The sequence below is a fragment of the Heteronotia binoei genome, chromosome 14, assembly GCF_032191835.1.
Source record: "Heteronotia binoei isolate CCM8104 ecotype False Entrance Well chromosome 14, APGP_CSIRO_Hbin_v1, whole genome shotgun sequence".
In the NCBI taxonomy this organism is placed as follows: Eukaryota; Metazoa; Chordata; class Lepidosauria; order Squamata; family Gekkonidae; genus Heteronotia; species Heteronotia binoei.
Window position 1 is genome coordinate 38,312,726 of NC_083236.1, and position 288,358 is coordinate 38,601,083.

Below are 288,358 nucleotides of genomic sequence, written 5' to 3' on the forward strand. Positions count from 1 at the left end.
GCTTCCTACACCCACCCGCCTCCCGGCAGCCCCAGACCCCCACTCCGCCTGCCCTCCTCACTTGGCATAATACACCCAGCCGTCCTTGGTGGTTCGCTCCTCCCAGCCGGGCGGCAGCTCCTCATCGCTGTCGGTGTCGTCCAAGCCCGCGTACTTCAGCGCAGCCATCGCCGCCTACAAACTCTCGCCTCACGAAACGAAAAGCCTCGCAATCGCCGAACGGACCTTCTGCGCACACAGGTGCACTTTGCAGGACTTCTCCCTCAGCTGAGCAAAGGGAACAACCTCTTCCTGTGCGCCTGAGCCAATCGCAAGGCGCAGTAGGCACGGCTCCATGGGAAATGTAGTCCCCGATAGGGAAACCCACGTGCCGCTTTGCACCGCGGGAAAACCAATTTTGCCGGCGCTGGAAGGGGATTTTCTATAGAAGAAGTATGGTAGGGTCGTTGTTTAAAAGAAAGTCGGTTGGCTCGGTCGGGGAAATTTACAGCCCTCTCCTCTTGGGTTTGCGGTTTTCATTTTTTTTTTTAAATGGTTCTTGTTCGCTGATTTTTGTAGGTAAAATAAAAGAGCGGTGCATGCAAGATGCTACTCACCAAGCTCTATATTCCTCTTTTCCAGTGTTCTATCCTGCAAGGGCTCCAGGAGTAATGGGTAAGTTCTAAGCATTTATTTGCAACCGTAGAATAGTTTAAATGATTTATTAATAGTGGCATGCATGCATTATTTTATTCAAATGTACCATACGTGTTATATTGGGTAAGTTATGTGCTAATTTCCTTCTCCTGTCACCCCCTATATTTGGCTGTGTTCATGAAGTAGCTGGACAGAGTATTGCACAGGGAGTATTGCACATTTTTTGTAGAAAATGTCCAGTAGGAACTCATTTGCATATTAGGCCACACCCCCTGACATCACCATGGCTTCACAATCCTCCACGAGCTTACAGGGCTCTTAGCGCAGGCCCTCCTGTAAACTTAGACGACTGGCTACATCAGGGGTGTGTGACCTAATATGCTAAGGAGTTCCTGCTACAAAGTGAGCCCTGCAGGAGGGTATTTGGACTGCATGTTTATTTTGGTTTTAACATGTAATTTTTAATTATTATTGTAAGCTGCTTTGAGCAAGAGGAATGGCAGGGTATGGATTTTTAAATTAATGTCTGTTCATTTGATTCAGTTATACCCCACCTTCCTCCCAAATGAGAACCCAAAATGGCTTACATTGTTGTCTGCTCCATTTTACCATCACAACAACTCTGTGGGGTAGGTTAGGCTGAGAGGGTGTGACTGGTCCAAAATCATCCAGTGAGTTTCCATGGCAAAAATGGAAATTCAAACCCAGATCCTCCAGATACTAATCCAACACTCCAAACCACTACACCACTCTGCCTCTATCTTTGTATGGAACTCCATATTATACAATAGTTTCATGATTACCCTCCCCCAAAATCAGCCATTGGGATTGTGATTTGAAGAAACTGACCAATCGGGTAGGTGGGCTTTTAATTTTTCTCTGACTGAGGGGAAAGGGTTAAGAAGCACACACACACCCAGTACCCATTTCAAATTGTAGCCTGACTAGGATGCATTTTGTAAGCAAAATGTTATATCTGTCTGGCCAAGTACAGATCTGGTTTCCCCTCTCCTTTATTTGTCAGGCCACTGGCATCTTCACAAGTAAGTCTTTGTGGCTTGGGAACATTTGGGCCCCAAAGATTTTAGAGTATCACAATGGAATTTTGGGCTATCTCAATGTTAGCTCCACTCAATGTTAGCATTGTACCTTCATTCTCACTCTCACAACTAGGGATGGGTTTGAACCTTTAAAAATTCCAGTTTGGTTCAGGATTTTGGGCAGCTGCCGAACTGAACCACAAAGCAGCCAGTTTGGATTTCTATTTCTCCCAGCCATGAGAGAAAGGAGGGAGATCACCCGGAGAAGGTTAAAACGGTTGCCAGCTGTTTAACTGATCCATTTAGTTTCCGCCTTGCTTTGAAGCAGGAGAGTGAAAATGGCAGGTTTAATGGCTCACAGCCAATTAAACCTAACAGGTCACTCAGTTTAAATGGCCCAAAGAGCTGAACCAAATCAGATAAAAGTCTGGTAAATGTACAGGGAAGGCACCTTTACCCAAACATTGGTTTGGAGGCTCTGAACCTGGCCAAGTGCATGCTGAATTTTGGCTCATGAAGCAGTTTATGCCCATCCCTACTCACAACTACTAGGCAAGATTACCAGATGTACTTGAGTAGCTTGATTTGGATAGTTCTCCAACCATGGAAGGTGTGATGAAAACAGTGTACGTGTAATAAGTCAAAACTGCACCAGGTGGAGCTGTAGACATAGTATAACAGTATTCACAAAGAGAGAGACAGCAATCCTAACTATCCAGGTTAGATTCCTGTAATGTGCTTTACATGGGGCTGCCGTTGAAAATGGTCAAAAAACTTCACCTTCTTCAAATTGCAACAACTAGATCAGGGGTGTCAAACTCATTCGTTATGAGGGCCAGATCTGAAATAAATGAGACCTTGTCAGGCAACCCTGCCATGTCATAAAATGTAATACCAGGTAACAGAGATATAAACTTTATAAAGGACACAGATAAACACAAAGATTTTTTAAAAAACTTTTAAAAACATGCTTAAAGCATTAGCGCTCATTGGTCCTAAAGGTTCTTTCTTTCTATCTCTCCCATGTGATCCAGGGAACTGGGGAAAGGAAGCTCTGGCTCTTTCCTTCCTTCCCCAGGGGACAAGGAGAGGGATGAGCCTCAGGCAATAGGAAGATATGCTTGACTCAGTAGCTCTGCTGTGCAATTGAGTGAGCCTAGCAAAGCACGCTTTTTCTGTAGTGGTACCTCATTTGTGAAATGCCCTTGGCCCCAGGCTCACCTGGCATCTATGTTGCATTCTTTTAGGCACCAGGTCAAAATGTTTATATTCACTTAAGCTTTTAATTAAGGGGTTGATTTATTTTAACACTACTTAAATTGTTGTTCTGAGCTGTCTGCGCACCATTTTTATGCTCTAAGATGTTATGCTTGGGTGGAGCTTTAAATATTGGATTTAAATTAATAGCTTTTAATTAAAAAAAAATTGGAGCCATCTCAGGCAGTTTCTGTCAAGGTGTCTCCTTGCCATGAGTACTACCATGTTGGTTCAGATATTAGAACACTGTGCTATTGTGCTTAAAGATGCAGTTGGCAGCTTAATCATACATATTGTGTCTATGAAACTTACAAGTATCCTTTCTCACCCTGAGGTGTTTTGTACGTCTGAACTCTTCAAGGTTGTACTCTCAGAGACTGTTGTTGTTTGCCGTGAATGGGAACTGGAATGCAAGGGGTGCTGCTTCATCAGGAGGAAAAAGGTGTTTTACTTGAATGAAGTAATGGTCTGAACCAACCTATATCTCTGATCTATCTGACCTATGACTCTGTAGTTCTTGCAAGAATAAAGTTTCTATGTTTAAACAAAGAGAGCTCATCATTAATGAAGACGTTGATGTACTTGAGTTTCCTGGAGAAGTAGCATTAAATGGTTCTAATTAGATTAATAACCAGTTACAGCCTTCTAAGCCTCTGAACTTCACTATACTTAGAATGACCTAACTCTGGTTAGGATCAATGTTTCCTCTAAGCTGTGTAGTCTTGTGAGCAAAAATTCAACTTTGTGAGCTGCTGGTATTAAAGTTCTGTGCGAGTGATTTGGCTACTGCATGAATTACTTCACTCTGGGGCCATCCTTCCTGAACTAAGACAAAAATGTGTGAGCCGGAGGCTAATAAACAGTGAGTTAGCTCACACTAATTCAGCTTAGAGGGAAGACCAGTTAGGATTGCACTGTTTATCATGTTAGCAGAAAGGGGAGGAGAAGGGGGCAAGCATCATTTGGCAGTTTCAGTACAACACAGCAACACAAGTTCTCTCTTCCCAGCCCATATCTAAAGTCATGAGGGGGGGGGGGGTGGAATCTATTTTATTTCTGAAATGTCATGATTAGACCAGAAGGTTGGTCCCAGCCAGTGTTTAAAGTCAGTCTCACCCAAATCGTCTTCTTGGCCCTGCACCCATCCTGTAAGGTTTTTGTCTGTACAGATTACATAATCCCCAGAACGGCCATTTGCAGCTGTCAAAAGGGCCACCCTCACACCTTCCTTTTACATCATCAGAAAAATTGATTGGATCCAACCTAATATAGCAATGGGCTTCCAACCCAAGTCAAATTCTTTAGGCACTAAGAAACTGAATCCTTCCCTCCTGCCTAGTAGCCCTGACTGGATAGCCCAACCTAGTCCAATTCTGCCAGATCTTGGAAGCTAAGCAGGGTTAGCCCTGGCTGGTATTTGGATGGGAGACCAAATGCAGGCAATAGTGAACCATCTCTGAAAGTTCCTTGCTTTGAAAACCATACAGGATCACTATAAGTCAACAGTGACTTGACAGCACATCCAGACACACAAAACACGCTATGTACTGCTTTAGGTTTGTAGAAGAGTCAAAGGAAAAGTGCAAGGTATTGTGTAACAGTCATCCTTTTAGACCAGGGGTCCCCAACCACTGGGCCACATACCAGTACCAGTCTGTGGCCTGCTAGCAACCGGACTGCAAAGCGAGGCAGAGCAGCCCTGCTGCCCCTTTCGCCTGCCTGGGATCCAGGTGGCTGAAAGAGGCAGTGCAACCTAGCCCCGAGGCAGGGAGTCAGTCTTGAAAGGAGGCAAAGCAGCCCTGGCTCCCCTTCTGCCCACCTGGAGTGAGGCTACTCCGTCTCTTTCATCCACCTGAGTTCTGGGCCGGTGAAAGGGGCAGTGCTGCTGCAACCTTAGCCTACCTCCCAGTTCCACAGGGCCTGCAAGACCGCCCTTTTCAGACAAGCCTACACTGATATCAACTGCTGAGTTGCTTGGAATAAAGAGCCGCCATCCATAATACGATTATGAAACCATTTAAACTGGCAGAACCAGCGCCAACATAATTTTATTGCTGCCAGATACATTTAATGCAATTTGAATTATGTATTTAATTTAATTGACTGGTTTTTATGTTTAAAAATTTTAATTGTTAAATTTAAAGTTTTATCTATCTATGTTAATTGTTTTAAATGTTGTTAGCCGCCCTGAGCCGTCTAGGCAGGGAGGGCGGGATAGAAATAAAATTTATTATTATTATTATTTATAGACCCCCACCAATCAGCTGATTGGAGGGGGTCTTTAAATGGTTGGGGAGGCAGATTGGCCTTCTGCTGCCTGCTCCAGTCTTGCCCCCATTTAAAGACCGCCCCCCCCCCATGGAGGGCAGGGGTGCATATTGGGGCAGCTAAACCCCCATCACTAACCCCCACACTGGTCTGTGGAAAAATTGTCTTTCATGAAACTGGTTCCTGGTGCCAAAAAGGCTGGGGGCCACAGCTTTAGACTATGCTTGTATTAGTCTCTTGTGCTTGAAAATCCTACGAGGTCATTTTAAGCTGGCTACAACTTGTCAGCTCTATACACGCATACACGGTCATCTGCACTGACTCTGATAGCCATTCGCCTCCTGTTTGGATTAGCTGGAATCTCCAAGGGGTTCATGGAAATTCTGTCACTTGCTAATTCCTGCATACCAGCTTGGCACTTCAAAGCACTTGCCTCTCTTTAGGCACAATGGGGAGATGTCTTGGTTTGAAAACGTAGGTTTGCTTCTGTGAGTTGAAGCTCAACCCTGACCCCACATACATTTTAGTTATTGTTACTTAGGGGTCTGGAAAGGGTTTCCCTGAAAGCATAAAACTATTTTCCAGGTTTTTTTCCTGTGTGATAAGAGGAAAAGAGATTGGATTTATATCCCACCCTTCAGTACTGGAAGGAGTCTCAGAGCAGTTTACAGCCTCCTTTTCCTTCCCCTCTTCACAAGAGACATCCTCTCAGGTAGACAGAGCTGAGAGAGCTCTGACAGAAACTGCTCTTGAGAGAAGCAGCTCTGCGAGAACTTGTGACTGACTCAAAGTCACTTCAGCAGATGCAGATGGAGGAGCAGGGAATCAAATAAGGGACAGAACCCTCAGTTCTCCAGGATCTGTGTGTGCATGTTTCAAAAATGATTACTCAAACATGGTAGCAAACAATCCATTCTGCTTGAAATCTTCTGCCACTTGTTTTGAGTGTCGGATTTTAGCTGCCAGTGCCTCGAATAAATCATTCTGATCCACTGCAGTGGCCACCTTATAGATTAATTCTTCCATAGATTCCAAGCCTCTCAATCCAAGGTTCACTCCGCAGCCTGTCAGACAGTGGGTTTGAAGGGAAAGAGATTGTTACTTTTATAAACAAAACTTCAATGTGTTTGTGAAATAAAATGGCTACACTTTTAACTGTTTTTTTACTAGATGGAGAGGCAATCACAGTACATATTCCAGTGTTGTAAAGCCTGGGGAAAATGCTACATGACTCCCAACCAGGCAGAAATTAAATGTTACTATTTTCAGACATCTTAAGAGCTGAACTATGAGAATCTGGGGCAGAACTGATTAAAGTGTGATTTATTGATTAATTGAATTGATAAATGAATTACAAGAAATTATAGAGTTAAGGAGTATGGCCAATACATTGAGAAGCATTTGTTAAAAAATTAAGCACTTAAATACTGCAGAATGCAACTGTCATCTTAGACAATGCGTTCCCGTGCCTCTTGAAGGGAACAAAGTGATGCCTCTTTTAAAATCCATTCTGCAACACCCACATCTACTGTTTATCTCAAAACAAAAGTTAGCAAGCTTTCTTTCTTCAGAAGTATTATTCATGTGGCAAGTCATGCAGGTGTAACCAGTATTTTCAGGGTTTTGAAATATATATATAACCTTATCTCTCATGCTATTGGATCACATTGTTTTTCGCCATGTTTGCCTTGAGTCTCAGTCAGAAAGGTGGACTACAAATATTTCTTTAGACTCAAGATGGCTAATATAGTGCAACAACAAGATTTTTTAAAGAAAAAACGGTCATTAAGTCATAATTGACTTATGGCAATCCCCATAGGGTTTTCAAGGTCAGGGACATTCAGATTCAGAGATGATTTGCCATTGCCTGCCTCTGTGTCACAACCTTGGACTTCCTGGGGAGGTCTCCCATCCAAATACCAGCCAGGGCCACCCTTGCTTAGCTTCCACAATCTGGTGAGATTGGGCTAGCCTGGGCTATCCAGGTCAGGGCTCTTATTATAAAAACAAGAAGATACAAGAATGCAAAACCCAAGAATCCATTAACCAAATAATGCTCTGAGCAAAGACACCTAAATTAAAGAACCCAGCTAAATTTGCTGAAACAGTTCCTATGTTTTATATCCATGCAATTAACTAAATGAAGATAAATGGTGTGTATAGCTCTGTAACTAGTGGAAAGTGCCATCAAGTCACAGCCAACTTCTGGTGACCCTATAGGGTTTTCAAGGCAAGAGACAAACAGGTGGTTTGCCTTGGCTTGTCTGTGCGTAACCAACCTGGACTTCTTTGGTGGTCTCTCATCCATGTATTAACCAGGGCTGAACCTGCTTAGCTTCTGAGATTTAATGAGATCAGGCTAACCTGGGTCATCCAAATCAGGGCTGTGTAATCCACATTTCCTAATCACCTACTTGGGCAGTAGGCTAATCATAGAATAATAGAGTTGGAAAGGATCTCAATGGTCATCTAGTCCAATGGGGGGAAGGTTGTACCAGGGGTTAGAGGTGCCGTTTGAACTCTTTCTGGATGCAGTGTTTTCCTACTTCCCAGGGCTTTTTTCCCAGCAGGAATGCACAGGAACATAGTTCCAGCTGGCTTGGCATCAGGGGGTGTAGCCTAACATGCAAATGAGTTCCTGCTAAGCAAAAAAAGTCCTACTTCCTATTACTACTTCCTATTGAAAATTACCGCTTCCTTCCTACCTTTTCCCACACTGGAGAATAATTCACCTTAGCTGTGGCTCACTGCCCCCCTTCGTTGGTAGGACACCCAGTCAAAGGTGGAACCTCCCTCAAGGCTGGTTTGAGTGGCCACCACTCCACTCCAGCCACTCACCTGTTCCACCCACAGCTGATCTGGGATCCTTGAGACCACCAACACATACCCCTGGCACCACTTCTGGCCCTTCTGACTGAGATTCACATAATTTGAAAGAGCACAATTTGTGCGACAAAGGAAACCATCCTAAATAGGGCTATATGAAAATAAGTTTCATGTTATTCAATAGAGCTCGCTTCCAGGAAACTGCCTTGGGATTTCAAGAAAAGAGTCTGAAATAAAGAGTTGGCTGGTAGAAATCAAATTGCCCAGAATTGGGCAGCCTGCAAATTCAAGTAATAAATGAATGTCCATAATTGGTGCCATACCCTCTAAAAGCAAACTTCATAGTCAAGTGCTTAGCTCAAAGGAAACAATACTTATCTGGACAAAAGGTGGGGGCTGAGTACTACAGAAAGACTCTAGGAAAATATTTATTTGTAAATGAAAAAATCCACACACAAAGACTGAGCACACTTACTGCACTTGGGAATGTCACTTTGACCACAGTCTTTCAAAAAGAGACCATATCAGTCAGCTATTATTAACATTCTGCAGACAAGGCAATTTGCTTTGTTTACTTCATTTATACTCCTCCCCTCTCCCTAATGGACCAATCATAGAATAATAGAGTTGGAAGTGGCATACTTCCATTTGCCTTTCCTCCATGATGCTGTCTAATATACTTTTCCTCAGGGCTTTTTTTGTAGCAGGAACTCCTTTGTATATTAGGCCACACACTCCTGATATAGCCAATCCTCCAAGAGCTTATGCTGCTTTTAGTGCATGGCCTACTGTAAACTTCAAAAGTATTGGCTACATCAAAGGTATGTGGCCTAATATGCAAAGAAGTTCCTACTACAAAAAAGCCCTGCTTTTTCTTAGTTTAATGTGCCCCTCCGTGCTATTCCTCTGGGCAGGTGTTGCAATGGAAGATCTTCCCAGATATGTCCTTCATCCTTCCCTGTTCACTTTCCTTTTGTATGACTAAAATGATGATTTTTAAAAAATGCTCTAACCAGTGTCAAAATTCAACACCCTGGCTGCTTCTCCTTCCACAATAACAACAGTGTTTTCTCCTTCAATGAAAGCAGCAGTGACCCGTCTGTGGGAGAGCATAATCTCAAAGATGCGGTGGCTGCACTGGATGTGATGGAGCATCAGTTCATTCACTCTGGGCTCAATATCCATCTTGTAGGCGTTGAAAGACTGGTGGAAGATGTTTTTCATTATCTGTGGGCAACAGAAACATTTCTCAAGGTCACAAATGCAGTCCTACCAAATGCTTTAAAGTTATCAAACACAGGGACAGCCACTGGTAACAATACAGAGTGTAAATGGCCTACTCACATAGCCCAGTTTTGATGGCATTGGAACAGTAGGTGGCAGTCCACATGAGGAGTAAGCATTTTGTATTTAGATTGGTGCAAACAAAAATCCACCTTTCTGTTGTTTACTATATAGACTACTTTTCAGCAATATAGACATTCAAGGCAGCTTACAATGAAAACAAAGATGATTTACAGTTAAAACATTTTAAGCTGTGTGTGTGTCATTGTCAGTCCTTCCTCCAGGTCATTTACCACAGAGACTAGGGGAAATTCCTAGAGAGTTACTATGCAGATACCATTTTTCCCCCTCCAGTTCAATTCATTGTGGGTATGAAACGGGCTGGGAGCTGGTCGTTCCCTGCCTTGGCCAGATGTGGGAGGCCTAGCTACTGCCTTTGAAGAAAGGCGAGCTATGAACCAATTGATTGATGGGCGGCGTACTAGCTAGTTGGATTTATTTATTTAAAAGGTGTATGAGCTGCTTTTCTACATACAAAATGGCTTGGAATGAAAGGACAACTAAAGTAGCAGATAAACAATGCTATTTTGATAAACATCAAAATTATCAGTCAGAAGATAATAATTCAAAACTTTAGTAGAAACGGGACTTAGTTGGGTGATGAAATTTCACCACTGTGGATGGTCATTCCACTACTAGAGTGTCACCACAGAAAAGGATCCTGCTCCCATCTCCAATTCCCCTATCTCTGAAGGCAACAAGACCTAGAGAAGGCCTGATATGCAGATTTTAATAGACAGGCAAGTTCTTATGAGTGGAGATAGGCCTTTTAGGCTGCACTCCTAAGCATCCTGAAAGTAAACCTCACTTAATAACCCAGGTCTTCCTTTTGAGTAGACCTGCTTCAGTTTGCTTCCTTCAGATCCTGGTCCAAAAGTATCTAGGGTTTTCAAGAGCAGAGCCAGCACTTTGAATTGTGGCCAGAAATGTACTGGTAGCCCATGAAGATTTGATTTCAGCGCTTGCTAAATACAATACAAGAAGCACTTTTCAATTAGTAAAAATACAAGAAGCACTTTGCAGTTAGTAAACATATCAACTTAACAGTAACACAGAATTCAGAATTATACACACACCTCTAGAAGTCTATCCTGCCTCATAAATTTTTATTAATAATCAATTCAATATTAAATTTTTTGTTTTGGGGCTCTTCCTTATTTACCGCCACATGCTACTAGTAGTTTTCCATGCAAGATAATGTTCAGGTCTGTTCAGTGGGGATTTACTCTCAGTAAAGTGTTCTTAAGATAGTATTAGGTGGTCTGAAACAGTAGAACAAAGTTTGAGTCTAGTAGCACTTTTAAGACCAACAAAGTTGAATAAAACTTTGTTGGTCTTAAAGCTGCCACTAGACTCAAACTTTGTTCTTAGAATAGCGCTGTAAGATCATTATGTTCCATTGTGTTCCAGCATATACGGAGATTTGTATCCCATTATTTTATGAATTTGTAGCTTAACTGTAGAAAGTTTCTGGTTTAGTTTGGACACCTGCCTAGCAGGTGTTTCTGTCATATTGGAAGAGGAGCAGGCAAACACCCATCTCTTTCCTTTGCACATAACAATTCGTACGGAAAAGCATATGTACATAAACCAGATGCATGCAATCTCTCTCCTTTGTGTTTGAGGTGGCTTCTATAAGCTATTTTTTGCAAATCAGAAGTCCAAAATAGCACTTGAGGCCCTTATGTTCCTGATGTGCAGTGTTTGTCCTTTAAGGTTAATGTAGCAGAGAAAAAAGTTCCTGATACAAGTGCCCTGCAGGCAAGCCTCGTTAATCATTTCCCAACACCATAGGATTAAAATGCCATAGATAGCCACATCATAACCATAATCAGGGATGCTCCTCTAACTAGCTACGTCATTTCCATTAGATGGCAGAGAACTAATATCAATGTGTTTAACAGATGTGGATTGTAGTAAGAGAGTGATCATCCAAGCAATACTGAATAGCACAAGATAATTCCCTTGGAAAATACAAGCTGTTGCATATGTTCAGGTGGAAACCACATGACAGTTTTTCTGGACTGCACTAATTCCCATGAGGCATGGAACTCATTCCATGATGGCTGGGGTGGGTGGATGAGAGAGGTTTAGAAAAATTATGCACATGGAAGAGAAAGTAGATAGGGATTTTTTCCTTGTTCTGTAATGCTAGTACTTGGGGGCACCCAGAGAGGCTGATGGGTAATAGACTCAGGATGGACAAAAGGATAGAGATGTTACTCAACGGCCCTGTTCACACAGCGTGTTGAGTCCGTAAACTGACCCGTGTTAAACTGACCTGGTTCTGTTCCGTATATCTTTGTTCCTGATATTATCGATCAGACTGCCATACTGCAATTTGAATCGCTCTGTGGTGAAACCGTCTTCTGCCGTTCACATGACAGCACCATGCAGTTCTTTTTTTCTTCCACTATTATGTGCATGTGAACATTATGCGCATAGGTTAAAACATTATGTGGTTATCCGCATATCACTAAGTAGTAAAAAAAAAATGGCAACCGTAAACCAGATGTCTGAGGCTCCTTTTGCTCTGGGACAGCCTTCAGACATCCGGAAGTTGGTTAATATCGCAGCAGAACTATCCATACGGAGAAAACTATGAGGTGAAACCGGAGAACTCAAAAAACACCACAAAGGAGCAGGTAACAAAATAATCCGATTGGGGGGGGGGGCTACCATGAGTTAATACTGGGAGGCAGATGTTGCTGTCTGATCAGCCACTTTAAATCCGGAAGGAAACAGCAGCGACATCTGATTATACTGTGCGTCTGAACAGGGCCATAAAGTAATTGGCAGTGAAACCCTAAGCAGAATTTTAGGCTTCTAAACCATTATCTTCAAAGATCTTAGATGGGTGCAGTTCTGTTGTGTGTTGCACTGTAAATTGCACGACTGACTGCTAGTAGGCAACAGGAGGAATCCTAAACAGGTCTGTGCAACAGTAAGTCCTATGTCATTCCATGGGAATCATTCACAGGAAAGTGCCTTTAGGACTTAAGCCAAAGTGATGGGCACTAATAGAGATTAGACAGATCCATAGAGGAGGGGTCCATCTGTACTCAAAGATGGCTGAAGGGAATCTTCACGTCCAGAGGCAGTAAATTTTTAAATATCAGGGAAAGGCCTTTGCCCCTGTGCCCTGCCTGTTGATTCTCTAGGGCAACTGGATAGATATTGTATGAAAGAGAATGCAGGACTAGATGGGTTAAAACTCTTTTGAATAGTTAAAAACATCCCCATACATGGAATTATTGTACAGCATACAGAAGTCTAAAACTCACCTCTGCATTCTATTTGTAGCTTTGTTACTCTCTCTCTTTTTTTTTAAGTGTAATACATTCTCCATATCCATCCTTAGAGGTATTTGCTGTATGGTACCCCCTCCCTAAATATTTGATTCAGCAGCAAGTATTCAGGATGCATACTGGATAGGGATGAACCTGGAAAATGTGATTTGTGACAGTTCACGGCATGCAGAGTTCACAGACCATGAACTGCCATAAACTGGTAAGGTTCATAATGCAGTAGAACACACACACTAACACCCATGTGCTAGAGACAGCAATGTCACAGGGCTGACTCTCCTCTACCTGTCCTCCACATTTGGTGAGGATTGGATTTACAGGGTCTGAGTTACAATGCCCCAAAGAAGGTGCCCTATTCTCTATTGTTTCAGTGGAAGCAGAAAAAAACAGCAAAAAAACAAAACACCAAGAACAATAGAATCCCAGCAGAGCAGAATCTCTGCAGTAGAAACTGACGTGCGGGACATTTTTGCAAGCCCAGCAGAAACAGTACAATGTGCTCCCAGCAGAACCAGTGCCACTGTGGTTCTCCAAACCCAACAGGACTAGGGTCAAACCAGAGAATCTCTGCAGTAGAAACTGAATGTGGTGGGGGACATTTTTGCAAGCCCAGCAGAACTGGTATCCAGCAGTACCAGTGCAATCAAAGACTGCCCAGCAGAACCCAACTCAATGCCAGCTCAACAGGACTGATATGAAGTACAGAACCACAATCTAAGCAAGGGGGACTGAAATTCCAGAACAACCAGTTCAGTGTACAGAATGCCAAGCAGAACCTAGAGCCACTGGAACACTGCAAGCTTAAAAGGACTGATCTCAAAGCAGAGTCACTAGAAATCCAAGCCGAGTGCATATGTGTGGATTTTGCAAGTCCAGCACAATCACTTACAACATGTGAAGTGCCCAGCAGGATCCAGTGCCACTGGCATTCCAAGCTTAAAAGGACTGCTCACAAAACACAGGATCATAAATCCAAGCAAAGGGGTGGGATTTTGCAAGCTCTGTGTAAGAAAATGGGAACAAGTAGTTAATAATAATCATATGGCAGTGGGTGTAATATTGCCAGATCTGAAGATTGTCTGGCCACAATTGGTCCCAAACTTTAGTTCATTAGCTTGTTCATCCCATCCCTAGTGCTGGATGCGTTTACCATTACAAGTGGCCTAAAAAAATAATAAAAACTTCACTACCTGAGCTGTTCTCAAAGGCACAGTCATTTTGCTCCACCATTGCTTTAAAAATGGAGTGCTATCCTATCAGAGACATGCCAATTGCCAACCAGCCAATGGAACGAGTTTCTGGCTAGGTTGAGAGATATCACAACATAGTTGCCTTAGAGACAGCAATATGGTGACTTTCTACCAACCCCCTGAAAAGTTGCCCAAGAAGTTGATTGTTTCACCAGAAATGGCTATAAACAGGACCACCAGGGGGCTCGAGGAGAGTTTGTGTTGAAAAGTGCCCTCAAGTAGCAGCTGACTTATGGTGACCCCATAGGATATTCAAGGCAAAAGATGAACAGAGGTCATTTGCCATTGCTTGTATCTGTGTGGAAAACCTGCACTGGTTGTCTCCAATTTGCATACCATCTAGGGCTAACCATACTTAGCTTCTGAGATGTGGCAAGATCAGGCTACCCTGAACTGTCCAGGTCAGGGTATTTCCACAATGGCCAAAATAGCTAGCTATATGCTAGCAGTTCATCATACAAAGCAGAACAGGATACAGCACAAATACTACCAAGATCCTGCCCTTGCAGTTCTATGGGACTCTGGCTTCTCTTTTATATTTCCATGCCTACTTAACTAAATACTTTTGCAACTATAACCAAGTACTGTGCGAACACCAACAACAAAAGCACCAGCTCCAGCCCAGCCTTCAATACAATCACATCCAGCTAATTAAAAAAATAGTTTCTGAACCTGAATTAGTCCACAACAGTGTTGACTGAGAACTATTAGACAAGATTAGGAGGGAAATGCAGAAAGCAAAACATTATGCAATCATATTTTCAGGTTCAGACAGACTACATTAGAGGAGTAATCATCCATTTACTTTTCACCCATAATAACCATCACTCAATTCCAGGCAAGTAGTAGGCAAGGGAATATTGCAATATTATTGTGACTACCTCAGTGCTCTAAAGACAGGAGAAGATACTGTGGATAGTGCATCTTTTTCCCATTTCAGGATATCAACATTTGACTACTCAGGCAAATGAAGGAGTAATCGATTTCTGAAGGCAGAAGATGAAGCCACACACAAGACTAGGGTAGGCATAATATCAATTGAGAACTGTTGACAGCATATTTCTAGAACCTAAAACTGGGAGTGGGAAGAGCAAACACCACAAAGTTATAATGAATAAAACATGAAACTAGTCTAAGTTATTATCTTCCCTCTCAAAGAGTGAGCAGCTCACTTATTTATTTATTTTTTATTTTATCAAATTTATATCCCGCTCTCCCCTCGTGGGCTCAGGGTGGCTAACAGCAGCAAATTAAACCACATAAAACATTAAAAACAGATTACACAATAAAATCAACCAGTACAATTTACAATCATAAAACCAAGATGTGGGTTTTTAATTACTCTGAATGTTCTTTACAGTTCAGTTATGGTGATTCGGTGGGATTATCGGTGCTGTGGAGTAATAGCTACCTTCCTTCAGCCTCTAAAAGCGAGTTTAAATAATTCGGTTTTACAGGCCCTGCAGAACTATGGCAGGTCCCACAGGACCCTGATGTTTTCAGGGAGGGCATTCCACAAAGCATGGGCTATTACTGAAAACACTCTGGCTCTGGTGATGGACAGTTGAACCTCTTTTGGCCCAGGGATCTTAAGGAGGTTTTGGGACCCCAAACTAAGTGCTCTCTGGGGCACATATGGGGAGAGGCGGTCCCGAAGGTAGGAAGGTCCCAGGCCATATAGGGCTTTAAGGGTTATGACCAGCACCTTGAAGTGAATCCAGAACACCACAGGCAACCAGTGCAATGTTTTCAGCACAAGCTGCATGTACACCTGTACAGGTAGCTCCATTAACAGCCTGGCTGTTGCATTTTGCACCAGTTGCAGCCTCCGAATTTGAGTCAAGGACATCCCTTGTCATTACATAATAATAATAATATAATAATAATAAATTTTATTTGTATCCCGCCCTCCCCGCCTAGGCGGCTCAGGGCGGCTAACAACATTTCATACATTTACATAGATAGGTAGTCAAACCCCTGAAAAGTTGCCCAAGAAGTTGATTGTTTCACCAGAAATGGCTATAAACAGGACCACCAGGGGGCTCGAGGAAGGTTGGTGTTGAAAAGTGCCCTCAAGTAGCAGTAGAGGGCGTTACAGTAGTCAATTCTTGAAGTGATCGTCGCATGGATCACTGTTGCCAAGTCACTGCGCTCTAGGTATGGGGCTAACTGCCTTATCCGTCTGTGATGATAAAATGTGGATTTGGTATGCAATTTTATTTAACCGGACACCAAGTGATGCTAGCTTTAGACTTTGCACAATAAGACCAGTGGAACAGTTAATAAACTAGAGTTTACAGAAGTCAGCTCAAAAGTAGGCCAGAGTGTAAAGAGGGGAAAAAAATAACCAGATAGAGCTGATCAGGACTATTCAGGCTACTGCTACCACCATACCCCACCTAAACTCTATAGGGCCTATCGGTGGCAGGGGGAGAGAGAGGGGAGAATGGCAAGATTAACTGAGTATCCCCCACCTCTCTTGCAGATTCCTTGGGTAGAAAACAGGACAACACAATAGGCGGAACACTTTCTGAACTCTGTACCCCAACCTGATAGCTTTATTAATTCCTATTGCAGCAGGAAACCATTGTGGAGCCGGTACAGTGATTATTTCCCACATGAGTCAAAAAGGTGCAGAAAAACAGATGTTTTCCAAGAATTTAAATCTGAAAGTGGGAATGAGCCTCATATATTGCATTATTATGTCCCCAGGCCAGATAAGATCCAGACTCCAGCAAAGTTGATGCAGTTAAGAAGATTGCAATGGAGTGAGGATCTCAACCTCAAGCCACACACAGTTTAGTGTCACAGCATCAGCAGGTTAAAGAAACAACACCTGAGATGGTTTATTACCCCAATGAATCAATAGTGACAATTAGTTTCAGGTAGAACAGCTTCATGCCTACCTCACTTACATTGCCCTGGTATAATTCTTTGTTCTACAAGAACACCTGCCAGATTTCTGAATTTGTTTGGCCTAGATGTGGAGGTCATTCTATAGTGGCAAAAAATGGGGAAGCAAAGCTAATATGAGACTTTGAACACTTCGAAATGTGTGTGTTAAGCAGGGCTTTTTTGCAGCAGGAACTGCTTTGCACATTAAGCCACACACCCTGGAGCTTAAAGTAGGCCCTGTACTAAGAGCCTCGTAAGCTCCTATAGGATTGGCTACATCAGGAGTGTGTGACCTAATATGCAAAGGAGTTCCTGCTACAAAAAAAAAAAAAAAGCCTGGCATTAAGTGCCATCAAGTCACTTCTGACTTATGGCGGCCCTATGAATTAATGACTTCCAAGGCCTCCTATGGTAAACAGCCTTGCTCAGGTCTTGCAAAGAGTTGTGGTTTCCTTTATTGAGTCAATTCACCTCATGTTGGGTCTTCCTCTTTTTCTGATGCCTTCAACTTTCCCATGCATTATTGTCTTTTTCCAGTGCCTCTTGTCTTCTCATAATGTGAACAAAAGTGCAGTGGCCTCAGTTTAGTTTCTAGGGAGAGTTCAGGCTTGATTTGAACCAGAACCAACTTGTTTGTCTTTTTGGCAGTCCATGCTATCTGTAAAACTCTCCTCAAACACCACATCTCAAAGGAATCTACTTTCTTCTTTTCAACTTTCTTCACTTCCCAGCTTTTACATGCATGCATAGTAATGGGGAATGCTATGGCGTGAATTAACTTGGTCTTGGCCACCAGGCAGTTGCATTGTCCTGGTATTATTCTTTGTTCTACAAGGTACTCCCCTGTGCAAGCACCGAATCAATACAGACCCATGGAGCGACATCACATCATGACGTTTTCTTGGCAGACTTTTTATGGGGTGGTTTGCCATTGCCTTCCCCAGTCATCTACACTTTACCTCCAGCAAGCTGGGTACTCATTTGACCGACTTCAGAAGGATGGAAGGCTGAGTCAATCTTGAGCGGGCTACTTGAACCCAGCTTCTGCCGGGATCGAACTCAGGTCATGAGCAGAGCTTGGACTGTAGTACTGCAGCTTACCACTCTGCACCACAGGGCTCTGTGTTCTACAAGAACACCTGCGAAATTTTCTGGATTTGTTTGGCTTAGATGACAAAAAATTGGGAAGCAGTACTAAAATGAAGCTTTAAAGACTTCACATTAACACTAATGCTAACCCCACAGACTGTTCTGTTCCCCCAGCAGAATCATCTGCCTGCCATTAGTAACAATTTTTTTACAGTGCCATCCTAAACAGAATTACACCTTTTGACTTCAATAGAAGATTGAAACAGAATTGCACTGAAAATGAATTAAACTGTATTGTGTCTTCATTTCCTTTTTGTCAGGCACATCGAAAGCAAAGATTTAATGAAAATGCACAGAGGAGGCTCTGGCTGGGCACATGCATCAGCAGCTTGCAAACAATTAAATTATTGTATTTCCTCTATTTATAAATCATGTCACAATCTAGAAGTCATTTTGGAATGGCTATAACTATGAGATTCCTGCAGTTTTCTTTGCTAATTATCTTGGGCCTGATCAAGTATGTAGAAGTCTTTTCAAAGAGTCTCACAGCTGCTTACAATCCTTCTTTACCTTCCTCCCCCACAACAGACACCCTGTGAGGTAGGTGGGGCTGTCTGTGCTTGGCCCTTTTATGCTTTCTCCCAGGTCCCACCAATCTCTGGGCCAGTTTTCCCTCTCACAGAAACTGCCCTTTCGAGGACAGCTCTGAAGAGCTATGGCTGACCCAAGGCCATTCCAGCAGCTAGAAGTTCCCTTCCTCTAATACCAAAACTCACCACCTCCTTTGGGTGAGGGAACCATCCTACTGCCTGTTCTGGGGAGCACTCTTTCTCTGTCTGCAGCCTCTCCAGAGAGAACACACCCTGTCTGTGCTTGGCCCTTTTATGCTTTCTCCCACGTCCCACCAATCTCTGGCCCAGTTTTCCCTCTAAAACCTTGCCAGCCAATCAGAGGGAAAGAGGGGGGGGTCCTGGGAAAGGTAGGCCCATTGTAGCTACTTCTAGTCAGGCTTCTCTGGAGCCTGTAGGCCTCACTAGGCCCAGGATCATGACACCAAGTAGGCTTCCCAACCCTCCCGCCCTGGCGGGGGACCCCAGGATTTCCAGCCACTTCCCCCACTCCCCCAAAAAAACAGAAGCGGGGGAAGGGGGGAAACGGCGCCAAGGCTCAGGCTGAGGTGAAGGAGGAGGCAGCCAGTGGCCCGTCCGGCCCGTCCGCACCACCACCAACCGGCCCTCGACAGCGCTCCGGGGCAGCCTCACCTCCCCTCCCTTCCCCTCGGGGCTGCAGCGGCGCATGGCCTTGACTGGTGGCTGCTGGGGCCGGCGGGGGGCTTCGGACGGCGCGGGTGGCTGCTGGCCACGGCTTCGGGGCTGCCCGCGTTGCTGCTGGTGCTGGGTCTGGCTGCGGGGCTCCTGCTCTCCGCCACGCCACCCCACCGCTGCCAACCCAGCCCTGCTGCCCCCGGCCCTGCGCAACGCCTCCACCTCCTGCCTCCTCCGGCTGCTGGCCACGGCTTCGGGGCTGCCCACGGTGCTGCTGGCGCTGGGCCTGGCTGCGGGGCTCCTGCTCTCCACCACGCCGCCCCACCAGAGAGGTAAGTGGTCGCGCTGTTTGAGAGAGCTGGTTGCGCGACTGTCCTGTGGGCCAAAGAAGAGACCTCCGAGGGTTCTGATGGCAACTTGAGTCAGAGCACTTTGTGTGTCGAATCAGGAAGGACTGAATTGTGCAGAAGTGTTGCAACGATACTGCCTTTCTGTAGAAAACTTCTGTACAATTCATGGGCTTATTCTACCTCCCTGGAGCGTTTGTTCCATCCAAGGCCAGGCTACAGGAAACCTCTTTTTTATCCCGGGGGGGGGGGCAGAAATGAGGGGGGAAATGGCGCCTCCTGGGCTACGCTGTGCTGATTATGTTGCTGATGCAGAGCCCTCCCCCCCACCCCCCACCCCAAATTGTGATTCTGTCCACAACATAAGCAAGAAGCAATTCTCGCACTTCCTGCAATCGATGGGGCTTGTGGTTAGTTTGCTGTTTAGGCAGGTTTGTCAAATTGGGGAGAAAGATGGGGTTTGAATGGAACCCGCACTCAGTTGTGAGTGAATAAACTTTCTGCGGTCCAAGCCACCCTCCCACTGAATTTCTGTTCGGCATGTAAACAAATTAAGTTTGCTCCAAGCTGCACTCAGCACCATTTCTCCCAAATTCTCTTCTCACAGCAGTCGGAGGGAAGGGGAAAGGGATGGGTTATCCCTCGAGTTTTTGTTCAGTTGTAAAGCTTTACCCAGGAGAAAGGCCGTCAGCACAAAGGTCTTTGGAGATTATAGTTCGCTAAGATTTCAAGCCCTTAGAAACCTGGAATACCTGGTAAGAGCAGGACATATTTGCCCTGGATGCTTCCTTTTGATCAGTCTCCATTAGGCTTCACTGCCTGGAGCAACAGCCCTCTTCATGCCGCCCTCCTATTCAGTTGTGGCTGATGGGGGGATCCAGTTGCCACCAGAACCCTCGGAAAGTTAAGCAGTGCTGCTGGGCACGCTGGGCGCTGGGCCTGGCTGCGGGGCTCTGAGGGGAGGCTGGGGGTTTTAATAGTAGTCTGCTCTTCCCGGGGAGTAGGAGGGATCTCAGGGCAGACCGGTGCCCTCAGCCCTGTCCGCTTCCCTAATGATGGGGGCCGGTGGGGCTCAACAAGAGCTGAGTAGCCTTTGCTCCCTTAGCTTGGTTGGGGGTGTGAGTGAAGTTCTGAGGAGTGGGTTGGTAAGGAAACCGGTGACTAAGATAAAGATCAATATTGAAATGTAAGCACGTGTGCTGTCCCTTTAAATGTGATGGCCAGAACTCTCTTGGAGTTCAATTATGCTTGTCACACCCTTGTTCCTGGCTCCTCCCCCAATGTCTCCTGGCTCCACCCCCAAAGTCTCCTGGCTCCACCCCCAAAGTCCCCAGTTATTTCTTGAATTGGACTTGGCAACCCTAACACCAAGGTTAACAACAACATGCACATAATGGGGTGGGATAATAATAATAATAATACCACCAAGGTGAAAAGGGTTAGACAACTTTCCCACCAGCACCATGGTTCTGATCTGAATCAGGGTTATATGCAGTAGCTATTAGATCCTGGGAAGTTCCAATGACAGATCTGTATCACATCTGTTATGACCCTATGAAAAGCAAAAGTTCTGGATACTCACTGAGGAACTGCATGTGTGGCGTAAGAACCTCACAATTTTGGAATCAGAAGCTGGACAGGCCAAAGCCAGGTAGCGGTTGTGAAAGGTTCCATAGATTTTCAGATGGAATCCAGGTTTAGAAGGCTCCTTTCCCATAGTGGTCATATCCATGCCATAAGCAGAGAGATCAAAGTACAGGCTGTGAGCACGAATCTCAGGAGTTGGCACCTATAATGTGTAAAAGTGGAAGTAATTTTGTGACTGACGGCATGAGGGACACAGCATTATGAATCCTGTCTAGGTATGCACAAACACACCAACCTTGTGTGTATTTTCATTCCGGCTCTCCCACCTCCTTTTAATTTCCCCACTTTCATACCATTTATGGTGGAACAGCCCTATTCTGACCTGTAGACTCTATTCTGCTGTGCCCTCTAAGACATAAACTCCTCTGAAAGAGGAGACCTTTACTGCTTACTGGCTTTTCCAAAAAGTGCACAAGATTCTTATTACAGTTCTTCTGTGACTCATCTAGCTTGGCCCATAGTTACTGTGAGAACTACCAGCAGGGTGTATATCAAATTCAGGATAAGACCCAGTGTGGTGCTGTGGTTCCAGAACAGGACTATGCCTGAGGAAACTCAGATTCAAATCCCTGCTCACTGTGAAACTCCCTGAGTGACCTGGGACTGATCATTCTCTCCAAGCCTAACTTGCTTCATGGAGCTGTTGGAAGGGTAAAATGTACACTGCCCTTACCCTGAGCCGGTCATTCTCTCCAACCCTAACTTTTCTCATGTGGTTGTCTTGACATGATCCAATCCCTTAGTAAATCCTTAAGTAAAGGCGGTCATCAAGATTCTAGTCATAGCTGCACCTCATGATGGTTTTTAGTGGGTTATGACTGAAGAACACAAACTAAGTAGTGCCAGAGATGTATGCAACTTCAGCCCTTATATACAATCTGGATGGTTGCAGCAACTGAGCCAAGTGCACACCTGAAGATGTCTTATACCAAATCAGATCATTGGGCCTTCTAGGTCAACATCTATTCAGACTGGCAGCAGCTCTCCAGGGTCTCAGGCAGAAGTCTTTTACATCACCTGCTACTTTTTGAACTGCGGATGGCAGAAATTGAACCTGGAACCTTTTGCAAAGAAATCAGATGCTCTACCACTGAATCATAGCCCTTCTCCTAGGCTAGTTTGGTGTAGTTAGCAAGAGACTGAAGAAAGAATAATTGAGTGATTGCTGACTACAAGGTCATCTTTACCTGTCTTTGATCTGGTCTCTCAATGACAGCGTTGGCTCCATAAGCATTACAGGACTCTACAATGTAGTCTGGGCTGATTCCAAGGATTGTGCTAGATTCGCCACAGGATCCATCAGCTATGATAATTATCTTGGGCCAATTGGAGGCCAAATTCTTTTTAAGAAAATCATCTGAAAACTAATAGAGAGGTATAGAATTGACTTATGAATATTGCATGTAGACATGCCATGTCATAGTTTAACTGATTAATTTATATTCCACCATTCTTCCAGTATGAGACCCAAGGCAGTATATATGGAGTTCCCAGAATATGTCCCTTCCAGACCAGCTTGCTTAGTTCTGACCAGATCGCCATTCCGCTCTGCTGTGCTATATAACTGAGTCCACTAGATTAAATGGTATGTGGAATGGTATTGATCTGATCTCATCAGATCTTGTGAACTAAACTGATTTGGGACTTGGATTGGAGATGACTTCCGGGGGAGGAAAATGTCGAGCTGAGCTATCTCTCAAAACGGGAGCAGGCTGGAACTTCTGTTCGGGGTAGTGGAAGGCAAATTAATGCTTACTGCCTACTTTTCTCAGTCAGAGATTAGTCCAAGACATGCACGGAGAACTTTAATGAGATTTACCTTGGCTAAAAGGGAGCCCCGGGGGGGGGGGACTTCTTTGAGGCTTTGAGGGGTCTCAGGGGAAGTTGCATAGTCATCGTCTGCAGAAGTGCCCAGAGTCATTTATTTGACATAAGCTCTTCAGGATCCTAACCTTCTTGGACATTGTTAAACATCTTAAGCTTTGAAAGACCAGTGGAAACTTGGATAATTGGAAGAAAAGGTACAGAAGATTCTTTTTTCATTCCGGAGCTATTTATAGCTTAAAGGGACAAAGTTAAATAGTGGGAAGAGAAAATATAGAGAGCTTGGAAGAAGAGGGAAGGAAGAGGTGAAATTTGGATTTTATAAATATAAAGGACAGTGTTAAAAACTGCTAAAAAGTGGGAAAGAATTTATTGTTTTGTCTACTTGCGGTTTTGGAAGAAAAAGCAACATCGTTATACTGGAACAGACCTGCAGCACATCTGAGCAAGACAGGCAATACGTCATGTATCGTGAGATCTCCTTTCTAGTGTGAATAAGACTTTGTGGCAACAAAAACAGGAAGTAGTGGAAAGAAAACCTACTCTAGGAATATACACCATTGAGAAACATCGGCGGCCATTGCTGGGAGGCTAAATTAAAAACATTGTTATAAAAAGAATTCGGGACATTATAAATTGTTGGAATCAACTGAAAAGAGTGTAAGAAGATAAGTACTACTGGTCATATTATTTGTGCGGTCCTCAGAAACTTTTAAAAGGGAAAAGAAATTGTAAGAAGTAAAAAAAAGTTGTGGCCACCATTTTGGAAAATTTAAAAACTTTAAAAATAAATATCTGGACTTTGGGAGCTCAGAGGACGGCGAAATTGGGCTTGCCATAAAGGGCAAGTCCTACTCTTTTGAATCTGATAGTCAAAATGAAAATTTGTGAGATCTAAAATTTCGTTGTTTTTTGAAGGGTTTAAAAGTTTTAAAAATTTATATCTTGGTCTAGGAAGCTCTGAGGAAGGCGAAACTAAGTTTATTATAAAAAGCAAGCCCTAATCTTTTGAACCTGACAGTTAAACCCAAAATCCGTGAGGTTAAAATTTTTGATGTTTTTAAATGTCTGAAGCCAAGCAGCCCCAAACAAGGGGCTCTTTCATTGGAGAAGATGCAGGAACAATTGGACGTGATGGAAGCCAGAATGATGAGAGGGGTGAGGAAGATGATAGATGAATCGAAAGAAGAAATTATTGCAGAGATTTAAAAAGATATGGAAGATCTCAGTAAGGAAACTGGGGAAACCTCTAAGAAAGTGCAGGAAGTAGAAGGGAAAATGAAAGTATATGATTCCACCTTGTTGAAAATTCAAGAAAAAGTGACAATCCATGACTGCAAATTGATGGAAACCCAGATACATCTGAGAGGGGTACCTGAAGTGGAGGATGGTGACTTGAAAGGATATATAATAAAAATAATTGCAGAATTTTTAGAGGAAGATCCTGAAGAGACTAAAAATATGTATGACTATATGTACAGAGTGAATTCACTTTTTGCCAAGAAAAATAATCTACCAAGAGATGTTGTTATAAGATATATGTCAAAGGAAATGGTGGGAAGGATCATGAATAAAATTTTTGAAAAGGCACTGATAGCGGGAGGCAGTAAAGTGAGAATCATGAAGGAGTTGCCAAGGCAAGTGATAAATGACAGGAGAAAATATAAAAAGCTGACAGAAAAATTGAGGGACAATGGTACGAGGTACAGATGGATTATACCTGAAGGTTTGAGCTTTGAACTCCAGGGGAGAAGAGTCATGCTTACAAAAGCTCAGGAGTTGCGTAGATTTTTTGAAGAAAATAAAGAATTTGCACCATGATGGATTACAAATTATTGTCTTGGAATGTTAATGGACTAAACGTACCACACAAAAAAAGGGCAACATTTCATTGGATTAAGAAACAAAACTGTAATATAATTTGTTTGCAAGAAGTACATATTAAACAAAAGGATTATAAATTTTTATGGAACAAACAATTGGGAGTAGAATTTTTTTCACTAGCTGAACAGAAGAAAAGAGGAGTGGTTTTATATATCAAACAAGAATTGGAGCCAAAATTAGTGTTTAAAGATAAGGACGGAAGATTTGTAGCAGTGGAGACAATATTAAATGGGAAAAAACGTTGTTATTGGGATTGTATGTGCCTAATGGTGCAAAGGATGCTTTTTTCAAAGACATTATGCAACAATTTGATGAACTGACCTATGATCAAGTATAGTTAATGGGAGACTTCAATGGAACAGTTAAGAACTCATTGGATAGATCTGGAGGGGAAAAAAATGATGGGAAAGAAGGGAAATTTCCAAAGTCTTTCTTTGAATTGGCTAAACAAGAAAATCTAGAAGATATATGGAGGAAATTTAATCCTGAAGTGTGGGATTATACTTTTTTTTTTAGCAAGACACAAAACTTTTTCTAGAATTGACATGCTGTGGGGAACTAAAGACTTAAGTCTTATAACAAAGAAGATAGAGATTTTACCTAAAATAGGGGCTGACCATAACCCAATAATGTGGATTACAAAATTGTCCAAGAAATTGAGAAGATGGAGATTGAATGAAGATTTGCTACAGAATAAAGAAACAGTGACGTATCTAAAAAAAGAAACTAAAGCTTTTTTCCAAGTGAATGATAAAGAAGATATTGATTTTCAGACAGTCTGGGACGCTTATAAAGCAGTAATGAGAGGAGTGTTGATTACTTTGAACAATAAAGACAAGAGAAGAAAAGAAAAACAGTTGTTGAACATTCAAGATGAAATAAAGAAAAAGGAAGGGGAGTTGAGAAAAAGACCAGGGGGAAAGAAAATTTTAAGGAAAATTACAATACTACAAACTCAATTGAGACATTTGTTGAATAAAGAAGTGGAATGGAGTTTGAAAAGACTTCAGCAGAAATCCTTTGAGGGAGCAAATAAACCGGGAAAGTATTTGGCTTGGCAATTGAAGAAAAAGAGAGAAAATAGAATTATTAACAGAATTGTGGTAGATGGAAGAGAAGTGGTTACTCAAGAGGGAATAAAAAGAGAATTTTTCAAGTACTATGCCAAACTGTTTAAAGGTGTTAAAATAAAGAAAGAGAAGATGGATGAATATTTACAAAAGTTAAAAATAGAACCCCTAACTGAAAATATGAGAAAAAGTTTGAATGATCCAATTGAAAAGATAGAAATTGAAGCAGCAATCAATGTAATGGAAAATGGAAAAGCTCCTGGGCCAGATGGATATACAGCTAAATATTTTAAAACTTTTAAGGACGAATTAATACCAAAATTGCAGAAGTTGATGAATATAATAAGAATAAAAAGGAAAGTACCAAATACATGGAAAGAAGCTGTTATTTCGTTGATACCTAAAGAAGACAGAGATGCCACGAATGTAAAAAATTACAGACCAATTTCGTTATTAAATAATTTTATTTATTTATTTATTCTATAACTTATATCCCGCCCTTCCCACAAAATGGCTCAGGGCGGCTCACAGCAAACAATAAAACAATAAAACAGAGTTCAGAATTATTACATTTAAAAGTTAAAACATTTAAAAACCTAAAAACCTTAAAATTTTAACATTAAATCTATACCGTATGAGTCACAGAAGTCTAATAAGCTACATTTATTTCCCAGTCAGGCGTAGGCTAACCGGAAGAGCGCTGTCTTACAGGCCCTGCGGAACTGAGCAAGGTCCCGCAGGGCCCTCACCTCTTCCGGCAGCTGGTTCCACCATGTAGGGGCCATTGTGGAAAAGGCCCTGTCTCTGGTTGTCTTGAGACGGACTTCCTTAGGCCCGGGGATGGTGAGAAGGTTTTGAGTCCCAGACCTCAGTACTCTCTGGGGAACGTGTGGGGAGAGACGGTCCTTCAGGTAGGCAGGTCCCAGGCCATATAGAGCTTTAAAGGTAATGACCAGCACCTTGTACCGGACTCGGTATGTTATTGGGAGCCAGTGCAGAGCCCGGAGACCCGGCCGAATGTGCCCCCACCTTGGGAGGCCCAATAACAGCCGGGCAGCGGCATTCTGCACCAGCTGCAATTTCCGGGTCCGGCACAGGGACAGCCCCATGTAGAGGGCATTGCAGTAATCCAACCTTGAGGTGACCGTAGCATGGATCACTGTTGCTAGGTCGTCGCGGTCCAGGAAGGGGGCCAACTGCCTTGCCCGTCTAAGATGAAAAAACACGGACTTGGCAGTGGTTGCTATCTGAGCCTCCATCTTTAGGGACAGCTCCAGTAGCACCCCCAGGCTCTTGACCCTGTCCGCCGCTGTCAGCGGCGTACCATCAAAAGCTGGCAGGGGGATTTCCCCCCCCCCCCGGTCCTCGGCGACCCAAACAAAGGACCTCTGTCTTCGCAGGATTCAGTCTCAGTCCACTCAGTCTGAGCCACTCAGCCACGGCCTGTAGTGCCCGATCCAGATTTTCTGGGGCGCAGACCGGTCGGCCATCCATAAGTAGATAGAGCTGGGTGTCATCAGCATACTGGTGACACCCCAGCCCATACCTTCGGGCAATCTGGGCAAGAGGTCGCATATAGATGTTAAATAACATCGGGGAGAGAACCGCTCCCTGGGGCACTCCACAGTTAAGTGTGCGCCTCCGGGATAGCTCCCCCCCAATCATGACCCTTTGTCCCCGACCTTCAAGAAAAGAGGAAAGCCACTGCAAGGCCAGCCCCTGAATCCCCGCATCGGCGAGGCGGCAAGTCAATAGCCGATGGTCGACCGTATCGAACGCCGCCGATAGGTCCAACAACATCAGCACTGCTGAGCCACCCCGATCCAGATGCCGTTGAAGGTCATCTACCAGGGCAACCAACACCGTCTCCATCCCATGGCCCGGGCGAAAGCCGGACTGAAGTGGGTCAAGGATGGAAGCGTTCTCCAAGAAAGTCTGTAGCTGCCTCGCCACTGCCCTCTCAATAAGTTTGCCCAGAAAGGGCAAATTTGAGACCGGCCTATAGTGTGCCAATTGGGCCGGGTCTAAAGTTGGGTTTTTTAGGAGGGGACAGACTACAGCCTCTTTAAGCGGCGCTGGAAAAAGCCCTTCTGTCAGGGATCTGTTTATGATATCCCATACAGGATATCTGAGATCCCTCTGGCAAGATTTAATAAGCCAGGAAGGGCATGGGTCCAATTTACAAGTTGTTGGGTGGGCAGATAAGAGAATCCTGTCGACTTCATCCAGGCTGAGGGGGCTGAAACCGTCCAGAATATGATCCGCAGACATGCTCGGGGCCTCGGTTGCATTAACTGTCTCAAAATTGACGGGGAGGTCGAGGCGGAGTGATGCGATTTTATCCGCAAAATAGTTCGCAAAAGCCTCACAGCCTATCTCCAATTCAATAGAATTTGGTCTGCCCTGGGGCAGCGTAGTAAGATCTCGAATTATATCAAACAATTGTGCCGGGCGCGAAGTTGCGGATGCAATCTTAGCCGCAAAGTATGTCTTCTTTGCGGATTTGATTGCCATCTCATAGGTCTTCAAACTCTCTCTATAAGATGTTTGGGTCACTTCATCTCGAGTACGCCACCATTGCCTCTCTAGTTGTCTGAGGTCCCGCTTCAAATGCCGCAATTCCTGGTTAAACCAGGGAGATGGCTTAAGGCAGGGGCACAGAGGACGCCTAGGTGCGATCTCCTCGATGGCCCTGGAGAGTCCATCATTCCAGGACTCTACCAGATCATCCAGGGAGTCGCCAGTGGGCCAGGTATCCCGCAGGGCCGTCAGGAACCGTTCTGGGTCCATCAAGCTCCGCGGGCGAGCCAAAATACGCTCTCCGCCTAAACAGGTTTGGGGTGACATATCCATACGAGCCTTGAGGGCAAAGTGATCTGACCATGGCACTGCTTCCATTGCAATATCGTTCACTTGTACTCCCGCCGCGAAGACCAGGTCTAACATGTGTCCCGCCTGATGAGTGGGCGTTGTAACAACCTGGGAGAGTCCTAGTGTCGCCATGGATGACACTAGATCCATTGCCTGGCTGGAGGCCGCGTCGTCGGCATGAACATTGAAGTCACCCAAAACCAATAGCCTTGGGCACTCCAACGCCCAGCCCGCCACGGCCTCCATCAGGGATGGTAGGCGGCGGCTGGTGCGTTAGGCGGTCGGTACACCAGCCAAATCACCAACCCCTCCCCAACGTCCCACATCAAACTGGCACATTCAATGCCTGGGATCTCCGGGGCCAGGAGAGCCCTAAAGGAGTAAGCTTCTCATATGAGTAGTGCCACTCCTCCCCCCCCCACCCGCTAGTCCGGGACTGGTGGAAGACCAAGTAACCTGGGGGGGGGGGGGTCATCTGGGAGAGAGCCAAATAATGACTATAAAATATTTACAAGAATCTTGGCAGAACGGCTCAAACAATATTTGATAAATTTTATAAAGGAAGATCAAGCAGGGTTTGTTCCCAAAAGACAAATAAGAGACAATATTAGGACTGTTGTAAATATTGTAGAATATTATGAAAGACATCCAGAAAAAGAAGTAGCATTATTCTTTGCAGATGCAGAGAAAGCATTTGACAATTTAAGCTGGGACTTTATGTTCACAGTAATGGAAAAAATAGAGTTGGGAGAAAGGTTTATAAGAATGATAAAAGCAATATACTCCGAACAAAAGGCAAGGTTGTGTGTTAGTGCAGATCTTACAGAAGAAATAAAAATTAGCAAAGGTACTAGACAAGGTTGTCCGCTTTCACCACTGTTATCAAAGATTTCAGGTTTTCACGGCTGGTAACATCATTAGGGTTTGTAGAATCTTTCGGGCTCAAGTGCCGTGTTCTACTGGAGAAAGTTTTCCTTCCAGACGTTTCGTTCTCAGCTGCGGAGAACATCCTCAGTGGTGTTGCAGCCGGAGCAGGCGCTCTAACCTTCTTGGCTGCTGTGCATTGAGTCACAGCAGCCAAGAAGGTAAGAGCGCCTGCTCCGGCTGCAACGCCACTGAGGATGTTCTCCGCAGCTGAGAACGAAACGTCTGGAAGAAAAACTTTCTCCAGTAGAACACGGCACTTGAGCCCGAAAGATTCTACAAACCCTAATTCACCACTGTTGTTTATAATGACTCTTGAAATTTTATTGATGCAGATTCAAGCAGAACAAGAGATACAAGGTTTACAAATAAAAGGAAATTCTTACAAATACAGAGCGTTTGCTGATGATATAATGTTTATAAATGAAAACCCCATACAAGTTACACCTTTGCTGTTAACTAAAATACAAGAATATGGGGAGTTGGTGGGACTTTCAATAAATAGAGAAAAATCTAAAATTCTGTGTAAAAATATGCAGATGAATAGACAACAAGAATTACAGAGACTAACGGGTTGTGAAGTCACCTCTAAGGTAAAGTATCTAGGGGTGGAGATAATGAAAAATATTGATCTGTTTAAAAATAATTATGAGAAGTTATGGCATAAAATGGATGAAGATATGCTAAAATGGAATAAGCTTAATCTGTCATTGCTGGGCAGAATAGCTGCAATTAAAATGAATATTCTACCAAGGATAATGTATTTGTTCCAAACTATTCCTATTGTGAAGGATGCCAAACAATTTGATAAATGGCGTAGGAAAATTTCAAATTTTGTGTGGGCTGGGAAGAAGCCAAGGATTAAGATGAAAATTCTGTCAGATGCAAAAGAGAGAGGCGGATTTCAATTACCGGATTTAAAATTATATCATGAAGCAGTTTGTTTAGTGTGGATGAAAGAATGGATAACGCTGTTAAACAAAAAGCTGCTAGTGTTGGAAGGTCACGGAAATAAATTTGGCTGGCACGCGTATTTGTATTATGGAAAAAAGAGGATGGATGGTCTTTTCTCTCACCATTATGTAAGAAGCAATTTATTAAATACATGGACAAAATACAAGAAATATGGAGACGAGAGAAGACCTTTATGGATAGTGCCAGCTGAAGTAATAAAGATAACGGCTGAGATAGGTGAAGAAAAGTGGCTGTCATATAATCAATTGTTAAAAATACAAAGTGGGAAAATAGAACTGAAAACTACTGAAGAATTGAGTCACAAATATGATTGGTTTCAAATGCAACAAATAAAGAGCTTGGTAGAGAATGGCATTAAAACTGAAGGAATAAGAAAAAAGCAAACAGAAATGGAAAAAGTTCTGCTTGGAGACAACGATAAACTAATTTCAAAAGTATACAAATTACTTTTACAATGGTCTACAGAAGATGAAGTAGTGAAATCTCAAATGATTAAATGGGCAATTAATGTAAATAAAGAAATAAAGATGGAATCTTGGGAATATCTGTGGAAGAACTCTATGAAACTCGCAACATGTCAAAGTATTAAAGAAAATTGTTTTAAGATGATGTATAGATGTTATATAACTCCTAAAAAATTGGCAAAGATGAATAATAAGATGCCAGACAGATGTTGGAAATGTAAAAAGCATGAAGGTTCTTTCTACTATATGTGGTGGACTTGTGAAAGAGCTAAAATGTTTTGGCAGATGATTCAGCAAGAGATTTCTAAGATCTTGGGATATGAGTTTAACAAAGTTGCAGAGACTTTTCTGTTGGGACTACAAATGGAAACATTTCCAAAAGAAGATAGAACTTTAATCTGGTACTTGCTCTCAGCCGCTAGGACATTGTATGCGCAGTTGTGGAAGCAAGAAAAAATACCAGAGAAATGGGATTGGATTATAAAAGTTATGACATGGAGTGAAATGGACAAATTAACAAGAATATTAAGAGACTATGATTTGGAAGTTTTTAAGATAGAGTGGAAGAAGTTCAGAAGATACGTAGAAAAAGAGTGGAAAATAAAAGGACACTGGACAATTTTTTATAATGATTAAGTTTTAAAAGAAGAATATAACTTTTGGTGTTTTTTTTAATAGTTAAGGGTACCTTTAATATTTTTTTTAAGTAAATAACACTGGCGGGGGTCAAATAACAGGGGGAGGGGTGGGGGAAAAGTAAGATATGGGGTAGATTAATTTTTTTTAAGTTAAGATATTGATATAGATTTGCTACCATATGTTACCAATAAAATTGTTTATACACGGGACTTGGATTGGAGATTACCAAGGAAGATTTTGTAGAGAAAAGATAGACTTTTCTGTAAGACTCCAGAGTACCCGTACTCGGGCTTTCTCAGTTATGGCCTCACAGCTGTGGAATCAGCTCCCAGAGGAAATGCGGCCCTGCGGGACTTTGAACAGTTCCGCAGGGCCTGCAAAACTATCTTGTTCCAAACGGCCTTCACCAGCTGAACCTACTAAACTGCCAAGTAAACGTGCCAGCGAATATAGCACTAAATGTACTAATGTTTTAGAATTTTAATGGATTTTAATCAATTGTAGTTAAATATTATTTATTGTATAATGTATGTATTGAGTTCTTTTGCTGTTAGCCGCCCTGAGCCGCTTGGTCGGGGAGGGCGGGATACAAATAAAATGTGACTGACTGAGAAAAGTGATGGCAAACAACCTCTGTTTAATCAATTGCATTGAAAACCAAATGAAGGGTCACCATTTGTTGACTGCAACTTGGTGGAACTTTTACACACACACACACATGATTAAATTAAATCAAACTTTGTTCACCTAATCTTTTTAAAATGTCACTATAATTTGCAAAGAGAATCCTAGGTGAAAAAACACAGGACTGATGTTTTTTCATAGTTGTCTACCACCTGACATCATAACATAAAACTTGATGTTACAGAGGAATTCATTTACATGTATCTACCTGTTCTCATGTAAAATAGGTGGTGAGAATCTATTTCTGGTTAGTGATTGGATGGGAAAACACCAAAGACCACCAGATAAACAGAGGAAGGCAGTTACAAAGCACCTCTTGTCATCTTGCACTTTGAAAACACCATGAGGGTTCACCAGAAGTCAGTTAAAACTTGATGGTACTTAATTATTTAATTAGTGGTGACATCTCAATGCAGTAAATGCAATACATGTTGAATACTATTTTGATAATTCTGTAATTTTACATATTTTGTAATTATGATATTGTCTAATCTGGATGTGGTTTGTTTAATGTTTCCATAAGGTTTTAATGTTGTAAGCCTCCCAGAGCCCGCTTGAAGGATAGGGTGGGGTATAAATTGAAAAATTAAATTAAATTAAATACATGAGTAAATACATGAAGCTGTCATATACTGAATTAGACCTGTGGTCCATCAAGGTCAGTATTGACTAGTCAGACTGGCAGCAGCTCTCCAGGGCTTCAGGAAGACATCTTCCACATCTTGTACTTCCTGATCCTTTTAAACTGGAGATGCTGAGGATTGAAGCTGGGTCCTTCTGCCCCTCCCCAATAATAAACTTAGACTCATGTTTTGCAGAATGTAAGCTTTACACAAATCAGAGATGCCAGGGATTGAACCTAGCAGCTTCTGCATGCCAAGCAGATGCTGTTTTACTGGGCCATAGCTAGTATTTTCTGAAACTCTTATCATTCCCCACCTTTGAGCCTATTGCTTCTATGCATCCATACAATGGATTTAGCCATGAGACACGGCTGATTTAAGCCTATTGTCAAATGTGTTAACTTTCAATATTACAACATAAAAGCCTTTCTGATGTTGACTTCCATGGATTTCTTAGCTTAATTAGAGGCCAGCTGCTATTTCCTTAAGGCCTTTTCATCCTTGCCTATTGCTTTTCTGCTTGTTTTGGTTTAGCAAATCAGTTGCCTGTCTAGATACGTACGAGGATAATGCAACTGTCCAGATTTATAGATAGCTTCAATACTAAACTCATTATTGCCTGAAGTAATCACGGAAGTACGCCAGCTTCATAATTAAATGCAAGCCAAAGTAAACAAGGAGTGCTATCTGAATGATGTACCTTTAAACTACAGCCAGTTAACTTGTTAGGCAGGAATCAAGACTATATTTATTTGAATTTGCAGCATGAGATGTAATTTGATAAAATAAAGAGTGTTCATTGAAGTTATGCTTATGGGCATATTTGCAACCACACACAACTGGAGAAACCCGTAGGATTGCCTTATCTTTTAAAGTACCTGATTCTATTCCCCCACTTTATTTTTACAGTTTTGCCAATTTATAAATTTATACATCTGAAACACTCATCCATCTAGTACACATTTACCCTGCCTTCCCTCCAAAAAGCTCAAAGAGCTTTACATGATTCCCCCCTCCTCTGTCTTATCCTTACCTTATAAGGTAAGCTAGTCTGAGAGAGAATGACTGGTCAAAGGTCACCCAGAGAACATCCTGGACAAGGTGGAATTTGAACCTAGATCTCTCCTAGTCCAATGTTTTAACTACACCACCACAATGGCTCTCCCTGGCAGGGACCCTTGCAAGGGGGACACTCTGGGGCACAGAAGTGGTGTGTGGACAAAGGATTAAATACTGCTTCTTTCAATTATACCAGTTTCTATCAAGAATTCAAAGTGCTTAAGGACCACAGAGAAGAGATACATACATTCAGTGGAGGTTTGCAGCAGAACATGCGCTAGTGCCTGTTGTAACACAGCTAGAAGCTGGGAAAGTATCCCTCACAAAAGTTAGGTTATGCTTTCTTTTTTCATTTTGACCCAGGCTCATTTGCAATAGAATAATTAACAGGCATTCTCACATTCTGACATGTTACTGTTTTATTGGTTTCCCATGCTAGTTTTCTGAATTTGTTAATTTTACTATTCTGCTATTGGATTTTAACTTTGTACCACTTTGCATTCTAAACCCCACAAGCTATATGTAGCTCTGCTTACTGTACCTCATTCCTTGTCTGAAGAAGAAGAAGACAGCAGATTTATACCCTGCCCTTCTCTCTGAATCAGAGTCTCAGAGCAGCTTACAATCGCCTTTATCTCCTTCCTCCACAACAGACACACTGTGAGGTGGGTGGGGCTGAGAGAGCTCTCCCAGAAGCTGCCATTTCAAAGACAACTCCTACAAGAGCTATGGCTAACCCAAGGCCATTCCAGCAGGTGCAAGTGGAGGAGTGGGGAATCAAGCCTGGTTCTCCCAGATAAGTGTCCACTCACTTAACCACTACACCAGACTGGCTCACCACCAAGAACATGCACCATGCACCAACAAGAAGTGTGCATGCACACATTCTAAATAAAAGTTTGCTGATCTTAAAGGCACTACTTGAGTCCTGCTTTGTTCTACTTTCTTAGGATGTATCTTATACTCAGTCCTTCCAGCAGTATATAAATTATTCCTGTAGTGGTTCTTGTCCTGTGTCAGAAGTCAGAAGAGACTTATTCAAACCTGCACACTACGATTATCCTGCTCACAGGATAGGGTGGAGTAGAAATTAACAAAAATAAATAAAATCATAGGATGCAGCTCTTAGCTAGGACTACTAAAACGGAACCTCCAGGCACTGAGTATGTCCTCCCAGTGGGTTTTCCAGAACTGTCTGATTGGCCACAGGAAGCTGGACTATAAGGGACTTTGGCCTGAGATAGCAGGGCTTCACATGAAAACTGCTGTGTACTGAGTCAGTGTGTTGATTCTTCTAGCTCAATATTTCTTTCTGGACTAGCAGTGTCTCCCAGGTCTCACACCAACAAACAGTTCCTGTTACTTAGGATCCCTTAACTGGAGATGCCTGGGATGTCTGCATTAAACAGCATGAAGCTATGGCTTGTTCTTAATGACCTTGGTTAATCTATATCATTTCTATTCTGGACATAGCATTCTTAGCGCTAAATAAATATCGGTATCATAAGGCTGTGTTCGTAGGTATGCTTCCTTGGGAATAATCCCGCTGTAGAAGAAGAAGACTGCAGATGTATACCCTGCCCTTCTCTCTGAATCAGAGACTCAGAACAGATTACAATCTCCTATATCTTCTCCCCCCACAATAGACACCCTGTGAGGTGGGTGGGGCTGAGAGGGCTCCCACAGCAGCTGTCCTTTCAAGGACAACTCTTGCAATAGCTATGGCAAACCCAAGGCCATTCCAGCAGCTGTAAGTGGAGGAGTGGGGAATGAAACCCGGTTCTCCCAGATAAGAGTCCGCACACTTAACCATTACACCAAACTGGCTCAGTTGAACTTACTTCTGAGCAGAAAAAAAATGCTTGTGCTCCAGCTGATACATTTAGTTAGAAGCAAGGGTCATTTTGTAGAAAAATAGGTGGTGGAACTCATTAGCATAACTCATTGGCATATGCTGCCCCCCACCAACCAAAAGCAACCCAATTCAACAAAGGAGAGCCCTGGGCAAGCAAGTCCTGCTTGGACTGGCTAGAGATCCAGCCAGCCCAAGCAGGCCTCGCTCACCTGGGGCTCTCCTTGGCCGCCCCCTCCCCACATTCAAAAGGTCAGCAAGCCACCTGCCATCCAAAATCACATAAGAAGAGGAGAAAGGGTGGTGTGGGCGTCTCCAGGGGTTAATGAGGGCTGCTGGGGGTGTGGCAAAGCTCCTAGTGGCTGGCTGACTGCCCAATACACAGAGGACTCCGTTCTGTGCAGTGAGAATGGATGAAGGTGTGCGTGTGAGTCGATCTTGTTTTAAAGAGGCCTCTCATGTTAACACCTCCCATATACCCTGGGGGCTTTCTGTTGGGAAAATAAAAATATGGATTTAATGGATGCATTCTCCAATTCATCTGATTAAGTGAGCTCTGACTCAAGAAAAGTTATGCTGGAATAAATTTTGTTACTCTGAAGTACTCTTGGATTTTATCTTAGAGTTAGTGAGTTTCTTGTAAGGTTTGAATAGTCTGGTTCAAATATTCTCTTAGGGTATGAAGGATGTCATCTACACTGAACCTGTTGGCATGAGGAATACTAATTCAGAATGAAAGAATTAAATTTGGATGTATTTGAATAAATGAATGTGATTGCCTGTAAAGCAGCTCTGGATAGGAAAGAGCGACTAGCCAAAGGCCACCAGGTGAGAATCACAGCTGAGAAGGGATTTGAAAGCAGGTTCCTCAAATCTTGATTCGACACTAGAGTGACGCTGCATTCTGGCTACCTTTCTTTGGGCATGCCTAAGCAAGTCTACACAGAAGTACGCCAGTGTTATGACAAACATGGTGCAGAGGTTAGAGTGTCAGTCTCAAACTGGGAGACCCGAGTTCAGATCTGCAGTCTGCCATGGAAGTTTGCCAGGTAACCTTGGGCCAGTCACACATTTCAGGTCAAACCTACCTCACAGGGTTGTTGTGAGGGTCCAATGAAGGCGGGGGGGGGGGGGGGAGAATGCTGTCAAGCCACTTTGGGGAGATGAGTGGAATATAAATAAGGAAATGAAATATTCGGTGTGATTTACTGCCAGGAACGTGCCTGCCCTAGGGGCTGCTGTTTCCCGCCTCACCTTCGTGCCCAGCGAGAGGCAGACGTCCAGGCGCCGCTTGTGCCATTCCAGGAGGCTGAGCAGGTGTTCTTGGAACACCCCGATCTTGGTGAAGAAGCTCTCCTTGTCCCAACAGCCTTCCATGTTGTCGAAGTCCACCCCCAGCCCCAGGAGGAAGCGGACGCTGCGCGGCTCTAGGGCGATCTGCTGGGGTCTGCAGAGGAGCGCAGAGCGGGAGCGCTGGTCGAGCAGCCTCAGTTTCAGCACCTTGCCCGAGCGGACAGCGACCAGCGCGGCCGTCAGCCCCACGGGGCCGGCACCCACCACCAGCACCGAGACCTTCGCCCGCCACTTGCGGATGCCGTCCACGCTCACCTTCAGGGCCGCGTAAAGCAAGACGGCCAGCAGGGTGCTCAGAGCCGCCTCCACCGCCAGCCTCTCGTACTGGGCGCGCCAGGAGGCGTCCAAGCGCGCCCCGGGCTCGTCCATGGTGGGGCAGCGGAGGCCGTGGGCAGTTCCCGCGGGCTGGAGTTCAGCCAGAGCCCTGACCTGCCCACGCTTGCTTGCCTGGCTACTTCGGCAGGGGAGGGAAGAATCCGAGAGCTAGAAGAGCAAGCCCAGCCCACTCCTCTTGCCTTGTGCTGTCTCTCACCAATTTCGCACTAGACCTTTAATCCTGGTTTAGCTCTGTCCCCAAGCTGACATTCTTCACTGAAATCATAGAGTCATAGAGTTGGTTTCTCCGATTTCTCAGTTTCTCAGTTCCCCAGACGCTCCTAAACCTGGATGCAGGACAAAAGCAAAAAGGAGCCGGCAAACCCGTGCCTGCCTCTCCTGTGTTCTGGGGGCAATAGGACAGGGCCGCTAGGGAACTTGGCTCGGAAATCGGGAGCCAAAGCCAGCCTCCCTGCTCTTTTAAAGCGGGGGGAGGAAGAGAATGTTATTAAGCCAAGGCGAAGAAGAGGTGTTGTGAAGTGAAGGCGTTTAAGGTGCTGCAGGTTATTGGCGCGAGTTTCCTTGACTTTGGATCATCTAACAAGCAGCAGGTTTTTGTTCTTTAAGCAACCTGGGCTTTGTGAATCGGAAAACAAGAATTTTGTATTTGCCCATCACCAGTAAAACTAAAGTAGGGGGGATACTTTTGCGAGAACTCTTTAAATCAACACAAAACAAGGGAACACATTTTTGAGTTTCTCTGGATTCTCTACCAGAACAGATGTTGAGACAGAGAACAAACAAACAAACAAAGGAAAGGTGGGGGAGAGCTGGAGATGCCCCTGGATGGAAAGAGGCATATTCTAAAAGTTTGACCTTGAGAGTGCAAAAGGTAAAAAATATCACAAGTTACACCAAAACGAAGACATTGTAGCAGCTCTCCCCTAGCAGCTTTCCCCTAGAAGAAAGGGGGGGAGGGGGAGGTAGCCAATCTATTTCTGGTTTTGCCAGAAGATGCAGGTACCTTATTGTGAGGGAGAGACAGAAGTTTTAAAAATATGGTAGTTTTTATAGTATTGAAATTAATTTCAAGTGGTGTGCTACAAAAATGAGTCAGTAAAAGCCAAACAGAGTAGGATTACCTAGTGGTTGAAGATCATGCCCCCCCCCCCAATCACAAAAGTTTCCTTGACCTCAATTACATTCACCTCTCTGTAAAGGTGCAACTGGGACTGAGCTGCATGATACAACTCCCCTCCCCCTGCCTTGTAGCAAAACACAGCTGGCAATGCACGATCAAGTGTGTAAAAGCCATACTCTTGTTCTTTTCAGGAAAAGAAAGTTTATTAAAATGTAAAGGCTGCAAGGGGGGGGGGGGGAAGGGTAATTCAAACATGGAGATAGAGCGGCACAGTTGGAAGCTACATTCCAGAGAGATTATTTCTGCTATCTATAATTATGCAGATAGCAGGCAAATGCTGAAATCTATACAACAAGAGCAGGTTCTTGCTGATATTTAAACAAATTCAACCCCAAAGTCCCAGTCTATTCATCCACACACACACACACAAAAAATCCTCCTTGGTTTCTCTGTAGCTAATGAAATATTGGTTCATGACTGAGTGAAATTTTTAAGGCTATGAACAAGCTTCTACTTTTAATGCCAGATGGGTAGCCATATTAGTCTGTAGCAGCAACACACACACTTATACTTAATGCTTTATTTTATTTCTTTTTAGTCAATGAATAAACTATCCAATAAGAATAGCAGGATTACAGGGACCTTACTGATGGCTGCTCAGCTGAATATCCTGGAAGCCTTTTACATTAAACACCTAATGTTTAGGAAACTAAGCAGACTGTAGAAATTAGACAGCAATCCTGGAAATGGGACTATAGTTTAATTCAGATAATTACTTTTAGTATTAAAAAGCAGATACATAACAAACCCTAACATGGATTCTAATAATATTAGCTGTGTCAATGACTTTAACTGTTTTCAGAACAGAACATTGATTGTTCTTGCAGTGTACAGCTCTTATCACAGCAACCTTCACCAACTGCATGGGAAACAAATTGATACAGAAATTACCTGCTTTAAGGAGAGGTGGACTTGCATTGGGAGAGCTGTGTATTTTAGTAGATGGATGAGAATATCAACAGGAGTGTATTGATCACAGTTTGTGGCTAATAGCTGCTTGGATTGTTACTATCAAAAGATAGGGACCTCATAGTTGGACTCATGTATTATATGACTGGGGAAGGCAATAGCAAACCACCCCATAAAAACTCTGCCAAAAAACATCATGATGTGATGTCACCCCATGGGTCAGTAATGACTCGGTGCTTGCACCTTTTTATCTATAAGAGTAATACATGTGTCAGCAAGCAATAATATCAAGTGTTGAGACTCAGAAAGACCAGAACAGGCATCCAAAATCAGATTCTGCAATCTATTATTATCTTACTTGGGACCTACTTCTAAGTAAACAGGTAGAAGATTAGACTACACATCATCCAGCCAGTGTAGAAGCCACAAAATGACTAGCGTTCCCCTGCTATTAAAGTATCTATTACCTTCTCATGCATAGTTTTATAAGGACCCTGTGTCTTTTGCAGACTCTTGGGGAATTGAAAAGAAATTTAGATCTCTGATAAGTTAAAGAAGTTTTAGCTATCAAACTGAGATGGGGGTGTTCTAATGACAAATTGCAGGTAAGAGTGGCCAATTGGAGTCAGTTCTCCAAAGGCAGCTCATACAGGACAGAGGGAATCAAGCAGGAAGATGGGTGGAGCCAAGGAAGGTTTGCAGATATAGAAAGCAAAATGGGAGCAAGCAGGGACAGAATGAAGATTGGGGACTGTGAGCAGAGCATGGGAGGTTAAAAGGGGAAGTTCTATATGCCTTGGGTCCCACTATGTATGATGGCCTATTTAGTGAAATCTTGGTTTGGCACCTTCCTGAGATTGCCAAAGCAGAAGATGGTCACATACCTGGCAAGTGGCAACCACAATAAATAGGCACCCAAGTTGTGCATGCCTGTTACGATGCAACAGGAAAGGGCAGTGAAGCAAGACCAAGACCCAATGAAGCTACTTGGGCCTTCAAGGCCAACCATTTTCTTAAGACTATTACAGCAGCTCAAAGGAGCAGAGCTCCAGCCTGGCTCCTGGCCATTGGTGGTCTGGGAAGCTTATGAGAACATCTGTGGGTGAATTCGGCCATTGCCTACGAGTAGCATTTTAACTGGTTTATTGTGAACATGGGTGATTGCAAGCCTAACATCTGTGTCTTTTCAAAGCAACATTGGAGGCAGCCCTGGCTGCAAATACAATTAAGGGATGAGGAATTCACAAATGTATCGTTTGAGAGTACGGCAGACTTCATCTGCCCACTTTCCTTGAGCTGACTGAGAAAGTGAGACACAATTTTCACGTTTCCCTCCGTTGGGTTGTGAGCGGTCCCAGTTGAAGTAGTTCAGAACCATTCCATTGACATCAACAAACTTCCCCTCGTTGACCATATCAGTGACACCCAGCCAAAAATCTGCCACACCCGGCAGGCTCTTTTTGCCGTAGTCTCGGAGTGTATTCGTTTCATCACCATCTCTAGGGATAGCAAGAGTGCCTCCCTTGGCTATACAGTCTTCATTGGCTTCATGGAAATGTTTGGCACCATCAGACGCCAGGTAGCATTTCTTGTGGACTTTTGTTCCACGAAGACAGACTGTGAAAGGAAGAGAATTTAGCTCATCAGAACACGTGCAGTTCCCAACAGGGCCAGTTGCGCCTCTATAGGATTATTGCAGATTCTGAAAATGGTACAGGACACCTTCCCCCAATCCCCTACAGTAGTCCTGATCTGAAGTTGGGCACATGCATGCCTGAAAAACATGGATCTGCAGTTGGTGCAGACTGCTGCAGCCAGGATGTTGGCTGAAATGTGACCTCAGGACCATATCACTCCAATCCTGACTTATCTGCACTGGCAATCTGCCAACTCCACTCAGTTTGGAAGATGATACCCTAACCTGACTTGGCAAATCTGGTGGCATTGACCCCTGCTATGGTTACTTTGAGGCTAAGCTACTGTAATGCATTCTACATGGGTCTGCCCCTAAAGACTACCTCAGAATTGGTATAGGATGCTACAGCCTGTTTGCTATTTGAGCTAAGCAGAATCAGCATATCTCCAGAGAAGGGGTTTAATGTTTAAATTCCCTTCTCTAGAGTTGTGCAGCAGTGGCAAAAGGATAGGAACCTAGAATCATAGAGTTGGAAGGGACCTCCAGGGTCATCTAGTCCAACTCCCTGAACAATGCAGGAAACTCACAAATATCTCCCACTAAATTCACAGGATCTTCACCTGAACAGTAAGAGAAAAACCCTGGTCAGTTTTCCCTTCTCAATATGGCATGCATTTCTTTCAAGGGATCTGATGGCTGTTTGCATTTCTTTAAGTGCATAAACTGTTTGGGATCTGCAGCAAAGAAGGCCACAGTCCCAAGCATACATACTTGATACTAAGAAGCCATGAATCCATGATTTCTGTGGTGCAAACTCTGCCCATGGACATGATATGTGATTGGATGGTGAGCTTGGGGGAATCCAAAGCAAAAATCATGAGGATCCGTGTTTCAAAATCATGTTTTTTGTCCATAGTGCTGCCACGAAGCCGTGGATACATGATTTCTTTGGTGCAAACTCTGCCCATGGACATATGTGATTGGATGGTGAACTTGGGGGAATCCAAAGTAAAAATTATGAGGATTCATGGGGATCCGTGGTTCAAAACCAAGTTTTTGGTCCATGGTGCTGCCACTAAGCTGCGGATCCATGGCTCCAGAAATCATGGATTCACGGCTTCTTGGCAGCACCCTAGAGCAAAAGCTTGGTTTTGAACCATGGATCTTCATGGATGCCCATGATTTTTGCTTTGAATCCCCTGAAGCTCACCATCAATTCTTATATCATGTCCATGGGCATTGTTTGCACCACAGAAATCGTGGATCCACGGTTTCTGTGGTGCAAGCTCTGCCCATGGACATGATATGTGATTGGATGATGAGCTTGGGGGGATCCAAAGCAAAAATCATGAGGATCCATGGTTCAAAACCAAGTTTTTGGTCTATGGTGCTGCCACGAAGCCATGAATCCATGATTTCTGTGGTGCAACCTCTGCCCATGGACACGATGTGATTGGATACTGAGCTTGGGATGGACCAAAGCAAAAATCATGAGGATCCATGGTTCAAAACCAAGTTTTTGGTCCATGTTGCTGCCCAAAGCTGTGGATCTACGATTTCTGTGGCGCAAACTCTGCCCATGGAAATGATATGTGATTGGATGGTGATCTTGGGGTGGTCTAAAGCAAAAATCATGAGGATCCATGAGGATCTTATCTGTGGTTCAAAACCAAGTTTTTGGTCCATGTTGCTGCCACGAAGCCGTGGATCTACGATTTCTGGGGTGTAAACTGTGCCCATGGACATGATATAAGAACTGATGGTGAGCTTGGGGGGATCCGAATCATGAGGATCCATGAGGAAACATATTTTTCCACTGTTTTTCCACTGTTGTGGCGCCACAGTTTCGTGGAGGCATGATTTTTCTGGTGCTGTCTATAGTCTAAGACTATGATGGTTGTTTGATTTCATTTCACCATAAAAATCATATGAATTCATGAAGATCCGTGTAGATCCGACTTTTACCTTTTTCCCTAAAAACTTACTCCAAAGCAAGTCAATCACTGACTTCTTTGAGACTCTCCTACCAGCATGTCCATGATCTTCCCTTCGGGCTTGTTGGCTCTGTCTGGAAAGGGTGGAGGGACAGGGGGTGAGGGTCTTGGAGAGAGCAAGCGGGTCTTGTTTAGGGAAGGATCCCAGAGGTAGAATAGAGAAATAGACTCTTCTTTTTATTCTCTGTTTCTGTAGCAGCAAATGGTCAGCCTGGATTTTTTTCTCACCTGCATTACTTTGATGAGCTGCAGGAATTAACTGCAATTGTCAAATTGCTGGCAAAGGGCTTTTTCATGCAGAGCAGAGGCTGGTTTTTTTTTGGGGGGGGCGATATGAAAGCACTTCTGAAGCGGGGGAGGAGATAGCTTGCAAGATTCTTTCCTCCGTCCCTCCCATCCCAACACACACAACCGGTTTTGCTGTTGGGGAGGTGTGTATGACCAGGCACCAATGGGAAGGGGCTGGGGTGATGAGGAGATGGGAATGGGGAGAGAAGAAAAGCAGCTGGGAGGGAGTGAATCATTGCTGCAGGTGAGGCAAGGGAAGGGATTCCAGCTGGCCGGGTGGCGGTGCAAAAGAAGCCGATCTTTCTCCCCCCTCCTGGGGGGGAGGTGCCCAATTTGGTGCTCCCCCTCTGGCAGCACCGGGGGCAAAACACCCCCTCTGCCCCTTCCCCCCCAGATCCGGCCCTGATCATGATTTTTATGCACTTATAAGCACTTTATTTGATTTTTCTAAGAATACAAAATACTTTTTGCAGTTATTGGCCGTGAGCGTGTGCTTTTGTGGATAGGAAAATTTCTGGAGACTGGGAGCAGAGTCTAGGAAGGGTGGGAAATGAGGAGTATCAGCAGCAGTATACCCTCCAAAGCAGCCATTTTCACCAGAAGGGCCGAGCTCTGTCGTCTGGAGTTTAGTTGTAATACCAGGAGATCTCCAGGCCCCATCTGGAGGTTGGCACCATGCATAGGATGAGGAGGACTGGTGCTGCCTTGCCTTTCTGCCTCTATGCTTCACTGCCATATGAGGCATCTTCCTGCCTTCCTGTGGTTTGAGCACCCTAGCCTAGGACACCCAAAATCCATATGGTGACCCTGTGTGGGTTAGATTGGGAATGGATGACTGGACCAAAGAACTCCATGGCCATCTGCAATTTGAACCTGGGTTTTCACAGTCACATGAACACACCTGAAGCTGTCATATACTGAATCAAGCCATCAGTACTGTCTACTCAGACTGGCTGTGGTTCTCCAAGGTCTCAGACAGAGGTCTTTCATAAAACCTGCCTGGTCCTATATGCTGGAGTTGCCAGAGACTAAACCTGGGACCTTCTGCATGCCAAACAGATGTTCTAACACTGTGCCACGGCTGTCTCCCAATCTAAGACTATAAGCACTATACCAAAATGTTGCTTAGACTGGGGAATTAAAACTATTGATAAGGCCTGGTGAAACTCCATTGCATGGTTGTGTCACCTGACCTCTGCTGAATGGATAGCTTATCTATCTAAATATTTATATCTCACCTTTCTTTGTGGTTCAGGGTGGCTTACAATAATAGTTAACATAATTTCTAGTTAAAACCAGAATAAAATAACAACCCCCCAATCTCTCCCTTCATCCCCAATCAAAAGATGCCTGCCAATTTAAACCCATCAAAAGCCCTGGCAAGTCAGCAAGTCTTGCAGTGCCTCCTTAAGATCTCCAAGAAGGGCCCCCTCTCACTGCTTCAGGGAGCCCATTTGACAGGGCAGGAGCCATGATGGCTCTGGTGTCTGTTAATGTAATTGGAACTCAATCAGGTACTCCATTTTGTCTATAATTCTTTCAGCTGTTTTTGTTTGGGAGGTGGAGTAGGGAGCAGGGGAACTAAAAATTACTCAGGACTGTTATTTAAACTATTTATGTTCAAAAAAACAGTTCCCCTCAACCTCACCGCACTGGTTTCATGGTGTACTGCAGGGGAAAATGGATATTTGTATTGACATTAGAGTAGACCAAAATATCAGGAAATAGGTGTATACTTGGCCTTGCACCAAAGGCAAGGATCTGAAGGCCTTTTCATTGCTTAGGGCTGGAAAATGCCAAAATAAAGTTAACTGTGCATGAGGTAAGTCCAGCACTTAGCAAATAAATGCAGGACAAAATATCTAAAATGCTGCTTACGGGAAAACCCATTCGGAACATTCAGAATATCAGCATATTTGTTTCCTTGAACAACTGACAAAAATTGATTCCAAGTGATTTAACAGGTTTAAAAAAAAAATTAAGCATTTTTACATGCATTAACCATCCAGTGTTAAGCATTTTGGAATCCTAGAGAATTGTAACACATATATGCTGCGATCACAAGCACTAAATAATGCACTTTCAATCCACTTTCAGGGCACTTTCCATCTGGATTTTGCCATTTCAAACAGTAAAATCCAGTTGCAAAGTGCACTGAAAGTGGATTGAAAGTGCATTACTTAGTGCATGTGATCTCAGCCTTTATGTGCTTTGGCCCTGACCTGGATTGCTAGCCTTATCTTACCAGACTGGAAGCTCAGTGGGGTCAGCCCTGGTTAATATTTGGATGGGAGAACAAGACAGAAAATTGTGCTGTGGGACTCCCCATTGCCTCTTCAAACACTGGTATGTAGGAGTGTTGACATGAGCAGCCTGAATAGTTCAGACTAGCTCAAACTCATCAGACCCTGGAAGCAAAGCAGGGTTGGCCCTGGTTAGTTCTAGGATGGGAGAACACCCAGGATAACAATGGTAAACCACCTCTGGACATTTCTTGCTATGCAAACCCTACTGGGTGGCCCTACGTTGGTTGTGACTTGACAGCACGTCCCACCACCAATGTGCTTTGAGTCTCCCGTAAAATTGCTAGAGACTTCTGACCAAAGTACGTGTCACATGGGGAGATCTGTATGTGATCACTCAAATGGTTCGGAGCAGCAGCAATAATACGTATAAGGGAATGCTCCACCCTTCCCGTTGGACGTGCATTGTATGTACTTTCACTGTAACCAGTGGACTGGGCTTCTGTGTACAGGGTGAACTGGATTTTTCTTCATGCGTGTGTTGAGAACTTTCACATTACATTCAATGCATCTTTAGCACATGTGATATAAACCCCACATTTATCCAGGTATCGGTCCCTGGTTCAACATTTAAGGTGAATGCGTGTTGACTGTTTCTTTACAAATGGATGCACACGTATACATGAAGGTTGTATGCACATTCACTGTAACTTGTGAACAGGCCTAGTGACATACTCTTGACTGGGAGGAGAAGTTACCAGCTCTTGGTTGGGAAGGACCTGGAGATTTTGAGAGTGGAGCCTGGGGAGGATGGGGTCTGAGGAGGGGAGAGATCTCAGCAAGGTATATTGCCATCAAGTCCACCTCCAAAGCAGCCATTTTCTCCAGGGGAACTGATCTGTGTCACCTGGAGAGCAGTCGTATTTCCTGGAGTCCTATTGGGAGGGAATCTGGTCAGTGGGAAGAGACGTTTTGCAGATGTAGCTTTTCTAAATGTTCTTGTAGCAGAAAGAGAAAAAAAACCAGTGGTACCTGTCTGAAGTGCTTGCATTTCTTTCAGGGAGTTGACCTCTTGCCAAAGCTTGTCAATTTGACTCTTTAGGTCACCATCTTTCTCTGAAATAAGTCAAAAGAACAGAATCAACACATCTGCATGCAATAAACTGCATACATTTCCAATGTCACTCTAAGTCCACTTTCCTGGGAGTGACTAAGCCTCTCTGAATAGACCTGAGTAGGATTCTGCTTAAGGGTGCTCAGTTAGTTGTGGAAAACAGTGCAGGAAGGTTTCTACTTTACAAATTTAAAGGGACTTCACAAACTGGCTTCAGAAAACCATGGGGACTGGTCATGCAGTGCTTGGGATTACTGATCTCTAACAGAACTCTTATAACTTTCATTAAATTACAAAGTCCAGGATTTTGTGCCAGTGGATACCAAGAACATGATACTGCTTTCACATTATTTCCCCATCTAGCCCTTTCTCTCCTGCTCACCAATTCTAGCATTGCTGAAAACCTGAAGAAAAAATGTCCCGTCCGTTTAATAGAGGCTTAAAATGTGGAAAGAGGCAGGCAAAGCTCTGTTTGGTGTAGTGGTTAAGCAAGCGGACTCTTATCTGGGAGAACCGGGTTTGATTCCCCACTCCTCCACTTGCAGCTGCTGGAATGGCCTTGGGTCAGCTATAACTCTTGCAAGTGTTGTCCTTGAGTGTTGTAAGAGCTCTCTCAGCCCCACCTGCCTCACAGGGTGTCTGTTGTGGGGATAGGGGAAGGTAAAGGAGATTGTGACCACTCTGAGACTCTGTGATTCAGAGTATAGGGTGAGATATAAATCCAATATCATCATCGTCTTCTTCTTCTTGGCAGGGAGGTAAGTAAAGTTATATGGTAGACAGCATCCCATTAAAGCTTCTGGTATCTCTTCTCCAGGTTGCTGCCAATCCTACCCAAAACTCTGGCCAGGAAACGTCTTGAAGCTCCAAGCTCCAGGGCTGGACTCTGGGTTGGAAAGGGAATGCTAGATGGTGAAACACCAAGCAAGCCAGATTTTTGTTCCAGGTTGGCATGCTGTCATATGCATGAATTCCTGCAAGCAGGAATGCACAGGAATGCAGTTCTGGCTGGCTTGGTGTCAGGGAGTGTAGCTTAATATGCAAAAAAGTTCCTGCTGGGCCTTTTCTACAAAAATGCCCTGTGCAAAACAATGGTTCCATTGGGGTGTGGCCTAATATGCAAATGAGTTCTTGCTGGGCTTTTTCTACATTCCTGCTCATAAAAAGCCCTGCCTACAAGTGTGCAAAGGCAATAGATAGGAGTTCTCCATTGAGTTCTATGGGGATGGTTCATGCAGAAGCCAGGGAGATTTGTAAATTTTATCAGACATACAAAGTGGTGAAAAAAACCCTTTCAATAGTAATGGCATTTTCCTAGTTTGTGTGTTCAGCTCTACCCTCTTCATCATATGACTGTCTTCAAAGAACACCGCTGAATTGCAAAAATAAAATAAATAAAAATAAAATAAATAAAAATAAAATGTCCTGGCAAAGATTGGTGTCAGACATAATATATCTTCACCCATCACATTGTGACATCAAATAGATGTATTGAACGGTAGAAATGCCAGACATCTCAGCTGAACGTTGCAGAACTCTAGGGCCTGGGGATAAATCCTCATTACAACTCATGGCAGATGGTTTAGCTTGTCCTCAAGTTTCTTGACCAGATGTTCATCAGATTTTGTCCTCCTTACGCTGCATGTTATGTAATCAGAGATGACTGTCAGTTCTGTTTTCCCATGCACCTGGGAAGCTGGTCAAATGGAGGACATTTAGAATAAAGAACGACTCAAAGGTCTTGCAATGTTAAAACTAATTGCTACAGAAGCATCCCAATTAGCAGCTCTGGTGAGCTTGCTGAAGCTCAGATGGCACCAATCCAGATAAAGTCTGCTGAAAGCAATATAATAGTTGTGCCACCATGGCACCTTCACAACCAGCCATCCAAGTACTGACCAGAGCTTCCAAGCTCTGACAAACTTATGCTACTCAGGATTTTTTTTTATAGCAGGAACACAGTTCTGGCTGCCACGGCATTAGGGAGTGTGGCCTAATATGCAAATGAGTTCCTGCTGGGCCTTTTCTTTTTAAAAAAGCCCTGCTCAGGACTATTCAGGCTGCTGAAAACAATAGGATGGTATTAGAAGTCACTTGCCCTGGTGATCTCAAATGGGCTTTATGCAGGACTAAGTTTATGTTTCCCCCCTAAATCTGGGATCACACATCCATTAAGTTCTGTGCAAACCTAAGTGGCATTCTCTTCAGGACTCGGATGTGCTCCCAGTCACATAGTCATTGTACATACTGTGCCATTAAAAGAAAAACCATCTCCTAGTCACAGTGACCATAGAAGGCCCGAGCAGTGGCACCTCAGAGGCAGCTTCCATTGTAAGGAATAACTAACCAGTTGACAAGTCCTTTACATGAAGAGCCAGTGTGGTGCAGTGGCAAAATAAAAATGAATACTTTCTTTTTTATTAAAAAAGAGCCCATTAAGCATCATTTTCATTCCCTCCCCTTCCTGTTGCTTACCTTTCACCCTCCGCTTGCTGTGCTTCCTGGCTTTCGATTGTCCAGTCGCCTGATCCAGCAAAAGCAGGGCAACAACCAGAAGGAAAATCAGAAATCCTGTCTGCGCCATGGCTGCTTTCAAACTGTGAGCGAGCACCTTCCCCGAAAGGCCTTTTCACCGCTCAGAAAGCCACATCCCAGAAGGGCTGGGCTGGGTTCAGCTTTATAAAAAGTTGAGCAGGAGACCTGGCTTGGTCCCTTGTTTACCAAATGAGCTAAAGCCTTCAGCTGGCTTCCACATAAGGTGCCTTCTTGTTCTCAGTTCTCTTCCCAGACTTCTATTTCCTGTCATTTCTGACCAATGACATCTCTCAGATTTAGAGCCCAATGCTAAACTTGTTGACTCAGAAGATGTCCCCACTGAGCTGAAGGAGGCCAAGCTGCTTTAACTGGCTGTTTAGGATTACTGTCAGCCAAACTGCTATGATTGGGATGGATACTGAGGGGCGGGGTGGGGGTTAGCAGGCTGTGTGGAATAGCAGTTCTCGGTATAAAGTCCACTCTATGGATTTTCCATTAGGAAATGCGATTTTCTGGCATAAGCAAGGCTTTTTATGAGCAGGAATGCACAGGAACACAGTTCTGGCTGGCTTGGCTTCAGGCAGTGTGGCCAAATATGCAAATAAGTTGCTGCTGGGCTTTTTCTACAAAAAAAGCCCTGTATGAAACAATGGTGACACCAGGGGTATGTGGCCTAATATGCAAATGAATTGCTGCTGGGTTTTTTTCTATCAAAAAAAGTCCTGGGCAAAAGTGTCCCTGTCAAAAACAAGTTGTGGGACTATGGTTATGCAGACCAGTCTCTGGATTGTGAATGAGGATTTTGCAAGTTCTGAAATAACAATGAGAACATTCCTGAGGGTCCATCATGTTTAAAAAACACTTTATTTATATCCCACCTTCTCTTCCAGTGGAGACCCAGAGCAGCTTACATCATTCTCCTTTCCTCCATTTTACTTTCACAACAACCCTGTGATTAGGCTGAGAGTCTGTGACTGGCCCAAGGTCATCCAGCAAGCTTCCATGGCACACATAGGGATTCAAACCTGGGTTTTCCAGATCCTAGTCAGATGCTTTAATCCCTACACCATGCTAGTTAAACAATAAGTGTATCTAGATCAAGATGTATCTGAAGAAGTGAGCTATGGCTCACAAAAGCTCATCCCCTGCTACAAATTCTGTTAGTCTTTAAGGTGCTACTGGACTCTTGCTTTTTTATAATACATGTATATGTCCAAATGTGTGTGTATGGGTGCATGTACTGACCTTGGGATAAACTGTGTGTTTAATGGTGCAATCCTGAACAGCTCTTTTCAGACAGCCTATCTATTCTGTTCTAGTAACTGGTTACTAACTCCACCCCGCCCCCCCTGGTCATTTCAGACAGACTCATTTCAGTAACCAGCTGCTAATGGAATTTATTTACCTTTTCTCACAGTCCCACTTCTGTCCCATTTGGGAAGGGTTCTTGAGCCATTCTTGATGAAAACTGCCTTTCTTCTGTTTTAAGCCCTTCCTTCACTTTGGAATTGCTGTGGGGAGCTGTGTAAAATGCCACATAGGGCTTCCTGCAATGACGCTTTCCCCCCATTCTTTTTTGCCGCACACATGATCTTCCTTTTTAAAAACATTCTATTGGGAGCGCTATGATGCTGAAACCAGATTGCAAATCAGCACCATAGTGCTCCCAACAGAACATCTGAAGAAGGACAAGAAAAAAAACCTCTGAGGAAGATCACACGCACTGTGAAAAAGGGCAGGGAAAGAAAACAGTAGATTTGAAATGACACAGGACTTCAGAGACAGCTCATTACCAGAAGGCAAATCACTGTGTGAAACCCCCATCACTGTATATATTTACTTGATGATGGGCCAATAACCAATACCATCTGGTTTAGAATGGCAATGTGAAAAGCTCAGAGTTACACTGGAGTCAATGGAGACAGAAAGGTATAATTCTGCTTAGGATGGTATTGTGTGGCTCCCAAAGCTATCACTTCTATCTGGGGTAACATAATCAAGTGGCTGAGAAAGAGCAAACTTACAAGGTAGAGGAGATGCTGGCTGGTAAACTGTCACTTCCTGGGCAGGTCGGACTACTCACTTTACATGGGGTTCATCTCTCTTTGACCAACACTGTTAGGAGCTTAGGAATCCTGTTAGATCCTACTCTGTTACAGAAGTAGGTTACTATGGTGGCTAAGAGTGCATTTTCCTAGCTACATTTAGCCTGGGAGATCCCCCTTCCCCAGTTTAAAGACTGCTAGACATGCTGTACTGACCCATGCTACAACAGCCTTGAAGTTTAATTACTGTAGCACATTCCACATGGGACTACTCTTGAAGACTACATAGGAACTCCCATTGATACAGAATGGGGCAGCTCATGTTCTAACAGATGGAAACCTATCACTCCCATTTTGTGACTTCTTAATTGCTTCAAATTTGGTTCTGGGTTCTATTCAAGGTGCTGAGGTTTTTCTTTAATGCTCTTCATGACCTGAGAAGTCATGTAAAGGACTGCTTCTCCCAATGAAAGTCCATGGAGAAAATATGTCTGGCATAGCAACACCTTTAGGCAGGGCTTTTTTTGTAGCAGAAACTCCTATGCATATTAGGCCACACATCCCTGATGTAGCCAATCCTTCAAGAGCTTACAGGGCTCTTAGTACAGTATCCTGGAAGTTCTTATCTTCTGTAGCTCAGAATGTTAAATGAGTTCCTGCTACAACCCGCCCCCCTGCATTTAGGCAATGCCCCTCCCCAGGTGTGGTTAGGTTTTCATCTGCTTTTTTTTTGGGGGGGGGAAGGGGGCTGCTCGCAGAATTTATTTACCTTTTCTCACAATCCCACTCTGCCCCATAGCCTCCCAGATTGAGGAAGATCATTTCCATCCTGATGGCATTCCAAAGGGATTACAGAAATTAACTCTTTAAAACTGCTTCAGGGGCTTATATGTTTCCCCCTCCATTTTTGTTATCACATCTTGTGTTTTTTTTCACATATAATGGATATTGTGTATTTTAACTTTATTGCCTTCTTTGGGTCTCAGTTATTAGGAGAAAAGTGGCTTTATGAATATTTCAGATGAATAAAATTATCCTGGAAGTTCTTCTCTTCTGTAGCTCAGAATGTAAAATGAGATTTCGTGCCTCTTGGTAAATATTCAGATTGCCCCGCTGAAATGTGAACAAGAGTACTTATGTGAACAGTATAAATGTGAACAATGTGAAGAGTACAAATGTGAAGAGTACAAATGTGAACAAAAGTTAAGCTCTTTCCTCTATGAACATCTCATCAGTCACTGTGAGCTACATGACTAGACCACCTAATTTTTGGTTGTGTCTTCTCTGCTTGGGGTTGAGTCTCACTCGTTTTTTTGTGAATGCTCTATATCCAGCTTTGTGTATGTTTGCATATGTGGGGCAAAGTCGAAGTTCTACACACCTTTCCATTACAGATGTTACTGGGAATGATCACTCCCAAGATGAGATGCAATACAGTACACATGCATGACATCATTAGCAAATATGGGGTAGGGCAGGGGAAGAGAACACCTGGAATCCTAGGACCTTCTTTGGTGAATGCTCGCCAAGATGATTTCCACATGACCTGAGGAGAGTTCATCCCTGTGGGGAAGTAGTGGGGGAGAACAGCTAGATATTGTTTTCTAGGTTCAACAGAACCAACTGGGAATGTAAGAGCATCCCAGAGAATGGTTCATTTGAGGCCACATTAAAGATGTTTGAAAACATTATTGAGTCTGTTCCACACATTTGTGTTGGGTTCAATCAGCTTCGCTGCTTCTGGCAGAGGAAGGAATGGTCCCCTTGACTACCAAAAAAAGAGAGGCTAAATTAAGGAGTCATGGGACCTTCATGAACAAAAGTCAGGTAGATTTGGGAGCTGTAATATGGAGGGGGATTGGATGAGATTAAGTGAAAAAGATGACTGAATCCAACCCATTCCTTTTTATCACTTGATGAATGCAAACACAAAGACTGACTTATGGGTATGAACGCTCCGTCACAAATCTTGCTGCCATTTCACATCAAATATGCACCATTCAGCCAAGTTTGCAGTGCAAAAAGAAACCTTTATTTTGATTACTTCATTCCAAAGAAGTAAACAGCACGGAACGCTGCATTTTCTGCAAGGACACGGCTCCAGAAGGCTAAGCCACAAAACTCTCCTTATGAGAAGCCATCAGAGGGTGGTTAAAAGAGCATGCTGGAAAATACAGCAATGATACTTAACTCTGAGAACAGAAACATATTGCTTTTCAAATGCTATTAAAAGAAACCTAAAGGAGGCTGTCTGGGAACTATGAATTCCATTCTTAAATGACAATTCTAGAGTAAAACCCCCACCTTCCTTATATTCTGTCTTCTCACATTCAGAGAGTATTTTGTCACACATAGGAGAGCATATATTATGGTAGGGGATGGCAACCCCATGGGGTTTTCAAGGCAAAAGAGGTTCAAAGGTGGTTTGGTCATTGCCTGTCTTCTTCATAGCAACCCTGGGCTTACTTTGGTGGTCTCCCATCCAAACACTAACCAGGGCCCACCCTGCTTAACTTCTGAGATCTGACAAGATCAGGCTAGCTTGGGCTATCCAGTTCGGGGGTTTATACCATGCCCACTTGGAGTCTCTGAGTAGTTTACAATCTCCTTCCCTTCCTCTCCCCGCAACAGACACCCTGGGAGGTAGGTGGGGCTGAGAGAGCTCTCAGAGAATTGCTCTTGAGTGAAGGGCACTCCTCCTGTTCACCTCCAGATACTCAGCTATAAAATAGGTACATTCTATTTATTTGCTTAGCTATTTATAACTTACTCCTCCCCCCCCCTCAGTGAGGACCCAGTGCTCTCCCACTTCATCTCTACAACAATGATCGAGTGAAGTAGGTTAGGTTGAGGGAGAGTGAATGGCTCAAGTGACCTCCCATAGCAGAACAGGGATTCAAACCTGAGTCTCCCAGCTCTTTGTCTGACATTTGAACCACCAGGGGGCCTCATTGTACGCTGAGATGGGGCAGCTGTCAGAGCCCAGTGCTTCTGGCAGGACTCAGCCCACTGCTGTTGCTGCCCCATTTGCCAGTGCTCTACCATGCTCCCAGCTACAGTCACTGCTCAGTGCCATTGGGAAAAGGACTTCAGAGAATGGCAAGCATGGGCAGTGGAAGAGTTCCCAAGAAGGCAAGGGAAGGACATGCAAGCAGGTGGGAGGCAAGCAGTGGGTGGAGGGAAAGGAGGGCACAGCGGGGGGCCTGGTGCTGTGTAGAAGAGGGGAGGAAGCCCTTGGGAATTCCCTGCTCATGGAACCAGTCCTGTTAGCCACTGTTCCATGCTGGCTTTTAGAATCCTCCCATTATCCATTCAGGGGAGAGACACAAGCCATGAAAGAGGACAAACCTATCCCCAACATACTGGAGGATAACATAGGTTTATGTAGCCAGTTTGGGTGCCATATGATGTTACTATTGTGTTTCATCCTGCCTAACTTTTGTCTCTTGTTGTTGATTACTTATGTGCCATGTTGACACCATTCATACACAGTCAACACAAAGACCCCATTGGGGAAAACTGGATTATCTTAATGGGGACAGCATTAGAATGAGGAAGCAGGAAAATAGGGCACAAAAAGACTCAAGGATTTATTTCTCACACTGAAGAAGCAAATTGAAATGAGGTGTACTCAAATGAAATCTACCAGCTTCAGAAATTCATTCTAATACAAAACAGACTCAATAACGTGACAGCCTTAAGGTCAACAGACCCTCCTGACCTTTGAATTCTGATGCTCATAAAAAAGAAGGAAACACCACAAAAAGACATGAAGCTAACTTAGATGCTTGACAGTCAAGTTTGGCATTGTCTACTCTAAATACAGTTTCCTATATCTCAGGCTGAGATAAAAACTTCATAAAGGACACAGACAAACACAATTAAAGATTTATTTAACAAACAAAACTTAAAACATTAGCATTTGTTGGTCTTAAAGGTGCTTTCTTTGTATTTCTCCCATGGGATCCAGGGAACAGGGCAAAGGAAGCTTTGGCTCTTTCCTTCCTTCCCCAGGGGATGAGGAGGGAGAGGAGCCTCAGCCAATAGAAGGAAGAGAGGCTTGACTGAGTAGCTCTGCTGTGCGATTGAGAGAGCCTGGCAAAGCAAGCTATCCCTTCTCTCCTTCCTCCTCAAAGGAGGAGCCTCAGCCAATGGAGAAAATAGAGGTTTTGCTCAGTAGCTCCTGTACGATTGAGCAAACCTGGCAAAGCAAGCTGTGATGCAGAAAGAAGCAAGAGAGAGGGAGAAGGAAGCAGACAACAGCCAGTTGCTTGGGGGTCTGATAGGAGCCCTCCAGGAGCCTGATTCGGCCCCCGGGGCACATGTTTGACACCCCTGTCTTAATGTACTCACTTTTTCTCTAATGGCAAATTAGAATGATGTTTATAATGTAACAGGTTAAAAAACAAATTAGGTGGACTAGGAAAAACATCCTTTTTGTTTAACCTAGACTTGTAGCAATAGAGCCATTAATAGGCAGCTTTTATTACCTCTTATTGGTTTCCCATGCAAATGCTATCCAGACCAAATATTCTTTCCCTTTGTTTATTTCACTATTTTGCCACTGGATTCCAACTTTGTATCACTTTGCATTCTTAACTACTGCCCATCAGCTATATGTAGTTCTGCTCACTGTACCCCATTCTTTTGTCTAAAGAAGTATGTATGCATACAAAAGCTACATTCTGAATAAAACTTTGTTGGTCTTAAAGGTGCTACTGGACTCCTACTTTGTTCTATGAATTCATTAGTGAGGCCTGGCCAATCAAGCTTTAACCCTGATGCTCCACAAGATGGCAGCATTTGAAAAAAAGAATAGTTAAACCTGTTTTGCTTCTGTTGGAATTTATTAGCCTTGCCTATGAACCCTGGCTTGACTTTTCTTGCACATCCTGAATATGGAATCTATCAGAGAAGACTACATTGCCTGGCTCCATCAGTTCAGCATATGAAAATTAAGATTTTCTGGGTTTATTTTGGATGCATTTTTGTGGCATCTGGTGAGGTGTATCCTAGAACAGAGATCCTGAGGCCAGAGTGAAGGAGGAAACTGGTACGGTTGAGGGCCGGGCCAGGAGGCAACATCTGCACAATTTTCTGTGTAGGAATGTTCCATTTCATACATCATTTCCTTTGCAATCGATCCCAGGAAAAGAAATGAGGTGCATATCAGTCACTGTAGCCTGAGTTCATATGGTATGCTTTTATCCATACAGTTTCAAGGCTGGATATGATCCAGACATAGTGGAGAGTTTCTTCATAGCAACAGCCATTTATTGATTAAGAGTATTTTTATCCTGCCCTGACAAAGGCTTGCAGCAGCTAACAAGATGACATTTCAAAACAGCACCACACACCAAACAGTTTAAGCCAGAAAATCTGAAGTTCTCTCCTGTTTGCTCAAATAATATGATATACCATTAGGTTTTCTTTCTAGGTGTCAGTGCCTCTAGGAAAAGAAAATCCAACATAAGCAGATGCAGGGCTTCCCCCCACCCCCCTGGAAAAACAGGTGTTGGAACTCTCAAGAGGAAAACGAAGGAGAAAAACTATGGGTGACCCTCATGAACTTTTAAACAGTTTTTTTGGGGGGGTTAGTATTTTGTTTCAATAGAGAAGTTCTGGAACTCCGTTCCACCACACTCCCCCAGGGGGGAAAAAAGCCCTGAGTAGATTTACAGAGCAATCATAAGCTGGCCTACTTGGAATCCTACTCAGGTTTACTCAATGGGCCTTACTCCTAGGAAGGTGTTTCTTAGAACCTCACTGTTGATTGGCCAGATTCAGGACATTTTTTTTGTAGCAGGAACTCCTTTGCATATTAGTCAACACCCCCCTGATGTAGCCAATCCTCCAGGGCTGTTAGTACAGGGCCTACTGTAAGCTCCAAGAGGATTGGCTACATCAGGGGTGTGTGGCCTAATATGCAAAGGAGTTCCTGCTACAAAAAAAAGCGCTGGCCAGATTCAGTAATTAACAGAAACAGAACAGGCAGGTGTTACAGATGTTAGGATAGCACACCCCTCTGTTCCTGTTCCACTGCCTGTTCCTATTAATTACCAGGGCTTTTTTGTAGCAGGAACTGCTTTGCATATTAAGCCACACACCCCTGATGTAGCTAATCCTCTTGGAGCTAACAGTAGGCCCTGTATGAAAAGCCCTGTAACTCTTGGAGGATTGCCTACACCAAGGGTGTGAGGCCTAATATGCAAAGGAGTTCCTGCTACAAAAAAGCCCTGTTAATTATTGAATCTGGCCAATCAACAGTGCAGTCCTTAGAAACACTTTCCTGGGAAATTAGGCTCATTGAATAGCCCTGAGTAGAATTCTGAGTAAACCAGTCCACAAAATATTCCACAGTGGAAGAGCAATGCTTGAAAAAGCCCAGACCCCTGTAGATCCCAACCAGACCTTCCCAAAGAGCTGGTTCTTTCAGACTGATAGAGGAGATGTGCAATGGTATGGTATAGTTCAGTCTCATCAGATTTTGGATGCTAAGCAGGGTCAGTACTGGGATGGGAGACCACCAAAGAAGGTTCTGCAGAAGATGCAATGACAACCCACCTCTGCTTCTCACTTGCCTTGAAAGCCCCCTTGCTGGGGTCACCATAAGTTTGTTGTGGCACCATAAGTTGGTTGTTGACAGCATTTGCGTAGGTATGTAGGTGGGAGCAGGCTGAGCTGAGCCTCAACATCTCTGCAGGAACTGTTTGGCTTGCATGCATTCCGTGACAGCAGCAGCTGGTACCTGCTCACCTATTGTCTCCTCCATCTCCCTTCCAACAAATGTTGGAGGCCTGGAAGGAATCAAAAGGGAGCCAGTATGGACCTTGGCCAAGGTGGGCACAGTCCATGATCCTTGGTGTGGAAAGCAAGAATCTGGGGAATAAGCCCAACTGAATAGAAGGGGGCCAACTTCTTAGCTGTCCTATTTATTTTGTTTGTTTGATTTATGACTTGCCCTCCCCTGCTACCACAGGCCTCAGGGCAAGTGACAACCATGAGCACCAGCTATCTTGAGGGAAACGTCAGAAGGAATCAGCTACTAAATGGTTCAATTAGAGCCAGGATTCTTCTGGCACAGAGATGGAAACTTCAGGAGACTCCCACGAAAATGAACTTGGTGGGAAAAATTCTGCAAACAGCAGAGCTGGACTACTTGTCCCAGCTGTTGGCTGGGAAATCTAAGGAAGAAGCAAGAAAATACTAGTTGAAATTCTGTACTTGGCTAGATACTCAAGACTCTCAAGATTCTTTGATGTGAACTTATATCTCCTTTCCCCTGTATTTTGTTTTATAAGATTCTCCATTGGAAATGTCAATTTGAATAGGTATTTTAATAAGAAAACTTACAATATCAAAATATTGATGATGTAAAGTTAAGAGACAATAATATGTGACAACTTATGTATTTTAAGAAAGTATTTTAGATGCAGACTTGTATTATATGAAAGTATACTATATGCAGACTAAGATTGATTTGTAACTAATATTTTCTGTCCCCTCTTACACTTTGCCCTCAATTTCTAGAAAACTAATAAAACTTTTAAAAATAGATGGTTCAATTAGTCTTTCACCCCTATACCCAGGTCAGATGACCGATTTGCATGACAGGACTGCTACAGACCTCCACCAGAGTTTCCTCTGGCTGCCTGGGAGTAAGCCCTGTTGAATAAAAGGGGAATGATTTCTTAGTATACCTGAGTAGCAGCCTGAGAGCCCACCTTAGCCCGATCTCGTCAGATCTTGGAAGCTAATCAGGGTTGTACTAGGACAGGGGTTAGTACTGATTAGTGCTAGGATAGGAGTCCACTAGGGAAGTCCAGGGCTGCTATGCAGAGGCAGGCAAGGGCAAACCACTTCTGAATGTTTCTTGCCTTGAAAACCCTATGGAGCCACCTGGAGTCATCTGTGACTTGATGGTGCACAATGATTATTAGAAGCAGGCCTGGTTACAGGGTCAGCTCGCCCACTAGGCAAACTAGGCATTTGCCTAGGGCACCAGGAGGGGGTGCACCAAAATGGGGGCCCCCCTCCCAGTGCCCAGGACAAATGCCTAATTTTGCTTCTCCCCCCCCCCCCCTCGGCCCTGCCAGCACTCCCTTTCCTTCGGAGGTGCAGTGCCCTGCCCCCCTAGTGCAGTCAGAGGAATGCAACGTGACAATGCTGGCCCTACCCACTTTGAGGAGTGCATTAGAGAAGGCTTCACTCCCCCCTCACTTCCGTTTCCAGAAAGGAGGGGGAGAAGCCTCCTCCAGCGCTCTCTTCCAAGAATGATCAGATGCCAGCCACATTGAAGAGGGTAGGGCCGAGCCTCGTCATGGTACTCCTCTGCATTGCAGCACTGCGGAGGGCAGGTGGTGGCAGGGTGGCAGCGGACAGGGAGCCTGCATGGGGCACCACGTGGCTCTTTCCAGTCCTCCAGTAGGGAGTGACCAGCTATACATAGTAGTAAATAATCCATTTTAGGCTGAGTTCGTTAAAGTTTGGAACCTAAGATGGGTCAGCCATAGTTAGTACCTGGTTGGGAGACCATCAAGGCAGTACAGGATTGCTATGCAACTCGAGGGTACATTATTCACTAAGTAGATCAAACTTCAATCCTAAACAGTTGAAGCCTGAGTTCACTGCAGAGAGCACAAGCGGCAAACATAATTGACAGTGTTTAGCCTCCAGCCCTGGAGTGATCTATGGGAGGCTGGAATCAGATAATAGATTTTCTTTCCCAAAGAGGCGAAAGTCCAATGACATAGGGATTCATGCCCAAAGTGCACACATTCATCCTACTTTCACATCTGGTCAACCGGTTGTGCAAATGTTTGCAGTGTGTCAAACAATGACAAAAGCTGCTTGATCAGATGCAACAGTGGGTCAGGAGCAAGGATTGTGTCCACCGCCCAGGATCGAGAGCTACTTGACACCCTCTTTGGTTCTCAGGGAACTATTGTCTGCCTCTAGCCAGGGAAGTTGAAGGTCAAGGACAAGCTGTCACCTTTGCATTTCTACTCGAACAGTCTCTCCTGTTAGAAAATATTTGCTCCTGGATGTCATGATTGGTAGTTAGAACTGGCACAAAACAACTGAGTGCCACTTTGATGAATGGGAATGTGGGTCTCATTGTGAGTGGATGGTTGTTTAATGTCTGGTTTCTGCCCTTTTGAACCTGGACTTAGATTTCATCATGAGGTCTATTACATAGCTCTTGATTTTTAGATTTCAGGTTAAAATTTTAAATCTATGATGTTATTTTATGTATTTTATATTTTATTCTCTTTCTACTATTTAATTTTATCTAGATTTTTATTAAATTTTCAGTTTCTCTTGTAACTGGAGCTTACCTTGAATGCCTATGTACTTGATAATGTTCTTGTCAGCTGGATTGGGTTGCTGACCATAATAAAATTGAACTGAACTGAATGTCTGGTTCACTGAGCAAACAAAAGCGGGCAAAAGAATCTGGATGTATCTCCCCTTTAGTGAAATCCTTCCCTCAGCCTGCTTTGGTCCCCCTATCCCTGCTCCTCCCCGCAAAAATGGAGGGAGCTTCTGTCTGGTCAACCCTGAGCAAAAGGCGCCCGACTGAACTGAGTGGCTGGGCAGGGTGAGGTGGCCCCCAGATTCAGGTAGCTGAAAGGTGGGCAGCCCCCAGACCACTTTCCCACTGGAACTGTTTCAAATGGCCTTAATGGACAATCTACTCCTGATAAAGGGTGGGATCACACTAGGAAGTTTCTGTGGGGGTCTCTCTCAGCTTTGAAAAAGCTGGTGCAGTTTGAGGTTCACCACGGCCATCAGACAGTAGACACTCAGCTTCCAAGACAGGCATCTGTTGCACACATGCCAGAGGAGCATTCACACAGCTCCTGCACATGCATGGTGCTCCCCCCGCTGTTCAGAAGGCTGGAAATGTGTCATGGAGGCAAAGCAAGGAGTTTGCTATTGGGATGTTCCAAGAGTCTATTTATTCCATTTCCAGCCCATCCTGTGACGAGGGAAGGACAGGCGGGCTGTGGGGGGGGGGGAATCTGCATGTGGCAGTTGGGGGTGGTTGTTATGGCAGGCCAAGAAGTCCATCTGATCGCACCTGAAGTATCTGCATAAAGTTCAAAATGGCAGCGGCTGATTCCTTGTAACTGGAGATGCTGAGGATTGAACCTGGGACCTTGTGCATGCAAAGCAGATGCTCTACTGGCTGAATTGCAGCCCCTTACAAAAGTACGTTTAGGCTTGCACTCCAAATGGAACCATGGAATTAAAGTGGGCATTTTCTAGTCTGGGTTTTGCCTCTTTTCAGTGTGATTGGCTACAGTGGGAGAATTAGCCATGTATTGGAGGTCTGCCCTGGAAACCTATTGTTGTTTCCTGCATTGCAGACAGATGCTGACACTGTGATGAATTGCCAAGGATGCTGAACAAATATAATTACAAGTCACAGCTGCATATTGCGCTTAAGTGATGAACATTACTGGAAGTTTAATGAATAGAAAAGATGTTTTGGATATGGTTTGGATCCTACCAGCTTTTCGACTGATAAAAGAGGAAGGAAGGGCCCCTTTGACCACCTTAAAGCCTGTGTTGGGGACTGTGGGACCTGTGTGAACAACAACAACCAAACAGATTGAGGAGTCGAATGAGACAAGGAAGAAAAGCTTGCTGGTTCCTAAATGCCACTTTATTACAGAGCCATAGAAAGCAAATATGACCCACAAATAGAACTAAACGATGGAGAATGAATGGTCTGTATTTTTCAGTATCATGGGAAAGGCTTTCATTGAGATGTATTTCAGATGGGTTAAAGATAAAAGAGACAGTGTTGTCCTGAGGCTGCATCTCTCTTGTCTTATGAATTGATTAACATGATCTTTGAAAGGAATGAAGTCTGTTTTTTCCACTGATGTGTGGGTGTATCTCTTGGCCTATTTCCTGATCAGAGGCTCCTTCAGTATCTGACTTCAGTGTATTTTACGTGCCCTCCCAGGGCTTTTTTTGGAACAGGAACTCCTTTGCATATTAGGTCACCCCCACCCCCCCGTGATGTAGCCAATCCTCCTGGAGCTTACAGTAGGCCCTGTATAGGGTTGCCAAGTCCAATTCAAGAAATATCTGGGGACTTTGGGGGTGGAGCCAGGAGACATAGGGGGCGGAGCTAGGAACTAGGGTGTGACAAGCATAATTGAACTCCAAGGGAGTTCTGGCCATCACATTTAAAGGGACAGCACACCTTTTTAAATGTCTTCCTTCCATAGGAAATAACCAAGGATGGGGCACCTTCTTTTGGGGCTCATAGAACTGGACCTCCTGGTCCAATCATTTTGAAACTTGGGGGGTACTTTGGGGAGAGGCATACTATACTGAAAATTTGGTGCCTCTACCTCAAAAAACAGCTCCCCCAGAGCCCCCGAAACCTCCAGATCAATTCCCCATTATACCCTATGAGAATCGATCTCCACATAGGGAATAATGAAGTGCTCAGCAGACTCCCCCCCCCCCCCCGGTTTCTGGCGACTCTGAAGCGAGGGATTGGCCTCTCTACTCACGAAGTGCTGCCAACTTCTTCAAAGTAACACAAACACAGACACACGATCCCAAGAGAAAGCCTTTCAGTCGGAGACTGAAGCCTCCAAAGGTGGAAAAGCACATGGTCCTCTGGGGGTGGGGCTTCCCCCGCCGGCCAACTGAGTGGGGGTGGGAAGATGCCTGGGAAAGCGGAAGAACCCCCGCTGGGACCTGGGGATTGGCAAGCCTACCCCTGTACAAAAAGCCCTGGAAGCTCTTGGAGGATTGGCTACATCAGGGGTGTGTGGCCCAACATGCAAAGGAGTTCTTGCTACAAAAAAAAAGAAGCCCTGTGCCCTCCTATGCAGTATCACTGCTAGCAGGCATCTTTGGGGAGCAGAAAGGCAGTCAGATTCAGTAGCACATGACTGTGGTGAATAACTGGCTGGGCAGAAACACTTCTGGGTACAATTCAGAGGTCATTCTATATGTGTGTGTAAATGACAGGTGTTCTTGGCTCAAGGTCTTTTGAGATAATGTTAACATGGTTCTTTTGGAGATGAATTACACAACAATACATTCTTACTATTATCTGATTTGGATGGCCCAGGTTAGCTTGATCTGATCAGAACACAGATGCTAACTTTTGACCCAAAGGCATTATTTCTTCTCCAGGAATTGTATCCCCTCCCATGTGCTGAAAATTCCTTTCTGAAGCAGAAGGATACTGTCTGGTTGTAAAACTATTCTCTTCATGAGAAGGAAGAGACCTTTGGATTCCACCCCATGGTTCAGATCCAAGCCTAATAATTATAATTAAGAGCACTGATATGCAGGGCTGGCTCTGTCACTAGGCAAACTAGGTAATTGCCTTCTGGGGGCACCAGATTGGGTGCCCCATGTGACTCAGTGATGTTTTCAGGGGGGGGGGGGCAACCAGAAGTGAGCCTAGGGTGCCGGATAGTGTAGGGCTGGCCCTGCTGATATGCCCTACTTCTGAAATTCTTACACCAGCTTTATGAAGTATGACAGTGTGATGGAGTTGACAAGTGTCTTCTGGGAGGCTGGGAGGGGGATTTTTAAAAAAAAAAAAATCACTGGAAGCGATGGTGTGATGTTAGTGACATCATGAATCTGTAGGAATTACTGGCAATTCTAGAGTTTTGGCAGATCCTGGAGTGGCATGATGTCACTTCCATGGGTTCTGAAAAGTGATGTCATATAGTCACTGATGGTTGCCCCCATGTCCTCCTTACTTAGTCTACCACTGGTTGCCAGACCAGGCCCAGCAACCCAACAATGTCACACTGCCCATGTTGCATATGGACACAGTGAGGCTTGTCCTCAGTCCATCAAACAATTACATCAGAGAAACAGAAAAGGAACAGGAAATATCTTCATTCACATCCTAGGTTTTTTGCTACTGTAAATCTCAAAATCAGGCTTTCAATAACCCTGGTTTATTTCCATGTGAGAGTTTTCCTTGAGTTTCAAGGCTGAAACATTAAAAAACATCTTGCACCATCAACTTTTCAGGCTATGAATTTTCCACCATCTGCCTGCACGACTGTTGTATACATCAGTGGACTGATGAGGATCAACTGAGGTACTTGAAGGATGTGAAACTTTGCTGGGCCACCTGGCTAATCATTGGCAGGTGCAGATGGCACAAAGTCCCCCCACACCACCCCTCTCTAAACAAAATCACAATCTTCTTTTTCCTAAGGCAGTTCTAATGTTCAGCAAATTCTAAGAGATCTGATCCCATCTCTTCCGCACCTGTTTTAGACAGATCAGGTTTGACGTTTTAATCTGTGGATTTTCCTGTTAACCTTACTACTGCTTGTTGCTTTTATGATTTTGGGGTGCTGATCTTTTTCCTCTTGGTTTTATGAATGCCTTTATTCTTTTGCTAGTAGTGATAATGATCCGTGAAAAATTCCTAATGCAAGTTAAAGCCACAATTTATATATAAATCATATAATCTCAAAAATTTATGAATGACAGGTCTTATAGACCACAACGATTTTCCATCTTCATAGTATGCATAAGCGCTTAAAGGTAAGTTTTATATAGGCGAAGTGCTAGTGCAATAGTTGAAAAGTCAATGTTGAGGGTCTTCCAGGACATCTACACTTGACTTGGGATATATTTGAGGACTTTTCAAGTATTGCACAAGCACTTTGTTTATATAAAACTTACCTTTCAGCACTTATGTGTATTGTGAATATGGAAAATTGTTGTAGTCTGTAAGACCCTTCATTCACAAATTTATGAGATTATATGATTTGTATATGAATCGTGGCTTTAACGTACATTAAGAATTTTTCATGGATCATTTTCACTAATTGCTCATTCTCCATGATTCTCTCTTGTTTATTCTTTTGCTGGCTGCTGGTTTTTGATTTTTACATTTAAAAAACTTTTTTTTTTTTTTGCTTCTGTACTATTTGAACTCTGTGTTATGTGACATTTTGGTGTAGTGGTTAAGTGCATGGACTCTTATCTGGGGGAACAGGGTTTGATTCCCCACTCCTCCACTTGCAGCTGCTGGAATGGCCTTGGGTCAGCCATAGCTATCACAGTAGTTGTCCTTGAAAGGGTAGCTGCTGTAAGAGATCTCTCAGCCCCACCAACCTCACAGGGTGTCTGTTGTGGGGAGGGGGAAGGTAAAGGAGATTGTGACCGCTCTGAGACTCTAGGGCGGGGTATAAATCAAGTATCTTCTTCTTCATTTTGTGGACTGAATTCGTCTCTAGCAACCAGCAGCATCGCTGCTTGGCTGCAGGGATGTCTTTGCCTCCCTGGAAGGAGAAGGGACGACTTCTGCAGCCCTGTTTGGGCACATTTTTGAGGGGGCGCAGTTTGCTGCAGTAACGGCAGCACCATCTGCCCCCTACCTCAGTCTTTGGTGGACTATCGGCTCTCCCTCCCACCCTGCTTGTTATGTAGGCATGTGCTGGTCGCCTCATAGTATTGGGGTTTGCTCCCCAGCTGATTGGCAGTTTGCTGGGGTGTTTTTTCGCCTACCCAGCATCACAGGTCAGTGGATTGTGGATTTGGCTATAGGGAGGTGCTGTTAAATAGGTTGGTCACTTTAGTTTGGGCAGGTTTTACTATGCTTATGGTACTGTGTGGCTAGGGGAAGACCAGATAGCATCCCCACTTGGGGGGTTAGGGGTCTGGCAGGATCAACCTTTGGGCTGGATGATCCAGGGTGGGAGAATGCAGACAGTTCTTTGTGGCTCAGCTGGAAGGTGCCTTCCATTGAGACGTACGTCTGGTGGTTGGACCCTCTGGGGCTTGCCTTCTTGCTGAGCTGACCTGGCAGGAGTTGTGGCATACAGTTTTGGCTGGGGGTTGGGTCCCTTGCCCATTGAATGGCAGGGGAAGTGTCTGTTGAGACCCCTGGCCCTGACCAGGCTGCAGTTTTGGTTAGCCCTTGCCATTTATTACTTATACTTAATAAAGTGGCCCTTAGTTATACCCAGTACCTTACATCTTACTCTTTATTCCGACTTGCGGGGCTGGGGGGGGGGGAGCAAAAGAAATGTATGTGATGTTCAAAAGATAACCGCCCTGAGCCCGCTTCGGTAGGGTAGGGCGGAATAAAAATCAAATGAAATAAATAAATAACCCAGTCTTGTAGGTTTGGTGCCATTAGAGTTACAACCTTCAATGCCCATTGACTCAGCAAAGCACAACTCTACTTAGGATGGCGCTGTATATCTGGTGGAAAGCCTCCAGGGTCTTAAACTGAGTTATTATTTCCCCAGCTTTTCTAATTGAAGCCCTTTATTTGGGAGAAGCTGGCAACTGGACCCAGGACCTTAGATGTCTCCCACTGATATCATGGTTTGCAAGCTGAGGATCATAATGAAAGAGGAAAACAATCTGGAAATTCCTTTGAAGACCTACCAGTATGTCATGTCCTATCAGCAGTCTGACTGCCAGTTTTCCCCTCTGCCCTTTAACTGACTCTCAGCTGCTCTCAGTCCTTTTCAAGTTGCTTATGTCCTTCTGATTAATTTACATAGTCATATTTTTCTGCTTACCTGCAAAGTTCTCAGAGTATATGGAGACTCCTATCTAGTCTGTAGGTGTCCAGGTGTTGTTGTTTTCTTGATTGGCATGGGGTGGGGGGAGGGCAAGCACTTTGATACCAAAATGACTCATCCTTCAAGAACTAACAGCCAGTGCTCTGTTCCTATAACAACCGAGAGTGTCATATTGGCCTTACAAAGCCTATGCTTCTGTAACTGCCTGCACTCCACTTCTTCCCAAACTTAACAATAAACTAAAAAGATTTCAACCAAGCCTCATAACGCCCCTGCTTCCCTCTGCCTCTCAGTCCCACTCATCTCACTCACCTTTCTCTTCATTGGGGACCCAGAGCAGTTTACGTCATTCTCCTCTCCTCCATTTTAATCTCACAGAATCCTGTGAGGTAGGTTAGGCTGAGGATCTGTCACTGGGCCCTGAACTGGATAGTCCAGGCTAGCCTAATCTCCTCAGAAGCTAAGCAGGGTTAGAATTTGGATGGGTGACCACCAAGGAAGAATTAAAAAATCAAAAGGTTAATTATCACAAATATATAGGCCAAATAATATCAATTAAAAATTATAGCATAAATATTTTTAAATATGCCATAGTACACGTATTTATTAAAAATTAGCTAAAAACAAATATAGGCCCAATTGTAGCCTCAGAACAGGATAAGCTCACACATAGGCATTAAAAAAAACATGTGGCCAAGACCATACACATTTCAGCAGGGCATAATTTGTAGAAAAAGCCCAGCCGGAACTCATTTGCATATTAGGCCATATCCCCTGATGCCAAGCCAGCCAGAACTGCATTCCTGTGAGAGCCAGTTTGGTGTAGTGGTTAAGTGTGCGGATTCTTATCTGGGAGAACCGAGTTTGATTCCCCACTCCTCCACTTGCATCTGCTGGAATGGCCTTGGGTCAGCCATAGCTATCACAGTAGTTGTCCTTGAAAGGGCAGCTGCTGTGAGAGCCCTCTCAGCCCCATCCACCTCACAGGGTGTCTGTTGTGGGGGGAGAAGATATAGGAGATTGTAAGCTGCTCTAAGTCTCTGATTCAAAAAGCAGGGCAGGGTATAAATTTCATTTTCATTTTTTCATTTCATTTTATTCGATTTATATCCCGCCCTCCCCACCGAGGCGGCTCAGGGTGGCATTCTTCTTCTGCATTCTTCTTCTTCTTCTTCTTCTTCTTCTTCTTCCTGCTCAAAAAAGCCCTGTGTTTCAGCCAGTTTGGCCTTCTTCTGTGATCATTAGTTCCAAGTAATACATTGAATACTGAAAATAGGGCCAATTAAAAATTTAATGTTTCTGAGGCTACTACTTGGCCTATATCTGTTTTTATTTATAATAATAAATACATGTATTTTGGTATATATGATAATATTCAAGGTTTTTTTGTAGCAGGAACTCCTTTGCATATTAGGCCACACACCCCTGCTGTAGTAGGGTTGCCAAGTCCAATTCAAGAAATATCTGGGGACTTTGGGGGTGGAGCCAGGAGACTTTGGGGGTGCACCAGGAGACATTGGGGCGGAGCCAGGAACAAGAGTGTGACAAGCATAACTGAACTCCAAGAGAGTTCTGGCCATCACATTTAAAGGGACAGCACACCTTTTTAAATGTCTTCCTTCCATAGGAAATAATGAAGGATAAGGGCACCTTCTTTTGGGGCTCATAGAATTGGACCCCCTGGTCCAATCGTTTTGAAATTTGGGGGATACTTTGGGGAGAGGCACTAGATACTATATTGAAAATTTGGTGCCTCTACCTCAAAAAACAGCTCCCCCAGAGCCCCCGAAACCGCCAGATCAATTCCCCATTATACCCTATGAGAAGACGTTTCCCTCTCCACCCCCTCCATCCCCCCCCCCCCCCCGTTTCTGGGAAATCTGATGCAGGGGACAGAACTCACTCACCTCCAGAGGTGCAGAGGCACATGGTCCTTTGGGGGCGTGGCTGGGCTCCCCTCCCTTCACCAGCCAGCTGACTGGGGACGGGAAGCAGCCTGAGAAAACTGAAGAGCTCTGGCTGCCGTTCTCCTCCCTCCCCTCCCCCCGCTTTCCCTTTTATGGCCAGCGGGGGGAGGAGGCTCCAAATCTGGAGTCTCCAGGCCTAGCGGGGGATTTGGGAACCCTATGCTGTAGCCAATACTCCAAGAGCTTACAGGGCTCTTAATACAGGGCCTACTGTAAGCTCCAGGAGGATTGGCTACATCAGGGGTGTGTGGCCTAATATGCAAAGGAGTTCCTGCTACAAAAAAAGCCCTGATAATATTTATGCTGTAATATTTGAGTTGATATTATTTGGCCTTTAATTTGTGGTAATTAACTTTTTGGTTTCTTAATTCCACTTGTTTGGGTTAAGGTTTTTTTCATTTCTTTTTGTTCCCTGGCCACCAAAGAAGTCCAGGGTTGTAATGCAGAGGCAGGCAGTGGCAAACCTCTGAATGTCTCTTGCCTTGAAAACCCTACAGGGTTTGCATAAGTCAGTTGAGGCTTGATGGCAGGCCGATTTCGCACTAGGCTTGTTCCGGGTGGAGAGCCCTTTTGCTACTGGGGCTTTTCTCCATTTTCACACAAGTTGCCCTGGAGCTGCGAGATGGTGCGCCACTATTCCGCAGCAAGCGAGATCCTCTGACAAGTGGTTTCTGCTTGCTACGGAAAAGCGGTGCAGCAACTAGCAGCTCCGCGGCAGCTTATGCGAAAATGGAGAGAAGCCCCGGGGGCAAAAGGGCTCTCCACCTGGAACAAGCTCTAGTGTGAAATCGGTCACACTTTCCACCAGTATCACCCTGTGACTTGTCCAAGGTCACTTTGCAGGCTTCCATAGCAGAGTGAAGATTCAAACTTGGATCATCCCAGATCCTAGTCCAGTGCTCTAGCCACTGCACTACACTGGCTTTCTAACTCATATTATCTGACTCACACTGTCTCTACCATTCTACCTCTGAATGATTAATCCCTTATCAGGACCAATTATGTACTGGACTGAGCACAACCAGCCAAAGTTAATGCTATGCTTCATATTTTATTTATATTTTTATGTAAACATCATTTGCTTGGTAGGCACAATAATAACAAAAGCTCTAAAGCAACAAATAACAATTAAAACCAATGTTTCAGTTCACTTCATTTGGGTGGATGTTCAAGAGAGGCCTTCACAGTTCTGTAACACCGACTGAGAAACAATTTGCTTTGGCTCGCAGAAAATAACCAATTAATTAGATAAATGGGAAAAGGTCCAATGGCAGTGGATGGAGAATAATGCACAGTGGTATCCTAAGCAGAGTTACATCCTTCTCTGCCCACTGACTTCAATGGACTTAAATGGGTATAGCTCTGTATAGGATAGCACTGGCACTTTCTTTCCCCCTCTTAGTAATAATACTGAGAAAACACATTTTCTATGGTATCTTTCCTACCAATCTGAAAAGAGATGATTCCACCCTCTGTCCTGGGGAATCCTGGGCTATATTTTTTTATCTCACATCTTGATTTTGCAAAGCTTCAAAAACCTAACCTCAATTGGCAACACACTTAGGCATGTCTTAAAGAGCAGTTCTATTAATATCAATGGGAATACTCATCTGTGAAATTTAGGACTGAGAGTCAATCTAAATGTTCAGAAAAATTTCAGTGCAGTGGAGCACTATATCACTTGCAGGAAAGCACATGGGGAGTCGTATGTTTGAGTTCACCTCTAAACTGAACATGGAAAGCTAGCACATAGAGAAATGGCTAGGCTACTACTGTGCCCTGCTTACTAGGTGCAAAAAAAATTCTGATCTAGGAGGTAAACATTCATGTATCCTGAAGTGGCACAGTCTCAGGAAGACCACCAAACGCTTTCCTGGACATTTAACTTAACAGTATATGTGAGTTTGGGGAGGAGGTAAAAGAGGTTGACCCACACTAAGAGACAATCTGTGCTGACTCTGATCTCTCATCCATCTCTGCAACAGAAGGGGAATCATAATGCAGCATTCACTTTCCCCAAAACCAAAGTGCAACACCAACACAGAAGAAGGAATTTTTCTGGGAATTTTAAGCTAGATGCAGGAAAGATCCTCAGGTGGTTGCACCCCATTAGTATACTACTGAATAGAGATGACAGGATTTCAGGTTTAACTTTGCATTAAGGAACACATGGGGCAGTTTTGATTTCACTTGATTGCAAAATACCTTTCAGTGCAGTGGAAGTTCACTTCTATGCTGGTTCCAAAATAGCATTTTCTAGGGATAGAACGTCTCTCCTAGAGAGATTCTTGTGACTGAATCCTCAAGGAAACAACAAACTCTACACAAATAGTACTCCCATGCTGATATTGTGGAACCAGAATCAAAAGTGAGAACGAACAATCTGTGCGATTCATGTGCAGATAACAGTTGTGTTTGTATCTGGGTTGAAGGGGTTTACTGTGGGCGCTGCTTGCAACTGAACTTCCCTACCATGCAAGCAGTGCCCATTGGATACCAAAGGATGAGAAAGGTCAATTGGACATGGCTGGTAATATGCCAGACCTTCAGAAACAACCATCAGTGGATGGGCGTGTTGCATTTAGTAATTCGAATCCTGCCAAGATATCTCTAGAAATAAAAGCCAACCCTGATGAGCTACTGATTTTACTTTAAAAACAACAACAGCCTCTTCAAATTACACCTGGCAATTTTAATCTTCATTCTTTAGTGTTGGAAATACTCTGAGGAAAAAAATCACACCAAAGAACAAATTTTGTACTTTGCTTATTCTAAGCAGTCTGAATGCATATGAGTGCATGTGCTTGTTCCTTGGGGTATGCATGCAACACCTGAGAATCTTCAACAGGAAGTGGAAATTTGCACAGGGAAAGGTGGGAATTAGTTCCTTTCCACAAAGGGAAGAAGGATGAGCAGCAGGTTAAAATGTAGGTGGTGTAGAATGCTGAATCATCCCTGGATCACTTCTTGGCCAATTATCCCAAGATTTTTAGTGCAGGCTGACACAATATGCACATCATTATGAAAGCCTCTTTCTATGAAAGTCAGCTGTAGCTTGACAAAACGATGAATTTATGTTGCAAATATCACAGACTTCTCCAGGGACTGGATCTTGCCAGCTTTTTTCAATTAATCACTTCCAATTATCCTCCTTACTATAGCCCTCCATCCCATATGACTTTTGTCTATGCATGTTCCATAATCTTCAGCATAGCCTTTCAGAGTGGTCATAGAGGACTCTTTGTTCCCTTTTCACCAGCAGAAAAGCTGGTTAGATCCCAGGGTTTCTGCCATTCTGCCCAAACACTGAGCACTGATTTGGTAACACATTGGACTTCCCTTCCCATTAAAATTTCAAACATACTTTCTGGAATTTGTTGGTTGACCTTGTTAAAAAGAAGCATGGAAACAGCACAGCAACAGTGTAGTCCAAGGCAGAGTTACACCTGTCTAAGGCCATTGACTTCAGGGGACTTAGAAGAATGCAGCTGTGCTTAGAGTAGCACTGTGAGAGACAGAATGATGTGTGCAAGTTGTATAAATGTTCTGTCAGAGGTTGCATACAAACATGTCATTGGACATTGCAACTGGATTTCTAATGTCACAGGACAATCTAGTTGTGCACAAATGCTATAGTTCAAAGAGAGTCCAATATCCAAGCATGCATGCGGATGCAGGATGAAACAATCTTTAAAAGAGTGGACAAGAGTGGATAGATCCAAGTAAAGCCACAATAGGGCTCTTGGTTTCATGCCCTGCTGGTGGTATCCTCAGAAACATCTAATTGATCATTGCTGGAAAAAGGATGGTGGGCTAGATGACCGACTTCAAACATTCGTGATAGTTCAGGATTCCCTGGCCCACATTCACACCACTCACATTTCAGTCTGAAATGGCCAATTGGAAGATTAAGCATTTCTTTGTATTTGGCACATACTGGATTGATCTTGTGAAAGCTTCAGTGCACCTACACTCTGCAAGTCCTGCTCAGCTTGGGAAACCTTCCCAGAAATGGTAACAAAACAGGAAGATTTTGAAGTATTCACAAGACTGCCTTGCTATGTGAAATCAATGCACAAAATGCATTACAGCATGTTAAAAAAAAGCAGTTGCATGAATTATCCCATGGCCTTGACATTAAAAGAATTTATAGGTATGAGCCACAACCTAGTACAAAGTTAATCTCATTTAAAACTGTTGAAATATGTGGGCCTTGGGACTCTTAACTCGGTTAGATTGTGGAACCTTAATAAAAAAAGCATTGATGGGTAATCATATACAACAATTCTGTCCGTTCCCTTGGCAACTCAAGGGGCTAAATTTCACGATGCAGGAAATGCAATTAAAAATTGTAATTGTTTTAATTGCATCTGTATCATCTGCTAGCTCAGAATGATGATACAGCTGGCATGGCTGAGGGATTCTTTGCTTGGTGGGTGCTCAGAATGGTTTCTCATTACAGCTGCCACCAAATTTCCCCTAAATTTAAACCAGAGAGTATCCATGCTTTAAGTGGAAGATACCACAGTCAATATAAAAGAAAACCAAGGTGTTTTTTTCTCTTTTTATGTAGGTCTAGCTTACTTCTTGACTAAAACTGAATGGCTGTTTCTTTCTAAAAACCTCAACTGCAGTTCCCATGGCTGTGAAATTCCTACTAAATTCATTTTGACTGCAAATTGTGGCCTAATATGGCACTGAGACTTCACATGAAGAGGAGGATGTAGACAGAGGATGGAGTTATGCTTCAATTGTGCACACAAATCTGATTATCGGGTCTTTGATGACAAATGTCCCCCCCCCCCCTTTTTGGCATTTTTTTCAACCGAACCTAAGTGGTTCATATCTGTAGCTTTGTTGATTCAGAATCAAGCTAACTCCTAGTAGGCACTAAATTGTGATTTATCATCAGAGCCTAAATTTTATAACTACAGAGAAGACAACATTTATACATTGAATACTATATGGGAAAATTAGTAAAAAAAAATACTGTAAAATGGCATACCATGTTAATCCAAATTCATGCATTCTTGGAGCATACAGGATAATGTTAGTAACTGTTTCTTTTCCTTGAAAAATGCTGCTAAATGTTAATGGTTTTATTAAAACACTTAGGATTGGTTAATTTCTTTCAGTAACGCAAGACGCTAGAATTACGTCTAATGCTAGACATTAGAATTACATCTAATTATATAGGCATGAATGTACTGTGCCAACAAGAGGAAGGGTTGGGTGTTGGAGACTATGGTTTTTTACCCTTACAGTGTAATCCTCAATATGGTGCCAAACTACACATTGTATTTTACATGAGCTCACCTTGGGGACTTGCAACCACATTGCAGCCATGAGTCTGCAGTGGCAACACCGTATCAAAGTATCTCACATTCAGCCCCATGAGAAGTGGGGCTGCTGCCACCTCCGATGTTTTCTGGAGCTGAAACAGATCAGGAGGGCGGCAGCATCATTGGGAGGCCCCACATGCACTGAATGCTTTTGTGTGCAGTCCTCTCCCAATGGTAAAGAACATTTCCCAGACTTGGCTCAGAAAGATTGCCGGGGGGGGGGGGCACAGGAAATGCAGGAACCCCTCCTCCCTCACAGTATGGTTCCAAATCAGGCCCCTCATGGTGTTTTTATATAAAGTTGCCACTGGTGAATTTGCAGCTCCAACATGGCTGCCAATCCCAGCTAGGAATGTACATAGTACACAACATGTTGTTTGGCCTACAAGTTACACACTTTTAAACATATTGACTTCAATAGACTTAGAAGGGTGTAACTCTGTTTAGGATTACACTGTTAGACTACAACACAGCTGTTATTGGATCAATATGAAGGAAAGAGCTTCATGCTAAGAGAAGAGTTACTTGGGGTTTAAATGGCACAATTTTGGTGCATGGCTGTAAGTTCAACAAACTGTGCTGAACAGCAATCATTACCACTATTTTTAAGAAAGCATTTTGCTTTCAAATCATCAGAACAAAAAGGTCCTATGTTTCTTTGTGGTTAAAGAACTTTTAGGACCAGAGAAAAAGATACCCTGGAGGTTTTTCTATAATAAGGCAATAAGAATTTGAGGGATCAACATATCTGTTGGCAACACCTGTTCAGTTGGACAAGTGATCTTGATCATTACAGCTATCCCAATTAATGTTTGTCAGTCTCTTCTGGCCTTTCTCCTTTTACACCAACCAATATAGTATCTTGAACATATAATTGAGGTATTCTACTTTCTTGAGAAGTCGAGAGTTTTAAAAAAATATATAGAAGACAAAATATAATTTGGAAATGAGACAGATAGGAAACCTGGCGTTGAGGTTCAGTAGGAAACAGAAAATTTCAGTAGAAAATTTTCATTTTCCTGACACCTCTAGGAGTGGCAAAAGAATCCCATACATGGGAATATATGGTTATATGCAATTGGTTATATGCAGTTCTGAGCATGTTATCTTGTCGCATGCACAGATAGGCTGTTATTGATGCTTGGGCTAATTCACACAATTCCCCACAGAGGATTGCTTTTGTGTGTGTGGTGGAGAAAGTAGGTGTGGAGGCATTATGTGAGCCAGATATGCCTTTTTGCATGGAAACCCACTTCAAATTCCCTCTGTTCATGAGGGGGAAAAGCATGCTTGTACTGAGGCATGGAGTTCCTGGCTCACACCATGTCTAATATGTGGCATGCTCCCCAGGGCCTTTTTTGTAACAGGAACTCCTTTGCATATTAGGCTACACACCCCTGATGTAGCCAATCCTCCAAGAGCCTACAGTAGACCCTGCATTAAGAGCCCTATAAGCTCCAGGAGGATTGGCTACATAAGAGGGATGTGGTCTAATATGAAAGGAGTTTCTGCTACAAAAAAGCCCTGATGCTTCATCTACCATTGAATGAGGATCCTTGGCTGGAGGAGCTGGCTAACCAGCACTCTGAAACGAATGGGGATCCTGGGCTATCATTCACTGGGAACCCTCCTTTTATAACAATTTCACTTTACTAGTCAATGGGTTGGCTGTATTGAGGGCAAAGGAATAAAGCCCTGCTAAAATTGGTTTGAAAATTTGCTTTTGAAGCTGTGTGAGAAGAGCTTCTTGTCTTGAAATGACCAAGTATGTTAATAAGGCTTTAGAGAGGGATTCTAACGGGCAAACATGGTGCCACGTGATGGAATGTCAATACCGTATTGGGTGGGAATGGCACTTGAGTTCAAAACATCAATGACCAACAGCTTATAGCTCAGCTGACTGCAGACAAATAAACAACACACACTGTACTAGAGCATTTTGTTCACTGGTACACAAAATGGATTTTGCAGTCATCTTCCCTTCTTCTGCTCAATCCATTTTTTTCCTTCCTGGCTTTCATTCCCACCCGTCATAGCTATTGCTGGATGAATGGTATACGCTCTTTGTTCTCATTGTCCCCCTCGTGGTCTTCTTCTTCTTCACCGGCTTCACTGGTTTCTGTGCTATCATTGGCCATCTGTATTGGAAAGACATCAAACCGAGAGGCATAGTCAATAAGAGCAAAAAGAAGACCTTCATTTATAGAGTTCTTAGACAATTAAAGAAATCTCAGTCACTGTGAGTTCCAAATGTGAAACTGCATTGTTTTTGAGGGCCAATTACAATTCTTGATTTTACTGCTGCTTATGTGGTGATGGGTTGCAACTTTATTGATTGTTATGATGGTTTATGTTCTTACAGTTTTCCTTCTTATGTTTGTGAAGTTATGTGTCTGTAACATGCTTTCAGCCCCTACAAGGAGAAAAACAGTTTCTAAAGATACATAGGCTTGCCCAAGTCCCCCTCTATCTCATCGAGGATGGTGGCTGCCTCCTCTGCTGTTTTTAACGTTTTGTTCCTGAGGATCCATTTAAACTGGGGAGGGATCAGGCTATAAAACTGCTCCAGTCCTATAAAGTGTCTCAGCTCCTCAAATGTGGTGACTTCGCTGCCTTCTATCTACCTATTGAGGGCTCTGTCCAGCCGACACCCCATCTGGGAATATGTCTCCTCAGACCTTTTTTTATTTCTCTAAAGGTTTTCCTGCTCTGTTCCATAGTAAATCCAAACCTGACCCTGACTCTCTCTTTGAAGAGATCATAATTGGATGTTTCATCATCCCTCATTTCTGAGTACATCTCACTCAGATCGCCACAGATTTGTGGGTGCAAATATAGCATCCTGTCCCCATTAGCAATGTGCAGATCATGGCATGTCCTCTCAAAGCTGAAGAGGAATGCCTCCACATCATTTCCCTTGTCGTATTTGGGAAACTTTTTCTGTTCAACAGGAGGTCTGTCCCTGTGAGCACTGGGGAATTCTGCCCTCACTTGGATTTCTTTAATTTTGAGTTCATATAACTCTTTTTCTTGTTCTCTCTGCCTTTCTCTCTCTCTTTCTCCTCTTTCCTCCTGTTCTGCCTGCATTTTGGCCATTTGTAACTGGTGTTCTCTCTCTGCCTGTCTTTCAGCTCTTTCTCTCTCGGCTTCTATTCTAGCTCTTTTGTTTTCAGCTTCCATCCTGGCTCTTTCTTTTTCTTTCTCGGCCTCTGTTCTTGCCAACTTTAATTTTTCAACTTTTTCAGCTTCACTTTTTGCCTTTTCCGCTTCAATCCTGGCCAGTTCTGTCTGTAATCTCCTTCTTTCTAACTCCTGACTGAGGTTTTCCTCAGCAGCTGCCCCCTCAGGCTGGTCATCTCCCTTAGCTTTTCCCGCCTTTTGTAGTGGTGCCATTTCTGACAGGAATTCTTTGTCAAAAACAGTTCTGAGGTACAAAAATATAAATATTTGTTTTTATTATCTGTGGGTATATTTGTATCATGACGCTGCCACCAATAATGTGAGGAACTGGTCAGGGTCAGCTTGGGAGGGTGACCACTATAATTTTTTTCTTTCACCTCCCCTCAGTACCTCAGGCACACACAGAGAAATCCTTGTCAGACAATATAAAAATTGGGCACAAGACTTTTAAAATCAAAACACACAGACTATTTATTGGATCACAAAAGGCAAAGGAGAGGGTAAAATAATATTAATTAGGCTAATTAAAAGGCAAATCAGTTGGCAGGCAGAAATTCAAAATAAACAATCTCTAAAATCCAGAGATTTGTTAAGCTGTAGTAGTTCAAAATGCAAAAAGGCAGGTTTAATAACTATGAACTGGCAGGCAGTGCCTACTTAGCACTAGGAACACTTGCACAATTGGAATAGCCCTACGCTCAGGCTTCTTTAAATCATAAAAATAATAAATGATCATACACTCTTTGCCATATACACTGAGGACTTCTGACTTGTGCCAGATCAATATTCCCTCAGACTCACACACTAGCATGCAGGAGTCACCCCTTTTGAGTGCTCTTCTAGCCCCTCAATCCTGTGTGTCCTACCCAGATAGATTTCTAGTCTGACTCTTGGGATTCCTTTCTAGCCACTAGAATCCATTCCTTCCTTCAGCGTGTATGAGTATTCTCAGTTTAACTAGGAGTCTGCCCTGTGTTCTGACAGAACTCCACAAAGAATTTCTCCTCACAGAAGGTGCCTGGTTTTGACCCTCTTCTGACTAATAACTCTCTCTCTGTCATTCAGTTCTGTCCACTCAAAGAACTCAGCCCCACTGGCTGTTCTCAGCTCCTTCCAGTTGCTTCACAACAATTGATCGGCTTCAGTACACAGTTCTCACTCCACAGCTCCAGTACTCAAGTGCCAACTCCCACTCCATCTAAAACCCTGAGGCATTTACTTCCCTTCAAGCATCTCTCAATTCGCTACATTTCTGTTACCATAGCTGTGGCCCAGCCAATTGTTGCAAGGCTGTTCCCAGCTTCCAGGCTAACTTGCTTGAATCTGTCACACAATTACAATATAAAATAAAAATTTACATTCAGTATAAAAATTTACATTAGTCTAGAGCAGGGGTGGCCCAACTCTCTTAACATAAAAGCCACATAGAATAAACATCAGACATTTGAAAGCCACAAGACACAAATCTCAGATGTTTGCAAGCCGGGAGGGAGGGAGGGAGGGAGGGAGGGAGGGAGGGAGGGAGGGAGGAAGGAAGGAAGGAAGGAAGGAAGGAAGGAAGGAAGGAAGGAAGGAAGGAAGGAAGGAAGGAAGGAAGGAAGGAAGGAAGGAAGGAAGGAAGGAAGGAAAGAAGGAAGGAAAGAAGGAAGGAAAATGGGGGAGGGAGAGGTGGAAAGACAGCAACTTTAACTTCAAATGCATTCTCCAAGCCACTGGCTGGCCTGGCTTGAAGCAGTGATTTAAAGAGAGAAATGCTTTATCGAAGCCAGCTGATGGGGCAGTGGGGGCTTCAAGAGCCACACAATATGTGTGAAAAAGCCACATGTAGCTCCCGGACCACAGTTTGGCCACCACTGGTCTAGAGTGCTTTCTAGGTCCATCAAAAGTGTTAAAAGTGATTCATCAAATTAATTAAACCAGTCCCAATTGTCTGTGATATGTAGTCATAGCTTGTTCTCAAGGTACCTAAAGAAAGGGACTTAATTTGCCTTTTTCTTAATATAGCACTTTGAACCTCTGTGCTATATGTAGTACCATTTTAAAGACATTTGAAAGCACAGCCTTAGAGCCATTACTACCCAAATGGTATATGCATTCATTTTTTTTGCACAGATTTGCATGGTTTTTAAACACTACCCCCCCCCCCAAAAAAAAAATGACCAGAGAGCATTAGAGGACCAAAACAGGTGTGTGTGTGCCAAAGGCAATGATGATGACACAAAAAACTATCACTGTCACTTAGATTTAGTTGGGAAAAATGCCTTAGTAACTGGCTATTCTCACAGTATCCATAAGATGTAGGTCATGCTTACATCCACATTACAAACCAATAGTGATTCTGGGCACAGCTGCATTTAAAGACCATGGAATAATTCCTAATGTAGTTCTGATTCTCAGTGCCTCTCCAGTTAAAAACTGGAACTGTGGATTATACAGCATATCTGTGAATAGCATATTTTCTAAGTTGCAAGTGTGAAAGCTGTTAAGAGGGATGAATTATTTACCATACAAGTGTTGTGTAGATCAGCTGTGCTGTGCAGCCCGAGTCTGTGGCACTGCCAATGGTGATATGGGAAACAGTTGTACGAAGCTTTGTTTGACTGTCTTCCCATTCCAAAATGCTTTATCAGGTGGGAAAGGCATTTCGGCATGTGAACATCCCAGACAATAACGTGAGAGCTCCTTTGAAGATGGGATGGTGGAGGGCTAACATTCCACATCCAGTGTTCCCTCTAAGCTGCATTAATGTGAACTAGCTCACAGTTTTTTAGCCTTGGTCTCTCACATTTTTGTTTTAGCTCAGGAAAAATGGCCCCAGAGCAAACTAATTTATGCAGCAGCTCACAACTTTAATGCCAGTAGCTCACAAAGTAGAACTTTTGCTCACAAGACCTCGCAGTTCAGAGGGAGTATTGCCCACATCCAATGTTCCCTCTAAGCTGAAGAGTCTTGTGAGCAAAAATTCTACTTTGTGAGCTACTGGCATTGTGAGCTGGAGGCTAAAAATCTGTGAGCTAGCTCATGCTAACTCAGCTTAGAGGGAACACTTACCACATCACAGCTGAAAGGTGACGAGTGCAGAGCCATCCTGAGCAGAGTTCAATCGTTCTAAACCTATTGATTTCAATGGGCTGAGAAGGGTGTAACTCTGGTTAGGGTTGGACTGCTAAGCACTGCCTTCTGCATGCACATCTGGTTTCTTCTGCCTCTGAAATGGTGGCTGTGGGGCTATATTTGGCCCTTGAGCAAGCAGCTGCAAATTCTGACATTTGCCATAAGGAAATTCAGGTTGCCATTGTCATTTATATAACATAACCACTGCACATTAGGGCAAAGGTAGCAGAGACCAACCCCAAGCAAATCTACTCATGAGATCTATTCAGTAGGTTTTATTTCCAGGAAAGTGCTCTTCGGATTGCAATGTCCATGCACTGGCTTCAGAGTCAGTTTAGGATTGGGGAGATGTGTGTTCAAATCACCTTTCAGACTTGAAGCTATGGAGGGGGCTTTGGGCCACAGAGTTGCCAGCTCTAGGGTGGGAACTACCTGGAGATTTTAGAGGTGGATCCTGTGGAGAGCAGAGTTTGGAGAGGAGCAGAACTTCAGTGGTTTATAATGCTATAAAGTCTACCTTCCACAGAAGCCATTTTCTCCAGGTGTAGAGATCCCTGTTGTCTGGAGATCAATTGTAATCCTAGAAGATGTCCAGCCATCACCTGGAGGTTGAGAACCCTATTGGGATAGTTGTGCTTTTTTTCCTTTCAGCTTACCTTAGTTCATAGAGCTGTGAGCAGGCCTGGTGCTTCCATAAGGCAGAGGTAGGCGGCTGCTTAGGGACACAGGCCTCAGAGAGGGCACCAGTTTGGGCCCTTCCTTTCACCCTTGTCTCTGAGCTGAAGGAAATACACTGGAGCAGTGGCGCAGCCTGTGCCTGCATGCTGGTTGGCCACTGTAGCTCCATCTCCCACCTGTGCTTCCAGCACAGACATGTGAGGCAGAGTCACAGTACCTGGCTGGCATGTATGCTCTGAGGCACAGGTGCCAGGCAGCTGTGGTTGTGGTTGTGGTTGTGCTTGTGCTTGTGGGGGGGGGGGGGAGGAAGGGGGTGGCAGCAGAGCCTTTCCTGGAGCAGCGGCCTTGCGCCTGCATCCTAGCACCACCGCTGGCTGTGAGCATCATGCGGGGGAGGGGAGAATTTCATACACTGGCCTAAACTCCTTGAAGAAGGGTGGGATTTTTAAAGAAAAGAATGCATAAACATTTATTTAAATGCTTACGGGTTTGACTGAAACACTTCACAGTGAATTTAGGGGGAGGTATCCTGTGAGTTTAATGTGTATGTATATAACAATTGTTTAGATTTTTAACTGTAAATTATGAAATGTTAATTTTAATGTTTAATTTTAGATTCCATGTTAGTTTTATATGTTGTAAGCCGCCCTGAGCCACCTAGTGGGAAGGGCAGGATATAAATCTTAGATAGATAGATAGATAGATAGATAGATAGATAGATAGATAGATAGATAGATAGATAAATAAATTTAGGGGGAGGTATTTGTGATTTTCCTGCATTGTGTAGGGGGTTGGACTAGATGACCCCGGAGGTCCCTTCCAACTCTATGATTCTATGAAATATTGCAGCCAATTGGTAGCAGTGGTTTTTTTTAAAAAAAAATCAAATTTATCAATATCAATTTTTTTAAAAAAAGAATAACATGAAAACTAAAAATAGATCTTAAAATTTGGTAGTTCCAGGCTTTAATTTCTGCCCTAAATTATTCTTGGAAATCCACCTTCCATATCAGTACTCAAACTAAGCCTTGGCAAAAATTAAACCCAAACATAAAAGAGAATACCAACGAGAGCTCTGCTTGTGATTCTCATCAAGAAGCCCTCTGCAATTTGCAGAAACTGTCTGAGCAAACCATTGTCACTCATTTGGAAATGGCAGTTGCTCATCACAGCACATCTGGTCTTTGCCCGTTGCCTCCAAAGACTATGGTCAGGAGAATTCTATAATTATCAAATTGAGAAGCATCCCAGGACTGCAAAATGTTGTGCATTTTGGCATTCCAGAAAGGGTTGCAGAAAATCTCTAGCAGGCGCCTGCCAATATCAAATTGCTCTTTTTTGGTTGTACAAAGACAGCAGAAGGCAAAATATAACACTTCTGCAGATCAGCAGTGTGGAGAACTGAAGTCTGTTGAGAGAGACAATCCTGAAAACCTACTCCATCAGTTTGCTATCAGCTCCACTGTGTTTCCTCTATCAGCTTAGGAACAAAGAACTTTATAATGCATTTTATTTACTTAATTTATAATTGCATCCATTGTGTGAGCTACAGGGTTTAAAACCTGCTCAGGATGTAGCATTGTGTTTCCCTCTCCCTTTAAATTGTATTTTGTTTGTTGACGTTGTTTTTTTTTAAATTTATTGTTAAGTGTTTTAGCCAGCCACTTTGACTCCTCATTGGGAAGAAAATTGGGGGGGGAGGAAGGGCAAATAAACTGTTTAAATAAATAAAGTGACTCCTCTAGAAGGCCGCCTTTATGTACATTCAGGGCTTTTTTTGAGCAGGAATGTAGTTCTGGCTGGCTTGATATCAGGGGGTGTGGCCTAATGTGCAAATGAGTTGCTGCTGGGCTATTTCTACAAGAAAGCCCTGTGCAAAACAATGGTGATGTCAAGGGGGTGTGGCCTAATATGCAGATGAGTTCCTTCTGGGCTTTTTCTAACCCCCCCCCCCGTGTACATTCATGACTGAGCAGCGATCTGAGTCTTGATCTTCCAATAGTAAGGTATGGGTCCACATTAAGGCACCTGTGGGCACATGGTGCCTGTCTACACCTTTCCTGGAGCCTACCAAGTGCTTCTAGAGAGTGAGTGGGCTTCTGACTGGCCGATGGAGATCTAATTGGCTGGGCTGGTTAAAATAGCATTGTTTGGGGAACAGCTAGAGTTGCCAGGTCTGAATTGGAGACTTTGGGGGTGGATCTGGGAGACGGCAGGCTTTGGGGAGGGGAGGGACCTCAGCATGGTGCAATAATGCGCTAGAGCCCACCCTTCAAAGCAGCATTTTCTCCAGGGAGCTGATCTCTGCCAGCTGGAGATAGGCTTGCCAATCCCCAGGTCCCAGCGGGGGTTCTTCCGCTTTCCCAGGCTCCTTCCCACCCCCAGTCAGCTGGTTGGCGGGGGGGGGGGGGAACTCTGCCCCCAAAGCCACCATGTGACTTTCCACCTCCGGAGGCTTCAGTCTCCGATTGAAAGGCTTCCTCTTGGGATGGTGTGTCTGTGTTACGTTGAAGAAGTTGGCTGCAACTCATGAGTAGAGATGCCAATCCCTTGCTTCAGAGTGGCCAGAAACGGGGAGGGGGGGAGAGGGAAGGAAATGTCTGCTGGGCACTTCATTATTCCCTATGTGGAGATCAATTCTCATAGGGTATAATGGGGAATTGATCTGGAGGTATCAGGGGCTCTGGGGGGGCTGCTATTTGAGGTAGAGGCCCCAAATTCTCAGTATAGCATCTAGTGCCTCTCCCCAAAATACCCCCCCAAGTTTCAAAACAATTGGACCAGGGGGTCCAATTCTATGAGCCTCAAAAGAAGGTTCCCCCATCCTTCATTATTTCCTATGGAAGGAAGACATTTAAAAATGTGTGCTGTCCCTTTAAATGTGATGGCCAGAACTCCCTTGGTGTTCAATTATGCTTGTCACACCCTTGCTCCTGGCTCCACCTCAATGTCTTCTGGCTCCACCCCCAAAGTCCCCAGATATTTCTTGAATTGGACTTGGCAACCCTAGCTGGAGATCAGTTGTTAAAGTGGGAGACCCAGATTTTCAGGCCGCACCTGGAGGCTGGCAAACCTAGAAGCAGCTGCCACTACAGTGTTGGTTTTATTCTCTCTCTCTCCTCTTTCACAGTGTATTTTTAAAAATAGCTCCTCTTGTACCCTGCATTTTGGATTCCTGTGTGTGAACATGGTTGGCTGCACCCGCCTGCCATGGTGGCCATTTTGTGGTTGTGACCACTGCCCTGTGTCAGAATTCCAAAGATGTTCACAGGTTCAAAAAGATTGGAGACCCTTAGTCTAAGTAAGGCCTTGGAAGCAGAATGCATATGGCAAAGCACTATGACATGGTATAATCCTGAAGTGGTAGGTTGATCTGTACTATTTCAAATGGCAGGTTGAACAGGGTATAAACTCTGGCAGAGGAGGAACCAGGGAAGATCCTGCTAGTAACCAGACAGTCACACTGGGTAATGTCTTGGTGAGTTCGCTCTGCTTTCTGCACACAGTTATTTAAGGCCTGGGTGTGCCCAGAGGCACAAAATGTACCCAGCTTTTCCATGCAAAAACTCCCTGCACATTTAAAAAAAACACTCTAGGGAGAAAGGCTGCAGTTTAACATTTCACACTCTGTACTGTTTCTATTTACAGAGAAAGATTAATGTTTGGGAACTTTGAACAAACAACTCCTTTTCCTGCAGCATGAAGTGGTACAGTCCACCACCTAACCACTCTACAGCAATCATCTACTATATGCACAGTGTAGGCCTAAGTCCAAAACACTAACCATAAATAATTGCAACAGGACATCTGAATGAACATGGGAGGACTGGCAATCTAGTAAATCCAAATGTAATGAATGAAGCCACATTTCAGTTCCCACTTTTGGAATTTATTTACAATGAACACTCTGTGTTGTCTTGGTTGCTTTCAGAGATCAGAACCTAATTTCAGTTTTGTGTTGATTTGGGAAATCTCAGTTTCATTAAAGCTAGGGTTACCAGCTCTAGGTTGGGAGATTCCTGGAGACTTGGAGGCAGAGCCTGGAAAGGGTGCGGTTTAGGGAAGAGAGGGCTCAGCCGGTATAACGCCATAGATTCACCCTCCAAAGCAGTCATTTTCTCCAGGTATCTAACTAAGGTAACTGATGAAGGGAGATGTGACTCTCGAACTATCCTTAAAATCTTGTTGGTTTCTAAGATGTTTCTGATATAATTTTCTCCAGGGGAATCTATCTCTGTCATCTGGAAACCAGCTGGAATTTTGGGAGATCTCCAGGCCCAACCTGGAGGTTGGCATCCCCAGCTGAAGTTCCTGGTTTCTGCATATGACTCTTTGGTAATCTGAGGGTGCCCTCCAGCCCCGTGTTACTCACCAATGGAGTTGGTGTCTTCTCCACATCCAGAATTAATTTACCTATATTGCCTCTGTCATGAATTCTTTGCATTGCTTCCTTCACCTGTAAGATAATATACATGTATGTTGAGTTTTCACTGTAATGCAAAAATGGCAATTCACCTTAGCATAGTAGAACGTTTTGTGCTGGAGATATGCAAGAACTGAGATTGTAACAAATTGGAAAAATGCTGATGAATTGACTGCTAAAAGCCAGCTGAGAATGATAATGGGCTATATTAAAAATGGAACTTCCTATCGGTTTTCAGAATATAGAAATATATTTTATAAAGTGAATGGACTTGGTTTGTAAAAACCATTGCAATTTGCAATAAAAACCACTGCGGACAAATTATAAATGTCGTTATCTTAACTTGGCTGACATTTCTGTATTCTTTATAGGCACAAGGAAGTGGAATGTGAAAAGGGAATGAGAAATATGAAAAGGGAAAATGGCACAGCAGCGAAAGTATGTGCATTGTTCAAAATGGACCAAGTCCAACATGCTGCTTTTGAACAGGGTATAAACTCTGGCAGAGGAGAACCAGGGAAGATCCTGCTAGTAACCAGACAGTCACACTGGGTAATGTCTTGGTGAGTTCGCTCTGCTTTCTGCACACAGTTATTTAAGGCCTGGGTGTGCCCAGAGGCACAAATTGAGCCCAAGGCCTCTTGTCCATCAGCTCTTAACCTGAGAGTTGGAGCCTAGAGCTGGGCAGAAGATCAACTAGCAGAGATGGGGAAAACTTGGTAACTGGAAGCCTCACCCCCTTTCTTGTTTGCTCTGTTGCACTCCCCCCCCCACCCCGTATTGTTAGCAGTTACAGAACATCCTTTTTGTAATGTACCCAAAACGTACCCAGCTTGCTGGGGGTAAAGTGTAGATGACTGGGGAAGGCAATGGCAAACCACCCTGTAAAAAAAAAGTCTGCCATGGACACGATGTGATGCGACGTCATCCCAGAGTCGGAAACGAGTGGTGCTTGCACAGGGGACTACTTTTTAAAATGCCTTAGGAAGTTGTTTGCATTGCAGTATATATGAAGATATTGCAGTATATATGAGGATCAAATTATGTATTGTGGTGGGGAACTGATCAGATCTCCTAGTGTACACTTTAACCTTAAAAAAAAAATCCCACCACTGATTTTACCACGTTTCAGACCCAGGCACCCCCATGGAACAGGAGTGAGAATCACCAAGTCCCCTTTAACTCTGCAAAGACCTTCCTGCAGCTACATCATGAAGCTGTCCCCCACAGCCTAGGAACCGTGCAGCCATTTACACCAGAAGAACAAAGAAGGTGGAGAACTGAAGGAGAAGATCCTTAATGGGAAACAAGGATCCCTTTCCATTTTTCTACTCATGAGGAAGGATCCTTGGTGTAAGTAGGACCAGGATCAGCTCAGCTCCCCTAATACATCATGAAAGATGGAGCCAACTGGGGGCAGAGTGGCCATTTAAGTTACAGGGAAAGTTCCCAATGCTCCACTGCCCTAGAGGACCACAGTTGGCCAGAAGCAAGCAGAGCCAAGCCCCAGGCAGTACCTCAGAGGCTGCTTGGGTTAGACCCTTCATCAGCAATTGTAACTGGTATTGGTTCATATGATGGACCCCAGCACTTCCCCATTATCAGGCAGGTTTTTCCACCAAAAATCAGTCATCAACTGTGACTTAATAGTGTGATTTAATTACTGTTTTTAATTACTGTGATTTAATTACTGTTTTTAAAAGTCTATCTGTCCCATCCCATCATGAAGATCTAATCTGTTTCTTAGCCCAGCCCCGGAACTTGTTGGACAGATAGGAGCCCTCTTGTTTTCCCCTTTCAAATGGCGCTTGAGACAGTATAACATTCAAACAGAAATAACAATTTTATTTAACAGGCAGGAGTAGAATAGGTGTCATCTGGGTTTGAAAATGCTGAGGTGGTTAAAATAGATCATACTTATTTGAACAGTCAAAATAATGTTGAGATTTATTTTTATATATTTTTGGGTTCTTAATAGTGAGAGGCATTTGACTGAGTATTTTAGTTACAGTTACAGTTTTCTTCATATAGTTTCCTATGACTCTTCAGGTTTCTTGGAGATGGTCTCTTTATTTGTTCACCTAGACTTTCCCCCTTTTGGAAACCACAGTTTATTTCAATATCCCAAGGTGTCTAAATCTGATTTCCTTCACAAAAGACCAGGGATCTCCTCAGAACAAAACCTCCTGTGTAGCAGAGCAGGAATTCATATAGTTCTCCCTAGCTGGTGCTGGCCCATCAGAGGCAAGGGTGGGGAAGGGAGCAGCCTGCCACTCAAGCCGTCCATTCCAGAGAAGAGTTAACTCTTCACCAGCGTTCTCTCCAGCTCACAGTTTTTTAGCCTCTGGCTCACACATTTTTGTCTCAGCTCAGGAAAAATGGCCCCAGAGCAAATTAATTTATGCAGCAGCTCACAACTTTCATGCCAGTAGCTCACGAAGTAGAATTTTTGCCCACAAGACTCCACAGCTTAGAGGGGACATTGTACCTCCCAACTCTCTGAAATGGCTGCACTGCAACATCTGTTGTTAAGGGCAGTCTGTCACAGTTCATCAGTTGTGTTTTCCTGCTGTCAGTTTTCAGGAGAAAGCAATCTTTTTTACAAACAGATGTACGCTAGTGCCCATTTTTTGAGGCACTGAGCTGAGCTACCTCCTGCAGTGCTACAGGAACCACTCTATGCTTGACTTGCTCCAAGGCCAATTTCACTTCCCAGTCTGCTCCTGGAGCCAGTTTATGAAGCCCTAGATTCTACTACTGAACCATGTCTCCAAGAGAACTCTTCTTGGGTTGCCCTAACCCTAGCTATCTCACTAGATGGTGCCTCTGCTGCTTCATCAACCTCACCATGAATTTGCTGCTTGGTTTGGTGGGGAGCTCCGCCTTTTCCTTTTTAGAACTGTATTGAATGGTGGGCCTGCCTTGCCAATAAGATCAACAGGAATGGGACACATTTGATAGTGTTGCCAGCCTCCGGGTAGGGCCGGGAGATCTCCCACTTTTACAACTGATATCCAGGGGGTAGAGATCAGCTCTCATGGAGAATATGGCTGCTTTGAAGGATGGGCTTTATGGCACTGCACCATGCTGTCCCTTCTCTCCCCTCCCCTAACCCAGTCCTCACCTGGATCCACCCCCCAAAGTCTCCTGGTATCTTCCAACACAGACCTGGAAACCCTACATCAGGAGCAGGGGTTGGTGCTAATAGTGTCATGATCCTTTCTCCAATGCTTTTTCTTTGATAGAGCATCTCTCCCCAACTGATACTAGTCCTAGCGCATAGCTGTGTTGTACACATCTTTTCCCCTACCCAGGCAGCAGCCGCTCAGTGGATTTGATTTTTAACAGGAAACAAGTATGAAGAGGGAAGTGAACTCCCCCTGCCCAGGGGACACAGGTCTGATACAAAATGGGCCCCTGTGGCTCAGTTTTCAAGCATGGACCCCCAATTTGGCCTTCAGGATGTGTTAGGATACATCAACAGTGCAATCCTATGCAGATTTATTTTGAAGCAAGTCTCACAGTATGCAATGTATGAGACTTACTTCCAAAAGTAAGTGTGCAACTGGCACTGTAAGCATATGTACAGCGATGTTGTGATAAAAGCTGTTTCCCTTTCAGATACCTCCCGAATAACCATTCAGAAATGAAGGATAAGGGTCCCCCCCCCCTCATATTGCCCTCTTACAGTATTAATTTAACAAGGGACCCATGGAAGAAAAAAAAGCAATAACTTATTTTTAAAGCTTTTGACAGCAGAGCTAACCATTTAGAGTTTCTTAGCCACTATAACTCACTAAGAGTGCAGAATTGAAAGAATCAGCAAATATATTAGACTGCTGGCTGCAAATTATCGCCAAAAACCTGGAGCCACTTCCTTGCAAAAAATGGGGGTGGAGGGAGCGGTGGGGCTACTCTTTATTAAAGTAGTTTGGGGCTTGCAGCCAGAGAGTGAGCGAGAGAGAGATTACACTAAATGCAGCATGCCATATCTCATGCTTGCTCAGGGAAAATAAGCTGCTCTTGCATTTTTCTCTCTTATACAGTATCTGGTTTAACGCTTTGGAGAAATATCAAGCCAGATATGATTCTTGGCTGCTCCCCACAGCTAGCTTCTAAAGGAAAGAAAGCAAGATAATTTTGTTCTTTAAAAAAACAAAACAAAAATGCATCGTATTCCGGATAAATGAAACTGAGCAATGGTTGAGTACTATGGATAGTCAGGGCTTTTTTTGAGCAGGAATGCACAGGAATGCAGTTCCGGCTGGCTTGGTGTCAGGGGTGTGTGGCCTGATATGCAAATGAGTTCCTGCTGGGCTTTTTCTACCAAACCCCACCCCCCATAGTGTCACCACTTTAGACCACAGTAGCAAAAAGAGAGAGAAATCTCAGTATGTAGGGGATTTTTTTTTTTGCTATCAAGTCACAGATGATTTATGGTGACCCTCAAAGTTTCCATGGCAAGAGCCATTCAGAGATGGTTCACCATTGCCTGTCTCTTTGTAGCAACCCTGAACCTCTTAGCAAAGATTTAAAGGATATATTCAGGACCGTCATGGAGACCGAAAGCACTTTTATCAAATACAGTGATGTGACTGACACACATTGGCTGTGTTTCCTATATTCTAAGCTGTTCTGTGTTATTTAAATGAGTGCACTGATTTTTGCCAATTTTCAGTATATATTATATTAATTTTGATAGTTTCTTGGAATTTGTTTATGTTTGAGGCTGGTAATCATGGAAGCTTAGGCTTTCTTTTGCTATTCATTACTGTGGTTCTCATCTTTGGTTTACTTAAGCTCCTGGGAGGGGCAGGGGTTATACCACCCTGGAGGTCCCCAACCTGCTGGCCCACAATGGGCCAGTGGGGGGATCCCCTCCCAATGTCACTGATGCGATGTCACTCGCAAGTGACATCATTGAGCTGGTGATGCTGCGCACCGGCGACTCTAGGAGCTTCTGGGAAAACTCTATGGTTTCCCCAGATGCTCTAGCAATTTGGGAGGAAAACTTTATGGTACCAGATTGCTAGGGTGTCCAGGAAAACCATAGAGCTTCCCCGGAAGCTCCTAGAGCAGCTGGTGCATCACATCACTGGTGTGATGACGCCAGAGGCCATGGGGGACTTGGGAACCCTAGTCTTCACACCCATCCTTGTGGGTTGGTAGAGGCTACCACACTCTGTCTTGAGTGCATGGCTGCTTGATGCCACTTAACATATCATGGCCCTCTTCAACAGAGTGCTGCTTTTCTTTGCCATGCTCCTGTATGTATTTCATCTGGGACATTTATAGAGAGCTCCCTGCTCCTTTATAAGACAGTTCTGGGTGAATGTACTGTATTGTACTTTGTATAGCATTGTGCACACTGATGTTGCTAGATTTATTCTTTCCCTCCAATATTTATGGCCTGCTTTTCTCCCCAATGAGGACTCAAAGTTGCTGTCAACATCATTCTGCCGTCTTCCATTTTATCCTCCCAACATCAACCCTGTAAGATTAGACTGAACAAGAGTGATAGACTTCAGGTCACCTAGCAAGCTTCCATGGCAGTGTGGAGGTACAAACCTGGGTCTCCCAGACATGCTAGCCACACTATCACACTGGTTTTTAATCTGTTGCTACTGAAAATTTGCTACTGAAAATTACTATCTGTTGCTACTGAAAATAGGGTGCCTTGTGGTGCAGAGTGGTAAAGCTGCAGTACTGCAGTCTGAGCTCTTTGCTCACGACCTGAGTTCGATCCTGGCGGAAGCTGGGTTCAGGTAGCCGGCTCAAGTTGACTCAGCATTCCATCCTTCCAAAGTTGGTAAAATGAGTACCCAGCTTGCTGGGGGGAAAGTGTAGATGGCTGGGAAAGGCAATGGCAAACGACCCCTTTAAAAAGTCTGCAATGAAAATGTCGTGATGCGTTGTCACCCCAGAGTCGGAAACGACTGGTGCTTGCACAGGGGACTACTCTTTTTTTAAACTGAAAATTTAATTATTAGACTCTGCAAGATGCAAGTGTAAGAGACCTGAAATGGAGAAACAGGCAACCAAGTGGGTAAACTGAGTTACAGCTGCCAACTCAAGTTTGGGAAATTCCAGATCTTGGAGTGAAATCTGGGGATAGTGGGGTTTAAGGATGGGAGACTTCAGCAAGGTAGAATGTTATACAGCCCACTCTCCAAAGCAGCCTTTTTCTCCAGGAGAATGGATCTCTGTCATCTAGAGATTAGGAGATCTACAGGCCCCACCTGGAGGCTGGCAACCCTAAATTGAGAGGTAACCACAAACATGTGGAGAAGAGAAAGCTGGCATGGACCCCCCAAAGTGGCTTGAGGAACTATATAGAGCTTTACTCTTTTCTTTTCCCCAACGTCCTGTGCCACTTCCATTGTTCGGTTGAATAAAGAGAACTGAGACTCTCACTGGTAATTTCTAATATTCCATTTCATTTGGAATTTCACTAAAGGCACAGAATCATTAGTGTTTAACCGAAGATATTTTCCAGCTCTATATACATACAGTAAATGTTTAAAGAGCTCTTATCTAAATGGGGAAACAAGAACATTAACTGTCTGGTGCATCATTTCTCAGTTTGGAATGTGCACCTCTCTCAGGATCAGTTCATATCCCATGTTATTATTTATTTAGATTTATACTCTGCTTTGCCTCTGGGGAATTCAAGATGACATATATTAGTTCCCAGACAATCTTCCAATGAGGCACTGATTGGATCCAGACTTGCTTAAGGATGTTACTGAATTTTGCAAAGCTTCCCCCAGCTTTTACTTGAAATTTCCCATGCGGATCTTGCTTTTCCCTGTTGCAAACCAAACCTCTGTGTTTTTATTTCCATGCCACTTTCTGTTTCCTCCTGCTGAATTTTTCTCATTACAATACATACAATTTTGAATGCTAATTCTTGCATTGATTGCATATAAACAGCATACAAATTACTTAAAAGAGACAAATTGGGAACACTAGCAATGAATATGTGTGAAATGAAAACATTCACAGTGACAAACATACAAAAAAACAAATGAAAAAGACGTCTCTGTAAGTCACTGGGCTTTCTTGGGAGAAAATGGCTTTGTATATCCTTAATAAACTCTCCCTCCCCCTTATTCTTGGAGGAATATGGAAAGAGACTCAACTCCAAATGTAGCAGAAAGCACAACCGGAACGCTGAATGAATTGTTACGGCAAAGTAACAGACTGGCAGGAAGAATGAAGCACTCCATCTATGTTCATGCTTTTGTCTCGTGTATAACATCACATCTGGCCATAAGGCCTTCTTCCAATTGAATACTGGCTATGTCTGAATGGCTGTAACTGATCTATGTAACTGTTTCACTTCTGTGCTGTTGAATCTGTGTCTTGATTAAGCAGATCTGAATCTGATCCTAGGATAATGGTATAGACGTGTTGTTATAGGTTTTTGTCTGGGGAGAGGGGGGAGCTAAAGGATTAAGATTTTGTGAATATTTGACTGCACTTGTACATTGTTTTTAAAAGTTTAATTTAAAAAATAGAAAGCAAGCAGGGAGAAAGAGAGAGAGTGGCAGAGAGAGGAAGAGCCTAATGTAAAGGTTGTGGAAAGTGCCATCAAGTTGCAGATGACCTGTGGGATTGCCATAAGATGTGACTTGAGGCCACTTTCTACCACCACCATACTGATTGCCAGAGACAGTCAAACACAGATGGTGGCAAAGATGTAACAGCATTCAAGAGATGATGTTGTACTGCAGTGTGTAGGATCTGGCCAGGACTATTTCTGGGGTGGAGATGTAACAGTACTCGTCAGCACTGAGTATCAGCATCTTTTTCCGGTGCTCTCCCAAGTCTTTAGGGAAGATCTGGTGGAAATTGCTGCTACCTCATATATGAGTACTGGCAACTTTTTTAAAAAAATCGGGAGGGGGATGAATAAAAACAACCCTGAATCTGGCCCAGGTTTCCACTCAACCTGATCCAATTCTCCTCCTTACTACAGCCCCCACTCCTCATGGCTTTTGTCCATGTAGGCCCCATTCAGCCCCTGCATAGGGATCTCAGGCTGTCAAAAGAAACCTCTCTTTCTTTTTTTGCTAGAAGAAAAACTGGATCCAACCCAATTGTATTCCCTACTATTTTCTCCCTTCGCCTGGCCCAGTGAAATAGGGGTGGTGCTAGGCTTGCCAATCCTCAGGTCCCAGCGGGGATTCTTCCGCTTTCCCAGGCTCCTTCCTGCTCCCAGTCAGCTGGCCGGTGGGAAGCCCCCCACAGCCACCATGTGCCTTTCCACCTCCAGAGGCATCAGACTCTGCTTGGGATGGTGTGTCTGTTTCTTTAAGGCTCAATGAGGGTGGGCAGAACAACATGGCTGCTCCCAGTGGCTGTGAAAGCAGCTCAGACCCTCTGTTGGTTGCACAATCTTTTCAGAGGCCGTTTGCATAGGAAAGATAAGCTTGAACCTTTGGTTGCTCTGTGTTACTTTGGAAGTTCAGCAACTCGTGAGTAGAGATGCCAATCCCTCACTTCAGAGTTGTCAGAAATGGGGGTGGGGAGAGAGGGGGGGAGGAAAATTTCTGCTGGGCACTTCATTACTCCCTATGGAGATCGATTCTCATAGGGTATAATGAAGAATTGATATGGGGGTATCTGGGGCTCTTGAGGGACTGTGTTTTGAGTTAGAGACACCAAATTTTCAGCATAGCATCTGATGACTCTCCTCAAAATGCTCTCCAAGATTCAAAAGGATTGGACCTGGGAGTCCAATTCTATGAGCTCTGAAAGATGGTGCCCCTATCCTTCATTATTTCTAATGTAGGGAAGGCATTTAAAAGGTGTGCGAATCCTTTAAATGTGATGGCCAGAACTCCCTATGGAGTTCAATTGTGCTTGTTACAACTTTGCTTATGGCTTCATCCCCAATGTCTCCTGCCTCCACCTCCAAAATCCCCAGATATTTCTTGAATTGGACTTGGCAACCCTAGGTGGTGGTTATAATTGCCAAAATCCTGGTATTTCAAGTAATCTGCAGAATACAAAGATAAGTTCCCCTGGAGAAAAATGGCTGCTTTGGTGGGTGGCCTCTATGGCATTAAACAGCTGAATGTTGGGGAGGCACTCCATACCATACCAAACCTTTAATGGCATAATGGGGAGGCACTCCCTGCCACTCAGGCTGGAGATCTCCCAGGGTCATTTTGTAGAAAAATAGATGGTGGAGCTCATTAGCATATCTCATTAGCATATGCCACCCTCCTCCAGGCAAAAGCAACCTGATGCAGGAAAGGAGAGCCCCGGGTTAGCGAGGCCTGCATGGGCTGGCTAGAGATCCAGCCAGCCCAAGCAGGCCTTGCTCACCTGGGGCTCTCCTGGGCTGCCCCCCCATCAAAAAGCCAGCAAGCCACCCACCACCCAAAATCACATAGGAAGTGGAGAAAGCGTGGTGTGCGCTTCTCCAGGGCTGCTGGGGACGTGACAAAGCCCTGGTGGCTGGCTGGCTACCCACTCTCCTAATCCAGGGATTTTTATGCAGCTGCACCTACTATTCAATGGACAAGGTAGGTGGGGAAGAGGAGGTTCAGGAACCTCAGCAAGATTCAGGAGCTGCACTCCTGTGAGCTCCTGCTGAATCTGAGGCCTGCCCAGAACTACAACACATTTCCAGACTACAAAGATCACTTCCCTTGGAGGAAATGGCTGCTTTTGAAGGTGGATTCTATGGCATCATGCCCTATTGATCTCCCTCCCCTCCCCCAACCAAGCCCTTTCCAAGCTCTGCCCCCCAAATCTCCAGGAATCTTCCAATTCAGTGCTGGCAACATATATCCATTTAAATATTTTCGGTAGTTCCCAACCTTTCCGAAAACGTGGGGGGAGGGAGAGCATGAAAATTCCTTTCCGCGAACACTCTGCTTTTGGCTCCTGCTCGATACAAACTGTTGCCTTTTACTAACACCACAAAATCTATTCCCTTTCCCTGCCTCTGTTGCATTTAATATCATGAAATGCTATATAATTGATAAGCATTATCGATTGAGAAACCACATCTCTCTGAGAATCCACAACATTTAAAGTATAGCCTCAGAATTAATTAGGGCTAAGGGGATTTTTAAACAGGCAGACTCCCACGAAAAAGCTATGATTTCACAACACCCCCCTGTCTACTGGGAGTAGGACTGCCAACCTCCAGGTGGTAGGCAGAGATGACAGAGGTCAGTTCCCCTGGATATAATGTGACTTTGGAAGGTGGACTCTGTACCCCACTGATGTCCCTCCCCTCCCTAACCCCCCCCCCTTCTCAGGCTCCACCCCCCAAATCTTCAGATATTTTACAACGTGAACTGGCTACCCTAACTAGAAGTGCAATTTTAGGTTCAGAGCAGAGAGAAGGCATGATGTTTGCTATATAAATATTTTTGTGTGTTTCATTTCTGTGTTTTTAATGCAGGTTTCATATGTGTGTTACAATGCAGACTTTTAGAGTAAGAAAGGGGAGGTCTGTATGGGTGATTGAAATATGGCAAGATGGTAGTTGTACCCTAGAAAGCAATGTGGAACGGTTTGTTCAGAGAGGCTTTGTGGGAGAGAGAGAGTTGAGTGAATGTGAGAGGAGAGGAGAGCTAAGTGGGTGAAGAGTGAAGTGCTGTGAAAGAAATCTGTGAACTCTGTGGAAGTTATTCATCTAGGTAGCAAGTACGGAAATTGAGGCTGGGTAGTACAAAAACATCTCTGGTACTCAAGCCCAGTAGCGCTCATTGCTACAGCCTGTACATGCTGCTGGAACCCTGCCCCAGACAGTTTTCCAGGAGATGAGCTGTCCTTTGCCTAGTTCCCACCCTCGGCAGGGCACAGGGCAGGGCGGGGGGGGGGGGAAGGGGTGGGGAGGCTGTGGCAGCTGCTCTGCTGCCCATGGTGAGCTAGGTTAGCAATTGTTCCTTTAAATCATTCCCTTGCCGAAACACAGCCTCATGCTTCAGCTGCAGTGCCTGATGGATTGCGAGCAATCCAGGAGCACTTTACACCAGGACAGGTGGGTGTGCATTGGCTGGCTCCATCATGTGCCGGAGTGGTGGTGGTGGTGGTGTTGTGTCATATTCCACCCCCCCCCCCCTTGGGCTGTCTTTGCTGACCCTGTCAGGACAAGACATTCATGACGGTTGCTGGCATGGCACTCCTGCCTGGCTGCCAGGGGTCTTTCTATGTGTTTTGCAGGTGACGATTCAACAGAAAGGCTTCTGGGTGTGATGAGTCCTACACCCCACCCCCCTCCGACTCTATACAGTCAGCTGTTCCAGCCCTCCTCTTGGAGTGGAGCCTCGTGTCCAGCAAGCCTTTCTGAGCTCTACCTGGGATGCTCTCCCACTTGATTCCAATGCAATGTCTTTGTTGTGCCCCAACCTTGTCTCTGCTGCTTGGTTTCTGCTACAGTTTTGTGTAGTGGTTAAGTGCGTGGACTCTTATCTGGGAGAACTGGGTTTGATTTCCCACTCCTCCACTTGCAGCTGCTGGAATGCCCTTGGGTCAGCCATAGTTCTCATAGGAGTTGTCCTTGAAAGGGCAGCTGTTGTAAGAGTTCTCTCAGCCCCACCTACCTCACAGGGTGTCTGTTGTGGGGGAGGTAAAGGAGATTGTGACCGTTCGAGACTCTGAGATTCAGAGCATAGGGCGGGATATAAATCCAATATCTTCTTCTTCTACATGGGCAGAGCTTCATGCTCCTCTCTGCCCCACTCCCTCCCCGCTCCATCTAAGAGGGTGGGCTCACTTGCCTCTTGTGCTTCTGTGTGCAGGGGGGAAGGCCCTGAGGGTGGTCTTAGCAAATGAGTCACTTCTGTGCACTGAACAGAGTGTGAGGCTGGATGGGGGAGTCGGGGGATCATTAACCCCACTCGTAACATGAGAGTGGGGGGGGGGTGGCCTTGGGCCAGTTGCATACCCTCAGCCTGACTGACCCCATGGGGCTGTTGTACTCGCAGCACAGAGAAGAGGGGAATGATGTGACCTATGGGAGGGGGGTGGTCGCTAATGGAATGGGTGGGTGGCTGAAGCTCCAAACTCTTTGCTCTGGAACAAGGCTTGCCTGGCACATGAGGGGGGCATCTGCACACATAGAAGAGGATGGCATTGAGTCATGGGGGGTTCCCAGAGTCAGTGTTGGGGGGATCCATGGCAGGGGGTGGACTCAAAATATTCACCGGGAGCTTGCCTGTGGAACATGCTGGCATGGCAGGACTGCACATGACTCTGACTGTATACCTGTTAGTGGCAGGGTTCTCTGTTAGGGGGAGGAGTAGGAGAGGTGATCAGCCTCACTAGGTGCTGATTACCTCTCCCAACTGTCATGTATGATGGCACCCATCCCAGGACTGGCCAATCCTGTGGGTCCGTGGTGCCCCTCCCTTCCTGCTGGCCCTGCCTCATCAGCATGTCAGGAGTCCACACTCCAGCAGAATCACCATGGTGATGACTTCACAAGCAGCCAGCTCTGCTTTCTTCCCCTCTCTGCCCCAGTGTAACTTGGCCCTTAGGGAGCCAACTAGCAACGCCTGAGTTACATGGTGACTGGCCGCTCGAACATAGGTGTAACTCAGGATTGCTCTGCCCATCTGCACTTCAGCCCACCAGCTGTCCACCCTGAATTTATACTTCTGGTTTAAGAAGGGCATGCGAGGTTGATAATAAAGCAAAGCTGGTTCCATACCATGTTTGCTGAATACAGTTATAGTAAGGTAATCATGGTGATGACAAGATGAACAGTGGAAGAAGACCAGGATAAAGCAAGCATAAAAATGCCTATACAAATACAGTGTGAACTTTTAGGACAGGACAGTTTTAAGCCTATGCTATCTAGACAAATGATCAATGTTGACAACAGTAAAAAAAAACAACCCACCAGTAAAGCTGGTGAAATTATAGGGTGTGCTTATTTTTGAAACGTTTTTAAAAACTTGATAAAAGAAGTGAGGACATTTAAAGAGAATTTTTAAAAAAGTTTACTTATGACTGACAACATTTTTCACCCTGTTTGTGTACATCCCTTGGTTCAAGCTTTGAGCTTGTTCAGACATTATACATGCACCAAGCAGCCATCAGCCTGCTGGACTCTCTGTGTCAAATATTGACATATCCAGTGTGAAACATGTTCTGCTAACCCTGATGGATTGTTGGTAGCCTCTTTGGTAATACAAACTAGGCATCCCTGAAGGGCAAACTTAAGCCTCTAAAGTCAATGTTTGGATGCTTTACCTAGAAAATATATATTCTTTGCCTATCACTAATTCCTCTCTTTGCTAGGCCTTACCATACTGCTGCTAAGGAGCCAGGCACTAAATGACTTAGCTACAAATCACACGGATAAGATCTCCATGGCTACAGCTCATGTGACATACAAACACAAGCTTTAGCGTCAAGGTTACTTTGGCAACACAAGTGACACAGGTAAACGAGATCTTCTCCAGATTTATGAAAGGATAATCTGTTCAAGAACTTGCCCATTTTGTATGTGGAGCCTGGTAGCAACCTTTCGGTAATGAATATCAGACACCAAAGTGTCAGTTCACATCTAACTAACTTGGTCAGAACTGCAGCTGCTTTAATATTAATGATGCAGAGATAAGTGTTGTGCAGATGGACTTAAGAAAAACCAAGCCACCTAGGGTTACTGAACTTTTGGTGGGGCCTGGAGATCTCCTGTTTTTACAACTGATCTCCAGCTGGCAGAGATCAGCTCCCCTGGAGAAAATGGCAGCTTTGGAGGATGGACTCTATGGTATTGTACCCTGTTGAAGTCCCTCCCAATCCCAAACTCTCCATGCTCCATTCCCAAATCTCCAAGAATTTCTCACTCTGGAGTTGGCAGTTCTAGAGACACTCCATTCGGATAACTATTTTAGTTTGTATAATCTTTAAATTACACTTATGGAGACCAATGCTATTGTCCAGGGGTGCTAACCTCCAGGTGGTACCTGGAGATCTCCCACTATTACAACTGATCTCTAGAAAACAGAGCTCAATTATCCTGGAGAAAATGGCTGCTTTGGAAGGTGGACTCTATGGCACTATACCCAGCTAAGGTCCCTCCCCTCCCCAAACCTCCCTTAGCTCCATCCCCAAAATCTCCAGGTATTTCTCCACTCAAAGCTGGCAATCCTATGCTATGCTCTAGAAGGAAGTCCCACAGTGGGACTAACACAAAGGGAAGAGTGCATTGGATTATTTCCCTAACATAATGTTTACAAGTATAATTAACACCATAGGTTTACATCATCACTGTTGCTGTTCTGGTTTATCAGAATCTGGTATCATCTTAGACAGAGATGCACACATATGGTGTTCTTCTGGCCTGATGAGAGTTACATGGGTTCTGTGATACTAATAATGGGAACTAGCCACAGTATAAAATATTTTAGATGGCAATGGTCTGTGCCATGGGATTCCAGTCTAAAAAGAACAATGGAAAAAAGAGAAAGGAAGGGAAAAAAATGAAAAAATCCTCAAAATGACCAAAGGGACAGAAGAATCAAGGAAAACAAATTGATATCAACCTGGAAAAGACCTCTTAAATAGGTTTGGGTGTTTGGATGCACCAGGAGAAATTCTGCTTAAAAAAGTGAGGGGAAGCTTTTGCTCTGAGTATAGAGTTGCCATAGTGCCAAAACTAAAAACAGTCTCCCATTAAGGGGGAAGAAGTTTTATTGAAAAGTAAATGGAGATTCTCCAGGCTCAATTTTATCTGGGATGTAAGGAGAAAAAAGGTCAACAGTAGTAGATTCAGCATTCTGGTCAGCAGGAGGCTTGGAGGTGGGGCTACAATTGAACACTTGAGGCTCAGAATGAAGACCAAAATGCCCTCTTCGAATCATCTGTGCTCTTTTTCTAATGTACCGACCTCTGAAAAACAACTATCAGGCAATGATTCTCTTCGCCCTAACAGCAAAACTCTGTTATTCTGTCAGATGAGATTTCTGCAAATTGTTTCGTTGGCAACAACTGTTGCTATTATTTGAATTGTGTATTGGTAATGACCAGAACTGTAAGCCTCTTGGAAGACCCTCTGAATGAAAAGAAGGGGATAAATCTAATGAGTAAATTAATGAATTTCAGCTATTAAAATAGTAAAGAATTCCCCAGAAGGTGGAAGATCAGAGCTTTTTTTGTAGCAGGAACTCCTTTGCATATTAGGCCACACACCTCTGATGTAGCCAATCCTCCAAGTTCCATGGAAGATTATTCATCACCTAGCACATATGAAAGTACTTCCTACCCATGGATGAGTGAATTCCCCGGCTCTTTTTAATATTCTTTTTGGAATGGACAAAAGTGCTTCTTCACTCAGTAAATATGTAGATTGTGGAACTCACTGCCAGCGGATGAAGTGATGGCAACAGGCATGGATGGCTTTTGAAAGCTGATGAGACTGATTCACGGAGGAGAGGTCCATCCATGGCTACTAACTGTGGTGATTAAAAGCAATCTCCAAACTTAGAGGCAGTATACTTCTGACCATCAGGGCCAGGAGCCAACTAGCTGCACTAGGGTGGACCACTGCTCAGTTCTAGCAGAACTTCTCATGTTCAGTCATCAATTATTAGTCTACTGATGGTTAGTGTTCTATTCTTTTGGGTTTCTGACACTCTTTTGTCCACCCTGGACATATATTGTGCATTTTACTTTGCTGTTTGATGTGACATTTGATATGACACTAAAAGCAAATACAAATTCTGTGCCACTGTACCTCCATATCTTAATAATAATAACAATAATAATAATTTTTAATTTATATCCCGCCCTCCCTGCCGAAGCAGGCTCAGGGCAGCTTACATAACATAACATAAATACAATATTTCCAGTAATCAGATAATAAAAAACAAATTACCCCATTAAAACATAAAAACAGAACATCAATAAAACAAATTTAAAACACAGATCAGTTTGGTGCTACACATATAACATAGCTTGCATAGAGATGGAATACTACTTCCACATTAAAAAGCCAGCTGGAAGAGGACGGTCTTACAGGCCCGACAGAACTGGTTAATGTCCCGCAAGGCCCGCACCTCCTCTGGCAGCTGTTTCCACCAACGGGGTGCTGTAACTGAGAAGGCCTTATCTCCTGTTGTTTATAATTTGACCTCCTTCGGCCCAGGGATTGTCAGCAGATTTTGGGAGCTAGATCGAAGCACTCTCTGGGGAACATATGGGGATGTTAATGCTGCAAGCTGTGTTATTATACACAGGGAAGGGTCATAGCTTAGTGGCAAAGCATCAGCTTTGCATGCAGAAGGTCACAGGTTCAATCCCTGGAATTCCATAGAAGAAGAAGAAGACGACTGCAGATTTATACCCCGCCCTACTCTCAGGATCAAAAACTCAGAGCAGCTTACAATCTCTTATATCTTCTCCCCCCACAACAGACACCCTGTGAGGTGGGTGGGGCTGAGAGGGTTCTCACAGCAGCTGCCCTTTCAAGGACAACTCCTGCAATAGCTATGGCTAACCCAAGGCCATTCCAGCAGGTGCAAGTGGAGGAGTGGGGAATCAAACCCGGTTCTCCCAGATAAGAGTCCGCACACTTAACCACTACACCAAACTGGCTCTCCAGAAGGGGAAGTGGATGGAAGGGACCATGGTATAGCCTGATTTCATCAGATCGTGGAAGCTAAGCAGGGTCTGTACCTGGATGGGACTCCACAAACAAAGACTTTGTAGAGGAAGACACTGGTCAATCACCTCTGCTTCTCACTTGCCTTAAAGCCCTTTGCTCGGTTGTCATAACTCAGTAATTGCTTGGCAGCACATGTGTCTGTATGTAGCTGGTGATGTGAGGGACCTCTACCTGTGACCTGCTACCTGTCAAAGTAGAGACTGCTGAGAGTGAGATTTCTCTGGCTCAAAATGACACAGTTTCATGGGTTTGGTACTTAGCATTGCTGTAATACATTTAAAGTACTTGATTGAAATCCATATTAAAATTGTGCAGGGTATGTCTGTATTGTTATCATCCTATTGCCTGAAGAGGAAGAGGAGCCTAAGAAAAAGGATTTGCCTTGAATCCCTCGCTGTAATGCTGTTTTTCTGGTAATGCTATCCTCTTACTTAATTTTGAGCCTATAGCTACTTTGATACGCCAAGTGTATCCAATTGGACCTGCCACCTATGTTGTCATATTACTGTTTTTTGGGTTTTTTTCCAACAATAAAACAGTTTATTAAAGCTTGCTTGCAGTACAAAATACTTGCAAAACCAAATTGTTACAGCAATATAATACATTCAAACACCCCCACCACCATTCCCACCCCCCACCACCAAGAGCTTAAGGGGAGTTACCAAAACATAAATTCAGATTCCTCATTTCAATTCCCACACTCTTTATCCATAGATACAGCGGGTTCCAAATCTTTTTACAAGCCGAGTAAGACTGTCCTCTTAATTTCATTGTTAGTATATCTAGTTCTACTGCCTCTAATAGCTTTTGCACAAACTCATCCCTTTCTGGGATTTTTGCAACCTTCCAGTACCTGGCATATAGAATTCTAGCCACGGTGACAATATATAACAAATGTTTTTTTTCTAATTTGGGGAGATTTTCCTTTACTATACTTAACAGGTAAAATTCAGGTGTATGCGGAAGTCTTATTTTGAAAATTTTCTGGCACCAGATATTGACTTGGGCCCAATATTTTTTGGCGTGAACGCACTGCCACCAAATATGAAATAAGGTTCCTTTCACCTTCCCGCATTTCCAGCATTTGTTAGAGTAGCTTGGATAAATCTTGGCCAATCTCTCCGGAGTCAAATACCACATATAGGTCATTTTGTACAGATTTTCCTTAAATTCATTTGCCAAAGTTAATTGAAGGTTTTGTTTCCAAATATTATCCCATATTACTGTTTTAATGGTCTTATTATGTTGTTTTAATGGTTTTAAAATGTACACATTGATTGTGGTCCGAATGATGGTGTTCTCTGCTCTGAGCCTGTTTGTGGGAAAGGGCGGAATATGTCAAATAAATAAATAAATAAAGAAGCAAAGTCTAAAGACAGTGCCTTTATTACACTGCACTAGAATAGACTGTGCAAGATTGCATACTTTATTCTGCTTCTGCTACCCAGGGAGCTGTCTTCTGCTGAATCAGACCATTGGGTTATCATGATCAATATTCTCTGCTCTGACAGAAAGCAGTTTTCTAGGTCTTGGGTTGAGATCTATCAAATCCGTACTACCTGGCCCTTTAAACTGGAAATGCCAGGGATTGAATTGGAGACCTTCTGCATGAAAATCAGCTCCTCTGCCCCCAAGCCACACCCCTTCCTGTAAACACACAGGGAGGATACAAGATGCATAGATCATTCTGCCAACCAATGAAATTCTTACACACTACAGCTTTCAGTGGGCTTCACCCATCCATTTTCAACTAAGGCTTTGTAGCTGTAAAGTCTATACATAAAAAATAAGGAAAGCTGACATCTACAGGCAAATGTAGTTTGCATCCAGTTAACTCCCTCTGTAAGTAATATACCATTATTTTATGCTCACATTTGACAAAGGGCAAGAGTTAAGCTCCTTCTACAAGACAGAGAGCAGGAGCTATTTGCTACCCAATTCCTTTCCCTCTGAGAGTTTTGTTCTCTGAACACAAAGAATGACCAAAGTCTTCATTCTCTCCTTGGCCTTGTCTATGGGCCCACTCCCTGGCTCCTTTGTATTGCTCATGAGTAGGTCCTTCTTCACAACCTTTGTCTAGGTCAAAAAAATCATTCAAGGGTGCTTGTAGTGAGTTCATTTCAGCTCCTCTTCTCTGAGAGGAGAAACAGGCCATCTTTTTCTTACTTCCACTTTCCTCGGGTTGCCAACCACAGGTTGGGAAATTCCTGGAGATTTGAGGATGCAGCCCGAGGAGGGCAAGGATTGGGAATGGGAAGGACCTCAGTGGGGTATAGTGCATTAGAGTCCACCAACCAAAGTAGCCACTTCCTCCAGGGAAACTGATCTCTGCCATCTGGAGATCAGTTGTAATTCCAGGAGATCTTCAGGCCCTACATGTCAAGTGCTGCACAATCCCCATCAATGGTCACCTCTATGATGTAATCAAATAAGATTTATTCATTCATGAGAAGACATTACAATTCAAGATGAAGTCTTGGTGAAACTCAGCTCTCAGGCTCAGAACACACAGATATACCCTTAGTGTCCAGCCCAGGGGTGGAATTCTAGCAAGAGCTCCTTTGCATATTAGGCCACACCCCTTATTGTAGCCAATCCTCCAAGAGCTTACAAAAAATAACTTTTAAACTCTTGGAGGATTGGCTACATCAGGGGTGTGTGGCCTAATATGCAAAGGAGCTCCTGCTAGAATTCCACCCCTGGTCCAGCCATTATATGCTTAAACTCAAAGCACCTTTTTTCTCTACCAATAAAAAGCAACCCTCTCCCCCCTCCCTCAAAGCTAGCTGGTGCAGGTTTCTCTCAAAAGCTGAAGCTTGAGTCTCTGGGTAGCAGATAAAGCCTCTTCACCTTCAGATGCTGGCCGAGCCACATTCCCAGAGAAGAGCAAGTTACTTATGTTCGTTAAAGACACAAAAGGATAGATTAGCAAGTAGCAAGCAAATCTAGCTAAAGCAAGTCATAATCATTCACATAGGCCTGGACCAAGATGGATGTACTCATGGCAAGAGACATTCTTCACACTATATGGAGATTTGCATCTTTACCTTCCTCCTCCACAACCTCACTTCTCTGCTGAGAACCTTCAACTAGATTAGGGTCTCCCCTGACCCCTTCCTCTAGTAAATTCCTATGTAAGAGAATAAAGAAGTTTTGTGGTTCAGAGTAAGGGAAAGGTTTTCTCTCATGGGAAAAAGAAAACACGTTTCTGAGTGGCAAGGCCTACAAATTTCCTGCAATTTCATGTTATATTACCCAAGTAAATAGACAGGAGACCTGCAAAAACAATCCAGTCAAGTAGGTGTGAGTAAGTGAGGATCTGAATTCCTTTGAATCCACAAAAGGTAGGGCTGGGAAACAAGCCCTTTAAGGCTGTTGTTTTGATCACTTTGAGTTAATCCTTTGGCACAGATGTGCTGGGATTTGTCCTCATAATTTTTAAATGAGGAAATAATGAAGCAAGTGCATCTGAAGAGGACTTGAGCACCAGCTGTCTGGCCTATGAGAAGATTTTTTTTAAAAAAAAGCAAAGGGAAGAGATGGATAATTGATGGTCAGGGAAGGTAGAAAATGACATTACTGTCTCTGCAGAACTACAGCTGAAGATAAACTCTGAAAGCTAATCAGGGAATGGTACAATCAAGGAGACACAGGTAGAATGCCTATTTTTCCTTGTGAAAACTGAATCCATGTTCAGGCAAAAGATATTAAGATGTCTGCTTCTAAATAAAACATAATTCTTGGACCCATTTTGTTGAATTACTGACTTTATTGCAGACTGCTTACTGTTCTGCCTTCTTAATTATTTAAAATTGCGTGGTGCTCAAATGGTACCACTTTAATGGCTCGATTTCTGTGTAAATTATTTTAGCTCCATCTCAGATCCGAGCCAGCTGCTGTTTTTAGCCTCTAGTTCATCTACTTTAAGCTGATGTTTTATTATTTAAAGCTAACATTTTAGATTTCTTTTTAGGAATTGTGTTTCAATTGTAGTGTGTTTTGAACTGTTGTATGCCACTCACAGGGTTTCCATTCCATAGGGACCTCCCACCCCCAGCTCCCATTGCCCACAAGAGAAAAAGAATAAATAAAAAAGCAGTGTTATGTGTGGCACTATATCATTTTTGGTAAAAACCCAGAAGTTATGTAGGATTGCTCCAAAAATCACCGGTGACTCTATGGTTTTACCACAGAGTTTCCAGCAATTCCTAGAACTACTTCACATCACTTCAAGTTTTTACCAGAAGTGACATAGTGCTGTAGCTGGCGTTGTGCATCCCCCTCATCATGTCTCTGCCCACAACCTTCCTGCTGGTTGCCAAGAACTGCCTGACAACCCTAGCCAGCTAGAGTGTTGTTTTTAATTGCAAAGTGAAAGTTTTCTAGATTAACAAGCATACAGAAATGATGCTAGAGTAGTAGAAATTTCTGTAGGGATGGTGGGAAAGAGTCATTTTACAATATGTCCATCACATATCAAAAATACAAGCTTGGAGTAGTGGTTAAAGTGTTAGGCTTGGATCTGGGAAACCCAGGACTGAATCCTGACTTTTGCTATAAAGGCTTGTTGGATGAACTTGAGTCAGCCACAGTCTCCCTCAGCCTAGTCTGTCTCCTAAGGTGGTTGTTCTGAGCATAAAATAGAAGAGATGAGGCTGATACTTGCAGCTCTGAACTCCTTGGGGAAAGGTCAGAATAATTTAAGATGGGTCAGTTCTCTTAACACGCAGCTACTTATACCAAAGACATCCTGACTTTTGCTATAAAGGCTTGCTGGATGAACTTGGGTCAGCCACAGTCTCCCTCAGCCTAGTCTGTCTCCTAAGGTGGTTGTTCTGAGCATAAAATGGAAGAGATGAGACTGATACTTGCAGCTCTGAACTCCTTGGGGAAAGGTCAGAATAATTTAAGATGGGTCAGTTCTCTTAACAGGCAGCTACTTAGACCAAAGACATCTAAGCCTTCTGTGACATCAGAACAGCTAAGCCAATAGGCTCAAGAGAGGTACACAGAGATCAAGATGAAGACTGTAAGAGCAATGAAGGCAATCCTAAGCAGGTCAGATGTTAAGTCCCATGATATTCAATGGACCTTGCTTCCAGGAAAGTGTCCTGAAGGATTGCAGCCAGAGATAACATATGAGAGAACAGAAACATCAGTCTAACAGGAATGCAGATAGTTCAGCAGTGGAAAAGATTCACAAGCCAAGGTGGGGTGGTGGTGGATGGAAGTAAGATGGAGAGGCTGAGGTAAGAGTCTCCTTTATTTTGGAGATAAGAGACTCAAAAGGGATAGGCGTCATCCTGGTTACAACCCTGTGGTTTCTGCTGTCACAGCAAGATAAGGAATTCTTTTGATGTAGCCTGAAAAGCTTTGCAGTAGATATGGAAAGGTCAAAGGGCTGCCTCGGATTATAATTAAAGATAATGGCAAACCTGCCAAATGGTGTGCTTTACTGTAATGAAATCCTCTGTGCATGAAGCTAGGCTCATCAGGGGGGAAAAAATAACTACATAATGTAACAGAGGCTCTACTTTCCCCTAAAGAGAAGTGTTTCTGAAAGCAGAATGGGATGAATCACTATCATACTATCAACCTCTGCCTATATGTATGGGCTGGTCAATTCCATTTCAATGTATTTGAGTAAGTGTGCTCCTACAGTGCATAAATGTTGGTCTTAATGGTGCCACTCACACTTCGTTCTATCACACACATTTGTTGCACAGTTGGCCTTCCAATTAACTGGTAATCATCCAGATTTTCTGATGTTTCCCACTGGCTTCGGGGGTCATAAGAATTACTGGTAAACATCAGCATTCACTGACTTTCTGATATTGTTTTGTTTCATTTGTCCCTTGCCTTTGGCCCCACTGTGGACCCAAGACAGCTCACGTTGTTCTCCTCTTCCCTTTTAGCCTTATGACAACTCTGGAAATTGGGATAGGCAGACAGAGAGGAACCGTCTCAAGGTCACTGAGAGAGCTTCCATGACAGAGTGGGGATTTGAAAGTGGATTCCCCAGATCCGAATCTGATGCTTTAACCACAACACTATGCTGTCATTTACCCACTTGGCTGAAATATAGGACTTTGAAAAGTAATTCAAAGAGAAAAAGAACACTGGCCAGATAAGTTATAAAGGTTTAATAAAAGAATCAAGTATATACACTAGACTACTTATAAGCAGCAGGGCTGATCAAAATGTGGAAAGTAAAATGGCAAACCAGTCTGTCTTGCCCTGACTAGAATTGTTCCTAACGAATGCAACTAAAGGAACAGACACTTAATTCTTAGAGGGATGAGCCATCAGAAAAGTTCTAGGTCATAGTTTGGGCTTATTCCCCTTGTGTAGCTACATGCCTGAGAAGAGAGAGCTTCCCTTTTGTGTCCAGAGAATTTATAACCTGTGGCTTTTCTGTGTTGGGATGGTTGTCTGTCTCTTCTTGTTTAATAGGGGAAGGAAACCTAGCTATCCTTTGGTCTCTCTCCTTCCCTCCCTGGTAGGAATGTGAAGCAGTGTGCATGCACACAAAAGCTCATACTATGAATAAAACTTGGTTGGTCTTAAAGGTGCCACTGGACTCAAACTTTGTTCTAAATTCTCCTTCCTTTGTTTTACAGGGGCAGAGTCCATTTGAATGACCATTGGACTGATTGCCCTTAGCTAGGAGTTACCTTATAGCCTGCTAGTTTGTTCCTAGTGCCTTTCTAGTCCTGAGAGATGAACATTTCCTTCTCATACCAACCCTGCAAAGAAGTAGTAGTAGTAATAATAATATTGGATTTACACCCCACCCTTACTCTGAATCTCAGAGTTTCAGAGTGGCTTACAATCTCCTTTACCTTCCTCCCCCACAACACACACCTTGTGAGGTGGGTGAGGCTGAGAGAGCTCTCACAGAAGCTGCCCTTTCAAGGACAGCTCTGTGACAACAATGGCTGACCCAAGACCATTCCAGTAGCTGCAAGTGAGGGAGTGAGTAATCAAACACAGTTCTCCCAGATGAGTCCACACACTTAACCACTACACTAAACAAACTGGATACAGTGAACTTAAGGAGAAAACTGTGAGGTGAGGGCCATTTTCCACAGCTGTAATCAGCAATAATGTTTAAATCTGCCACATGATATGAAAATCTCTAAAAACAGACTAGAATGTGAGAAGAGGGCATAAGAAGAAGACGATATTGAATTTATATCCCACCCTCCACTCCAAATCTCAGAGCGGCTCACAACCTCCTTTATCTTCCTCCCCCACAACAGACACCCTGTGAGGTGGGTGAGCCTGAGAGGACTCTCACAGCAGCTGCCCTTTCAAGGACAACCTCTGCCAGAGCTATGGCTGACCCAAGGCCATTCCAGCAGGTGCAAGTGGAGGAGTGGGGACTCAAACCCAGTTCTCCCAGATAAGAATCTGCACACTTAACTACTACACTAAACTGGCTACCCCAAACAAAGATAATAAGTAGGCCTTGTCTAGCAAAAAATAATTACCGTAATGTTTTTCATTATGAAGTTAAAAAAATAAAACAAACATAATACAGCCAATTTCATTAGGAGAAAACATTAGCACTAATACTGATTAGCTGTCATCAACCCATATTGGAATGACCATTATCATGAAACAACCAGCTATGCTAAGAATTGCTGATTTTTAAAAAATTAGTAATATTATGGCTGCTAATTATTTTTATGGCTGCTGCTGTTGGGTTTTTATTGCTCTTTGCTGGAAACTGCCTCAAGCATTTTGATTGTGACAGCAGTATTCCAGTGTATAATTTTTTTTAAAGATATAAGATATATACAGCATAGCTTTAAAATGAAATATTGTCCCATCCAGAGTTTTACAATGTTAGTAGGAAAGCCAAAAGTCGGCTGTGACTTGATGGCACTTGCTACCATCAGTACTGGAGGATATAACATGGTAGCCTTGGGAGCTTCACTTGTACCATTGATCTTTTGTCAATATTTTGTATAGAAATTCTTGGTTATGAACATTAGAAATGTAGAAAAGAGCTGCAAGGGACCTCAAGGGTCATCCAATTCAATCCCCAGCACAGTGCAAGGAATTCACAGCTATCCCCCCACTCCCCAGTGACCCCTGCTTTATACCAAGTGGAAGTCAAAAATCCTCCAGGATCCCTGGACCAATCTGGCCTGAAGGAAAATTCCTTCCTGATCCCAGAGAGGCAGTTGGCATTACTTTGGGCATGTAAGAAAGGGCCACGAGAGCCAAGCACTCCCTTCCTGCCCTCCCTCTCACAATCTGCCTAAATTCACAGAATCAATATTCTCCCACTAAAAGTCAGACTGTTAGAAACAGAGAGTGATATTACTCTCAAGAAAATGATTTTGCAAGAAGGACTCATCCAGGATCAGTACTAGAGTGGAATCTCAATATAGTCCCTGCTATAACCAAAGGCCACAACTGCCAAAGGGAAGCCTCATTTCATGGATAAGCATATGGAGCAGAGGTCTATCAGTGCTTATTAGCCACAGCTTATCATTGGAACTCTCTGTCTGGGGCAGTGATGCTCTGTATTCTTGGTGCTTGAGGGGGGCACAGTGGGAGGGCTTCTAATGCCCTGGCACCACTGACGGACTTCCTGATGGCACCTGGTTTTTTGGCCATTGTGTGACACAGAATGTTGGACTGGGTGGGCCATTGGCCTGATCCAACATGGCCTCTCTTATGTTCTCATTGACCACCCAGAAAGAAGCTTGATCCAGGGAAATGAGGCAGAAAATTGGGAGCATTCTATGGACTTCTGCTCGTACCCCTGCAATCCCCTTTAGACCCCAAGAACGAAAAGACCAAAACATCAAGCAAAAGCCTGAGTCAGAAGACGGAGCATGTGCCTGGCCATCTGTGGGATTCTGTTGTACAGGATGAGAGTGGGAAGTAAGTTCTGAGCTTTTCAGGATCAGGGCCCACTTAACAAGAGAGGCAAGGCAACCAGGCACTATTATGTCTAGCAGTAGAAGTCTAGCATTTCCTGATCCAAGAGACAAGGTCTTTCTTGAGACCTCTGCCTGGACAGCTCCACTGCTAACCTGCAGCCTTCAAGCTGTTGACTGCCCCTGTGGATTCTGTGGACAGCTCCTGTGCTGATCAATGCTTAGCAGCCAGACAGTAACCCCATGTGACGAGCAGGTTTCTGTAACAATCTCTGTATCTGTCACAGCCCTCAAAAACTGGCTACCAGAGGTAAGTGTACAATCAACATGTGTTGGCAAGTGGTCAATCAAGCTAAATCTAGCTATTAAGAAGGCTGAAATTTTCTATGGGCCTATGGATGGCAACCCAGGTTTTAGAGGACGGTTTTTACTTTCCCCTTCTCCTCTTTTATTTGATTCACATGGACCCCCTTATTTGAGCAACACAATGAGTTGTCTCTTCCATAGAAGGGTTAAGCAGCTTATTTTGGTTGACAAGCAAAGCATAAAAGTGGAAAACGGTTTCACAGTTATTCTCTTAAGAATCATTACAATGTCCCACCCACCGCAAAGGTTATAGGACTGACAGATGGTTTCTCCAGGTGAGAGAGATGGAGTAAGGCTCACTAAACAGTGGGATCCCTGATCTCTTCCCTATTGGCCTACCTCACACTGACAGAGATATCAAAATGTGGAACTTATCTATTGAGTCCCTACATTCCTCAGTCTGGTCACTCCTTGACTCAAATCCTGAAGGTAAGGTATCTCAAGCAATGTCTCAAGATTATCCATTGATCCTTTCACCCATCCCTAACCTATAGGCTTTCTAAAATATAGTAAACCACCTAACACAGATTAGGGATTCATATTCCTCAGTATTCCCATTCCTAATCCAACCCCTATTTCTCTGTGAGCTACTCTAGACATGACAGCATCCCTGAGTCCACTACAGACACATCTCTGCCATTTTTGGGATGAAAGTCCCTCTGTTTACAAAAGCTGCAGGGCCCTTATCTGATCTGGATGATGACATGGGAGGGATGTCCTTCTATGTTTTCAAGAGCTGAAACCCCAGGCATTTGGACTTTTAAAAAATGGTGTCCAGGGAGGGAGAATATGTGCTCCTCCTCTCCCCATCACAGCCCCAATCAGGATTGAGCTACTGTGGCAGAGAGAGTTTCACTCATAATACGGTGGAGTCATTCTCAGGGTGGATTAGGGGACACCATCATGTCTAGTTTGGCTCTGATCTGAATATCTGTCTCAATCCTGACACTTGATATGGTTCCTCATCTTCTCACCCTCATCTCTCTCACATCTTCAGCCTCTCATTGACTGGAAACTCTATGGATTACATATACTCCAGAGGATCATACTTTATTATTTTTAGATGGGATTGATTGTTACTACTCAAGACCTGTAGGTTAGAGAGAGAGAGAAAGAGGAAGGAAGAAAGAAGGAAAGAAAGAAAGAAAGAAAGAAAGAAAGAAAGAAAGAAAGAAAGAAAGAAAGAAAGAAAGAAAGAAAGAAACTCCAGGGGATTATGCATTAGTTGTGACACGTAGAGGGTAGAACTAGAAGTCTTCCATTCCAGTTGATTGGGGCCGAATTATAACTGGCAAATTGAAAATGAGACAGTAAACAGAGCCACGTGAGTTGTCTCTCATGATGTGAAAGCTAGTGTGGCACTTTGGCTCAATAGCAGAGCTTCTGCTTTCCATGCAGAAGGTCTCAGGCTCTCTCCCCAGCACCTCCAGTTATAAAAGATCAGGTAGTAGATGCTGTGGAGGACCTCTACCTAAAATCTTAGCCGCTGCTGATCAGAGTATAGGATCATAGAGTTGGAAGGGATCTCTAAGGTCATCTAGTCCAGTTCCCAGCACAATGCAGGAAACTCACAAATACCTCCCCCCACACCCCAGTAACACCTGCTTCACACCCAAAAAATGACAACTCCCCCCCCCCCGCCAAAAAAAACCCCCTCCAGGATCCCTGGCAAAACTGGCCTAGAGAAAAATTGCTGCCTGACCCCAAAGTGGTGAACAGCATTTCCATGGGCGTATAAGAAAGGGCCACAAGGACTAAGCACTGATGCAGCCCTTCCTGCCTTCCCTCTCATGATCTCCCTAAGTTCACAGAATCAGCATTGATGTCCTTCTAGCCCCTGTTTAAAAGCCTCCAAAGAAGGAGAGCTCCCTCGCCCTCAGGAAGTCTGTTCCACTGAGGAACCGCTCTGTCAGGTAATTCTTTCTAATGTTTAGCCAAAAACTCTTTTGATTTAATTTCAACCCACTGATTCTGGCCCAAACTTCTGGGGCAACAGAAAGCAACTTCACAAAGACCGTGTGAAGATACTGTGCCATCCTCAATATGACAGCCCTTCATAGACAATCCTGACCAACCGTTGGTCTGATTCAAAAAAATCCAGCTTCATGTGTGGCCTGACCAGTATTGTTTACTCAGAGTGGCAGCAGCTCTCCAAGACCTCTGGGAGGTTTTTCCCAACACCAGCTACTTGGAGGTTTTAAAATGGAAACACAGAGAATGGAACCTGGGACTATGTGCTCTTGTTGTATTACAGTCAAGACTGTGGACTTGGTGTCATCCACAGTATTCTATCTGGGAGTCATCAAAGCCTGATGTGCACTGATATATTCACTACTGCTGCATGTAAACATGGGATCATTTCTCCAATGTTGAAAATCTAATTGCTTTGGTGGTGGCAAGTGCTGCTGTTCCAAAGCTTCGCTTCATCGTCATAGGAGCCAGCAGGGCTGATTAAGAAAAAAACAACAAACAAAACCCAAAGGCTGCTTCTAAACTGTTTCTGCTTTTCCAACACAAATCCTTCCACGCATGCAAAGGTACTAGTTTTGCATCACTGAGCCAGCCTGAAAGTGTAGCATATAAAGACTAATTGAGCCTCGCTGCTTAGGAGACTTCCATTCAGTAACCTCTGCAAGCCTGACACACCAGTCCCTAGTTGTGATGTGCTGTGAACAGGCAGCAACTCATTGTTGCTTGTGCAGCTGGCAGCATAACCTTGCCTTGGCTACTGCAGACACATTTGAGGACCCTGACAACCACATCCGAGAAGTCTTGCCAGTGCTCTGGGCTCTGATCAGAAATCTAAAAAGGCCTTAATCTCCCCTATTCAGCATCAGGATGGTGGTATCCAATTGTAATTCAGCAGCATCAGGCAGAAGACAACATCTTCTGGTTCTAAATCAATGGAAGCTGCTTGCCTTTTACAAAGTGGGCTTTGGAAATCAGTATGGCAGGGGTGGCCAAAAGTAGCTCTCCAGATGTTTTTTGCCTACAACTCCCATCAGTCCCAGCCAGCATGGCCAATGGCTGGGCCTGATGGGAGGTGTAGGCAAAAACATCTGGAGAGCTACCGTTGGCCACCCCTGCAGTATGGCCATAGCTGTGTTGCTGAGTATAGGATATGGTTTTGAGTGAGGAGTGTTGCAGATGCGGCCATAATCACAGAATTCAGATTTTCATTTCTGAAAGGGAAAAAAAAGTATGTTTCTAGTCCTCATGGAACTGCAGTTCTTTCATGAGCTGCAATACGGGCCAATGTAACATCAAATAGTCTATTATGCACTGCAATTACTTCCAGATGACTTCAATAAGCAAAGTAAGTACCCCCCTCCCCAAGTTATCCTAATTTACAGTTCCATGTGAAGATACTGTACTTTCTTACAGAGCTTTTTCTGTAGCAGGAACTCCTTTGTGTATTAGGTCACACCCCCTGATGTAGCCAATTCTCTTGGAGCTTACAGAAGGCTCTGTACTAAAAGCCCTGTAAGCTCTTGGAAAATTGGCTACATCAGGGTTGTGTGGCCTAATATGCAAAGGAGTTCCTGCTATAAAAAAGCCCTGCTTTCTTTTTGAGTTTCTCTGCTGCTACTCTTTTGGCTGGTATGATAAGTCACAAAGAAAACCAACAGTTAACACACTGCGTTTCATGAACTATATGTATACTGTGAAAGAGGTGAAGGCCAAAGCAAAATTAAGCCACTTTATAGAACACATCAGCTTCTCTATGCTCATTAGAGTATGGAAGCCCTGTAACACATTCTATAAAGCCCCCTTTCATTGGCAAGTCACTTATGCCGCATGGAGATCTCCATTTTCCCATGTTCTCTAAACCATATGGTAAGATTCTTATCAGCTACACTTTAAAAACAAGCTTCAGTGAACTGTGTATGCAGTTGGTACACAGCCTACAAGGTCATGCCATACAGGGTAGCTGATCCTCTAGGGCCACAACTCAAAAGGCCCTAATGCCAGTTCTAATCAATCTCAGACTTTGGATGGGAAGGATTTCTGCATGAGGGAACAAGAAATTTCTTTTGGATTTACAATTTCAAGCTAGAAGCCAGCTGAACAGGTGGGAAGGCATTTAGTTGCAAACTGTTGGAGACTATTGTCCATGTTTGTAGAGTGGTGTACTGGAAAATGGCATGAAAATTGGTTCAGTTTTATACAACAAATAACTACAGTGTCTGAGTTAGAACTGTAACTACTTGGTTGCCACTCAGATAATCAGAGTTTTTAGCTATTGTTCCACTGTGAGCCATCTACACATTTTGTGATGATTGAGCTGAAGAGACCTCAGGCAGTGGCATCTGTGGATTCATAGGCAGTGGCAGCCCTGTGAGCTCTCACCTCTCAAAAGAGGAGGAAACTAATTTGATCCCCTCCTGAGGTAAACAGATTCAGCCTAGGGTTTCCAGGGGACATGTTGTGCACAGGGTGTTGTGAGTGTGAGGAACCCGAAAATGAAGGTAGTAGTCCTAGGAAGTGCCAGAAGCACTATGGCTTTTATCATATAGTAAAGCAATAAAAGTTTCTGGTGATTTCTACAGCTACCAATGTAGTTTCTGGGTTTTGCCTGGAAGTGACATCATTACATTCATGACACTGGTGAGTTTTTAAAAACTTAAAGGGAGAGGACTCTGGTTTCATATTAGTCAGATGGCCAAGTTTACCCGTTGACCTTTCAAAGGGCTCGTGCTGTCCTTGGACTCTCTTGTGAATCACCAAAGGTCCTCAGATCCCCATATGAGAACTGCTGTTAGACCCTTTTTATACTTTTGCTGTTCTGCATCCAATATCCCAGCCAGTGTCAGCAGGTTTTCCACTTGCTCTCTGCTCCATTTTCAAACAGAATTCCAATAAAAATAACCAGCAGCCATCTACAACAGGAGCCTGAGTTTTTGCCCTTGTCAGGCCAATAATGATATCTGTACATGTGGAACTTGTCACAATCTATTACTCTGGATGTTTTGAAACTTGCAGGCATCTAATGAGAATGTATCTGAGACTGCAATTCCAGGTCACCTCATTTCTGTTCGGTGCCGACTTGCATTGTCAAACATTTGTATCTGCTCTTTCTAGTGTTGGTTGTTATCAAAGTCACATCATTTGACTGCTTTCGTGGGGCAAAGTTGTCTACGTATTTGGCATTTATTTTGAAAACGCATATGCTGCAACTCCAGAGTTGTGCTTTGTGGGGCTTATGACTAACACAAGCCAAAGCCATTCAGAACAAGCCAAGGCATCAAATAGTACTGAAAAGCATTCAGCAGCCTAAGAAAATATTAATAATAACAGTTTTCAGGTCAGAAGCAGGCCATGGCACTGCTAAAAAAAGATTTAAAAGCCTGGGTCAAAAGGAATGTTTTGAAAAAGCAGTGAAAAGGATATTATGTATTAAGATCCTTTGTCTTCCAAAACCATTGGTCAGTGCAAATGCAATCTCAGGACTAGAAGTAAATTTTGATACTTTGGTTTCCCCAGCATTTCATTCCCTGGGCCACTGACATCAATGGAAGAATAGGGTCTATTATATAGTTATTGAGATATTTCTCCCAAATGGGGACCAAACATAGCTTATAACATGGTTCTCCCCTCTTCCATTGTATCCTTGCAAGAACTACCTCATGAGGTAGGTTGGGATGAGAATGTGAGACTGACTGACCTAAGGTCACTCAGCAAGCTTCCATGGCCAAGTGATGATTCAAACCTTGGTCTCCCAAGATCCTAGCTGATCCTCTGTTGACACTCTGACTGCTACACCATGCTGGCTAATTGTGCTTTTTTTTTTAAATTTGCAAATATAATCAACATGCAGCTCATTTGCTCCTTTCATCCTCTTTTTGTCCAATGAACCAGGCAGAGAAATAGCTTGGATGACTGTCTGGCTGGAAGGAGACAAAATGGGGCCATCATCTTGGCTAACAGCAATAAGGAACACTCACTGGCTCAGCTCATGTTCCTGACAGGCAGCATTTTCTACCTACTGATTGATTGGTTGATTTCATTTATACCTTGCCTTTCTCCCCAATGGGAACCCAAGGTGGCTTACAGCATTCTCCTCTTCTCCATTTTAGCTGGGCAACAATCATGTGAAGTAGGCTGCTCTGAGAATAAGTTGTTTGATTCAGTGTTGATTCAGTAATATTATAACATATTACTGTGTTAGGGTTGGATCCTACTCGCTTTCCTGCTGGTGAACGAAGGATGAGGGGTGATTATTAACTTCCAAAAAGTCTATGCTGGAAATCCTGGGACCAAGGCACAGAAAAGCTACAGAGCTTGCAGTGAAGAGGGGAACTGGGTGAGATTATGTGGAAAAGCTGGCAAATTCCTTTAATTATGATATAATGTATGGAAGGTTTTTGGCAAAAAAAATGTATATCTATTCTCTTTACACATATGGGGAAAAATGATGGTGACTTAAGATCCAATGAGAAGAAGGGGATTAAAACATTCCCCCCTTCCAGGTCTTAAAATAATAATATAGTACTTGGTGTAGAATAAAAGAAAAATGTCCCATTCTTTAGGATCTCCTACAAAATAAAATAGGCAGTACCTCAAAGTGTGTACACTGGGGTGGGTCACCAACCAGAGGACCCCAAAGCAAAATGTGATTCTTTTGATTGTCCTACCCCAGTTTTCAGCAGCACATCCAATCCGAATTGTGTAGAAATCATTGGGAATGAGGCTTGGCAATAGGCCATTTCAGGGGAAGTGGGATGCTTGGACCTCACCGTACTCCCCTTCTTTCGTTAGGGCAATCCCTTGCTGTAAACCGAGTTAATGACCATTTGGCTCTGTGTCTTCGGGGAAGCATCTTTTGCCAAACTGTTTAGATTGGACTTTCTCCCTCTAAGTCTGTTTTCATTTATTTAGAATTGAAGCTCATTATTGCTAATTGCTGCTGAAGCTCTAAGCAGAATGCATTGGCACTGCTTCCGACTTTGTCGGTATCTAAAGAACAATTTGCCCTGCACGGAAATGCTAAGATGATTCATCTTTGTCAATGACTTCTGGTTCTCTTATTTACAGGCTCATTGTCTTGGTTTAGCTCTTCTATTATCTCCACACTGAGGCTCTGCTGAAAAATGCCAAATTGATAGGCCTGTTGCATTTCCAGCCTTCTGTTAGCTTGATTCCCGCCCCCCCCCCCCCCCGCCACGACTGCATGAGGCTTACTTCATTACAAGACACAATTTTGTGCAGGGGCACAGAGAGAAACAGTGCTGATCTACCTTCTAAACATATCAGTGCATCTGATCATTGACACTAACTTAACAGAGGCATCAAAACAAGCAGAATGTTAGGCTTGGGGAGACAAATACCATTGCAGAATGCCAATGGGTCAATATCTCCAGCCTCCCCGCCCCCCCAAGATATTAATTTGCTTGACAAAAGTTAAGGTTGTCATGGGAATCACTAGGGTGATGGAAGAGCACATTTCATTAGTTCAGCGGCAAGAGGAGGGGGGCTTCACCTTGGAAAAGAAATCTTGCAATTAATTGCTTTTCTATTTTTAACATTCACTTTGAAATATGAACTTTATCACGATGGAGCAACCGATACCGTGTTAGCATAAACTCTAGCACAGCAATTGTAAATGGGCATGATTCTTCATATTTCAATCAATGAAAAGACTGATTTCCATCTGTTTCCCAGATGCTTTTCTTTCTTTTTGCTTTTGTTTTGAATTTTATTTACAATCTGCCTTTCCCCCAGAAATTCATAGTAATTATATGATGCAGGGCTTTTTTTTTTGTAGCAGGAACTCCTTTGCATATTAGGCCACACACCCCTGATGTAGCCCTGTAAGCTCTTGGAGGATTGGCTACATCAGGGGTGTGTGTGGCCTAATATGCAAAGGAGTTCCTGCTACAAAAAAAGTCCTGATATGATGTAAATCAGGGTAATCAAACAGCATTAGAAATCCAATACGCAATGCAATAATAACAACTAGAATCACAAAGTTTAGTTCCACTTGCCAGCTGGGAGGGCATAGTAGGAGGACATATCTCATGCCAGATGAAACACTGTGTTTTCTTTCTGCTCTTCCTGTCTCCAGGCAGAGCTGTGCGTGGGACTAAGTGGGGTAGGCAGTTGCCTAGGGCGCCCCCTCTCTCACCTGACAAGCCGGACATGGGCTTGTGTACCATGCTCCTTGTAAGGAGCGCAATATGCAAGTGTCGACTCTCCCTGCTCCAATCAGGCTTCCTGCAAAGCAAGAAGCCTGAGTGGGGGGTGGGGGTGGGGCTTGTGTACTGCGCTCCTTGCAGAAACGAAATATGGAACCATCAGTTTTCCCTGTTCTTGGCCTACTTGATGATGTCACTTTTGATGTCATCATGCCAAGTGTGCTTTGTGCACACAATTTCCCAAGGGAGCTGGAGGGGAGGGGCGCTGCGCAGCGGTCTGCAGGAAAAAACTTGGGTGGAGCCAGAAGCACTCCTGAACTGTCTGAAGCACAACAACCAAAGTTATCTTGGCCTCTCAGCCTGTGGCTTCTGCCACTCAGTGAGATGGACCATAAGAGTCAAGGCCCAAGTTATAGGTGGTTATTTTCACAAAATTTATCTCAGTCCTTTTAGCCCTCGCATCAAAAATAAATAAGAAATAAATGTTTGTGGCCGCTCAATCAATGAGCTTTTAAGGGTACAAAAGGAAAAGAAAAGATGGTTATTTTCTGTTTGTTTTGTTTAAATTGAATGTTTCTTCCATTGTATTTGTTAATGTTGTAAACCATCTTGGATGTCTTTGAGGGAAAAGGGATGAATGAATAAAGGAAGGAAGGAAGGAAGGAAGGAAGGAAGGAAGGAAGGAAGGAAGGAAGGAAGGAAGGAAGGAAGGAAGGAAGGAATCAGCAGTGGGATCAGTAACTACTAGACAGGGACATTCTCTTCCCCCGCCCCCATCATTATAGGAACCACATGTCCATCTAGTTTAGTATTTTGTACTCCAGTTGACAGATACATTCCAAGACCACAGGCAGGAAGTGGTACATTAGCTCCTTTTAAATGGTGGTTCCAGAAGCTAAATCTGGAACCTTCTATACATGCTGAGCATACATGGATCCTTCCTGTTATGAGTTTCTTGTATTATTCTCAAAAATAAAACACTAGTGCAGGATATAGAAGAAATACCGTAAACCAAGCAAAAGAGGGAGTCATATTTCAGTGAAGGGAGTAGGAGATAGCCTAGGAGGAGACGTGTGTATGTGAAGGAAGTAGGGAGGGAGCAAGGATGTGTCTGGGAGGGGAAGGGCCAAATGGGTGGTCATGGAAGCTTCACGCTGTACTGTCTTGCCCCAAAGGCAAGAAAGACAGAGCACCAGTCTAAAAAATGTAAATTCAAGAGCTCAGTGTGTGTTGCCCTCAAGAGCTCCATGTGTGATGTTTTGGTGCCCTGGCACAAATCAGTGCTTTGCAGTCATATTATTTGCAGCTCTGTCATTTCCCTTTCTGGAAAGCATCTCCAAGATAAGGTTGCCACTCTACAGGTGATGGTTAAAGATCTCCCAGAATTACAACTGATAAAAGATCAGTTCCGCTTGCTGCTTTAGAAGGTGAACTCTATGGTGACTCCTGTCCCTCCGAGGTCCCTCTATTCCACAAACCCCACCTTCCCCAGGCTCCACCCCCTCAAATCTCCAGATATTTCCTGGTCCAGAGCTGGTAACCCTACTCCAAGGTGCCAACATATCAACACTCTCACAGGCAGATATTATGAGATTTTGGGGGTGGGGGAGGTTGGCACTGAGTCTGTTTTTAACATTTCTTTATGCCTGTCCAGGAAGAGAAGTGGCTGGCCTAAAAAATAATTAAAACCAGCCCCAGAAGACAACCCTGTCATGATTTTCTGTTCTGGTCCTATGACCAGCCAAAGACCAGTTTTAGGATCAACCTTTATTGTCATGTCATTCATATATGTCACACAATCAGGTCACATATGGAGAACAGTTCTGCTTCTGTTTTTGGCCAGTGAAGTGAGGAAGGGGAGATGACAGAGAGTAAAGCAAGGTCATGGTGAGGACTGTGGTGTGAGCAGGGGTGGTGGCAAAAAACTGCAGCGCCCCCAACATTGTACTAACAAAGCAAAAAGAGCTATGAAATAAATTTGAACTGTTCTTTGCCTTGAGCACAAGAACCCCATGGCACAGAGTGTTAAAGCTGCAGTACTGCGGTCCTAAGCTCTGCTCACGACCTGATTCCCAATAGAAGCTGGGTTTTCAGGTAGCCGGCTCAAGGTAGACTCAGTCTTCCATCCTTCTGAGGTTGGTAAAATGAGTACCCAGCTTGCTGGGGGGGAAAGTGTAGATGACTGGGAAAGGCAATGACAAAACACCCCATAAAAAGTCTGCCGTGAAAACATCGTGAAAGCAATATCACCCCAGAGTCAGAAACGACTGGTCCTTGCATAGGGGACCTTTCCTTTCCTTGCCTTGAGCAAGATCCAGTAGAGGCTGAGAAAGGTATCAGAAAGAGCAATCTATTTAAGTTACTGAAGCACATTCCCTATGAGAAAAGGATAAACACTGTAGGCTTCACAGCCACCATGTGGGACCTGGAGATCTGGAACTACAACTGGTCTTTAGATGATACAGATCAAGTTCCCCTGGAGAAAACGGCTGCTTTGGAGAGTGGATTCTTGTGACATTATATCCCACTGAGCTCTCTTCCTTCCCCAAACCTTATCCTTCCCAGGCTCCACTTCCAGGACTTTCCCAACCTGGAGTTGGCAACCCCAGTACAGAAGCTGGAGCTTTTGAGTTCAGGGAATAAAACCACAGCTACACAGGAACACAGTAGAAGATCATTAAATCATAGATGCCCTCAAGTCAGAGAAATTTAGCTTTAAGTTTAGCAGCACAATCCTAAGAACACATTCTTGGGAGTAAACTCTGCTGAGTAGACTTGAATGGGATCCTGAGTAGATCTATTTAGTGTTGGTCCCTAGATCCTAAATATACAGGCAGGTTCATTACTCATAAGGCATGTAATGGAGCTAAATTAAAAGTGATGACCACACAAATGCACCCAGCATAGGTTTATGAATATCAGCCACCGAACCTCCATGTTTGAAAGCAGTATATCTGACAATCACATGTTGGGGACAACTCACATGGGATGGCAGTAGGGTTGCCAATATCCAGGTGGCACCTGGAGATCTCCCACAATTATAATTGATCTCCAGATGAACAAGATTAATTTTCCTGGAGAAAATGGCTTGAGGGTGGACTCTCTGGCATTACACCCTGCTGAGGTCTCTCCCCTCCCCAAACCACCCTCCCCAAACTCCACCCCCAAATTTCCAGGTATTTCCCAACCCAGAGCTGGCATATTCATGCCCTGCTTAACACAGCTTCAGGATCTTTTCTGAGGGGATATAACTGTAAAATATGCAGTGACACGGGTTTTGGAAACACTGTTGTAGGCCTTCCTATCCTAATGGATTTATGTTTTGGACACAGCAGATTGGAAACAACATGAAAGATGCTGTTTATGTTTTCCTTGTCAGTTTTTTTGTCATTTGTCCCATCTGCTAATCTGGTCTCCCCGATTTATCTTCTTAAAGGTCTGCAGATCACCAAATGGTATACTAAGCCATTATTGCAGAGTGATGAACAGTGAGGGAAGGAATAGTAGAGATGAATCAAAAATCAAAGACAGAAAACAATTAGCAGTGACCTGGAGACAGCCATTATTATTCCGAAAGTAACAGGTTCATTGGTATTCTGGTCCCATCTTCCAGTTTAGTTGGGGCATCACTCAAACTGCACACATCTTTGTCAGTGCCATGATCTGAAGCAATCCACAGCAGCTGTGTCTGCTGCAAAAAGCTGCCCACTGCACAAAATTCAGAGGGGCTTCAACCCCATATCTTGCAGTGGGTTCTGAAGCCCCCACCTGCAAGCAACGGCGTATTTCATCACTGTCAAATAAACCAGACTTCCTGCATTAGAGTCACAGAATAATCACTACATCTGTTTGCAAACCAGTTCGGATAATGCTGTCAGGCTTTCGCTATGGTTACGGTGACGTGAAAGAGATACTGAATTAAAGTGCAAAACATGTACGGTTAGATCTTTGAGGAATTATAGACTGGAAGAAGGAGTCCTTCCATCAGCAGAAGACTTGCATCCAATATAGTATTAATTAGTTACTGAACTATTGGGATGCCAGTTTTGGGTTGGGATTCTTGGGGTGGAGCACAGGAAAGCTCAACAGGGATGTGATCCCCTACAGTCCATCCTCTAAAGCAGCCATTTTCTCCAGGGGAGCTGATCTCTGTAGCCTAGAGATCAGTTGTAATTCCTGGATATTCCCAGGCCCAACTTGGAGATTAAGAGCCCTGTGGCACAGAGTGGTAAAGCGGCAGTATTGCAGTCTGAGCTCTCTGCTCATGACCTGAGTTCGATCCCGGCAGAAGATGTGTTCAGGTAGCCAGCTCAAGGTTGACTCAGCCTTCCATCCTTCTGAGGTCGGTAAAATGAGTACCCAGCTTGGGGGGGGGGGGGTGAAGTATAGATGACTGAGGAAGGCAATGGCAAACCACCCTGTAAAAATGTCTGCCGAGAAAATGTCATGATGCGACGTCACCCCAGAGTCAGAAACAACTACCTTTACCTTTTTACTTGGAGATTGGCAACCCTACAAAATGAGGTTCCTCTGCAGGCAATGGCAAACCGCTTTTGTTTGTCTCTCACCCTATGGGGTCACCATAAGTCAGCTGCGACTTGTCAGCCTGGGCTTTTTTTGTAGCAGGGACTCCTTTGCATATTAGGCCACTCACCCTGGATATAGCCAATCCTCCAAGATCTTACAGGGCTCTTAGTACAAGGCCTACTGTAAGCTCCAGGAGGACTGACTACCTCAGGAGTGTGTGGCCTAATATGCAAAGGAGTTCCTGATACAAAAAAAGCCCTGTTGACAGCACATTCCATCACTGCTTCCTCATGCCTAGGTCACCTGTAAATCTTTGTATCCCATCCATTTCCAAAGCAAGATGGGGTAGTACCATAGTGGCTCCACACTATGGAATGGTCTCCCCTAAAAAGTATGTAATGATTTTTTTAAAAAGGTAAAGGTAGTTCCCCTGTGCAAGCACCAGTCGTTTCTGAGCGTGGAGTGACATCACAGCCGCCCTGAGCCCACTTCGGTGGGGTAGGGTGGGATATAAAACGAAATAAATAAATAAATAAAAAACATCACGACGTTTTCATGGCAGACTTTTTACGGGGTGGTTTGCCATTGCCTTCCCCAGTCATCTACAGTTCACCCCCAGCAAGCTGGGTACTCATTTTACTGATCTCAGAAGGATGGAAGGCTGAGTCAACCTTGAGCCAGCTACCTGAACCCAGCTTCTGCCATGATCGAACTCAGGTTGTGAGCAGAGCTTTACCACTCTGTGCCACAGGGCTCTTTACTCCTTGCCTTTTCAGAACTTTTTGTTCACCAAAACTTTCATCTTTTAATTCTGTCCTTGCTTCATTGTTGGGAGGAAGCCATGGCTTGGTGGGAAAGCACCATCAAGCTTTGCATGTAGAGGGTTCAGACCCTGACATCTCCAGTTCGAAGGCTTGGGAAGCACATGATAGAAAGTCCTGAACCTGAAATTCTGGAGAGCTGCTGCTTTCCTGAAAGGATAAGGCTGACCTTGAAGGACCAATGGTCCGATTCAGCATGAGGCATCTTCATGTATTACTTTTTCTCTTTTTACTTTCTGTTTTTAAGTATTGATTTTATTAGCACAGTGTGCAGTTGATTTTTCTACACCACCTCGGCCAACTTATTGGAAAAGCATAGTGCAAATAATGCCAGTCCATCCAACCAATGTATTCCTAAGAGCTTAGTGTTTTCCTAGCCACAGTTCTAAACAAGCAAATGTGAAAATGGGATTTGAGTGCAAAGGACACTGAACAAATCCTCCCCAAAACTGCAGGAGCCTCATATTCCTGTTAACTCCAAGCTGTAATATGCTTTGCAAATTTTCTACTAGATCACAAATAGCAAGCAGGCTTGTCGAACAAGCAAGGCTGGAGTCCTGAACAGCTTGTATTTGCCGACTTCTTAGAGTAATGTCAGAATGACAGCCAAATACTGCCAAATGTTAAACAAAATGTTACCAAACAAAAGAAAGAATACTGCTCGGGGATTCCCAGTATGATTTGACGCATTTAGAAAATGGAGATTCCCCCCCCCCCCCCAATTCTCAGCTGGACACCAATAAGTTACCTTTATTTTGCCAAAAACACAACGTAGTTAATATAGAATATGCTACTGTAGAACTGGGGTTATGGAACATAAAGACAGGGCCAGGAAGGGTAACAGCACGCATGGAAGATAAAAGCCATGGGAGAGCTACTTGGAGGAATGGTGATTAAAGCAATAATGGACTTCCCATGCTCCGGGATGTCAGAAGGTCAGCCTGCTCAACAGTTCTATCTAAAACCAAATGGAAATTCTTGTTGCTAACATCTCAACTACTTTGAGTTCACGTCTAGGGTTACATGTCTGTTTCTTCTAAATTTAGGCTAAAAATTCTAGCAACCATTCTGAAATTTGCCATGCTCTTTTAATAACCCCCTGTGCTACTCCTGCTTACATGAATGACCATTATGTTGTCTCTTTCTCTTCACTATTTCTATCCTCCTTGTTAGAAATTCCTACACAATGCCATCTGCTCTCTTTCCCTCAGTTCCTATATTTAACCCCCACCTTTTGTATTAAAGCTTATGGCTCCATTCCTCATCTAGATAAGATTGTAAGAAAACTTCTTCTCAATCAGCATTCTGATGGCTCAGAATACTGTTTCTAGGGATGTGCACCCAGATCTTTCTGGGCTGAAAATATACCCAAGGAATGCCTAACTGGTATATTTTTTGGTATATCCTGGTCAGTCAAAATGGAATTTGGGATTCTAAAATACTGGCTATCATTTCCTGAAAAATACTGAAAATACTCAGGAATAAAAAAAGAGTATTCAGGGCAAGCATTTTAGGGTTCCCAGGCCTGTCCCCCCCCACCCCCAATCTTACTGTATGTCTGCTTCAGTGTCTTGCCAGGTCTGCCTGGCTGTGTTGGTATGGGCTTGACAAGTTGGTTTGGCTTCAATTCCATGCTTTGACATTGGTTGTGTTGGTTTTGCAACAGTGTCCCTTGCTTAAGTTGGATTTTCTAGTTTGTCACTGATTGTGTTGTGCTTGCCACATTGGGCTGGGGTGGGTCTGGGATTCTCTGGCTTGACATTGTTGTTGGGCTTGTTGGTTCTATTTGCATTGGAGGCTTTTGACCAATGGTTGCTTGTTTTTGTACGTTTGTCTATTGGCTTTGCTCTGGAGAAAGTATGGAATGCTTTTTCCCCACAGGGAACAATGGAGACAAGTAGAATGGCCAGGGGGCTTCTTATTCAGGATTTGTAGAGCTGGATTCCATTCAGTTGAAAATTTGAGGGATCTTTAATGGACAGGAGCAATAGGGAGCATTAGGAGCCCTGCAATTCTGGTGTCATTTGGTTGAAAAAACAGCCTCTCCAGGCACCCAAGAAGAGTCCCTCATAAGGAATGGTAGAACCTGAATAATTCTGGAATCCCCCCAAAATTCCCAAACTCAAATCCATAAATTGAATCAGGGGGACCCAAATACTCCTAATACCAATATTTATTCCTTCCTAAAATCCAAATACCATTTTCCAGATGTACATCCCTACCTGTTTCCCATCATGGCCAACAAGATACTTCCAGAAGCAGAGCAGAGAAGGCAAAATCTATCCCTGCCATCCCAGCAAGTGATATAGAAAAAGGTACAATGACTCTAAACATGGAGGTTCCATTAAGCCATGATAGCTAACAGCTATCAATAGCTTCCATGAATTTAGCTAGTCCCCTTTGGGCCACTGTCTAAACTAGGGAACATCCCTACTTTTTTTGGCAATGAATTCCAAGTGGAAAAAAACCCTAGATATAGACAACTTTATTTTCTTATATTCACCCCTTGTTATCATTGCTTCTTCCAGGACCCTCCATCTTTTCCATCTGCTGTCTAGAATGCTATAGTTTAGACTGAAAGCTCGCTAAAACAGAGGCTGGTTATTTCCTCCTTATGTGCACATTTCTGGCAATGTCTAAGGGTAATAATAATAATGCCCCCCCACACAAATATTTTCTTGCAATGCATCAACCTTTTGGCAGTGTATTCTCATGCTAGATGCAACATCTGTATTCTCATTGTACATTTAACTTTTTGCACAAAACCATCTGCAGTCTTGCAGTATGTTAAGCCTTTCACTCCAAACCATCTTCCTTCTCTCGAGAGAAACACACACAAGACCAACTGAATGTCTGTGCAACTCAAAAGCTAACAACACCCATGATGTGTTGCAACTGAGAACCGGCACACACAAATGCTAACATCCAAAGCCCTTCAGTAAGGATATAACACCAAATTAAACGACATACAACCAGAGTATTAAAATTCAAACTCTCAGCAGTCTTTTCTATGGAAATTCATGGCTTGCCTCCAATAAGAGAACCTCAAAACAGAATCTCTCCAGGTTTCACCCATGTCTGGTCATCTGTATTATTCACCACAATTGCAAATATATAAATATCAGTTATTGGGTTATGTTATTTGGATGAATAATTGATTCAGAGATGCTTATGTATCAAAGTATGGAGTCAAGGAGAAAAGAAGATCCTCTTACCTCTTCCAGTGCCCATAATGAATCAACCCGCGGCTTGATCTTCCTCTCGTTGTACAGTGTTATGAGTTTGTCCATTATATTTTGAATCAGGCCACTTCGGCCTTGTTTGAAAAGCAGGTTTAAGAGTGAAAATCCCGCCATGACTTTGTTCTCTTCATATAGCTTGATTGGGTTGACTTTCTCCACTTGCCACCACTAGAGACGAACAACAACAAAGGTAACAAAGTAAAAATGCATAAGGTCATGTATGATGTGCCTTGGCCTACGCAGCCTTGGCTAGCCCAATCTCATCGGTTCTTAAAAGCTAAGCAGGGTTTGCTCTGGATTTGGATAGGTGACCTCCAAGGAATATCAGGGGCTTTACACAGAGGCAGACAATGGCAAACCACTTCTGAACATTTCTTGCCTTAAAACCCCTATGGGGTTGCAATAAATCAGCTGAGTTGATCAGCTGAGTTGTACAACGTTAGTAAACGTGAAGGGAAGAATACAGGTGTAAAAGAACAATAGTGCTATGTCCGTCTGTCTCCCAATGGGCTTTGATCAGGCTGTACCTAAGCAGGGAAGGGGTCTTAGAGTTATGGCGAGTTTGCTCAACAAAGACAACCTGGTGTATGGCAATATTGACAAAGGCAAGTTTCATGTTACAGATTACTATAAAGTGAATGCAAATTAAACACCAATTATCACAATGCCTTTGTCAATGGTATGACTGTGTTCAGTGCATTACATACAATTTTGGCTGCCCTATCACAAAAATGGCATCACAGAGTTGGAAAAGGCCTACCATTACAGGACAAAGACTATAGTGTTTGGAGAATTTTAGTTAAGAAAAAAATAATGACTGAAAAGGAACATAATCATGATTTATGGTGTGCAGAAAGTAGATGCAGAGGATTTTCCTCATCTCTTTCTCGCAGTACTGGAACTTGAAATCACCCTAGTAAACAGACTGGTAATACAATGTTTGACTCCAGTCAGTGGCACCTTTAAGACCAACAAAGTCTTATTCAAGGTATGAGCTTTCATGTGCACATGCACACAAAAGCTCATACCGTGAATAAAACTTTGTTGGTCTTAAAGGTGCCACTGAACTCAAACTTTATTCTACTGCTTCAGACCAAAATGGCTGCCTACCAGTCATTACCAATCAGATGGATCTATCTGATTGGTAATATGTTCATGGCAAACAAGGAAAAGCGCTTAATTGAACAACATATAAGTAGCTTACTGAATTCTCTGGCACAAGAAGAAAATTCATGGAGGATGAATCTATCAATAGCTGTTAGTTATCGTAACAAAATGGAACATCTAGGTCCAAAGACCTTGGGAATTGCAGGAAGGATTTTTTACTGATGAACAGGAAACAGGATACTGGACTGAATGACCTCATCCAATAGGGCTCCTCTTATGCTCTTAAATACAGTCTCACTGAATGAATAGACTGACGTTGAATATATGAATGTTGAGGCTGAAAAAATGAATGTGCTTTATACCATCAGATCATCCATTGACCCATTTAGCTCAGTAATGTCTATTTTGATGAGCAATGATTTGTCTCTCCAGGGTCTTTGGTGGAGAGAAATCTTTTCCCAGCATTTAACTACATGAGATGCATTAATCTTTGGCAGTTCCATAGATTGAACATGGGACGTCCTGCATGAAAAGCAGGTGCTCTGTCACTGAGCCACAACCTTCCTGTGCACACAGGTTCTTAGCAAAAGGTGCTATTGCAACCTTGATGCCTTTGGAAGTTAGACATACTTTCACACAATCTCTTCTAGAAAGGTTGCCACAGTGTGATCTTTAATGACACAGGAATACTTTTCTCATTCTCTTTCAGTTGCTGTTGAGGAACGAAAGTAGAGTGGTTTGCTCCACTAGATAATAGCAGACAAGGTCACTGCTTGTGGAACTGTAGCCGATTGAGAAAACACATAAGTGACATTTGTATGAGCCAGCACCTCCAAGCACATACAAGTTCTCAGTGTTTGTGTCCTAAAGCATTCCTATGGAGGACATTCTTCTGCTGCTGAACTTGTCAAGGGTGGGGGATTGGGGCCAAGGGTGGAGGTTTACCTGCTGCAGGTGGGCAAATGGCAAGCCTAACCCCAGGTGCTTCAGCTGGAGGCTATAAAACCCCAAGGTGAATATTGCCAGGGGGAGGATACCAAGGGAATGAATTTCATTCTGTGTATTCTGATTTGCCTGCTTTTTATTGTCATTCTGGGTTCTTTTATTGTACTGATTACATTTTTGACTTGTCCCTCCTCCCTGGCATTTAGACCAGCATACATGCTGTCCTCAGTTTTACCCCAACTATGAACCTGAGAGAGAAAACAAGAGTCACCCAGGAAGGTGCCTTATGAACAGGGATTTGAGCCTGGATCTCTCATGTCTAAATCCCACCCTCTAACCAAGTAAATCACACTCATTTGAAAACTTAAAGCATACCAGACATTCCCTTCTACCAGGAAGGAAAAAGCCAGAGCTTCCTTTGCTCAGTTCCCTGGACTGCATGGGAGAAATACAACGTTTGGTGTAGTTGTTAAGTGCACAAACTCTTATCTGGAAGAACTGGGTTTGATCCCCCACTCCTTCACTTGCAGCTGCTGGAGTGGCCTTGGGTCAGTCATAGCTCTCACAGGAGTTGTCTTTGAAAGGGCAGCTTCTGTGAGAGCTTTCTCAGCCCCACCCACCTCACAGGGTATCTGTTGTGGGCAGGGAAGGTAAAGTAGAGTGTGACTACTCTGAGACTGAGATTCAGAGTATAGGGAGGGATAGAAATCCAATATCATCTCCTCCTCTTCTAAATATCCACTCCTTCAGTCAGATGAGCCATCTAAATTTGTCTGAGAGACTCACCCTGTTGGTTTCAAAACAGGGAGTCTCATTTTTTTTTATTAACTAATGAAAACATTGCTGGCCAGTCGTGTAGATTGCTTTTCAAAAAGGTCTTCAGCTGAATTCACACCAATACAAGCTCTTAACTCACTAAATTTTTTTATCATTTCCAGTGTAATTAAGACTGCCTACTTTAGCCCAAAGGCATCTTTGCAAGAGAAGCAGCTAGCACTTGCAAAAAGGCCCAATTATTTTTAATTGAAAAAAGGCATATTTGATAACTTGATTTTTAATAGTTTAATTAGATTAGGATAAAAAGCAATTTACATTTTTATGAACAATTCAATGAATTTTCCTACTTTTTGTTAATGAGTTTTTCCCTCCTTAATGGCTTGCTGTATTTCTGGTGGGTGCTGGTTTTTTAAGTGCAATATCTGCTCCACAGTAGGAGTTGGCTAAAACTTTAAAGGCTTAAAATCAAGATGTGCTTCACTCCTTATGGATGATAAATAAAAGTTAAATAATGAAAATCAATCATTACAGACTCTGTCAGATCTCTTGCTGTTTCTACAGCCTAAACCTTCTGCTTATTTAGATCCTGATTGATCTTTCCTCTAGTTTAATATTTCATCAAAATCTAGCTTCAGGCCTTGAATGGCCAAAGCCTTCCCTTTTAATGGCTGATGTGCCTCACACTTTGACAGCTCTGGATCTAGAATAGATAATATTTGTCACACTATAACCAGCTGTCACAAAAAAGCGTCCCTTATCCATTTTTGTTGCAATTCTGCAAGAAATAAACCAACCCAAGGCAAGCTTAATAATGTTTGTGCCTTTCATTCCTAATACGATGTGATGTAATCAATCACTGGCATTGGGAAAGAAAATTTAATGGAGGAAAACAAGAGTGAAACTTGATGCTACATGGGCAAACCTTGAAAAGTTTTGCTATGAGAGCAAAGCTTGGCAATTTGCCCCTTTCCTGTCATGCCCGGATCTAGCCATGGTAATTCATGCAATGGTCACCTCCAGGCTAGACTAATGTAACTCGCTTTATGCTGGCCTGCCCTTGAGACTGACCCAGAAGCTCCAGCTGAACTAGAACGCGGCAGCGTAAGTCTTGACAGGAACGTCAATAACATCACATATCCAACCTGTGCTGCGCCAGCTGCACTGGCTTCCAGTGGGGTACCAGGTCAAGAACAAGGCTTTGGTGTTGACATTTCAGGCCTTACTGTCTCTTCTGGTATGTCCTTGGGAAAGCATTGTGCTAATTGAGTGGTAATCTGCTGCTGGTCCTTGGCCCCAAAGACAGATGGCTGTCCTCCCCATCTGGTGGAGGTCTCTGCCCAATACCATCAGGGCCCTGCAGAACCTTATGCAATTCTGCAGGGTCTGTAATGCGGAGATGTTCTGCCAGGCTTTTGGTTGAGGGCAGTGATGGTTTTCAAACTGGCTGGCACCCTCCCTTACTCTCCAAACTTACTTTGTTCCTCTTCCTTCCTACCTGAGAGGAGGTCAGCAGTCCGGAATGGGAAATAATATTACAATTTGCCATCTGACTTTTTAGACTTGTTGTATTAGCTCTATTTATACATTCTGTTTTATGATTTGATGCTTTTATCTTGTTATATATCGCTCAGAGCCCTGCAGTAGCAGGGATTGGGGAATTCACAAATTTAATAAATAATAACAACAATAATAAGAGGGGCATGACAGAGAAATCCTGAGCAGAGCTACACTCTTCTATGTCCATTTAGGTCCCTGGGCTTAAAAGGATACAGCTTTATGAAGGATTGCATTGTGATTCTGAACAGAGAAACGCTGGCAGGATGTATGCAAACATATCCTTTCCCCCCCAAATCATTTCTCCTAAGCTTCTTGCCTATTCATAGGAAGGAATAGAAATGGCTACTTGTATCCAGATGGGAATGAGTTTAAGCAGTGCCCCTCCAGCTGTTTCTCAGTTCACACTGGCATCCCTCCACAGCTGTTTTTCATTTTTTTTTAAGGGAGTGTCTTCATGCACCTCTTGTCTGGTTAACTACTCAGATTACAAAATCTCAATCAAGCTGTGAAAAGGGGAATTGTAGGAAAATGAGAAATAGCAGGAAACAGATGCATAACCACCACTTAAGGAGAGCCACAAGAGGCTTGAACTTACTGATTTTGCAAAGCTGAAGAAACTTTTGGTTTCCCCGGTAACCATATTTGATGATCCTGAAAATTAAAGGGGCAAGGGGGGGCGGAAAGAAAGAAAATTAATGACCGCAGACGCTGCAATGTGTGCAGTGAGGAATGAGCCTAACAATTTTGGTCCCTTTAGTCAAAATCCAAACATATCCTCTTCCTCTTTCCATAAAATCTTCTCAAAGAACTATTCAGATGGAAAAGCTCCTCTTCTGTTACACAAATTGTGCCAGCCCCTGACAATCACTGCCTTTAAATGGATACAAACGTGCAGTCTTCAGATGGATTCCCAGGACTTTGGTGTACACAAAAAGGATTGCTCGCAGCAAACATCCTGACATTAACTTCGCAATGAAAAACTAAATATGTTGGGTTAGAAGAACTCTGCCATTAGGATCATTCTTTGTGGTGCATCAAGTTTGCATCTGCAGGGAATATGATTCAGGGAGGGTGTGAAGTTCCAGGGTTCTCACACACATAACCTTGGAAATCTCCCTGCATCATAGGGCTGCCACCCCCCCAGGACAGGTGGGGATTCTCCCGCCCTGGAAGTTTTCAACCTGCCATCCCACATTGGACCAGTGTTGGGAACCTCCCCCGATGTCGGCGGTGCAATGACATCACCCAGAAGTAACGTCATCGCACCAGTGATGTCGCGCGCTGACTGCTCTAGGCGTTTCTGGGAAAACTCTATGGTTTTCCAGATGCTCTAGCAATTTGGGAGGGAAAAGGCCGCGGGGGACTTGGCAACCCTACTGCACCACTGCAGCCACCAACACAAGTCAACCAGCTTAGACTTGAAGCAAGTCACAGCACCATCCTGAAAAGTGGCCTCTCAAGGAACTGCAGCCTGGGTTGTATGTGATTGGGGGAGCCAATCAGAACAGCACTGGGGCTATATAAGCTCTGAGCTGACTCCTCCAACCGACTGGACTGTAGTGGATGGAGTGAACTCTGCTGTGCCAGATTCTTTGGACTTGCTGCTATAGAACTGACACCTTGCCATATTATGACACTGATTCCTGCCACCAGGACTACTGTTTACTCGTCAGACTGTGACTACACTTCTGGCTCTAGTGTTCTACTTCCCTGCTAAAACAATGGTGGTAGGTAGCTCTACCATAAAGTTTCTGCTGATACCTAAAGATACCACCATTGCTTCCATGTTTTCCCTGGGAGTGACATCATCATTCTTGCAACTCTGGGGGTTTGGCAAACTTGGGCTTGTACTGGCAGATTGTAAAACTTTGTGTGCTTGTGTCTATCCAGGCCCTTTTTTGTAGCAGGATCTCCTTTGCATATTAGGCCACACATCCCTGATGTAGCCAGGTCTCCAATAGCTTACAGCAAGCTCTGTAAGAAGAGCCCTGTAAGCTCTTGGAGGATTGGCTACATCAAGGGTATGTAATGTGCAAAGAAGTTCCTGCTACAAAAAAAAAAAAAGCCCTGTTGAAACTTGGCAACCCTACTGCACCACTGCAGGTTGAAAGTGGGTACTACTAAACTACTGTTTTCATTTGGGGAGTTCTCACAGATTGATGCTACTTAACACTTCCTGGACAGCTACTTTGGAATATGGAGATGGGGTGGATATATGACATGTACAGTTCAGAAATGACTAGGTGACTGTCACTTACCATATAAAATATATGTCCCAAGGGGCTTGAGAAGACTGAGGCCTTTCCCTGTGTTTTCCCCACAAAGGCAATCCAGAACAATGTCTACACCATCTGCAGAGATTCTGGAAAATAAGAGAGAGACTTTTTGCAACCCGAGACTCTCATAGCTTAACCTCAGAAGATACTCATCCAGATAAGTGGAATTAAAACAAAGAAAGCTATAACCTGTACCTTAAATCATACATGCAGCGGCTGGTATAGTTGATTTGAAGCATAGTGGCACACCCGATAGAAGCCATAACTATCATAGTTATGGATCTTTGCAAATGATCTTTATGGGGAAAGGCTGTGGCTTAATGATTGTACATCTGCAGATAAAGATTTCAGGAGGCAGATGCTGTGACAAACCTTTGTCAGGTTGAGACCCTAGAGAGCTGCTCCCCATCAGTGCAAAAAAAAAAAAATACTAAATGAGATGGACCAATGGTCTGACCTGGCAACTTTCTGTGTTCATTAGTGGCAGAGTCCATGCTTTATATGCAGGAAACTACTCCTGTTTCTGACATCTCCAGTTAATTGATCTCAAGTGGCAGCAGTCTGTCTCCAAACTCAATGAGCTGCTGTCAGTCAAAACTGAAAGTTCAGAACTAGTGGTTCAGAGCTGACCAGAGCTAGCTAAATGGACCAGTGGCTTGACTCACTATAAGCCAACTTCTGGGAGGGAAGGTACTACCGTATGGTCTGACTTGTCAAATCTTTAAAGCTAAGTAGGTTGGCCCTGGCTAAAACTTGGATGAGAGACTACCAAGGAAGTCCAGGGTCACCATGTAGAGGCAGGAAATAGGGAAACACCTCTGTTCCTCTTTTGCCTTGAAAACCCTAAGCAGTCACCATAAATCAGAGGTGACTTGCCAGCCCTTTACATACACATTTTGTGCTCCCACACAAAAGGGAATGTGAGAAAATCATACTCTGCAGCCCTTGTGCTTGTAGAATTGTCTAGTCTGGATATGAGAAAATAATTTGTATATAAGCCAGAGACTGAAGTGGGGAACTTCCTGCATGCAAAGCTCCATGATGTGATGGACTGCACTTTTTAAAAGCTTAGAAGTGCTGTGGAAACAGCTAAAGAACTGTGAAGAGTTAATTCTTCACAGAGCCAGACAGCCTTGGGTGACAGGCTATTCCAAGAGGTCTGATTAGTTAGCATCAGCTGAGCACAGAAAGACTTCTGGATGTTGAGAATTAAATATGATTTCAGCCCTATCTGAGAATAGTTGAGTACTGGCAGTTTCAGAATTTAGCCCTGACAGAGAACAGTTGAACACAGACAGAAGAATTGGGGGAAAGTTGGCAAGGAAGTTGGGAAGTAGGCAAAGATTCCCATTTGGGCCAAGAAAAGGAGTTAGATTTTCTAGAGAGAGAAGAAAATTTCCAACCCAGTCAAACAGGGAGTTCTAAAGAGTGAAGAAATCCCTGGTCTCGTGTGGTTAGAAACTGCCTTCAGAGACCTTAACAGTCAATTAAAAACTCAAGATGAGTGCTGGTGTTTCAAGAGAAAGGGTTTAGGTACTAGAAAGAGTGTACCAGCCATCTGGAAACGAAAAGGGTCAGTGAACACTCAAGTAAAGGGTACTGGAATGTTTGGAACAAATGACATTCAACCACACAAACCAGAATATCTTGATCTTCTCTACTTATAAGTTTTTAATATTTTCCTTCAGTTGTGTTTTTTTTTCTTTTCTATTTACTAACACTTTTTTATTTCTCTTTTTCTACCTTCCTTTTCTTTTACTGTGCTAGTCGTGGATTGCACCTAATTATAGTTACCAGATGGTAAATTTTGGAATAACCTGTAATAGTTTGCATAGAGAATATTTAGGCAGTTAAGAATTCATAGCAATGCATAATAGTTTAATGATAATATGGGTTCAATTAGATTAACTGTGTTTTGATACAGGAATTATTGTCTTAATCTTAATTTTGTTTTCATCTTGACCTCTCTCCTTGGATAGAAAATGGTCTACATATCTAGATACATCTTTATAATTTAAAATCCTTACTCAGTATGCATGTAAGTATTTATGCTTGTTTACAACCTGATTCCATAAATTTAATTAATTGTATATGAATATTAATATTGATATTAACTTGTATATTTTTAAAAAATTCAATAAAAATATAAAGAGACAGTGTTTGGAAAATACTGGAGCAAAACCCTCTCAACATAAAGATTTTAAATCACTCTGAATAGCTTAAGAACTAAAGTCTGTGCATGTACTGATTACCTAATTTTAATTATCTATATTGAGTTACTTCAGAAATTTTATCCATGATTTCTGGATTACCTGATTTTAATTATCTATATTGAGTTACTTCAGAAATTTTATCCATGATTTCTGGATAAAATCTTTCCCCTCTATGTTGAATAAAATATTTTGTTAATCTGGAATATAAAAACTTCTCAAATGCCATATAAATCCTAAAGGTTAAAGGGGCTACCATTCTTTCTCTCAGATTCTTGGGCTGAGCAAACAGCCAAAATATTATACTGTGACAGGGTGGGACAGCCAGAATAAATCAAGAAAGAAGACAACAGATAACTAGGGCAACTCAGACAAAAAAGGGAAAGAAATATGGAGGGAAATTCTTGCCTCTGAGAGAGAGAAAGGGAAGGGGGTTGTCATACAAGGCAATAATAAAAACCAATTAGGAAGGGCTGAAAGAACATATTGTTAACCTCTGCAGACTCTAGAGGAAGCAAGACGAGATAAAAACCTATGAATTATCGCTATAACAATTTTACAAGGCTGGATGGAAATGGAAGCCAGTGAAGAAGCAAAAATAAATTAAGGCTCTATGATATACAAATAAGGGAAGCCTATTAAATAAGAAAGATTGTGAATATTCTAAATTAACAAGCAACTCTAACAGCACATGTTAATTACAACAGATTATGTGAGTCATTGCAGTATAGATGCTTGTTAAATGATGGTCTCTATTTCCTTTTTGTTTGTTTGGGAGGGAACATACAAACCAGAGCTGCATTCAGAAGTTCATGATTGGGCACAAATCTGGTTAAATAGCTGACCTTGCAGGGTTCCTCCCTCCGTCCCTTGTGCCACATACCAAGACTGAAGACAGTAGCGACTGTGGCTCAGGTGTAGACCATTTACTTTGAATGTAAAAGGTCCCAAATTCAATCTTTGGCAACTCCAGTGAAAAAGATCCAGCAGTAGGTGATATGAAGAACCTCTAAGACCTTGGAGAGCTGCTGCCAGTCTGAGAAGATGCTACTGACTTTGACAGACCAAGGGATTAACTTCATGTGTCCATGTGACTAACTTCAATTTCTTTTGCCGTTTTAATGCTGATTCCTTAATGAACTGGGACCTTTTTCTCCCAGCTACTGAGATTTTTTAATAGTGTTTGAATCTCCAGATCTGGGAAAGAAATAAACTCCAATTTGTTAAACACACCCACATTTGAACACCTCTGATTTTTGGGGTGTCATTCGAGACAGAGGCAGGAGATGGACTGAGTCTGTGAACCTGGAAACTAATAATGCTCATGCCCATCATGAATGGAACTGGGTTTGCTTGTGATATTTAAATCGAATGTGGGATTTCGAATGGGCAGCCATGTGAAGCACTACCCACTACTCCAATTTTGAGAGGAGGGGCTGTAGCTCTGTGGAAGAGCCTCTGCTTGGCATGTAGAAGCTCCCAGTTTCAATCCCTGGCATCTCCAAGATCAGGCAGGAGGTGTTGTAAAACAGCTCTACCTGAGAATCTGAAGAGCTGCTGCCCTTCTGAATAGACAATATTGAACTTGATGGACCAAGGGTCTGATTCAGTACAAGGCAACTTCATGTGATGAGCAACTGACACACCATGTGATCTATGGGGTGAGGTGCAGTGTAGTTTCTCTTCCACCAGGGACATTTTTTTCTGAACTGGTCAAGGTTTGTACTAAATCATTTGCTCCAAAGCAAACATGCTGAGGAATGATGAAGGGAGGGTGTTGTTGTTGGGTTGTTGTTTTGTTTTTGTTTTTTTAAAAATCTGAGATGTGATTAGGATGGTGTTGCTTCTCAGAACTCCCTCTGGGTTTCCTCACAACCAAGGTTCAAGGCTGATGTTCAGTGCAGGCACATCCTGAGGCAATTTGTAATACTTATGTTTATAAAACTTGTTTAGACATATGTGGCCTTCAGATTGAAAGATTAAAAGCAAAAGAGAAACAGAAAGGCAGTAAACACTGTTCATAATAGTCTGAAGGCTTCCTAGATTAATACAAAAAACAGAGTAGGTGCCTCCCCGGAGTTGCAAAAACACCCCTGTTCCCCTCAGCCCTACCTGAGACCATTTCAGTTCCCCTGCTCTCTTTAGTTACAATCCCCTGAAGCCTCACTAAAAGGAAGCTGGATCTCCTGTTTAGATGTCCTTGGAAGGAGGAGCAGTCTTAGACAATGGGCAACAGAGGGCCCACAACTCCCCCCCCCCCTCCAGGAGAAGGGAAAAGAAGAACAGCGGGCTTCTGTCAATGGCTGATGCCCACCCCATCTGGGGCTTGGGTAACAGGTTTGCAGCGGCCATCTGGGACTCTCAGGCAGCCAGCTCCTTGTGGTGTAAGTGGGTCTTGCCCACATAGCTTGGCTTTGGTGGGGTGGTGATGGGTTGGCAGTGATTCTGGGGTCCCATCCTGGACTTTTGCTCTGGGCCCCAGAATCAGAAAGACTGCCCAATTTTGGAAGTACTCCCAGTGTTTTCTGATTATTTCATCTTGTCCTGTTCTGTCCTGATTCTCTGTTAAGCCTGCTCAGTCTACCCTTTCACTGCTTATCAGCCACTGGGCTCTTCTCCTTCAAACCCTTCTGCTCTCCTTCTGGCTCACCACTTGACAACATCATGCCATGTCTGCTATACTCTGGGTTGGATCCAGCAGTAATTTCTACTCACTGAAAAAACTTTCTTACCTCTGCTGAACTAATGCAGCCCAAAATAATCTCTAGGGACACTCCACAACAGTATCAGGGGAAACTGGAAGTCTTATTTTACTTATTGATTACTTCATTAATACTTGCCTTTCTCTTCAGTGGGCACCCAAAGCAACTTACATCATTCTTTTCACCTTCATTTTATCCTCACAATAATCCTGGGACGACTATAAAATGCTGGCTCTCACAGAGGGAGAAGACATTCATAGAAAACTGTTTCTTTTTCCATTGGTTGAACTCTGCAACTGGATTCAACCCACAGTAAACTGGAATATTTTATTCTCATTTCACATCTACAATGGCAAGTCCTGTATGTGTGTTTTGTCAGGCTTCAAACTAACCAGAAGAGCCCAAACTAGACTTCACTATTCGGTTACACAATGCAACTACATCAATGGTTGCAGGCAGCAGAACTTTTTTTTTTAACTAACTCAGTTTAATTAAACAATTATGAAAACCCTCAGTGCAGTTTATTGTAGCTAATTATACCCCAGGGAACATCAGCAGCATAAGGTATAGCAGACACACTCTAATCCCCACAAGTGGTGTTGATCTCATGACAGTGAAAACTGTTTGAAATTGGCTAATAGCGATGATAGTCACAATCAAGGTTAAATTTCATGGCTCAAATTATGCATTTTTTTTCAGAAACAAAAAAAACCCCTCCAGTGCTCAGACAGGAAGAAAAAGTCATAACAATATGGAACAGTTTTCCCTATAGTTTCCTTATGCTAGAACAGGCATTTTCAACTTGGTTCCTTAGAAGTAAGGTTTAGTTTTGGTTTGGTTTTATTAAATTTATACCCCGCCCTCCAAGCTGAGGCAACTACATCAATGGTTGCAGGCAGAAGTAAGCTAGCTAGTACAACTGGTACAATTGAGTCAATGTAGAAATGGCCAGGGCTTTTTTTTGTAGCAGGAACTCCTTTGCACATCAGGCCACACAAGCCTGATGTAACCAATCCTCCAAGAGCTTATAGGGCTCTTAATACAGGGCCTACTGTAAGCTCCAGGAAGATTGGCTACTTCAGGGGCGTGTGGCCTAATATGCAAAGGAGGTTCTGCTAAAAACACGCCCTGGAAATGGTCACTATGACCTGGGTGGACTAGGCTAGTCTGTTCTCAACAGATCTCAGAAACTAAGCAGAATCAGCCCTGATTGGTACTCAGATGGGAGCAGGGGTGGAATTCTAGTAGGAGCTCCTTTGCATATTAAGCCACACACCCCTGATGTAGCCAATCCTTCAAAAGTTTACAAGGCTCTTTTTTGTCAGCTCTTGAAGGATTGGCTACATCAGGGGTGTGTGGCCTAATATGTAAAGGAACTCCTGCTAGAATTCCACTCCGGATGGGAGACCACCAAGGAAGTCCAGGGTTCCTATGTGAAGGCAGGCCATTGTAACCTATGAAGTTGCCATAAGTCAGCTATGACTTGACAGCACTTTTTATCACCAGAAGTGATCATGTATTAACTGGTAACTCTTGGTTTGCTTCCACTGCAACAAGACTTAGATTACATGTACTTGACTGCAAAAGTACAGTAAAAAAATAAAAAGGTAAACTTATTTCAGTGGGGTCTTGCTTCCCAATAAATATAGTTATGAGTAGAGTCTCAAACATTGCCTTCCTGAGGCCAGATCTTCACATCCAGTTTTGAATAGATGTAGTAGTCACCACAAGATGACTTTTCCCTATCATTTTTTGTGATAACTTCTTATAAACCCAACTCATGTAGTAGAACATGATTCTCATTATTTTCTGAAATGATCCAGTGTATGCTAGCAAAAAACATAATCTCACTATCCAGCCTAACCAAGATTTCTGAAATGGATTGAGGGAAAACAAAGCTTCCCTTAACTTAGAAGATGGACATTTCTTAACTGAAAATCCACAGATTCTGAAACTTTTCCTTATTAAGTATGATGTCGCCATTTTCTGTAGTTTCTCCAGCTCTGAGATATTTTAAGACACTTGCTTAAGTAACCATCTTTAATTAAATGGTTCTCAGTGGTCTCCAGCATAGATCTTAGAATAGTAGGAAGAGTTAAGTCAACTCCCTCAGATGAGGAATGCAACAGGACGAGGAATGAAACAGAACTAACCCAAACTCTTATATGTGCAACAGCACCACCCACTGGTAGGGATGCTCATATCAGCATTGCAGTTTCGGTTGTGAGATGGAATCCCCAGCACTGTTGAATCTCCTGCTTCTGGGTTTGCCATCAAGGTTTACCTTGTGAGCACCCAGAGGCATCTAGCTGGCTGATGCTGTAAACACAATGATGAAACATATGGCCTTGGTCTGATTTAGTAAGGAAATTCTTCTTCACAGAACGCTAATTTTGGATAAAGCACTAAAGTAGGTGAGATTAGCTGTTTTCTAGATTAAAACATAGAAAGTCTAGTGATGAATGATCGTTATGTTCTTAATGGAAATACCATTGATTTTTTTTTCCTGCTGGATCTTCATGTCATTCATCAATATTTGGGCTAGGTCACAAAGACATAATGTGAAATCATGAATTGATGTTTCCAAGTTGGAGAACTCCCCCCCGCCCCCGTTGATTCAAAGTTTGGTAAACATTTTGATTGAGTGGAGGAAGTCTGTCTACCACTAATGCCCAAACTGCCACTGATTGCCACAAACCACTTGAAAGTTTGTAGAAAGCTCATGGTGGTTGACCTGCCGTGAACTTCAAACCATGATCTGGCCAAAATTCATCATAAACTTTAGTTCATGAGCTGGTTCCTGCCCACCCGTACTCCTGTTACAAATACCCATTTTTTGAGGTTTCAGTCTGAGAAAACCAGATGGAGAAACTTGAGTGTATGCCCACTTAACTCAATGAAAGGTGTTTGCTTGTATTATAACAGGTGTCAATTGAATTTCCTAGCCCTTTTCATCTTGCTCAGCTGAGACAACTTTATTGAAAGACATAATGAGGGGGTTTTGCCAGTGAAGAATTGCCCCAAGCAATTGCTGATGAGCATACTATTGTAATATCTTTTTAAAATGAGCTTTCTGCTGGAAAAGGAAAATGACTCACTTCTTTCAGATTGTGATCAAAGCAAAAAAAAATTAATTGTGTTGCTAACATACTTTTTTTTTGAACCTGTTCACAGAACAAATTTTTTTGCCCATAAAAAAGAGAACTATCAGTAAGAGAACTAAGGGCCTGATCTCCATCTTCTCTGTCTTCTGCAGCCCCCACATAGATATAGATTAATAGTAAAATGGAGACCATGATCAAGATAATTCATACTGTGGTACTCCCCATTACTATGCATGGATGTGAAAGCTGGACAGTGAAGAAAGCTGACTGGAAGAAAATTGATTCATTTGAAAGATGGTGCTGGAGGACAGTTTTACTCTAGGCTACCAGAAAGACAAATAAGCCAGTTCTAGATCAAATCAAGCATAGATTTGCCCTAGAAACAAAAATGACTAGATTGTGGCTCTCATATTTGGTCACATAGTGAGAAGGCAATAGCGGCAGGAAAAGCTGAAGGCAGTAGGAAAAAAGATTCAAAATGAGATGGATTGACTTAATAAAGGAAGCCACGGACTTCAGTTTGCAACATTTGAGCAAGGCTATCCATAACAGGATGCTTTAGAGGGTTCCCCTGTCCCCCACCACTGGCAGGGGGAGGACATTCAGTCATAGGGTTGTGTCACGCTCTGGGTACCTCTCCTGGTCTCCCGGCGCCGCCGGCGCCCCTCCCGGGCACTCTGGGGCGTTCCCCGGAGGTCTCAGAAACAGGGGTGGGAGCCAGGTTACTTCACCGCAGGCCCCCGTTCCCCTCCTGGCTGTGCTGCAGCTCCTGTCCCTCTCTCGCGCGAGGCAGCCTCAATAAGCACCGGCCAGCTTCCTCCCCGACCTCCTCCTTCCCTCCCTTTATCCCCCCGTCTCAGTCCTCCCCCCTCCTGGGTTCTGCCCCTCTCTGGCTCCTCCCCCCCTTCAAAGCCCCAGACACCCGGGAGAGGCGAGCCGGGGCTGGGCTGCCTGGGCGTGCCTCGGGCGTCTCGGACTTCTGCAGCGTGCTGGGGTGTGGCGTCTCTTGCGACCACGGGTCAGGCGGCTCTCCTCCTCTCTGCCCAGCGCTGGGCTCAGCTTCTCCCTCCTGCTCCCCGACGTCTCGCTCTGGCCAGGCTCCTCGGACCCAGAGACGGGCGCGGTGGCTGAGAGGCGCCGTTCGGGCGGCTGTTGGCACTCCGTCAGCCCAGGTGAGGGGTGGGGCTGCCGCGGGGGCTTGGAAAGGTGTGGGAGGCTCTCGGGGCGGCGGCGGGGGCCGGGAGTGGCTGGCAGGCGCCGGGGGGTCCCCCTTGCGTAGTCCTCGCCCGGGCTGGGCGGGACAGGTTGAAATGGCTTAGAAATAATCTGACTGCACATAACACCCACAAAATGGAACTGCTGAGGAAAGTATTTTAATACAAATACCAGAGTTGCCATTTCAGTGTATGTGGAGGGGGGGAAATTATTGCACTGTTTACTATACTGTAGCAGCCTGAATAGCCCAGACTAGCTGGAGCTTATCAGAGTTTACAAGCTAATCAGGGTCAGCCATGGTTAGTCTTTGGATGGGAGACCAGGGTTGCTATACTAGAGGCAGGTGATGGCAAACCACCTCTGCTCATCTTTTACCTTGAAAATCCTAAGAAGGGTTGCCATATCAGTTGCAACTTGATGGCACTTAATGCTGATTATTATTCAGGGCTTTTTTGTGGCAGGAACTCCTTTGCATATTAGGTCACACCTCCCTGATGTAGCCAATCCTCCAAGGGTTTACAGTAGGCCCTATACTAAACGCTCTGTAAGTCCTTGGAGGATTGGCTACATCAGGGAGGTATGGCCTAATATGCAAAGGAGTTCCTGCTACAAAAAAGCCCTGTTATTATTTTAATGTACTGTATTTTTATTGCATTTATTATATTGTTTTGTTGCATTTTTTTTTTAAAAATTATAACCTGTCTTGAGTCTCAGAAGAGAGGCAGACGATAAATCAAGTAAGCAAATAAAGAAACATGCCATAATGGCTTTTGTTGGGCTCAGATTGCACCTCCCCCCCCAGCCAGAACCTCATTACTTTTACGATCATCCTCAGCAAGCATCATGAGACAAGCATCACTTACTTTTTGACTTCTTGGACGTAGTCTGCGTTCCGGTCAAAGAGGTGAGTCACCGAATCTTTGATCGCCTCGTGCTTGAAGGAGGAAGCTGTTCCGAAGACGGTAATGTTGGGGACAGTCGAGCAGAGCTGTGCCACAGCCTGGCCCTGCAAAAGGTATTGCCTGCATCAGTCAGTCACGCAAGCCAACCTGAGTTTATCGCCCGATTTCCCAATCTGCCAGTTTTCTCTTCCCTTGTTTTAGGTAACCAGAAAGGGCTTACTGATGTTGTGTGCGGTAAAATGATGTAAAGATACAGCCTATGCAAAACAATTGGGTGCTGTCCAATAGTTTCTCTAGATCAAATCTTTTAGACTATGATGCTGATCTGCCATTGGTAGATGTGTAAATGAAGTACAGAGGGGATATCATGAACCTCTCAGCAAAGAGATGGTTTAGGTGGAGTAATTTCCCACCCTCTTTGCTTTTAGTTTTTATTATTATTTATTTATTTTATTTATATCCCGCCCTCCCCGCCTAGGCAGGCTCAGGGCGGCTAACAAATGTGTTGAGAGTTAGTTGCTCTAGATAGACAGATAGATGATAGATAGATGATAGATAGATAAGAAGAACTTGTAACAGCCAGAGAGGAGTTGTGGTGAAGTGTAAGGGAAACTTGCTGGGTGACCTTCGAGCAGTCACACATTCTCAGCCTAATCTACCTCATGAGAATAAAATGGCATGAAGAATAATTTAACCTGCTTTGGGTCCACATTGAGAAAGGCAGTACATGCATGTGTGTGTCTGTATATAATGCTTCCCCCTCCCCCCCACAAAAGTAGGATATACAATTTGTGGAGAGTATCTCTGTCTCTCTTTGTCTGAACAGTCATGTCCCTCTCCCCTGTTATTTCTTCTTTCTATTGTAGAAAGATCTGCCATGCCTGTTCAGAGAGAGAGATGGAGAGAGGAAGAAACAAAGACCATGATAATATGATTATGGTTTCAAACACAAGATTATGACATTCCTTCACTTTTGTATGTCTGCATTATTCTCCAGTGTTAGGATTGACCATTATTCCTACAGTAAGCATACCAGGCATTAGCAGGCAATTGTGACAACCTTGGATTTAACTCATGCGTACATCATGAGAAAAAACTGGTGACATGAGGTGATCCAACCAGAAATTCTGGTTGTTTTAATGCAAACATCAGAAAAAGCTGCGTGTCATCCACTTAGCTCCATAAACTGTCCTCCTCCATAATGAAGATGAAGACATTAAATGTAGTTTTCAGATATTGGCTTCTATGCAAGTCTAACAATAGGACACTGTTCCACTACCACAGAATGTTTGAGAAAGATCAGCATCATGCCACTATGCAGTAAGAAACGGCAACACTGACCAGATTATAGCCTAAGCAGGCGAAAAAGCAAATGACTAGAGAAAGAGAGCATTGTTAGTGCCAAGTGTTGCCCTGGATAGACCATAATACCTAAACAGTGTGCCGAGGAAATCCTAAATATGCACTTAGAATGAACTGGAGTCATTAAAAAACAGCAACCAGAGTCCTGTGAAGTTGCATTAAATGGCTGTAAAATGTAGGAAATGAATGTTTTGGACAGATCTGCCGATTCTTCCTTCTTCAGAATCTAGGCTATTGCTGTTGGGGTTGGTTAACGTTAGCAGAGAAATAAATCATTAATGACAGCCTCAGTTGATGATATGAATGGACCCTTTATGAGATGAGTGATGAAACAAGACCTACGGTTACTGCTAGAAACCATGGCTCTGAATCTTCCCCATAATGTCTGGTAAGTAAAAATGAGAGCTTTAGCACCCTCATGCTTTGATTCTCCCCACCTCTGTCTGATACTTGTAAGGATGGAGAAAGTGAAAGTACAATGACATCACCTCATGCATTCTCATTTCTAAACACAGTGACGCACGGCTACTGTTATCTCAGTACCTGCAGGTCTCTTATAATGTCTAACTCCTACCAATATCTAAATGCCTTCAGATCTCTGCTTTCAGTGATACAGAGAAATAGGCTAAACTGTGTTTGAAACTCCAGATTTTAGCTCAGATACTGATATTTATTAGCATTATTAATAGAAATATAAAATGACTTAAAATAGAAATACGTATTTTACTATAATTTGCACTCCCCCAAATCTTGTGCAATATAATCTTGTGTTATAATCATTTGACGAAGCAGAAAGCACATCAACAAAAGGGGGGGGGAAGAGCTTTGCTTAAGGCCATTTTGATGTGGGTGAAACAGAACTTAGGCCCTTTGGATCTAAATCCTGTTCTACACTCAGTTCACAGAAATAAAGCACAAGGTATATTTCCCCCTGAACTTCCCAGCTTCAATCCCCAGGCTTCTCTTTGGTGCTCAAATCATCTCCCTCTCCAGAGACATTGTTAAAACTTAGACTGAACCATAGAAATACTTTTGCTCTGAGGTGTTCACTCTCCTGTCAAGAGAAGCCCTTCATTACGGAATGTACTAGTTTCTGACTCGCCCTCTTACAGGTAGTTCTCTGGCTCATTCAGGTGGACAGAGCTACTCAGTCCCTTAGCTTTTTAGTGGAAGCATTTCTCAGTCCTTGTCTAAGACCAGCATAAAATAAAGATTGATGAGGCCACTCAAGATTATTGTCAGTAATTTCCCCATTATCTTGCTCTTCACCATTGGCAAGCACAGTTATGAAAAGGAGCACAGGAGAGAGAAAGAGCATTATGAAATCCCTGATAAAACAGATCTGCTTAAATTGGCTCAGATGGTAACTGGAATAAATTAGATTTGTATCTCTGATGTCCACTAGAGGTCTGCAAACCAATTCAGGCAGTGGAGTAGTTCAGCAGAACATTAGGACCCTAGGGCCCTGCTGGCTGGTAGTGAGCTCTCCAGTAATCTCCACTACAACATCTCCTGATTTGCGCTCAGGGTCTCCTTTGTGTGTATGTTTTAATTAAATGGAGCTGGTGAAGGTGTATTCATCTTGGTTATAGCATTAGGGCAGGAATTCAGTGTTTCCCTTTCAACCCTTTCCTCAATTTAAGTATTTTCCTGAAGCTGCTGTTTGAGTAGCAGTAGGTTTTCATCTGCAAACAGGGTAGCAGTTATCAGGAGGGTTGCCAAGAACATTGAGGAAGAAAAACGAAATCATTTATAGACTTCATTTCAGACTGGATCAAACACCAGGCAATTAGAGCTCTGATAAGAAACAGATCCCTAAAACTCAGAGTCTAGGGGGTTGCCAAGGCTGGACTGGGTGAAAATCCAAGGCCCCAACTCATGGGCTCAATGGGGAGTTGGGTGATACTAGGCTGCAGAAATATTTGAAGTTTTGAAGTATGCATTACCCTCAAAGAGGGGCTCCCATATTGTCTTGAAGCCCTGGATCAAAAATGATCTTACTGTGTCATATGCCTTGTTTAGTCCTTAGGCATATGTTGGGAGGAAATGATGACAAGAGTACCAGATCCCCAGGTAGATGTGGAGGTCCCTTACCACCATCAGGCCCTTACCTCCAGCAGCTGATTAGCAGGCCACTGGGGGGAGTTATCAGGAGAAAGAGGAACGTCGAGGCCACATTGCTGTTTTTTTTCACAGGAAGTGATGTTATCAACTCAGCAATCTCCAGGCAACACTCTGGTATTCAGGGGGAAACTCTATCATAGAAGTTATTTTCACCATAGAGTTTCTGCCCAAATACCAGAGCACTGCAGTGACGTTGCAATGTGATGACCTCACCTCCATACTGCCATATTGTTGCAGCAAGTGATTAAAAACAGATACTGGCACTTAAAAAAAACCCTCTTGTCTTCCCTCCTATGGCCCAAATCAACTCCTGAAGCAAATGCTCCCCTTCAAATAGAGTGTCAACCTAAAAACAATACAAATATCACTCAAATTTCCGCCCATTGCCCTGATTAACAGTTGTTGGCAACATGAAAAAAGAAGAATCCAAAGAAACAAGGAAAACAGCAAGGGAGAGAAGATTCTGGAACAGGTGGATGAGAATCAATTTGAACTTTGAATACTTTGAACTTTTCAACTGGCTGCTTGAGTCCTCTCTGGGCAGGAAAAGTGGAGAATAATATTTGGCTAACAGCTGAATAAAGGACGATGGACTATTTAAACATACTTAAGGAACTTGGGATGGAAGTCACTTTTCAACTCCCTAGGTAAAATAAACTGTTTTCATATTTCTCTTGTATCTTTAGAAGCATGGATCACACTCTTTTGTTCCACTGTTCTTAAACAGCATCATCCAATTTCATTGCAATGTCCTTTGTATGTATTCGGGTAGTCCTCAATGAACAGATTTTATAACAGTTCAACTGTAATCCATCTTGAGTCTTGCTAAAAAAGGTGGACAATAAGTGGAGCAAACAAACAAGGCTAGAGATAAATACTAGAGATTCATGGGGAAGGTTTACTCCCCACAGATTTCCTTCCAGCTATGGGACTGAACGTATGTGTGTGTTGGGGGGGGGGGCGGTGGCTGTGTATCACGCTTGTGTACTCTCTTATCTAAAAACTCCCTGTTCATACAAAACCAATACGCAAGAGAAGACCAGCCTGTGTCCTGAGCAGGGCCTAGTGTTACCAAACTCTGGGTTCAGAAATGCCTGGAGATTTGAGGGCGTGGAGGGACTGCAGTGGGGCATAATGCCATAAAGCCCACTGTAAAGTACTGGGGTTGGCGCAGTAAGAGACCAGAGTCGGAGAGTGATTTCAGCAAGCTTTACTTCAGGAACACACACACAGACTGAGCTCTATTCAAACTTCCCGCTCTTTTGTACAATTCTTGCCCCCTTCTGATTGGTCCTTAACTATCTACATGGATTGGCTATTTACAGGGCCCTAAGGGCCTATCAGGGTACAGTATGAGCCTAGATGTTGATTGGCTACTTATGTTTCAATCCTTCCCCTGATTGGGCACGCTTAGGCCTTCTCTGGAACCCTGGTGTGGAGTACAAGCTTTGGCTTGTTCAGCTTCCCTCCAAAAGTAACAGTTCTCCCATTTAAGCCTAGGACACAACACCCCTCCCCCCATAGTTCCAGCTATCAGGTGACATAGTCCTGGAGATATGCCGGAGGGCGGCGGTCTCGTGTCGAGCGTCGGAGCTCCGAGGGGACTGGGCGTTCCGACTCGGTTGGTGGTTCCACGGCTGCAGAGCTGGAGACATCTGGGACGGCGGCCCCGGGAGACCTGGGTTCAGCTGCGCGGTCGGGGGTCTCCTCCTGCTGGGCAGAAGCGGGCTCCACGGAACCCTGTTCTGTGTCAGGCTCTCGGGGACTTACGTTGTCTGGATCTGGAGCTTCTGACCTTGGCTCCCCGGCAGGCGACCTTGGAGTTGGTCGATGTGTCGCCTCAGGAGATGTCCACCCTCCAAGGTCACTGCATAGGAGACCGGTCCGGTGACATGGTCCACCTTTCCAGGGAGCCAGGCGGGGCCAGTGGTGGCATAGTTCCGTGCCCACACTGTCTCACCTGGGTAGAACCCTCTGGGGGCTTTAAGGTGTTCCGGCGCCGGTCGCCTGTCTGGGGCTCGGTCAGGGTGCAGCTTGTCCAGCAGGGTGCAGATGCGGCGGCCCATGAGGAGTTCTGCTGGACTGCGACCTGTGGAGGCGGTAGGTGTGGTCCGGTAGGCCATTAGGAAACACGCCATGTCTTTTGGCCAGTCTGAGGGGCCCAGACGGTTCAAGGCCTCCTTTGCCGTGCGCACCATCCGCTCTGCCTGGCCATTGGTGGCTGGATGAAACGGGGCAGAGCGAATGTGCCTGATGAGGTTCTTGGCCAAGAAGTCCTGGAACACTGCGGACGTGAATGCTGTGCCGTTGTCGGTGACGATGGTCTCCGGCAACCCGTGGGTTGCAAAGATGGCCCTCAGAGCCGTGATGGTCGCCTGCGATGATGGCGAGGGCACCTGGACCACCTCCAACCACTTGGAGAATGAATCCACTAGTATGAGTAGAGTCCGCCCATGGAAGGGGCCAGCAAAGTCCATGTGCAGTCTTGACCAGGGGGTTTTGGTGGATTCCCATGATTGCACTGGGCCACGTGGGGGGTCAGGCCTTGACACCTGGCATGTCGGGCACCTTTTAACCCAAGCCTCAATTTCTGCATTGAGGCCGGGCCACCAGACATAGCTCCGTGCGAGAGCCTTCATGCGGACTATGCCCGGGTGTGCCTCGTGCAGGGTTCTCAGCACTTGGTCTTGCAAGGGTTTGGGGATGACGACTCTGTTGCCCCATAGTAGGCAGCCTTTGTGGGTGGATAGTTCGTCTTTCCGGGCTGCAAACGGAGTAAATTCCGGCCCAGTCGAGCCCTTGGGCCACCCCCTCCCCACCCAGTCCAAGACACGGGAGAGGACTGGATCACGAGTGGAGCGGGCAGCAACGTCGCGGGCGAGCAATGGCCTGTCCGGAAGCATGTCCATCAGTAGGATCTGATGAGCCGGGGCTGGATTGGGATCCATGTCAGGCAAGGGCAAGCGGCTCAGGGCGTCAGCATGGCCCATTGCCTTGCCCGGGCGATGCACTAGGGTGTAGGTGTAGCCGGCTAGAAAAATGGACCAACGGAGGACCCGTGGGGACAACACCTGAGGGGTCTGCCGGTCCGATGCAAAGAGGCCCAAGAGGGGTTTGTGGTCCGTATAGAGGGTAAAGGGCCGGCCATAGATGTAATCATGAAATTTTTTGACGCCGGCCACAACTGCCAACCCTTCTTTGTCGATTTGGGCGTAGTTCCGCTCCGCTGACGAGAGGGTCCGCGAGTAGTACGCGATAGGGACTTCAGTCCCATCAGGGAGTCGGTGGCCCAGAACTGCCCCCACGCCATAAGGGGATGCGTCGCATGCAAGGACCAAGGGCAGGGTCTCGTCGAAATGGGCAAGAACGGAGTTGGACATCAGGAGGCCCTTGATATCCTGGAAGGCTTTAGCGTGCTGGCGGCCCCATGCCCAGGGTCGGTTCTTGTCTAGAAGTCGGTGCAGGGGTTCGGCCACCGCTGCCTTGTGGGGGAGAAAAGCATGATAAAAGTTTAGGAGGCCGAGGAAGGCCTGGAGTTCTTGCTTGTTGGTGGGCGCTGGAGCATCTCTGATGGCACGCAGCTTGGTGTCGGAGGGGTGGACCCCCTGGGCATCGATGGAGAACCCCAGGAATTCCACCCGATCCACACCCAGGAGGCACTTCTCCCGTTTGACCTTGAGGCCGGCTGTTTCAAAACATTGTAGGACTCCTCTAAGGCGGGCGGCGAATTCTTCAGGCGAGGCTGCCGCGATCAGCACATCATCGAAGAATGGAGTGACTCCGGGAAGTCCTTTTAAAAGAGAGTCCATGAGTTCCTGGAACAACCCCGGAGCCACACTCACGCCAAATTGCAACCGCTTTACTCTAAAGGCCCCCCGGTGGGTCACAATTGTTTGGGCGTTGGCCGTGGCCTCATCCACCGGCAGCTGTTGGTAAGCTTGGGCCAAGTCCAACTTGCCAAAAAATTTTGCGCCGGCTAGGGTGGCTAAAACGTGGCTGACGATGGGCACAGGGTATGCGTGGGCCTGAAGAGCCTTGTTGAGGGTGCACTTATAGTCTGCACAAATCCGCACCTCCCCACTGGGCTTGACTGGAGTCACGATGGGAGTTTCCCAGGTTGCGTGGGTGACAGGCTCTAGTATTCCCTGTGCAATCAGTTTATCCAGTTTCTCCTCAATTTTAGGCTTGAGCGCGAATGGAACTCGCCGCGCTTTAAGCCTAATAGGCCGCACTGTGGGGTCGAGGTGTAGTGTAACCGGGGGACCCGTGTAGCAGCCCAAGGTGCCATCGAAAACGGCCGGGAACTCTTCGCAAACCTTGTTAAAGTCCACTCCGACAGTCTTATTGACCCCCCTGATCTCTATTCCCAGGGGCTTGAACCAGTCGAGACCCAAAAGGTTTGTAAGGTGGTTCTTGACCACTAGCACTTGTAGCTGGCCCTTGAACCCCTTGTATTGGACTGGGACCGGGCCCACTCCCAAGATAGGCACCTTATTCTTCTGGAAGTCCACTAAGGTAAACCCCGGGTCCCTGAGACAAGGCCTCAGCCTGGTGGGAATTTTAAAAAATGTCTCTGCTGCTATAATAGATGATGCTGACCCAGAGTCCACCTCCATTTGGCAGGGCACCCCCCCGATCCCTACATTGACCCGGATTTTGGAGGGCCTGACTGGCGAGGGTAGGTACTGTACCGGGTATGGGTGGGCGTGGAGAGCGTCGGTCTCGAAGTCTGGCTGGCCTTCGGAGTGCGCAGATCTTTGCGGGATGCGTGCTCGGGATTTGGATCTGCAGGCGCAGGCGATGTGGCCTTCCTTGTTGCAGAGTCGACAGGTGGCATTCCAGAATCGGCAGGTCTTCCGCTCGTGCTGGCCCCCGCAACTTGCACATGCAGGTAGTGTCTTGTGTCTCATGCCCTGTGGGACATGGGTGGTCTTCCTTCCTGCTGAACGATAGCCAGTTTGTAGAGCTTTGTCCTCGTCTGAGTCCTCTGTAGATGGTTCAGGGTTGATCTGGTGTGCCGCAGCCTGTCTTGTCAGCCATGGCTCTGCTGATCTGCCCTTCTCCCAGCTGGTGGCCACATCGATTGCCTTTGTTAGGTCGCACTCGGAGAGGGACAGCAGTTTCTGTACTAGTTTTTCGTCCCTCAAGCCCCATACAAACTGGTCGAGAAGGGCTTCGTTGAGGTCTGCGAAACTGCATCAGCTTGCCACCCGGCGCAGGCTTGTCAAGAACGCCATCGTGGTTTCGCCTGCCTTCTGTGTCCTTTGTCGGAAGTCCCAGTGCCGGGTGAGCTTGGTTGGCTGGGGCTGGAAATACTTCTCCAGAGCGCTGATGATGTCGTCCACCGGCATCTCTGAGAGCTTCCTGGGTTGGAGAAGAGCCCTGGCTAAGTCCACGGTCTCCGTGCCACACGTACTGATAAGCAGAGCTCTCTGCATGGTAGTCTCTGCAATCTTCCGGAAGGTCAGGTATGACTGGAAGCCTTCGACCCACAAGTCCCACAGCTCGGGGCGATCGATGCTAAAGGGCTGTAGGAGGTTGGCTGGAGCCTCCATTCTTGGCAGCGTGTCTGGGCGGCTTGCGAGCTGGGGTGTGCACAGAGCGGAGGTGCGGACCCAGATGGCTTGGATTTAGCCACCTTTCCGTGTTCCTGGTTCTGTTGCTGGTTCTTACTGGCATCCCATCCTCGTCGCCAGTGTAAAGTACTGGGGTTGGCGCAGTAAGAGACCAGAGTCGGAGAGTGATTTCAGCAAGCTTTACTTCAGGAACACACACACAGACTGAGCTCTATTCAAACTTCCCGCTCTTTTATACAATTCTTGCCCCCTTCTGATTGGTCCTTAACTATCTACATGGATTGGCTATTTACAGGGCCCTAAGGGCCTATCAGGGTACAGTATGAGCCTAGATGTTGATTGGCTACTTATGTTTCAATCCTTCCCCTGATTGGGCACGCTTAGGCCTTCTCTGGAACCCTGGTGTGGAGTACAAGCTTTGGCTTGTTCAGCTTCCCTCCAAAAGTAACAGTTCTCCCATTTAAGCCTAGGACACAACACCCACCTTCCAAAACAGCCAGTTTCTCCAGAAGTGGAATAAATGTTTCAAGCAAACAAACAATGTAGTCTGGAGATGAGCTGTAATTCGAAGAGACCTCCAGTCACCACCTAGAGGATGGCAACTCCAAGGACCAGAACTGAGAGGTGTCAGTTGAGATGCATGGGCCAGCAAAGAGCTCACCTAGAGTTGCCAGCCTCCAGGTGGGACCTGGGGATCCCCTGGAATTGCAGCTAATTTCCAGATCACATATATCAGTTCCCCTGGAGAAAATGGATACTTTGGAGGGTCGACCCTGTGGCATTATACCCCTCTGAGGTTCCTGTCTTCTCCAGGCTCCATTCCCAAATATCCAAGAGTTTTCCAAACTGGGTCTGGCAGCCCTACCCCTCTCCCATCCCCCACCAGTGGCTTGAAAGTACCTGGCAACCCTAAGCCCACCAGCAAACAGGGATGGATGCAAGATGGATGTAAAGGTTTTCAAGACTGGTTAGGCAAGAAACACAATAAAATCATCTTAGTGAAGAGGAAGAGGTTGGATTTGTACCCCACCCCTCAGAGTCTCAGAGCAGCTTGCGATCTCCTTCCCTTCCTCTCCCCACAACAAACACCCTGTGAGGTAGGTGGGCCTGAGAGAGTTCTGAGAAAACTATGACTGATCCAAGGTCACCCAGCTGGCTGCATGTGAAGGAGCAAGGAATCGAACTGGTTCTCCAGATTAGAGTCAGCCACTCCTAACCACTACAGTACAGCACATGTATGGGTGCTTTTAGGATCAATGCATCCAATTACTGGACTCGGCAAGTTAGCACTAGGAATGGATACTTGCAAGGTATGCAGGGAATACAGCTGCATTCACAAATGTCCTGCCAAAAAAGGAGAGAAGAGTGTCTTCACCCTGACCCAGCTGCCACATGTCTTTATAGTTCCAAATTCAAACAGATGGTGTTTCATTTGTAGTCTCCTCAAGCTCTTTGAGCATCCTCTGATGCTGAACTTGAAAAAACTGGAGGTCAGGCCTTAGCTACAGGGGAACAATTAATGCTTCTGAGCCCACGCCTCTTAACTCCTGGAGGAATAATGTTACAATTCAGAATATGTCAATGGCAATTTACAAAAATCAGTTCTCAGAATGAACCCATTTCAATCCCTGGAGCTTGGGAAAATATGGTCCACAGACAATTGTATACACATAACTTCTATAGTCCTTTCAGTGCTCCCACCTCCCAAAAGACTGAAAGAGAATTATTATGACTCAGGGAATGGTCTCCCTGTCTGTTCTGGGGGAGGCAGAATATTTAATTAGTGAATTGTGGTTCCACTAAAAGCAGTACAACAGTAGTAATATATGTGTTTTGAACCAGGATTCAAAAGCTTTGGGGTAGATTCCCTCGATGTTCATCACATGCTAATTGACATCTGAAGTAAACATCCTCTTTTCATATCACTGTTTTCATTCAGGGTGTCTAGTAACAGACTGTTCCATCGCTTCTCTTTCCCTCAAAGGAAGATGGTTCTTACATAGCCTATGATGGTGGATGGGGACCTCAGTTGCTGTGAGGAGGCAGTTGAGAGGAAAAGTTATACCTCAGCTGGAACCCCTTGAAATTAGACAGTTGTGAGTCCCCATCAAGTTAATTCTATCTTCTCTCCCCCTTCTCACAGCCAGATTTGGTACCACTGAAACAATCATTGTAGGCGGGTTTTGTGTTCAAAGAAAGTTATCACCTCCTTGTTCCCTCCCCCTGGACTATTTTCCTCTCCTCTGCAATTATTTCTGGGATGAAGGGGGAATTAATGGGTTTACCTGTCTGCATTTCAGAATGAAATATGGATAGGGTTGTCAACCCCCCAGGTTTCAGCAGGGGTTCCCCCGCTTTTGGGGGCTCCAATCTGCCAAACCGCACCCCAAAAAGGAACATCATCACACACTGTCCTTGATGTGATGATGTCACTGGGAAGTGATGTCATCATGCCAGGGATATTGTGTGACAATGCTTTGGGTTTTGGGCAAACTCTATGGTTTTGTAGCAAACCCCCCCCAACTCATAGAGTTTTTCCCCAAAACCTGGAGTGTCGCATGTGATGTTGGCAACATGATGACATCACTTCTGGGTGATGTCATTGTACCACTCCTGGAGCAGCTACAGGATCCCCCTACCAGTGCCAGGTAGGATCTGGCAACCCAATCAGAGAATGTGTGGGAAAAACCTCTTCTTCCCCTCATCCAGTGTTTTTAAATGCCTTATTTAAATATTTAAAAATCCTGGAAACTTTGTATGTTTGTATTTTCCTTTTGTATGTTTGATCAAAGGACCAAATAACAATAAACACAAACTTGATCAAATAGGGCACGTATGGTTGCCAGCCTCTAGGTCAGGCCTGGCGATCTCCTAGAATGACAATTAATCTCCACACAACAGAGGTTAGTTCCGATGGAGAAAATGGCTGCTTTGCAGGGTGGACCATATGGTATTATTCCATGCTGAGGTCCCTCCCCTCCCCAAACCTCACTCTTCCTAGGATCTACTCCATAAGTCTCTAGGAATTTCCAGTAAGGTTGCCAAGTCCAATTCAAGAAATCTCTGGGAACTTTGGGGGTGGGGCCAGGAGCAAGTTGTGACAAGCATAAATGAACTACAAAGGGAGTTCTGGCCATCACATTTAAAGGGACTGCACACCTTTTAAATGCCTTCCCTCCATTGGAAATAATGAAGGATAGGGGCACCTTCTTTGGGGGCTCATAGAATTGGACTCCCTGGTCCAATCCTTTTGAAACTTGGAGGGTGTTTTGACGAGAGGTATCAGATGCTATGCTGCAAATGTGGTATCTCTACCTCAAAAAATAGCTCCCCCAGAGTCCTAGATAACTGTGGATCAATTCTCCATTATATCCTATGGGAACGGGACTCTGTAGGGAATGATGGAGTGCCCAGCAGACATTTCCCTCCCCCCCCCGCTTTCTGATAACCCTGAAGCGGGGGGAGGGCCTCCAAAGCAGGAGATCCCCTGCTCCCACCTGGGGATTGGCAACCTTATTTCCCAGCCAGGAGTTGGCAAGCCCAAGGTCATGGCTAGTGTCTGCATCCTGCCCCTCTGCTCTGGTGATATCCACTGTTAACATAAGCGATGAAGAGCCTTTGTCTATGGGAGGTTCAGAGGGAAGAAGGTGCATGCATGTGTGTTCCAATCCCCTGCCATTTTTTCCACAGCAGCGAAAACCCTCCAATCTTACAATCTTTTCTGCCTGTGTGCAATCATTTTTATTCTTCTAATTCCATGCTCAGTGCTCACTGTGGCAGAACATGACAAATGGAACTCTGACAACATATCTCTAATATAACAATCTGTCATTACACTCAGCCATACACTCTGGAAAGGGGGCAATAAGTCTTACAGGCAAAACCATGTATCAAGTCTGTGTTTATATGACTTGGTAAAAGATTATGAATACCCTTACCACCTATTGCACCTTTATGACGATTGTCATATAAGGTCACCAGGCTGACAACTTTATAAAGCTGGTTTTCATAAATGCTTTTGTAACCTGCATCTGTGCATCTCACAAGGGTCTCCATAGGGAACATCTATGCATTCAATATGTGTGGCCGGCTACAATAACTGAAGTATCTACATTAGCTTAACAAATTAATCTGTCACTTCCACTGGGAACTGAAGTTCTGAAAGAGGTAGGAATGACTACTGGACAATTCTCAGCATCCTCAGATTATGCTTTCCAGTGTTCCTTGGGGGAAAGCCACAACAGCCAGGGCCGGATTAACAATTAGGCCAAGTAGGCACTGGCCTATGGGCCCCCAGGCCTTTAGGGGCCTGAGGTTGGCTCCCCCGCCCCAGTTTTCACCCTGCTTTCAGCCCTCCTAGCCTGCACAAACAGCCAGCAACTGAGCCGCTCTTTGCCTGACTTGCCTGGTGCATAGGCTTCCCAATCCCCAGGTCCCAGCAGGGGATCCCCCGGTTTGACAGGCTTCCCCCTTCCCCAGCCAGCTGGCCAGCGGGGGAAACCCCTCCCCCACAGCCATTATGCACTTCCTTGAACGATTCCCATAGGGAATGATGGGGAATTGATCTGTGGGTATCGGGGGCTCTGGGGGGGCTGTTTTTTGAGCTATAGGTGCCAAATTTTCAGTATAGCATCTAGTGCCTCTCCCCAAAATACCTCCTAAGTTTCAAAAGGATTGGACCAGGGGTTCTAGTTCTATGAGCCCCCCCAAAAGGTGCCCCTATCCTTCATTATTTTCTATGGAAGGAAGGCATTTTAAAAGGTGTGCTGTCCCTTTAAATGTGACGGCAAGAACTCCCTTGGAGTTCAATTATGCTTGTCACACCCTTGCTCCTGGCTCTGCCCCCAATATCTCCTGGCTCCACCCCCAAAGTCTCTTGGCTCCACCCCCAAAGTCCCCAGATATTTCTTGAATAGGACTTGGCAACCCTACTGGTGCAGCTGCTGACATTGTCCCCAAGTTTGCCTCTCTGCCTCTCCCCAAAGCTTAGTAAAAGGGGCTTTTAAGAAGGTGCCTGCAGGCTGCAGCAGGGGCCGTGGGTGGCGGGGTGTGCGCTCAGACTCTGAGATATTTTGCATGGGGGTCCCCCAAGATTTCATCTGTCTAGGGGCCTCCACAGGGTTTAATCTGGCACTGACAACAGTTGAACTGGTATAACATTGATATGAGTTTGTAACTGTCAGCTTTTGGGGAGAGAAGTAAGATCCCATCTCCTACCCCAGACCTCCAGCATCTGTATGTACAACCAGAAAGCTGTAGAAAATGCTATATGAATACCACTATGCCAAGCAGGAGTGGAATTCTAGCAGGAGCTCCTTTGCACATTAGGCCACACCCCCCATGATGTAGCCAGTCCTCCAAGAGTTTACAAAAAAGAGCCTTGTAAGCTGTTGGAGGATTGGCTATATCAGGGGTGTATGGCCTAATATGCAAAGGAGCTCCTGCTAGAATTCCACCCCTGCTGCCAAGTATGAATATAGAACCTACTGTATGTGTGAAACTCAGTGCGGATATTCTGCTGCATGTATGGACCTCTAAGAACAAAGCCAATTGTGTGCAAAGTTGACTTCCTCTGTGCATACACAAATATAGCCTTTTGAAAATCTGATTAGGACCATGGCCCCAAATTACTACAGTGGCTATATACATCCAGCTCTACATACACCAGGGCCCCCCAACCTTGTTCAACCTGTGGACACTTCTGGAATGCTGAGAAGATGCCACAACAAAATGGCTGCCATAGAGAGGTGAACTCAATCCACAAATGGCTGCCACTTGTCCCAATAACAAGTATTGTGAGGGTTCCTAAAAAATGCTAGGTAAGCCCAACCCAAAAGTCCTCCTTCAATGGAGGCAGCTGGTTCCAATATGGCACTTCCTGGCTGTTCTAAAGCACCTCCTATTGCAGTAATATGGAGAAACGTCTGGATTGGCTCTTTGCTTTGGAGAAGAAGCAAGTGGGTACCAGGAAACATATTGGTTGGTGCCCATGGAACCACCAGAGAGGCAGAGTGACATATTGCAGGCAAAGATTTATTAGCTCCTATTTTGGCTAGTGAGCCAGTGTAGCTAAATGATAAAGTCTCTCTAAGTTATGGATTGGGGAGGCCTAGTCTGAGGGTTGTTTCAGCCAGAAATTTCCTAGGAAACCACTCTCTAATTCCTCAGCATTACCAAGCATAAGAGGGAGCTGAGCAGACAAGGTTGAGAGTTTACAAGCATTCTGAACAATGGGTAAAAGCTCCATTAAGTGGTATACTACTCAAAGGCTGAATTAAAGACTGGCAGCTTGAGGCGGTTGCCTCTCAGCTGAAAAAAAGCCAGCACAGTTCGAGGCACCTTGCTGTAAGCATATGGTGCATGCCCGGCTTCCAAGAGAGGCATGGGCTGTATGTGCCCTGGAAGAGCGGTCATACTGCTCAGACACATGGAAGGTACTTGCATGGAGCGCTCTGGATGTTCAGGTGGCCCAGAAATGCATCATGCAAGCGCTTGAGCAGTTTGCCACCGGTAAGTGCCTGGTGGTTTTTTGAAGTGGCGCTGAGCTGCCAGAAGATGAGGTATGCCCTTCAGGCTCTAGGTCCCAGATGTGTGCTGTGTGACCGTGTCTTTGAAATCTGGGAGCAGCTGCATCAGGCCATATTATCTCTGTGCCACAATGCCTGTCTGAAGATGACAGGCAGAGTGTTGTGTATGTAAACTAATGTTGTGACTTTGGAATGGGGTTCCTGCCTGGCTCATTGGAGCCTTTAGTCCTCAGGAACAATGGGCAGTAGGATCCAAATCCTTGCTGCCCTGCTCCAATCACAGGCCCCCTGCTGGTTTGAATGACTCAATGTCATGCTTGCGTGGGAACTTGAATGTATATATATATATAGTTGGCCCTGTTGGCCCAGTCTTCAGTTCTAAGTGCAGCCCTATACTATGTTGTATCTAATAAAGGAGCTATGATCACTACCCCCTTGTCTCTTCCATGCGTCGAACCCACTACATTATACAGAGGAAGCATATTCTGCTTGGAGCAGCTGACTGAAGGGTCCAATAAGCTCAAACCTGGAGGTATAAAAGTGCTGTATTCAGGTTGGAATCTTCAATTCTGAGCAACTGTGAAGTCGGAGGCTGGACCGGGCTGATGTTTGACTTCTCTCTTGTTTCTGCCCTGTGGATTCTGGTTTGATCTCAGTCATGCTCTATGGACTTGTTGTCTGTCTTTGAGCCTCTGGTTACCTGATCCTTGGTTTGATGTCAATCATGCTTGATTGACCACTGGCCTCTATGCCAAGCTCCTCCAAACCAACAGCACCCTCCCACATCAGTTTAAGTGAAGAGTGAGTTTGGTTTCTTCTTAATATCCAGTTATGATTTTGTATATCCATTTGTGCAACATTCTAGTGTCACAGGGCCACTGTTGTTTTGTGGACTAATTCAAGAATATGCATGACATTTAGGAACAAACCCAGAGCTTTCCTTTTCCAGCTCATCAGATGTTAATGGCCCTTGAATCTATTATCACAAGAGCAGACAAGCATCCCTTCAAAGCCATTTGCAACACCCATTTCCATGCATTATGAATAAGCTCTTAATGAATTATAACTGATTAGGGCCATGAAGTTTTTCAGTTGTTTAAGACATAGAGGACTAGCAGTCCTCAAGTCTAAATGAATGTGTGACCATGGCTCATCCACTCTGACAAAGTGGGGGGATGGAAGAGAGAGAGAACTGTATACAGCACTGATCCACAATGCAGGGCCTGCCAATATGATTCTCAATACAAACTCGCTTCTTCCCCAAAGCATCTCTTTCCTAAAGCAACCCCCCCCCCCCAAAAAAAAAACCCTGGCTTCATAAAATCATACGAGAAGCCATGTTTAATTAGGTCAATGGCCCATCCAGTCCAATGCTCTGCGTCACACAGTGGCCAACCCCCCCCCCTTCTGCTCTTTCCGAAGGTCCACCAGTGGGGCCAGGGCACTAGAAGCCCTCCCACTGTTGCCCCCCCCCCAAGCACCAAGAATACAGATAATCACTGCCCCAAACAGAGAGGGTGCTTTCCCCTGCCACACTGAGTAGGACTTGCTTCAAGAGCCCAGGAGTCATCACTTTTATGTCTGCAGGAAGCACCCATTTGGAAACAGCTTCTTCCATCTTAGGTGGAGGTTTGACTTGCAACTTCCTGCAATTTTGTGGAACCTTTTGACATTTTGTGATTATAACTAGTCTCTGTAGAAGTCATTTTGTGATTATTCACACCCAACCCAGATTGGCTATTTCGTTGTCTCATCCACCACCTGTTCTCAAAATTCCAAAGGTCTCCACTCTTCACAGTTCCTGGAGATGTAACAAGGACCCCTAGTATGCAGAACTGTACTAAGATTGGAGAATCTCAAGTTCATAGCCCCCTCTCAGACACAAACTTCAATTGGAAGTAGAAGACTATGACTTCCCAACTACTATTTCTTTAACTTTTTTGATTCACAGGTTTTTGGGTTTGTTTGTTTGCTTGCTTGCTTAAACTTGACTGTGTTAGTTCTTTGTATTTTTGAATGCGTTTGACCTGATGCATTTTGATGTTTTATTGGCATTTAAAAATTATTTGTTTTTAAATTCAGTGAATGGGATTAAGCAGCTTCACTTGGAATACAGTACTTTTTTAAAAAAAAATGTATTTTAAAAGCGATTAGCAGTGTAGATGTGCATGCATCATTCATGCTGATGAGACAGGTGAACTTTCGGATTCATGTACTTATCACAGAATGCAAAGTAGTCTCAGACCTTATTTGGAATTAGCTCAGTTCTTTGAAGTGGAGACAAACTTCTCAGGAAAACATGCTTGACTTGTTGTGCAGCCAAATGTTACAAGCTGGACAAATGTGTATTCTGACATAGATAATGACAAATAATTGTGCCACTGCCAGTGCAAATGGCTGCAGGCTTCTTGCATGCTTTGCCTGGGGGCATGGTATCTTATTTGTCAATACAAATATTCATCATGATGATCAGTCTATTGAACAATCTATTGAACAATCTAAAAGAGCAAGACCATCCCTTTGGTCTATACCAGGGGTGTTAAAAAATGCAGTTTGGAGACCGAATGCGGCCCCCAGAGGGCTCCTATCAGGCCCCCAAGCAACTGGTTGTCATCTGCTTCCTTTTTCCTACTTCTTGCTTCCTTCTGCATCACAGCTCGCTTTGCAAGGCTTGCGCAATTGCACAGGAGCTACAGAGCAAAGCATCCTCCCTTGGGGAGGGAGAGGGGGAGGGAGAGCTTGCTTTGCCAGGCTCTCTCAATTGCACAGCAGAGCTCCTGAGCCAAGCCTCTCTTCCTTCTATTGGCTGAGGCTTTCCCCCCAGCGCCCTGGGAAAAGAAGGAAAGAGACAGAGCTTCCTTTGCCCAGTTCCCTGGATCCCATGGGAGAAATACAAAGAAAGCATCTTTAAGACCAATGAGTGCTAACATTTTAAGCATGTTTTTTTAAAAAAAAAAAACATTTGTGTTTGTCTGTGTCCTTTATAAAATTTATATCTCTGCTACCTAATCTTAAATAGGTACACAAATGGCCCAGCCCAACATGGCTCAGCCCAACTCGACATGGCCTGGCCCGACAAGGTCTGATTTATGTCAGATCCGGCCCTCATAACAAATGACTTTGACACCCCTGATCTATACTCTCTGTGGCTTCCTGTCTATCATTGATAGGGGTGCCATTTCACAGATGCCACAATGTGATGTGCATGATGAAATACTTCTCCAAAATGCTCCCACATTCCACAAGTGGCTGACAGAGAAAAAGGAAGTGGAAATACTCAGAAGGTTCTCGGGTCAATACGTCAAATCACTTTCCCCCATAAGGAAGTAATATTTCCCACTCCTTCCCCACTATGGCAACGCTGCTTTCAAAGCATTGCTGATCAAAGGGAAGGATGTGCTCACAAGCCAGCTATTATGATGGTTGCCAGCACCAGGTTGGAAAGTTCCTGGAGATTTTCTGGTACAGCTTGTGGAGGGGAGGGGCCTCAGCAGGGTAGAATGCCACAGAGTCCACCTTCCAAAGCAGCTGTTTTCTCTAGGGAAACTGATCTCTGTCATGTGGAAATCAGTTGTAATTCCAGTAGATATCCAGGCCTCCCCTGGATGTTGGCAACCCTAGATTGTGCAGAGGTACGAGAAAGCCAGTGTGCTCATTCCCATTCTTCCTTTCAGACATTCCATCAAGGCAAGAGGCTGTGTGTACAGGGCTAATATAAGGCAGCTTCATGTGTTCACAGTGTATTTGCAAATATGAGCACAGGGCCATAAAATTTACAAGGGATTATATCTGAGATGATGCTCCTTGAGATTTGCAAGACCCAGATCGCAGGTTATTACCACTCCCATCTCTTCTCCCAATTGTCTTCCTCCCTCGCCCCCAAAGAACAGACTGTAAGAGTCTTAGTTTAAGCAAGGACCTACCGTTTTTGCTTGTGCACCATATATGAGTCAATTATAACAACAGCAGCAAGTAATACCGTTCCTATGGAGTCACTGAGTCCCAGTTTACTTCTGCAGTTCTTGAGCAATCTTACCTCCCCCTCCCCAAGCTCTCTATTCTTTCCAAATCTCACACTTCAGATTTCCTTTTAATATTCAAAAAGAATAAAACAGACCTCCTCTGTACTGTACTGAGCTGTAATAAGATTATAAATTCCAGTGCTTTAGTGAAATGGTCTGGGAGGGGTCTTTCATCTTAAGCACAATTATCTTGGGCTAAAGAGATTTTCTGCTGAGATAACTTTATCCTTGTTATGCCAGTTGTAGCCTGCATGCATACTTAGGATTTGGGCAGACAGGGAAGAGAGGGCCCCCCCGAAACTTGCCATGTATGGAAGATGCAAGCCTTTTCTGACTGCTTTGGTTCAAGCCGAGAGCCTGCCTAGCTTTGTAGACCTTTACAGGATCCTCCTGTTGCTCTGCTTTTGGGCTGAAGTTGGACATCAGTGCCAGCTTCCCTGGGTTTCCTTCCTCTCTACCAGCTTTTTCTCCCGCCTCTCTCCTGCTATTTCCCTGCCTTAAAACAGGAAGAAGTTCCAGACATTGCATCTTGGCTAAGAAGACATTACACTTGCCCTACAACTGTACTCTCTGGATTAGTTTCTCATCCCAACCTTCCTTTGTATTACTTAGGGCGTTTTTGCACTCACCTTCAGCCGGCACGACCCCCCTCTTCACCGCGCAGGATCTGCGCGGATTTCGCACTAAATGCCGCGGAGCAGCTGGAAGAGCCGGAAACTCCCGTTGCAAAAACCGCGCAAACGGAAATTGCTTTTTGGCGGTTTACGTTTGAGTGGCTTTTCCGCCGGGAGCTTCTGGCTCTTCCGGCTGCTCCGTGGCATTTAGTGCGAAATCCGCGCAGATCCTGCGCGGTGAAGAGGGGGGTTGCGCTGGCTGAAGGTGAGTGCGAAGACGCCCTTAGTAATATTCCCTGTGAGATTTCCACACATCTCTCAATTCATTTTAATGGTAACTATCAAAAACTGCAGGGAAATTTAGATGCGATGGGCACATTCACATGGTGATTTCTACGAAACAATATGGCGCCATGATGTTGCAGTCACTGTGGAGGGCGTAACATGTCAGCCTTCTCAGGGTTCTGCTAATACACAAGATCAGAAAAATGTATAAACTTATATCAGGAAAACCTGTACACGAGATCCCAAAGTATTCATTTTGTCATGACCGAAGCCCCAAAGAGCCCTGATCTGGATGACCCCGGATAGGCTGGTTTCATCTGATCTTGGAAGCTAAGCAGGGTCAGCCCTGCTTAGTACTGGAATAGGAAACACCAGGAAAGTTCAGGGTTTTTACATAAAGGCAAGGAATCGGAAACCACTTTTGTTTGTCTTTTGTCTTTAGAACCTTATGGGGATCAACATAAGTTGCTTACAATTTGACTTTCTGCCACGAGGGTTCCAGGAATGGCTACAGCACCTGCTTTGAGGAAGAGGAATCAGACAGCTCAATGAGGGAAAGTCTTACAATCTTGTGCTTGTGTCTGTGGAGAAGGCAAGTACAGACTGCAGTCCTGAAGAAATCCCCATGGCAGATATGATGATGATGATGATGATGATGATGATGATGATGATGATGATGATATTGGATTTATATCCCACCCTATACTCTGAATCCCAGAGTCTCAGAGCGTTCACAATCTCCTTTACCTCCCCCTGCCACAACAGGCACCCTGTGAGGTGGGTGGGGCTGGAGAGGGCTCTCACAGCAACTGCCTGTTCAAGGACAGCCTCTGCCAGAGCTGTGGCTGACCCAAGGCCATTCCAGCAGGTGCTAGTGGAGGAGTGGGGAATCAAACTCAGTTCTCCCAGATAAGAGTCCGTGCACTCAACCACTACACCAAGCTGGCTCTTTATGGAAGCAGGACCCTGCAATGGAGACCCTCCCCCCACTCAGTTCAAGGGTGAACCTTGAACCTAAACCTCAAAAACAAAGAACCACCATGCTATCTACTCAAACCTCTTGCTCCATCTCACTAAAGATGCCAACAGGAAATAACAGAATGGAGTCACGGCACAAGATTTCAAACTAAGATGCTATCGCCCGAGAGAGAAAGGAGGCAGTAGCATCAGGGTAGGAATACAACAGCCCAAACTGGCATTTTCTAAAGAATAAAAATTGCATATTCCGCTTGACATACAAAAACCAAATACATGAAATACTATTACTGTCATCTAAAAGTAAACACTGTGATTTCTGTTCCTCAACTAACATTTAAGGTTTGAAGCCTTAACAACTTCCTGTTTTCTTAAAAGCTCACAGGACAATCAATAAGTTTTTCATGAGACTGGAAAGGATGCTTAATGAATACACATTAATGCTTACAGATGCGTAGATGTAAAGGGACAGAGAGGATAGTTCCATCATCCTATCTCTTTGACAGATGGGGAAATTTAAAATGAGATTTCAGAGCCAAAAGCAAGCTTCAACACATCCAACGTTATCATTCCTCATATGGCAAGAGTTAGAGTCAAGTTAAACTTACCACCCCGCCTCCTGCAGAGTGAACCAGCACCGACATGCCTTCTCGCAAGTTGGCGACTTCAAAAAGCATCATGTAGGCAGTGACAAAGTTCATAGGAAAGGCAGCAGCTTCTGAAAAGCTCATATTGTCGGGGATCTTGTACACAAATTCAAGAGGCGTGCACACAACTTCTGCCCAGGCGTTGTAGTTGACAAAAGCCATGACCCTGTCTCCAATCTGAAAGCAATTTGGAAGTGTCACATTCAGGGTATGGGATTCAGGGAGTGCCTACCTGAAAGGCTAAAGGGTGATCTCTAATAAGGGCTGGTTCACACATGCATCGCTGCATCAAAGGATAACTGGCACATATGAAAAGGGTATCACTGATCCAGGTACAATGAGTTTCAATGGCAAGCAGTTCACATCCAGCCTCCAGTCCTCACTGGCAGAGAGATCAAATGGTACATGATTATATCCAAACCAGCCAAGAACGTGAAAACTGCTATGGTGCAGGGCTTTTTTTGTAGCAGGAACTCTTTTGCATATTAGGCCACGCACCCCTGATGTAGCCACTCCTCCTGGAGCTTACAGAGCTCTTATTACAGGACTTACTGTAAGTTTTTGGAGGATTGGCTATATCAGGAGGTGTGGCCTAATATGCAAAGGAGTTCCTGCTACAAAAAAAGCCCTGCTATGGTGCATTAGGTCAAAGGTCTGTCCAGCCTAGCAATTTGTTTACCAAGGGCCAGCCAAATGACTCAAAGAATTTCCAAGCAGAGCAAAATGGTAATAGCCGCTCCCTACAATGCAAACTCAATTATCTGTTTTTCTTTCCTTTTCTTATAACCTATATTATGAGATAAAGTTACATGATTTTCTCCAGAGGGTAGCCATTTTGGTCTGTAGTAGAAGAGCTAGATTTGAGTCCACTGGCAACTTAGCGACCAAGAAGATTTTTGGGGTATAAGATTTTGACAGTCAAAGCTCCCTTCATCTCATCTGATCTGACAAATCTAGCTCCGAATTTCTCAGGAAGTGCCCTAAAAGAGCTTTCACAACAGATTTTTCAGGAGGCAGGCTGAATTCTTGCTCGGTCAAGCAGGTTTGGCAGCTGCATAGAAAGGCAGTGTGAAACAGTGCTTGAGGTGTTGGACTAGGACTAGAAAATCTGGGTTCAAGTTCATCCATGAAGTTTACTGGCTAACCTTGGACCACTCACGGTCTCCCGTCTCACCTTGCAACTGCCAGGTGAGATAGTTTGGAGAAAGATAACCTTGACATATACCTATTTCTCCTTGTCATCTGCACCAAATGAAGCAGCTGACATCCTAAACAGATGCTGAGAATGAATAACAGGCTAGATTTGAACTAACAAACTGAAGCCCAATCCAGACATTGTGGAAGTCCTATTGGTAACTGATTGCTTACTCCAACAACTTGAAATTCCTCTTGTTCTGGAAATACATCTCCTTTTAGGTTGTTTCAACAGAAAGGCACAGTGATACCCCCTTAAATGAATAATTGCATTTCACCCCCAAGAACTCAATATTGTAATAATACATTTCTTAAAACCCATAGGCTAGATCCAAACACATTGATGAATTGTGTTAATGTGTCAGAGAGGCTGGTTTTAGAAGAATACAGATTGGATTTTGACTGCAAACTTTGTATCATTGTACTTTCAGATCTGTATCTAACTGTATCAGCTCCTCTTGACAGGTTCTAAAATAGGAATTTAAAATACATTACTCCAGCAGCTGAAATTCTATTACAATCCAAAGGATATAACTAGCAAGAAATGGGAGGGGCTTATCTCAAATATGATGCAGCAAAGAGAGCAGGGTTTTTAAAAAGTATGTTGATTATTCCATATACCATGTTCAGATATACTTGCTAAAGTCTGTAAAAATAAAGTAAAACTAATTTATTCAGAAATGTTCTGTGCAGGTTTTGATACAGAAATGTACATATAGTTCAAGCAGTTCTAATAGCCCCATTTGAAAAGAGAATATAGAGCTAGAAAATACAAGAATGGCCAACTTCAATGATCAACAACAATGATCAAAGGCTATATAGAATCATCTTTCCTTTGAGGTTAGGCTAACTAGGTTGGGCGTCGGACTTCATAGCTTATTGAGCAGCACATGAAAGGGGTTTCTAAAAATGATCAATGATAGAGGAGGAAAGCCAATTGAAATAATCTATTCTTTCTCAAAACTCACAGCACATCATACAAGACACAATCTTCATATCTGATTCTGAACTTGGCCGCATTGTGTGGATCAAACAATCCACGTGGTGGTGGTAGTGGGAGTTGACAGGCAGGATTGAGAGAAGGAAGAAAAGGGAGTGGGGGAGGAAGAAGAAAAGGGAGCAGTGAAAGGGGAGGAGAAGGAAGTGTCAACAGGGAGATGAGAAGACCCCTTGCTTGTTGACTTACAAAACTCTTTGATATGATGGCCATTAGCTTAGGGTGGCTCTTAAACTGAGAGAAATTCACGGAAGATACAGCTATCAATGTTCCAGCTGCAAATGTTCAGAGGCAACACACCTGTCAATGAGTTACACTAATGGATATTTTCAGCCATTGCTTCTACAGAGATGCTTAATTCTAGGTCAGTTATTATTATATGCTGGCATTTCATCTTTTAAAGATTTTTTAAAAGCAATCTGGCAGGTCTGTAACATGATGGCATCATTCTGAAAAACAACCTTACCTTTTAATTGGGGAAAGTGCTTCATTGAAATTGGAGTGACAGGTCTGCTTCGGCAATGTTCACTAACAAGACATCATTCTTTTGGGTCTACCACAACGCTACTTAGGAAACACATGTTCAAAACCATTGTGGGAGCATGGAGCAAGTTGTGTGCTTCTGTCAATGTTTTCCATTATTATTGTGGTGATGGTTGTTCAGAGCTGGATCCAAAGATCCATTCAGAGATATCTTCCATTCGTGGAAGGGTCCTTCTACTCACAGAGGAAGTCTTCTGTTCATGAGAGGAGACTTCCAGACACAGAATTCTTCTGCTTGTGGAAGAACTACTGAAATTGTGTTATATACATTATTCCAGCCAGGGCTTTTTTTGTAGCAGGAACTCCTTTGCCTATTAGGCCACACACCCCTGATGTAGCCAATCCTCCTGGAGCTTACAGTACGCTCTGTACTAAGAGCCCTGTAAGTTCATAGAAGACTGGCTACATCAGGGGTTTGTGGCCTAACATGCAAAGGAGTTCCTGCTACAAAAAAAGCCCTGACAGCTATCCTTAAAATCAACATGTAAAGTGGACTTATATGCTTGTATTTCAGTTGGGAAGAGAGAAGGGCTGAAGCTGACAGACAGTGGTCTACCCAAGACTATCGACTGGATGGGTTCATGGAGAACCAGGACTTCGTAACTTCATAATTTAAATTTTTAGCCACTATGCCTACTAGAACAAAGTAGTATCAGACTAATTGATTTTTTCTTGTCTCTGGAACACAACCATTTTAAAACAGAAATGATAAAAAGAAGAATTGCAGATTTATACCCCGCCCTTCTCCCTGAATCAGAGACTCAGAGCGGCTTACAATCTCCTATATCTTCTCCCCCCACAACAGACACCCTGTGAGGTGGGTGGGGCTGAGAGGGCTCTCACAGCAGCTGCCCTTTCATGGACAACTCCTGCGATAGCTAATGCTAACCCAAGGCCATTCCAGCAGGTGCAAGTGGAGGAGTGGGGAATCAAACCCAGTTCTCCCAGATAAGAGCCCACACACTTCACCACTACACCAAACTGGCTCTCGAAGGTAGGAATCTCCAGATCCCAAATGATATACAGTTAAGCATTACATTACCTCATAGCCTTTCACGTTTTCACCCAGAGCTTCTACAATTCCAGAGCATTCAAATCCGGGTACAAGTGGGGTTTTGGGTGGGTTGTCAATGTTCCCCTGCCGAACCATCAGGTCAATAAAATTTAATCCACTGTAAGTGCAAGAACCAAGAGAAGATTATATGAGAATACACATTTTAGAAAAGGGGAAAAAGAAATCCAGAGTAAAGATCAACCAGTTTCTCATCACATTATCATGTGATTATTAAACATTCTAGAATCTGGTACGGAGATGATAGATATAGTCTGTCAGTAAATGCTTTAATTGTCTCTATCTTGAAATTATCTTTAACATTTTACTCAAAACCAGGGTTGCCAGGTCCCTTCACCATTGTGAAGGGGGGATTTGGGGGGTGTTCTGGGAGTACCCAAAAGTGATGTCATCATGTTGGCAACATCACACACAATGCTCTGCTTTGGGGGCAAAACCCCACCCCCAAAACCAGACTATTGCTGTGCAGCATCCCTGGCAGGATGATGTCACCCAGAAGTGATGTGATTGCACTGGGGATGCTGCACAGTGACATCCTGTTTGGGGGTGGGATTTCCCCACTGGTCAGCTGGCCAGCACTGGATTGAAGTCCCTAAAAGTGGGGGAACCACTGATGGGACCTGGGTGCTGGCAATTCTACCTAAAACCTAGAGAGCCACCCCCCAATAGCTGAATTCCTAGTCCTAGGAATTCTCATTATCTGACTGAGAGACTGAAAGCACTCAGTGGTAGAGCAACCAAGCAGCATATGTGGTGCTAGAGTAGGGTTTTCCTTATGGGCTGATGCGCTTGCAAGGCAAACTTCCCTGAGAGTAAACCCATTGAACAGATATGCTTAGTACTGTACCAATAGCTGTTTCTTTATAAAGAAAGAACAAGGAGAAGCAGGAGGAGGAGGAAGAGGACTGGATTTATACCCCATCCTTCATTCAGAGTCTCAGAGAGGCTTACAAGCTCCTCTCCCCACAACAGACACCCTGTGAAGTAGGTGAAGCTGAGAGAGCTCTGAGAGAACTGCTATTTAGAGAACAGCTCTGAAAGAACAATAACTGACCCAACATTACCCAGCAACTGCATGTGGAGGAGGAGAGGAGGAGATGGGATTTATATTTCGTCCTTCACTCGGAGTCTCAGAGTGGCTTACAATTTCCTTATCTTCCTCTCTCCACAACAGACATCCTGAGAGGAAGGTGGGGTTGAGAGAGCTCTCACAGAAACTGCTCTTGAGAGAACAGCTGTGAGAGAATTGTGACTGGTGCAAGGTCACTCAGCTGGCTGCATTTGGGGGAGTGGGGAAAAACCTGGCTTTCCCGGATTAGAGTCTGCATTTTTAACCACTACACTAAACTGGCTCTCAGAGGAGAATCCTAGTTATTTTTATCACACAGCAGGGAAAGCTGAGAGTTCCAATTTGTTTCATTGGTTTGATCAAGAAAAGCTTTAATCACAGATTGAAATTTCTCCTTTGATAAATCAGCATGCAGCTTTGATTGAAGGGGAGACCAACATAAAGTCCAAAGCTACATGTCAGCTACTCTTCTTCTTGTGCCAAATTTGGTTTTAAAAAAAAAAGATTGTTCTTTTCCATTTGTATCCTGCATATATTTTTCATGCCGGTGTGAAATTGCTATAATTTTTGTTGTTAGGAAAAAGAATTAACTATAGCCAAACCTAACAGCTTCATGTTAGTATGTCCTTTAAATCTGGGCATTCTATATTACCAATTAAATTTGAATTTACTAAAATTTAAGCCATTATTGATATGTTAGCAAAGAAATATTCTACATTTAAAATGCCTAAACAGATGGCTTTTCCTTCTAACAATGTTTATTAAAATGGTATAGAATTTAAAAGAAATGTCAATATCTTCTAACAGGGCTTTTTTGAGCAGAAACACACAGGAATACAGTTCCTGCTGGCTTGGCATCAGGGGGTGTGGCCTAATATGTAAATGAGTTCCTGCTGGGCTTTTTCTACCAAAAAGCACTGTCTTTTAAAAATACACATAGAGTGAGATGTTTTGAATTATGCGGATATATTTAAATTTTTGGTTAAACCAGCTGATTAATGAAATAGTTAATAAACCCTATCAAATGCCAGTGATTTCAGTTCTCTGCTTGTTGCTGATGGGTTTATTCTAAGGAGCAGGTCTACTCTGAACAATATCCTGTGTTATTAAATGAGGTTTACTGACAGGAAGGTGCTCCTGGGATTTCAGCCAGAGTTGTTTGTACCGCGAATGCACGTTGTACCATTTTGTATGCAATTTGTATCTAATGCCAATTTATTGACAAAACAGTAAATATCATTGAAAAAAATGTGTACATTTGGGAGAGGATGTGGGACAAGAAAGGGGGAAATTAAGCAAAGCAGAGGGTTTGCTACATCAAAAAGAAAAGAAAAATCAAAACACAGATTTGGGGGCTGCAATGGCAGGGAAGAGAAACTTGAAATCATCCTTACTTTGGAGTTCAATATTCACACCTGGCTGATTTGTGCTGTAATCCCACTTTTAGCCTCATACATGGTAGAAACTGGCTTTCATAGCTGGATTGGGGCAGCTGTCTCTGTCTTCAAATAAGCTTACTGGGTGAGTTTCATCATCACAGGGGGGCAATTACTTTAGCAAAACTCAGAAGAATGGCATTATTACTGCCTTCATGAATGGTCACTGGGCAGGTCTGGTATACATTGGAGCTTTCCATTGGAATGTCAACAGTCTTGAATTTCCTGGCTGTTTGACCTTGCTATTTACTTTCCCCACCCTCTATAGCTCTCTGTGCTTGCAGGTGGGCATGTCGGTATCTACTGAGCTCAACCTTCATGCATCCCACCAAAGCTTCTGCCATGAAAACAGTGTAATCCCATGCAGAGATGGCACTATCAATCAGTCTTTGAAGTCCACCACAACTTTCATTTGTTTGTACAAATGCATTTATAGGATTGCCAACTTCCAGGTGGGCTGGGGATTAAAGCTATACAAGCTTCCACAAATTCTTGCCTCAAAAAAACAACATACAATAATCTATGAAAAGTACAAAATTTCTTATAGAATCAACCATAGATTAAACATGCAATAAGAATGTCCACTCCACTCATCCCCACAGTCCTTCAAATCACAATTAATGCAAACTTTTTCTGAGTGGGATGGTCTGGGCTGTAATCTCAAGAAGTAAATGTTCTCACAAGAGTCCAACACTCCAGTATGAAAAATATCCAGCGCAGCTTGGCAAAATTATACATGCGACAAGGTTGCACTTGAACCCTCATTTCACTCCAGCTTCAATGAGCTTCCAAGAAATTTTTCTAACAAATTTTCAGATGAGACACTTATGCTTCAATTTACCAGTCTTAATGACATCATGCAGACATCATACTGGGGATATCACACAGAAACACTCTGGTATTTTGGGCAAAACTCTAGAGTTTCCCCCAAAATACAAGGGTGTTGCTTTGCAACATCCCCTGTGTAATGATGTTACTTCAGTGTGGTGTCATCATGTTGGCTGGCTGGCTGGCAGTGGGCAGGAGCCTGCAAAGCTGGGGGATTCGCCACTCTCACCTAGGAGCTGGCAGCCATAATACCAGTACACCTATTGCAGAGTAACTTGGATTGTCAGGTCTCTCCTGGCAATCAGCAGGAGATTGGAGAGGGGGACTTACCAGAAGAAAGAGAAAAGCCCAGGCCACAGTGCTGGCATCGCACAGGAAGTGATGCCATCATGCCAGCAACTTCCAGGTAACACTCTGGTATTCAGACAAAAGCTCTATGGTAAAACTCCTTATACTACAAAGTTTTTATCCAAATAGAAGAACATTGCCTGGAAGTCACTGGCATGATGACGTCACTTCCTATGAGATGCCAGCAATGTGGTCTGGGCCTTCCTCTTTCTCCTTGTAAGTCTCCCTTCTGGCCAGATGATCAGTGGCTGGGGCAGGGCAGGGCCTGTAGTTGGAAGACCCTCCATCTCCACCAAAGGGGAAGGTCTGGCAATCCTAAAAGTAACGTAACTGTAGTAATTTGATATGACCTTCAGTGTCTGCATTTGTTAAGAACTACTCTGCATTAAGAAGCCCAACATAATTTCCATCTAAAAACACACTTGTGCAGGCAAGGAAAAAATCACCTGAGGTTATTCTATTGACCAGAGCAAACGGCACAAAAATAATCTCTTATCCAAACAGTGAGCTGGAGACAGAATGGAAAATAGAACTGGACTGAAGGGTCACTGTCAAAGACATATCTAGCAGAATGATTTTTTTCTTTTTTAACGTCTGTTGATACACACGGGATTCCTCTTGAGGATCCGTTAAACAAACCGGACGAATGAGTCAAAGAGAACTTATCTGAACAAGCAAATTACCCTTTACTACAAATTTCAGAGTGTTGATCCTACAGAACAGTGAAAAAACTGAAAGCCCTATCTGACCTGCTAGTGTTGGGTCTAAGATGGCAGTGAGATCCTCCTCATGACATAGCAAGGGAGAGGAAAGAGAGAAAGGAAATTCTGCATGATGTCCTAGCTAAATCATACTTTCTTCATGTTATGCATGTCAACACTGTATCTTGGTTTAGGAATGTAGACTAGAAATGTGTTGTATGTGATGACTCAGAGTCTTGTTCCACCATCAGAACCCTGGCCACAAGCCATGAAGGACTAAACTAGGAGTGGCCAAACTTGCTTAATGTAAGAGCCACACAGAATAAACATCGGATGTTTGAGAGCCTCAAGATGGAAGGAAGGAAGGAAAGAAGGAAGGCAGGCAAATAGATGGGAGGAGGGAGAGGTGGAAAGAAAACAGCTTTCACTTTAAATGCATTCTCCAAGCCACCAGCTGGCTTGACTTGGAGAAGTGATTTAAAGAAACAAATGCCTTCTCAAAGCTGGCCAATGGGGTGGTGGGTGCTTTGAGAGCCACACAATATGTGTGAAAGAGCCACATGTGACTCCTGAGTCCCTGGTCTAAACCTTTACTTAGGGACTCCATTTTGCCCAATTGGGAGGGGACAAGGAATATTCCCAACTCTGAGAACTAATGTAAAGATGGACTTTTAAATGCTGCAGCTTTAAAAATTACTAACCTATCCTAATTTCTGAAGTACTGAATGTTGGGTTAGAGGCAATGTGTGTTTTCACCTTGAATAGACAGTGTATGTTCCTTTTAATTTTGTCGATTACACTTTCTTATATTCTGAATGCTGAACCCTGTAAACACATCATATCCATCCTTTATGTTGAATGAGTAATAAGGGGGAAGAATTATTTGCTTTATAGTTATATATTTGTGTTGTCTTGTTTCATGTCAAATGTACAAACCATGCATTTCTATATGCCTACTTTGGGGGGGCTTAATTTTATCCTGTCTTTTTAATTATTTTTAATAGCATGCAATAATTTTTATTGCAGGGTCCTTCTATTATTTGTATCTAATTTATGCTCTGGTAGATCCCCCGACGAAGCTTTTATGCTGAAACATGAAGGGGCTTTCTATAATAATGAAGAAGTTGTCACTTAGCATCTCTTGTCTCTTTTTGGTTTGCTAGTAACAGGGAGGGGCCGCATGTAACCTCGCACAAGCATAGACGGAGAGACACTGCAACTAGCTGCAGCCTCTAAACAGCAAAACTGGATGTGCAAATCTATCTAGAGAAGAGCCTCTCTGGTTTGCTGGTGGCAGCAGTGAGTTACTGGCCAGTTTTTGCTAGGGATGCCACGCTCCAAGTGGGACCTGGGAATCCCTTGGGATTACAGCTCATCTCCAGACCACAGAGATCAGCAAGGCTGGTACATCCATCAGGCAGCCGTAGGTGTTTTAAATAGTGTGGGAGGAAGGAAGTGGCAGAGGTGTGCATCTGGACACGCATCCGGATCACAGCGCCCACAGCCAGGCCACGCTGTGCTGCTTCAGCAGCTGTAGTGAAGCTGGCTGGGCACTGGGGGGAGGGGAAGACTGGGGGTGGGGTGTGGGCTTTTTCTGCAGGGGGTGACTTGCCTGGGGTAGCAAGCAGAGCAGAGCACTCTAGCAGTAGTGCTGAAGATCAGTTCCCCTGGAGAAAATGGATGCTTTGGAAGGTGGACTCTATGGCACTGTACCCCACTGAAGTCCCTGTCTTCCTCAGACTCCATCCTCAAATCTCCAGGAGTTTTCCAACTTGGAGCTGACAACCCTACACCCCATTTCCTGTGGGTGACCAGAGGGGAGCTGGCAAGCCTATTATTTATTATATTCAATTTATGAATTGCCCAATCCCTGCTATTGCAGGGCTCTGGGTGATATACAATATAATGCAACATTAAAATTATAGAATAGAAATAAAAACAGTACTGAAATGGCAATCTAAAGAACCTTAAGTGGTACAAATTATAGCTTTCTTCTCATTCTGGACTGTGATCACATTGTGGATTTGGGGGGAGAGACAGGTGGTCTGAGGCATAGGAGGAGGGTATCAGCCAGAGCAGAGACCGCTGCTGCTCTCAACCAAAAGTCCAGCGAAGCATCTCTGCCTTACAGTCCCTGCGGAACTGCATGAGATTTTGCAGGGCCTTGATGGTGTTTGGTGGAGAGTTCCACCAGGTTGGGGCCAGGTCTGAAAAAGCCCTGGCCCTGGTCAAGGACAGCCAGGCATCTTTGGGGCTAGGGATCACCAATAGGTTGTTGTCTGAGCCTGAGGAGCATAATGCCCTCCTGGGGACGTACCTCTCCCAAAGTAGTGGAAAGACTAGGGGAATGGTGCCACCAAGAGGAAACTTGGGATGGCTCTGCAGGGTTTCCCAACCTCCCAGCAACCCAGAAGGCACTGGGGTTTATGAGACCATTTGTTTACAGGGGTACAGGACCCAGAGAAGTCATGCATGAATACTTCATGCATGAAAATCATGGTCTGGTCATGAGATGAACTGCAAATGCAATTCTGAAGATAGCTAAACTCATGGAGGGCAGGGAGAGGGACCTAGGTCATTCCTTGCCTGGGCCCCACTTGGTGTCAGGGCTGCCCCATTCCCAGTTGTATATATAGTTATGCAATATTCCTATAAAGAAGTGTTTTCTCCTTACATGGAAAAGCCCTATCAACCACATCTCTCATCCCCACTACTAAACCAGGGGTCCCTGACCTTTTTGAACTTGCACACATCTTTGGAATTCTGGTGCAGGGTAGTGGTAACAGCCACAAAATGGCAGCCATGAAATCGCTGCTGCGGGAGGCGAAGCCAGCCACAAAATGGCCGCTGTAGCTTACCTTCAGTCGCACAGGCTGGTAGAAGCTTTTGCCAAAGCAATATTTTTTTAAAAATAATCTGCACAGCCATCTAAATCTCCAATGGCCAATGAGAAGCCTTGCTGGACAAAAGCTCCACCAGATCCCACCCACTTTCCAAAAACACTTGGTGGGCACTGGGAAAAGTGTCACTGGGCCCCATGGTGTCCACAGGCACCATGTTAGGAACCCCCATACTAATGAAAGAAAACTGAGACAAACTTTTTTCCCTGCTGGCTGTAGACAGTCATGTAGTAGCAGTGTGTGTGTGTGTGTGTGGGGGGGGAATCAACCCTGTGCAGCATTTACGGAAAGCCTTTCATCATGTTCCCAATATTGTGCGAAAAACCCTTGAGACACATGACTTCCTTCTTTGTCTCTCATCTGAATATCACAAAACAATTCATACTGTTGTAAAGATACAAACATATTTATGCTTTCTCTCTCTGTACAGATGCCAAAGAATTCTACGTCTTAGTGGGCTTTGAAGTCCCCTGACAAAGTAGGGACGTAATTGCGGGTTGGGTGTGTGTGTGTGGAAATCGGCAAACAAAATTTTTTATGATGAAATGCTAGTGGAAATGAGCCTGACTTGGCTGATGCTGGAAAGAATCTCTCTCATCCAGCACTGCCCCAGGATCACTACAGGAAGAATGTGCCATTGATGCAAGCATTGATCCTGCTGGTCATAGTAGCAGCACTTTCAGCCACGCGCATCATCACTCACTGCTGTCGTGGAAAGGGTGTACAGGTGGCTTGTAAGCACACAAAGGAAGGGGGATGTGAGTGAGAGTTAGGGTTGCCAGGTCCTCTGGCCACCAGCAGGGGGATGCGGGGGTAGGGTTGCCAGATCCAAGTTGGGAAACTCCTGGAGATGTAGGGATAGAGCCTGGAAAGGACAGGGGCCTCAGTGAGGTACAATGCCATAGAGTCCACCCTCCAAAGCATCCATTTTCTCCAAGGGAACTGATCTCTGTAGTCTGGAGATGGGCTGTAATTCCAGGGAATCCCCAGGTTCCACCTGGAGGCTGGCATCCCTAGTTCCTGGTAGTGGGCAGAAGAAGGAAGCAGGGGCCCCTGGGTTCTTTCTGCCCACAGTCCCTCAAAACCTGGAACTGGCTTTGCGGCCCAGTATGTGACTTCGCTTACTATTAGATCTTGAGTTTTTACTGGGATGGATCAATATACTGCCATTTCAAATTTTGATAGTGCATCCCTTGGGAAGCAAAATGTGCATCCCTTGGGACTAGAAGCACTAAACTTTAAGTTTCCAGGTAAAGAGCCTGAGGAATGTGGGTGTTTGCATCAGTGGGACAGAAGGAGGAGGAGACTAAATTAGATTTATACCCCACCCTTCACTTGGCGTCTGAGCAGTTTACAATCTCCTTTCCCTTTCCCTCCCCAGAATAGACACCCTGTGAGGTAGGTGGGGCTGATAGAGCTATTTTGAAACTGCTCTTGAGAGAACAGCTCTGATAGAGTTATGATTGACCCAAGATCACCCAGCTGGCTGCATGTGGAGCAGTGGGGAATCAAACCCGGTTCTCCCAGATCAGCGTTTGTGCACTTAACCACTACACCAAACCAGCATGAGTGTACACATACCTATGTCTTTTTTTCTGAGTCCTGATGTTTCCCAGATCAAGAAAGGGGCAGTCAAAAACCACAGTGCCAATCATGGAGTGAAATCTCACAATAAGTCACTAGTCACAACCAACAGGGCAATGAGAATAGACAGAAGGGTTCAGGGGGTGCCTGCCACAGGGTGCTCCATCATCTTCTGTTATGAAGCCCCATCCGTAAATGACAACCCAGCTCAAACAACAAGTAAAGAGTAAAGTCCTAGATGCAACCAATACACCCAGCTATCTTACAAGAGCTCAAGAGACTTCAAGGAACATGCTGTGGTCTACTGAAGACCATACAAAGGAGTCAACTCCACTTAAGAACGTAAGAGCCCTGCTTGATCAGACCAGTGGATCTAGTCCAGCATCCTGTCTTACACAGTGGCCAACTTGTTTCTCTGAAGGTTAAACAACAGGGCATAGAGGCCAAGGCCTTCTCCTGATCTTGCCTCCTGGCTCTGGGATTCAGATATTTACTGTTTCTGAATGTAGAGGCTCCCTTTAGTCACCATGGTTTGTAGCCACTGATAGAACTATCCTCCATGAATCTAATTCCTTTTTAAAGCTGTCTATGCCTGTGGCCGTCTCTACATCTTCTGGCAGCAAACCCAACATTTTAATCACTTGCCATGTAAAGAATAATTTTTTGTCTGTCTTGAATTTACTGTTAATCAGCTCCATTGGATGCCCTTGAGTTTTAGGGAATGGAGTTCTGGGGAACAGAGAAGGGAAAAAGGAACAGAGACATGTTCTATATCCAAGTCAGTGAATGAAGCTGATATGCAAGGGCAGACTGGCCATTAACTTGCAGGAAAATTTCCCAGTGGGCCAGTGCCCTTGGGGGCTGGGGGAAGCAGATCTAAGCCCCAGCGACTCTGCCCAAGCCTCGGGGGCTGCTCGGCTCAGACCTTTCCTTAGCAATGGAAGTTGGTTTGCTCCAGGGCCATTTTTCTTCACCAGTCTACTCCTGTTGACACGCAAAGCCAAGGTGGCTAAGAAGGCTGTGAGCCTCTTTTCCTTCCTTCCATCTAAATATCTCATCTCATCTTCTTCAGACCTACAGCTGTCTCCATGTGGCTGTAGTCTGACCCATGAGTAATTCCATTGATTGCTCTCATGCAAAGCAACACCACGTGACTATCCAGATTTCAATGCGACAGCGGAAGCAAACAGTGACAAACCAAGACCGAGAGGGTCTGACCCAGAAAAAAGAGAATGAGAACCTGCATGAATACCAGACAGTGTTCATAAGGAAATTTAGGTCACTGGGAACAGCAGTGGAGATGATCAGAAGCCAGCCATGCGCTCAGAATTGATAGAATCATCAGTCTTGCCCTTTTCTATATACAACAAGTTTTGGGGAGGGGGAGGCATTCGTTTTCTGTTTGAAACATTTCAAACATTCACATGTGTTCAAGCGAGCCCACAGCCCAGGTTTTTCTGATTGTAGCCCCAACCTTGTAGAACAACATGCCCAAAGCAGTCAGAAGGATGCCTCAGTTAATGGCTAAAAAACAAACAAACAAAAAAAAAACAGTTTTATTTCAGAGAGCTTTTTCCAGCTTTCTATGGGCTTTTTGTTGAACTAGTGTTTTGTGATGAGTCTACTACAGGCAGGACTTTTTTTGTAGCAGGAACTCCTTTGTATATTAGGCCACACATCTGTGATGTAGCCAATCCTCCTAGAGCTTACAGTAGGCCCTGTACTAAGAGCCCTGTAAGCTCCAGGATTGGCTATATCAGGAATGTGTGATCTAATATGCAAAGGACTTCCTGCTACAAAAAAAGCCCTGACTACAGGTATCATTCAACTTAGGTTAGAGATTCTGGTCACTGCACCTCAAAAAGAATATTATAGCATTGGAAAAAGTCCAGAAAAGGGCAACCAGAATGATTAAAGGGTTGGAACACTTTCCCTATGAAGAAAGGTTAAAACGCTTGGGGCTCTTTAGCTTGGAGAAACGTCGACTGCAGGGTGACATGATAGAGGTTTACAAGATTATGCATGGGATGGAGAAAGTAGAGAAAGAAGTACTTTTCTCCCTTTCTCACAATACAAGAACTCGTGGGCATTCGATGAAATTGCTGAGCAGTCGGGTTAAAACGGATAAAAGGAAGTACTTCTTCACCCAAAGGGTGATTAACGTGGAATTCACTGCCACAGGAGGTGGTGACGGCTACAAGCATAGCCAGCTTCAAGAGGGGGTTAGATAAAAATATGGAGCAGAGGTCCATCAGTGGCTATTAGCCACAGTGTGTGTGTGTGTGTGTATAATTTTTTTGGCCACTGTGTGACACAGAGTGTTGGACTGGATGGGCCATTGGCCTGATCCAACATGGCTTCTCTTATGTTCTTATGATTGTTATAGGGTTGCCACGTCCTGGCTATTGGCAGGGGATGAGGAGGGACCTTACCAGGACCAGGAGGAAGGCCCAGGCTATGTTGCTGGTGATGTGACGATATCAGTTCTGGCGTGTACCAAAAGTGACATCATCACGTTGGCGACACCATGGCAACACTCTGACATTTGGTAGAAGTTTCAATGGTAGAAATGGCTTCTGCTAGCTGATCAGCAGTGAAGGTGGGGCCTATTGGTGGGACAACTCCCACCTCCAGCAGGGGGCTAGCAATTCTAGATTGTTTACAGTTGATTCCCCCCCTCCCAAACCACCCCCCCTGTAAATTTTAATGCCCTTGGCATGTTTGTTCTAAGCTGCCTTTGGTCAGCAGGGAGGAAGGCTGGATGTAAATATTTTAAATAAAGGGAGAAAAAGAAATTAAAATAACAAACAAAATAGTGTTTTCTTTTAGAGTGCTGTCCACATGGATTGCATATAGTACTGCTATTCATCATCATCATCATAAATAATAGTGATAATAACTTTATGCACCATTTCTTTTAAGCAGTAAAATATCCCAGAGGCAGTGTTTGGTTTCCTTCATAAGAGATTGTGCCAGTGGCATGTTTAGATGTGCTTATAGGCCATTTTTTTCTCCCATAAAGATTTCAGATTTTTTTCATCTCACCTATTCTTTTTTTTTTTTTGGTGATTTTTCCTGCTTCAAAGGTTTTCTTTGTGTCCCTTTTGCAATATTTTTTCACCACTGCATGGTATTTTTAATTCAATTTATGTGCCATTCCTGCTGGCTCCCTCTCACCTTGGATGCTCTGGCTGATCTCTCTGTCCACTGCCTGCTGTGGGGAGAGAAATCAGTGTCTCTGATGCCGATGTTGCTGCGGTTTCGAAGAACTCATTCACAAACAGTTTTCAGGTTGGCAAAGACATGTTGACAGGTGAGAAGAAAGAGTGAGGAACCAGACACCGTTGGGGCTTTTTGCAGCCATGTCTGGGCAAAGGGAATGTTTACCCTCCCTGCTGATCCATGGAACTGAGCTTTCGATTCATATTCTCCACCTGTCCTTATTTATCAAGAAGAGTTGCATGGTCTCTAATGTGGGAAAGGGTTGTGGCTCAGTGGCAGAGCATCTGCTTGGTATGTGGAAAGTCCTGGGTTCAATCACTGGTATCTCTGGTTTAAAAAAGGAGCAGGAAGGAAATTACATGAAAGAATACATGAACATATGAAGCTGCCTTATACTGAATCAGACCCTTGGCCCATCAAAGTCAGTATTGTCTACTCAGACTGGCAGCGGCTCTCCAGAGTCTCAAGCTGAGGTTTTTCAAGCCTACTTGCCTGGACCCTTTTTAGTTGGAGATGCTGGGGCCATTTAGACTCTGGAAAATGAAGGGAAGCAGGAACATCTTCTTCCCTGATGCTGCAGATCCAAGCAGAACTGAGTCTTGTGGGTTTTAAAAATGGCTTTTCCTGACTCTGGAATGGGTCTTCAGGGAAAGCAAACCAGCTCTGGGGAATCCCAATTCAAATTGTCAAAAACCATTAACATGCAGTTCAGCCCCTAACTAAGCATGTGTAGGATTGTTCTAAAAGTATCTACATGCCGACAGCATTTCTTCTATATATAGGGAAGGGGATATTAATACACAAGACACAGAAATTGTTTAACAGAAATTTAAAAAATTGAAAAGTACCCCGCACCCTACAGAATTGGTCCCATTTCTTGAAGCAATAGAGGATCACTTGTCTTCACTGTTCAGATTCAACAATCTAGATGACAATATGCTGCTGGTGAAAAGGCTAACACCCTGACATATTCATTATTTGATCAGAGACGAGCAAGGAGTGGCCACGATTCACAGGCAGGGCACTGGGGTTGTGTGCTAAATGTCCCAGATTTCAATCCCTGTCATCTGCAGTTAAAGGACCTCAACTGTTCGGAAAGACCTTTCTCTGCCTGAGATCCTAGAGAGCTGTTACCTAGGGTTGCCATGTCTGTGTTGGAAAATACCTAGAGACTTTGGGGGTGGGTCTGGGAAAGGGCAGGGTTTGGGGAGGGGAGGGGCCTCAGCATGGTACAGTGCCATAGAGTCTACCCTTCAAAGCAGCCATTTTCTCCAGGGAAGCTGATCTCTGCCAGCTGGAGATTAGTTGTCAAAGTGGGGGGTCTCCAGGTCCCACCTAAAGGATGGCAACTCTACTTACCAGCAGGGGTGGAATTCTAGCAGGAGCTCCTTTGCATATTAGGCCACACACCCCGGATGTAGCCAATCCTCCAAGAGCTTGCATAAAAGAGCCTTGTAAGTTCTCGGAGGATTGGCTGCATCAGGGATGTGTGGCTTAATATGCAATGGAGCTCCTGCTAGAATTCCACCCCTGCTTACCTGTCAGAGCAGATGATACAGAACCCAATGGATTGATTGTTCTGGAATAAGGCTGCTTCATAGGAGAATGATCAAGCTCAATCATAAGGGGAGGGCAAGGAATGGAGATCTCTCAGAATAACCGTGTTCTCCAAGTGACAGTCATCAGTTCCTCTGGAGAAAAATGGCAGCTTTGGAGAGTGGACTCTATGGCTGTATACCTTATTGAGGTCCCTCCCTAAACTCTGCTTTCCCAAAGCTCTGTCCTCAAATCTCCAGCAGTTTTGCAACCTGGAGATGGCAACTCAGGACATATCTAAACTTGTTGAACAGCAATTCTCTTTCCCATGGGCAATTAAAAAAGGTAAAGGTAGTCCCCTGTGAAAGCACCAGTCGTTTCTGACTCTGGGGTGATGCGTTTTCACTGCAGACTTTCAGTGGGGGGGACCAGATACAAGGTTGGACACTAACAGCTTTTCCACTGGTAGGAGAGGGAGGAGGAATAACTTTCCACCACCAACTAGGCTATATTAGCTATATGTGTGTGTGTGTTTAGATTTTTAACAGATGTTTTATGGGTTCTAATGCATATTGTGATTGTTTTATGCTATGTTGCACTGTTTTCCTTAATGCTGTTTACTATGGATATATCCAGGGCTTTTTTTGAACAGGAATGCAATTCCAGCTGGCTTGCATCCGGGGATGTGGTGTAATATGCAAATGAGTTCCTGTTGGACTTTTTCTACAAAAAAGCCCTCACAAAACAATGATACTGTCAGGGGGTGCGGCCTAATATGCAAATGAGTTCCAGTTGGGGGCTTCTTCTATTACAAAAGCCCTGGATATATCTATATCTATATCTGTCTGTCCATCTGTCTATATCATTTCACATTTCTATCCTGCCCTTCCCAGAATGAGATACACATGCATACACACACATATACCAGCAATATAGGATCCTACAATTTCTGTACTGGTTAATATGTCATGTTACTTATGCTATGCTCCTGTTGAATGTCCCATTTGATGACAGTACTGACTCACTGCATAATCGTGAGTCCATGCGAGAAAGAAGCACTCTAAATAACATAAATAAAAAATTGTGTGGGGCAGGGCTTGCAGCACAGAGGAGACATTTATTTGTTAATTTCAAACATCTTTCCCTCCTTGGACTTACTATGGAATGAAGCAAACTCTTGCAGAAAACGTAGAGGTATCCAACCCAGGATTCTTGCAAAACTCCCATTTCCCACAGTTTTCAGGGGCACGCTATAACCACTGTTCCAGTATACAAGGCTGGCTCCGGGTTTTGTGGGGTGCTGCTCTGGGCAAGATGGCCTCCACTGGGAAAATGCAAAGCCAGCAGGCCTTTTGTGCAAACACACACATTTTGCCCCTCGCCCCTCCATGGATTGGGAAGTAAAGCATAATGCTTTTCAGGCTCCTGGAAAACTCATCAGCACTGACAGCTTAAAAAGTTGCCTCCAGGCAACTCTCCAAGACTGTGATCCTGCAGAGGCAAAGGAAAGGGGAGTGCTAGTGTCTTTGGGCATTGTTGCAAAGGGATATATGGGCAACAGTGAGTTCTCCATCACACCATGGGACTTAGGAGATACCCCCCCTTAATGACACCTGCCCTGCTAGTACAGGACTGCTGGTACAAATGTAAGAGGGTAAATGTACCTCCTGTCTCTCCCAAAGCCACTCTACTGGCACAGTACTACCTTAGGAAATCACCATTAGCAGGATAAAATTACTGCCACAACACTATCCAGGATCTGATATGATTGATGATTCAGTTTTGCAAACCAGGCAGAACTGAAAAATAAGTGTTTCTGTTTTTTTTGGACAAAGCAAGCAAACCCTATTGGAAGCCACCCTACCCTGGACCCCTTTGGCAAAACAAACCGATCTCCTCGATAACAGTCACGCTCAATGTCATCTCTTTCTAAAATAAGCATCTCAGCCGTTCACCTTGACATTTAGTTCCCATAAAAAATGCCAGGGCATTTGCGTAGCAGGAGCAGAGTGCAGGTCTGGGAGGACAGAACTCTCCTTCTCAAAACACAGATGCCCACAGGTCCTTATTTCTGCCACAGGGGTGGGCACAAAGGAGAGGTGGAGAAACCTGCTCAGTCGTTATCAACATTCTCAGCAATACAGGAAAGAGATTATTAGCCTCCAGTAAGTAAAGGCATGGTTCACAAGTTACTGTAAACACTGGATTTTTCTTTTTTATGTATATATGCCTTGAGTAATTCTCATGCTATGCTCAAAGCAGGGCTGTAGCCAGCAAGGGGGGGCACAGGGCTGGTACCCCCCCTCCAATCTTCTTTAATCTTTCCCTTTCAGTGAAAGGGAAGATTGGGGGAAATTGGTTGGGGGTGCTGCAGATTCTATAGGGGGCAATGGCCCTGTGCCCCCTCTGCTGGCTACAACCCTGGTTCAAAGCATGTACAGCTCAAAGTGTGATTTATTCAGGTTTTGTGCCCCATTTCGTTCATAAAATGAATGCAAACATACTATCTGGCACCCTAGGTGAGGCTAACATCTGGCACCCGCCTGCACTGGTAACATCACCAAGTCACATGGGGGGCACCCAATTTGGTGTCCCCAGAAGGCCTGCCCCCTAGGCAATCACCTAGTTTGCCTAGTGGTAGGGTCAGCCCTGAAAACATATGCAAGATATATGAGATGTTTATGCAAGATATATGAGCATTCACTGTAACATGCAAACAGGGCTCTATAGCTTCCTATGGATGCAGAAAACACCAGAATGCAGGGGGGGGGAAGGGACAGGGCAGGAAGGGGCCCCTACATATATTATTTATTTACTTAATTTATATCTCATTTTCTCCCCAGATGAGGACCCAATGCATCTTATTCTCCTCTCCAATTTGATGTAGTGGTTAAGAGTGGCAGACTTTAACCTGGAGAACTGGGTTTGAGTCTCCACTCCTCCTCCACATGCAGCCAGCTAGGTGACTTTGGGCCAGACACAGTCTTCTCAGAACTCTCTCACCCCACCTACTTCACAAGGAGTCACCTGTTGGGTGATCTTGGGCCAGTTTCAGTCCTCTCAGAACTTCCTCAGACCTGCCTACCTCACAAGGTGCCTGTTGTGGAGAGAAGAAGGAACAATGGTTTTAAGCTATTTCAAGACTTCTTAAGTTAGAGAAAAGCAGGGTATAAAATATCTTCTTCCTCTTCCTCTTCTTCCTTCTTCTCCATCTCCATTTTATCCTCACAACCAGCACAACCCTGTGAGGTAGACTGGGTTAAGAACAGGGCTTTTCTTTTTTTGCAGGAATGCAGTTCCAGCTGGCCTGGTGTCAGGGGTGTGTGGCCTAATATTTAAATAAGTTCCTGCTGGGCTTCTACAAAAAAAAAAGTCCTAGTTAAGAAAGAGTGACTGACCCAAGAGTGATTGACACAGATCACTCAGTGAGCATCCATGGCAGTGGAGATTCTAACCTGGGTCTCTCAGATCCTAGTTTAGCATTCTAACAACTACATACCACAATGGCCCTGGCTTTGTTTCAGTTTCATGATTACAAGCATTTAGCTATGTGATGAGGTGTAAAGCCAGCACAGAGCCAGGGCAATGTTTCTTGCCCTTGCTCAGGTATCTTATGGTAAAAGGCGATGGAGGAGTGGAGTAAAATCATTGCTTTCTGGATTATGAAACAGGGAGACGGAATGGAGAAACTGGTGCGTGGAAAGGGCTTTCCTGAAATCCTTTGCTTCCATCACAAAAGCTTCTATTTCAAGCTGCAGTAGTTATTTTCTGTGAAATGTTGGCTTGGCTCTTGCATTCACACTCAAAGGCATTCACACAAAGGCACATTTGGACACACATCTGATTTAGGCTCTGAACTGGCAGACGGCTGCTTTGACGTACATACCAGAACCACACTTTCCCCCCCCCCCCACCCCGCTGATCTTTGTCTTTGGAGGTAGAATGCAAGCACAAAACAGCTGGGAGCAAAATACACTAACCCAAAGATTTTTCATAGGTGCAAACATGTGTTCAGCTATTTCTTATGCATTTGGGGAAAAATAATATCCCCAAATTCTGCTAGTTTGCTACTATCTTTCAGGTCCTATAAGAAAGCAGGACAAGAAATCGTCACATAATCCTGGAAGATAAGTGTGAGCTGAAAATAGAGTTGCCAACCTCCAAGTAGGACCTGGAGATCTCCCAGAATTACAGTGGATTTCCAGATGGCAGAGATCAGTTCCCCTGCAGAAAATGTCTGCTTTGGAAATGTGACTATATAGTATTATATCCAGCTGAGGCCCCTCCCCTCCCCAAAGCTTGACCTCCCTAGGCGCCACCCCCCAAATCTCCAGGTATTTTCCAACCCAGAGTTGGCAACCCTAGTTGAAAAGAAGGGGTACAAAGTAAAAGTGAAATTACAATCTAGACATGGACATTATCAGTTCAAAATATCAATTCCTCACGAAAACAACGCTGTGGAGAAATATATAACGTTTCCCCCCACTGTGTAGACTTCAACATATCAAAAAAGCAAACCAAGCGGGTCATATGAATTAGCTTTAAGTATGGGAAAATAATAGTAGCTATAAAAAGAAAATGTTACACAGAGAAATTGTACCACAGAATCTCACAAGTGTGAAGGCTGGAGGGAGAAACTGGTCAGTCAGGCAAAAAAGCCACCCACGCTTCTTTGAAATAATGTCTCTTCCAATTATTTCACTAAAATTCTCTCAATGAAAGTAGACACAGAGTGCTGAAATTCTGTCTTTGGGAGGATCACAGACTCTGTATACTCCATGCTGTGAAGGGGAGGTAATTGCAGAGTGCCAGTGCTGTGTACTGTTTAGGGTTTCCAGGTCTGTGTTGGAAAATACCTGGAGACTTTGGAGATGGAGTTGGGAGAGAGTGGGATTTGGGGAGGGGAGAAGCCTCAGCATGGTACAATGCCATAGAGTCCACCCTTCAAAGCAGCCATTTTCTTCAGAGGAGCTGATCTCTGCCAGCTGGATATTAGATGCAATAGCAGGAAGTCTCCAGGCCCCACCTGGAGGTTGGCAACCCTACATATGAATAGGATTTGGGAGACCCAGGTTCAAATGCTCACTCTTCCATGGAAGCACAATGGCTGAGTAATCTTGGGCCAGCCACACACTCTCAGCCTAAACTACCTCACAGGGTTGTTGTGTGGGTAAAATGAAAGAGAGGAGAGTAGCTTTGGACAAGCTACTTTGGGTTCCTACTAAGAAAGGAATGGTGTAAATGAAGTAAATAAAATAAATACAATCAATAATCCTTCACAACGTCTCACCTTTTCTGCTTTGGGAGCTCTTTCCTTTCTGGCTTTGCCAAGCTATGGGAACTGGCACAGCTTCACTCAAACACACTAAGAAACGAAGAATGCTACAAAGAAAAAGAGCTTGCTACCTTAAAGAGAGGCCCTTCCTAGTAAGTGGGAGGTAGAAAGGAATTGAAAGTGAGGGCACAGTGAGGAGAAAACAGAATTTCAGAGGATCTGGCTAAAGTTGGGGATAAAGAGTGAGATAAGGGTTAAAAAGTCCCTTGATTTCAGTCATATTTTGGTACAGGACATGTCTCCTGGGCCCTGAACTGGTTAGTCTGTGTCTGGGCTGCATCCTTTCAAATTATGTGCACATCTGTATGCTGTGAGGGCTTTCAAGATGGAATGCTTCTTTATGCACAAATATTAGTACAACCTTCTGACATATTAGGGTTTTTCTAATGCATGGGGAATGCTTTTATATGAAAGAGCATTCAGTCAGCTATCATATTTTTAAACCCAGAGAACAAATAATTAATACTATGGTTGCCAGGTTCTTGGCTCTTGCCAGCGGGGGATAGGAGGGAGCTTCCTAGGAGTGGGATGGGGTGCGTGTGGGGCAACGTTGCTCTCTTCCCATACAACTGCTTTCCAAACACCTGAGTGTCCTCACGCAACGACCCTGGCGTGATGACATCACTTCCATGTACTGTCATCACATTGAGGACATTGTACTGGATCCTGGTTGTTGGGAGCGGAGCTTCCCCCCCACTGGCCAGCTGGCTGGCAGTGGGCAAGAGTCCACAAAATCAGGGGATCCCTGCTCCCATCTGGGGGCTGGCAACCCTAATCTTTATGCACACACGAAACAGCCCTCACATTGCATATACATCACTACATGAGTTAAACCTCTAATCTAGTCTACTCTTCAGGTACTCTGTAGAACAGCCACTACAGCACCTGCTCATTCCTTCTCAGGTGAATCGTTAAAAAAACTTAAAACTACTCAGACCCTGCCTACTTGCATAGGAGCACAAGTGTCTAGATCTCAAGACTGCCTCCAAATCATAAGAGTTAAAAACAATGCACTTCCTTTGTTTCCTGAATGAAGAGCCAATAAAGAAAAGCACACACCAGTCAATTACCAAAGCAACCCAATGCAACAGTCAGTACCCCTGCCATTCCCAATGTGTCCAGCTAGCTGATCAGAGCTGGGATTTGACATACGGTTGCCAGATCCCATGTGGGAATTTCTGGAGATTTAGGGTTAAAGCCTGGGAAGGTGGAGTGTGAGGAAGGGAGGAAGATTAGTAGATCATACTGGAGTCCACCCTCCAAGGCAGCCATTTTTTGCCAGGAGAATATCCCTCTATAGTCTGGAGGTGTAATTCTGAGAGATCTCCAAGCCCCACCTGGAGGTTGGCAACCCAAATCAACCATATTATTCAGGCTGGGAACTCATCATCCGTTTTTCTGTAGTTCTGTACCAGCTTTCTCACTCAATTTTACCACATTCCCCTCCTCACTGCTGGACAAGTTCTGCGTGGTTTTTGATTCACACAGGTTCCGCAATCCCCAGCCTAAACCAGAACATCCCTTGTTCCTTCTTTTGTCACCAAAAAGAGCTGTCAGGAGCCACCCTATTCTCCAGCCCTCCCCCATTTCATGACTATTTGTGGTAGATCAGCCCATCCCTGAGAAAAAGAGCCTTGTAAGCTCTTGGAGGATTGGCTACATTAGAGGTGCATGGCCTAATATGCAAAGGAGCTCCTGCTAGAATTCCATCCCTGCTGCTAATGCAACTGTTCAATGTGCCTTGATGCTTCATGTTGAAGCTGGTCTTCCAAAGAATGCTCTCAGATATTTTGGTGGTGGAAAATGCTGTCGAGTTGCAGGCAACCTATGGCAACCCTGTAGGCTTTTCAAGACAAGAGGTGGTTTTCTATTCCCTGCCTCTCCATTGTGACCCTGGCCTTCCTTGGTGGTCACCTACCCAGGCCTCATTTTGGGCAGGAGCAGAATCCAGAACCTCTAAATTTTATTGTGCTCTTTCTTTCTTACCCTCCCCTCAAAAAAAAAAAAAAAAAACAACCCTTGCTTCTGGGCTCCATTGTTCAAACCCCCTGTGAGAATTTTGCTGAACTCTAAGATTTGACAAACTTTCTAATATTTTCTCCCCACAAAAAAAATGGGAAAGTAACCAAAACATATAAAAAGCAGACTGATGGAAAACCTCATCATGCCACTGCGGCCACACAGGAAAAAGTAAGTGTAAACGTATGATGGGAGTAAGGTTTTTTTTATGACAATTGTAATTCAAGTGTTTTAAGGTAGATGCTGAGCTAATATAATTTAGTTTACCTCCTGGTGATGTCAGGGGTGTGTGGCATAAGCAAGTGAGTTCTGAAAATGAATTGTGCAAATGAGTTCCAGTAGCTTTTTTTCTACAAAATGACCCCTGCTCCTACCCAAATACTAACCAAGGCTGACCCTGCTTAGCTTCCAAGATCAGATTAGCCTGGGCCATCCAGGTGAGGAGATATTTTGGACCAGGGGTGGCCAATGGTAGTTCTCCAGATGTTTTTTTGCCTACAACTCCCATCAGCCCCAGCCATCGGGAATGCTGGCTGGGCCTAATGGGAGTTGTAGGCAAAAAACATCTGGAGAGCTACCCTTGGCCACCCTTGCTTTGGACAATGACTAAATAGAGATTACCATTATTGACTGTCACTATTCTCTGTGCTTGCGCAGGGGGACTACCTTTACCTTTATTCTCTGCCATAAGGGTATGGAAGGGGGTGGGCAGGTGGAAGTTCCTATTGAAATGGTTTGGGTTTTTTTAAAGAAAGGACAACCTATTGGTAAATGGTGGCTGAAGGGCAGCCTTTGAACAACTGGCTTCAGTCCCCTAATACTTATGGGTTGGGTCCAGACTAAATTTTCCATCAGTGGAATGGAATTTTCCTGCCTTCCCCTTCTCACTGCAGCCCATGCTGTTCCTATAGGGATAGAGGACCCTGAGAAACAACAGGGAAGGGCTATGGCTCTGTGGTACAGCACCTGCTTTCAGGGCCGACCCTGACCCTGACACTAGGCAAACTAGGTGATTGCCTAGGGCACTGGCCTTCTGGGAGCACCAGATTGGCTTTTCATTTTCCCCACAATTCATCTGTTTTTGAAAAGTGGTTATCAGTGCAGGGAGGGGGGCAGAAGTTAGCCTTGCCCAGGGTGCCAGACAGTCTAGGGCTGGCCCTGCCTGCTTCTCATGCAGAAGGTCCCAGGTTCAATCCTTGTTATCTCCAGTTGAAAAGATCAGGTATTAGGTGAAGTGAAAGGCCTTGGCCTGAGATCCTGGAGAGCCGTTCCAGAGTAGACAATACTGAGTGTGATGGGCCAATGGTCTGATTCAGTATAAGGCAGCATCCTATATGTTCCTATAATAGGAGGGGAGCCTGTACCAGGAAAGAGGCCTGTTTAGTTTAGATCCAACCCTATGGTGATTAAAGGAAAATACTGCCTTTGGAGTTCTTTGGGGAGTGGAAGAGTCTGGTTCTCATCAGAGCTTGGAAGCTCTAAGCAGGATCAGTCATGGTTTGAACTAACATGGGAGACCACCAAGGGTTCCTATACAGAGGAAGACAATGGCAAGCCACCTCTGCTCGTCTCTTTCCTTGAAAACCCCGTGGTAATGGAAGCACCACGATTCAGTTGTGATTTGATAGCACACAATTTTGCAGGGCCAGATTAACAATTAGGCCACATAGCCAGTGGTCTATGGGCCCCCACGCCTTTAGGGGCCCCAGGCTGGCTCCCCCCCCCCGTTTCCTCCCTGCTTGCAGCCCTCCCAGCTTGCACGTGCAGCCAGCAACTGAGCCGCTGTTTGCCTGACTTGCCTGGTGCAGCTGCTGCTAGTGTTGTCACCAAGTTTGCCTCTCTTTGCCTCTCTCCCACAGTTTAGTAAAAGGGGTTTTTGAGAAGGTGCCTGCAGGCTGCAGCCGGGGCCATGGGCGGTCACTCAGACTCTGAGATAATTTGCAAGAGGCCCCCCCCCCAAGATTTCGACTGCCTAGGGGCCTCCCCAGGGTTTAATCCGGCACTGAAATTTCGTTAGTATTAAATGTTCTTTTGCTTCTGATCCTGCCACTGGTTTTATGAACCTGTTAACGAACTCTTGAGTTCGCTACACAGTCTTAAAAAATTACAGACCCATTACACGAAAACAACATGTTTTAAAACTCAACCCCAGCTGGTTGCTATTTAGTGCAGATTTTCTTGCTCTCTCATTTGAACATTAAAAAAAAAAACCTTTATAAATTGCAAACACCGGTATCCGTTTGACATCAGATTTTCAAGTGTGAGACCATCTTTGCATCTTATCACATACAGAGCAATTAAAAAAAACAAAACCTGCTACAAACTCGGTTGTAACCCTCTGTGTGAGAGAATACTTTACACCAGAGGAAAGCCAGAAGGGAAGGGAAAGAGGTGAGAAGCAGTGAGCTAGAGAAATGGGATTCCTCCTCACTTTAGGCATCCAAGGGAGAAACGGGGGTGGGGGGGAGAGGAGAGAGAGACAGGGGAGCAGTGTTAGATTCATCTGGGCCAGAACAATTCACAGCGGGGAGGGGGTCCATTTCTAACCAGCCAGCAAAAGACGTTAACCCCCCTACAAGAGAAACCCAATCGGATGGACCAGGGACTGTGAGATTTGGAAAACAGCCAGATACTACTAAATTGCAGAGTCACCAACAAGAGAGAAGATGCGGTGTGTGTGTGTGTGTGGGGGGGAGACAGAATTGCAGATTTCCACCGTCCTTCTCTTCCATCCCTACCAAGGGGGCAAACGATGTTGGTAAAGGCCACCCAACCCAATCTGGAAGCAGCCCTAGCTCACCGGGGAGATGGCCTCTTCCCACACTTCCTGCTTCCCCCCCAAAAGAGACCTAGCCTGAAATAAAAAAGAACTTCGAACAAATCGCCTTGAGACGGAACGGGATGATGATTAACTCCGGCAAAGTGGCTGGATGGGCCATTCTCATTCCTTCTCTCTCTCTCAGCCTCTCCCTTCATCCCGCTGCCCTCTCCCGTCTCCATTGGCTGGATGGCAACTGACACGCACTCGCCTGCCTCTCGGCTCCCCAAATGGGCTCCAGGGTGCTACCCAGGGAAGGATGGCGAGGAAGGCAGGCGGGAGGGTGGGGTGGGGGTGGAAGGATGCCCTTGGAGGGAGGGGGCAAGGGGGGGGGCGCCAAAGCGAGCGAGCGAGCAAATACTGGACCAGGCTTTGACTCGGATCTTGAGCTCCCCTTCCTGAGGCTCCGGCATGACTTTCTTGGCCACCCGCAGCTTGTTCAGCCCGCCGAAGGCGGACAGCACCACGGCTCGCATCTCCTTGGCGTCCGCCGCTCTCGGGCTGCCGCCGGCGCCGCTCTCGGCCGCCGCCTCCTTCTCGATCATCTGCTCCGTCTCCTCGGCTTGCTCGGCTCCTTCCTTGGCCATGGCGCGGGCGGGCCGGCGGGCGGGCTGGACGGCGGGGCTGGCGGGCTGGACGGCTGCGAACGAGCGGCAGAGGCGGACCGAAGGCGCTTCCCTTCCGCACGCCGCCGCTCCCTCCTGTTGAATGCGCGTCTCCGGCAAGGAGGAGGAGGAGGAGGAGTGCCTGCCTGCCTGCCCGCGATGTGCGCAATGGCTGCAGCCGCCGCCGGGAGGAGAAGGGGCTCGGGTCCTACCGCCGGCCCGACCGTAACGCACGGAGTAGATGCGCAGCTCGAAAGGCTAAGAATTGGAACAAGAGGTCCTACTAGCAGCAGCCCTGCGCTACCCGGCGTGCTCGTAGCATCACAGCCGCAGACGGGGAACGGGCGCCCAGCACTGTGGGGGCGGCTTTCACGGCCAGCTGATTGCTGCTGCTGCATTCGAAGTTCAAGTCGACCGGCGCGCTTGGGAGGGTTGCCTCGGCCTCCAGGTGAGAGCTGGAGATCTCCCGGAATCGAAACTGAAACCCAGGCTACAGAGGTTAGATCCCCATGGCTGCTTTGGAGGGTGGGATCCTCCGCGGAAGTCCCTTCTATCACCAAACTCCACCCTCCCCAAGCGCCACCTCCAAATTCCCAGGAATTTCCCAACCTTGAGTTGGCAACCCAACTCTCGGGGCTTAATAAGGACCTAGAGTTCCTCACTCTCCATAGGTGCTGAAATCTTGAATAAATCGCTTCGCATAGAGGCTGATGCGCACCTTCTATTATACCTGCTTATCTTGCACTAGATTTTAGGTTAATCCTGCTTTGTCTAGGGAACAATGGTTAAGTGGGTGGCCCTCTGAGTGAACTGACCCTCGAAGGCTCCTTTCAGCCAGCCTCTTTACAGCACCCGCCCCTCCCTGTCTTAAAGCTCTGGCTATAAAAGGATTGACCTAATGGATATCCACTCCAAAGTATCTGATGAAGTGAGTCCCAATATGGGCTGGCCTGGAATGGATGTGGTTTGTCTTTAAGGTGCCTTTGGAGTCCTCTTTTTTATACATGTAATTAGAAAAGTATATGCTGTGTCTTTAAGAGATCTTACAATACAACAACGATGAAAGTATTACAAATAAATGATCAGTATATAAAAAGAAGCCATTAAACCTCAAGCCATTTTAGGCAGAATGAAGAAGCTGTTCATAATTTCTGTAAGGTAAAGGTAGTCCCCTGTGCAAGCACCATCCGTTTTCAACTCTGGGGTGACGTTGCTTTCCCAACATTTTCACAGCAAACTTTTTACGGGGTGGTTTGCCACTGCATTCCCCAGTCATCTACACTTTCCCCCCAGCAAACTGGGTACTAATTTTGCCAACCTCGGAAGGATGGAAGGCTGAGTCAACCTGGAGCCAGCTACCTGAAAACCCAGCTTCCACCAGGGATCGAACTCAGCTCATGAGCAGAGGGCTCCGACTGCAGTACTGCAGCTTTACCACTCTGCGCCAAGGGGCAGATCATGATTTCTGTAGCCCCATCCATATGAATCATAGAATCATAGAGTTGGAAGGGGTCATACAGACCATCTAGTCCAACACCCTCCCCCCCCCCGCTCCCCCGGCCATGCAGAATCAGCCTCTGACAAATAATCATCTAGCTGCGTTTTGAAGACTGTCAATGAAGGGGAGCTCACCACCTTCCTAGGCAGCTGGTTCCACCTCTGAACTACTCTGACTGTTATCCCACCCCCCCCAATATCCAGTCAATACCATTCTGCTTGTAATTTGAGTCCACTGCTTCGGGTCCTATCCTCAGCTGCCAAGTGGAACAGCTCCTTGCCCTCCTCTAAATGACAGCCTTTCAAATATTTAAAGAGAGCAATCATGTCCCCCCTCACATATGCATGGAGTTTGATAGGTTATGTATCTTGTGCCATGTTTTAGACTGTTCTAACTTAGAACATAGGTTAGAACAGTCTAAAACATGGCACAAGAAGGTCAAGAAAAAACAATGACGACCAGAATCATTCCAGAGAGGTGGTGTGTGTTAATCTGCTACAGCCAAAACAACAGAGATTCTTCTTGCCCTTTAATATTTACCATAAGACCAAAGTTTGAGTCCAGTGGCCCCTTTAAGTCCAACAAAATGTTATTCAAGGTGTAAGTTTGTTTCATGTGCAAGCAGACGTCTTCACAAAAGCTTATACCTTGTTGGTCTTAAAGGGGCAACTGGACTCAAACTTTGTTCTGCTGCTTCAGACCAACACGGTCACCCACCTGGATCTATATTTACCATATGTTCTTACGCAAAGTGCACAGAAAAAACTGGGCTTCAACTGCAGTACTTCTGGATACAGTTGCCTTATTCTTGTGATACGGGCTTTGGTGAGCCAAAACTGACATTGTCGGATGTGTGAATTGTTACCCTCAGTCAGCTAGTATGAATACACATATATCTGCATATGTGTAAAGCATTTTAAAGGATATGTGATATTTCTGAGTACTGAATTTTAATTCATTACATTGTGATGCCTTAGAAGAGGAACATGCCTTTGAATTGCAGCTGATATAGGGCATTCTAGGCAAGTGATGAGCAGAGGTGGTTGCCATTGCCTTCCTCTGCAATCTGCACAGGAGTCCTGGTCTCTTCCTTGGTTGCTCCCATCTGAGTACTGACCTTGGATGACCCTGCTTAGCTTCCAAGATCTGATGATGCTCTTGGGCTAAGATGGGCTGTTTGGAGCATAACGTTATAAATAATTCCTTTAGTATCCTTCCCTCCATCCAAAGAACTCAGGACATCCAGCAAAATCCTAAGCAGGTCTACAAGGAATCTTACCAAATTCTACTCAAAGGGGTTCACTCCCAGGAAAGTGTTATTAGGACTGCTCTGGGATTTTCCATCACACTCTGAAACTCTGTCTCCCTGCACTGATTTCACTGAACAACTAGAATGATTTACTGATGTACAGATAGTGTTGAAAAAGGAGTACCAAAAAGGTGAGAGGAAACAGAAAATGTTGTGACAATTAAAAAAAAAATCACAGGTCCCCGTTTCCCCAAGGCAGAAAGATGCACTATCAAAAGGAGCATTTTCATGTGAAAGCAGTAAGCAGGAGAAATGCAAAATCATCCATTGTAGGGATGCTTATTTTTATTCAGGAATCCCTGAGGAAATTGACAGGGAAATGTGGACTTTTCCAGAATATATCTGAAAGCCTGTTCTGAATATATCTGTTCTGAAGAAATTCTGGGGTTCATATATGTTAGGACAGGGGTGGTCAAACTTGCTTAATGTAAGAGCCACATAGAATAAACGTTAAATGTTTGAGAGCCAGAAGACAGGGAGGGAAGGAGAGAGGGAGGGAAGAAAGGAAGGGAGGAAGGGAAGAAGGGAGGGAAGAAGGGAGGGAGGGAAGGAGGTGGGTGGAAAGAAAGCAACTAACTTCAAATGTATTCTCCATGCTGCTTGCTGGCTCAGCTTGGATAAGTGATTTAAGGAGAGAAATGCCTTCTCCAAGTTGGCTGATGGAGCAATGAAGTAGCCATGTTGCGTAGCAATCTTGAGCAAAGTTATACCTTTCTCAGTCTTGTGAAGTCAAAATGCTTGGGACCAAAATACACATAATTTTATTTACTTATTTTTACCACATTTATTTCTTTAAAACATTTACATCCTGCCTTTCCGTGCAATCGGGGCGAGGAGGCTAGCAATGAAAACAAGAATAAAATTGCATCTTAAAAACTAGAGCTAAAAGATATTTATCTAGAACCCAAAACAGCAAATTAAAACCTAAGGCGGGAAGGAGGGGTCACTGAGGGAACACCAGAGGATACAAAACAGTCTTTGCTTGCTGGCAGAAGACAGTGATAGAAATGAATATTCCTGGTGAGGAAGTTCCATAATTTTGGTGCCGTGGCCATTTTTTTTTACTGAGCTGAGTCTGGGCCCTGACTCACCTGGTATCCAGAACTGCTGGTCCAGACCTGAGTGGGATGCTAGCCTCCATGTGGAACCTGGTTCTGCGAATTCCCCAGAAGATCAGCTCATCTCCAGACTACAGAGATCAGTTCCTCTGGAAAAAAATGGATGCTTTGGAGGGTGGACTCTGTGGCGTTTTACCCCACAGAAGTCCCTGTCCTCCCTAGGCTCCATCCCCAAATCTCCAAGAGTTTCCCAGCCCGGACCTGGCAACCCTAGATCTGACTGCCTTTCCACAGCATCTGTGGGGAATGCCTTTCCAAAGCACCATTGCATGGCAAGTGGTTTTTTAAAAATGCAGTTTGGCCCTTAGAATACTGTAAACTCTGTTTAGGCTTGAGCTGTTAGTCTGAAGCAGTGAAGAAAAACAGGAATCCAGAGGCATTTTAAAGACTAACCCTTTTTATAATCTGACTTGCTCTTTTTATCTCTCTCTGTCTGTCTGTCTCTATCTTATGTATGGGTATGATGAAGAGTGTTCAGATCCACCAAAATTTATGCTACAACAAAAGAAGAAGAAGAAGAATTGCAGATTTATACCCCGCCCTTCTCTATGAATCAGAGACTCAGAGTGGCTTACTATCTCCTATACCTTCCCCCTCCCCACAACAGACACCCTGTGAAGTGGGTGGGGCTGAGAGGGCTCTTACAGCAGCTGCCCTCTCGAGGACAACCTCTGCCAGAGCTATGGCTAACCTAAGGCCATTCCAGCAGGTGCAAGTGGAGGAGGTATTGCTCTTTAAAGTGGCACAAGAAGGGCAATATCAGACGGGCGTTTAAAGCCGCCCTGAGGACGAAGGCAGGAAGATAAAAAAAGCGTGTCCACATGCACACATCTGCTTGCCATCCCCTTCCCGCCCTGGTCCTGTCCCAGGCTTGCCTGGAGCTAGCTTGAAAAGGCACCACTCGCAAAGTGGTACCTTTTCACTGGGGTGCCTCTGAAATGCCTCCCCAGCTGTCCAGAAAGCCGGGAGAGCCGCCAACAGGACGCGAGTGCATTCCAGACGCTCCCTGTGCACCCATGGCCTGCCCCTTTCCTGAGCACCGTCTGGAAGCTCTGGGGTGCTCTATTTCAGCTGGTTCTCTTTGGGGCAGCTTCAAGCCGCACTGAACCAGCCGTCGGGAATCAGCCAATGAATCTCAGTTACTGTATTTCCCTGTGGCAATCAAGTTTGGGCTCACTCCTACCTGCGGATAGACACAATCTTGAAAGTATATGTGCACTTAGCTACATGGGGTAGGTGCATGGCTTTTTTTGAGCAGGAACGCACAGAAATGCAGTTCTGGCTGGCTTGGCACCAGGGGTGTGGCCTAATATGCAAATTAGTCCCTACAAAAAACCCCTATGTGGAACAATAATGATGTCAGGGGTGTGATCTAATATGCAAATGAGCTCCTGCTGGGCTTTTTCTACAAAGAAAGCCCTGGGTAGAAGCAACTGCAACTGCTCCATAAAGGGCATTTTGTGCATGCTCCAAAAGACTAACAAAACCAGTCAAGGTTTTTTAAAATTTCTTCTCATTGTTCTAGCACTCAGTTATGATCTTTAAAATAGGGTTTCTCCTTAAAATTAAACAGCCACTTCATTCTGGCAATGATACCAAAAGACCCTCTTTAAACAGCTCCTTTTTTCATCTACAATTTCTCTTCTGAAAAAATCTTGAAATTAAGTATGGATCAACTTCTTGGAAAGTATGCTTTCAAAAGGAAGGCTTTATGGGAGAATCACTTTTAAAATTTTAGCTCATTTGCCTGTCTGTTCTTTTCTCCCAGGGCATTCGCTTCAGACACATTGACAAGTTCTATTGTTCCGAACTGCAGAAGCACTTCGTTTTGGGTTTGAATGCGTGGTACCCTCCCACCCCCCACTCCATTCCATTGCCTGTTTAATAAGCACCTTTGCTGCCATGCAAAAATGAAGGATTTTATGCTGACAAAAGAAGAAGACACTCCGGCAAACTAAATCCTTCAGGAATGTTCCCCAAGGAGCACTTTTATCATTTTATTTTTAGACATATGGAACACTGAAGGAAATATGTTTGCCAAGTCCCCCTCCCCCCCACTGGCAGGGGATGAGGAGTAGCACTGCAAGATCCATGCTGGGAAACTCCTGGAGATGTGGGGATGGAGCATGTTGAAGACTCAAGTATCAGTGGGGTACAATGGCATAGAGTCCACCTTCCAAAGCATCCATCTTCTCCAAGGGCACTGATCTCTGCAACCTGGAGATGATCCCACCAGAAGCCTGGCAACTCTAGAAGGAAAATTTGTTCCATTCCAAGTCCCAAAAGGAATGCTAGGAGATGTAAGTGGGGAGCACATGCTCAGTGGCACACTCTTAATCTTTTTTTCCGAGCAGAAAGATACCAAGCTGCATATTCATGAGTCAGAGGTCGTTTTCGCACTCACCTTAATCAGCAGCGACGACCCTCTTCACCGCGCAGGATCTGTGCGGATTTCGCACTAATTGCCGCGGAGCACCCAGAAGAGCCGGAAAGTCCCGGTACTTTTGCAGAGCAAACGGAAACTGGTTTTTGGCGGTTTCCATTTGCACCGCAAAAGCGCCGGGACTTTCCGGCTCTTCTGGGTGCTCCGCGGCAATTAGTGCGAAATCCGCGCAGATCCTGCGCGGTGAAGAGGGTCATCGCTGCTGATTAAGGTGAGTGCGAAAATGACCAGACAATTGGTCTATCTACCTTACACCTATCTGTCTGATTGGTGATGGCCCTCCAGCATCTCAGAAAAAGAAGAGAGACAGGATGGTGTGGTGGTTAGTGTCAGACTAGGACCTGGAAGATACAAGCCCCTGTTCTGCCATAGAAGTTCATTCAGTGGCCTTGGGCCAGAATCCTACTCACCGCCAGTTTGGTGTAGTGGTTAAGTATGTGGACTCTTATCTGGGAGAACCGGGTTTGATTCCCCACTCCCCCACTTGCGGCTGCTGAAGTGGCCTTGGGTCAGCCATAGCTCTCACAGGAGTTGTCCTTGAAACGGCAGCTGCTGTGAGAGTTCTCTCAGCCCCACCTATCTCACAGGGTGTCTGTTGTGGGGGAGGAAGATAAACGAGATTGTGAGCCACTCTGAGATTCGGAGTGGAGGGCAGGATATAAATTCAAAATCTTCATCATCTTCTTCTCTTAACCTAACCTACCTCACCAGGTTGTTATGAGGAGAAATGGAGGAGACAAACAAATTTGTAAGCTGCTTTGGGTCCCCATTGAGGAGGAAGAATGAAGTATAAATATCTAAATACAAGTACCAGCAATCCTTCAACTGGAGATGCCCAGGCTCTAACCTGTAACCTTCTGTGTACAAAATGGCAGTTCTACCACTGAGCCACAGCCCTTCCTCAGCTGGGGAAAAACTTTTCCAGCTGATGAGAGGGACATAGGGAGGGAAAGAAGCAGATTCACTCTTGAGTTCTGAGCCCGGAAGAAGGGGTTAAGAAAAGACCAAGCAACAATTATTTATTCATTTAGATTTTTTGGTACCACCTCTGCTGATTCATGCTTCACGTGGTTTACAAATGAAACCCTGATAACATATAAAACCAAAACAAGCTATTAAAACAGACCTCAGATCAGGCAGCCAAAAAGATCAACTGCCCCCTCCCCAGTTAAAAGCCTGGGTAACACTAAATGTCTGGCCAGCCCCCTAAGTCCCAGAGCCAGGAGGCAACATCGGGGAAGGCCTCAACCTCTATGCCCTGTCATTGGCCATCCAGAAGAACTGGTTAGAATTGTATGAGGATGCTGAACTAGAAGATCCGGCAGTCTGATCTAGCAGGGGTCTTCTTATGTTCTTACCCAGCAGGGCTCTTCTTATGTTCTAAAAAGACAGGAAGGTTCCAGGGGAGGCCGTTCCAAACGTGAGGTGCCACCACAGAAAAAGCCCTGTCTCTGGTCACCTCCTGTCTCACCTCTACTGGTGAGGGCTCAGAGAGCAGAGTTTGAGAGGAGGATCACAGGATGTCTGGAACATATAGGAGGAGGTGGTGTTTCAGGTACCTCAACCCCCAACCCATTTAAGGCTTTCTAGGTAAGAACAAGCACTCTGAATTAGGGAGGGGATGTAGCTCAGTGGAAGAACCTTTGTGTTGGATACAGAAGGTCCCTGATTCAATCTCGGGCATCTCTAATTAAAAGGATCAGGTAATAGGTGGCCTGAAAGACTTCTGAGATCCTGGAGAGCTGTTGCTGATCTGAGTAGACAATGCTGACCTTGAGGGTCTGATTCAATATAAGGCAGCTTCAGGTGTATTCATGTGAATTGTCTTCAGAAACAGATGGGATCTGAACCTCCTTCAGTGAAGACATGAACCTACAACCTAGATTCTTTGTCTTCTGCTGCAAATATATGCCAATTTATTTATTTACTTTGCTTATACCTTTGGTTTTCTCTCCAATGGAGACCCAAAAAGATTGTAATAGTTCTCCTCATCTCCATTTTATCCTCTCAACAATCCTGTCAGATAGTGTGAGTGTGTGGGAATGGCCCAGATCACCTAGTGAACTCCTACCATAGAACAGTGATTCAAACCTGAGTCCCCCGAATCCTAGTCCAGCCCTCTAACTCAGGGCCTCACAGTCTTTTTGAGCCTGTGGGCACCTTTAGAATTCTGACACAGAGCAGTGGACACAACCACAACATGGCTGCCGGAGGAGTAGGGTTGCCAATCCCCAGTTAGGGACAGGGTATCCACTGGTTTGGAGGTCCTCCCCCCACTTCAGGATTATTAGAAAGTAAGGGGGGAATGTCTGCTGGTCACTCCTATGGAGACTGATTTCCATAGAGTATAATGGAGAATTGATCAGCAGGTGTCTGGGGATCTGGGGGGCTGTTTTTTTGAGGTAGATGCACCAAATTTGCAGCATAGCATCTAGTGCCTCTCCTCAAAACACCCTCCAAGTTTCAAAAGGATTGGACAAGGGTGTCCATTTCTATGAGCACCAAAAGGAGGTGTCCTATGCATTTAAAAGGTGTGCGGTCCCTTTAAATGTGATGGCCAGAACTCCCTTTGGAGTTCAGTTATGCTTGTCGCAATCTTGCTCCTGGCTCTACCCCAATGTCTCCTGGCTCCACCCCTAAAGTCCCCAGATATTTCTTGAATTGGACCTGGCAACCCTCCAGAGGAGGCAGAGCCATTCACACATCCAGGGGAAGTCCAAGTGCAGGGGAGAAGAGGGGTAGTTTTAAAACAACACTGGGAAAGAGGAGTGAGAAATTAAAGAAGAAGAAGATATTGGATTTATATCCCGCCCTCCACTCCGAAGAGTCTCAGAGTGGCTCACAATCTCCTTTACCTTCCTCCCCCACAACAAACATCCTGTGAGGTGGGTGGGGCTGGAGAGGGCTCTCACAGCAGCTGCCCTTTCAAGGACAACCTCTGCCAGAGCTATGGCGGACCCAAGGCCATGCTAGCAGGTGCAAGTGGAGGAGTGGGGAATCAAACCCAGCTCTCCCAGATAAGAGTCCGCACACTTTAACCACTATACCAAACTGGCTCTGGTGGCAGCTGCTATTGGTGGCAGCTGCTATTGAAGCAAGGGTAATTTTATCCATGTATCCAATCAGTTGTCCAGAAGCCTTTGCGAGAGCTCTACCTGGCTCCAATCCACCCACATTCTGAAAATGCAGGGCGGGCACAGAGATCACGTTGCCCCCCCCCCACCCTCTGCTCTAACTACTGCCCCACAGTGGCTCTCTACTCTGGATTTATGTAGGGACACAGCTGCTTCCCATAGACAGTTATGTTTTACAACTGAATGCCCACATGACTGGAAGTTTCTAGCACAAATCCGATGAAGACGTAAAGCTAGTAATTACCCAACATCTTGTTAACTGGCAGTTTTCCGTGCATGGGGCCATCCATTTCATTGATTGTGTATTTGTTTACATATTGGCAACACAAATGTGACTTCACTTTGGTCCTCTGTTTTCTTTTTGTACTTTTCACACAAGTCTGACATGCAGCAATTAAGTCTGCAAAGCTTTTTCCAATCATTTATCTCCGGGGGGGGGGGGGGGACCCATGTTACATTTTTGTTTGCCAGGCAGCTGCTAAAAGTTACAGGAGTGAATAAGAAAGAGGACAACTTGAGTTCTCCTAATCGAACAACAGCTTCTGAAGGAGATTATGGTGCCTGATACCAGATAGGCCCCAGATGAAATGAGGGGGCAGGAAAGTAAATTTAATCCAGTCTTCTAGAGATCATGCTGTGAAATGAAGGCGCAATTGGCCTGGGAGAGCGTGTGATAACTCACCAGCTGATCATGTGAAAAAAACCTAAGCCCCGTAGACGTCTGTAGCACAACACACACATAGTCTGTTGAATTCCTTGCCCCAGGCACAAAGTCACTATGGGGCCCCACACGAAGGCTCTCTGAGGTTCCTCACACAACGCCCAGATTTAACACCATTTTATGAAAAAATTATTTATTTCCTTCCTTTGTCCTCATTGAGTCCCCAAAGCAACTTGCATGGTTCTTCTTTTCTTCAGTTTATCCTCACAACAACCTTGTGAGGGAGGTTACGCAGAGGGTGTATGGCTGGTCCAATGTGACCCAGAAAACTTCCCCGGCAGAGCAGGGATTTGAACCTGGACTAGGATTTGGGGGACTCAGGTGTGAATCACTGTTCTATGGTAGGAGTTCACTAGGTGATCTGGGCCAGTCCCACACACTCACACTACCTGACAGGGTTGTTGAGAGGATAAAATGGAGGTGAGGAGAACTATTATAATCTTTTTGGGTCCCCACTGGGGAGAAAACCAAAGGTATAAGCAAAGTAAATAAATAAATTGGCATATATTTGCAGCAGAAGACAAGGAATCTAGGTTGTAGGTTCATGTCTTCACTGAAGGAGGTCTCGCAGATCCTAGTCCAGCTCTCTAACCACTACACCATGCTGCATATGTCTTGTGGTTTGCATTAATAAGCAAATCATCGATCATCTCTATGTGCATTATGATTGACAACAACAAAAAATCCAGACTTTTCTATCCTGTCCTCTTTCCAAGGAGGTTAGGGTGGTGTATACAAGCTCCTAATCTGATCCTTACAACCCTGTGAGGTAGGTAGTTTGAGACAGAGGACTATAACAAGTTTACATTTTCCCCTTTCCCTTTCTTCTCAATAAAACAATTTATAGTAGCACACCAGAGATGATTTGTTTAATTTTCTAGGACCCCATAGCAACCATTCCCTGTGGAATTCTTAACTGTTTTGTTCTTCTTTCTAAATTATTCACAAGAATGATCCCACAGTCTAGTTAAGGGATCATGTGCCAATTGTGATAATGTCACAACTCGACTTAGCTAATCAAGTTTATGTGATTATATCACTGAAGGCAACTGAAGGCAAATGGCCAGTGAGGGCAATGTATATGAACACTGTTGCAACTCAAGGAGAGAAACTATTGGAAAGGGGAGTGTTTAAGGCCGTCAAAAGTTCTCAAAATCCATACATATTTTTTAGAGTCTGCAAAATAACTCTCATCTATGGCTAGGAAATAAATAAGAAGCATAACAACAACCAACCCCACTCCCCATCTCTTTGTCCTTGGTACACATAGCCCAGGACATTCTTCTTTGCAGTCCTTTGCAGTTGAAAAATGTTTTTAATGTATGGAGCAACGTGCGCCAGAGTCTCTATTCGAGGCAGCTATTTTAGACTGTTATTATAACCCATAGTCCACTGCCATTAACAGGAGGGAGATCTGCTTCTGGCAATTGTTTGTCTTCACTGTAGAAAGGGGGTCTGCTAAAGAGAGAGGAAGAAGTATCTCGCCGTCAGATCTCTTCTCCCGGCAATCTTGTAATTAAAAAAAAAAATCACTCACAATTTGAGATAATTGTTTTATTTCTTTTCATCCTGCTCTTCACGGAGGCCTTATTTGCAGAACTATATGAATCATCGATGCGATGAAGCAATTTTTGCAGTTTACAGCGGCTGCTGAGAGCTGTATTTCCCCCCTTAACTGAGAAAAGTATATTAATGTGCTTTTGAAATCATTTGCAACAATGCAAATGGGCTTTGCTTTTTTTTTTTTTTTAAATGGAGGAAGAGAAACCCAACGCTTATGTCTTCCAGACAGGGATTCCAAAATGACTAAAGTGCTTTCATCAGTCTGAGAGCCACTCGGGTTCTTTGCTTGTAGACAAGGAAGGTCAATCATTTTGTACAATGCCACACAGAATTCAGACCTTATGACACTCAGTTTTTATTTGATTTAAAAGGTGAATTACTAGTCGTCAAGGATGGAGAATGGTACATTTGGAAATGTAGAGATATGCAGTCCTCTGAGCTGGCTACTGTCACAGGTTAATGATATAGCGAATGGCTGAGGGGCTTTTGCAAACAGAAGAAGACTGTAGATTTATACCTCGCCCTTCTCTCTGAATCAGAATCTCAGAGCAGTTTACAATCTTCTTTATCTTTGTCCTCTACAACCAACACCCTGTGAGGTGAGTGAGGCTGAGAGGGCTCTCACAGCAGCTGCCCTTTCAAGGACAACTCCTGAGAGAGCTATGGCTGACTCAAGGCCATTCCACCAAGGCTGACCCAAGGCAAGTGGAGGAGTGGGGAATCAAACCCGGTTCTTCCAGATAAGAGTCCACACACTTAACCACTACACCAAATTGACTCTTTTATTATAAGATATTATAGGATATTTCTGAAATTATCAAAATTTCTCTCTGGATTTCAACCCTCCCCCAATTTTCAGAAGGGAAAGATTTTGTCCTATCTCTTAGCCCGAGAGTGGGACTGTAGACCTGACCTGACCATGCTAGACTGAACTTATCAGGTCTCAGAAGCTAAGCACATCCAACCCTGGCTAGTATTTGGATAGGAGACCTCCAAGGGTTATGATGCAGATGCAAGCAATAGCAAACTGCCTTGGAATGTATCTTGCCATGAAAACCCTACAGGGTCACCATAAGACTTGGTGGGAAAAAAACAAACCCAAAGAACAGCAAGCCAGAGTGATAGAGGCCACACATTCAGAGGCAACCATTATCTGAATCCCAGTGCCAGGAGGTAACATCAGAGAAAGGCCTCAGTTTCTATGTCAAAAAGAAGAAGAGGAGGAGGAATTGGTTTTATATCCCACTCTTCACTAACTATCAGAGCAGCTTACAATCACCTTCCCTTCCTTTCACCACAACCATTGGTAGGGCTGAGAGAGCTCTGAGAGAACTGTGATTGATCCAAGGTCACCCAGCTGACTGCATGTGCAGGACTGAGAAATCAAAGCCAGTCCTCCAGATTAGAGGCCACTGCTCTTAACCACTATACCACAGCTGGCTCTCTTGAGGAACTGGTTGGCTACGGTGTGAGACACGATACTGAACTAAATGGACCACTGGGCTGATCCACCAGGGCTCTTTTAACCTCCCACAGTGCCAGGAGGCGGGAGGGGTTAAAAGAAGCCACTGAGAACCACTGATTGAAAATAGCCCATTTTATTGTGTGATAGGTCAAACATGTGAGCTCTGATATCACATCCTACATGTTCAAAGGGTTGCAATGCATGACATGAATAACCTGACGAGATACAAGCAATGGTCTATGTCAAATAAGGCAGCTTTAAAGGTGGATTAGATAGTTTCATGGAAAATAGGTCTATCAGTTCCTAGAAGTTATGGTGACCAAAGGGAACTTTCATCTTCAGAGACAGTAAACCTCTGAATTACAGTGCCAGGAAGCAATATCAGGTGGAGGCCTCTATGCCCTGTTTGTTGCATCTTCAAAGAGAATGGTTAGCCACTGTGATAGAGATAGAATGCTGGACTGGATAGGCTACTAGTCTGATCCAGCAAGAGCCCCGTGGCACAGAGTGTTAAAGCTGCAGTACTGCAGTCCTAAGCTCTGCTCAAGACCTGAGTTCGATCCCTGGTGGAAGCTGGGTTTTCAGGTAACTGTCTTAAGGTTGACTCAGTCTTCCATCCTTCCGATGTTGGTAAAATGAGTACCCAGCTTGCTGGGGGGAAAGTGCAGATGACTGGGGAAGGCAATCACAAACCACCCTGTAAAAAGTCTGCTGTGAAAACGTTGTGAAAGCAACGTCACCTCAGAGTCGGAAACGACGGGTGCTTACACAGGGGACCTTTCCTTTCCTGATCCAGCAAGGCTATAAGTTGTGGCCTACGTATCCTTCTTGTTTTCTATTCTTTGGTGCTTTCAGGGAATCTTCTGGCTAACATCTTTCTCTCTCCAACTTTTAACTATGAAGGCAGGATATGTTTGTGCATCTATGTCTTAGTATAGCAAGTTAGATCAGAATACCATCTCTACTCTGTCTGAATAAAGGCCTCTCTTTTTTTTAAATTAAAGATTAAAGTAGGCTCTGTGTTCCTGAGTTTGATCCTGGTGGAAGCTGGGTTCAGGTAGCTGGCTCAAGGTTGACTCAGCCTTCCATCCTTCCGAGGTCAGTAAAATGAGTACCCAGCTTGCTGGAGGGAAAGTGTAGATGACTGGGGAAGGCGATGGTAAACCACCCCGTTAAAAAGTCTGTCATGAAAACGTTGTGATGCGACGTCACCCCAGAGTTGAAAACGACTAGTGCTTGTACAGGGGACTACCTTTACCTTTTTTTAGGCTCTGTGGGGACTTTATTTCCTCAGCATCAACCTAATGCAAATTCTGTGGTGCCATCTGCATTCTGCTCAACATGAATTACCTAGTCCCCTTTCTGAAGTGGAACCAAAGATGCAGGAATTCTCTGTTCCATTTTATAATTCCCAAATTCTGTACAATTTGCAACACCTTTCAGTTTACTGACTTCTTTATTCAGTACTATGGTCTACTGAATAAAAACTACAACTCACCCCCCCCCGCTCCCCTCCCCTGCAATTTTGAAGTGATCATACATATAAATCCATCAAGATCCTTTTTGTGTGGTGTTATATTGATGTGCTTATGTACTTACGTGCATGGATCAAACACTGCAAAACCCAAATATTGATGCAATCGTACGTACAGTTGTATCAAGATTCTTTTGTGTGATGCTTTTATGATGTGTTTGTGTGCATCAGTAAAATTCTGCAGTCTAGTGGGGGAGACAATGTTATAAATTATAAAGAACATTAAATATTTTAAATGAAAAAAAAATCCAATAGAAAATACCACTGTGGAACAAATAGAGGAAATCATTCGAGTATAATTTGATTATTTAAACATTCATCTAGAAAAATATTCACTCAGACTAATGAGAAGTATCTTGTCATTTCCCTATTATGTTGTTCCCAGGAGAGGAGCAACAATATTCAGTACTCCTGAAATAAAAAATGCTTAGGTTCAAGCATTCCAACTGAGGGAAATGTGGCTTGACTGCAGCAGACTTATGAAATATCTGGTGATCCAGGCCATTGACTACCTGATAGTCAGAGCTCAGGTCTAGAGTCCCCATCCTGTGTTAGTCATAACATATACACGTAACATTTGTGATTTCTTCTCAATTCCCTGTGTGTTGCAGCTGCCAGGCCTCCTGCTCGCAGCCCTTGTTGTCCACAGTGGCTTTGGGCAATGGCAGATTTTTTTTTAAGTGGGCATGATGTACACCACTATATGATTTCTGGGAGAAACCTGGAAATGATTATGGGTAGCTCTAGGGATTGCTGGAAACTCAATGGTTTTACCATAGAGTTTCCAGTGATTCCTAGAGCTACCTGATATGACATCATGGTGCATATGATATCCTGAACCTCCTATGTCCCTAACTCCTAGTTTCTGCTGGTTGTAGGGTTGCTAGGCTGCAGCTAGTAAGCCTCTTGGGAGGAATGGGGTGGGGGCTGGTGTACTGTCATGCTTATATCATTTCTAGCATTTCACAATAAGCAATAGGCTCATTTTTAAACCTCTGACCTGAAATTATTTGTTGTATAATCTTAACGATTTATATCCAGTACTTGTTAAGGTAGGCATAACTCTGCCAAATGTAAATATATTCTGTATGATTTTGCTGCCTCTACCAATATGTGAATGTATTAGGGTTTTAAAATCCTGTTTAATCTTTAATCACAGTTGATTTTATTCTAATACTGTCAGCAAAAATCCTGTGACCCCAAAAATTGAAAAATAAAACTGAACAACACTTTCCAGCCATTTATTGTCTAGAACGCAGATTATATTGATAAATCTTTTATATTATTTTCGCAGAAAATTGGTACATGTTGGATTTGAGGAGGAGAAATCTTTGATAAGCTTGAAAGAAATCCAAAGTAACTGAATTCTGAGTTTCTTTAGTCTGCCTTGGAATTATGTGGAGGGCTAGGAAGCAGCAGCTAAACTAGTAGCAAGCGAGAAGGAGGAATGATAATGTTGAACAGGAAAGAGGCATTTCTGTCTCTCTTCTGTGAGCATCTGATGAGCTGACTCATAAAAGCTTACACTACAATCAGACTTTAAGGTGTCATAAGGTTCTTTGTTATTTTGGCAGCAGCAGACTCACATGGTTACCCCTGTGGAATTTCCCTTCTTAATCATGTAAAATATTGTTAGATTAGTCATTTTCCCACCTTCATAGATATTTTGGAAGCCATGGACCATGAGCGTAGAGATTTCATTACCTTGGAATGCAATCTGGTGTTTCCTTTGCACAACATTTAGAGTTGGCTGATATGGCGTAGGAAGGGAAATGTTGAGACTAGGAGCTACTGAACGGTGGCAGCAAGGCTCAGGAGAAGGCAGATCATAAACTAACAACATTAGATTTGTTTTAATTCCACCCTTCTTTTATGAGGAACTCAGAGGGGCCCATTTTATGCTCATAGCAGCGCTGGGGTGGTTTTCTCAGGTGGTGGTGTCATGGCAGAGTGGAAATTTGAACCTAGGTCTCCCTGGTCTGAATCCAACGCACTAACCACTTTTTGTGTGGTGTTTCTTTGATGTGCACTGGTAAAACATTACATACAAACACACACCCTTGATCCAACCCACAGTCCCAACGGGATCACATTTGCAGCGATTTGTCAATATGCATAAGTACGTCAAGAATGCATACAGGGAAAGATACAAAGGAACAACGGTAATTGGGAGATGTGGCAGAATGCCCATTCAGTTCTCTTTACAAATTTTGAAAACTGGATTAGTGGAGGATCCCTTAGTCCAACTTCAGAAGCAAGAGCACGTAATTAAGAACGGCAAGATCCAGGGAGAAATGATGAGAATTTCAACCTCTTTCTGTACGATTTGCATCAAAATATTCGTTTTGGAAGCAAAGTGTGGTATGAGTGAGTGACGAAGTGGAGATTGGGAAGAGATGAATTCCACATTCTCCACAATATTTGGTTTGGCAGTATGTCACTGTGACACATTTCCAAACACACAGACATCCTCATCAAGATGTGTTTGTTCTTTTGCGATTGCCCAAGACTTGAATGCGCCTGTGTTGATGCAGAGCTGGTGTAAGATGTTGCTGCAAAAGGCATGTATCTATTATTTATATTTGTAAAGATATAGTGCCATGTATGGGGCTAGCAAAAGACAGCTAGCTGATGATCCTGTAAGGAGAACGGGGGCAGTTCCCATGGGGCTCAGCTTGATTCATCCTATGCTTTTTATGATTCCTTAGTCACTTACATATTTTCCAGACTGCCAAAATGTCAAGGTAGGTATCTACTTCGAGTACTGAAGGAAGTAGAAATGTAATCTTTCCCTTTCCCCTTCTGTATTAAGTAAAGCAAACAAACAAGCCTCAAAAAGTCCCCCCCCCAACACTTACCTCTGCTCTTTAAAGATGGATCCTTCCTCAAATAACCCTTCAGCAGATTAGTCAACCAATTTACCCAATTAAAGCTTGCAGTCTTGCTGCAAATGAATCACAATTATGTGGAGAAGTACTCTCTGCATCAGTATTCCAGTCTCTGATTTGAGGTTCTTGCATGACAAGCTGTTGTGTTTTTAAGCTCAGAATTTCCAACACTCCTGCTAAACCAGAACTCTTGAAGCATTCTTCTTAATTCACGAAGATAGTTTCAGGTGAGCAGCTGTGCTGGTTTGCAGTAGAAGGGAAAGGCTTGAGTCCAGTAGCACCTTACCTGATGGAGGGAGGGAACTTTGATTCTCAAAAGCTCATACCAAAATCTTATTGGTCTTTAAGGTGCTACTGGACTCAAAGTTTGCTCTTTAAAGCATGTTTCCTTAAATTGTAAATCACATCAGAAAGAGCACAAAAAGAGCCATGCTGGATCAGACCACAGATCCATCTAGTTGAGCAGTCTGCTTTGAACTGGAACCACCCAGGTGCTCTAGAAACGCTACCCACTGGGCTTGTATGCAATAATCCTTCCTTCCTGTTTGTTTTCAGAGATACACAGCCTTCGAGCATGAACTTTCCAATGGCAAACCCCTATGACTTTTTCACAACCCCTAACCTTTTAAAACACACCTAACATTACGATCACTTCTACCCATCTGTAGTGGTGCATTCCAAAAGTTAAATGTTGTGTGAAGAAGCACTCTCTTTTTGTCCACCCTGGATCTACTGCTAATCAGTTTTACTGCATGATCAAAGGTTCTGTTAGGAATGATGCAACATAAATTAATTTGATATTTATTTAAATACCGGTATTTGTTCCTGTCTTGTCTCCTTGATAGATGCCACCTCTTGATGATGTCACTTCCTGTGTGTGATGGAAGTGGCATCTCCTGAGCCCGCTTCGGTGAGGTAGGGCGGGATATAAATAGAAATAACTAAATAAATAAATAAATAAATGTTGCCTGCACCTCCTTCTCTTTCTCCTGGTAAGTACCCCCGTCCTCCACCAATTGCCAAGAGGGACCTGGCAACCCTAGAGTTGTCTGAAGATGCTAGCAGGGAGCCATGGGCCAAGTAAATCAGCCAGTATCATAATGCCCATGTATAAATCGATGGTGTGGTCTCATTTGGAGTACTGTGTGCAGTTCTGGTCGCCACACCTCAAAAAGGATATTATAACATTGGAGAAAGTCCAGAAAAGGGCAACTAGAATGATTAAAGGGTTGGAACACTTTCCCTATGAAGAAAGGTTGAAACGCTTGGGACTCTTTAGCTTGGAGAAACGTCGACTGCGGGGTGACATGATAGAGGTTTACAAGATAATGCATGAGATGGAGAAAGTAGAGAAAGAAGTACTTTTCTCCCTTTCTCACAATACAAGAACTCATGGGCATTTGATGAAATTGCTGAGCAGACAGGTTAAAACGGATAAAAGGAAGTACTTCTTTACCCAAAGGGTGATTAACATGTGGAATTCACTGCCACAGGAGGTGGTGGCGGCCACAAGCATAGCCACCTTCAAGAGGGGTTTAGATAAAAATACGGAGCAGAGGTCCATCAGTGGCTATTATATATATATATATATATATATGGGCCATTGGCCTGATCTAACATGGCTTCTCTTATGTTCTTATGAGGGAGTGATGCAAAAGATTTATATCTGAGATTCTGGAGAGCCACTGTCAGTCAGAATAGCCAAGGCTGGCTGTGGTAGACCAGTGATTCATTATAAGGCAACGTCATGTGACCATGTTGTTATAGCACCTTGCGCTGATGAGAGAGCAGCCACTAGGACAGTTCGGGGATAACTCTGCCTGAGACTACACAGTGCAGCTCTAAGCAGAATTTATTTTAATGGACTTAGAAGAATGTATCTCAGTTTAGGCTTACATTATTGGCCACTTAGCAGCTGTATGGATGGACAGTGCTGTGTTATTAAAACCAGGGCTTCCATCATAGCCTCTGGATGTTTTTCAGCAAAGGCACCAAACCTCCTTCAGCCTTCTTCAGTTCTGTAACAACTACTGGTGTCTAAGGTCTTTGACTCTGAGCACTTACTTTTCTGAAACTTCCTGGTGAGGAAGTAGGGAGAGGGTGTGGCTCAGTGGAAGAACACCTGCTTGGCATGTAGAAGGTCCCAGGTTCAATCCTTAGCATTTCCAGTAAAAAGGACTGGGTGGTAGGGAATGTGAAAGACTTTGTCTGAGACCCTGGAAAGCCACTGTCAGTAGACAATACTGATCTTGATGGATCAACAGTCTGATTCAGTATAAGGCAGCTCCATGAGTTCAAGAGTCAAAGGACAACCAACACTTGAATGCAGCTTATACCCAGGGGCTTGTATAAACCTGCAGCAGGAACAGAAAACCAAAGCTTCTTTCCTAAAGTCTTGTCCCGCTATTTGCCTCTGAGGTGGATTATAGAAAGGAATTCAACAGGAAGCAGCTTTTAGCAGAATGGAGATATAATAGCCTGCTGAATTTCTTTTTGTTCTGGTAGAAGTTAAAGGCAAGGAACAGTGGCCAGAAATATCTATCCTAGTTTTACTGGTCATTAATAAAAAAAACTGGTAATAATTTCTGTTTGATTGGTATTAACTTGGAAAATGGTAAATAAAAACTCCAAAAGCCTATCTGCTATGATGGAAGCCTTCTATAAAATGTTTTCAACCAAAGTGATACAGATTATTTTAATCCCCTGATGTTAATATTCACAAGGGTCTTAACAAGGCAGATGGTTCTACATTATCTTACATTTTATTCATATAAAACACTGGGAATGATTCCCAGTTTCTAATAAACAGATTGGCCTTCCTGCTTTAATTTGTATAACATTTGTTAATTAACCACTGAAACAATATCCTGTACCGTTAATAAACAATATCTTGTACTAGATCCAGGTGGGTAGTTGTGTTGGTCTGAAGCAATAGAATAAAGTCCAATGACACATTTAAGACCAACAAAGTTTTATTCAAAGTATGAGCTTTCGTGTGAACGCACATGACTTCAGATATAATGAAACAGAAGAAAACCATGCAAACTTATAAACAGAGACTGAACAACCTCATAAAAGAGTCTCAAACCCACTTCCTCACTAGCCTTATGCCACTCTCGCACTCCTCTTCTCCGTGGGGCTTCAGTCCGATTTCACACTGTCTGCCCCGAGGCTGCAACTAGCTTCACCTTTTTTGCACGGCAAACAGAAACTGGTTTTTAGAGGATCTTGTTTGCTGCATGAAAGAGGCAGAGTGAGTTGCAGCCCTGGGGGCAGATAGTGTGAAATCCGACCAAAGCCCCATGGAGAAGAGGAGAGAGAGAGCGGCATAAGGAAAGTGGGAAATTGGTCTCAGTAAACTCGGTAAACTTCCCACATGTCCTATTTTGACATTTTTATTGCTTCAACAGTTATCCATCTTTAATTAAGTCCATATAGCTGTTGACCCCAGGACTTTTTTTCTGCTAAAGCCCATGTGGCAGCCATGCTTCCAGGCCAGGCAGTGTGGCCTAATATGCAAATGAGCTGTTGGGCTTTTCCTAAAAAACAACAACACTGCACTTAATTTGTCATTCCTGTTTTGTTTCAAAATATCTTCTTCAGGTTATATGCTAATCTGCTGTTCAGCCTCTGTCTATGTTATACACTAGTTTGATATATTATATGGTAATAATTTATAATGCTATAAATTATATGCTAATTTGCTGTTCCGCCTCTGTCTATAAGTTTGAATGGTTTTCTTCCATTTCATTATATTTGAAGAAGTGTGTGTACACACGAAAGCTCATGCCTTGAATACATCTTTGTTGGTCTTAAAGGTTCCACTGTACTTTATAATATCCTGTACTGTTGATTATTGGCCATACAGACGGGAGTAGACTCTAATGTCTCCCCACACTTGGGGCAATTACTTTTCTAGCAGTAATCATCAGATGCATAAGTATTTCCCAACAATTTTGTATTAGTGTTACATCATTTTTTAACAATAAGTACTTTCCACAAAGATTCCTGGGAATTGTGGTCAGGCGAGGGTGCTGAAAATCCTCACAGAACAACATTTCTTGTAGTAAAGGTACTTTCACATACACATACAATTCAGATGGGCCTATAAAACAGCTGTTCCTCTGGGCTTTCACATGAGGCAGTGTATATCCAAGTCCATCTTAGCCTCCTTTCCTGATAATGCTGACCTCTGATCAGTCCAAACTGAGCATCGCTGTCCAAGCAAACCCACTCTTACTGTCATTTTAATATGAGTATGGTTTTATTTAACTACATTTTATTGTTACTGTGTGACTTGTAATCTGCCCTGAGCCTGCTTGTGGGGAGGGTGGGATAAAAATAGAAGAAAATAAATAACTAAATAAAATAGGCTGTGAAGGACTTTAAAGGTCATATCCAACACCATGAAATCAAACAAACTGGCAGTCAATGTAGCTGTTTCAGAATGGATAACATATATTCCCATTGGCTAACCCCTGACAATATTGGATCTTCACAGTCTGACCAGCTGCAATTTCCAGGTCATCTTCACTGACAGCCCAATGTAGAGTGTGTTAAAGTAATCCAACCAGGAGGTTATGAAAGTATGCATTACAGCCCAATATATATAGCAATCCCTAACTTTCAGTGATTTAAAACAAAGTTTGATTCTAGTAGCATCTTTAAGACCAATAACTCTGGGTATAAACTTGCACACAGAAACTCATACAAAAGATCATACCTTGAATAAAACTTTGTTGGTCTTAAAGGTGCCACTGGACTCAAATTTTGTTCAATCGCTTTGGACCAACATGGCTACCCACCTGTCTATTTTCAATTATTTAGTAAATGTTAATCAATTATCTGAGTCAATCATAGAACATCATTTTCCCCCACCTCGACTTCAGCTTTTATAAACTGAAAATCAAATATTGTTCTGGAGCAATTTCCCACTAGGAGTTTAAATTAGGTTCATCACTGCTCTCAAAATGAAATTCTACATTGAACTCATGTTCATCCCTGGAATTATATCAGGTTATTATTATTATTTTGTATCTATACTAAATTGAGGTTGCCTTGTGTTTGATACAATGTTGTCCCAGGTTATCATGACACTGTTTGTACCAGGGTTTTCTCACTCTTGTACAGGCTATCCTGGATTATATTAGTGTAGAATCTTAACTCAATTTTTAATATTTTTTGCCTCTGTTATCACTCAGCCTGCACTTTAAGCAATCATCCACTTGTTGTCGGTGCATGTAAGGTTTTATTTTCTGTGGGAGGGTTCTATGAAGTTCCCCCCTTCCTTTGTTGTCCATCCATTGTGTGCCTTGAGCTCCGTGCAGATCTAGGAGGAGGCTCAGCCTTTCTCCACTTATATTATGCCTGTTTACAGGTTATAGCACTGGCTTGCTTTTAAAGGATTTGAGGATCATGAACCACCAACAATTTAGGGAGGTACCAATTCTGGGTCAGTGACTGGAGGTGACAACTCAGCAATTTACATCAGAGGGTCCTGAAAATTTGGCAAAATTTGGTTTCAAAAAATGGTGACAGCTGGATTATTCCATCTCTCCAGGTTCGCATGCTTCTGAAATTTCTTATATTGCTTACAATTCATTGAACAAAAGAAAACAGAAAATCATTTTAAATATATATATATTTAAAACGTCCATATGGCTGTTTTACTGGGAACAACTGATTCAATCTTTCTGTACAGCTGTGAGTGTTTAAATGTAGTATCTATAAAATGTAAGCTACCATCTGACATTTGGGATCAACCCCATTTCTGAAATTGTGACACTAGAATTTCTTGTTGTAAACAAAGCTGCCTCTGCTTAATGATATATATTAACTTTTATTGATGAGATTCAGACACAATGAACCCAGAGAAGCAAAAGAATCCAATGCTCTAAAGCTGCAGTCACTGGTGCCTGTCAGGAGAATGTATTGTATTTTATTTATTTCAGATACTGGTCTTCTGCCTAAAAAAATGCACAAGGCTGCTCACCACAATCACTCAAAACATGTAACAATAACCATACAATCAACAACTATTCAAAGCAGCAGATAAAGCACCCGTTTTCTATTTAAAAACAGCAAAGAGCTTTTTGTTCGTTTGTTTAAATATTTCCATCCTGATTTTTTCTTCTTACTGGGAAGAAAGAAGCACACAAATAAAATTCAGGAACAACAACAATTCCTGGACTAGTCCTAGATACATTGTGCTTGCTTGCTCAAGGTTGCAGTCTATAAGCCATGGTCTATTATTCTCTTGGCTTGTATGAAAAAGTCCTGCCTTGCCCATACCTGTTTCAAGATATAGACAGAAGCTCAGCCCAGATCAGCTGAATTAAACTGTTCTCAAGGATTTAGGAATTTTCCTGGCTAGGCAAAGAAGATGGCGAAGGGCTAACCAAGATGCCTAATAATGCATTTTTCTTCCAGTTCCTAAAGCTTGGCTCCAGGTAAACCATGGTGTGTGCATGTTTGTGTTTGTGTGTGTGTAGGGAGCATTCAACAGGTGAGGTGTCACTACAGTGAAAGCCCTGTGTTTGGATGCCATCCTCTTCACTAGAGATGGGTTTGAACTAACTCACGAATTAAAATTTGTCCCGAATCTTGGCTGGTTTGTGCTTCAGGAAGTCAACTTCATGGCGGGTCACCCAGCGCAAACTTTCTATGAACTTTCAAGCTGTTTCAGACAGACTGTCTCTGCGCAATCAATATGTTTACATAATTTCAAAACAACAGTTGGAAAACATGTAGAAGAGCATCTGGTGGAGGTTCCCTGTGACTTTGATGTATCTAGCTTGCACAGATTCCTGAACCTGTCATTTTGACAGATGCAGGTCCAGGGGTGAATAGAATGATCCCTGTGCAAGCTAGAGACACCATACTCACAGCAGACTTCCCAAGGATGTTTGTCTACATGCCCTCCAAGTTTGGTGTGTCTATCTTGCACAGGATCCATTCTATATGCTCCTGAACCTGTGCCTGTCTGTAGACATCTCCCCAGAAAGCATTTTCCCGAGGGCTCCTTCTTTGAGGGGCCATAACTCAGATCCCATAAATACAATTCTTACTATATGGGGAGAGCAGGTAGTCAGCTGGAGATTTCCTGCAAGTTTGGTGCTTCTAGCACACGAGAGGGCTGTTCTACCATCTCATCAACCTATTAAGTTGGAGATGTGGCTAAAATTTTGTGATGGCCTGTGGTTTGCTAATGGGGCACACCACAAACTGAACTGCATTTTTCCAGCTTGTGCCCATCCTTACTTTTAACCTCTGAATACGGAAAGCATGCCGAATAGGGACTCTGTAGTCAGCCAACAGGCAGGCTCATTTGAGAACAGGTATCCCTTCTGGCCCATTAACAGCTCTGATAGACTTGACACAGATGAACTCTTGAAATAAAATTTATCTTCAAATCTGAATTTAAATTCCCATTGTCACAATTTGAGCCATGGAATTGTGAAGTTTGGTAAATTTCAACAGTTTTCCATTGTGTTGTGACCTTGCTATTCTAACTAAAAATGGAGAAACAGGTAAGCTGCATAGGGGAGGATTAGACTTTGTGTCTAAATGAAAGAATGTAAAAGAAATAGGAAGAACTCTGATGAATCTGACAAATGGCACTCTGTTTCTCAAGAGTGCTAACCAGGTATCCTTGGCAGGCCTACCAGTATAGCACAGAAATCCAGACTAAATACAAGTTGCTGGTCCAAAGCAAGTATTATTTAGAAGTTTCTGAACACAAAGTTTCAATGTTAACCACTATGGCCAGGGCTTTTTTTGAGCAGGAACGTAGCTTCGGCTGGCTTGGCATCAGGGGTGTAGCCTAATATGCAAATAAGCTCCTGCTGGGCTTTTTCTACAAAAAAGCTCTGTGTGAAACAATGGTGGTGTCAGGGGGTGTGGCCTAATATGTAAATGAATTCCTGCTGGGCCTTTTCTACAAAAAAAACCCTGACTATGGCTGATAGCCATGATGACCCTATCTTCCACAAGTTTATAAAATCCCCCTTTAAGGCTAAGAGACTGGCCTGGTAAGGTTGCCAACTCTAGGTTCGAAAATTCCTAGAGATTGGGGGTGGGGTAGAACCTTGTGAGGGCAGGGGAAGAACCTCAGCTGGATATAACATCATAGAGTCCAACCTTCAAACTTCATTTTCTCCAGGGGACCAGACCTCTGTCATCTGGAGATTAGTCATAATTCTAAATTTCCAGGCCTCACCTGGAGTCTGGCAGCCCTAAGTAACCATCACTACATCTGGTGACCTTTGCAAAATGGATTGGATCCTACCAGCTTCTCCTATGGAAAGAGGAATCACTTTTGACAACCAAAAAGGCTACACTATGGATTTTGTGACCCCTGTCTCATGGAAGAGGGGCTGGCAGTGAGAAGGGGAATTGGGTGAAACCAAGTGGAAAACTTGGGAGAGATGCACCCCAGTAATTATGGATCATGTGTCTGTTCAGAATCTACTGCTCATTAACTTGTGTGCCTCCCCCTCTTGGATTATGAGTGAAAAAGTTCTCTTTACGTTTGCCACTCCATGCATAATTTTATGAATCTGCCATGTCTCCCCAAGTTGTCTCCCTGACTTCTCAAGATAGCCATCCTCAAGAATATAATGTCACTCACAATTGCACTGTAGGTTACAGAGAAGGCTGTCTCACAGCAGCAGCAGCAAATTTCAAATGATTGAACAACTGGAGCTTACAGCAAGCAGAAAACAAAGAAATAAAATAAACAGGATGATTTTCTCCCCATGGGTTGCCTCAGGTTCAAAACAAAACAAAACTGCATCACAGAATATTCAGTTCCCACAGGCAACCTCTTCAGGGGGCTTCTAAAGCTAAATATTAACATTTAAACAGACTGGTTGGTATAAGGGCTGCCCAATGGACAGTAAAATATCCCACTGTTTCCCATGGCACCTGCCATACTTTCCTCTGAGATTTTTAGGAAGTCATTGGGGCCATGGTAAGGCAGGGCTTGTTATTGGCATCCCTCATTCAAATTAAAGAGTTTTCCACTGGTGGCTGAGGATAAAGTTCCCAATTCCCCAATGGCGGTGGGCTTCCCCTGCGAGAGCTGGTTTGGTGTAGCAGTTAAGTGTGCAGACTCTTATCTGGGAGAACAGGATTTGATTTCCCACTCCTCCATTTACAGCTGCTGGAAATGCCTTGGGTTGGCCATAGCTCTCGCAGGAGTTGTCCTTGAAAGGGCAGCTGCTGTGAGAGCCCTCTCAGCCTCACCCACCTCACAGCGTGTCTGATGTGGGAGGGGGAGATATAGGTGATTGTAAGCAGCTCTGAGTCTCTGATTCAGAGCGAAGGGCGGGGTATAAATCTGCAATCATCATCCTCGTCATCATCTTCTTCTTTCAGGGCCTCCAATCTGCAGCTGCAGAGCTGGCTTGTGGGGGAGCCCCACACTGAAAAGAGCTCTGGCGTGCCTGAAGTGCTCAGCACAATGATGTCACACGATGATGTCGTTGCACTGGGCACATCACACAGGGGATGCTCTATCATTTGGGAGAAAACTCTACGTTGACCATAGTTTTTCCCCAAATGATAGCACATCCCTTGTGCAAAGCCCTCTATGGTCAGAGACCTGCCTATCTACGGGACCGCCTTTCCTCATATATCCCCCAGAGAGCACTGCGATCAGGGACAAAAAATCTGTTGTCTGCCCCTGGCCCAAAAGAAGCCAGGCTGTGTATGACGAGATCCAGGGCTTTTTCGGTGGCAGCACCAGAACTTTGGAACACCCTCCCAGAAGCCATAAGGGCCCTGCGGAATTTGTCTGTGTTCCGCAGGGCCTGTAAGACCGAATTGTTTAAACAGGCTTTCGCGGTTTGATTGAAAAAGGGCTGCCACTGGACATCCTACAGAATGCTGGCGATCATAGTCGAGAAGTCAACACCGCCTATACTGGACTGAAATAGCGCTATAGAATGGTTTTAAAGTTGATATGTGTAAATTATGGTTTTATATGTTTTATTGGATTGATTGTTTTTATGATGTTGTAAGCCGCCCTGAGTCCGCTTGCGGAGAGGGTGGGATATAAATGGAAAGTAATAAATAAATAAATAAACAAATAAAACAATGTGCTTGGTGCGATGATGTCACTTCTGGGTGACATCATTGCACCACGCATGCTTCATGCACACACAGAGTACTCCAGAAGAGAGGGCTGGAGTCCCTTACTGGCAGCAAAGTAAGGCCTGGCAACCCTAGCTGAGGAGGATTGGTAAGCAACTGGACATTTCCTTCTTCTTCTCCTGAGGCAGCCATTTGGGGTTTGGCTCTGCCTCCTGTTAGAAGCCATTTTGTGGTGGTGCTCATCACACCCTCTCAAAATTCCAAAAGCATCAAAAATGCTGGAGACCTCTGAAATAGCCTGTCTGCCTTCATCTGGAATCTGTGCAGGTTACTTTCTTTAAAGTAGGCATGCAGACAATTGATACATATGCAATAAACCAACTCCTTTGGGTAGTAAAGGGCAGAGTATAAATCCAATCTCCTCTTCTTCTTCCCCTGGGAAGCATGTGTGTGTAGCACCATCAAGCCTCATGGTAAAGCACCATCAAGTCTCAGCTGACACACGACAACCCCAGCAAGGGGCTTGTGAGGGAATTGAGAAGCAGAGGTGGTTTGTCATTGCTTTTCTCTGCAGAGTCTTCCTTGGTGGTCGCCTTTTCAACTATGAACACTACTTAGCTTCCAAGATCTGAGAAGATCAGGCTATATATACCAAGCCACCTTCCCTCCCTGCTGGGAACCTACCAACCAAGTAAAATGTGAAGCAGTTTCTTTTAGCAGAATGTAATTCTTCCCCTCTTCCCAGCACCAGAAAACAACATGACAGTTGAATTATAACATTTGACAACACTTTCCTTTGCCTCCAGGTACCATACCAAAAGAATGAGCCGAAGAACTGTATTTCTGCACGAATACACCTATCGACTGAAACAGATGACTGAACTGTCCAGAGTCTACTTGTTATTTGGAAGACTAAGATGAAGTGCCAAGTTATCAAGATGAAATGGGATATCACAGGCAGCCTGAAGCATGCCATCAGACATACCGGGGAGGTGGTGGAAATGTCCTTCCAGGAAAACCAGCATGGCGTGTCACTCTGGTCTCATAGTCCTGACAGCCCGTGTGCGCATAGGCAGAGAGGAAAACTGTGCCCTTAACACTGCCAAGAATTGAAATAATGTGCATGCATGTAGGAAACAGGCCTCTGATCTTTTCCTTTGTCATAAATGATTACATTGTGGAAGATCAGAAGCCTCTTTCAGGCATGTTATTTGAAAGCTGTGCGCTCCCTAACTGTGTGTTTGCTGATCTTCAGCTAAATATGCAAAATAGCTCGAGTGAAAACCACTGGTTGTGACGGAAGGCATTATGAATATTTTAGCTATGATAGCCCATTCATGTACCGTGGAGATCAAATGATGGACAAATGATGCTGCAGGAACCAGAAAGGCCAGAGAAAACTCTGCTGGTAGCAAAAAAAAAAAAAAAGGATGGGAGGAGAAGAGATGGAGCAAGAGAGAGAAGAAGTAGACAACAGCAGCCGAAGCCAGCAGTGAGCAAGAAGGATGGGGCGAATGAGATTTTTCCTCCTACAGCTGAAGCCAGCAGTGAGCAAGAAGGATGGGGCGAATGAGATTTTTCCTCCTACAGCTGAAGCCAGCAGTGAGCAAGAAGGATGGGGCGAATGAGATTTTTCCTCCTACAGGAGTCCTTATAAGGTTGCCAGCTCCAGATTTCTGGAGATCTGTAGGTGGAACCTGGGAAAAGTGGGGTTTGGGGAGGTGTTCATCTAGTTTCTAGACTGGATTCGGAAACAGGATTGTCAGCCTCCAAGTGGGACCTGCAGATCTCCTGAAATTGAAACTGATCTTAGGGTGCAGGGATCAGTTCCCCTGGAGAATAAGGCTTCTTTGGGTGGGGATTCTGGCATTATAGCATGCTGGGGTCACTCCCCAAGCTCCACCCCAAAATCTCCAGGAATTTCCCAACCTGGAGTTGGCAACCCTATTTGGAAAGCACAGCTACAGCCCCACTGGATGTCCACCTTTCCAAGTGTGCTGGTGCTGGTGGCTAGCTGTAGCAAATTCTTCGTATTTTTCAGCTGCTGGTGGGCAACCTTTCCTGAGCAGTGGCTAGGTGGAGTGGTTGTCATGGCAACATCATTAATGAAATAAACAGGGTTGTGTGCAATACTCCAGACCGTAGTCCTGTACATCGTCTCTCCACCCGAGCCCCGGAAATTTGGAGTAGATGTGCATGTGAAATTGTACAGCTTGCCTTTGGGCGGCAATGATATTTATGGGGTGGACTGCGGCAGTGCTGTATGCTGCAGGCAGAAAGATGTGATTTCTTCAGAAAGAACTTGGCCTCTGCTTGATGTTATTGCATCTCAAGTCTCTTGCTGACAATAAAGCAAAACAACCTAAGTGGTTTTACTTTGTTTCCTAAGAGGGTGCCAAGAGATGTGATGATCTCCATGGGTCCAGCCTATGGATGCCACAACCATTTTGGGGTGGGGGCTTTTTTGTGTTTGTGCGTTTGTTTGCACATGGAAATCATGTTAACTTCTGATGACTGACCCCTACTGGAAGCCTGGAGAATATTCAGAGAGGTGGCTGAATAAAGCCTATCCCTGTCTGCCCAACTCCTGGTATTCCAAGGAGGTCTCTCATCCAAGAACTTGCCAGAGTCGACCCTGCTTAGTGTCCAAGATCTGACAAGATTGGGCTTGTCTGGGCTATCCAGGTCAGGATGATGCCACCATCATTTTAAAGGGATTTAAACATGCCGCACGGGCCTGTGGTATGGCAGGCTAAGGGGGTGTTGCCCCCCACACCTTTTCAGTTGCCAAAATGGCAGCATCCCCCTGGATAGGTTCAACTTAGGTTTGCCAGCCTCTGGCTGAGGCCTGGAGATCTCCCAGAATTATGACTGATCTCCAGGCAATAGAGATCATTTTCCCTGGAGAAAATGACTACTTTGAAGGTCTTTCTGGCCTTATATTCTGCAAAGGTCTCTCTCCAGGCTCTGCTCCCATGTCTCCAGGAATTTTCTAACCCAGAGTTGGCAACCATAGGATGCTTTCATATCTACTTTCACCCTAAAATAGGTTTTGCTTAGATTTCTTAATGCGCCAGTTTGCTCAGTACAAGCGGTTTTTGATGAAGAGGGAAATGCACCCAGATTCTTTAGTAGTCAAGTTGCAGTATCTGTCTGCTTTTCTAGACAAATGAGGCTTGTCTCTGAAATAGATTATACATTCATTCTCCCACACAAAAAGTTTTTGCATGCATTATTGTGGGCTCTGCCTACTACTGGGCTAATAGATCATATCAATGATGTTTGTTGTAAAAGCTTTGCAGTTGTGATTATTTCAGAATTTAATTGATATTAGCAACTTCCTGTGTTTTACCTTCACTGACAGATACTGATATCAAAGCAATATAACCACCATAACAAAGCACTTCCTTCAAACATAAAAAGCTTAGGACCAAACAATGGAACCACGTGGGGCAGTATAAATATTCCAAGAATGCTAAGAACACTTTGAAATGAATGCCAAAATGGAAGGTCAATTTCTACAGATGTATAAACCACACACATTCAGTTATGGTGCGGGAGGGGGGAGGATGTGATTCCACAACTCAGAGGATGCAACTGTGACTTCCAAAAAATCTTACTTTTTGTTTAAGTAGAAGGGATCTGGAAAGTAAAAATACTGATTTTCCCTCTTTATTTATGGATATTTGGTTGTGTGGAAGCCAGACTACAGTTCCTCTGTAGGGAGTGACAGCTGGGAGGGAGGCCTGTGTGGAACAACATCCCCATTAAGCTCCCTACTCTCGTTAAACTCTGCCCTTCTCACGTGTCACTGTCAATTCTTCAGGAATTCCCAAGCCAGAAATGGCAACTCTGTCTCATCAAATCAGGCCAGCACTTTGCAGAATGATTCTCAGGAAGAGCTGCCAGGCCTCTGGTGGGGTATCTTCCAGTTGCAGCTCTTGTTTCCCACCGTTGCTCTAACTGAGAGTAGGATAAAAAATAAATTTTAAAATGGCTGTCAGGCCTACAGTGTAACATCACTTCCAAGAAATGCGACATCAATTCTCTCTAGTAACCACCAGAACCAATGATTTCACAACAGAGTTTCTAGTAATTCCTAGAGAGGTGCAACATCACATCTGCAGTTTTCCCAGAAATGATGTCATGCCAACCTTATTAGGATTCTCCTCAGTAAAGGAGAAGAATGCAATCAGCATTATTGATAAACATGTCTCCAGTCTTCTTGTAGTTTGTTTTTGCTGTGTGGAGATGACCTTGCAAGTCCAGACATTTTGAGAATCTGTCAGATTCTTTTAGTGGTGAAAACTTCATCCCAGCAAGCAACTCTTGTTGGTTTTAAGGCTTATCTGACATCATGTCAGGTTATTCTCCTGAAGAAGTCATGCCAAATGGATAAGAAGTATAAAATGCTTGTATCTCTGAGCTATAAAATGCTAATTGAATCTGGTCAGCAGAATCTCACAATGATCCTTAGGTTTGTGTGTCAAGTATGGTCCTGATAAAAAAAAAAAGTATGGTCCTGATGAGACCATGCCAAAAAGGATGTTCTCTCCTATTGGGCTTTGAACTCTGATGGAAATGGGCCCTCTTGTAAATCAGACTGTGCTAAGCCACGTAAAATATTTGTATTTATCGGCTGATAACCTTTGAAATCTGGTATGTGGGGAAGAAACATATCAGTTGCCCGCATTTGGATAGCATGATGAACTGGAATTAGACTGAAGACTCCCAAACCAAGAAATCATTGATCATGGGACAACAGAACAGGTGCAGCAGAATTTATTATTTAATCATCTATACCCAACTTTTCTCACAAATGAGGTCCCAAAGAGGCTTCGTCATTCTCGTTTCCTCCATTTTACTTTCACAATAGCCAGGGCTTTTTTGTAGTAGGAACTCCTTTGCATGTAGCTCTTGGAGGATTGACTACATCAGGGGGGTGTAGCCTAATATTCAAAGGAGTTCCTGCTACAAAAAAGCCCTGAAAATAACCCAGTGAGGTACATTAGGCTGAGAGTCTTTAAGTGGCCCAAGGTCATCCATGGTAGAATGTGGATTTGAACCTGGGTCTCTCAGATCCCCATCTGTCATTCTAACCACTACATGATAACCAGCTTAATTTGTGCTCACTGTCAGGGCCGGCTCACCCACTAGGCAAACTAGGCGGTTGCCTAGGGTGCCGGGAGGGGGCGCCGAATTGGGCTTCCCCTCCTGCCCAAAACAACCGCCTAATTTGCTTCCCTCCCCGCCTTGTTGCCTCCGCCATCTCCCTCCTGCCTGCCGCGCTCCTGCCCGCCCCAGAAGTTCACCCTGCCACTGCCGAAGCTTGCCCCGCCGCCAGCTCCCTCCTGCCCCCTAAGCTCTCCTTGCCGCAGTCAGCTCCCACCTGCCTGCTGCGCCCCCCTCAGAAGCTTGCCCTGCCGCTGCCAGTCCTGCCCCCAAAACTTGCCCTGCCACCGCTGCCCCCCCACTTGCCCTGTTGCTGCCACTGCTGCCACCAGCTCCCACCTGGCCCCGATAAGCTCCAATCTCAAGGACCCTGAGCCATACTCAGCCATTCCTTTCCGGAAAGGAGGGGGGGAGAAACTTCCTTCACAGGTCTTTTCAAAACACATGCAGACCTCGAAGGTGGTATGACTGGGCGTCCTCCCGACGAGCGAGGGGGAGAGCATGAGGGGGGCCACCTGCCTGGGTATGCCTGCCTTTGGGCCGGCAGGTGCAGGCTACTAGCGAGTAGTCCATGCCTGCCATTTACTCATGAGTAGGAAGCAGGTGTGGGGCTACTCACGAGTAGGCAGCAGGCCTGGGGTCTCAGGGGTGGGGGCGGAACTGTGCTGCCCTGCCTAGGGTGCAAGAAGGGATGGGGCCAGGCCTGCTCACTGTGAAAAAAACCCTATTTGTGACATCTGAATAGAGCTTTTATTTTAATATTGCCAGTGGCAATTCTTTGGATTACTTAATGAAGAATAATGAATAACACTTCTCAGTACTTGAGATAAAATGGAGTAGCCAGAGATCAAGTGAATTATCAGGAGGTTTAGAAATAATGTAAAGGTGACCATCTACATTCCAAAAGAACAGATCGGTAGCACAGGTCTCCAGACTGCCAAAGCAGAAACCTGGCTGAGGCACATAAGTTATTTATTTGGAACGCTTTTATGCCGCCTTTCCACCCAACCAGGGCTTTTTTTTGTTTGTTTAGAAAAAGCCCAGCAGGAACTTGTTTGCATATTAGGCCATACCCCCTGACATCATCATTGTTTAACCAGCAGGAGCTCATTAACATATTGGCACCAAGCCAGCTGGAACGACATTCCTGCTTAAAAAAAAAGCCCTGTACCCAACTAAGCTCTACATTAAAACATTTAAACAAATACAATTGAAAAATATAAAATTAGATTAAAACACATACATAACACTATGTAACCCTCCTTGGGGAGATGCCAGATGAAACAAAAAAATTTTCACCTGCTGGAAAGACACTGATAGAGGGAGGCCGTCAAATCTCCCTGGGAAGGAGTTTCAAAGTTTTGGTGCTACAACAGAAAATCCTTTCTTGTGTTGCCACACATCTAGCCTCAGATGGTGGGGTCTACCAAAGCAGAGCCTAGAGTTGCCAATCCCCAGGTGGGGGCAGGAGATCTCCTGGTTTGGAGGCCGTCCCCCCCACTTCAGAGTCATCAAAAAGGTGGGGGAGGGAAATGTTTGCTGGGCACTCCATTATTCCCTATGGAGATTGATTCCTATAGGGTATAATGAAGAATTGATCTGTAGTTATCTGGGGCTCTGGGGGGGTTATATTTTGAGGTAGAGGCACCACATTTTCAGCATATCATCTGGTACTTCTCTTCAAACCACCCTCCAAGTTTCAAAAAGATTGGACCAGGTGGTCCAATTCTATGAGTCCCAAAAGAAGGTACCCCTATCCTTCATTTTTTCCATTGGAGGGAAGGCATTTAAAAGGTGTACAGTCCCTATAAATATGGTGAACTCCCTTTGGAGTTCAATTATGCTTGTCATAACCTTGCTTCTGGCTCCACCCCAATGTCTCCTGGCTCCACCCCCAAAGTCCTCAGATATTTCTTGAATTGGACTTGGCTACCCTAGCAGAGCCTCCAAGCTCTGACTGGATGCTGCAGCAGCACTCCTATAGGCTCAGCTGAAGGGCTGCCCCCCCCCACCCCTTTAGTGACAGGACAGCCTCCTGTCTGCCACAGTTATCTGGTAATGCTTTGATTTAGACAATTTGAGAAAATAATATCCCCCATTTGTTGGGAATTCATTTGTTTGTAACCCCTATTACCCTTCCTAAAATGTACCAGTCAAGGAGACCATCAATTTTGGTCCAATCCAGCATAGATTATCTGTACATACTGATTTAGAAATATGAAACTGCTGTAATATAATTTACAGTATGTCACAGAAGTGAGTACACCCTCCCTCACATTTTGTAAATATTTAAGTATATCTTTTCATGTGACAACACTGAAGAAATGACACCTGGCTACAATGTAAAGTAGTGAGTCTACAGCTTGTACAACAGTGTAAATGTGCTGTCCCCTCAAAATTATGCAACACACAGCCATTAATGTCTAAACTGCTGGCAACAAAAGTGAGTACATCCCTAAGCAATAATGTCCAAAAGGGGCCCAAAGTGAATACTTTGTGTGGCCACCATTATTTTCCAGCACTGCCTTAACCCTCTTGGGCATAGAGTTCACCAGAGCTTCACAGGTTGCCACTGGAGTGCTCTTCCACTCCTCCATGATGACATCATGTAGCTGGTGGATGTTAGAGATCTTGCGCACCTCCACCTTTCATTTCAGGATGCTCCACAGATGTTCAATAGGGTTTAGGTCTGGAGCATCAACCATCACCAGTGGTCTGACCTAGCCTCAGATCGCAAAGCATGGAGGCACACCATCCACCAGGCTGTCTCTTCCTTTGAGAACGCATGCATAGCTGGTCTTGAGGACAAAAGGAGATTGAGGAAGAATCGCACTGCCACAGCACCAACCCCAAATCAGACTTTTCCCTGCAGCCACTGTGGCCGGATCTGCCTGTCCCGCATTGGTCTTGTCAGCCACCAGCGAGCCTGCAGCAGACGTGGACTACTGCACCCTTCTTAAATCTTCGTTCGCGAAGTCAAGCCGAGAGAGAGAGAGAGGTCTGGAGACATGCTTGGCCAGTCCATCACCTTTACCCTCAGCTTCTTTAGCAAGGCAGTGGTCATTTTGGAGGTGTGTTTGGGGTTGTTATCATGTTGGAATACTGCCCTGCGGCCCAGTCTCTGAAGGAAGGGATCATGTTCTGCTTCAGTATGTCACAGTATGGCTCTGTTCACACAGTGTGTTAATTCCGCGCTAAACTGACCTGGTTCTGTTCCGAATACCTTTGTTCCGGATATTATTGATCAGACTGCCATACTGCAATTCAAATCACTCCACGGTGAAATCGCCTTCTGCTGTCTACACAACGGCACCGGCACCATGCAGTTCTTTTTTTCTCCACTATTATGCACATGCACACATTGTGCATGGGAGCATTATGCGCATGGGAGCACTATGAACATGCACGCATATGCACATGCACATATATTAAAACATTATGTGGTTGTGAGCATATTGCTAAGTAGTAAAAAAAAAATGGTGACCGTAAACTGAATGTCTGATGCTCCTTTTGCTCTGGGACAGCCTTCAGACATCTGGAAGTTGGTTAATATTGCAGCAAAACTATCCAGATGGAGAAAACTATGAGGTGAAACATGAGAACTCAAAAAACACCACAAGGGAGCAGGTAACAAAACAATCTGGTTACGAGAAGGATTGGGGGGGGGGGCTACCACGAGTTAATACCGGGAGGCAGATGTTGCTGTCTGATCAGCCACTTTAAATCCAGAAGGAAACAGCAGCGACATCTGATTATACTGTGTGTCTGAAGAGGGCCTACATGTTGGCATTCATGGTTCCCTCAATCCCCAGTGCCGGCAGCACTCATGCAGCCCCAGACCATGACATTCCCACCACCATGCTTGACTGTAGGCAAGACACACTTGTCTTTGTACTCCTCACGTGGTTGCCGCCACACACGCTTGACACCATCTGAACCAAATAAGTTTATCTTGCACTCATCGGACCACAGGACATGGTTCCAGAAATCCATGTCCTTAGTCTGCTTGTCTGCAGCAAACTATTTGTGGGCTTTCTTGTGCATTGCCTTTAGAAGAGGCTTCCTTCTGGGATGACAGCCCTGCAGACCAATTTGATGCAGCGTGCGGCGTATGGTCTGAGCACTGATAGGCTGACCCCCCACCCCTTCATCCTCTGCAGCAATGCTGGCAGCACTTATGCGTCTATTTCCCAAAGCCAACCTCTGGATATGATGCTGAGCACGGGCACTCAACTTCTTTGGTTGACCATGGTGAGGCCTGTTCTGAGTGGAACCTGTCCTATTAAACCGCTCTATGGTCTTGGCCACCGTGCTGCAGTTCAGTTTCAGAGTCTTGGCCATCTTTATGTAGAGCAACAATTCCTTTTTTCAGATCCTCAGAGAGTTCATTGCCATGAGGTGCCATGTGGAACTTCCAGTGACCAGTATGAGGGAGTGAGAGCAATAACCTGCTCCCCCTTCACACCTGATACCTTGTACCACTAATGAGTCACATGACACCAGGGAGGGAAAACGGCTACTTGGGCCCCATTTGGACATTATCACTTAGGGGTGTACTCACTTTTGTTGCCAGCAGTTTAGACATTAATGTGTTGCGTAATTTTGAGGGGACAGCGCATTTACACTGTTATACAAGCTGTAGACTTACTACTTTACATTGTAGCCAAGTGTCATTTCTTCAGTGTTGTTACATGAAAAGATATACTTAAATATTTACAAAATGTGAGGAGGTGTACTCACTTCTGTGACATACTGTATAAGGAAGCTGAATGCATATGGCTAGCTTTGACCTGAGTGGAAGGTTTTATCATCTACTCAGGACTTTTTATGTAGAGACTCATTTGCCTATTAGGCCACACCCTTGATGTCACCATTGTTTCACACAGGGCTTTTTTACAGGAACAAAATCCTAGCAGGAACTCATTTGCATATTAGGCCACACCCCCTGATGCCAAGCCAGCCAGAACTGCACTCCTGTGAGTTTCTGCTCAAAAGAAAAAGCCCTGCATCTATTTTAAGTGATTAAAGAAGAAAGGCGATTATATATAATTCCTTATCTTGTATACAATTGTGCATTGCATAGAAATGTCACAGGCTATTGCCTCTCGGATTTCATTGCCCTTTGAACCCACTGTTCATAATTGTTCCCTTTGCCAGCTGAAAACATCATACATCTGATAAATTGTGCCCTAATCCAGGAAAGCTTTTGCCCAAGTAAATCTGTTTGTCTTTAAAGGACCACTGCACCCCCTCTTTTTTTCTTCTTTGCTTAAAGTTTCAACCCTCTGGAGTGAGAGCTCTCCTATTGTCAAGCTGAAAGAGCATGTACTTGTGGTTATCCTCTTGGAAAACATTTTAACCTTCCACTTCTTTCTAAATAATATGATTGTTTTATAGAAGATGCTTTTAAAGTATATTTTTGAACAGGCTAAATTGCTATGGTAACTCCGTGGCAGTCAGAAAAGTAATTACAACAGCTAAATCCTATTTAGGTTGTAAGCTCTTGCAAGATTCTCTCTCCCCCCTCCCCTTTCAGTGAATTAGCCTGGACATTTTTGTTTCTCTTTATTATTCTCCTTTTTGGAATGAGAACATTTCCTCTTCCTTTGCTCTTTCCAATTATCAATATCTTTTCCAGCTGCAGTAATTTATTTTCAGGTTCACTTTGGGAATAAAGTTTATAAGGTTTGTTGAGACTGAGCAACCTTTTGGTTTTGATTGGGAACACAGACCATCCTTCATTTTCACAAGGTCAAAAGAAATTGTTCTTTCTTCCTATAATATCATGGACGCGAGGGGGGCTGCTTTTAGGGTTGCCAGCCTCCAGGTGAGGCCTGTAGATCTCCTACCATTATAACTGATCCCCAGATGACAGAGATCAGATTCACTGAAGAAAAATGGCAGCATTTGAAGGTGCACCCGATGGCATTAAATCCTGCTGAGGTTGCCTCCCCTTCTCAAACCCCATCCTCCCCAAACACTGCCCCCAAATCTCCAGGAATTTTCCAAACTTGGATGGCAACCCTATCACTGCTGGATAGAACTGTGGCCTTTGCAGTGATTTACTTCAAAGCAAAGGAATAAATTCCTGGAGTAGGTCCCACAACGGACCTTCCAAAACCCTATTCTTTTAAGACAGGCACTTGAAACCAATTATACTGGCAATCTGTAGGTTTCCTCATGGAAGATTTATGTTTCTATTGTAACAGGATTCATTTTTATAATGTTTATAGTGTGATGAATTGCCATTTTCTCATAAATTGGAATTTATTATTATATTTTATGGAGTTGTATGCTGGATCGGCTTTAAGAAAAGCAAAATCAACAATAATTTAAATAAACACATGCAAAATGCTTTAAAAATAATTTCTCCCTTCTGTTCAAGAACTTTAAATCAACCTGAGCTAAACCTGATGTTTCATCCTGAAGCAAATCTGCTGGTAACAGCTGAATTTATAGACTATTGAGTACCAAGGGGGACACTGCAAATTTATGGCCACACTTCCCCCCACAAACAAAACAGATGTATAGACAGTATGTGCATATCCCACCAGTAAAGGGGGGGGGGGGAATCACATACACACATTCAAACAGTCTATAAGAGAAGAGACTATGGTCAGTAATGTAGCCCCTAGGCCTCAGATTCAGCAGGAGCTCACAGGAGTGCAGCTCCTGAACCTTTCTGAGGGTTCACCTTCTTCCTCCTCACCTACCTTGTCCATTGAATAGTAGATGCAGCTGCATAACAATCCCTGGATTAGGAGAGCGGTCAGCCAGCCAGCCAGCCACCAGGGGCTTTGTCATGTCCCCAGCAGCCCTCATTAACCCCTGGTGAAGCCCACACTGCCCTTTCTCCATTTTTTACATGATTTTGGGTGGTGAGTAGCTTGCTGGCCTTTTGACTAGGGGGGAGGGGCAGCCCAGGAGAGCCCCAGGGGAGCGAGGTCTGCTTGGGCTGGCTGGATCTCTAGCTAGCCCAATTCGGCCTCGCTCACCCAGGGCTCTCCTTTCTTGCATCAGGTTGCTATTGGCTGGAGGGCAGCAGCATATGCTAATGAGCTCTTTCACCCATTTTCTACAAAGCAACCCTGGTAGCCCCAAACAGCCAAGCTTGTCAGAGTTCAGAAACTAAGCAGCATCAGCTAGGGTTAGTACTTAGATGGAAAACCATCAAGGAAATCCAAGGTTGCTATGCAGAGGAAGATAATGGCAAACCACCTCTGCTCATCTTTTGCCTTGAAAACCCACTGAGGGGCTACCACAATCAGTTGCGACTTGATGGCACTTAACTATTATAAGAAACAGATGTTGCGTACATTTGCATACAAATACTGGTTCAGCCAAATCTAAATGAGAAAGCTATTGTAGATAGATTCAGTAACTGCAAAGTTTTCAGAGGACAGCATGTTTAGAAGACTCAAGGCACACAATAACCTAGGGTCGCCAAGTCCCCTGTGGCCTCCAGCGAGGGACTTTTTTCGCATACATATTGCACACAGGGCACGATGACATCACCTGAAAGTGATGTCATCATGCTGGCGATACTGTGCACCGGCTGTTCTAAGCACTTCCGGGAAAACTCTATGGTTTTCCTGGACGTTCTAGCTCCCAAATAGCTAGAGTGTTCCCAATGTGGGCTGGCGGGTTGGGAACCTGCAGGGTGGGAGAACCCCCGCCCAGCCTGGGGCTTGGAAGCCCTACAATAACCCAATATTGTTGACGTCGACAATATGTATTTAACTAAACATTGCCCAAGAAAATAACAGAAAAACACCTATTATTTTTATTGCAAACATCCAAGGAGCATTGATATACTAAGAGCTAGGGACAGGTCATCTAGTGAGTAAAATGGCAGTGTGGAGATTCAAACCCAGATTTCTGCAGAATTCCACCTGGATCTTAGCTTTACCAGAATGAAGAATGTACAGATTTACTTCATTTCTCCCCAGTGGGACCCAAAGCTGCTTATATCCTATCCTCCATTCTATTCTTGCTGTAAACCTGCAAGGTAGGTTAGCCTGAAAATGTGTGATTGGCCCACCCAGCAAGCTTGTATTGACAGAGTGGGAATGCTAACCTGGGTCTCCTGGCTCTTTAGCTGGCACCACACTGGCAGGATGCTGCCTTCACATCCAATATACAAGTATTTGTGAATCTTCAAATAACAAATGATACAGCTTTTTGAATTACTTAGAAATGAGTAAAATCAGAATCATGACACTCAGGGATGGAATTCTAGCAGGAGCTCCTTTGCATATTAGGCCACATACCCCTAATGTAGCCAATCCTCCAAAGAGCCTTGTAAGCTCTTGAAGGATTGGCTACATCAGGGGTGTGTGGCCTAATATGCAAAGGAGCTCCTGCTAGAATTCCACCCCTGATGACACTGAAGGACCATCTGAAGACTGAAGTAGTGTTAAATGTCCTGATTGCATCTGAATTCTATATACATGTTCTCAGGGCTTTTTTTGTAGCAGGAACTCCTTTGCATATTAGGCCAGACCCTGCTTATGTAGCCAATCCTCCAAGAGCTTACAGGGCTCTTAGTACAGGGCCTACTTTAAGCTCTTGGAGGATTGGCTACATTAGGGGTGTGTGGCCTAATATGCAAATTAGTTCCTGCTACAAAAAAAGCCCTACACGTTCTAAGTGGGTCTGAGAGTCTCTTTTACCACCTTTCCATCTTGTCCATCTCAAGGAGATACATATGGCTCTCCTAGGGTTGCCAAGTCCAATTAAAGAAATATCTGGGGATTTTGGGGGAGGAGCCAGGAGACTTTGGGGGTGGAGCCAAGAGACATTGGGGTGGAGCCATAAGCAAAGTTGTGACAAGCACAATTGAACTCCAAAGGGAGTTCTGGCCATCACATTTAATCGAACCGCACACTTTTTAAATGCCTTCTCTACATTAGAAATAATGAAGGGTAGGGGCACCTTCTTTTGGGGTTCATAGAATTGGATCCCCTGGTCCAATCTTTTTGAAACTTGGAGAACATTTTGATGAGAGTCGTCAGATGCTATACTGAAAATTTGGTGCTTCTAATTAAAAAACCAGCCCCTACAGAGCCCCCGATACCCCCAGATCAATTCTCCATTATACCCTATGGGAATAGATCTCCATACGAATAATGAAGTACTCAGCAGATTTCCCTCTCCCCCCCCCCCTCCGTTTCTGATGACTCTAAAGCGGGGGAGGCCCTGCTCCCACCTGGGGATTGGCATCTCTACCCACAAGCTGCTGAACTTCCAACTTCTTCAAAGTAACACAGAGCAACCTAAGGTTCAAGTTTACCTTTCCTATGCAAATGGTCTCTGAAAAGATTGTGCAACCAATGGAGGGTCTGAGCTGCTTTCACAGCCACTACGAGCAGCCATGTTGCTCTGCCTACTCCCCATCCACTCCCATTCATCCTTAAAGACAAAGACACACCATCCCAAGAGGAAGCCTTCCCAAGTGGAGTCTGAAGCCTCCAGAGGTGGAAAGGCACATGGAGGCTGTGGGGGCAGGGCTTCCCCCCACTGGCCAGCTGAATGGGAGTGGGAAGGAGCCTGGAAAAGCGGGAGAACCCCCCACTAGGACCTGGGGATTGGAAAGCCTAGGCTTTCCCCCTATACCCTTCTGGCAAAAAGGCCTTAAGTAGGAGAAAGGCCCAAAGTCATCTAGCAACCTTGGTAGGGTTTCCAATCCCCAGTTGGGGGCAGAGAATCCCTTGGTTTGGAGGCCCTCCCCCACTTCAGGGTTATCAGAAAGCAGTGGGGGAGGATTGAATGAATGTTTGCTGGGCTCTCCATTATACCCTATGGAGACTGATCCCCATAGGGTATAATAGAGAATCCATGGGTATCTGAGGCTCTGGGGGCCTCTGTGTTTTGAAGTAGATAGCCAGACTTTCAGCATAGTATCTGGTACTGCTCCTCAAAAAAATCCAAGTTTCAAAAAGATTGGACCATAGCCCCCAAAGAAGGTGCCCCCATCCTCTGTTACTTCCAAAGAAGGAAAGGCATTTAAAAGGAGTGCAGTCCCTTTAAATGTGATGGCCAGAATTCCCTTTGGAGTTCAGTCATGCTGATCACAGCTTTGCTCCTGGCTCCACCACCAAAATCTCCAGATATTTCCTGAGTTGGACCTGCCAACCCTAAACCTTAAAAATAGGATGGGGATCTGAACTCAGGTCACCCCAGCCCTAATTCAACATTCTAATGATTATACCAGATTGACCTTGTCACATACAGTTGTCTACAGTATGAGATGGGAAAGCAGTTGAAACACATCTGGGATATTCTTGATAATGTGGTTTTTTGATTTTTTTTTAAAGTTGTATAATAGAATTAGCTTATTTATATGCACATATTTTATTGGAACCAGGACTTTTTTTTTTTTTAGCAGGAACACACAGGAACACAATTCTGGTTGGCTTGGTGTCAGGGGATGTGGCCTAATATTCAAATATGTTCCTGCTGTGCCTTTTCTATCTAATATTCAAATATATTCCTGCTGTGCAAAACAATGGTGATGTCAGGGGGTGTGGTTTAATATGGAAATGATTTCCTACTGGGCTTTTTCTACAAAAAAAAAGCCCTGTTTGTAACACTATTTTTAAGCTGGCTGTTACTGCTATATCTTGAACTTTCCCTTTTCTTGCCCTATAACCAATTCTTTTCCTGCTTCCTTTTCTCCTTCCCACCCATCAGACACTGTGTCCCTCTGTTCTCAGTTTTCCCTACCTCATCAGCCTCTCCTTGGGAAAAGTCTGGACAAGCTGAGTGGTGGCTGCCAGAACATGGCTGGTTCCGGTTGCATGGCAGTCTCTGGTGTTAGGCCAGTTTCAGTTATGTGATGGCAACACCAAGCCAAGCTAGGCCCACTTGCACAGAGGCCACTGACAGTATTTCTTTCTCTCCTTCCCACCCACCAGCTAACCTACCTTTACCTATCCCAATGTCTTCAGCTTCCTCTGCTTCTCCACACCTGATAGCTACTCCCTGAGAAAAGTCTGGCTAGGCAGCACAGTGGGCAGCCCCAGCTGCATGGTGGCTATTAGCAAGGTAGGCAAAGTTGCATGGTGGCCACTGCCACCAGCCTGGGCCAAGTCGTATGGTGGCTGCCGCAACTGGGCTGAGTTGTACGGGTAGTGAGTTTCCAGCAGTTGCCATCCTAGCCTTGGTGTCCTACTTCTCTGCTGGGGACATGACAGCAGAGGGAGTGGGGTGGGACCTTCCCAGGGTTGTTTTGGCCTTCCAGTCCACTCTCCCCTCACAGCTTTGGTTTACCAAGGTTTGCCAATATTGTTGTTGTTCCAACGCAACCCTCAACTGCCACTAACTGTGGGCACTCTTTTCCTAAGGTTGCAGGTGTTCTTTCTATTGAGCATTCTGCCCCCCTCCCAAGACTGCCCATTTTGTGGTTCCATCATGTCTTCTGTGCTGTGGTTTGGAAACAGATATATTGATGGAAATTGTACAATATTGTACAATTGATGGAATTGTACAATATTGATTGTACCATTTGTTGTATCTCATTTAAGCAGTTAAGACACTGTAACTCTTGTGTCAGAAGGCATTGGCACAATCGTCTGTGCAAAGAATCAGTCTTCCTTTCTCCATCCAAACCTAATCTCAACTGAGAAGAAAGGGCTTTGGAGCAAAGCCACGATGTATATTACATTTTAATTATTTACATCTGATTAGCTGACCTACTTTATGTACTTGTTCTTATATTCACTACAGCATTCCTTGCCCCCTCCTCTAAGAGTTTGTAAATGATTCTGTTTGATAACTATACATTGTGGAGACTATCATAAACTTTCCTTAACCTTTGGTATCCTTTGGACACTCTGGATTTCCCCCTCATACTTACTTCTCAACAGGTGTTCCCAACAAAAGCAAAGTGCAAAATCATGTTCTTTTATTATACAAACAGAATCCCTTTGTGTAGCTGCTTACTGGGGAACAAAAAAAAAAAATTCCCGTTTTTAAAACCAGGAGAAAAAGTACATTGGACATAAAGAAAGATCAATAGTGAACAGAATGAGGACTTCGCTGCTAACTTGCAAATTGTAATATTACCTACATTAAACATAAAAGTGCTGTAACCATGGTTGCGACTCGTTTATATATATGTGTGACATGAGTGGGTGAACGTATATTTAATTCTGCTGTATGAATGACTGAGACAGGTCACAAGAGAAATTCAGCATTCATTGTCTCCCCCACTCCGTACATACAATCACTAAATACTCCCTTTAGCTTCATTGTTCATATGAAGCAACAAAAATTTGAATGCAAACAGCAACCAACAACATATTCTTAAGAGCATCTAGGTGGAAGAATAAATCACCCCCCTCAATTTCTTTATGGTTTGATAATATTTTGAGATTCTGTTATCTCCATTTCTTACCATAATCAATTTCTTACCATAATCAATGTAATGGAAATGCAGACTGTTGTTTTGACTTTCCAACAATATGGGTTCCTTTCCTAAACTATATGATGTCAACAGATAAAGTTCCAAGTCATATTTATCCTATTTATTTGCTCCAATTGTGAATTAAGTACTTTATTTGAACTATTATTCTTTTAGGTAGTCATCATCTTACTGAATATTTGAGTATTTGGCATTTGTTACCATATTTTGTTTAAATAAAAGTTTAAAAACATATTTTTTCCAAAAAGTAAAAGCCTTAGCTAAGTGACTTAAAAAGCATCACATAGGGCGGCAGCATGCCAACCTGGAAGTCTCCTGGCTGCCGCCGGAACAGACATCTGGGAAAAGTGCCTCAGAGGCAGGCGCTTCTCAGATTTGCTACCACTTTCAAGGTGGTAGCTTTTTGAGGTGCAAACTGGGATTCCTACAGACAGGGTAAGTATGGGAGCGGTACGGCAGGCAGATGTGCGCATTTGGATGCACTTTTTTGATCTGCCCAGATTCCGTCCCTGCGCCAGCTTAAACTGCCGGTCTGGATTCAGCCACATATATTTATTGTGTGCATTAAATGTCTAACAGAACTACCTTGCAAACGCAATCAAGTTTGCAAGGCCAGTTGTGCCTGACGATGTAAATTTGCAAATGGAGTCAGTCATATCTCTAACCCTGGGGTGAAGTAAGATGGAAGGAGGGAGCATGTTCTGTTTTTAACACCCTTTCCCTTCTTTGGGGATTCAGAGGTAAAACTTACTTGCATACCAATATCTTGCATGCCAGCAGGAATGCCTAGGTGCATTCATCTATTGCTTGGTATTTTGAAGGGCAGATCCTTTACTGACATATTGGAGAGAATTTTTTTTTAAAAGTTACATTTGGAAATGTGCTTCGCATTTGAAACAGGTGGAAACAAAGAATAACCAAATTATTAAACAAAATAAGCTGAAAACAAATATAAATTAAATTTTGGTGTACACACTGTCATGTGCATTTGGAATGCTTAAAAAAATAGCATAAGAAGAAACTGATGCAAGTTGGGATTTCTTTTGAGAAGAAAATGCTACAGAATACAATAATGGAATCTGTGGAGCAATGACGGGTGTCTTATTTTCTGCAGTCCTGTTATGAGATCAATCGTGCAAAACTGCTTCATAAAATTGCAAAGTTCATTTCAAGTTGCATTTCTTTTTAATTTAAAGGACTGTTTATAGCACCACGTGTACCTGATTTATACTCTATACTTCCTTTCAAAAGTAATAATTTCATAACCTAAAGTTTGTTCTTTGTTATGTTATATAACTCCATGAAACTGTTTTCAGATGATGAAATCAAATTATCAAGATCGTATGCAATTTCAAATGTTGGCTTTTCTCCAAAAATCACAAGAGCAAGAAAGACAGTAAAGTGTGCTGTGAGTCCCCATATTCTATACGAGGTGTTACGCTCCGGATCATTGTATTCAAAGAAGTGTACTGGAACACCCTTTCCCAGCATTTGAACTTGTTGGACCTTATACTTCGAAGGATGAATAAAATAGTCCAGTGGCACATAAAATACATCACTGACTTCTTCTGGATTAGGATGGGCTTGGAATGAGTCTTCTATGAAGGCTACTACTGGAGTTACTATAGAGCGAGTCTAAAAAGGAGAAAGGCATAAGACTCATTACTATTTGAAACAAACAGCAAAACAAACTTCTCATTTTGAGAATTATGGCATTAAGCCATCACACAAGCAAACAGTTCTTTTTTCTAATAAAAAACTACTGAGGATAAGAAATAATTATAAATAGTTAAGAAATAATTATAAATCATTCTGGCTGTTTTTTGAAAACTAATGGAATCTGTGTATGTGTGTGCACATGTGAACATAATTATGCACTGCCAGAGAAGAGTGCTAGTGGACATATTTAGCTTGGAGAGGAGATGACTGAGAAGTGATATGATAAGCATCTTCAAGTACTTGAAGGGCTGTCATATAGAGGATGCCCCAGAAGGTTGGACCAGAACCAACTGCTCGAAATTAAATCAAGAGTTTTTGGCTAAACTTTAGGAAGAACTTCCTGACAGAGCAGTTCCTCAGTGGAACAGGCTTCCTTGGAAGGTGGTGGGCTCTTTTTTGGAAATTTTCAAACAGAGGCTAAATGGCCATCTGACAGCAATGCTGATTCTGCGATCGTAGGTAGATCATGAGAAGGAAAGCAGGAAGGGTTTCATAAGTGCTTAGTTTGCCACTTTGGGAAGCAATTTTCTTCAGGCCAATTTGGCCAGGGATCTTGGATGCTTCTCCCTCGCAATCTTCTGGGTTTGGAGCAGGGATCACTATGGGGGCACAGTATTTGTGAATTCCCTGCATTGTGCAGGAGTTTGGACTAGTTCCTTTCAGACTCTATGATTTTATAATTGTACACCATCATAAAAGAGTAGTACTAGTGGATACATTCTGTTTTACATTTTAAGAATTATTATCAGTGAGAATAATGGAACTGAAGACGAAATCTCTGGCCAGCTCACCTATATCTAAATAGAGGATGGGCCAAAGCTGATTCACTGATACTGAAGTTTTTGCTGCATTTATGAATGTGTCAAGATGTGAACCAGTTTGGTGCAGTGGTTAAGTGCGCAGTCTCTTATCTGGGAGAACCGGGTTTGATTCCCCACGCCTCCACTTGCTGCTGCTGGGATGGCCTTGGGTCTGGCAGAGGTTGTCCTTGAAAGGGCAGCTGCTGTGAGAGCCCTCTCCAGCCCTACCCACCTCACAGGGGGTCTGTTATGGGGGAGGAAGGTAAAGGAGATTGTGAACCGCTCTGAGACTCTTTGGAGTGGAGGGCAGGATATAAATCCAATATCATCTTCTTCTTCAGCATAAAAATCTCCCATGGGAATAAATAAGATTTCTAAGGCTCATACTTCCACACATTGCTTCTTATACCCTATTCAGACTGCTTACTTTGGGGGATCTCAATTCAATGCAATGATTTCAGGAGTTCATTAACTAATACATTAACTGAAGCTTTTGAGCATACTCTCATACTGTACAGTGCTAGGGCTGCCAGCTCTGGCCTGAGAAATCTCTGCGGATCTTGGGGAAAGCCTGGGGAAGATGTGTACAATGCCGTGGAGTCCACCCTCCAAGGCAGCCATTTTCTCCTGGGGAACTGACCATGGGGGGGCACCAAACTAGTCTTGGGCTCACTTATAATTCTAGGAGGTTTTTAAACCCTACCTGGTGGTTAGCAACTCTATTCTGTGTCCACTAGGCTTGCAGGCCCCAGGTCTGCGTGGGGGATCCCCTGGTTTTTCAGGCTCCTTCCCACCATCAGCCAGCTGGTCAGTGGGGGAAGCCCAGGCCCAGTAGTCATGATATGCCTTTAGATCTCAGGCAGGTTGAGAAGCTTGCTACCACTTTGGTTTTGAAAGGCATGTGTGTGCCTTTAAATCTTAGTGAGACCGAAGCTGTGGGGGTGGGGGGGGAAGCAAGAAGAGTCACATGTGGATGAGAGAGAAGAAGCCAGAGAGCCCAACCCCCCTGTTGGTTTTGCATTTCTTTCAGAAGCTGTTTCCATAGTAAAAGGGGTAGTAAAGAGTTAACTAGAACCTATGGAACAGAAGAAAATTCCACCTCCCAGACCTCTCTCTCCATAAGTTGCATTTTTATTTATGTATTTTTAGGTTCCACCCCCAAAGTCTCTGGGCGCCACCTTCAAAGTCCCCAGGTATTTCCTGAGTTTGACCTGGCAATCCTAGTGCCCACTCATCTACTAAAGATCTCCATATTATACCTGCATAGATATTTTATTTAGATAATTTGTGAACTATAAAAATCATAAGCTTGAATTGTTAATCTTTGACTCTACACTGTGAAAGGGGGGCAATAAAAAAAATTAAGACTCATGGGAAAGACCATTGCTTGACATCTACTTGTGTGAAAATAAGGAAAAAATACTTTTAACTAAGGTTCATGTAATTAATAGTCTGTGATGGAAAACTAGAATTATATATGTTTGAACTATAGTTTTATTGGCCTAAAATAGGTATTTGGTTTAACCAAATGGCCTTTGGCTTATCTACCTGAAATTCCAAGTTGAAGCTTGCACAAAGTACAATAACATTATTGCAAACACTAATATCAGAATAAAATTTGGAACAGATGTTCAGTAATATTTTTGTGTTTAAGACAAAACACCAATTCAGTCCTGAGCACCCATTTTCAAAGGGGAGAAGAAAGCCTTATATTTTGTGTTATCTCCCCTTAAACACTGAGATATTTGGATGAAAGCTGGGGAACCATTTTAACCATCTATCTACTAATGGACGGCCGGCCTGGCTCCGCCCCAGGGAACCTGGATCGGGCCTTGCAGGTTGTAGCGGCGTGGCTTAGATTGAGTGGGTTGAAGTTGAACCCAGCGAAGACAGAGGTCCTTTGCGTGGGTTGCGGCGCCCAGGGAGGGGAAATAGCTCTCCCAACCTTCGACGGCGCACCATTGGAACCAGTGCGCCAGGTAAAGAGTTTGGGTGTTTTACTGGAGCCTTCATTATCAATGGAGGCCCAGATAGCAGCCACTGCCAAGTCAGCATTCTTTCATCTGAAGCGGGCAAGGCAGTTGGCCCCCTTCCTGGAACGCCGCGACCTCGCAACAGTGATCCATGCAACGGTCACCTCAAGATTGGACTACTGTAATGCCCTCTACTTGGGGCTACCTCTGTGCCGGACTCGGAAGCTGCAGCTAGTGCAGAATGCGGCGGCTAGGCTGTTACTGGGGCTCCCGAAATGGGAGCACATACAGCCGGGGCTGCGCGGACTGCACTGGCTGCCAGTTATCTACCGAGTCCAGTACAAAGTGTTGGTTATTACCTTTAAAGCCCTATATGGCCGAGGACCTGCCTACCTAAGGGACCGTCTCTCCCCGTATGAACCCCAGAGGGCACTGAGGTCAGCAAGTAAAAACAAAATGACCATCCCTGGGCCGAGAGAGGCCAGGCTCCAAAGCACCAGGGTGCGAGCCTTTTCAGTTGCGGCACCTGCACTGTGGAACCAGCTCCCGGAGGAGGTGCGGGCCCTGCGGAACCTCGACCAGTTCCGCAGGGCCTGCAAGACTGCCCTTTTTAGACGTGCCTATAATGATACGGACTGCTGAGTTGCAATGAACGAAGAACCGCCATCTTTAACACCATTTAAATTGGCAGAATCAGCGCCAGAACAGCTATTACTGCCAGATATATATATAATGTAATGTAAATTAAGTATTTTAATTGAATTAACGGGTTTTTATGTGTAATTTTAATTGTTAATCTAATGTTTTACTATTTATGTTAATATATTATTTACTGTTAGCCGCCCTGAGCCGCTTTGCGGGGAGGGCGGGGTAGAAATAAAATTTATTATTATTATTATTATTATTATTATTATTATTATTATTATTATTATTAAAACTCATGGGTAGGATTCTACCAGCTTTGTTGTGGGCATCAAAGAAAGAACAGGCACTTTGCTTCATGAAGCTTGCATCTTCAACAGGGCCCATGATCCTTGGCATATTTTTCAAGGGAGGGAATCAAAAGGAGCCTTTCCTTGTCTCCATCTTGCATCACTGTCAAAGCTGGGTACATTCAACCTAGGGTTGCCAGGTCCAATTCAAGAAATATCTGTGGACTTTGGGGGTGAAGCCAGGAGACTTTGCAGGTAGAGTCAGGAGACACTGGGGGTGGAGCCAGGAGCAGGGTTGTGACAAGCATAATTGAACTCCAAAGGAAGTTCTAGCCATCACATTTAAAGGGACTGCACACCTTTTAAATGCTTCCCCTCCATTGGAAATAATGGATAGGGACACCTTCTTTTGGGGCTCATACAATTGGACCCCTTGGTCCAATCTTTTTGAAACTTGGAGGGTGTTTTGAGGAGGGGCATTGGATGGTATGCTGTAAATTTGGTGCCTCTACCTAAAAAACCCCCAGCCCCCCTGAGCCCCATATACCTGTGGATAAGTTCTCCATTATACCCTGTGGGAATTGGTCTCCACAGGGAATAATGGAGTGCCCAGCAGACATTTCCCTTCCCCCCCCTTGATTTCTGATGACCCTGAAGCAGGAGGAGGGCCTCCAAACGGGGGGGATCCCCTGCCCTCACCTGGGGATTGGCAACCGCAATTCAACCCCTTCTTCAGTATTTCATGGAAGAGAACAGAATGAGAGTTGCTGTTCAAGTTTCTAGACAACAAGTTACTTTGCAAGCAGCAACTGAAGTTCCGTCCAGGAAATTTTAAACAAGAAGCCGAGAATGAGAGAATGTCCTTAAACTCCATAGCTATGTTAATGATTGCATTAGCTTACAAGTGGTACGCAGCTAGCAACTGGCTTCGAAACCTGTTTCTTTCATTGTCACACATTAAATGCTACTTTTATGATGAGAATAAAACTTAAGGCTCTTGCTGAAAACTAGGGGGGGGGGGAATGAATCATGCAGATCAGTTCCCCAGGAGAAAATGGCTGCTTTGGAGGGTGGACTTCATGGCACTGTAAACAATTTCCCCAGGCTTTCCTCCCAGAACTGCAAGAATTTCTGAGCCCAGAGCTGGCAGCCCTAGCACTGCACAGTATGGTAGTATGCTTTGCATCCTATTTGGCATTTAGACTATTGTAACTTTATTATGAATGCTACAGTTATGGAGTCCTTTTACACTGAAAGGCTACAGTTTAGATGCTAACAGCTCATTAAACGTTTAAAATGCAGCTTTTGTATTCAGTGACTCTGGCAGAATTTAACGAATACAGCCCCTGCCTCTGAGAGCTGAATGTCTTCATATGGATGTACCATGCCATTTTTTTTCATAATTTATTGTTCATATACAAGAATGATTTGGACAAATGAACCTTACTTTGTCTATTGCAGGTACAAGCCTACAGATTACTTCAGTCTGTTCTGCACGAAGCCCGACTTCTTCTTCAGCTTCTCGAAGAGCTGTGGCTATTTCATCTACGTCTGTTGGTTCTCTCCTGCCTCCCGGAAAACACACTTCTCCTGGTGATCTCGTCAACTGGTAATTAAAAGAATAAATACTGTTAACCAGCAGGGCATTTTTTTTTTTTAGCAGGAATGCACATGAAGGCAGTTTCGGATGACTTGGCCAGATCTCTGGCTCAAAAAAAGTTCTCCGGCAGAGAGAAGGCACTAGGCAGCCACACATTCTCAGACTGCATGCTCTGCCCTCTCTGCTGCCTCCAGCCTCAAAGAGAGTGAGAGATGCAGAGCTGCCTATCCCCTCTCAAAAGAAGCTGGGCCTGCTGCTGCCTGCTCCACCACACATGGCTCTCCCTCTCCAGCTGTGTTGCGTGGGAGGGGGGGAGACAAGGTCTCTCATTGGGCTGTGTGAAATCCATGAAATGCAGCTGATGGCACTGTACTATTCTGTATCAATATGTGGAAAGTAACCTACTGAACAGGTGACATCACTTCCAGTGACATCGGATGTGTGGTCTAATAAGCAAATGAGTTCCTGCTGGGCTTTTTTGTAGAAAAAGTTAACAAACATTGGGTTGGAACAAGATGAAGTTTTCTAGCAGCTAAAACTTTCCTACTGCTTTTCTGTCATTGGAGCCCACAGTCTGCACAAAATGCTATTCCTAAGAGATAAGAGACCTTGAGAAATCACACAAGAGCCTCCTCTGCAGCAGCAATTGGTCGAAACTGGCAATTTCATTTGGAGCCAACCCATTGTTTTTCTTTAAAATTAGCTTTCCTTAGATCCTTGCGGACAGATCACTCACCTTCAGTTCTTGGGGTTTTTTTCCCCATAACCCCTTTCCACCTAAACAAGCTGAAGGCTGTTTAATGAATCATTTATCTCCTAAATGGATATCAGCTTCACTGTCTAAAAAATTATGTTCACTACAGAGCATTGCTTTTTAGCCTGGAGTACACTGGCAGGACAGCTGATCATTGGCAAACAGAAAAGCAGACACTTATTTCACACTTCATTCTCTTAAAGTGTTATTTTAATATACAGAAATATAATAAATTTAATACAATATAATACAGGGCTATAGTAAAAAGAACAGAAATAGAAGCCAAAATTACATCATTGCATTTCCATGGTTATTCATACAGTGAAACATCTTTGTCCATCTATTCAGAATCTGTATACTTTTTATTTGAACCAAATGATAACTTAAAAATGCAGATCAAACGTCACAATTTTGTCATTCAGTCTTACTCTTGAGGGACTGCTTTTTTCCTAGTACTGTGCAAACATTAATGTCCTGCCATAAAGGCACTCAATAAAAATTTGGGCTTTTTTTTTTTTGTACCACTGATATAGTATTAATTACACTGGCTCTGGATTAAAGGGATAGGCTTGCCAACCCCTAGGTCTAGGCAGGGGATCCCCCGGTTTTGCAGGCCAGTGGGGGAAGCCCCACCCCAACAGCCATTATATGCCTTTAAATCTGGGTAGCTTTAGAAGAAGCTTGCAAACTGTGCTTGGGAATGTGTGTGTGCATTTAAATCTCAGCAGGACAAAAGCTACATGTGGGGGGTGAGTAGTCAGGGCCATGTGGTTCTTCCTGGTGAGTGTGTGAAGCATGTGAGAAAGGAAGAGAGCATGGTCCTTCTGTTTGTTTTGCATTGTTTTGTTTCACAAGTCATTTGTAAAGAGTTAACTAGAACCTGGTTATGGGATGGAGGAAAACTCCATGCCCTAGACTGCCCTTTTCCTTATATTTGGTTTCCTGTGTTAGTCAGAAAAAGCTGGTTGAAATATAACAGATTGTTACATTCAGCAACTTCTGTGAGTAAGGTGATTTATACCATTACCCCAGTTAGATCACAAAAGTGTGGACTTGCAAACTATTTGTGTTTATTTTGGCTGCCTTGTGAGTGTGTGTGTGTCTCTCCGTTAATAAAGCCATGCTTGGAAATGCTACCAAAGCTTGACAAGGGACTTGTGGGGGTATGACAAATTTCATTTTCATTTAGTGGAAGTGTAGCTGGTTGGGAAGCCCTTGAAGGCAAGAAAGAGGATGAGGAAATGGTGACTGTATTCAGGGGAACTGCACTAGTATTTGTATTGATTGATTGATTAGGGAATGGGAAAATTTCCAGATTTCACTCCCAAAGTCCCCATTACTATTGAAGATTAAATGCAGAAAGGTATACCCAAGAATCATTTTGGACAAATTATTTAATCAAGGTAAGTCAAAGTGAGCAAGATGCTGTTGCTTTAAAGAAACAAACAACAACAGGTGCCACAGTCCAGGTACAAGTTAGGCCAGTGGATGTGAATTTTTTCAGTTAAGGAGAAAACCTTTCCAACCTCCTATACCTGGATGGAAGTCTGCTAGAGGACAGACTCATAACAAATGGACTTTGATAACAGTGGGCTGGATCCAAGGGTACCTTGCATGGAAGGTGATTTTTTGACTCATGAAGGGGATTCTACATCCATCCCTTAAAAATAGAAGAGCATCTTTGGACTCATGAAGCCAACCCCATTTATCCTTATTAGCAGAGGGGTTTTTTGTAGAAAAAGCCCAGCAGGAACTCATTTGCATATTAGGCCACACCCCTTTGCCAAGCCAGCCGGAACAGTGTTCCTGTGTGTTCCTGCTCAAAAAAAGCCCTGCTTATTAGAATAATGGATGAATTAGCCCCAAAACTATCCAAGGGTATACCAATATGGAACACAATTTCATATAATGAATATTTTTTGCACATCAATACAAAAGTACCTATGCTCCCATCATCTTGGTTTCATCTCTTACACATTTCTACCAGGCACAAGAGTTTTTTTGGCTGAATAACCTCAGAAGCCATTAAGCTAGTTTTGGTCTTTAAATTTACATACCTTCATTGATCTGACAGTGAAAAGTACACACAGCTTCCCATCTCTAACCATCAGAGGCACAAGAACAGAGGCTTTTGCTAATGGTAAATGAGAAAATTTGTCTCCAACATCAAATTTCCTTAATTGCAGTTTAGCTTTATCTTTCAAACACATTCTAGAATAAGCAAACAAAGGGGGGGGGGGGGGAGAGAAATAAAGAACATTTCATAAAACACAAAATTTTCACTCTAGGGTTATATAGTCAATTTACATAAAACAAATATGAAACTTTATGCTTACAAACAAATCTGTTCATTTTCTCATAGATAAAGGGAGATATATATTGTATATAGATATGTTTACATGGGCCTACTATCTTCTCCTGAAGGCAAGTAAAGCTATAATACTTGAACCTTATCACAAACCTCAACGACAATGTAATAACAAAGACTGTTAGGCCTATATGCATGTAGGAATTGATCTTGTACAAAAAGCACTTAGGAACAAAAGATAAAAACAACGGTTATAAGCAGTATGGTGTATTTGCTTCTTATACCTTACAGCAATTCCTAAATTACACATAATAGTGCAGTTTAATAACAAGGATTTTCTGTAGCCCCGTCAAAGGACATATAGATAAGAATCTATCATTTTGCTGATTCACTTAAGACAGAAAATTTCACAAAGGAAAAGAGCAACAATTGTATAACACGTCATTATGAAAGCTTCCATTACTCATTGCAAAAGGATTTGCTTTACCTTCTTGATATCATTTACTATCATAGCCTGATCTTCACTAATTTAAAAACAAAGAAACAATATTCTCTTTTAAAAAATCAATTATCTTAAAATGTTATCCATCAAAATCTATCAGTGTGTTATGTGACAGATTCTCCTTTGTACATGGCATCTCAATATCCATATGTGTGCATTTAAATCTACAAATTTAACAGCCTTGAGAAAAGGAGCCTAAATCTATTGCAACATCTGAAGTTAGACATTGGGGGAGCGGGACGGGGATAGTATGGAAATTTACCAGGGATAACTGTAAAAAAAATTGGGATGGTCCCTCATAAACAGGGACGGAGGATATGAGAATAACTAAATTTACTCCAGTGCTGAAAGGAATGCCAATGAAATATTCTCTGATCAACATCTCTGTAGGATATTTGTACATGGAGGAACTAGCCTAACAAGTCTTGTTATTACATACATGTAGGGTTGCCAGGTCCCCTCGCCCATCTAGTGGGGAGGGGGATTGAATGGCATTCTGGGGGGTGGGTGGGAACATCATGCAATGTCCCCAATGTGATAACATCACCTGGAAGTGATGTCATCACATTGGGGCGTCACACAGTGATGTTCCTGTTTAGGGGAGGAGTTTCCCTCACTGGCGAGCTGGTCCATGGTGGTGAGGAGCCCCCAAAACTGGAGAATCCCCCCCTTGGACCTGGGAGTTGGCAACCCCTATATATGTGTGATAATTCCCTTCAGTGTCAACATAACATTTGCTTGAATAATCACAGTGTATACAAATTACCCTAACAACAACAAAAAAAGGAATCAGCCAAGAAAGTTTAATGGGAGAAATGCTGAATCCTGGCTATACAAGCAAATAATTTTCTTGATGAAAACTTAAACATCTTTTACTGGGGCTCATTGGGGAGCCCTCAACTTCAGGTTATAGCCTAACCTGTAATTTTAGTAGCAGTTAGGTACTACAAATCAATAATTACAGGCAAGGGGGAAAGCAGTGTTAGCCTTCTGCAGTTATCACAAAAGGCAGTCTTGCGGCACTTTAAAGCTTAACAGATTGACTGTAGCACAAGTTTTTGTTAGATGGTAGTGAAAGTGCTACTGAGTTGCAGCAGACTTATGGCAACTCTGTAGGGCAGGTATGTCCAACAGATAGATCACGATCTACCAGTAGATCGCGGAAGGGTCAGAGGTAGATCACCAGCCCCACTTGGTCTCATGGTTTGCTGGACAGGTGTTTGGATTTTTTTTGATGAGTGTTTGGTGTGGTGGTATTTGATTACCGGTGCCAGTATGGTGAATTCTTATTTTTACTTTTAGAACCGCATGTGTGGTTTTGGCATCATCTAGAGGTCTTCAGTTCCTGTTGTTCTTTAATACTTTGGGACAGTTAAAGTTTTGGACCAGATTCAGCCAGTGTTAACTTAGCACCCCAGCCACCCCAGTATAACGAAGATGAGTGTTCCAAAGAAGAGCAAAACCTACCACTTTCATAATGAATGGGAAATGAGGGGAGGGACTGTGGCTCAGTGGTAGAGCATCTGCTTGGGAAGTAGAAGGTCCCAGGTTCAATCCCTGGCATCTTCAAAAAAAGGGTCCAGGCAAATAGGTGTGAAAAACCTCAGCTTGAGACCCTGGAGAGCCGCTGCCAGTCTGAGAAGACAATACTGACTTTGATGGACCAAAGGTCTGATTCAGTATAAGGCAGCTTCATATGTTCATATGTTCAAATGGACTACTTCTTCATCATGGTGAAAGACAAGTGTTGTTGTCTACTTTGTAACGCCACTATATCCTTGCCCAAAAAGGATAATCTGGAGCGTCATTATAAGGCTCTGCATAGCAATAAGTTTTATGCTGATTTTTCCACCCAAAAGTGAAATTCGTAAACTGAAGCTCGAAGAATTTAAATCTAAATTGGCTGCATAGCAGCAGTTGATCGCGAAGCCAAGGTCACATTCGGTTAATGCAACCATGACATACTTCAAGGTCAGCAACCTGATAATAAAAAAATGCAAACCTTTCAAAGAAGGAAAATTTGTAAAAGATTGAATTCTTGAAGCAGCAGACAATCTTTTTGAAGGATTTAAGAATAAGAAAGAGATCATAGCTGTTGTTTAAGATGTACAATTGTCAAGAAACACCATTGTGCGGTGAATAGAAAAGATATGTGGAGACACAACTGAACAGTTGTTGGAGGATGTTTCAGTTTGTGTTGTTTTCTCACTCCAACTGGATGAATCTACAGACATCAGAGACATAGCCCAGTTACTAGTCTTTATCCGGATGGTTTTTGAAGACTTCAGTGTTAAAGAAGAACTATTTGGAATGATTTCTTTAAAAGAGAGAACTACTGGTCAGGAAATATTCATCTCTTTCCATTCTTTTGTGACAAAGTATAAACGTGTTTCCATCACTGCTGATGGAGCAAGAACAATGACAGGTGAGGCCTCTGTGGACAGCATGTTGACTTTCCAGATTTCCTTTCTTACCACTGTATCATTCACCAGAAAGTTTTGGCAAGCAAGAGACTCAATACAAAGACTGTCATGCACATCACTTTCAAAATTATAAATTCAGTTTGTGGAAGATCACTTCAAAGACGGCTTTTCAATCTTACTCTTGATGAAGGGGCAGCGGAAATAATTTTGCACACAGATGTAAGGTGGCTAAGTAGGCACAAATTTCTGCAAAGATTTCATGATTTGCTGAATGAAATAACATAAGAACATAAGAGAACATAAGAGAAGCCATGTTGGATCAGGCCAACGGCCCATCAAGTCCAACACTCTGTGTCACACAGTGGCAAAAATGTTATATACACACATACACTGTGGCTAATAGCCACTGATGGACCTGTGCTCCATATTTTTATCTAAACCCCTCTTGAAGGTGGCTATACTTGTGGCCGCCACCACCTCCTGTGGCAGTGAATTCCACATGTTAATCACCCTTTGGGTGAAGAAGTACTTCCTTTTATCCGTCTTAACCTGTCTGCTCAGCAATTTCATCGAATGCCCACGAGTTCTTGTATTGTGAGAAAGGGAGAAAAGTACTTCTTTCTCTACTTTCTCCATTCCATGCATTATCTTGTAAACCTCTATCATGTCACCCCGCAGTCGACGTTTCTCCAAGCTAAAGAGTCCCAAGCGTTTCAACCTTTCTTCATAGGGAAAGTGCTCCAGCCCTTTAATCATTCTAGTTGCCCTTCTCTGCACCTTCTCTAAAGCTATAATATCCTTTTTGAGGTGCGGCGACCAGAACTGCACACAGTACTCCAAATGAGACCGCACCATCGATTTATACAGGGGCATTATGATACTGGCTGATTTGTTTTAAATTCCCTTCCTAATAATTCCCAGCATGGCATTGGACTTTTTTATTGCAAACGCACACTGTCTTGACACTTTCAGTGAGTTATCTATCATGACCCCAAGATCTCTCTCTTGATCAGTCTCTGCCAGTTCACACCCCATCAACTTGTATTTGTAGCTGGGATTCTTAGCCCCAATGTGCATTACTTTGCACTTGGCCACATTGAATAAGAAGGTTTTCGAAGGAGAGGGGGATGACAAAGCAGAGTTGGAAGATGAGAAGTGGTTATGTGCTCTGGCATTTCTCGCTGACTTTGCAGGTGAACTAAGTGATATGAACATTGAACTACAAGGTAAAAACAAATGCATTGGCAAGATGAGGAGTACAGTTTCATCCTACAAGAGCAAATTTGAGCTAATGATGACTGTCCTTGCAAACAACACTTTTGATCACTTTCCTAATACGCAGGACCATCTGGGACAATATCCAAATTTTGTTTTTCAGAACGAGAGGTATGTGACAGAAATCTGCTCTGTTACCCAGGAATTCGAAAAAAGATTCTGTGACTTCCAAAGAATTGAAAAAGCTGTGGAGTATTTGTCATACCCATTCAAAGCAGATATGGACATTAAGGAAACTGCAGCTGCTATCAGTAAAAACTACTCATTGAACAAGACATCTCTTGAAAACGAAATAGTAACCCTTAAAAATGACATTTTTCTCAAGACTCATGCTGAGCAAGAATCGTTTTGGAAGCTAGTGCCTAGAGACAAATTTCCCAACTTGAGAAGATGCAGTGAAGCTGTACACTCCTGTTTCAGTTCAGCTTATTTGTGTGAATCGGCGTTTTCCCATCTGAAAACGATGAACATCTCCAGGATTCCCTGATACTGGCCCTCACGCAATATCCACCCAATTTCAAAAAGCTGGTGGATGAAATGCAGGCTCAGACGTCTCACTAATTAGCAAGAGCGAAGTTTTAAAGATTGCGCAAGATCAGCCTGGATCAATACTTGACCTACATTTAACACAAATTACTCAATAAAAGTTAAAGAAAGTTATAACAATAAACATTTAAGAAAAACTGTTCGCAGTTCTTTCTGGATCTTCGTCTCTCTGTTTTGTTTTTGCTTATTTTGCTTACCGGTAAATGACTGAAGGTGCATTGTAAATGTGGGGGGGGGGAGGGGGACGGTGGAAAAAAACTAATTCGAAACTAATTTGAAACTTAATTTTCATGGTTGTAGAACACCAGCACTTTTGTCCAGAAAAAATAGATCACAACCTGTTGGACATGCCTGCTGTAGGGTTTTCAAGGCAAGAGACATTCAGAGGGCCATCCAGGTCAGGGCAATTTATGTTAGAGTAGGGGTGGCCAAACTGTGGCTCGGGAGCCACATGGTGCTCTTTCATACATGTTGTGTGGTTCTCAAAACCCCCACCACACTGTCTACTGGTTTGGACAAGGCATTTTTCTCTTTAAATTACTTCTCCATGCCAAGCCAGCTGGTAGCTTGGAAAATGCATTTGAAGTCTAAGTTGCTTTCTTTCCAACTCCCCTTCCCCTATCTTTCTTCCTTCCTTTCCTCCCTCAAACATCTGACGTTCATGTCTTGCGGCTCTCCAACATCTGACATTTATTAAATGTGGCTTTTGCATTAAGCAAGTTTAACCACCTCTGTTTTAGTCTATTTCCTATGCATGAAGTGACTCCTCAATTAGCACATATACAAGCATACACTTACATACATGGATATACAAGAGAAAATGCATTGTGTGGCCTCTGAACTCCAACTGAGACATAGTCTATGATATTCCTTATAATTGACATTGTCGCAACTGACTTATGGAGCCCTCTCAAGGGGTTTACAGTGCAAAAGATGAACAGAGGTGGTTTGCTATTGTTTTCCTCTTTTCTTCCTGGGTGGTCTTTCATTCAAGTGTTAACCATGGCCAACCCTCCTTAACTTCTGATCTCTGACAATCTCAGGGTTATTAAGGCTGCTGACATTCCTGTGCAAAGTTCAAAAGTATACAAGATAACCGCAGTGACCATTTTCATTAGCTGTAGTTGATGCTAAATTACTCTCAAGTTACACTAAACTGGTTTAACCCCAGTAATGGGTAAGAATCAATAGCCAATCTCCAAGACGAGCATCATCACCTGCTAATCTCAGCAGGTCAAGCTGCTGTTAAAGACACAGGACAAAAAAACAAGATAAAACAAGTTTGCCACCGTTATCATCTACCCATCTGCAAACAAGAAAATAAAAGCAGCTAAATTTACAAGCGTCTCATGAAGACAAAGAAAAAGATTTTCAACAGCTTTGTACTGTTTACTGCCCTGTTTTAAGGATGGTTACTGGAAAGTGGCACCAAAGTCAATGGAATTTACTTCTTAATAGATAACATTTAGAATTGTGGCCTTAAAGTGCTGTGCAAGTTAAATTTTAATTGTTTACTCAGAATATTTGTGGAAATACTTTTGCATATATTGCTTATAACACATTTGAGGTATAGTAGGTAGGTTGCTTTATTTCCAGCTTTTATGCGCTGCTTGGCAAGCAGAAAATAAAACAGGTGAAACAGTAGAGATTGTTTTCCATGGTAACTTTGTGAGAATCCAACAAGTGGAGGAGGCATATTAATTTATGTTGACATTAGAAATTCCGGCATCTTTTCAACCAGTTCTTCATCAGTCAGGAATTTTTTTAAAAAAATAATTTGAATGTTAATTAATTTATTTTAAATTGCTGAATTGGCAATAATAGCAGCAAATAGAAGGTTAGTTGCTTGTTTTGGAATAAAGTTATTTACACATGCAATCGAAATTATTCCTGGGGGCAGGGGCTGCCAGTTCTGGTTTAGGAAATTTGGGACTGCAACCTAGGGAGGTCATGGTTTGAAGAGGGAGGTAACTTCGCCAGAGTAGAATGCCGTAGACTCCACCCTCCCAAGAAGCCATTTTGTCCAAGGGAATTGATGTTTAAAGTCTCAAGATCACTTTTAATTCCAGGAGACCAGCAACCCTACCTGAGATTTATCAGATTTATATGAATACATTGGTTTCTTTCTCCTATAGGATTTCCAACTTTTCTTGGGTCTGAGTTGAGAAAGGTGGCCTATTAAGGATGCCAGCCTCCAGGTGGGACTTGAGGATCCTTCAGAATTACACAGCTCATCTTGACGACAGATATCAGTTTCCTTGGAGAAAATGGATGCTTTGGAGGGTGGACTCTATGTACCCTATCCTCCCCAGGCTTCATCCCCAAATTTCTAGGAGCTTCCCAGTCTGGCAACCACAGCCCTCCAACCTCCGCCAGTGGCCTGGGTGGACCTGGCAACCCTATGACAACCCTATGGCCTTGTCATATATTCTACATTTCTACCTTGAAAGCAGTGTTACAGGAACAGAGAAAACTTCCATGGACCATTAAAAGCAGCTCTGCATTTTGCACATTTATAGCCTAACCCAAAACTTGTTTACAAACAGGAGTGATTCCATTACACTCAACAGAATGCCTATGAAATAGGCACAGGAACATAGCCATGCAACCTAAACCTCAACAAACTTATGCAAAGTACACTCAACTGACTTCTATAGGGCTGGTTTTCTAAAAAGCATTATTTACATTTGCAATTCTAAACATGTACCATAAAGTCTCAATGAATTCATTATGGTTTACTCCCCAGTAAGTGTGAAGAGGATCACAGTCGCTTTGCCAAAAAACTTCTTATTCAAACTGTAGCCTTTTCTAAACATTTGTTAGACTTTTTAAAAATAATGTCTATGGGTCTGACTTCTTAATAAACATGGCCTAACAGAGCAAACTTATTCAAAAGTCAATCCTGTTGAGCTCAAGGGGGGTGGGGTTGGTTAGTAAATGCAGACACAAGCCACCTTGAGCATAATGACGTTTATTTACTGATTAATGCAAAAGCTAAAGCACGTTCACTCAGAAGTTGCTGACTGTATTAAGTTATTGTACCATAAAATCAACCAGATATATCAAGAGTTTAAAATAAATAGGAGTCTTGCAGTATCTCAGAGTCCTTTAAGTGCCACAAGACTCTTTTTTATTTATTATTTTTTAAAAATGATGCCGCTTCTCCAAGCAATATGCCTTAAGCATCTTATCTTATAAAACATAAAGCAGTAACCATTATTAATTAAAACAGAGTTAAAGAGCCCCTATTTAGAAAATTTTTACAATTCCAGAAGGGTAAACACATTAGTTTGTTGCAAGAAAAATAATCAGGCATTCTTTGGTATAATTCTTATTCCAGCATAACTTTTTTTTTTTTGTAAACTAGAACCCGCTTCTTGCGATGCACAAAATGTATAAAGACTAGGCAGATTTTTATGTAGAGATGGTAAAAACACACATGCAAGCAAAATTATATTGCAAGAAAAGGCTGTCGATTAGATGCCACTTGTCTAAATGCATTTTTGTTACGGTGTGTGTGTGTTTTATATGTATGTTTTGTCTTGACAAGGCCTTATTCTATGCACATGCTTAATATTAATAACCTCAATTGTAAGTTGACAGCACTAGTCTAGTTTGAGCTTCAAAATCTGTTGACATTTATTTTATGATTGTATTGCTCAGTAGTATATGAAGAATATTTTATATGTATGGTTAATTAATATTTTAGAGCCCCGTGGCGCAGGGTGGTAAAGCTGCAGTATTGCAGTCTGAACTCTCTGCTCACAAACCTGAGTTCGATCCCAGCGGAAGCTGGTTTCAGGTAGCTGGCTCAGGTTGACTCAGCCTTCCAGCCTTCCGAGGTCGGTAAAATGAGTACCCAGCTTGCTGGGGGGGGAGGGGGAGTGTAGATGACTGGGAAAGGCAATAGCAACCCATCCCGTAAAAAGTCTGCCCTGAAAACGTTGTGAAAGCAACATCACCCCAGTCGGAAGTGACTGGTGCTTGCACAGGGGACTACGTTTTTAATTACTATTTTAATACACATTTTGAATTATTTTTTTAAAATCCTGTTCATTTGCTTATTTAACCTCAGGCTCACGTGGTTACTACCTTTCTGGAATTATTTAACTAAGGGACTAAGCCTAAAATCTACTCAGAAGCAACTCTTATGGTGTTCAATGGGCTTACTTTTTTTTAGAACTGTAGTCTAAATGTTCTGTTAAAACCCACTAAAAGTCATAGTTAACTGATTATCCATAAGCACGCTTAGAATTGCAATTTGAAAGACAGTATTTAGAAAGAAGGCAGGTCCCAAAAGACGAACTATATTCCACAAACAACAACATTTCTCATTTTCAACCAAGCACCCTGCCCGTTAAAGAGGGAGCCCCTCTCCTCCAATAGTTTCCCTCCCCCTTTCTTCCTCAGAGGGGAGAGGTGGGGAGACTCGTCAATCACCGTCTTTAAAGGGGCGGGACATTCCTTTTACGTTACCCTTTTTTCTCGCTTTCAGGGTCCAGCGCAGCCGCCATTGGGGGCGGGCGAAGAAGCCTATATTATCAGCACAGCACTTTCTCGCAGGCTTCCCTATCTTGCGGTTCCATTGGTTATTTGTTAACGATTGGCAGCTCTTTCTTCCTATTCTCCGCGTCCTCTGAGGAGTATGGGCAGAGTCGGAGTTATGCAGATGTTATTTATGTTCTCATTGGCTAATTACGTGAACGGCTACGTTAACCAAGGGGAGGGACAAAAAGGAGGAGGAAGAAGGGGGAGGGAAATATGTGGAAAGCGGGGCTTTTATTGGCTGAAAGCTGATTACAGGTTTGTTTTCCAGCGATCCGGTGCAGAGCTTTTTATCGCTTCCTCTCCCGTAAAGGCAGTTAATTGCGTGGAACAAGTAGTTTACACAATTGTTGTAAATGGGAAGAGTTGTTGCAAGAAGAAGCGGAGATAAATGTATACTATAGGAAGGAGAGTTTCGCATTGTTATAAATGTACATATACATATGAATGAGAGCGGGAGAGCTTTTGATTCCGAGGAGAAAGCCATGGCTTTATTCATTAAGAGTAGCTAAAAACATTTAACATTTAGATGTAATTGCCTTCTTTGCGCAGAGGCAAACTTTTTTTTAATCTGCATCATAAAAAAGAGCGAATGTCAGGAAAGAGCCGAAGATGTTTTTGTGTATGTCAGGGGTGGCCAAACTTGCTTAACATAAGAGCCACATAGAATAAATGTCAGATGTTTGAGAGCCACAAGGAAAGAAGGGAAGGAAATAGATGGAGGGAGGGGAGAGAGAGGTGGAAAGAAAGCAACTTTAAATGTATTCTCCAAGCCGCCTGCTGGCTTGGCTTGGAGAAGAGGTTCAAAGAGACGAATGCCTTCTCCAAGCCAGGCAGTGAGGGCTTCAAGAGCCACACAATATGTGTGAAAGAGCCACAGTTTGGCCACTCCTGGTGTATGTCGTTTTGAAGAGAAAGCTGCGGCTGTTGGCTGCACCTTTACTTCGAAGTCAGCTCTGTGATCATAAATTATCAGATTAACGGTCAAGAGAAAGACGACAGAGGGGTTTACGTAGTTAGGGCATGTGTGTGGATAAGGGGTGTTTCTCCCACAATCAGATCTTAGTTATTCATGGGAACCAGGTTCAGGTCAGACAAATTACTTCTTCACAGGGAGCTTTGGTTCTGGAAATCTTGCCAGTCAGTAAAGTGCTATTGGACTGGAATCTCAGTTCTACTACCTTGAAAAGCTACTTGTTCACAGGGTGTACAACTAATGTGCAGTGTTTTCTGACCATAAAGGTGATGTGATGACTGCAAGATTCTAGAGAAAGCAGGTTTCTGTTGAGGGTGATGTGAAGCAGAGCTTACAGTAAAGAGGGTAAAGAGCTTCTAAGTCAGTTCCTGTGTCTTTCAAAGGCTGACACACTAAACAAATCTACTTGTTCCCATGATTATCAGTGGGGACTAGAAGCCTTGTATGTATTCAAATATGGCATTTCTTTGATTCAGTTATATGTATTCCATATATATGGATGTTTTAGGCTAGCTGGGGATGCAAAATCCAACATTTCTGGCTACAGCCTCTTCATCTATTAAAGCAATCCACAGTTTCTGGGTAATGTCTTATGGTATCCTGGGATGTTGTTATGTTTGCAAGCAATTTAGGAAGTGAAAATAAAGCTACATTTCTCTTCCTTAGTGAATTTTCCCCCATCAGGTTTTCTTTTTCTTTTGTTAATTCAGTAGTGCCCGAAAACTACACAGTAGAGCAGGCTATAGGCTCCAGTCCATAAACCACAGTGAGGACCAATATACCAGGCAAAATCCTCAGATTTTAACCATGATTCCTGTTTCCTTGTAGCCCTTGTAATCTCCTTGTATCTCTTCATCCCGCTGTCAAACAAACTTTAATGTTAGTTTCATTCATTCATCACCGTGACCACACAGGTATATACTGTCATGCACACGATCAAACAGACTACTTATTTGCTGCTTGCTTAGTTGATATTCAGAGTGCAGTGGAAAACACGTATGACTTTCATGAAAAAAATACCAGGCCGGTTAAGAACAAGCCTAAATCTCTCCTATTTATTTTAGAGTGTACTGTAAAGGTAAAATTTCCTGTGCAAGCACCAGTTGTTTCCGACTCTGGGATGACGTTGCTTTTACAATGTTTTCATGGCAGACTTTTTATAGGGTGGTTTGCCATTGCCTTCCTCAGTCATTTACACTTTCCCCCCAGCAAGCTGGGTACTCATTTTACTGACCATGGAAGGCTGAGTCAACCATGAGCCAGCTACCTAAACCCAGCTTCTGCTGGGATCAAACTCAGGTTTGTGAGCAGAACATGGACTGCATTACTGCAGTTTGCCACTCTGTGCCATGGGATTCTTTGAACCCCTGGTGTAGAATATTTTAAATATGCCTTTCCATTTAAAAAAAATCCATAGGAAGGGGCAGAGGGTAAGACCAGTGGCATTTAAAAATGCTTAACTCTGCCTGGATTGTGCCCTGTCTGTCAGGATCCTGTGGTTATGGAATCCAGTACACCCACCAGAACCATTTTGGCTTTTATAATAAGTTACTTTTTATATGTGCAAGGATTTTCCTGGAGTTACATTTAACTATGAAAACTGCAAACTGAAGCAATAGAGTTCACAAATCACCTCTCTCATTTGTTGTTTCGATGAATTATGAGTCCATGAACTGCTTCAGCAGTGCAGTTTGTGTCAGTAATCAGTTCCACAGCACCTTTTTATCATTAATGAGTTTCTTAGATACACAAGCCCTTTAAATTGTTGCCAGTAGCACTTCTGTCTTGTCGGTGTTAAGAGCCAATTTATTACCTTACATCTACTCCAAAACTGCCTAAGAAAGAAGTCCCCAACCTTTTTCAACTTCTGGGCACCTTTGGAATTCTGACATGAGGTGGTGGGCCCAACCATGAAATAGCTGCTGCAGGAGGTGGAGCTTCCCCACCCAGGAAGCCCAAGTGCAAGGGGCAAGAGAAGTAATTTAAGAAGAACGGGAAAACCCCAAGAAAAAGAACTGTGTGAAAGAAAAAAACCAACACTGCAGGGGCTGCATGTTATTTTAATCCACTAGACCTCCAACGGCCAATCAGAAGCCCAACTGGTCAAGAGCCCCACCCACTTTCTGAAAACACTTGACAGGCACGACTTTGGAGACCCCTGGCCAAGGGCCTAGTGTTTACTTGGGTTGGTTCCCTTTGGAGGAGAGAGCACTGGACACTTATGGATTCTTAACATTTGCTTTTATTTACAAATATACATGGAGAGCACAGGTGGCAGCAAAGAGGCACTCTTACAGATATGACTATCTCATATCACATCCCTAGAGAGACAAATCTTGCTTGATGCTTCCACTAACTCTCAGACGTAGCGATCTGCTCCTTTCTTTGTCTACAGTCATTAAGATTCTGTTCCTTTGACATGTACAATAGACTGGGTCCATCAGAGGTCTAGTCCATTGCCTATGTATTCTTTTATCCCTAATGGTATGAACACACATTCAACTTTATATCCATTGTATATTACAAATGTGAATTTAAGGTAATTTGGCGAATACCCTGAGGTGTTTGAGGATGGGTGGTTAAATTAGAATGTTAACTTCTGTAAGACAAAATGATTTTGAATTTTGTAATAATATTTGAAAGTTTTAGCAGAATCCTTAAGGTAGCCTTAATTTACATATTTCACAGTACTTGGACACAAATCAGTCCTCTGAAAGATCTAGTGAAGACTTTAAAAATCATACTACTCAGCTCTCTCTAAATCAGAATAGCTGTCTGTTGAGTCAGTCAATTGATTTCTTCTTATTGATATTCCTAAACCAAATTATATTAAATTTAAATGAGCTCAAAGCCCCATTTACTATAGACCAACAGTCCATCTAGTATAGTATCCTCTTTCACACAGTGGCTCACCACGTGTCCTGGAGAACAGGACATAGAGGCCAAGTCCCTCCCCTGACTTAGTGTTAGGTTTCAAAGACTGACTATCCTGAACATGGATGTTACCTTTATTCACCATGGCTAGTAGCCATTAATTAAACTCTCCTCCATCTATCTGACTCCATTTTAAAGCCATCTGTGCTTGTGGCCATCCCTATAGCCAAGTAGCAATGAATTTGACAAATGGATTACTCAGTAAAGAAGTGTTTCTGTTTTGTATTTATTGCTCATCTACTTCATTGAGTGTCCCTAAGTTCTAGTTTTAAGGGAGGGGAAAAGAGAGAGAAAACAACATTAGTCCTTGACCTTGTTATTGTCTGGAGCCATCCATTCAATCCACAACCCATTCTGTCCTCAAGCAGCAGTTGAATGTGAAACGTATCACACAACTGAAATGTGAAATATTGAGATGAGTGAGGAACATTTGCTCACATATTAGTCAGGATGGATCCCATCATTCTCCAAGGAGCTGTCCTCCAGGGTAAGGAGCCTTTCTCCAATTTAAGTGGCTCTTCCTTCAACTGAAGAACTGCTTAAAAAGTGAGGAAGGCTCTAAATTTTGCTTAGTGGGGTGGTAGGTATGGGTAGAATCCACCCCATCTTTTATTATCCTTCCTCCCCATATCCCCCCCCTCCAAATGTCTTTTTCATTCCCCCCCCCCCCCCCCGGTCAACATTTAGATTTTGCTCTTTGGCTTGCAAGTACTCCAGTATATAGCTATTATGCACACCAGTGGTGCTAGATTATTTATAATAACAATAAAGCTCATTGGACTGTAACCTTGCAACAATGGCTCATCAGACAGGCATCATTGCCAATAACAATTAAAATGGTGATATTTTCAATACACATTATAACTGGCACAAATAATACAGGCAACCTGCTGTGACAATATGTGTGTTGTAATGGCTCCCAATTAGCTTTAAATTTGTGTTACAACCTTGCTGATTAAATCACACACACACACATACACAAGCTGCTTTGCAACAATGATGCAATTAACCTATACTACCTGAAATTCAAAAACAGTTTTACATTGTGCCAGTCACGTATAACAACATTTGAGCACTTCTGTAAAATTTCAATAGGTCTGCTGTGCAAAATGCCATTCTTGCTTAGCTTATTTTTTTTCCTCACCGCAGATAATATAATACTTTCCATGAAGTATACATTCATGTTTACAGCCTTGGCAAGAATTAATTCTTCTGTTTTGTTACAAGACGAGTACACCGGGCATTTTATATAATATATATATATATTCCCCACTCTTTATTTTAAGGAAAATACACTACAAAATGCATCTTTATTGGCAACCTTGCAGTTATTTTGTGTAGTAAAAAATCCTGTGTCTGCTGTTCATTCAAAGACAGTACATGATCCCGATTCCGATTAACAGCATTGTCAGAGTTTGTATTTTTCCTTGGCTTTCTCATTCAAAATGCAGATATGCTTAAAAGAAAACAAAATACAATTTTAATTTATATATGAGCAGAAATAAATATGTTCATATTGTTTGAGTTTAAGCTCTGTGTGAGCAAGGTTGGGTGTTTCCTATTAGTATGCTAAAGAAACGCCATCTTTGCAAATGGTGTCCCCAGGGTCTTCTCTCATTCTAGTTCTCTCTCTGTGTATATAAAGTGCCTTCAAGTCACAAGTGACTTATGGTGACCCCAGCAAAGGGCTGTCAAGGCAACTGAGAAGCAACGGTGCTTTGCCACTGCCTTCCTCTGCAGAGTCTTCCTTGGTAGTCTCCCTTCCAAGTACAGACCCTGCTTAACTTCCAAGATTTGATGAGATACCGTGCTGCCCCTCCCCGATGTCTGCTTCTATAGCCTATTGCATTCTTCAGCATGGTGAAGTTTCCTTGTGGAAAAAGGGAGAGAAGCATAAAGCTGGGTCTTTCCAAGTAGAACCTGCATAGGATATAGAATGTTTCTGCACCAGTGTTGCACATTTCTGGCAGTTTTAGCATGCTGTAGATATTCTCTAGGTCCAGTGGTACTTATTCCAAGGCTCAGAGAGCCACATTCGCAATTACCATCAATTACCCAAACAGCCAAATTTACTTTTATCCCTGGTGTATGAGGCCTGCACCTCAAGGAGGCTTGCAGCTTTTCTTTCTAGCGGAAGCTGTTTCAGCGTGAAACCCAACGGCCATCCACAGCCACTGTGCAAGGGCCTTGTCTACTGTTCTGAAATATCAGGCAAGTGCCATACTGGGGAGCAGTGCTCAGAAGACCCACTAGTTCCATGTCAAAACACCACATGTGGCTCTCAAGCCCCTGAGCAAGTATCACTGTTCTTGGCTATGCCAAAGATACATGTGATAGTGTGCCACGTTATGGCCCTCAGGTTGAATCCCATGAAAGATTTTCATAAGTGTAACAGTCCTTGTGACGGTGCTGAAATTTACTTCTCATTGTATGTTTGTGCTAAGTGAAAGTGGTTGTGTTCCCTGCTATCTTTTCTTCATGCCAGTGTTTCCTCTGATATCATCCCAAAGCCAAATTGAATGAAATAATGTGATCCTTCTGTTGTGCATTCCATTGCTCCATATCTGCATTGGCATTTCGGTAATAGTTATAATAAAGTGCTGTGTGTTGCTGCAGCTCTTGTGTGATTGTTTGGACAAGTGGAATTGCACTAAGTTCATTTCGCTTTCTGTTCACACATCACTGGATCCAACCCCCTGTGTGGAAAAGCTTCCATACAGCTTCTTATGTTTAATTTATATTAAAAACAAAGGTGATGGGACTCGGTCTGTTCAAGAAGTTTAGAAACAGCAGAACAAAGAGAGTGGGAAAATAGAATGACAGCAGAGAAAATAGGCAAAAATTCAGAGATATTATCAATCAATAGAAAAAGGCAATGGGTTGGATCTGAACTAAATTTTTCACTAATGGAAGAAGAGAAGTAATTTCTGCCAATCCCCCCTTTTGGCTACAGACGCAATTTGCCCCTCATACTATTCCTAAGGATCTCCCTATCTTCTGGGCAGTTCAATGGGCTACAGAGGGAGGTAGAAGGCGCAGCTGTTCTGCTTGTGGAAGTGTCTAACATTGGGACAAATTGAATTGGAGTCCAGCCCAGTAGATGAGATTATGTTAAACATAACAAAGAAAGCACTTACATTTAGGTCCCTGAAGTATTCGTTATAGTCAAGAGCATATCCAACCACAAATTTGTCAGGAATTTCAAACCCTGTATCTGTAAGAAAAGTTCAGAGGATAGATTTTCATCGCAACATAAAAAGACACAGCTATGTGGCAAAAGGGTGTCTGCCTGATGAAAGGCATCATTTGCAAAAGCAAGATGTTGTTCCAGAAAACAAACTATTACTTCTGTTCCTGTAATCATGTTTCAAGTACTGTATCATTTGAGATGTCTAACCTAAAAAAGTGTTTTTCATCTCGGGAAAAAAAAATGGCCCTTGTGTTTTGCATGAAGCTTGGACCTTACTTAGCTAAGAGCTACCAGCTTTATGTAATGCATAGATCTTTGAACAATAGTTTAAAAAGCAACCCTTATTTAAAAGTAATGCAGTGCACATTTTTTTTCTGATTGTGAAAGCTGGATCTGAAGGTACATTACAATGATACTAGTTGACAGTGCTTTTTTTTGTAGAAAAAGCCCAGCAGGAGTTCATTTTCATATTAGGCCACACTGCCTGGCCTGGGAGGACGTGGCTGATGCATGGCGGGTCGGGCCAGCCAGAGCCCTGGCCAGCCCAAGTGCAGCTCTGCTCCTGCGGGCTCCAGTAGGAAAAAAAAAAAAGCCCTGCTGATTGAAAGCTGACCCACACACCGATGTAAGATGATTATATAAGGGTGTGTGTGATGCCACACGCATATGATGCTACTTAAAGTGTGCTCTATTTACTTTCTGTTCAAGAGCTCGTCCATATTATGGGATACTGTTATATCACTGGCATTTTAGTAGTATGCTTACTCTGTTATTTCCAATAAAGTAATAATCTCATAGATCCCAGTGATTTCCAGACAAGAACTGCTTGGAAGACGTGCCTCAGCGCTAGGCATGTCAGCATTTGTCAATAACTTAATTAGCCATGCTGCTGCTCCAGGATTCAACTGGCACCTAGTAAGGTTTAGCATGGCAAATATGTGTTTTCCAGATTCTTTCTTGAGTCTAGACCACCCACCCATGACTTCATCTTCAAGTCATGCAGGGGGAGAGAAAAGAATCCACCAGTTTCTGGATTTCATCAGCAACTGCCTCTGTATTCAAACTACTTTCTTTGCCCTGATTCTAGCTCAGGGTTGACTCAATGTTTCCAGCACAGGCCAAGAAAGATTTGGTACTTTCTGGCTGTGATTACACACACTAAATAATGCACATTCAATTAACTTTCAATGCATTTCCCAACTGGCTTTTGCCAGTTCACACAGTAAAATCCAGTTTGAAAGTGCATTGGAAGTGAATTGAAAGTGCATTATTTAGCGTGTGCGATCACAGCCTCTGTGTTCTTTGTTTGCTCCTGTGTTTTCTTTATTGCTTATTTAACTGTCAGTATGAGATGTGGGAATCTGCAGGTGTCCACAAGTACATGTTTGTGCATCCCTTTCCTGTGTTTCTAGGATCAAAACCCATAAGTACTGGTGACTCATTTACAGCTTTCTTGATTTCTTGTAGATCCACTTCAGCCTAATTTGAAACCCAGATCTGTAATGGACACTTGGTGGCATTACTTGGTGGCCTGTGCTATGAAAGGAATACAGATTGAGTCCCTGCTGTTTTTGTGGACTTCTCAAAGGCTTTTGATACTAACAGCCACGGGATCCCTAATGTCACCTAGGATGTCAGCCTTCTGCAGGCGTCGAATTGGGTGCTCCCCACATGGTTATTAGTGCAGGAGGGGGGGGGGGGCACCAGAAAGCCTTGCCTAGGGTGCCAGATAGTCTAGGACTGACTCTGCTGGGAATATGTGCTCCATGTTATTCTCATGCTGCCTCCATTTGTTCATCTTGATGTTGAAAAGGTTTTCTCTCTGTTTTTGCATTTAAGCAAACAAACAAGTATCTGGCAGGGGATCAAGTATTTCGAGTTGTGCATACTATTCATCACAGCCTAATGTGATGAGAAACCCATGTAAATATATTCCCCTGCATGGATAGGTCCCATTCTTGCAACCTATTCATCTATTTTTTTCATCAGGGCAGGCTTCGTGGACAGAGAATAAATCTATTAAGCTTGATCATTGCTGGACAGTGGCCATGAGGCACAGGTTTGTTTCTGTACTTCATTGCCCATAAACCTTTGCAAGTTGTGAGACCATCCATTCAGCTCTTCTGATGTCTATTTTTGTGTGCTTATGTAAATCTGACCATCTTTCTCCACCATTTCCTGAGAATTTTAAATAACAGGACTTCCTGTAGGAATTTTTGTGTGGTCAAGGTTACATACTGGGATATTTTTTTTTGAATAAAAATCCTAAGAAACGCCCAACTTACAGTCTGGTTTATATCCTGAACTTCTGATTGTTCGTTTTACAAGCAAGCTGTTCATTAAAAGAGATGATAAACGAAGTTAATATTCAAACTTGCAAAAGAATTTTCTTCATTCAAAATGGTGAAAGTTCCTAGAATTCTGATGTTAGAATCAGGAGATAAGCTGATAGACCCTACTCTGAAAGTGGTTTTGTCCAGATGGAGCTGGCTGTACCCAAATCTAGACTACGAAGAAATATTCATCATCTCATGGTACATGAGGTCAATAGTTGAAATTGGAACTGAGGGCCAGATCAGTAATTGACAAGCTGGAAAAGTACAGTAGACAAATGATACCGAACTATTGAACAGGAAGGGCAAACATCCAACCATTCAGTATGGTATAGTAGTTAAGAGTGGTGGACTGTAATCTGGAGAACTGGTTTTGATTTCCCACTCTTCTGCATGCAGCCATCTGAGTGACCTTGGGTCAGTTACAGTCCTCTCGGAGCTGTTCTCTCAAGAGCAGTTTTCTCATAGCTGTCTCAGCCCCACCTACCTCACAGGGTGTCTGTTGTGGGGAGAGGAAGGGAGGGAGACTTTAAGCCTCTCTGAAACACTGAGTGAAGGGCGGGGTATAAATCTAACTACTTCTTCAAACTCCCAAGTATTTACCACAGAGCAGGCCAACCTGACCAACCCTCATATTGCTTGCCAGTAGCAGGTGTTGATGTTAAAAACCCTTTGTGTGCCTGAAGAAACAGCAACAGCCTCAAGAAGCTTCCTTGGATAAGTCAGCTTTTGACTGTGAGGATCTGATTCAAGTCAGGACAGAGGTTCTATCTTGAACATAGCCCTGTTACTGCTTGGGTGCAATCACACACACTAAATAATGCACTTTCAATCAATGCACTTTACAACTGGATTTTGCTGTGGCCACTGGCAAAATCCAGTTGGAAAGTGCATTATTTAGTGTGTCTGATTGCAGTCCTTATCAAAGAATATGATGCTTACCTTACTACTTTGACCATCTGTGGTTCATACTCCTTTATTTTGGAAAGCAGTGCTTGTATCGTTTTGCCAGTATCAATAATATCCTTTTAAAAAGAGAGAAAATGTATTATATGGGTTAGAAAAAATGGTCTGTGTTGGAAAGAAGGTAAATGTATGACATAGGCTGAAGTGAAGAGTGATAATCCATTGAAGTAGGCTGCTTTTGTTTTGTTTGTCATTTATTGGTTTTATTTATATATTCTTTTTTTTTATTGTAAGCCACTTTGCATCCATTCAGGATAAAAAACTGAGTAAAGCCAGAGAAAGAGGTAAAAAGTTCCCCTGCTGTCTTTCCCATTGGTAAAAGTGGGTGGTAGGGAAACTAAAATCTTCTCTCCGCTCACAGCACCAAGCAAATAATTTTTAAGGTGAATTCCCCTGATGCAAATCTAACAGTGAGTCTGGTTGTGCACCTGTGACTGGACAGGTGTCAGGTGTATCATGTAGCTTGACCCAAAGTAATAAATTGCATCCCGTGCAATTGTTTTAGTGCATTGGCTAAAATCTGTGCATGGTTCACACATTGATTATTCTAGCAACTCACCTACCATATATGTTAAAGATCTGATTTTCAGCAGTCATATTTGGTTCTTCACTAAGCCACATTTGGATCTAGTAAAGTACATAAATAAATCTACAGCCATAGGTAGAAGACTCCTGCATTACAGGAATGTTGTCATATTACAATTCTAGCCCAGTATCAGTATGATCATTACTGGGACACGAAGATAGGCAGCTGTATACCAATAATGGAACACTCACCTCTACCACTAAGACATTCTGCTTTCCAGAATTCACATAGAAAAGGAGCACCAAAATATTGATTTCACGATTAGTTCCATTGTAGCAAATATAGTTCCAGTTCAGGCATAAAGGAATAGAAAGAAGGGAGAAAACTACTGAGTTGTTGAATTTCTTCTTTTTATTTAAAGCTTGCATGAAAGAGGGGCCAGAATTCTGTACTAGTATTTTCTCATTTATGATCTAACATTTGCAATACAAAATGTAAATTCATTACAAATACTGCAGTGTAGTTCAGTTATATTTTTCATTTTCACTATTCAGCAAGTTCAGATTAAAACTTCAGTCTTGTGCTATCTGGCTGTAAACTCTTTCTGGAGCAGCAGCACAGGGCTTTTTTTGTAGCAGGAATTCCTTTGCATATTAGGCCACACCCTCTGATGTAGCCAATCCTCCAAGAGCTTACAGGGCTCTTCTTACAGGGCTCTTCTTATTGTAAGCGCCAGGAGGATTGGCTACATCACGGATGTGTGGCCTAATATGCAAAGGAGTTCCTGCTACAAAGAAAGCCCTGTCTGAGCAGCATATTCATGATGCTGGTGTCCACGTGAGTGCCATCATTCAGATGTCATGACAAATCCTGATTTTTCATTCTCTCTGCCACTCTGTTGGCTCAGCTCTCAGTCCATCATCAATAAATTCTTTAAATGCTGGCCTACTGAACCTTAATTAATTAATTAATTTCATTGAGTCTACATTTCACCTTACCCTGCCACAGGCTTGTAGCTAACCAGCCCACGGGGCCTGGCCCCCTGGCTGTGTTTTGGAGCCCCTTGCCCCCGTCCCAGGGCCACCCCCTCCTCTGTGATTTAAATTGCATGGGAGGGGCTTGCAGGAAGAGTCCCTGCCCCTCCCACACCATTTAAGGGCTCGCTGATCAGCTGATAGGCATGCTCTTTAAATCATGCTGGAGGGAGAGGGATGGCTCCCAGCCTCTCCAGCTTTTTGCACTCGCCGCATGGGCCCCTCCCCAGTGGTCCCCTGTGTCCCTCTCCTCCGGTGGCCCCTAGCTATGGGGCTGCCCTGCCCTATCCTGAGATGGCCATTAACTCTGGGCCATATAGCAGCTTGAAACTGACAGCTGTTGATCTATACCTTTCCTTTAAAGGCAGAGAGCTCTTCTCCGATGATAGTGACCGCTCCAGTTGGTATATCATTCTGGGAAGAGATGAAGAACATCTTTTAGAACATGCTTAAATACATCCATATGAAATCATCGTGAGCTATGAGATGCCTTCTGCTATCATTCCAAAAGAACAAATGGAATGCCCTTATGTATACTAGCAGGGGACACTTACATAGAAATGAAAGGCCAGTACAGGGCAGTGATGTCTGTATATATGTATCTCTATCATAAGAAGCAGCACATATAGCTTCCACACAGTGTACTCTGGGATTTAGGGTTTCCAGTTACATCAACTTGCAAGAAACTCTATACTTACACAGTAGCTTTTTGTTCTAACAAAATCCACGATGATGGGGACAGATTGATCAGTATTCCGGTTTAGTGCCTTTATATGATCCATCAGGTCGGCAAAGAATTTATAACCTCCTTTGAGGACGCAGAGGGCAAATATAGGGTTAGGGTTAGGGGTAGGGTTAGGGTTAAAGTTAGGGTTCGGTTTGGGTTAGGGTTAATGTTAGGGTTAATGTTAGGGTTAGGGGTTAGGGTTAGAGTTAGGGGTTAGGGTTCGGGTTCGGTTTCGGGTTAGGCGTTAGGGGTTGGGGTTAGGGTTAGCGTTAGGGTTAGGGTTAGGGTATGGTTAGGGTTAGGGTTCGGTTAGGGTTAGGGTTCGGTTAGGGTTCGGGTTTGGGTTAGGGTTCGGGTTTGTGGTTAGGGTTAGGTTTAAGGTTAGGGGTTAGGGGTTTTCGTTAGGGTTAGGGGTTAGGGTTAGGGGTAGGGTTAGGGTTCCAGTTAGGGTTTGGTTAGGGTTAGGGTTAGTGTTCGGTTAGGGTTAGGGTTAGTGTTCGGTTAGGGTTAGGGGTTAGTCTTAGGGTTAAACCTTAACCCTAACCATATGACATTATCGTGAGGTATGAGATGCCTTCTGCTATCATTCCAAAAGAACAAATGGAATGCCCTTATGTGTACTAGCAGGGGACACTTACATGGAAATAAAAGGCCAGTACAGGGCAGTGATGTCTGTATATATGTATCTCTATCTTAAGAAGCAGCACATATAGCTTCCACACAGTGTACTCTGGGATTTAGGGTTTCCAGTTACATCAACTTGCAAGAAACTCTATACTTACACAGTAGCTTTTTGTTCTAACAAAATCCACGGTGATGGGGACAGATTGATCAGTATTCCGGTTTAGTGCCTTTATATGATCCATCAGGTCGGCAAAGAATTTATAACCTCCTTTGAGGACGCAGAGGGCAAATATAGGATGGTTCCCCATGTCTTGCATGATGTCTCTGGCCAAACGTTCTGTCCTAGAAGTTAGGGAAACAAATATGAATGCCTACTTTGTGTTCATCCTTCAACCTCCGTGCCTGTGTATGTTATAGCCTTTAGAATTTCTGCCTCCTGGACTTCTCCCGAGTCCTCTGACATGGTGTGCATAAAGTTTTAAACCAGCCAAACTGACAAGTCTCTCTTCCCTCACAGAAAGGAAACTGCAGTTAAAAAAAAATTCTACTCAGCAGTGTTAAAACTGTTCCCTAAAAGGCAATAATTTCAATGTTTGTATAATATGCCTGGGGAAGGAAATGCCCAAATTAGAGAATATCTTGTTTTAAATAGACACCAGCTTAATTTTCAGTGGAGCCCCGACTGGATGGTCCAGGCTAGCCTGATTTCATCTGATCTTGGAAGCTAAGTAGAGTCAACTCTGATTAGCACTTGGATGGGTAGTCCACCAAGGAAATCGAGGCTCTACGTGCAGAGGAAGGCAACAGCAAGTCACCTCTGTTTTGCTTTGAAAACCCTACAGGTCACTATAGACATATTTCTCTCAAAGCTGCACTAGGGGGCAATGGTGCACAAAATTTCAACAAGCAGCTAAGGATTTTCCACTTTTGCCCACAAGGAAACATTGGAAACAATGGAGGAATGGGACACCTCCTCCTGGGGACCATAGAATTTGACTCCCTGATCCAATATTTTTGAAACTTGGGGAAGTTTTTGAGGCAAGGCATCAGCCACTACACTGTAAATTTGGTGCCACTACACTGTAAATTTGGTGCCTCTACCTCACAGCCCCAGATATCCCAGATTGATTCTCCATTATAGGTTGTGGGGACCATTGATTATAATGGTCCCCGTAGCCGAGAAAAAACTTTTTTTCACAGCCCTATTATGCTTTTCAATATGATGTGTAAGGTGCCTTGAGTCACAGGGAAAAGTGGGATATAAATATTTGAATAAATAAGTACGTAGTTTGGGCAGGTTGATAACATTTAAGCAACTTTCTGTTTGTTAGGTTAGGCAGGGTTCTGACAGTGATCGCTTCTCCTCTGTTATACTTGACCTGTAATGCTGTTGTCGTATATCACTTTTAAAAAACACAAAGTAGACTGCAAGAGTTTCCCTCCCTCCAAGTGCTGGCATGATTTCTAAGACTCAGCCCAGGGCGATGGCCTGAGGCCAGGTCTACCAATTTAGTGGACTGGGGCAGGTACACTATTCTCTAGAGGACAGGTCTACCAATATAGTGAAGATGGGTGGGTAGACCTGTTGACTGGAGGCCTGATCTAACAATATAGTGCAAAGAGGTGGTTAGACCTGTTCAATGGAGGACAGGTTTGCCAATATAGTGAAGAAGGGTGGGGAAGACCTGTTCTCCGGAGTCCAGGTCTACTAATATAGTGGAAAGGGGTTGGTAGACCTGTTCACCAGAGAAGTGATGTTGCCTCAGCAAAAATGATGCCCAGCTAGTGGAAGAGGTCATCAGCTGAGATCTGTATCTAGGGTGGGGGAAAGCATTTCAACAACTGCTTAGAAGGACAGGTCTGCCAGTGGAGTGGAAGGGGGTGGAGAGACCTTTTTTTCTGGAGGCCAGGTGTACCAATATTGTGGAAAGGGGTGAGTAGACATGTTCACCTAAGACCAGCTCTACCAATATAGTGGGAAGGGGCAGGTAGACCTGCTCTCCAGACAGACAGGTCTACTAATATAGTGGCAAAGCATGGGTGCGATTTTACTTTATTCTTTTTTCTCTTATAATGTTTAAATTATTCTTAAAATATAGTTTATATATAATTTAAAATAATTTATCCTAGATTTTTACAAGGTTATGGAACCACTCTTCTGAAAAAAAAAACTAATTTATGCATTAGTGAAATGTAGACTCACAACTTTAATGCAACTAGTTTTTTCACTCATGAGGTAAATTTTCTGCTGTGGAGCTTAGAGGGAACACTGGTAGGTCAGCTGCAACTTGACAGTACTTTCCACATCCACCCCTACCAATTTCCTACAGAGGTGTGCTTGATGTAGGAACAGTCCATTGATGATCCCATCAGACAAGTAGGTCCCTAAGGGAGGTGGTGGTCCTTTAGATACGCCCAGGGCTTTTTAAAAATCTGGAACTCCTTTGCATATTAGGCCACACACCCTTGATGTAGCCAATCCAAGAGCTTAGTACAGGGCCTACTGTAAGCTCCAGAAGGATTGGCTATATTGGGTGTGTGGCCAGGGCAGGCCCTAGACTATCTGGTGCCCTAGATAAGGCTAACTTCTGGCGCTCCACCCCCTCCGCACCAATAACCAGTTTTCAAAAACAGATGAATTGTCACCATGACTTCCAAGTGTGTGCACATACACACACACACACACAAACCCAAAGAAACCAACCATTTAAATCAGCAGAAAGATACTTTCATCCTGGTACAACTAGGGTTGCCAAGCTCCAGGTGAGACCAGGAGATCTCCAGTTATTACAATTGCTCTCCAGTCAACAGTGATCAGTTCCTCTGGAGAAAATGGCTGCTTTGGAGGGGGACTCTATGGCATTGTACCTGGCTGAAGTCCCCACCAAGCCAAACCTTCTCCAAGCTCCAGCCCTCACATCTCCAGGTATTTCTCCACCCGGAGCTGGCAGGGACTCCTAGCTAGTGCTCAGCAGCGAATGTGTTCAAACAAAAAGTTATGTGGGGGATACCTAATTTGGGGTCCCCCAGAGCCGGCCCTGTGTGTGGTCTAATATGCAAGGGAGTTCCTGCTACAAAAAAAAGCCCTGGATATACCAGTTGCTGTTACACATCAACCCTACTAAGCTTGCCCAGCACTAAACCTAAGTTCTTATGTGCAAACTCTAAGTTTCAGTTATTTGTAACAGCCATCCTAAGGTTGTTTCATATGGAAAGCACTGTCGTTTCAGAAACATTTTGCCAAGGGATGCACAAAATGGGGAGTTGCAATGGTACTGTGAAAAGCAGAATGTCTTTACAACATGTGGCTGCATTACCCAACCTGTAGCTGCAGTTCAACCTCCCAATACTTTCTTGCTTGTACCTGAGAAGCCAGAAGTCACACTATTTCAGCTTAACGCCTTTCCACTCATTATGTTATCATACTTGAGTTTTCCACTATATGGGCACTTACCAGGGAGTTCCTATCTTGGCTCTCTGATGAGTGTTTCAAAATACACTTGTTGCATTTCTAAAATTGCATGTCTGTGTATTCTTTCTTTTTAAAAAATCTTGCATGCCTGAAAACTGTGCAAATTAACATTTGGTTCTTGATTGCCATTCCTACCTGTCAAGAATGAGCCCATGAGGAATGAAGACTCTTTCTAGATCATCTTCATAGTGTTTGGGGACACAGAATAAATTCTTATTAAAACCACAGTCTTCGTCTTTTATCTACAAAGGGAGAGAATATCACAGGGTTAAAAATGATAACATACTATGTAGAATCTTGGTTAATGGTCAGATGTAGTCAATTCACACTTGCTTTGTGCTTGTTTAAAGGGATATGATTATCCTAATTATTTAGAGCTCTAAATTTTAATTGTGTGTGTGTGTGTGTGAGAGAGAGAGAGAACTTATATAGTTATAGTGGCATCTGGGAAATGATGATTATGGATAAAGTTACATTAGAATTGAAGAGTATGAACAATCATGCACAATGGGAGAATATCACCTCTCAGGCTGTCTGAACCATCTCTTGATGCTCCCAGACGATGCTCCCATGCTGGAATTTTCCAATCCACTGGAGGGTTGCTCCATCCTATCCTTTTTTCCTTGATCTCTTAACCTGGAGGCCAGACAGACCCGGAAGAACCCTTCTAAGCAGTTGTTGAAATGCTTCCCCCCACCCTAGATACAGATCTCAGCTGATGACCTCTTCCACTAGCTGGGCATCATTTTTGCTGAGGCAACATCACTTCTGATGCCTGGTTTTCATGGATGTCTTGCATTGGGATTTGCTAGCTTCCAGGTTATCAGCACTTGTTGACTGTTGGTTCTTTCCATTTTTGGCTGTTGGCTTGACCTGCCTGCAGTGATCCATGATTTATAACCTTGTGGGAGGCCTCATACCTCCAAGGATCCTGTTCACATCGTAAGGCATAATACACTGGAAAGTATCCCCAAGAACTGGACAAGATGGCACCCTAGCATCATTCCACCCTGTAACTTCTAATCTAGATATCAAGAGATGTCTCTGTGTGGACATGGATATATGTCTTCTGCCTTCAGAGTGCCAGAGGGGTGAGGTGGTTAAAGTGTCCAACTAGGGCCAGGAGTCTCAGGTTGAAAAGCTCATTAGGTGACTTTGGCCTAGGCATTTTAGCTCAGCCTAATTGACCTCTCAGGGTGGGTTATGAGCAGGGGTGGAATTCTAGCAGGACCTCCTTTGCATATTAGGCCACACCCCCTGATGTAGCCAATCCTCCAAGAGCTTACAAAAAAGAAGCTGACTGTGGCTACATCAGGGGTGTGTGGCCTATTATGCAAAGGAGCTCCTGCTAGAATTCCACCCCTGGTTATGAGGATAAAAGAAAGGAGCAGGAAATGGCATGTGCCACCCCAGCCTCTTCTACCTCCCAAACCTGTGTTATTCTAATTCTAAGGATTTGCAAAGTGCCCCTACTCCCAAAATGGCCACTGCACCCCTCTTGCCTACTTCTCTGTTGACTGAGCAATTGTTCAGTCAAGGTAGGTGATATCTTCCAAGACTTACTGACTAGGGTTGCCAGGTCTGACTCAAGAGATATCTGAGGATTTTAGGGGGGTGGGGAGTGGAACCAGGAGACATTGGGGGTGGAGCCAGGAGCAAGGGTGTGACAAGCATGATTGAACTCTGAAGGGAGTTCTGACAGTCAGATTTAAAGGGACTGTCCCTCCGTTTGGAAATAATGAAGGATAGGGGCACCATAGTAACCTATCTGAAACTGTAAAAAACTGAAACTATGGATCTTTGTGAGGTGCCTTGTCATGATTGGAGCTTAGAGAAAGCCTGGGAGGTGAAAACGGGTTCTGAATTTCCAGACACCTCGTTTAGCTCTTATGCAGTAAAAATAGAAATTTTCTGCACATCTAGAATCTTCGTTGACCAGCCAACATTTGCCCATTCCCCTTGGTTTTCTTAAGGTGGTCCTTCATTCTGTTTGCTTCACAGGAGACTGAACCTGCACCTTTTATGATATTGACTTAAGAAAAAGGAAATTGCCTCCTTGGACTTTTAAAAATATATATATACATCATTAGGTGTTTGGCTCTTCTGCTGATGTTTCATTTGCTATAAATATATTTTGATAAGGCCAGTTATATTTTTGTGTTAGAATAACTTTATTTTTGTTAGCTTTCAGAAACACAATCGAGACTAATTTATGCACAGAAGCATTGCTTTGTATCGCTGCCACCCTTATCTGTATTTCACTTTGGTTGCTTACCCACCTGGGGATTAGCAACCCTGTTTCTGACTCATCCTTGCCCCTAACAAGATCTGCACTGGGGTCTAGACACCTGCCTCTTTGGACTGTCTGGCTTGCAGGTGAGATCATGACAGTGGAGCTCGTTTGGCATTTTAATTTTGGTGAAGCTGACTGTAGATTGTTACACTTCTATTATTACAAATTACTGTTTTAATAGTTTTAAATTGTATATAAAACACCGTGGGAGCTGTTTACAGGGTAGTATAGTAAACAGATAAATACTTAACATTAATAATGGAAAGCAGGTTTCTGAAATCTGTTCAGGCACAAAGCTTTTAAAAATTCCTTCTGGTGCTGGATTTTTGTGACTGAGATCTTCTTCTTATACCATCTTTTAAAAAAGAAGAAAACCCTCATAGTTGCCAGGCAGTTCCTGTTCTATATTTTACACCCTACCCGGTAATCAAGATGGCATGAAACACTGCTGAGAAAAGAACCTTTCATCTTTTGGATGTTAAATTCAATTTGTTGAACCAAAAATTATTTATCTTTTATAGCCCCCTTCCTATTTGCACTGTAGCGTCACTGGCTTCACAATGGGAGCCATTAAAATAAACGCTTGGCAACCCGTGATCATTTATCATAAAGAAATTCAGAGGCAGCTTAACTTGTTAATCTTTTTGTTCATGGAGACTGACTCTGCCAACAGAAAAACTGTTCTAGCTGAGGTAAGGCAGCTAGAAATAAATCAGGCTGAATGCTATGTAAACAAATATGCTTTCTACTAGCGAGAAATGCTACTTAAGGGGCCAGTTTGTACTTGGATGAACACATCACTTTTCCTTCAATAACAGCCCTCAAGCTCACTCAGACCGGGATGGATGTCACATTCCCTTCCTTCTAAACATGGCTAGGAGATAGGGTTGCCAAGTCCGTGTTGGAAAATATCTGGAGACTTTAGGGGTGGAGCTGGGAGAGGGCGGGGTGAGGGGAGAAGCCTCAGTATAGTACAATGCCATGGAGTCCACCCTTCAAAGCAGCCATTTTGTCTAGGGGAGCTGATCTCTGCAAACTGGATATCAGTTGTAGAAATGGGAGATCTCCAGGCCCCACCTGGAGGCTGGCAATGCTACTAGGAGACTAGTGCTGTTCTCTATCTCTCTCTTCCCCTAATCCTCCATGGTTTGCTTAAATAATGCTATACCCACATTAAAGTCCTGACTTGGGTGGCCCAGGCTAGCCTGAAATGGTCAGATCTTGGAAGCCAAGCAGCATCAGCCCTGTCTAATATCAAGGAAGTACAGGGTTGCTACACAGAGGCAGGCAATGGCAAACCACCTCTCTTCATCTTTTGCCTTGAAAACCCTACAGGATTACCATAAGTCAGCTACACTTTCCACCAGACACTTACCGGGATGAAATCCTGTTGGTCTAGTTCATTATTGGTTCATTCCTCCAAAGTGCTCACAGGGAGTTTGTATTTTTAAGTTGGAGTCATCTTTGTCTTCATAATTTATCTAATTAAGTTAATTCAATTTATCAGTAGGAATCAGTTCCCAAAGTAACACATAGGAATACCATCACGTTGACAGGAATATGATGCCAGCGACAAAGTTCAATGCCAAATGTTCCTTGCAGAAGAGATTTTCAGCTGAACTGGATTGGGTGTTGCGTTCCAGACTCCATTTCTGTGGACCTTCCTCTTTCCCCCTCCATCTTGGACCTGAGACCAACTTTTTGCTGGTATTCATATGAAGCTTATTAGATAGGGTTGCCAATCCCCAGGTGGGGGCAGGGGATTCCCTTGTTTGGAGGCTCTCCCTTCACTTCAGGGTCATAAGAAAGTGTGTGTGGGGGGAATGATTGCTGGGCACTTCATTATTCCCTATAGAGACCAATTCCCATAGAATAAAATGGAGAATTGATCTGCAGGTATCTGGGGCTCTTGAGAGGCTGTTTTTTGAGGTAGAGGCACCAAATTTTCAGCATAGTATCTGACGACTCTCCTCAAAATACCCTCGAAGTTTCAAAACAAGTGGACCATGGGGTCCAGTTCTATGATCCCCAAAAGAAGGTGCCCCTATGTGTCATTATTTCCAAATGGAGGGACAGTGTTGCCATCAGAAGTGATGTCATCATGCCACTGATGTCATGTAGCAACATTCTAGGCTTTGGGCAAAACTCTATGGTAAGTTTGGGCTCAAAAACCATAGAATTTTGCCCAAGACCTAGAGCATTGTTGTGCAACATCGGCGATGTGGTGACATCACTTCCAGGTGATGTCATTGCACCACACATGCGGAGGATCCTGGGGAGGACCTGGTAATCCCCCACCAGATGGAAGGCAGAACCTGGCAACCCTAATGGATCATGACTGGCCACTGAGAGGTTGACAAACAATATTGACTGCCTGACAAGGTCTAGAGGCCACAGGAGGAAGATTGCAGGCCTACTATGTCTGGGGAATTATAGACGCTTATATGCAAATGTCCAAAGTAAAATGGGGGATCTGGAATGCTTAGTGTCAAAGGAAAACATAGACATTGTGGGCATTTCAGAAACTTGGTGGGATGAAGATAATCAGTAGGGATGAGGACATTCAGTGATTCCTGGATATAAATTATATTGGAAGGATTGGGAGGGAAGGGTTGGAGGCAGAGTGGCTGTGTATGTCAGCGAAAGTATACTGTCCAGTAAAATTGAGAATCTAAGAGAAATAGATTTGCTTAACCAAACACTATTGGTGGGAATAGTGGAGCCAGAAGGAAGCTTAACTCTGGGAGTTTCTTATCACCCACCAGATCAAAGATTAGAAGACGATTTAAAAACTGCAAAAGAATTAAGAAAAGCAGCTAGACAAAATAATTGTACTGTAGTTGTTGAAAAGGGCAGTGTGTACAAAGAAAAGACTCTGCAGGGGGCAGCAAGAAGAAAGATAGGATAGTGAGCGCAACACCTCCTTTCCTTTTAAGTGTCATTCCTTGTCTTTCTCCAGATTGCTACTCATAGGACAGTTCCCCTCTTCTTCTCAAAAGTGCCACACTCAGTCTTATCCTCTCTCTCAACTAGAGATGTAGTTAATAATCTCTCTCTGTCTCTCCTCTTTCCTATCAAGTATGTTAATTCCTAATTAAATTTTTATCTACTCTTTAATCAGGTTATGCACCGTTGCTATGTTAATTGCCAACAGGAGTTATAGTGGCTCAGATTAAGCACATCTCTGATTAAAGATAGAAAGATTGCCAGGGGCTAATAACACAAGCAGGTAAGAACAAAGGAACAAAGATGGCGACCTCCTGCTGTGCCCAGTATGGTCATTTGATAGATAAGCTCATGAAGAACAATCTAACCTGGAGAAAATCTGAATGAAGAGCCGCCTTCTGAAAACAGGATTATGAGATGTTATCCAGGATGCCTGACCAGGAGATGATGACCCGGCAAAGCAGAGAATCTGGGAACTCCAGCAATAGAAAGGCAATTGACTATTAAATCTGTGATGTCTCCTTTTAATGGATTTTAAATATCTTCAGTGATGTTGCTTACAAATGGTACAAACTTACTCTATGCTAGGCAATCTTGAAGAAGAAGAAAAATAAATAAATGGCCTGATCTATTTATTGTTTTTCTCCTAGATTCCCACCCCCCTGAAAGCCTGCTTTTGATTCAGATTCCTAATTAATGTTTTTGAAGTCCTCCTCTCCTCCCTTCTAGTAGTCTCAAGCAATTAAATAGCCACTTACCTGCAGTCCAGAACTCATGCTCTTCCTCAGAACTCTTTGAACTGAGCTGAGCTTGTTTATCAGTGGCCTCTTCTGCCTTGTTCTATTTTCAACCTGACCTGTCTCTCTCGGGTCACTCTTTGCAACAGGCACTGCTCCCCTGACTGATACGTAATCAGATTAACTGTAAAGAAAATTGGCATCAGCTCGGTTTGCAGTCAATCAGCATAATGAAAATGGGGCAGGGAAATGCAAATAGGAAGTAAACAAATCAACCGATAAAGAGCCAACAGGATTGAACAGCACTGGCACCATTCCAGCGCTGTGAGCACAGAGGGAGCATTTACTTTTGCAAAAATCTGCCATTTATGCACATGCAGATCTAATTTTGGTGCCCATACTCATCTAGGACACAGCTTATACATATACTTGTGTGCAGTCCATTGCACATCTTTTTTTTTTTTAAAGAAGCCATTTTTAAAAATGTAGGGTTGCCAAACCACTGCTGAAGGTGGGGTATCCCCAGACCATGCCCCCTACAACCAGCAGCTGGCTGGCAGGGGGACTTCCCAGCAGAGAGGGAGGCCTAGCCTTGCATTTCAGCCATGTCACCAGCAGCAAAAAGAACCCTACCTCAGAGTTGCCAGCAGAGTAGTGACATTACTTCCAGCACCCATTAGAAGTGATGTCATCTTATGACCAGCAACATAGCGACACTCTGGTAAAGTGTCTGGTAAAAGAGCTTCTGCCATAGAGTTTTTGCCCAAATGCCAGAGTGTTGCCACATCACCGGTGATTTTTTATTTCATTTCATTTCATTTCATTTATATCCCGCCCTCCCCCACCTTGGCAGGCTCAGGGCGGCCAACAACATTCCATAAAACATACAGCAATAAATAAACGTCAGATTTACAATATAAAACAATAAGGCATTAAAACATTAAACTAAAAACGAATCCAGTGTATACAATGTGATGTGATGACTTCAGTTTCAGTGTGTACCAGAAGTCACTTCTGGTGTGCAGCAGACATAGCTGCAACACCAAAGTAGGCTTGCTCCATTGCTGGTAAGTCTTCTTCACCGCCTGCCACTTGCCAAGGGGTATCTGCCAACAGCTAGCTAGATTTGGGGGTGGAGCCTTGGAAGTACAGGGTTTGGGGAGAGGGGGAGAGAGAGAGAGGTTGTCAGCTTCCAGGTGGGGTCTTGAGATCTCCTGCTTTTACAACTGATCTCCAGCTGGCAGAGAGCAGCTCCCTTGGAAAAAATGGCTGCTTTGAACAACCATTCCCTCTCCTTCCCTCCTCAAACCCCAGGGATTTTCCAGCACCAACCTGCCAACCCTAATAGACAAGTATATAACACAAGCCACTAGTATCATTGCCAAAATCCATCTGTGGCCTGAGGAGTCCAAAATCGCAACTGATCACTAGATGACAGAGATAGTTCTCCTGGAGAAAATATTTGCTTTGGAAGGTGAACTATAAGACAGTATGCTCGGCTGAGGTCTTTCCTCTCCCCCAAACCCTAAGACTTTGCCCCCCAATCTCCACAAATTTCCCAATCCTACCCACTAATTTCTAGCATTTAAGTCCAGGACTGAGTACCAAAAAGAAGATACAGACACTTGAGCTGCAAATCTTTTTGTGCCTCCCCCCTCCCACGTTACTCAGAATTTATAATCCGAGTAAATTGAAATGTAGTGTTTTCCAAGTCCCCTCATATTTATTTCAGAAGAGTTCTTGTGCTAAATTTTCAATCTTCTTTTTAAAAGTTTAAGGAACAGTTGGGGGAAAGTGCTAGATGCATAAAAAGTAGTTTGCTTTCGCAGGCAACGATTATGAATTTTTGGCGGAGTGTTAATCTAGTTTTAAAATCATGTGAATACCTTATATGTCCACTAGAGGGAAGCATTCATCCTAGCTGAGCTTAACACTTCTGCTTAGTTAGTGCGCAGGATGTGTGTGTGTGTGTTTTGTTTATTTTAAAGGTGAGAATTGTCTTTGGGGGAAAAAAAAACCTCTCATAATCCTACAAAAGATAACTTCAGTAGGAAAGCTTCTTTACTGCTTCTGTAAACATATTAAGTACATAAGGTCTGTTTAAATTTCATAATAGTAATATCCTGATGTGTAGCCTGGCCTGAATATGTAAAAATGTAATGCAAATAAAAGTATAGACTTCCTGTTTGTGGTGATTTATTTTGTTTTACTAGTGATGGAGAGACCAAAGGTTATATAAGGCAATAAAAACCTTGCCCCTGCCACTGGAAATCTTGCTTAGCTCTCCCTCACAAACAAAGTTTTTCAGTCTAGAAACCTGCCTTTGAACTGAAAAACCTGAGATTGTTTTATGCCTGATACCAACAGCTCAAGTACTTGGGTGTGATTTCAGAATGTACAACTGTCATATAAATATATGATAAGCAACATATAACTGAACCTGTTCTTTATATTATCTAAAAGCCCTGTCAGAGTATATATAGTTACCATCAGAACAACACCATCAGAGCACCTGAAATTTTGTTTTATTTGTTTGTGGTTTGTCCACGCTACATTCATAGTTTCCATTAGGAAGAACTTCCTGACAAAGCGGTTCCTCTGTGGAACAGGCTTCCTCGGGAGTTGGTGGGCTTGCCTTCTTTGGAGGTTCTTAAACAGAGGCTAGATGGTCATCTGAGAGCAAGGCTGATTCTGTGATAAGGTTGCCAATCCCCAGTTGGGGGCAGGGGATCCCCCGATTTGGAGGACCTCCCCTGCTTCAGAGTCATCAGAAAGTAGGAAGGGGGGGGAATGAGTTGGAGATTTCCCAGAACACCTGAGGGTTTCCCAGAATGCCTACCAGAAAGGAGGCTTCCTGAGAACAACAGGAAATAGGGTTGCCAAGTCCAATTCAAGAAATCTCTGGGGACTTTGGGGGTGGAGCCAGGAGACACTGGGGTGGAGCTAGGAGCAAGGGTGTGACAAGCATCACTGAGCCCATCTCAGAGGAGCAGCTACGGTGAAGCGGAGAAGAGGCGGCAGCGCAGCGGCGTTGCCCGCTCCCCTCCGCCTCTGAGGTGAAATCAGAGAAGGGGAGGGTGGAGGCAGGCCAGGAGCGTGGCGAGCCGCAAGTCCGGGTCCTAGAAGGACCCAGTTTCGCGGCTCGCCACGCTCCTGGCCTGCCTCCACCCTCCCCTTCTCTGATTTTACCTCAGAGGCGGAGTGGGTGATGCCGCTGCGCTGTTGCCGCCTCTTCTCCAGTTCACTTTAGCTGCTCCTCCGAGATGGGGTGGCTCGCCATGCTCCTTGGCGCCGTTTCCCCCCTCCCCCTGCTTCTGTTTTTTTGGAGAGCGGGGGAAGAGGCTGTAAATCCTGGGGTCCCCTGCCAGGGCGGGAGGGTTGGGAAGCCTAACACGAAAAGAAGTGTAAGCCTAGGTGAACCAAATAACAAGAGGTGGAGAGAGATGTAAAGTGGGTGGGGTCAAAGGATTAATAAAAGTGCTTGCTCAGAAGAGCAGGCTCTCTCTCTCTCTCTTGGAGCCAGGACCTGAAGATAACAGACTCTCCAGCCAGCAGCCATATTTGACCATGTGGCTGTGCCTGGCTGGATGGAGGAAACCTGAAGCAATGAAGTATCATTAGCACATTTTTGTAACTTACTAAGCCTGCTTTGCTTAAGCATCTGCTAGTGCAAGTTTTAAAACCAGGGAGAGAAGGATGCGTTTCAAACCAACTTTTATTTGAACTTCTGGTTGCTGATCATGTGCTGTGCTAAGATTACGCTTGTAACTTTTCACTTTTTAAAAATAAACATTTTGCTGTTTTGAATGTTGGCAGTAAAACTCTGTACCACATAGTTCCCCAATTGCCTTAGACCACATTACTGTAAGAAGGGAGTCCTGGGAAGGGGGAAGGCATGCAGTTGGCAAGGGTGCCAATCCTCCATGGGTCTCCCACAGAAGGACTTTGGTCTCTGTGATAACCAGGTGCTGGGTTGGCAGAGGATCTTGAGGCCAGGCCTCAGAATTGGAAAAAGGGATCGAGAGTCCTGTTCCTCTCAGTTGGGAACCCTAAACTGAGCAGGTGGTGGCAGCGTGTCCTAGTGGCAGGAAGCAGAATAGCTCCCTCCAGGAGTTGGCAACCCAAGAGCGAGCTGACAGATCTAGTCAAATTGGGCCAGTTCCATCACAGTCTTAAAGATGCCACTGGACTCAAATGCTGTTCTGCGGCTTCAGACCAACATGGCTACCCTCCTGAATCTACCTTCCTGACCACCTTATTGAAATTTGATAGAATTATTGCTATTAAAACTGAGGTCTGCTTGTGCATCAGTTGTTCATCCCAGCCTTAAAAGTGATGCCTAACATGCCCTGACCCAGGTAGCTCAGACAAGCCCAATCTTGCCAGATCTCAGAAGCTAAGCAGGGTTGACTGTACTTGGATGGGAGACTGTACTTGAAATACCCAGCTGGGAGGCAGAGGCAGGATTATTCAGCCACCTCCCTGAATATCTTTAGGCCCCCAGTAGGGGATAGTCACCAGAGGTCAATATGACTTCCAGGTGCAGACACGCACACACACACACAAAAATTACAACCCCCTCAACAAAGTGATGCTTAACATAAGTTGTAAAAGTCATTAAAAATAATGCAAAAAGAAACAGAAGAAGGAAATTTGCCAAAGAAATATGGCAGGGTGACACTATTCTTGCAATTATGCCCAACAGCACAACATGGAATGAAGACATAGGTATTCATACATCCCTACCATGGTGTAACCCATTGGTGAATGACAAAATCAAACATGTCCACAAATGCAATATTGAATGCTCCATCCGAGTAATATGCCAGTCATATCATTCCACCCTTGGAGCAATGGGTGGTCCAGGAAGTGGGCCCACTTTTGTCATTGGACAGCTGGACTCACCATCACTGCAGTGATGTCTAATAAGCCTTATTTATTGAACAATGGTTTTATCTTGGCGTGTGATCACAGCTGTTTTATTTTAGCAATGTAGCCATGTTGGCAATTAAATCCATATTGCTCCTAGGCTATTTATTTTCATGGAGTCGGTCTCCAGTCCATTGTCATGAAAGAATTCTTTGTGAATTGCAAAAGGGGAGGGGGGCTTGAGGATGAGTGGGAGGGAAGCTTGCTTATAACCTGGATGTCTATTTCTCTTTC

General features: G+C 43.9%; 6 protein-coding genes across 6 annotated transcripts in view; all 6 read right to left on the reverse strand.

Annotated features, from left to right (window-relative positions):
• WWOX (WW domain containing oxidoreductase) overlaps nt 1-289 on the reverse strand; it is a 778,310-nt gene extending 778,021 nt beyond the window's left edge. The window contains exon 1 of the mRNA XM_060254428.1: nt 62-289. Coding sequence (XP_060110411.1) covers nt 62-168 — 107 coding nt within the window. The 5' untranslated portion in view covers nt 169-289. The remainder of the gene's footprint in view (nt 1-61) is intronic.
• A 5,797-nt stretch (nt 290-6,086) lies between these two features.
• On the reverse strand, nt 6,087-37,763 carry LOC132582291 (uncharacterized). Its single transcript, XM_060253829.1, has 5 exons — nt 37,296-37,763; nt 22,360-22,536; nt 21,108-21,314; nt 9,041-9,254; nt 6,087-6,265 (listed from the first exon to the last, which is right to left on the reverse strand). The coding sequence occupies exons 1-5, from the start codon at nt 37,761-37,763 to the stop codon at nt 6,087-6,089; spliced, it is 1,245 nt and encodes a 414-aa protein (XP_060109812.1).
• Nucleotides 37,764-39,415: 1,652 nt separating this feature from the next.
• CLEC3A (C-type lectin domain family 3 member A) lies at nt 39,416-49,902 on the reverse strand. Its single transcript, XM_060253996.1, has 3 exons — nt 49,570-49,902; nt 47,013-47,096; nt 39,416-41,436 (listed from the first exon to the last, which is right to left on the reverse strand). The coding sequence occupies exons 1-3, from the start codon at nt 49,676-49,678 to the stop codon at nt 41,045-41,047; spliced, it is 585 nt and encodes a 194-aa protein (XP_060109979.1). The 5' UTR covers nt 49,679-49,902; the 3' UTR covers nt 39,416-41,044.
• A 26,496-nt stretch (nt 49,903-76,398) lies between these two features.
• On the reverse strand, nt 76,399-195,821 carry VAT1L (vesicle amine transport 1 like). The gene is made up of 9 exons (XM_060254431.1): nt 195,458-195,821; nt 171,266-171,395; nt 167,451-167,666; nt 145,319-145,461; nt 135,207-135,310; nt 133,544-133,599; nt 128,536-128,730; nt 85,882-85,965; nt 76,399-76,675 (listed from the first exon to the last, which is right to left on the reverse strand). The coding sequence occupies exons 1-9, from the start codon at nt 195,676-195,678 to the stop codon at nt 76,574-76,576; spliced, it is 1,251 nt and encodes a 416-aa protein (XP_060110414.1). The 5' UTR covers nt 195,679-195,821; the 3' UTR covers nt 76,399-76,573.
• A 44,703-nt stretch (nt 195,822-240,524) lies between these two features.
• NUDT7 (nudix hydrolase 7) lies at nt 240,525-260,707 on the reverse strand. Its single transcript, XM_060254192.1, has 4 exons — nt 260,369-260,707; nt 250,896-251,049; nt 247,932-248,090; nt 240,525-242,695 (listed from the first exon to the last, which is right to left on the reverse strand). Exons 1-4 carry the CDS (start codon nt 260,404-260,406, stop codon nt 242,327-242,329), a joined length of 720 nt encoding a protein of 239 aa, XP_060110175.1. The 5' UTR covers nt 260,407-260,707; the 3' UTR covers nt 240,525-242,326.
• A 4,317-nt stretch (nt 260,708-265,024) lies between these two features.
• On the reverse strand, nt 265,025-283,306 carry LOC132582567 (hypoxanthine-guanine phosphoribosyltransferase-like). The gene is made up of 9 exons (XM_060254193.1): nt 283,217-283,306; nt 277,355-277,461; nt 273,906-274,089; nt 272,748-272,810; nt 271,614-271,631; nt 270,813-270,895; nt 269,823-269,869; nt 267,485-267,561; nt 265,025-265,803 (listed from the first exon to the last, which is right to left on the reverse strand). Exons 1-9 carry the CDS (start codon nt 283,232-283,234, stop codon nt 265,756-265,758), a joined length of 645 nt encoding a protein of 214 aa, XP_060110176.1. The 5' UTR covers nt 283,235-283,306; the 3' UTR covers nt 265,025-265,755.
• Nucleotides 283,307-288,358: the final 5,052 nt, after the last annotated feature.

Bases quoted from the DNA above. Each gene is read 5' to 3' on its own strand.
- LOC132582291 (XM_060253829.1), bottom strand. From the start codon at position 37,763: ATGGACGAGCCCGGGGCGCGCTTGGACGCCTCCTGGCGCGCCCAGTAC. The intron at 9,255-21,107 runs GTGAGTATCCAG...TGTTGCCCACAG, and splicing joins GCCACACATGCAGTTCCTCA to ATAATGAAAAACATCTTCCA. The intron at 6,266-9,040 runs GTTAGAGCATTT...ACTGTCTGACAG, and splicing joins GGTGTTGAATTTTGACACTG to GCTGCGGAGTGAACCTTGGA.
- CLEC3A (XM_060253996.1), bottom strand. From the start codon at position 49,678: ATGGCGCAGACAGGATTTCTGATTTTCCTTCTGGTTGTTGCCCTGCTT. The intron at 47,097-49,569 runs GTAAGCAACAGG...GACTTATTTCAG, and splicing joins CAGCAAGCGGAGGGTGAAAG to AGAAAGATGGTGACCTAAAG. The intron at 41,437-47,012 runs GTACCACTGGTT...TTCCTTTCACAG, and splicing joins AATGCAAGCACTTCAGACAG to TCTGTCTTCGTGGAACAAAA.
- VAT1L (XM_060254431.1), bottom strand. From the start codon at position 195,678: ATGGCCAAGGAAGGAGCCGAGCAAGCCGAGGAGACGGAGCAGATGATC. The intron at 171,396-195,457 runs GTCCAGTATTTG...TTGCACTTACAG, and splicing joins AAGATCCGAGTCAAAGCCTG to TGGATTAAATTTTATTGACC. The intron at 135,311-145,318 runs GTAAGTGATGCT...CTTATTTTCCAG, and splicing joins TACGTCCAAGAAGTCAAAAA to AATCTCTGCAGATGGTGTAG.
- NUDT7 (XM_060254192.1), bottom strand. From the start codon at position 260,406: ATGGCGGCTGCGCTGGACCCTGAAAGCGAGAAAAAAGG. The intron at 251,050-260,368 runs GTAACGTAAAAG...TGCTTATTCTAG, and splicing joins CCTGAAAGCGAGAAAAAAGG to AATGTGTTTGAAAGATAAAG. The intron at 242,696-247,931 runs GTAAGGTTCATT...TCTCCTTTTTAG, and splicing joins TTGTACCTGCAATAGACAAA to ACTCGCTCTATAGTAACTCC.
- LOC132582567 (XM_060254193.1), bottom strand. The intron at 267,562-269,822 runs GTAAGTTGGGCG...CTTTTCTTACAG, and splicing joins TTCAGGATATAAACCAGACT to ATACAGGGTTTGAAATTCCT. The intron at 265,804-267,484 runs GTAAGTGCTTTC...TTTTCTTTTAAG, and splicing joins AATACTTCAGGGACCTAAAT to CATATCTGCATTTTGAATGA.